We start from the raw sequence: 246,250 nt of genomic DNA, 5'->3' as shown, positions 1-246,250 counted from the left end.
CTTTTGACTTGTGTTCGAATCCCGTTGATGACATGTCAGTTAATATTATTTATTTACATTTTGGTTATATACTGTACTGCCACACAAGTATTAAAATCAATAATGTTTTTAATGACACTCACACCAAGTAATAGGAATCTTTATTTGGTATGGGCGTGTTTTGTTGCAGTGAAAAAGTGACGAATCTGCCAATCTGCAAACGTGACTAGTTTACATCTGAAAGGGGCACCAGTTAACATGGACACCAGTTAAACCGTAACACCGGCTTCATTCAGTTTACTGTTAAGAGTCCTTCAGCAGATATTTACACCGTGTAGACTTCGTGTCATCATGTCCATGATTACAGCGTACGAGTGGCCCTTGTTAAAATATTGAACACATTGATGCAGTATGTCTGGTCTGCGTCCTTTATAAACTCCAAGGACCGACGACACGTAAAGCAAAACCGCATTAAGCTGCTCATGTGTTTGTCACAATACGGGCAAGACAACCCTCGACTGCAGTCCACGTTCTGTTGTCATAAACTTTATTTACACCATGTACTCCACAGCACGAATTTACCGCGCTCACCAACAACAACACTTTTCCCCGCGTCACTCCCAGTGTGTGGTACAACCACATCACTTACAGTGTGTGGTACATTCCCTATCTGTAAGAAATCTTCATTCATTCATTAATTTTCTTTTCAGCTTAGTCCCTTTATTGATCTGGGGTCGCCACAGCGGAATGAACCGCCAACTTATCCAGCACATGTTTCACACAGCGGGTCCTCTTCCAGCCGCAACCCTGGGAAACATCCATACACACCCATACACTACAGACAATTTAGCCTACCCAATTCACCTGTACCGCATGTCTTTGGACTGTGGGGGTAACCGGAGCACCCAGGGAAAACCCACGTGAACGAAGGGAGAACATACGAACTCCACACAGAAACGCCAACTGACCCAGCCGAGGTTCATACCAGCAACTTTCTTGCTGTGACTGCGCCACTGCGTCACCCCGCAAGGAGTCTGTAATTGTAAATTTGTTTCGGGCCTTGTAAAAGTGTTTTGCGTCTTGTTAATTTTTTTCTAAAATGTAAATTTGATTCGTCCTTGGTAAAATTGTTTATCCTATGCAATTGTGTCTTATGATAGGTAAAAAAAAATTTCTAAATGTAAATTTGTCTCGAGCTTTGTAAAAGTGTTTCACACTTTGTAATATTGTTTTGCACTTCCCGGCCACCATAGGAATAAGTATTGAACACATGAAGAAAGGGAGGTGGAGAAAGGCAGTGAAAGACCAGACAGCAGCTGAATCTCTCAGTAGTTCTTCAGCAACCCTCTGCCCTTCGTCATTGTAAATTAATATCAGCTGCTTCAGTCCATCTACATTACATTAGCAGGATGATGAAGATGAAACCAGGGTGGACATTTCAGCAAGACAATCCGCTCTTTATGTCTTGATGAGAAAAATGGATGCTAGGGTTTTAATGAGGGCTTTTGGAACATTGAGGGATTATAATTCATTTATGTGAACTGTGTGGAAATGACAAGCATGACAATGTAAAGCACTTTTCATTCATTTCAGGGATAATGTTCATTAAATATTAAAACCTGCCCACAAAAGGAGTCGTGTTACTGCACATTTAAAGCTGTTAACATTAATACGTATTAACCTCCATTAAAAAAATTATCACACAAAACGAGAAGCCTTAAATTACTGAGAAACTAGGCCTTTTAATTTTTTTTTACACAAAATAAAATGAGAGATAATATCTCTAAATGTACTACTTTATATACACTGTAAAATATATCCGTAAATTAGCAGTTTTCCGTATTTCATTTCATCATTTTTTAAATTTATTTATGTATATTCGTGCTTTGGAATTGCATTATAAGGGCGATGCGATGGCCCAGTAGGTAGTTCTGTCGCCAACCAGCAAGAAGGTCGCTGGTTTGAGCCTTGACTGGGTCAGTTGGCGTTTCTGTGTGGAGTTTGCATGTTCTCCCCACATTCGCATAGTGTATGTGTGTGAAAGTGTGTATGGATGTTTCCCAATGATGAGTTGCAGCTGGCAGGGCATCCACTGTGTAAAAAACATATGCTGGATAAGTTGGGGGTTCATTCTGCTGTGGCGACCCCAGATTATTAAAGGGACTAAGCAAAAGAAAATGAATGAATTGCATTATGAGACGTTGATCTTTCTTCAAACAACTTTTAACCTTGAAAAGTTAAAAAAGTGACTTTTATGAACATTTTTAATAGTTTAAAGTAGGGTTGCACAATATATCATTTTACAGGACATGCAATGTCGAGTTGGTACTCTCTCAGAAATAAAGATACAGGAGCTGTCACTGGGGCAGTACCTTTTCAAAGATACATATTTGAACCCAAAGAGTCCAAAATGAAACTTCAAAGGTGCATATTAGCACCAAAATGTACATAAAATGTACCTTTGAGGTACCATTATGGAACGTTCAGGTACAAATATGTACCTTTTGAAAAGGTACTGCCACAGTGACAGCTCCTGTATTTTATTTCTGAGAGTGTATTATAGTTGAGCAGGAGTAACCATAATTCTGAAAAAATGTATAATTTGCATATGTTTTTAATCACTGTGACTGTGGGATAATTTCAGAAGAGCTTAAAGCATTAAGGCACAAGAAACTGTATAATTTGTAACTTTTAATAAAGGTTAATTTTATAGAATTATTAATATGATAAAGACAGTGTTGCATTTGCTTATTTAATTTCTGTACCTGAATACTATAAAGACTGTTTATTTAATTTGTTATATCTGTTCGAAATGCTTTAAATTTGTGTTTTATTTTTATTTTTTTATGCAAATGATTTAATCACTTCAGGATTATCCCAATCTACCTAAATAAATGAATTCTTTCCAAACAGAACTATTAAAACAATGGTTAAATTGTATTTATATCGCAATATATATAGCAGAAAAACTAAATATCACAATGTCAGATTTTTCCAATATTGTGCAGCTCTATTTTAAAGTGATATATTGTCTGGGTTGGTGTTGTATATGCTATTATGGTACAAAATTTTTACATATATGTTATTTCTTATACGTTATATTATTTCGAACTACTAAAATGTCAATAAAAGTCACCTTGTTAAATTGTAGAGCTGAATTTTCAACATTAAAAGTCATCAGAGCAGAGATCAACATCCCATAATGCAATTCAATTCACAACCGTAAATAAACGGAAAACACTTGTGAATCATAACATTTGGAAACTATTGTAATTATTGGATTTTTTTACAGTTTATGCAGGCATGTACAGCGACTTTCTGAATAACTTTGACATGAATACTTTTGCTGGTTTCTAATACATTTAGTCATTTACAGTAAACAAAAAATAAATGACTTCGTCTATTTCTGGTGCTTTATTTGAGCAGGTTGGTTCACTGAGGGCTGGAGAATCAGTTGTTACCCTTGATCTTTTCTCTTCCTCTCTGGGGAGATGAGAAATTATTCAATCTGCGCATCATAAAATGCTTATTGAGCTACCGTCAATCATCCTGACTGACTGCTGGGCACTCCCACTCCCGCTTTTTGTTTTCCCAATAGAACAGGATATGCAAATCAACCTCCTGCTGACAAATTCAAGCATGGCTGCTGTCCCACATGTCAAAAACTCATTAGAAGCTAAATTCTTTATGATTTTGGTGTCTGAAACATGTTAGTATAAAGTCAGTTCATGCACATGGTCATATATGCAGGAGGACTGATATCTTTCAGTGAAGGTTAATGGAAAACACTATAGTATATTTCTATCTAAATATTTATCTTTAAATGATTATATATTTAATTTGAAAGTAAAACTGCAACGTTCACAAATGTTAGAAAACATAAAACACTAGAGGGAGCTAAACAATCAGTCATAGGTTCACAGTGTGGTTGTTGTTGTTTGGCTTTTAAGGGATACTGGGCAAGCCTCACTAAAGGCTGTTAATAAATAAAATGTATTCATTCTATTTATTTTGTAAGTGCACATTTTCTTTAACAATGGTTTTGCGTCTGATTTCAGATAATCAATCCTTTTCGTGAATACTGAATACTGATATTCCATAAAGTGTCAAATCATGTTTATTGCACAGTTTCTGTGCACCTTTGGAAATTGTTAATTGTTGTAATATTTAATATCTTTATGTTGCATGTAGCAGATTGCAGACAAGATTTACATGCTTTAAAATGATATGATGAAAAGTGCTGTATATACAAATTAAATAAATTGAACAACAACAACAACAACAAAGAAAACATTAATAGCATATTGTCCAACAACAAGTTGGACTTGTCAGATTAAAAAAAAAATATGTATAGACCATTTCAATGTGATCATGGAAGTGGCCCAGGAACACTTCCTGCTTGTTTTCAAACTATTTCCTAACTTTAACGAGGCAATTAAACCATAACTTAGCGTTAAAACAGCCATCATTAACATTATTTATCAACATGTGGCTCTTTTTGGATTCTCAGAAGCCATAGAAATTAAAACTGCAAAACAGGAAATACAATGGGAGCATTGTTTTTGATTACGTCTCTTGAAATGGTCTATATTTATAAAATGTATTAATTTTTTAAATAAAAATAATGGTGTGTGTCCCATCAGTGACGATATACAGGCATATCGCACTGCTAAGAGTGTGATATTGCATATATAAGACAGTTTGATGGCATAATCGTGTGTAGAAAAAAGAAAATCAAACATAGAGAGTCTCAAAACCCTTTTGTAAGAGGAACTACTTTCTTCCGCCATTTCTTCATATCTGCAGCTGACATCAGAACAGCAGAAACCGTTGTTACTTCACCAACGTCACTTTAGAGCTAGTATTTGAATGATTCTATAGCGTAATGTCTAAAATCATGACAAAACAGGTGATTTGCCCACATTTTAAGATTATAAGGCTGAATAGAATATATATATATATATATATATATATATATATATATATATATATATATATATATATATATATATATATATATATATATATATATATACAATACTGTTTTATTCCATTTAGTCTCAATTCCATTTACATAAAATGCATTTGATGTTCTAATATCCTTTTTAATGCAAGTTTCACCTTACATCACATTCACTTTTCCATTACAAAAGGTCAACGTGTCCCACCAATAATGTAGACGTTTTCATATGCTTTTTTTGTAGCCAAGACTGTAAGGCTTGAAACTGATGCTGAAAAAACCCTATTCTGACTTACATTCACAGGGTAAGAAATGTAACAACTAGCTGTTCTTCACTACATCCACAACCTCATACCTGATAATATGAGAAACACGGCATGCAGCTCTGTCAGATACGAGAACAAGTGTTCCACATGTTGCATCCCGATTCTTAAGCTGATCTGTAATCAGACGCGCTACACGATAAACAAAATCATCATATCCAGTCATGCATAGACACAACATTATTAAACAAAGACAGGCTGGCAAACACACTGCTGGATAAACACATCAGCTTGCACTCTAAATTGAAATCAAATCAGTAGATAGATTACTTCAGAATGTTAACCAACTAACTACACTTTAAAAAATATCCGTAAATTAGCAGTTTTCCATATTTAGTTTTTATTTTTCTCCATTTATTTATGCTTTTGAATTGCATTATGGGACTCTTATCTTTCTTCCAACAACTTTTAACCTTGAACAGTTCAAAAAAGTGACTTTTATATACATTTTTAATCATTTAAAGTTATATATTGTCTGGGTTGGTTTTGTACATTAGGGTACATTTTCTGCTATTTTACACACTTATATATGATTTCTTATACGTTGAATTATTTAAAGCTACTAAAATGTCAATAAAAGTCACTTTGTTAAACTGTATAGTTGAATTTTTAAAATCAAAAGTCGACAGAGCAGAGATTAACGTCCCATAATGCAACAGAAAACACTTGTGAATATTTTTTACAGTGTAGGAGAATTGAACAAATATCAGATTTTAAATGTGTGAGAGCATGTTTTCCTTTTGTTACTGTTTTCAAAGAGTAATTTGGTAGAAAATCATCTGTCATTTGGTACAGACACAAGCAAAATTAGGCAGACACAGGGCTGGAACTGCCATATGTTTGTCTAATTTTCAGATTAGTGCTGAAATATGGCAGATTCCTAAATTATTGCATTTAGCCCCCTGAATTGTGAATGCGGGGTTACATCTTTGGGCTGATGCCAAGACCTGGCTGCACATTTTTTATATTGAGCTGCCTAATGTGTTATTTGGCCCAATTCTTGCTCCACATGTTAGAGAGATAAATCATATTTCTGTTTATGCATTTATGAAAATGGCATGTCCCATATGTTTGGTCAATGAAGTGAATGCTGCATATTGTCGAGCAGCCATTTATTCACTTGCCCTGGAATTTATTATTTTTATAAGGGCATTTTTCATAATTACCTTATTAACTGTGTCTGTGTTGTATTTTATGCCAAATGTTTAAATGTATCCACATACTTGAGTGACTCAGAAATTTATAAACTGTTACCACCCAGAAGGCACAGGATGTCAACATGACTTCAGATTGATGTTGTAGCCCAACATCGGGGGGACGTCACATTTTGTTTAGAAATGAAAATTGGATTTACATCAGAACCCAACTTCAGGTCAACATCAATGTCCAACATCCAACCTAAAATGAACCAAATATCAATGTCTAATGGTACAGCTTGACGTTGTGTGGCTGTTACCACTTTGATGTCTATCAGATGTTGGATTTTGACGTCAATATGATATTGGTTTAAGATGTTGGCTCAATGTTGGATTTTGGTCACTTTGCAACACAACCTAAAATCAACCAAATTTCAGCGTAATTTATATTGTTATTGGACGTCACAAGAACATTGTGCTTAGATGCTAGCTCGACATTGAATTTTGGTCACCTGACGTCACGACCTAAATCTAACCTAAAATGAATAACGTCTTATAAATTGTGTCTGCTGGGCAATAACTAGGCCCACAAGGAATCTGTGCACAGGAATCTGTACCAAACATAGTTAGTTGATTAAATTTGTATTTAAACCTTAAATTTTTTTTTTACTTTTTTAATTTCATTTTATTTCAGTGTTTAGCTCCTAAACTCTTAAAATTATTCCGCATATTCTGCAAAAAAAAAAGATAATAATAATAACAATAATTAATGTCTGTGCAGAAACAGAAAATTAAGTCCACAGACTCTTTCCGCCCTGATAATAACAGACAGTTTTAAACTGTATGCAAATTATACAAAGGAATAAATTGGAAATAACATTTTTATAATTATTAATTTAAATATTGTTGTTAATTGTTGCCCTTGGTGTTCTAAAAATGATTATTAATGATTAGTAACAAAGTTTTAGAGAAATGGCTTGTCATAATATGGATACACAGACAAAATATGATGTTAATCCAAATCAATCATTCATTCATTTTCCTTCAGCTTAGTCTCCATTACTGAGGTCGCCACAGTGAAATGAACCACCAACTATTCCAGCATTTGTTTAACTCAGCGTATGCCCTTCCAGCCGCAACCCAGGACTGGGAAACACCCATAGACACTCATTCACACACACTCATACACTACGGCCAACTTAGTTTCTTCAATTCACCTTTACCACATGTTTTTGGACTGTGAGGAAACCGGAGCACCTGGAGGAAACCCCCACACCAACACGGAGAGAACATGCAAACTCCACACAGAAATGCCAACTGGTCCAGCCATGAGGTGACTTGCTGTGAGCCAACCGTGCCACTATTGATCCAAATCTTAAATTCTAAATGAATGCAAAAGTCTGGTTGATATTACTGAATTAAATTCATCAACACAATAGGAATGTGTGTGATTTGTTGCCATAGGTTAACATCAATTCAGGCATTGGGTCACACATTATGTCTAAAGTGGTAGGAAACAAACAATTTTTCTCTCCATATGCACCAGACACCTTTTTATAAGCACCCCAAGCCTTTTGGAAAACATTGTGCAATTCTGAGTGTGCTCCACACTGGTGAGTGGGTTTGACAAACCACCTGTAGGACACTCTACTAACCATATGCTCTGAAAAAAAAAATAATAGCTTAGACTTTTAAGTGCTTCTTTTATCCTCAATTGTAAGTCACTTTGGACAAAAGTGTCTGCTAAATCAATAAAAAAATGTTTATAAAACATAAAAACAATGTAATCTTTAATCAATTACAATGTGTGTTTGAATAAATCTAAGCCTTAATGCCTCAATAACTGAAAGACCACAAAATGAACTTTTAAAATGAGCTCATTTAATTTATTGTAGCTGATGTTAACTCTTTTCAAGTCAATCCACTCACTGCTTTTGTTTCCGAAGGCTTTTGTATCAGGTCAATTTGAAAACCTCTCGAGTCTGTCAACCCATTCTTCAGAAAGATCGTCGCGCATTAAAGTAATTGGAACAATTCGAATCGGACTTTAACAAGCAGTAAAACATGTGACTCTCTTTGAAGTAATAATGAGAAATCATTAAAATAGCACTTTCATGAGAAGATTTTCATGAGCGGATTCTGGGAAAATGAAGCGCTCTCCCATTTGAATTTCACTTCTGAAATGAGAAAATCTGAACTGAAAAGACCCCTGTAGAGGGAGAAATAGATTGTGTTTATGGATGTTTTTTTCTCTCTTTCCTTATTGTGTTCAGGGAGTGAGACTGAAGTGAACTCTGTCAATCATGCAGTGAATCGTCTTTCTTTTAAAGAGAGACAAAACTCCTTCCTGTGTCAGAACAGAACGGAACAGAATTGCTGGCAGGAAACATCACGCCTCAAAATATTTCTATTTCATGAAGAGATGACAATCAAAAAACCTCAAATAATGCTCAAGAACCACTGTAGCAAGTTTATTCCTTTAGGATCATCAGAAAATAAAGTTTCATCACTGTTTGGCAATCACTGCAGAGATTTATCTGAAATAACCCAAATTAAAAATTCACCTTCATGTCTATCCTTATTAAAGTCAATAACACAGCAGATGACCTTGCTTTGATGTGGCTTGGAGTTTGAAAGCACACACTGACACATTTTGAATATTAATTAGCAAAGGCCCCACTTATTGACACACTAATTCAGGCTACAACAAAAGTATTTTAGGTTAAAAGAGTATTAATGCTCTGGCATGTGAAATACTTGATCCTAATAATTCAATTGAACCATCAAGTGCTGCATTCTTCTGTCAGCTTATAAAATATGAAAAATGTGCAGCTATTCAGATTCAAAGTGGCTGGTTGTATCTATAGACACACTACATTTAATAACATATTAAATATATATTATGCTACATTATATAGTTCATGCTTATTGCAAAGTTTGCATATATATGCTTAAATACACTACCTGAGAAAAGTTTTCTAAATTTTAGGAACAACAAATTGTCACGATCACCAGCGATCATAACTCCCAGATCACTGGATCTCACACACAAACACACATGGACTACAATTCCGCCATTAATGGACTACATATTCAGTCATGCCACACACATACTCACACATACTCCAAGTCTCTACTGATTACATTCGCACCACCTGAGCATTGTCAAAGACTGATTACAGACCCTATTTAAACAGCACACACTCTCAAGCTGCGGTCACACTTGACTTTTCTTCCCATAGACTTCCATTCATACGCACGCGAATGCGTCAGACCGGAAACGCAGGGTCATGCGTCAAGTTTTGCATGTCGCTACGGTGCAAAGTTCAAGCTTGGTGAACTCTGACCTGCAAAATCGCATCACTTGACTGCGTGAGACCAATCGAGGATTAATCCCGCCCCTTTTCGCAGTGCCGCACGACAGAATTTTGCACACACAAAGCCCAGTGTGACCGTAGTTTCACTTCCATTGCCGAGTCTTGTTATCTGTAAAGTGACAATTCAACGCGTTTCCTTAGTCTTGTTTCGCCGTGTGTTTACCCTAGCCTTGTCCCTAGTTATCCCTGTCTGCCTCCTGCCTTCCGACCTCTCACCTGATACTTTTGACTACGATTCTGGACTGCCTTTATGCATCTGTTTGCACCTGTGTTAACCTTTGCTTGCCTGACTTTGATTAAACCTGCAAGTGGATCCAAAATTCAGTCGTCTCTGTCACTCCCCATGTTACACAAATAATAACTTGACTGATCATTTGGTATAAGAAGTGGCTAATATGAAAGGCAAAGGCCACTAGATTATGCTTATTTTACCAAAATAAAAAATGATCATGCCTTGATTTTTTTTTTTATTATTTCATTAGGACATTGTCTGACTTTCTTACACAAAAGTCTTGTCACTTAACAGAAATAATGTTCAGTATAGAATATAAAGTCATGGTGCAGTGGAAAAAGAATTAATATTGTGTATGACTCCCATGAACTTGGAGGACTGCATCCACACATCTCTGCTATGACTGCTATTTCATACTGTAGTTTTTCTTTTAAGAGTTCCATTAACAAACATGATGTTTTAAAATAAAAGAATAATGCAAAGATACAGGTTTCTGTACTTTAAAAAAAAGCATAGATACTGTATAACTGAATCAGTAATAGTCTTGCATTATCCTTATTAACACCTGTTGACCACAGAGAATCAATGAAAAGAACTACCCATTTTATAATCAGCACTAAACCATCTGAATGTACATTATCCCTTATATAACACTAATTATTTGACTATCACTAATTACTCTGTACCATAAAATTTAAATATCAGCTGCATAAAACATATGGTGGAATAGTTGGCGGTTCATTCCGCTGTGGCGACCTCTGAAATAAAGACTAAGCTGGAGGAAAATAAATGAATTAATGAATTTCATACAATGAACATGTAATTACCCATAACCACTAAACCCTTCCTTAAACATAACTGTATCCCACCTCTGAAAAAATGCTCTGAAAACAACACAAATTCAATAAGCACCTTATATTTAGCAATTGATCCTTTTAAATAAAAGCAAACAATAATTATGAACAGCTAACACAAAGTGCTCTTCTAATTAGAATGTCAAATTACTCACAAACCATTTCATTTCACTTGCAATTTCACATTTGTGCTTCATTTGCGCTTCAACATAAGGAACTGGTTGACTCAAGAACATGTTGTTTCTTCCTCAAGCCATGTGCGTGTGTGTTTGTGTTTCATGTTGTGCAAGTGTGTGTGACTGTAAACGACTGTAACACAGGCCACCTCTCACCATCTGCCATTGTCCCTGCTGCTTGTAGATGCTCCATTGCTGTCTTAACCACGAGACACACAGCAGCTGTTGTCAGTCCCTCACGAACGGAATCAATAAAGCATGGCAAGCCTCCACAAACACAGAATCAACACTGCCGATCTATCAAACAGCAAAGAGTCATTTTAATGACTTCCAGAATGTGACGAGAATGAGCTGCGATTTGGACGACTTAAAAGGATTCTTGGTACAGAGAACTGATTTATTAAATGTGCTGTGGATTTTATCACACACGGAATGAAACATGATTCTCAGGCACACAACATGGTCTTTAGGATTTGATAGTACATTCTAAATTGGCATGTAACTAATTACAATCACTGATGATTATCACATGAACAAGATCGTGCTAATATTCAAATCAGAACAATCTGGGAGTGAAATATTTAAAACTGTTCAGTAAATAAGAGGTTAAACAGTACAGACTCATTCTGAAAACATAGCTCTGTATACCTTTCTGGACATTACGAATTATCGCTGTTCCTTTTCGAGATTACCAGCTGATCACTTACCTTCATGTCGACGGCTTTCCCGCCAGTTTGTCCAGTTAGCTCACCATGTACATTTACATCGGCGGACTTGATAGACAGAGGAGTTGACAACGATGATGGGGTTCGAGTTTGGTGAAGAACAGTTCCAGAAAGAAGGTAAGACAAAAACAGAAGTCAAAAAATAAAATAAACTAATGTGGTTCAAATAAAATAACGTGGTAAAATCTGAAAACCTGGTAAAAATCAGACAAGGGCTTTTCTTTTTCTGGATAGCTTTTTAAAACTGTCAGTTGAGTTTAGGGAAGTGGGTGGACGGGTCAATCAGTTGGGCTTAGGGAAGGAGGAGGAGGGTGGGTCAGTCAGTCAGTCAGTCTTTCAGTCAGTCAACAGTGGCCTCTGGTGGATTTACGCGAGAACAGCAGACACGTATGACACTCAAGAGAGAAATTTGAGATCTCAAAAAGCGCACACAGCGGCCTCTGGTGGAATGGCGAAAACAAAAACCTCAAGCAAATGTTTATAGAGGTATGTTTTCAGAATGAGCTTGTGTTAGTTAACACAATGTAACTTACTATTTCCATTTTTTTTCTTTTTCTGCAAATATTGACAAATTTACACTTTTTTACTAATATCTTACTGTTAAATATCTGAAATTCTGTTTCTCAAATATGTGCAATAACTTGTGTTGCGACATTTAAAGGATTATGATGCTTAATGATGATTCTATTCTTTGATATAAGTAGAGCTGCTGGATTTACAGCATGTAAATTCATCAACTTCTCGCAGAAATACATGAAAGTAAAGTGGCCGTTAAATTGGGAGATGAATAGAGTAAACATTCAATGTTCCACACTGGTGGAATGATCTTCTCAGTTCTGCCCAGACTGTGGATACATTGGTATTGTCAGGATTCTGCCACTATGGTCTCGTTAATTCTTGTTTTGTTGACACTAGTCCTGTCTTGTCTAGTATGTTGTGCTTGGCTTGAGTTTTCTTGGGTCGAGCACTCAATTGCCTGTCTTCGACTTTGAATGTGCGCCGTCTTGGGCTTGGCGTGCTCAGATGCGCGCTCTAGTCCTGGTGTTTGTGTTTGTCTTGTCAGTGCCGTGCTGTTTTATTCTTAGCACCTCTGTCTATATGGTTTTGGTTTCGGTAAGTGTTTTCATTTATCGTGCTTGTGTCTTGCGTTCTGGTTGTGTTGGTGTTGTGTAAGCATGTGGCTTCATGTTTACATTGTGGCCGTGTACTGTATTGTTTTGTTTCATGTGAACACGCAGCTAATGAGTTCTCTCATTGCCTGCGTGTTATTCCTGTTTTCTTGTGAGCACATGGCTTGTGTTGTCTCTTTGCTTCATGTGCTCTCCTGTCTTATGTCTAGTCCCACTCTCTTTTTTAACCCATTGTTAGTTTATCCTGTTTGTTAATTAGTTATTTCTCCTTTATAGTCTCCTCATATCTGCGGTCCTGTGCCAGTTTGTCATCCTTCTTTGAGAGTTTCAAGTTTTGTCGTGTCATGTGTGGCGGAGGGGAATATGCCACCGCCTTGTGGGGCAGATAATAAACTTTAGACTAAGGAAGACTGAGTGAGCAACAGGATCTTAGTCCCCCCACCCAATGCTTTAGGTCTCAGTATAACTAGTAGTTATATGTGAGTGTCTATCGTGTTGCTATATGGAGCTACAGATAAAGTGAGGTGGGCTTCAGGATCTATCTTTTTCACGGTGGTAACCTGAAGTGTGTATATGAGTGTGTAAAAACTCAGAAAAACCCACCCTCCCAGATCTAACAGGACAGATGAGACGGCCCCACTCCTTAGCATAAAGGACTTCAGTTCACTCAATGTAACTAAACAAAAAAATATATATTTATTTTAACAAAAAGCATTAGTCTTATGAGACTAATTGAATGAGTTTTAATTTGTTTCTTCACATGAAAAGTTAAAGTGTTTTAAATTCAATCAGCTCAGAATGAAATCAAATATAGACAATTATAAAGAAAATTCAGTTACACCTTAAACAATGAAAAGTTTCACATTCACAATCAGTGTTGATCAAATAAGTTCACTTCAAATTAGAAATTCACTTTCAAAATTCTGAAAAAATATACTCAGTCCATTCACGTGTCAAAATGTCCATAGACTGGCAAACAAATTAGTCTCTTTGTGGAAAACGCACAATTCACAGTTTCTCAAATGAAAGTTTCCTTAAAGCACAGTTCTGTTTTTGTACTTGTTGAAAGAGAAAGATGTCTTACCAATATTCAAGGAAAAGTGAACAAAATATTGTACATCACCACCCTTGATTCCAGGACAGAGCGCTGAAAGGAGTCTGGAAAGGCAGGGTAATGTTCCTTTTACTCTTTGATCCCCAACGATTGCCCTCGTGATCACAGCACGATCCAACAAGGCCACAATCCAGTCCAACGGCGATCAACCAGAGAACACAACGAACACACGATGCTTTCCAATGCAAAAATCCTCGCAAAAATAAGCCACACATCCACTACGTTTTGAGTTCGTTTGAACTAACAAAAATCCGGATGTAAATCTCAAAAATGCACAGGAGTATTCAACTTCAGCACTGAATAACCCGAATGACTTCAACAACAGGTTTGTTAATCCGCTTCACTCACGAGCACGTCGAAAAACTTGCTGCGTCACTATTAAAAACTAGCTCGTTAAACTATATGGAGACTTAAAATCAACGAGACTTAGAAGCAATGTAATCTAGCTTTTATGTATATCATCAGTTAACTTTTTAAGTTGATCAAAAAGTTTTAAAACGTCACAATCTTCATAAGCTCACCACTGCTGTCACAACTCGCTTTTTTTTCTCTCCCCTCACTCTCTGTGTCTGCCCGCGATCGTTACACACACACACCGGAGAAAGTAATGGCGGCGCCCATGTCAAATTTCAAAATAAAAGTTCTCTCATAATCGGATTTGTAGATCCCCTACATTCCCCCCTACTAAACCCTGCCATAACACTGGACCTCCTTTCAGCGACTCAGTCCTGTGAAATAAAGAACAGAGAATAGCAGGTAAACACTTTAGGTGTGAACATCATTACAACAATTAAATGTTTTCAATCAGTGAGACAAAGATACATATCAAAAGACACTTTCAAAACCTTAAAGCTTCAAGAGTTGCGTTAACTTATTTAAAGACATAATCAGTTCTGTACCTAACTGGTAAAGTACTTTTGTTCAAACGTTGTGAACGTCTAGGTTCAGGAATGCTTTCGTTTTCACTTTCAGCTTCAGAACCACCTGAACTTACAGACTGGTCTACTGAATCTTCAGCTGATATTCCATTATCATGTTCTCTGATACCTGTGTCTGATTCATCCCCACTTTCCCTTCTATCTTGTGTGTCTGGAAGTGTAGCTGGTGTAAATGTAACAGGGACTACAAGAATATCAGGATCCTCTGAATCAGTGTGTTCCTGACCTGTGTGTGCTCTAGAATTATTTCTAGATGTACGAGGTGGTAAAGATGACTGAAAAGTGCAGTGTCTAAGTTGATCTCTGTGTACAACTTTACACGGACCTCCTTTCTCTGGGCGAATAGTGTAGACTGGTGTGTCTGTGTGATTTTGTTTCACTACAATGTAAGGTAAGGGTTCCCAATGATCTTGGATCTTATTCCTTCCCCTGTGTGAATGATCTCTTAACAGAACACGATCTCCAGCTTTCATGAGTGCACCATGTGATTTGCGATCATAGGCTCTCTTTCTCTGTCTTGAAGCCTCTTGTGCTGCAGAGTTGGCTACTTCAACAGCTGTTTTCAATCTGTCATGGTGTTTTTTCACCCAATCATCAAGATTATCAACTCCACTGTCCTCAATGTCTCTCCCATTAAGGATATCCATTGGCATTCGAGCATCTCTACCGAACAATAAGTAGAATGGCGAATATCCAGTTGAAGTGTGAGTTCGACTGTTGTAGGCCATAACTAACTCAGGTAGATACTCCTTCCAGTTCTTTTTCTTTTCCGGGGGTAACGTTCTTAACATGTCATGCATAGTTCTATTAAACCGTTCGCACTGGGAGTTACCCTGCGGGTGATACGGGGTTGTGCGACTCTTTCCAATTCCATAGACTCTACACAGTTCTTTGATGACATTGGCTTCAAAGCAACGACCTTGGTCTGAATGTAATCGTGCAGGACAGCCATAATGTACAAACCAATGCTGCACAAGTGCTTTTGCAGTAGTGTGAGCAGTTTGATTTCTGGTTGGCACGGCCACTGTAAAACGAGAGAACATGTCAGTTAAGACGAGAACATTTTCGTATCCTCCCACAGATTCCTCCAAGACAGTATAATCCATTGCAAGGACTTCCAGAGGTGCAGATACATTAGTGCACGTCATTGGAGCTCGAATTTTAGGGAAAACATCCTTTGCAAGTGCACATCTCTTGCACTCTTTGATCCAGCTATGAACATCTTTACTCATTGTTGGCCAATAATAACTCCGTCTCATGCGATCTAGCGTACTTCTTTCTCCGAAATGGCCACAATGATCATGCTGACTCTCATAGACTTTGTAACGCAGAGATTCTGGAACCACTAATTGACAAATTTCTTCGCCATCTCGAGGATCAAGGATGGTACGGAACATCACTCCTTTTTCAAGCTCAAGTCGTATGAACTGTTTAGCAAGCTTTTTTAACTCAGCATTCATGTTACGCTGCTCAACTGGGCTCAGATTCTTGTTTTTAAGAACAGCATGGTAGATAGGGGCTATTTTAGGATCTGTCTTTTGTTGCTCTTCTAGATCACTCCAGCTGTATCCAGGGACTTTCCTTGCCACAGACACTTGGACTGAAGCTTGTACTCTCTGCTGCTTTTTAGTGGCTGGCCATAAGCGTATGCGCACTTCATCTGAATTCATCTTAATGAAATCTTTATCAGAGTCTTCCTGCTCTGGCTCTTCTCCAGATGGAATCCTTGAAAGAACATCCGCATTTGTATTTTGTCGTCCCGGTTTGTAGAAGACTTCAAAATCAAACTCCGACAACTGAGCTACCCATCGTTGTTCAACTGCTCCTAGATTTGCTGTTTCCAGGTAGCGCAAAGGGTTGTGATCTGTAATCACAGAGAACTTGGAGTAGATCAAGTATTCTTTAAACTTCTCGGTCACAGCCCATTTTAAAGCTAGCAACTCTAGTTTAAAAGCACTGTAATTTCTGTCGTTCTTCTCCGATCCACGAAGACTTCGACTTGCATACGCAATCACACGCTCAGCATCTCCTTGTCTCTGGCTCAATACGGCTCCAAGACCATGCAGACTCCCATCAGTTGTGAGTACAAAAGACTGACTGAAATCCGCATATGCAAGGACTGGAGGAGACATTAAACAATGTTTGAGTTTGTCAAATGCCATCTGACATTCAGTTGTCCAGTTAAAAGGTTCAATGACTTTTCCTTTTCCTCCTTTACCAACCAGAGCATGAAGAGGCCGGGCTAACTGAGCAAAACAAGGAACGAATCTCCTGTAATAACTCATAAATCCAAGGACTTGTCTTAACTCTTTGACATTTGAGGGTGCAGTCCATGTCTCCAACACCTGAGTTTTCTCTCCATCCACCTTTATTCCCTGGGAGGATATTAGATGACCCAAGAATTTCACTTCGGGTTTCAAGAGGAAACACTTGCTGGGTTTTAGTTTCAAACCATGCTCTCTCAATCGGTTGAACACTATTTCCAGTCTCTGACAATGACTTTCGAAGTCTTTTGAAAAAACAATAATGTCATCCAGGTAGATGAGCAGTATATCAAAAGTTAGATCTCCAAGCACCACACCCATCAGACGCTGGAATGTCGCAGGAGCATTACAGAGCCCGAATGGCATCCTGGTCCATTCAAACAATCCAAAGGGAGTGGTTACTGCAGTCTTTGCTCTATCCTCCTCACTCGTTGCTACTTGGAAATACCCAGAGGTAAGATCAAGGGTGGAGAACAGCTGTGCATTTCCCAAAGCATCCAGTGATTCCTCCACACGAGGGAGAGGATAAGCATCCTTGCAAGTCACTTTATTTAATCTTCTGTAGTCACAGCAAAAGCGTACGCTACCATCTTTCTTAATTACAATCACAGCTGGCGATGCCCACGGACTACAGCTTTCTCTGAGAATACCCTGAGATACCAAATCCTGAACATGCTTTTTCACTTCCTGAAACACCTGAGGTGGTATTCTGCGATGTCTTTGCTTAATAGGAGGGGCATCTCCTGTCAGTACATTGTGTGTAACTGCGGTTGTATAACCAAGGTCACAATCATTCTTTGAAAACACATCACTGTGCTTGACCAATAGTTCCTGCAGTGTGCGGCGTTGAGTTTCTGTGAGGTTCTCTAAATTCATTTGAACTGGAACTGGCAGTTGCTCTGTGGTACTTATGTCCACATTCACCTGATGTTGCTGTACAGCTTTAACATGCAAGGTACCTTCCTTCTCCTCAAACTCAACAAGCTCTTTTTGCACAACTTCTTGCGGCTTGGACAGCGCAGCAATTCTACATCGTGGTAGTAGTTTTACAGATTTTTCACTAGAATTTAGGACTCTGACTGGAACTTTACCATCGGCGGATTTGGCGAGCACATTAGCGATCAGTACACTTTTAGGCAAGCTGACATTTGAAGAGGCCTCCACTAACACTTGACAGCTTACTTTTGGTGGTATTCTACAGCGGCCTTCCAAAACACGCTCACTAAATGGAGGGATAGTAATTGCTTGCTTGCCAGCAACTTTTACGAAGCCAATCTTATCGTTGCAGCATAATGTCTCAGTCTGCATCTTTATGTTAGCCAGCACTCGTTGGACCCTTGCCTCCTTAAAACCACAACTATATCTGTTCATCTTCTTCACATCTCCAGTAGTCATGAACAGATCTTTAAGTTCACTCAACACATTCATCCCAATGATGCCAGGCAATCTATTCAACTCTGTTCCGTGGGTTTCAGTCTCTTTAATTACAAACACACACTTTCCATGTAACTTCTTCCCCATGCACTCTATGTCTGCTTCTAGACAACCTATGATGGGAATGTCCAGGCCATTTGCTGCTGTGAGACGGACCCAGTTGGCAGAAGACAACACAGCTTCTCCAAAGTGATTCTTAAAATGTGACTCAGTGATAGTAGTGACTTCTGATCCTGTATCCAAGAGACAAATAGTACTGATACCTGCAATTCTCACTTCAATGGTCAGACAGTCTCCAAAAGCACTCTCACAAAGGGACTTAGAAACATTATTTGTATCACAGTCTGCAGTATGACTTCGAATGACGGATGGACCTGGGCTCTCTAGCACTGAAGTGTCTCGGTCTGCTGTCTTTTCCCTCTCTGCTGTGTGAGTTTTAGAGGTTTCTTTGTTCTGAAGACAACGTCGGCTTGTGTGTCCTGGCTTACCACACGTATAACAGATGTATCTCCCATCACTATCTTTTAAAGGTGCACTTTTCATCTTGTTCTCTTTTACAAGAGGTTTCACTTTTTCTTTGCTGTTGACTATCTGAAACAATTCTTCCTGTCGGGCAGCAATCTGTTGAACAGCTTCATGGAGTGACTCTAGGGTTAGAGGGACTGTAGAGCTCTCTGTCGCAGAGGTAGCATGAACAACACCACGTGAACGATTACTGGATCTCAGATTACTTGGAACTTGAACTTCCTCTTCTTCTGACCAAGTTATAGCTTCTTGCATAAGCTGGATGAATGTCAGATCTTTCTCAGCCTTAACTCTCCTTTTCATTTCACGCCGTAGTGAATCATCTTTGAGGCCTAGCACGAGCTGTTCCTTCAGTACGCCATCAGCATCAGGAATTCTAGATGGATCTCTGCTCTGAATGATACTCAGCTTCTCTTGCAAATCATATGCATATGAACGGATGGTTTCTCCAGGCATTTGTTTGCGGTCATAAAATTCTTTCAGCCTGCTGCCAATGGGAAGTTTGTCCCCATAAGTCTGATCCAAAGCATCGAAAATCTCTTCCACTGACTTCTCTTTTCCGTTCAGCATAAACTTGACTGTCATCTTTGCTTCATCTTTTAAGCACTGCTTAACAAACTCAATTCTGTCTTCTTCAGGAATTTTCATCACCTTGAAGGCGGACTTCATTGAACTTATCCATTCTTCTATAGTTAACTCGCCAGGCTTAGAACAACATCCACTGAACTCTGGAAGTTTACGATCCCTTGGGATGTACACAGTAGATGGTGCTTTCTGCGCAGCAGCTTGTTGTTCAATAACAATTTTAGCAAGAGAAAGTGCCTCTCTCTGTTCGGCTCTGGCTTGCTCTAACATGCCAGACTGCTCACCGAACCGTCTTTGCATTTCTTCAAACTGTTTCTTTAATTCTTCTAGTTCAGCCATAGCGTCGGCTCAAAGACTACAAACTTGTACTGAATTAAAAGTCAGGAATTTATCCTGTTCGTGACGCCAATATGTGGCGGAGGGGAATATGCCACCGCCTTGTGGGGCAGATAATAAACTTTAGACTAAGGAAGACTGAGTGAGCAACAGGATCTTAGTCCCCCCACCCAATGCTTTAGGTCTCAGTATAACTAGTAGTTATATGTGAGTGTCTATCGTGTTGCTATATGGAGCTACAGATAAAGTGAGGTGGGCTTCAGGATCTATCTTTTTCACGGTGGTAACCTGAAGTGTGTATATGAGTGTGTAAAAACTCAGAAAAACCCACCCTCCCAGATCTAACAGGACAGATGAGACGGCCCCACTCCTTAGCATAAAGGACTTCAGTTCACTCAATGTAACTAAACAAAAAAATATATATTTATTTTAACAAAAAGCATTAGTCTTATGAGACTAATTGAATGAGTTTTAATTTGTTTCTTCACATGAAAAGTTAAAGTGTTTTAAATTCAATCAGCTCAGAATGAAATCAAATATAGACAATTATAAAGAAAATTCAGTTACACCTTAAACAATGAAAAGTTTCACATTCACAATCAGTGTTGATCAAATAAGTTCACTTCAAATTAGAAATTCACTTTCAAAATTCTGAAAAAATATACTCAGTCCATTCACGTGTCAAAATGTCCATAGACTGGCAAACAAATTAGTCTCTTTGTGGAAAACGCACAATTCACAGTTTCTCAAATGAAAGTTTCCTTAAAGCACAGTTCTGTTTTTGTACTTGTTGAAAGAGAAAGATGTCTTACCAATATTCAAGGAAAAGTGAACAAAATATTGTACATCACCACCCTTGATTCCAGGACAGAGCGCTGAAAGGAGTCTGGAAAGGCAGGGTAATGTTCCTTTTACTCTTTGATCCCCAACGATTGCCCTCGTGATCACAGCACGATCCAACAAGGCCACAATCCAGTCCAACGGCGATCAACCAGAGAACACAACGAACACACGATGCTTTCCAATGCAAAAATCCTCGCAAAAATAAGCCACACATCCACTACGTTTTGAGTTCGTTTGAACTAACAAAAATCTGGATGTAAATCTCAAAAATGCACAGGAGTATTCAACTTCAGCACTGAATAACCCGAATGACTTCAACAACAGGTTTGTTAATCCGCTTCACTCACGAGCACGTCGAAAAACTTGCTGCGTCACTATTAAAAACTAGCTCGTTAAACTATATGGAGACTTAAAATCAACGAGACTTAGAAGCAATGTAATCTAGCTTTTATGTATATCATCAGTTAACTTTTTAAGTTGATCAAAAAGTTTTAAAACGTCACAATCTTCATAAGCTCACCACTGCTGTCACAACTCGCTTTTTTTTCTCTCCCCTCACTCTCTGTGTCTGCCCGCGATCGTCACACACACACACCGGAGAAAGTAATTCGCGGCGCCCATGTCAAATTTCAAAATAAAAGTTCTCTCATAATCGGATTTGTAGATCCCCTACACATGTCTTATCCAGCCCTGTTCTTCTCAGCCTTTCCCTGCTAGTCCAAGTTGGTTTTTGTTAGTGTTTTCCCCTCTCGGGTTGTTTTTGTTGTCTTTTTGTTTTATTTTTTGGTTAATTTGGTTAATGCTTTTGTCCTCATCCATTCCCTAACCCATCCTTGACATGTATTCTTCAAATGACAACTAAAACCTCATCTCTTCTGAGAACACCTGAACCCTGATGAATAATACGTCCCAAACTTTCTCTCTCCCTCTCACTAAATAAATTCCTACTCTGGCACTTAATCACAAAATTCTCTGACAACAGACAAGTTACTTTGAATAACTAGCACTTCTTTTGTGTATTGCCTCCTCTTGTTAAATTGCTGAATACATGCTCAATTGTAAGTCGCTTTGCACAAAAGTCATACCCGCACTCTCAAAACAGCAACCCGTGCCCTGGAACGTAAATGGAAAAAAAATAATTTAGAAGTTTTTAGAATTGCGTACAAAGACAGTATGTCCAGTTATAGGGGGGCTCTAAAATCTGCCAGGGCTGAGCACCTCCGCAAACTGATAGAAAATAATCATAACAATCCTAGATTCTTATTTAACACCATTGCTAAATTAACAAATAATCGGTCTTCTTTGAAACAAAACGTTTCACCGCAAATTAGTATGACTTCATGAATTTTTTCAGTGATAAAATAGAAGGATTTAGACAGAAAATAGAAGATATTAAACTTTCTGCACCGCCTTATACTTCAGATCCAGTAAACATCCCACCAAATCAAAATAACCTACAGTGCTTCAAAATCATAGAACAGGAAGAGCTAGATAAAATTACAAATAGTTCTAAACCAGCTACGTGTATGTTGGATACAATTCCAACAAAATTACTGAAACTACCTGTTATAGGAGAACCTCTTCTTAACATTATCAACTCTTCTTTATCTTTAGGCCATGTTCCAAATACTTATAAGTTAGTCATCAAGTCATTAAGCCTATTATTAAGAAACCACAACTGGACCCCAGCAACTTAGCTAATTATAGGCCTATTTCAAATCTTCCATTTATGTCTAAAATACTTGAAAAAGTTGTTTCTGCTCAATTATGCTCCTTTCTGCAGACGAACAATGTTTTTGAAGTGTTTCAGTCAGGTTTCAGAGCTCATCACAGTACAGAAACTGCATTAGTGAAAATAATCAACGATTTACTCTTAGCTGCTGACCAAGGGTGCATCTCGCTATTAGTTTTACTCGATCTTAGTGCGCCATTTGACACCATTGACCACGGTATCCTCATAAATTGCTTGAAGTCTACAGGTGTCCAGGGACAGGCTCTACAATGGTTTAAGTCATACTTAGCTGACCGGTACCAGTTTGTGAATATTAATGGACAACCTTCACAAGTCAGCCCAGTATAGTACGGGGTGCCTCAAGGATCAGTTTTAGGCCCTTTGCTGTTTACAATATACATGCTACCCCTGGGAGACATTATTAGAAGACATGGGATCAGCTTTCACTGCTATGCAGATGATACTCAATTAAATATTTCCACTAAACCTGACGAGATGCCTAAACTGTCCAAGCTAACAGGGTGTATCAAAGATGTTAAAGACTGGATGACCAACAATTATCTTCTCTTAAACTCAGACAAAACAGAATTATCACTTATTGGGCCTAAATCCTGTACACAGCAGATCTCACAACTCGACCTACAATTACAGGGATACAAAGTTAGCGTTAGCTCTACTATAAAAGATCTGGGTGTCATATTAGACAGCAATTCAACTTTTAAAAATCATATATCCCATGTCACAAAAACTGCTTTCTTTCATCTGAGAAATATCGCTAAGTTACGTAGTATGCTATCCATCTCAGATGCAGAAAAGCTTATCCATGCTTTTATGACTTCTAGGCTGGACTACTGTAATGCACTGTTTGCTGGCTGCCCAGCATCCTCCATTAACAAACTTCAATTAGTACAAAATGCAGCTGCCAGAGTTCTTACCAGGTCTAGAAAATTTGATCACATCACACCAATTTTATCCTCCTTACACTGGCTGCCTGTTAAGTTCCGAATTGAATTTAAAATATTGCTTCTTACCTACAAAGCTTTAAATAGTCTAGCTCCTGTTTATCTAAACAATCTTCTGTCTCGCTACAATCCAACTGGCTCTTTAAGATCTCAAAACTCAGGGCTTCTGGTAGTACCCAGAATAGCTAAGTCGAGTAAAGGAGGTCGAGCCTTCACATTTATAGCTCCTAAACTCTGGAATAGCCTTCCTGATTACGTCCGAGGCTCAGACACACTCTCCCAATTCAAAACTAGATTAAAGTTCTATCTGTTTAGTAAAGCATACACTCAAAGGGTTCTGCATCTTGTTTATATACACTATGAACAGCAGCTACGCTAATTATTCTCTTTATTCTCCATTTCCACCTGGGGATACTCTTCCCGAGGCCCTCAGACTATGCAGAGTGACTGGTTTGATCCAAGACCAACGACGAGATGATCCCAAGGTTTCCATATCCTGGACCAGGCCATATCCTGAGCAGCTACTGTGGTGGTCATGGAGGAGTGGAACATGAGACTGATTCCTGTGACGCTTCAGAGACAGACGAGTCTTCGCTGAGGCCAGCTTCCAGCCTCCACCGCTGAGACTGCAGCTCTGCACAAGACGTTTGGCCAGCGGAGAAATTAAAATGGTCGTGCCCAACTGAGTCTGGTGTCTCTCAAGGTTTTTTTTCTTCACTTTCACCAATTAGTGAAGTTTTTTTCCCTCTGCGCTGTTGCCACTGGCTTGCATGGTTCAGGATCTGTAGAGCTGTGCATCGTTGGATTTGCTCTTCAGTGTTTGGACTCTCGATAGTGATTTTAAACCACACTGAACTGAGCTAAACTGAACTGAACTTAAACACTAAAAACTGAACTACACTGTTCCAATTTACTGTGATCTTTTATGTGAAGCTGCTTTGACACAATCTAAATTGTATAAGTGCTATACAAATAAAGGTGAATTGAACTGAATTGAACAAAAGTGTCTGCTAAAGGACTTAAACATTCTAGTAATCTAAATAGTGTGCACCACTAGACCTGGTGAATAATTGGATTCCACCTGTTCCTATTTATTCACTCATTTATTATTATTAATTTATATTAATGCCTGCCCTATACAACTTCGGCCTTCAATATTAAATAGTAAGGATGCTCTAAAATGAAATTCTGGGCCAAAAACGCACTGAATCTTACTCGCTTACTTTCCTTTGGCTTAGTCCCTGATCCATGAGGGCTTGCCACTGCAGAATGAACCACCAATTTCTCTGGCACAAGTTTTACGAAGCAGATGGCCTTCCAGCTGTAATCCAACGAGTGTAACTGAGGGGCGCTGACAACGGGATTGAGGATCCACGTGCAGTTCTTTATTAATAAGAGTAGTCTTGTAGCGACAAGTTTCACAGTTTGCTGCGTTGGAAGGTTCAAGCTTGGTGAACTCTGACCTGCAAAATCGCATCACGTGATTGTGTAAAACCAATTGAAGATGACCTCTTGACCTCTTGGACAGAAATTTAAAATATGGACCAATCCCTAACTTTTAAAAATTTCTAATTATTTTGTTTAATCCAGCCCCTTTTCGCAGCGTCATACAATGCTCAAATGCATGCTCAAACTCTAATGTGACTGCAGCATGATTTATGGCGAGACAAGACCTGAAAACACTTCATAAAGTTAGAGGGTTAATGCCAACAAGACTCAGCAATGTGTGTGTGTGTTTGAAATGTGTTTAAATAGACTGTGTAATTAGTTCTGAACAGCTTCAGCTGTGTGTTTACAATCATGGGGGTTCTGGACCAGGTGTGTGAGTAAAGTTAATGATGGCATTTGTAGTTCATTAAAGTAGCAGATTTGTAGTTCTTCAGCAATCTGCACAGGCTGGATCACTGGTGACTGTGACACTACACTAACTAATGAACCCCAATTGCTGGGAAACATCCATACACTCTTTTATTACACACACTTTACACCACGGCCAATTTGAGTTTATCCAATTCACCTATACCAGTCTTTGGACTGTGGAGGAAACCCACACGAATACAGGGAGAACATTCAAATACCACACAGAAATTCCACCTGGCTCTTCCGGGACTTGAACCAGTGTCTGGCTGGGTTACAGCAGGAAGGGCATCTGCTGGTAAAACATATGCCATAGTAATTGGTAGTTCATACCGCTGTGGTGACTCCTGATAAAGCAGGGACTTAGCTGATTAAAAGTGAGTGAGTGAGTGAATAATCAGCAAAAGGTAAATCAGAATGTCACAGTATTGGAACCTGTGTAGTAGAAATCATGAGTGGCGTTTGGATCTTATAAATCTTATGCAGAACAAATCATAAGCACACAATCATGACAGCACTTCATTTTTAACAATCAAATAGCTAAATAAAGATAAATGTATCAGTAAAGCTAAGGCCTGAATTTACATCAGTACGAGAAGGACCATTTAAAATGATAGAAACCATGTCTAGTAGCCTAAAAATTCAGCAGTGAGGTGCATTGGGGGATAATACTGGCCCTAAAAAAACCCAGAAACTTATTTGCCTTTAAAAGACCCAGGATCATTGCCCTGCTTTAGCATCATACTCTATGTCAGGTGTTGATGCCTGCTGAAAGTTTCTCTGCATGAAAAGCAATGCAACAAGAGCCATGAGGGACCATCGCAATAAAACCTCCAGAGGCCATAAACTGTCAGAAGTCCGAGGATGCTGGATATTTTTATCTACTTTTCATGGTTCCATAAATAATGTAATGTTGTAAAGTGCACTCTTATATCATGTTCCAGAAGGTAGGCCACTTCCTACATCACAACCATCCACCGCAACAAGGTAAACACTTTGACACGGAGCTCTGTTGATTGTTTTAATGAGAAAATGTGGAAGATCCATAATCAGGTGATTGGATGTTGTCTCTTGCTGTCCTTAAGTCTGGTTTATTACCACATGAATAATTTATGAAGATGCATAGTTATGTCTCATATTTAATTACTGAGCTCTCTATTATATTTGTCTGAACAGCATCTGTTATCAGGGTGCATCAGTAACAAGGTTTAAAAATCATAACGGTGTGTAATGAGCATTAGTGTAAATGATTTAGTAATTAAGATAATCACTATGCACAATTAACTGACTGCTCGTGTTTGTTTGTTTGCTTTATGTTGTCTGCCTTGAGCGGAATGAACATCAAGGTGGCTAAAATAAGCATATTCTTCAACTTGAACTGAGCTGTCAGGATTTTTCAAGCCAGTGGCTGTATTGTTTTATAGTGCTGACTGCAAGCTTTGACTGTAGCTAATGAAGCTATGAATATTCATATTTTGGAGTTAATGAGGTAGAGTGGGATTTAAACATCTGAATTCATGTGCCATAAAACAGATCTGCTAAACAGACAAACATACAGACCATTCAAAAAACATAGGCCTTTATATACTGTCAAAACTGAAGGCTTCCAAACCCCCTAAACGCATTGTGACTACACTCTCAAGTTATGGAACTAAAACTCAGTAAAATTTTGAACCTGAGTTTTGAAAAATGTAATATAAGGAATACAGAAAGAGAGTAAACATGACGAAAGAAAATTAGGACATTGCTGAACATTATATATGGATTTAGACCACCTCAGATGTTCACAGAGCTTTGTTTTGTGTTTGGGGTCCACTAGGGTTTTGTGTTGAATCAGGGGAAATGGCATCATTCCATTTTGAAATTCTAAATACTTCTTTGGCAGTCTTACTTGAGGGTCTACCTTGAAAATGTGCACACTTCAAATTTTAATTTCTGTGCTGACAAATTAAAATGTCTGCAATAACAATACAATAATAAATGATTCATTCATAAATATTATAAAGTGGTTGGGAAGTCACACTACATAACATTGTACAGTTTGAACTAATGCTGCATTGTTACATTTTTTGTAAAATGCAATAAAATCAAGAATGTGATTTGTTTATTCTCCTTAACTCTTATATAATTGATAAAACTACAGTACAAAAGAAAAGATTTTAAATGTCACTGCCCAAATAAATCGTATATTGTAAATATAAAGAAGTTATTTAAACAGCAGGGACAGAGGTCAAATAAAAATTGCGAAATATTGTCTTGAAACAGTCCACAATAAGAAGAATATGGTACAAAGTGTAAAAGGAGCAATGTATAGTATAAAGGAGCAGATCAGTCTTTGAAAGTAAAGCTGGATCATGGATCATTTTTTGTGGCAAAAGTCATGAGAGACTTGAAAAAAAATTATTGTCCACAGGACTGTATAATTGACCATATAATCAATGAACTAGTGCCCAGAGGTAAAATTTACTCACTCTCTTCTTCCAGAAAAGAAGGTCATGTAGGAATATATTGAAGAAGCTCTTTAGCAAGAATGCATCTACATCTGTCCATCTACTTCCTCGTTTTCTCCTTTATTGCCAAGAAGGACCAAGGGTTGCTGCCTTGCATCGACTGCCGGGCATTGAACAAAATCTCAATCAAGTAATGTTATCCCTTCCTCTGATCCCAACGGCACTGGAACAGCTTAGCGGACTCAAGGTTTTTATCAAGCTGGACTTCAGAAATGCTTACAACCTAATCCATAACCTGAGGAGGACAAATGGAATGCAGCTTTTGTGACCCCAACTAGACACTATGGATACCTTGTCATGCCATATGGATTGATATTGTTGACAGCTTGGTATACTCCCGGAATGAGGCTGAACATCACCACTTCATCTCTGAGGTCCTTCAATGGTTGAAAACTGAAAAATGTACAGTCCATCAACCTTTCATTCAGTTCTTAACCTACTAAATTAACATGCAATGTGGACAAGGGGATGGTGGAAGCCATCATATCCTAGTCATAGCCGATGACCATCAAAGAACTCTAAAGATTCTCCATTTTCAAAGGTTTCTCCAATTTCTATAAAATATTCATTTACAACTACAGCTCCATTATCTCTCCACTCACAAATCTTTGAAAGAACAAGCCAGAATCTCTGTTTTAGAGCCCTGAAGCAACTACTGCCATGAAACCACTCCAGAAAGATTTCACATCAGTTTGCGTCTTGTCCATCCTGATTGCTATAAAACATTTATTGTTAAAGTAGATGGATTTACAGCTGGAGTAGGAGCCATCCTTTTGGAGCAGCAGGACAATTCTCCAACTACTTACTCCTTCGACTCTTTTATTATTTGTTATCCCCAGTGGGGCAGAACTATCAGGAAAAGAGAACTACTTGGCATCATGTTTACCCTTGAAGTGTGGAGACGCTGCCTGAAGGGGCCCGCCAAACTTTTATTGTCTTTACTTACCATCAGAACCTCAAATACCAATGAGAAGCCAAGATGTTAAATCCAGTGCAAGCCAGAAGGGCCCTGTTCTTCACTATATTTAATTTTGCCATCTTCTATTACTTGGGGTCCAATAATGTCAAAGCGCATACTCTCTCTCTTTTCTATGCCCCCAAAGCTCTTCCAGAAAGAAACCTGAATCATCTTACCTCCAAGTCTTTTGTCAGTCCCATCCCTGGACAAAAACATTGTGAATGCCAGTGTCTCCGACCCTTCTCTGCTGGGGTGCCCAACTAACTGTACATACTAAATAAACTCAGCTCATCCATACAGCACATACTTCCCTGGGCACTGGGCATCCTGGGACCAATCACATCCTCTCAATGCTTAAAGATAGCATCTTTTGGCCTGGAATGGCAAATGACATCAGGTACATGAAAAGATGCTGAAAATATGCTATGGCTTCAACACCTCGTCAGTTACTGGTAAACTACTTCCACTTCCCAAACTTCAGTATCCATGGTCACACCCCCCTTGGAGTAGACTTTGTCTAACTTATCTGTGTCTAATGAAAATACCTGTATCTTTGTTGCTCATGACAGGTCCTCTGAAGCAAAATAGTTGTTTCCATTAAAAAAATAACAACCAGCAAAACAGCAAAGCGCTCTTCAATCATGTGTTGTGCTACTTTGGTCTTCCAGAGGACATTGTGTTGAATATAGGACCCTGATTCATTTCAAGGGTACAGAGATCCTTCTTTTCTCTTCTGGATGTGACTGTAAGCATATCTTCTGGTTATCTACTTATGGAGATTATCTTCTGCCATAGTCACAGAACTCCTGGAAACACATCCCTGCCTAGGACAATTATACTTAAAACTCTGTGGAACTCACATCTTTTCAGTGTGTACTTGGTTACCAACCTTTCCTGTCCATCTGGTCAGGAGAACCATCTGAATTACCAACAGTCATGATCTGGTTCTGGGTGACCAAAATAATCTGGAACTCACTGGGGTTCACCAACATCTCCAGTATGCAGACTATCACTTTTCTCTAAAGCGACTTACAATTGAGGATTACAATTGACTTACAATTGAGTTTTCGGTGATTCAACAAGAAGAGGCAATAGAAGAAAGAAGAACTGCTAATTATAAAGAAGAAGTGCTAATTATACAAAGGAACTGTTAGGGCTCAGAAAATTAAGTGCTAGATAAGATTGTTTCTATAGGTGGTTTGTCAAGCCCACTCTTTTCATAAATGCTCAATACATATATACATATATTTTTAATAGATAAAGAGTGATTGTAAGAAAGTGTCTGGTTCAAATGTGCAAAAACTGGTGCAAGTCTCTTCTGTTCCCACAAAACCTGGTCCAGCAGATGATCCCACTGTCATATTTGTGCTGGAAGATGGCTGGTTTAGTAATTTAAGGACATCCTGAGTTTCTGACTTCATGGTTGTTTAAAGTATCTGGTTGACTGGATATGTTCCAGAAGAGTTATCATGAAGTACAGAAAGGACATACTCTATTAGAACCTACTAATAGGGTTCCTGATAAGGACTACAGATAAGGACTTCATTTTATGCTACACGTACCTGACTTTTCATTCCTACTATGGATCTCTTACATCTCCACTATGGAGTTGTCTACTTATCAATTGTTGTCTTTTACAAACAAGCTATTGTAAAATAATTGTCCCAGCTATCAAATACAAGCTCAACTCAATAAATAAAAGAAAAGTCTGGTCATTACAGAGGTTGATTAAAAATAACCAGTAAAGCCCTTGTGCAATTTTCTAACTGAAGAAAAGGATGCAAACCTTTTGAGTTGAAAAGCACATCTCTTGTTTTGAGATGGTTAGAATCCATGTGACCAGACATACTGTAGCTGATCGGAGCAGCTGCATTGAGGTTTATGGTTTGATTATAGCTTGTTTGTAACAGCAGCTGAAAGCAATTAAATTGTAGGATTAAATTGGTATCTAGAATTAGATTTTTGATGTCTGGTAGCCATGAATGTTTGGGAGTAAAAAACAGACACAACCTGGTGGTTTTGCCATTATTACTGCCTGCAGCCCTGTCATCTAAAGCTGTGGTTCCAAAATTCTTTTTTTTACAAGAGACCTCAGTTTGAACATATTTCAAATCCCTAATCACCCCTCAACCCCAAAATCCTTGTAGACAAATCATTTGTTAGGTAATCATTGGCCAGATGAGCAAAATCAACAAAAAATGTTGGTTGGTTTGGTTGATGTAGCTATCTTCATTCAAATTTTAAACTTTAGAGTGTTTAGTATTTAAACACACTGTGGGTCATTTAATTTTGCATAGTTCTTTCCTTAATACATTACACCACTGATACTAACAAAGCATTGATGGTGTACTAAAATATATTTCGATGTCATGTGAACTACTGAAACTTGTATACCATGTTTTTAAATACTAATTACATAATGATGAATTTGCAATTAAAAATGTGAATGTCACATTACATTAATAAAACATTCAATTTAATGTCCAATAAGACCCCAAAAGTAAAATTACAATCAAATAAAAATGATAATTACAAAATTGCATTCATACAAAGCTCCAAACATTTTTTTCGCCAATGTCCTTTCATCATCTGTGTCAGTGTGACAGTAATGCCGCGGTCACACTAGAGCTTAAAGCTGCGGTCACACTTGACTTTTCTTCCCATAGACTTCCATTCATACGCATGCGAATGCGTCAGACCGGAAACGCAGGGTCATGCGTCGAGTTTCGCAGGTTGCTGCAGTGCAAAGTTCAAGCTTGGTGAACTCTAACCTGCGAAATCGCATCACTTGACTGCATGAGACCAATCGAGGAACAAAACAGGACCTCTCTGGACAGAAATTTAAAGCATGGAGCAATCGCTCGCTTTTTTAAATGTCTAATCATCTTGTTTAATCCCGCCCCTTTTCGCAGCGCCGCACGACAGAATTTCGCACACAGAAAGCCCGGTGTGACCGTAGCTTTAGCATGCAAAATTCTGCTCTAAACAAGTTGATTAGACATTTCCAAAAGCAAGCGATTGGTAAATTTCAGTTCAGGGAGGTCATGTTTTGATCTTCGATTGAACTCACGCAGTCATGTGATGCGATTTTGCAGGTCAGAGTTCACCAAGCTTGAACTGTGCAACGCATCAAACTGCGAACTGTGACGAATTCATGTGCGTATGAATGGAAGTCTATGGGGCAAAAAGTCTAGTGCGACCGCGGCTTTAAGCTGCGGTCACACTGAGCTTTTCCTCCCATAGACTTCAATTCATACGCACGCGAATGCGTCAGACCGGAAACGCAGGGTCATGCATTAAATTTCGCATGTTGCTGCAGTGCAAAGTTCAAGCTTGGTGAACTCTGACCTGCGAAATCGCATCCCTTGACTACGTGAGACCCATCGAGGATCAAAACAGGACCTCTCTGGACAGAAATTTAAAACATGGAGCAATCACTCGCTTTTTTAATGTCTAATCATCTTGTTTAATCCCGCCCATTTTCGCAGCGCCGCACGACAGAATTTCGCACACACAAAGCCTGGTGTGACCGTAGCTTTAGACCAGCTTCTCCACCCACTCAACCACCACGAGCACCCTCATCTGAGCTCTAATTAGACACACACCTGAACTTCATCACCATCATAATCTCAGCACTATAAAGACTCCACTCTCCTTTCACTCAGTGTCTGGCCTTATCGCTAGTACCAGAAAAGACTTAGCTCCCTGTAGATGGTCAGAGTTGAATTCGGCTTTTTTTTTTTTAAAGATTTATTTTTGGAATCTTGCCTTTTTTGACAGAACAGTAGGATGACAGCAAGTGAAGTGGGAGAGAGAGAGAGAGGGATTGGATTGGGTAAAGTCCACAAGGTGGGATTCGAACTTGGCCTCCCGGAGCTCTGTGTCATTATATTTCATTGCACTAACCACTGGGCTATAGCACCGACCAGAGTTGATTCTACAATCTAAGGTTCCTGTGATCTTCCGTGTCTCTCCTGGTTGTGGTGTCTCCTGGTTCCTTGTCTGGTTTTCGTTCTGTTTGCCATCTGGGGTACCTGTCTTCAGTCTCTAAACCTGCAAAATCAAGTCTCCAGTTTGTTCATTGACTATTATCATCTGGATCAATATACTGTACTACTCTGCTTAATTCTCACCTGCCATCCTTTAAATAAACTGTGTTTATATTACTCACCTGAATCCCGTCCTTTCTGTGACAGTCAGATCCTGGTGCGCATTTACCACAGATAATACAACGATTGTGTGTTGTGTTGCACTGCTGACACCTTATTACCCATAGTAAACATGCACCCTGATGACTTCACAAGAAAGAGAATCCATTTGGTGAACAAAGTTGTTTTTTTGGGGTTTGTTTTTAAAGTTTTATTGGAGCTTTGTAAGATTATAGTTCAACTGGGGCCATTGCTGTCTATGGAGGATGAGAGAACTCTCTGATTTCTAAAATATCTTAATTTGTTTTCCAAAGATGAACGAAGGTCTCGAGGATTAGGACAACATGAGGGTGAGTAACTAATTATTTTTGGCTAAAATAACCTTTTTAAGTTAGGGGCGGCACAGTGGCTGTCACCTTACATCAAGAAGGTCACTGGTTTAAATCCTGGCTGGGCCAGTTGGCATTTTTGTGTGGTGTTTGCATGTTCTCCCTGTGTTCACGTGGGTTTGCTCCGGTTTCCCTTACAGTCCGAAAACATGCGCTATAGGTGAATTGGATTAACTAAATTGGCCATAGTGTATGAATGCATGTGAACGTGAGAGTGTATGGGTGTTTCCCAGTACTAGGTTACCACTGAAAGGGCACCCGCTGTGTAAAACATATCCCGGATAGTTGGCGGTTCATTCCGCTGTGGTGACCCCTGATAAAAAGCCAAGGCCAGTTTATTTCTATAACACATTTTATGCACAATGGAAATTCAAAATGCTTTACATAAACAGAAATAAAAGAGACAAGTATGAGAAAATATAAACAAGGAATAAAAATGATTAAAAACAGATTAAAATGTGTTAAAACAGGTTTTCAAAGACTAAAAAAGAAAAGACAGACATACCAGTGTGATCTGACGGATGTAGCACAGTGCTCGTTCAGTAAAGGCACAGCTAAACAGATGTGTTTTAAGACTTGATTTGAATTTACCAAATGTTGGAGCACATCTGATCATTTCTGGAAGCTGACTCCAACATCGAGGGGCGTAGTAGCTGAAGGCGGATTTACCCTGCTTTGATGGAATTTCTAATTTACTTGATCCTAATGATCAGAGTGATCTGTTAGGTTTGTATTCAGTGAGCATATCTGTAATGGCCATTTAGTGATTTATAAACAAGTAGTACTTCCAAATCTATTCTGAATGTAACTGGGAGCCAGTGTTAAGACCTGAGGACAGGTGTGATGCGCTCTGATTTTCTGGTTCTGGTTAGAATCCTGACAGCAGCGTTCTGGATGAGCTGCAACTGTCTGACTGTCTTTTTGGGAAGGCTGGTGAGGAGTTCATTATGGTAATCCACTCTGCTGGTGATAAAAGCATGAACAAGTCTTCACTGGAAACAAAGATTATAATTCTTGCAATGTTTTTTAAGCTGATAGTATGAGATTTAGTTACTGCTTTGACATGACTACTGCAACCCATATCTGACTCTAGAATAACACCAAGATTCTTGACCTTATTCTTTGTACTATAAGGGACTAAGCTAAATGAAAACGAATTAACCTTATAAGTTTTGAGGAACAATATTCAGCACATTTAATAGAATTTACCCCATTTTTCACAACGTATCCTTTTAAATACTGCTTTGGAGAAATTATGGATTGTAATGTTAGGTTTTACAGCTGATATTCTGTCTTCACAATTTTATTAACCTTTTACATTTATACAGCAAAGTATTGCAAGCGTACTGTGTGTAATGCAAAATCGAGGTATGTGCAGCGGCAGTCATCTCAGGTGAACATGCATTGCTTTAAGGACTCGAGGATTTTCCCAGAATCCTTTAATGATACACACACATACAGACCTGTTATTGATTTCCATCAAGAAGCTCAAAATCAATGAGAGATATATCCTCAGGTACACTCTTAATCTGATACCCCTGCAGTGCTTTGTTCCATAATAAGTACATGTTTTCAGCTTACATAGGCAGCAAATGATGTATATTGGGATTTAGAATTTTGATCCTTGTCCCTCCTAAGATAATCAAACACACAGTATTTTAGACAGAGCATTTTTATTTTGGATGTTCTTTGTTGGGTATGGTCTGTGAGATTAGCTTAAGCTTGTTGTCCTTCCGAGAACCAATGTCATATTCACTGCTCACGACCTAAAGGTCAGAAATGTCATTCATTCCCCTCTGTTTGAGTTCAAGATCTTGAGCGAAAACACTTTGCACGATTCTCTGCTCAAGAGGAATCCTCATGAACTGACTTAGAATAACACTTAAAATTGGCTACACCGTGTCCTGTCTTTCAGTCGTTCTTGTGATGGCAGCAATATACAGCGGTGTAATAGCTTAAGAGAAAATTAACAGAGCTGTTCATAATGCATAATTGTGGTTTCAAGGGTATGGTAATGAATGTCAAAAGGCTAACACCACAAGCTTTCACAGAGCTGATGTGAACTTGTTTGAACAAAGAGTGTGCAGTGGTTCACTCAGATTTCCATTATATACGGTTGCATTTTACAAAGTCTTACAGGCCTACTAATTATGCTTGCGGCTGCAAACAATAGAGAACCTGCTTTTAGACAATAGGTTATTCAGAGCTAACTCACTGTGCTCACCGTTTGATTTTGAGTTTGAATAATAGCCATCAATATACTTTCACAATCACGTTGAGTGTTTAACCCTGAGTGAAAAGTCATAAAATGTAAAGGGATTGGAAGTACAAAACAAGTGTCATCTTTTAGGATTTTTTATACTCAAAAAATAATCATACTACATTTGTCCAAAACTATTTTAACAAATGGAGTAGATGCCTAAATGTTTTTTCAACTTAAGTGGTGGAGGTTTATTTTACCTATTTGACATGAGTGAGCCATCTAATATTAAGTAACCTATTTTCCTCAGGAGTTGTGTTGTCGATAAAATATAGGCTAAATTATAAATAAACTCGACAAAAAAGGCAGACAGAGATGTATTGTGTTGTATTTTGAAGCTATAATATTGTTAGGTCCTGTCTTTGATGTGTGTTTGTTTTTATCATGTGACCTTGCCCATGTGCTCCTTTGTTCTAGTTCTCACCATTAAGCTATGGTCACACCGGGCTTTGTGTGTGTGAAATTCTGTCGTGTGGCGCTGCGAAAAGGGGCGGGATTAAACAAGATGATTAGACATTAAAAAAGCGAGCGATTGCTCCATGTTTTAAATTTCTGTCCAGAGAGGTCATGTTTTGATCCTAAATTGGTCTCATGCAGTCAAGTGATGCGATTTAGCAGGTTAGAGTTCACCAAGCTTAAACTTTGCACCGCAGCGAACTGCGAAACTTAACGCATGACCCTGCGTTTCCGGTCTGACGTATTCGCGTGCGTATGAATGGAAGTCTATGGGAAGAAAAGTCAAGTGTGACCACACCTTGAGTTGATGTTCATCTGTTCCACCTGTGTTTATCCCCTCTGTATCATCTGTCATTATGTTCCTGTGTATTTATACCCCTTCATGTTCCTGTATTCTCTACATTGATGCTTGTTTTTACCCCTTGTCATTCCTGTGTTCTTCCATGTAAGTGTTTATCACTAAATCTATATATTTGATACTCCTGTGATCCTGTGCCTTCCTTAAGTGAATCCGAGTGTTACAAATTTAAGTTACAACACAGCCAGGAATGATTATCAACCTCTGCATAAACAGATGGTACTTAATAAAGTGTATTGCTGTTTTTTTTACTTCTGAAAACATGACAGTAAGGACAGTAAGAGTTGAGTGACAGTTCTTAAATGTGTATTTAACATTAAGTGCACACTTCTACCCAGCAGTGTACATTTTTATTGACTTATTACAAACATGTGCAGAAATTTCACAATAAACATTAAAAGCATACCCTATGTCTCTTCAGGTGGTGCTGAATAATTTTAGAATCCGTATATCCTGCATTTTGCCTTCTGACCAGCTGTAAATCAAAGTGGAGTTTTTTCTTAGTGGCGCACAGAACACAATCTGGTTTTGGCTGGCTTTAGCTTTGTTCAGAAGAACTTTGTTGCATCTCCCAATTTCTAAATTGGAGCCCTATATACATAGTAAGTTTAATATGAATAAGTGAAAAATTTATGTATACACATGAACACATCATCATCATCACTAATGCAGGTTGTGAACTCCATGTATACAGCATTTTCAATTCATTTGTATGAAAGTTGAGTGAAGATGCTAATCTCCCTTATGAATGAACTGAAAACTACATTTTTGATGTCATGCTCTCCAGCACCAAGACTGTTTATACAGCGGTTGCCTAGTAACAAAAACAGTGCAGCATACTGCTCTTTACTAATGTCAACAAAAAGCGGTGCAGTGCATCTTGGATGTATAGTTCACACAACTATACTGTTTTTACAGGGCTCATTTTAATGGATGTAATCCCAAGAAAACAACATTTACATTATACCAGACATGCTATAAAAAGCATTTTTACAGCCACCACACTTTTTTGTCAAGTAAGGTAACGTTATCAAAATTACAATATGTTATAATATTTAGCAGTGGCTATTAAGGGACTATCGCTAGCAAAATTTTGCTTTTATGCCCGTAACACTAGCACTGTTATGAATGTAATATGTCAGTTGCTTGTTTGTAGTAAAAATCCTCTTTAATGTCCCCTTTTTTCTTTGATTGGTATTGCAGTCCTGTTGCTGCTGTAGCTTGTGTATTCAGAGAAAACTCTTATTCCATTTCTGTAGAACTTTGCATATGTTAAAATTATTTAAGCCATTTGTTGCTTGATTCTGCATACGTGCTGAAGAGGCCTTTTGCAGACAGTAGTGTTTGACAAAATGTTTCGCTGCTTCTAGTGGCGTAGAAAATGCACATTTCGCCTTTTCATAACACATATAGGCCAAATTTTATGGTTCATTCTCTAGGAAGGTTATTGGTGATGTGGATGCAGAAGCACTTGAGCAGCAAATTTAAAGATTAAGAGGACTTATTGTCGTGTCAGGACTATGAGAAAGCAACCTAAATAGCAATTGGAAGAAGTCACATGTGACCAGAATCAAAGACACATTTTGTGGAAATCAAGTGGGAGTTATCAAAGCATATGCCGGAAAGATGGATTTAAAGCCAACTGTGAATCCCTGGTTCGTCTACAAACATCACAATCAATGAAAAGCTCCTACCTGCATACACAGAAGCAATTTTACCCTCTCATGGTCCCGTCACGCTGTCTGCATGGCCATATGTTGAGCTACGTAAAGCTGCAGGACACAACATGCGAGAAATGATTCCAGGATCATCAGTAAATCTGACACAGCTAAGTTAAGCTAAAAGCTTAAGCTTTTAAAAATGGTGAAACTCAAATGTTTAAAGTGGAATGTTCCTCCTCTTAGCCAGCGTCAGGACGTGGATGCACTGGGGCACTGTTTTTGCACATGTCAGTGTTTATGAATAGATTACATAAAAAACAACTGGAGTAAGCTTGACATACTAAACATCAGTCTAAAGCTACAACGCTCAAGCAGCTAGTTGATTTTCAATGGGAAGCTTATAAAGAATGTATTTGCTAAATCTGTAAGAAAACGCTTATTAGATATGGAGTACATATCATCGTAATAACAAGACACACATGCATTCATTGCTGTACATCAGGGTTTATTTTGAAAGGTAAGAGTACACAGAAAAACATCCCATCAAGCACATTTAGTCCACGACACAATAGTGTTGAGTTATGGATGTTTATTCGTTTGTTTATGTCACCATTTTTGCCGGAGACCTGTTGTTTACATTGTTTACTATGTTAATTATGCGTGAAAACGTCACCTTTGTGTTAAAAAGCAAGTCATTGTCATAGCTTACAGTGTTACAAATAAAATGAGACCACAAACTAAATAAAATACTTCATAATGTATATTTTTTTATAGTTTTGAGAATGAAACTGGGGTCAAGAACTGTTGCAATTTAAAGTTTGGTACAGTGCATCCGGACAGTATTAATAGCGCTTCACTTTTTCCATATTTTATGTTACAGCCTTATTCTAAAATGGATTAAATCCATTTATTTCCTCAAAATTCTACACACAATTGAAATTGTTGCAAATTTATTAAAAAACCTGAAAAATCACATGTACACAAGTATTCACAGCCTTTGCTCAATACTTTGTTGATGCATCTTTGGCAGCAATTACAGCCTCAAGTCTTTTTGAATATGAGGCCACAAGCTTGACAAACCTGTCTTTGGGAATTTTTGCCTATTCGTCTTTGCAGGTTGGGTGGGAAGCGACAGTGTACAGCCCTTTTCAGATCTCTCCAAAGACGTTCAATAGGATTTAGGTCTGGGCTCTGGCTGGGCCACCCAAGGACATTCACCGAGTTGTTGTGAAGCCACTCCATTGATATTTTGCTGGTGTGCTTTGGGTAATTGTCCTGCAGGAAGATGAACCGTCGCCCCAGTCTGAGGCCAAGAGCACTCTGAAGCAGGTTTTCATTCAGGATGTCTCTGTACATTGCTGCATTCATCTTTCCCTCTACCCTGACTAGTCTTCCAGTTCCTGCTTCAGAAAAACATCCCCACAGGATGATGCTGCCACCACCATGCTTCACTGTAGGGATGGTAATAGCCTGGTGATGAGTGGTGCCTGGTTTTCTCCATACGTAACGCCTGGCATTCACTCCAATGAGTTAAATTTTAGTCTTATCAGACCAGAGAATTTTATTTCTTATGGTCTGAGAGTCCTTCAGATGCCTTTTGGCAAATTCCAGGTGGGAAGTGGCTTCCGTCTGGCCACTCTACCATGCAGGGCTGATTCGTGGATTGCTGCACAGATGGTTGTTCTTCTGTAAGGTTCTCCTCTTTCCATAGAAGAACGCTGGAACTCAGACAGAGTGACCATCGAGTTATTGATCACCTCCCTGACTAAGGCCCTTCTTCCCCGATTACTCAGCTTAGATGGCCGGCCAGCTCTAGAAAGAGTCTTGGTGGTTCCAAACATCTTTTACTTACGTATGATGGAGGCCACTATGCTAATTGGAACTTTCAGAGCAGCAGAAATCTTTCTGTAACCTTCCCCAGCCTTGTCCCTCAAGACAATCCTGTCTTGGAGATCTACAGACAATTCCTTTGTCTTCATGCTTGTTTTGTGCTTTGACATGCACTGTCAACCCTGGGACCCTATATAGACAGGTGTATGCATTTTCAAATCATGTCCAATAAACTGAATTTACCACAGGTGAACTCCAATTAAGCTGCTGAAACATCTCAAGAATGATCAGTGAAAACACAATGTACCTGAGCTCAATTTAGAGCTTCATGGCAAAGGCTGTGAATACTTATGTAAATGTGATTTTTCAGGTTTTTTATTTTTAATAAATTTGCAACAATTTCAAAATCTTTAAATCTTTCTAAATCCTTTTTTACATTCATTATAGGATATTGTATGTAGAATTTTGAGGAAATAATTGAATGTAATCCATTTTGGAATAAGGCTGTAACATAAAAAATGTGGAATAAGTAAAGCGCTATGAATACTTTCCGGATGCACTGTAGGTGTAAATCCCCAGAAGTGAGTGCTGGCTAACAGGTTAAGGAATATTTACAATCATTTAACATCATGAAGTATTAATCCACAAATGTTACAGTTACTTTATTAATCATCTAATTAACAAGCAGTCTCAATTTTATCAGTCTTTCTACTCACTAAACCCACTTTTCACTCACATTCATTGCGTGGTAAGTGATCATGTTTAGAGCTTTTTATAACTAGTAGGCCATTCATGTAACACTATAAAAAATCAATCCCACTCGAAACATAAAAAGAGCTGGAATTGAGGAGCGGTGGCGCAGGCCTCCTGCTGTTCGATCTGGATGTTGAATGATGTCGGTTTTTGGTTTTGTTAAATGGCTGGTGGCTGCGACGCTGCAATGCAATCATATAGTTTATTGTTCGCTTGTGGGTCTGAGAGGAATAGGGCAGAAGGATAAATTCCCATCACTCAGCTTTCTGCTTCGCTGAACTCCCATCTGTTATCACCACAGGGTAAGAAGATGGCAAAACAGACATTTCTTGGAATAGTGGCACAAAGAAGAGGCAGCAACTGAAGGGTCTAGTTGAGATGATTCAGTGCAAGCCATTAAACTCCTTCTGCCATAATAATTGCTGAAGTATGTCTGAGTGGAATCTTTGCATCGATTTATTTTCTCGCAAAAAGTTTTAGTGCGAGATTATGAGTGTTTTGTGCGTTAAAACTTACAAGACGTATACACAGGTCTAAGATATTTTAGGACAGGTTTTATTTTCCGTGACCTTTTGCAACAACTCCAACAGCATTACAGAAATTACACTTGATAGAATCAAGAATGTAGGTAATACATGGAGACCTGTATTTTTCCTCCACCAAGTTCTGTTTGACGAAAATCAGTTTTTTTTCCAACACATTTCAGAACATAATAGTTTGAATAACTAATTTCTAATAATATATTTGTCATGATGTACATAATATTTTACTTGATATTTTTTCAAGATACTAGTATTCTTAAAGTGCATTTTAAAGGCTTAACTTCCATCTCAATAACATAGCTTAGTTAGCTTTGTCACTTTTGTTCAAGGGCACTCGGGCTCATTTGAGTGAATGCCACTTTTAAGCAGAAAATTATCATCATAGTAAGACATGATAGGATGATAAAACAAAGAATCAAACATTTCTGTGATGTCGAAAATGAGACAGAATCCATTCATAAAAATATAATTTACTGTGTAAAGTAGAACGTAATGAAATTTGCCACAAATTTGCATAAATAAATCAAATCTAGTGCTGTGTAATTATAGTTTTTTGCTCAGTCATTAACACACTATAACTGATTCAGTTGTCTGAATTTCCCAAACCATTCATTCAGTTCTTGAAGCAAAGACATGTTGCACAAACTAACACATTTAAAGTGCTTTAACACACTTTCTGATGTCAATGTTTTCTGCAAAACACTCAACACAAAAATGATCTAGTTTTACACAAATTAAAGCATGCTCTTATTAAGAAAATGGAAGTAAATTATATTATATAGAAATCAAATAGCATATTTGTCTACAGTATGTGTAAAATAATTCACCAAGAAATTAAACCCCATTATCTGATCCATATTCTCAATGGCTTAAAGGAATACACCGAAAAATGATTCACACATTATTTTAAGGTGGTTGCAATTTAAACAAACAAATTAAGTTGAACACCACTGAATTTTGTTTGTTAGTTTAAATTCAGCCCATATAAATTGTTTCCAACAGTTTTGCAAAAAACATTTTTTTTCAGTGGAGTTCACCCAAAAATGAAAATTACCCCATAATTTATTCACCCTCAAGCCATCCAAGTTTATATAACTTTCTTCTTAAAGGTGAACACAGTCTGAGTCTACTTTTTTATTATTGCAATAACAACAGGCATTAACAACAGATAGAAATACAAACAGATAGAAGTATAGTACAAACAATACAAATATTACTTTTTTTGCAACAAGAGAAATGGGTAACACTTTATTTTGATGGTCCATTTGAGTACAAGTAGACTGTCTGCTTAATATCTGTTGATACTGCTCCTTCAACACTTTAACTGACTATAAGAAACTTTGCAAATACATGTCAACTCACACTACTCCTAAACTCAACCTCAACCCTAACCTACCCTTTGGGCAGTGAAAACGCAAGCTTGATAAAGGAGACCCATACCGTTCCATACTGTACCTCACAGTGGAAACCGGCCATAACAGTCTACTTATTATCTGATGAGAATTAGTCGGCATGTAGATGCAATGTAACTTAAATTCAACAAACGGACCATCAAAATAAAGTGTGACCGAGAAATGTGACAATTTTAAAGAAATATAATAATGGTAAAGCAAAATAAAGACAATGAGAAAGAAAAAAAAGTAAATAAAAATAAATAAATAAAAAATAAAATTAGAGGGCACAAGAAAAAAAGATATACTGTAAAAATGATTGCAGAATATTATGTTTTATAAGTTTTATTTGCTTTCTTATTGTGAGACTCTGTAATGGTTTTTAAGTACAGATGTAATTCTCATTTTGGAGTCGACTCTTTTACTGAAAAAAACAGTTTTCAGTTTTCACAGCTTGTGAAACGAGGATTGTCAAAACCACATATGTATTTACACAAAACCACTCACAGGAACAGAAACTCACACAGGAACAGAGATGACAATATAATATCGGGCAAAAAACTAGTGACACTTATGAGTATAAATAGACAAGACATGATTAAACTGAAGGGTCCGACACTGGTGGAACTAATAAACATTAACAAATGGCAGGAAAACAAAACAAAGGAGTCACATGACGTTAACAGAAGCACATGGAACATCACATGACACAACAACTACATGAACAACATATAGACACACCAGGCTGACAAAATGATGTATTGTAATGAAAACCTTTTTTAAGATTCATGGTAAAACTCACCCATACACCGACAGGGGTTTGTCTCGTGAAGTGGATCAATGTGTTTAACATTTATTATAAATATTTATTAATTTCTTAATGCTTCTTTTCTTCCCCCCAATAATTACAAGGTTGGCGTTATCACATGCATTGTAAAGATTGCTGTAAAATTTACAGTATTACTGGGCATTGTAGCCACAATTACAACTGTGCTGTAGTTTTACAACACAATTGCAAATGCACTTGTAAATATTTCCAGCAATACTGTAAAAATGTCCGGTAATACTGTAAATTTTACAGCAATATTTTACAATGTGCTGTATTTCAACTATAACTCTTTGTTTTCCAGAAATGTTGGATTTTAATAGGTTTTCATAACTGTAATAAAGTGTGCCAGTACTGGGTTGTGGCTGGAAGGACATTCTCTGTGTAAAACATATGCTGGAATAGTTGGCGATTAATTCCGCTGTAGCTACCTCTAAAATTGAGACTAAGGCGTAGAAAAGTGAATGAACAAATGAACAGTAATAAAGTCTTAAATTGTTTAAACTCTATTAAATGAATAACATATGTGTTATTGTTCAAATGTAATGAAAGCTTTAAAGCAGAAACATAATTAGAGGAAAATAAACACAAGCCCAATCCTGAGCTGTGAAGTGTGGAAGAAATGAAACATCCCATTTCTGCCATTAAAAGCCCACTGGGAAGAGTTCTACTGATAAGGCATTTATGATTTACATTGTTTACAAAATATTGTATCTCATCATATCACAGTTGGTGTAAACAACTACCGGCAGGAGCTGCAGTATTTGGACAGCAATGCCATTTTGCACAGTCTAGAGAGACATGGTGCAGATTTTAAACAAATCATTTGTTGCAGACAAATGTGGAAAATTATATCATCATATAAATACAGCATACAGCGCACACACACACACACACACACACACACACACACTGAATCACAAATGTTAAAGTGGTGAAAGTGTTACAGCTTACCCCCATTGTCCTCTTTCACTGTTCTATTTCCTTCATTCTCAGAAGCCTGAAGAAACGAAATCTCATTGCCGGCAATTTGTAATGTCTGCAGGTCACAAATCATGACATTAAGAACGCAAGTGCAGATTTATTAGAACAAAACAGACAAAAGTAATCCAAAAAATGACAGTTCAACTAAGAAAGCTAGAGAGCTTAAGTTGGGTCAAGTTAAAAAAAAATCATATTCATCACTTGAGAGAAACATAAGTTTTTCTATACAATGACTAAAGAAGGAAATGACATGCTGAATAAATAAAAAAAGCTTCCCAATGGTGTATGGTTCGTTAGGATAGGACTATTTGGCCAAGATAAAACTATTTGAATATCTGGAACCTGAGGGTAAAAAAAAAGAAGCCTTTAAAGTGACTAAATTAAGTTCTTCGCTAAGCATATCACTAAACAAAAATTGAGTTTTGATCAACTTACAATAGGAAATGTACAAAATATCTTTATGAAACAGGATTTTTACGTATTATTTTCAAGATTTTAATGCGCACATCCAGGGTCCGAATTGCAGGGGGGGTGAATTGGCCCCCCAATTGACTCTTGATCTCCCGTGAAGGACATCAAAACAAGATGTAGGGGGGTCAGCCATTTAATAATAAGTAAAAGCCTTCTCTGATCTCGTTCTTAAATATTAATAATTAACAATGTATAATATAAATATACATTTGATCCCCCCTATAACGGTTTATACCATTGTGAATGCATTTTGGAGTCGACTCTTTTACTGAAAAATTGTCACAACAGTAAAACTCGTGAAACGAGGATTGTCAAAACCACATATGTATTTACACAAAACCACTCACAGGAACAGAAACTCACACAGGAACAGAGATGACAATATAATACCGGACAAAAAACTAGTGACACTTATGGGTATAAATAGACAAGACATGATTAAACTGAATGCATACAAGGGTCCGACACAGGTGGAACTAATAAACATTAACAAATAACAGGAAAACAAAACAAAGGAGTCACATGACGTAAACAGAAGCACATGGAACATCACATGACACAACAACTACATGAACACAACATATAGACACACCAGGCTGACAAAATGATGTATTGTAATGAAAACCTTTTTTAAAGTTTCATAAATCCATGGTAAAACTCACTCATACACCAAAAAATAAATATACATTTGATCCCCCCATAACGGTTTACACCATTCTGAATGCATTAAATCGCACCAATCCATGCTATAAAAAATATCATTCAACAGTCTGAAACTGGCAGTTCTAGAGCACCTATAGACATCAAATATTCACAAAACCCATTTCTTGTAAAATAGGTGTTTATATCTGCATGTAGCCTTAAAAAATAAATAAATAAAGAAATAAATAAAATAAAAACACATAAATTGTACAATTTGACCTACAGTAACCTCTAAAATGGACACTAAATATCCCTCAAAACACTGGAAACGTATACATTTTATTAATAAATTTGAGGTCATTTAAAATACATTTAGAAATTAGATTCACTGCAGCATGTATTGCCAAACTACTACCGTAAGAAAAGTTGACCCCCCCCAATCATTTATGTATAATTTGCACACTGCGCACATCTAACCCTACACATAGTGACATCATAAAAACATTCAAAATGGTTACTGCCTGTACACTGAAAAAAAAAGGTTCATTGCAAATTGTTGTAATTGTAACAAGGTCTGAGGCTGTGTTAGAATCCATATGCAGAAGTTTATTAATGAAATTAGACAGAGACATCAACGGGTAAACAAATGGAGAGTCTGCAACATGTAAACAGTCCAAACCAAACAACAAACACAGGGGCAACTCCAGGAGACATAGTAGTAATTCAGGCAGAGGATCAGTGCAACAATAATCAGTCCAAAACAGATGAAGATACACAGGGGCAAATCCAGAAGACATGGTGAGAAGGCAGGCAAAAGTTCAAGGCAACAATAAGCAGTCCAAAACAGAGCAGGAGGGCAAAGACAGATAACGTACATGATCAAAGCAGGCAAGGTCATACACAGGCAGGCAGTCATGAAAGTCTCTTGGAACAACACTTGGTAAGGCAGGTAAACTGGCAATACTTCGCAAGGAAGCATGGCCTGAGCACTCACTGAAATACAGCACAAACTTGAAGTGGCCGCAGAGGGAGCGGAGCTGAGTCAGTAGTCGGGTGAGGGGTCCCTCTGCTGGCGTGGAGTTACAGTAATCAATTTATATAAGCTGAATTTAAACAAGCAAATTAAGCCGAACCTTACTAAATTTAATTTATTTGTTTAAATTCAGCCCATATTAATTGTTTACAACCATTTACCTTAAGAAAATTTAGTAAATCCAATGAATATGCTATCATTTTGACTAACTGATCTTTGACCTGACTAAAGAAATGTACAAAAGACATTTTTAAATATGAACTGTGGGTTTGTGTGTAAGAGACAGAACACTAAAAAAACACTGTACAAACACTGTACAATAAACACAGCGAAAAAAAAAATGCTGTCCCAACACTAACACACAATTAAGTTAACTTGATTGTTTTTACAAATTTAAGTGGAATAAACAGAAAACAATTAAATAAACAGCTGGAATAAAAAGCATACACAAACCTATTTAATATTATTATTATTATTATTATATTATTATTATTATTATTATTATTATTATTATTATTATTATTATTATTATTATAGTTCAGTTGCAAGATAGCAACAAACGTGCGTGTGCTCGTGTAACGGAACGAGTCGGGTGACAATGGAGATGAAGATCCACAATCAGCTTAATAAAAGAGTAGCCAGGCAGGCAATGGTCGAACAGGTACAAACAAGAGCATAAGGGTAATTGAAAGAGTCAAAAACAGGTAAAAGTTCAGGGCAGGCAGCATAGAGTCAACAAGAAAAATAAACAATGCGAAGGGTCAAAAACACGGAAGGAAAAACAAGATAAACTACGTTGTAATGATTATGGAAAAACAAGACTCAGCAAAGTGTTTGTGAAAGTGAGCAGTATATATATATATATATATATATATATATATATATATATATATATATATATATATATATATATATATATATACTTCAGCATAAATACAGAAAGTAATCTCCGGTGGAGAAAACACCACTGGTGATCACAACAGTGTGTGTGTGAGTGTGTGAGTGTATGTGTGTATGTGTGTGTGTGCGTGTGTGTGTGTTTGAGAGTGAAAATATGGTCAAGATGATTTGTATTTGGCTGAGCCTGTTATTTTAATCAGTTGTTATCTGGGAATAACATACTTTGGATTGTCATGATTGGCTAATCAAAATCAAGTATTCCAGAGAGCAATTTAATAAACATTTTACCATCTAACAACAAACAGAACTCTGCATTTAAAAAAGTGCAATAAAGTGCAAAGACTTGTTTCCCTCTGTGTCTTTGTTGGTCACAGCCCTGGATTAAAAACTCAGCTTCCATAATTGTTTATTAAGGCAGAATGGTGTTGTAGCAGACCTTTTTTTTTTTGTTATTTTTGTAGAGCATGTAAATCCTACCCAAAGTTGAGATAAGCAACAAAAATCAATCCGGATTGCCAGTACTAGACATTAGGAGGAGATCAGAACCCTAAAACCCCAGATCTATAATCCATTAGTTTCACTCAACAGCTTTATCAGACATTTATAATGAGTTAGGTGTTTCCCAAAACTCATTTAAACGGACAGCACTGGCTAATGATAATGAAATGCTCTGCTAGAGCAGGGGAGAAGTGAAGGTGTAATTATTTATGTGTTTTTCACTTCCCACTTTTTGAGCATTCATTAAGATAACTGGAAATTAAATGGCAATATTTGAGAGAGGTATTAATCTGAGGGCTTGAGAAAGATATTCCACAGCTGAAGCATAGCGACAAAGGGATGTCCCTTCTAAATATTTTGTGTATATATTTTTTTAATTATCAAACCGAAGTCACTATATCTTAACTACATGTCTGTTGCTAATTACAAGAATGTATTCACCTTTTTCTGCATTTTAGAAAAGAAGGTTATACTGCAAATCATACCAGCAGGCACAGGACGTCAACATGACATAAGCTTGATGTTATACCCCAATGTCGTGGGGACGTTGCATTTTGTTTTTGTAAATGAAAATTGGGTTAGCATCAGAACCCAACACCAGGCTGACGTCAATGTCCAACGTCCAACCTAAAATCAACCAAATATCAACATTTAATGATGTTACAGCTTGACGTTGTGTGGATGTTGCCACTATGACGTCTCAGACATTGATTTTGGTTGCCATACTTGATGAATAAATGTCAGTATTTGACGTCAATATCAAGTTGATGTTGTTTCGACATTGGATTTTCGTCACTTTTCAACACAACCTAAAATCAACCAAACATCAACAAAATTTTGTCATTATTGAATGTCAAAATAACATTTTCCTTAGACGCTGGCCAGACATTGAGTTTTTGAAACCTGACGTCACAACCTAAATCTAACCTAATATAAACATCTTATGATGTTGTGTGCCTGCTGGGATCCATATTTAGTTTTTTCTTGTTTTGTTCCTCCAGATTATTTCCTCTTTGTGTTCCCTACTGTATAATAATTCAACACGTCTGTAACATTTCTGCAGAAAGTCTTTAGTTTCAAGTTTTTGGGGTTATTCATGTCTGATGAATGTAATTTGATAATTCTAAATAGCCTTTTTGATATTAGATGAATAATAATCCAGTTAGAGTTAAATAACAATACAGTTAGAGTAGAACATATACTTAACTAAAAGTAGATAAAGCAACTGTAAATAATCCCCCATTTTATTTTTTCAGCATGATTGTGTAAGTTGAAACAACTAGCAGTTTCTAAATTTGTTTATTCAACTTAACATGGTATGTTTTTTACAGTTTTGACTTGTCTGTAAGTTGACTCAACTTGAGGGTTTGTCACCTCAACATAAAAACGTAGCTGAGTTGAGTTTGTCCTAATAATTAATTTGCAAGCACAACTATTTAGTAAGGAATATGACTTAAATTATATTATATAATAATTATATTTTAAGTGTGTATAATTGTTAAATTGAAAGTAAAACACGTTATTAAAATGTGTAATGTATTTGGTTTTCTGTGCTATTTCTACACTGTATAAAAAAAATCTTGCTGCCTTAATTGTTTAGTTGAATCAAATTTTTTAGTTGAATCAAAGTTTTCAAGTCATCTAAACATATTTAAAAATATCAACCCAGGCTCATTCTGAAAACGTACCACTATATACATTTCTGGAGAGCACCAAATACATCCCAGGAGCTAAAATCTTTTGTAGTATTTGTTTTTGTGAATCCACCAGAGATCATTGTGTACGCTTTTGAGATATCAAATTTGTCTTGCGAGTGCCTGCTCTTCTTGCTTAAATCCACCAGAGGCCGCTGTCGACTGACTGACTGACTTATTGAACGACTGACTGACTGACCCACCCTCCTCCTTTCCTAAACCCAACTAATAGTGTTTTCAAAAGCACCGATTGACCCGCCCACCCACTTGGCTAAACCCAACTAAAAGTTTTAAAAAGCTATCCAGAAAAAAAGCCCTTGCCTGATTTTTACCATGTTTACATATTTTACCACATTCTCACCCTGTTATTTAATTGTTTGTTTAATTTATTTGGCTTCTGTTTTTGTCTTACCCACTTTCTGGAACCATTCTTTGCCAGACTCGAAACCCTATCATCGTGGTCAACTCCTCTCTGCATCTCAAGTTTGCTGACATACAAACTGGTAACAGCGGAAAAGCTATCAATATGGAGGTAAGCGTCATGTCGCCCTGTAGCGTTTGTTTTAAAGATGAAATGCAGTCATACGTACTTCTGGCTACATAATTCGCGATCTCCAGAAATGTATATAAGGCTACGTTTTCAGAATGAGCCTATGTTGCAACCAACAATATTAAGATCCTATCCCAATTCTATTTTGTACCCCTACCCCTTCCTTTTCCTCTTTGCCCTTAAAACCAAATGTGAAGGGGAAGGGCTTCAAAATTTACCCCTAAGAAATGGGACTGCACTACAGCACCTGCACACGTCATCATATGTTATCGCGATCTCATGCTTCATATGAGATCAGATGATCGCAACTGCTGTAGTTCCAGTTGCGTTATTGGTATTTATTGCGTTGTTGGTATTTATCTTCAAGAAATCACAGAAGGCATATATTATGTTATCATAACGATCTAATGTGGCAATAAGATCAGAACTGTACTGTGCATTTACACAGTGGCCATATTCATCTATATAAACACACAAAAACAACATTAACATTATAGCAGACTCTGTAAAAAGGTCATTCCCTGCCACTACACTTTTCTGACAGGATATTCGAGTGTCACTGAGTGTCAGAATGTTGTGGGACTGCTATACAGGAGTTAATATTATGGGTTATAGATAGCGAAATTTAGCCGGGTTTATTGCGTTTTTTTAAAGCATGACAGTAAAACACGAATGCTGTTATGAATGTATTAAAACATGTGCTTGTTTGTTGTAAAAATTCATAATAATGACAAAAATTACTAATTTGTGGATCTCCTTACTCCCGGGTGCATCTATCCTGTCACTGTGGCTGGTGTATTGTGGCAAATTTTCTTACCTCTTGGTTTCGAGTGTGGTCCTGAAAAATCTCCATTCGAAGGGCTATCTACCCCCTTCCCCTTAGCCCTACGCCTTCAAGCTAAAGAGAATTGGGACACTCCTACCCCTTTACAGGAATGCGCAAAACGATGGGTAGGGCTAAGGGGTAGAATTGAGATTGGGCCTAAGTTAAACTTTGTATAACTCGTTGTATAAATGTAGTTGAAACCTGATTAATTTATTAAAACAAGTTAAAACAACATAAAAATATTTGTTGTCTTTCAATTTTCTACTGTGTAACTGAGAAAATCTGTTCAGTGAACTTAAATCTTTTTATAGATAATTTAAAAAAAAGTAAGTACATGTATTTCAACTAAACTCTGCAAGTTCTGCTTACTTGAAAATGTAAGGTAACCTATTAAAAGTAAACTCCATCAAATTAATGCTGAGTGCCATTCGCGCCTGCTGTTCTCACGTTAATCCACCAGAGGGCGCTGTCGACTGACTGACTGATTGACCGATCGACAGACCCACCATCCTTCCCTAAACCCAACCAATAGTGTTTTCAAAAGCACTGATTGACCCGCCCACCCACTTCCCTAAACCCAAACGTTTTAAAAAGAAATCCAGAAAAAGAAAAGCCCTCATCTGATTATTACCACGTTTTCAGATTTTACCACATTCTCACCCTGTTATTTACTTGTTTGTTTTATTTTTTTTAGCTTCTGTTTTTATCTTATGCACTTTCTGGAACCATTCTTTGCCAGACTCAAACACCATCGGCGTGATCAACTCCTTTCTGGGTCTCAAGTCTGCCGACGTACATGGCGAGCAACTGGACAAACTAGTAACAGCAGGTAAGCGGTCCATACGGAGCTAAGTGGTCAGCTGGAACATTATAACACCCTGTAGTGCTCGTTTTAAAGACGAAATGTAGCCATTCGTACTTCTGGAAACATAATTTGTGATATCCGGAAATGTATATAGGGCTACGTTTTCAGTCAGAACAGAAAGATAACTCATTATGCTACGTTAAGTCAACTTTTTTTACAGTGTACTGTTCTTGATATGTGGTGAAGGCCTGGATAATAGCAGAAACATCCATTAATCATTAAGTTGGATTTGTTGCATCTTTTGTAATTATTTATTCCCTCAGTATCTTTTGTTGCCTCAGAGAACCTTTTCCCAGACATTTTTTGTCATTTGTGTACATTCCTCAAAATAAATACACACAGACAATGGATCAACCGCCAATCTAATTCATATGCAAAACAGCAAGTGCTGTGAATTTATCTTCGTCTTTTCCATGTTTTGTTCTTTCTTTTGAAAGGGTAACCCCGCCGAGAATAGGTTTCGCTCAGCTATTTATAGAAGACTATGATGAAAAGGCTCAGGGCAAGAAATATTTTTTTCTATCTCTATGCTCTGCTAATACTCCTCTGATTGCGCTAACCGCTATCTGACGAGAGACCTGATTGTGATCTGCTTTCCTGTGTGGCCCTATAAAGACCAGAGGCTTTGGTGTTTTATCACCCCCTGCTTCGTATTGTTTCCCTGAAGCTTCAACTCCCTCAGCAGAGACAGAGACTCGAAGGAAAACGGGCAGACGAGTGAGAAAAACGGGACTGCAGCTAATGATCTTCCACAGTTTAAATGGCATCATTAGCAATGCAATGTGATGCAATTTTCTGACACCCCGCCGGACGATTCCTCTGTGGAGAACAAATCGATTTTAACCTGACAAACTGAGGCTTTTTTCTTGTATGGCATTGAGTCTGAGTCTTAACAACTGGAGGAATAGATTGGAGTCGTGGTGTAATGTGTGCCGGCTGCACTGGCGACTGCTGCAGAAAGATAACTACAACTCCAGAAAAAACAGTTCCAAGTACTTTTGTATTCAATGAAGCATATTAAAAATGACTCTGCAGAAACACTATTAAATACCATTGTGCATTGTGTCAAGGTGATGAATATGATCGCAAAGTTATAGTGGTAATTTTATTACAATAATTCCATTTTTGTTGTTTTTTGTTGTTTCACTCAAGCGATTTCTAAACCATTGTTTTCCTTTTGCAATAATGTTTGTAAATTTGAAATATTTGGAATATTGTCCTTAATTTTATATTTTAATATAATTATTAAATGTTTAAGTGTTGCGGCTCTTATTATCTATGTTTGATTAGTTAATTAATAATAAGTAATAATAATAAGTCGTAATTATTCATCTATTTATGTAATTACTGTTACTTTGTAATTACTTTTTCAAATATTTCCCAAATTATGTTTAACAGAGCAAGGAATTTTTCACAGTATTTCCTATAATATTTTTTCTTCTGGAGAAAGTCTTATTTGTTTTATTTCGGCTGGAATAAAAGCAGTTTTTTTATTTTTTTGAACCATTTTTAAAGTCAATATTATTCACCCCTTAGGCAATATTTTTTTTCTATTGTCTACAGAACAAACCATTGTCATACAATGATTTGCCAAATTACCCTAACTTGCCTAATTAACCTAGGTAAACCTTTAGAATACTAGTATCTTGAAAAATATCTAGTAAAATATTATGTACTGTCATCATGGCAAAGATAAAAGAAATCAGTTATTAGAAATGAGTTACTAAAATTATGTTTAGAAATAGGTTTCACGGTGGTGCAGTCGGTAGCACGTTCGCCTCACAGCAAGAAGGTCGCTGGGTCAGTTGGCGTTTCTGTGTGGAGTTCGCATTTTCTCCCCGTGTTGGCGTGGGTTTCCTCAGGGTGCTCCGGTTTCCCCTACAAGTCCAAAAACATGCGGTACAGGTGAATTGGAAGAACTAAATTGTCCGTAGTGTATGAGTGTGAAGGAGTGTGTTGTTTCCCCATGGGTTGCAGCTGGAAGGGCATCTGGTGCGTAAAACATATGCTGGATAAGTTGGCGGTTCATTCCTCTGTGGTAACCCCTGAGGAATAAAGGGACTAAGCCGAAAAGAAAATAAATGAATGTTTAGAAATGTGTTGAAAAAAAATCTTCTTTACGCTAAACAAAAATTTAGGGCGGGGGGGGGGGGGGAGGGGTACAGGTGGGCTAATAATTCTGACTTATTAAAAAACTGCACATCACCACCTCTCTTTCTAAAAATTCATCATCAATTATTTCTTACTAGCCACAACTTTGTTGTGAGGAAAATATATATTTATATGCATACATTTGACTTTGGCTTGCTAAAATTACTTGATTTAGATTTTGTGTTATGTCCACATGAGTCCTCATTCATTGCACTTTTTTTGCTTTCATAGTGTCGCATTGCAATTAGTTCTTGTTTCACATGACTTTTCTGCGCTCAACACTATAGGGATTGAAGGGATTGACCAAATTGTTTCCTGGCCACACCAAAATCAAACAAATAAATAATATCTTAGCCTCAAAATTTAAATAATTAGACATTTTCAAGACAAGCAAATTATAGCTGTATACATACATTTTTTGTTCAACAAAACTTTTCTTTAAAAAAAAACTATTGACATTTTAAAAAGAATTGTCATTTATCTAAAACTATGCACAGTGGTCTCTCCTGGCTAAAGGTCCCAGATCATCAGTTCACTATACATAAACGGAAAGTTAATCTCCTATTAAAGCAATGTTATTGTAAAGGATGATAATTAAACCATAAATAAATAAATAAAAAACTATAAAAGAAAGCTGGTGAAAAACATAATGAAAGGATGATCATGTGCACACAGTTAATGTTAGGCCTATTAATAATCTGTTCAAAGAATGGTTAAAGTGAAAGTGGCAAGCACAACTATTTTGGCAGGTCTTAATGCCAAGCCCTGCTTACAAATATATATTTAAGGGATAATCAACCGATTTTACCAACACTGAGATAAACTATCACCCAATGTGAAGTGCATTTAAAATCCTTTATTGCACCACCAGCTGTTGATTATCACAGTTATACTTGTGTTCAATATGTTATTTCATTATAGTCTGTTCTGACATGTTAGATCTTCTAGTACCCACTTTGAATCAGTCAAAGGCAGAGTGAAAAATCTTGTGTGCATTTAAATGACATGGACATATCTAATAGCTCAAAGTAACGTGTGTTAGCTACCTCTTTGAAAGTATTTTTGAGCATATTTGCAAGTTGCTTGATCCCTATTGGCTCCCTGGTGAATGTTGGTGTCCTCGAGATTATACAGAGGAATGAAGAATCTCACCCAAATCCCCCAGAGGCCGCTGTCGACTGACTGACTGACCGAACAACTGACCAAACCCACCCACCCACCTCCTTCCCTAAACCCAACCGATAGTGTTTTGAAATGCACCAATCCAGAAAAAGAAAAGCCCTCGCCTCAGCCTAATTTTTACCACATTTTCAGATTTTACCACATTCTCACCCTGTTATGTATTTGTTTTATTTTTTGGGTTTTGCTTTTGTCTTACCTGCTTTCTGAAACCGTTCTTCACCAGACTCAAACCCCATTGTCATGGTCAACTCCTCTCTGCGTCTCAAGTCCGCCAACGTATGTGTCGCGCTACCGGACAGACTGGTAACAGCAGGAAAGCCATCCATACAGAGGTAAGTAGTCAGCTGGTAAGCGAGAAAAGGAAGACGAAATGCAGCCATATGTAGCTCTGGATACTTAATTCACGATCTCCAGAAATGTATATAAGGCTACGTTTTCAGAATGAGCCTATGTTGATATATAATGTATGAACTTATTCTAATACCTAATCCCAACTACCTTACTAAGTAATAATGAGCAGCAAATTAGTAGTTTATTCTGTGAACCTGCCACCCGCGTATAATTAGTTTTCATGTTTTTGTTTTCAAAACAGAAAAACAAATAAACAGTTAATTTATGACAAATGTTAACCTTCTCACGAAAAAAAAAAATCTTTCAAATATTTATTTTTGTTTTCATTACATTTCTTTTTACACACAAAATTAAAATCTGATAAAAGCAAAATGAATAAACAGTTTTAAAATTAGAGAATTACACGCCCCCTCTTTGCTGGTTGGTCAACCAAACTTAAAACTGTGCCGTCATCAGCTGTTATCATGTTACCATGAGAATCGTACCTTAAAGTGACCAATAATTGTATTGCACACCATCCAGCCAATCAGAATCAAGAATTTCAACAGACCATGGAATAAATGCATTAATTTACATTTACAACCAACGCTGATTATTCATATGTAAAAGTGTTTGATTATTGAAAATCAAACAAAAAGTGCTCAGGGGTAGCTTAAATAATGTGTTTGTGGCCTTTGGATAAGGGATTCATCAGAATAAAAAGCAAAAATCAGTCCAAGGCACTTGAAAAATGTCGAAAAAATATTTAAAAGCCTTTATTGACATGGCTATTCCTTAAAACAGCACCTATGCCTTTCGGCAAACAACTGCATTCATCAGGGTGAACACTGTTACCCTGATGAAGGCAGTTGTTTGCCAAAACTCGTAGGCACAGGTTTAAGAAATAGCCATGTAAATAATAGCTTTTAAATATTTTTTGGACTGATTTTTGATGTTTGATTATTGGTTTGCCTGATACAATAAAAAACAGATACTCAACACATATTATTTTGAGCATGGTAAAACCAAACAATCAGTTGTTATCAAGAAAGCTTGTCAGAAATAATATCATATGGAATATCATTGAAGAGAACAAATCTACAAGCCGTTTCAGAAGAAAAGCAGTAAAAGAATAAAATGGCCATTATGAGTCACGCACTGCTGATGAGATCTGTTGTCTTTCTATGTTGTGATGATGATCAGTCTGATGTGTTTTTAAATGACAAGCTCTAGCAGAAGAATGAGACAGAATCCTATTAGCGGACTGTTTTAATGGACATCTTGTTTATGAGGTGTCTGATGCAAATGAAGAGAAGCTGTTAAATGAGCTCGCTCAAGGCGGATCTTTAGCAGGATCAGACAGGAGAGAGACTCATTATAAGACGTTCAGTCTGATTTACGGCTGTCTGGCCATCGGTTAACACCGGCTCACCTACACAGCTGATTATTTACATCTGGCTCATATAGATGCAGTGATGTGAATTTAGATGCAAGCGTGACTTCTCATATGCCCCAGTGATTCCGTTCTTATTTTGAATACAATGTGAGGTGTTTAGTTTACTGACATATGGATGTGTGCATATAATCACACAGAGTGCTTTTAAATGTGCTGTATTCATTGTAAAGGCATGCATCAATCCAGCTATGATCTGGTAGTAAACACCTACGCAAGGTACATCATCTGTCTTTACTTGATTGATTGGTCACTTAAGCCATGTGACACTAATGTGACATATCTGGGAGTAAGGTTTATAGCAAAACAAGCACAGTTGAACACAAAAAAACTACTTTTTTTTAAAACTGAGTATGTTTGGATTAGATTTTAAACTTTAAAAATTAAATAAACCAACAAAGTCTGTGTAAAGGCACCTTTTTAATTACAGCAAACCTCTTTTGTTCTTATTAGGAGATTTAGGAGATCCTATCATGCCTTACCAATCAACTAAATTAGTATCCATAGTATTAGGTCCTAGTATCTATCAAATTACTATTGAATCTAATAAGTACTAGCACTGTATAATTAAAACTAGTTTCTAATAATGAATAATGACTATATTGTTGTTATGTGAGGATGCTGGACAATGGAGTTAAGGATCCAAATGCAGGTTTATTATGAGAATGATCAGGCAAGCAATGGTCAAAACAGGGGCAAACAGATGCATGCAGGGAATCCAGAGTCGTGGTCAATAAACAGGCTAATGGTCAGAACAGGCAGTAAGCAACGCAAACAAAAAGAACAAGCAAGGATCAAACACGGCAAGGCAAAGGAAACGCGTCGTAATGTTCACAATACAATATAACAAGACTCAGCACTGAAGTGTGTGTGTGTGCTGTTAAAAAAAGTCCATCTAATCAGTTCATGAGCAGCTCCCAGCCGTGTGTGTGTATGTATGTAATCAACAGAAAACCGGTGTGGTGCTTGCTGGGATTTGTAGTTCTTAACTGTGGCATGTGTGTGGCATGGTGATTGCGACGGAACGTGGAGCTGCGAAGGGCCTGGAGCGTGGAGCTCTGGAGGGCCTGGAGAGTGGAGCTTTGGTTCAGCAGGCATTGACAGTTCAGATAACTCCAGTTGATCAGGAGACTTAGGTTCAAGGGCCACTGGCAGTTTATATAACCCCAGTGGGTAAGGAGGTTTTGGTCCAGGAGGCACTGGCAGTTCATTTAAACCCAGTGGGTGAGGAGGCTTTGGTTCAGGAAGCACTGGGAAGTCACACGGACCTGGTGGCTCTGGGAATTCACACGGCTCTGGCGACTCTGGGAAATCATATGGCTCTGGGAAGTCACAGGGCTCTGGCCATTTGTGGGACTCAGGTGGCGGCTCTGGCAGTGGCAGAGGATTTGGCAGCTCTGGCAGTGATGAAGGATGATCTGGCAGCTCTGGCAGTGATGGAGGGTCTGGCAGCTCTGGTAGCGATGGAGGGTTTGGCAGCTCTGGTAGTGATGGAGGGTCTGGCAGCTCTGGGGTGACAGGGGATCTGGCAGCTCTGGTGGTGAAGGAGGATCTGGCAGCTCTGGAGGTGGTGGTGGCAGCTCTGGCAGTAGCAACTCCGGTGGTGGCCGCAGCTCAAGCAACTCAGACGGTGGTGGCCATTCTTGTAGCTCAGGTAATGGTGATTCAGGAATAGGAACTACGACAAGAACTATGACAGGATGAGACCCACGACAGGAATTCATCTTCTGAGCCAGCGGCAGACAAGCGGTGACCATAGACTGAGCTGGCAAACTGGCTGTGGCCATCTTGTGAGCTGGTGACCTGGTGGCCATTTTGTGTCATGACTGTGTGGTGGTGGCAAAATGATCAGGAGATAGGAATATAGGTAATGCCAACATACTAGAGTTAGTGGGGTGAATAGTAAGCCCCGGCATCAGCGGGTCTTGCTGTTCTTTGCCCCCCCTCCCCCCCTCCTCATCTACCACAGCGATGGTACCCGACAGACTAATTGCCAAATTAATGTCTTTTTCTACAGTCCAGTGAGATTTGTTTCAAGAGTTCACACTTAGGCGAGGCGAGAGGGGAGTTTGAGCTCAGGTAGATCTCGAGAACTCCCCTGCTGTAGTAGCTAATGAACAGATAGTGATTGCTCTTAAGAGATAACTACTTACTAGGAGCATGGTGCCGATTTGGATTAGTCAATTAACTTAAGTTGCATGTTTTTGGACAGTGGGAGGAAACCGGGGGAAACCCACGTGAGCACGGGGAGAACATGTAAATTCCGCACCGTGCCACCTATCTAGGAAAGGAGGTGGAGTGGGGGTGGAAGGGGGGATTCTTCAAAACGAAGATGGCTGTGATATGGAACTTAGGGTATTTATAGTGGCTTAGGAATCCTCTGATTGGTGAATCATAAATTGAATAATGCGGGGCCGGCTGCAAGCAATCATAAGCATGTAATCCTCTCGAAATTAGTTTATAAATAAACTTTACGTAGCATGCTGGAATAAAATGGTTTGGAATGTCCACCATGAAAAAATATCATGAGGCATAAATCACTCATGGATGTTAACATACTCCTCGATAGGCCGGGCTTCCTGACAAAGACGCATAATCCTGAGACCCGCTGGATCCATGTTTGACTGAGTCTTCTGTTATGGGATGGGACGTTGACAACAGAGGTGCGAATTCAAATGCAGGTTTATTATGAGAATGGTCAGGCAAGCAATGGTCAGTGTCATTGAGCTCTAGAAAGGCGCTATATAAAGAAAATTTATTATAACTATTATTATTATTATTAGAAAACCAGAACAGGTGTGTGTGTGGTGGCTGACGGGATTTGTAGTTCTTAACTTTGGCGTGTGTGTATTTCTCCAGCGATCTGTCTGGACTACATCAATGGTGATTGCGACAATTATCATACTACCATGTACTGCTATCTAATGAATATATACTAGTATTTTAAAAAGGCATTTGTAATTAAGGAGTGTGCACAAAATGAATAAGTATTGGTACTTAACGGAACAGATACAAACAGCTAAAATAAATCCTAGTAGTATGAAAATAGATATTAGTACAATGTTTAGTATCTTAATTTTTTTTCTAAAAGTTTCACTGGTGTGTTATGCTCCTGATGTTTGTTAGATTTGTTTTAGTTATTTTGATGCTAACCACATTTCAGTGCATTTAATTAAGGAGTAATGATTTTCCTGAAAGGGATTGTATTAATTATTGTGGTTCGGTTCACTAATGATTGTTGACAATACAAGCACAAAGCAGACCTGCTGTGTGCTAAAAATGAAAATAGGACAGGAAATAAAGAGGAAACGGGGAAACAATTACAGCTCTGTGGGCTTTTTGAATATACACAGATTTCATTTTCTCAGCTTTGGATATGATACATCACGTTACATACGCATTTAGAAGGAGCTGGTAGTGTTACAGGTTGTATGGTTGATTGAATCAGGGTTGACAGATGGGCAAATCAACAAAAATGCACATTTTCATAGCTATCACAAAACAATTCTAGACCCTCAGGGTTAGGCTGTCAATCAGTAGTCAATTATATATCACCAAGATACAACATAAATAATGGTACGAGAGCTGGCACTGGGGCAGTAGACTACCTTTTGAAAATACCTACAATTAGACCTACTTTTGTACTTTTAGGCGCTAATACTTTATGTACATTTGAAGTACAAATAGACCCAACGTGTGTATCTTCTGAAAAGATACCACCCCAGTGACAGCTCTCATATCTTTATTTTTCAGAGGCTATGCAGTATCTTTAAAAATGAAGTTCACAGTAGATGAAAACACATTAGTACCAGCGGGCACACAACATCATAAGACTTTAATATTAGGTTAGATTTAGGTCATGACAACAGGTGACCAAAATTTAATGTCTAGCCAGTGTCTAAAGATGTTATCTTGATGTCCAATAACGACATCAAATTATGTTGATATTTGGTTGATTTTAGGTTGGACATTGGACATTGACGTTGGCTTCTGACGTCAACCCGATTTTTATTTCCAAAAAAAATCCAACATCCCCACAACGTTGGGGTACATTGGGGTACAACGTCAATATGGCGTCATGTTGACATCCTGTGCCTGCAGAAAAGATTAGTAGATCAATAGGTAAAAGTGAGTTTCAAATAACATGGGCAGTTCAATATTAATATTAAATAAAATGTAAATATTAATATTATTTTTCTCTGAACAACAACAAAACCATACATTTAAAAATACAACATTAAGAAGAAAACTGTTAAGAGGGTCAAGTCATTCAATTTCATAGCATTTCGATAGAAATACTGAATTAAAAGGACTAAATATGAAAAAATGTCAGTGTTGCTTTCAATTAGAATATCAATTCAATTTTTACTATAAAGTAGCTCTTCAGTTCTCATGTTTTTACTCACGCATGTCTGACCTTGTTGGACTGAATAGAATATAGAGAATCATTGCGTTCCATACAGAAGGGCTCATTCCTATGCCCTAATCACTATGAAGTGTTTATCTTCCAGAGTGACAACTTCGAAGGGATTAGAGCAAAGGAATGAGCCCTTCTGTATGGAACGCAGAGTGTGACAACAAACAACAATGATTACGAGGCCTGAAGTGTCCATCAGTTACCCTTTGAAATCCTTCATTGCGAAATGCCCTTCGAAGTGGCCAATTTGAGAACTTTGGCTTCCAAAACAGTTTCAATATGGCACCCTTCAGAGGGTGATATATCCTATTTGGAATAGACTGTAGCCCAGTAAATTGATACTGATATTGACATCAAAAAATATATCAGTAATGTGCGATCAACACCCACACACATTGATGCCCTTTAGACAGACAAAATAATAACACAAAAACTACTATAATATAAGTTTTATTCACCTGAAAGCTTCACTTGTCAAGCTTTCAAATAGATTTTGTATATCACTAATACATGTAAACTGCCTCGATGTCAAAGCAACATTAAATTTACATCTAACATTGGAGTCAAATAAATGTAATGGATTTTTGACGTGTTTCTTGAATTTGAATATTGAATTTTAGATGTCAATTTGAATCGTATAAACGTACTCTGGATTTTGTATCCCCATTACATGTAAACTATACCTTGATGTAAAAATAACGTCAAATTGACATCTAACATTGGAGTAAAAACAATTTAATGGATTTTTTAACGTGTTTTTTACACCAATTTTAGATGTCAATTTGAATATTTTAAATATACACTGGATTTTGTATCCCCAATACATGTAAACTATACCTTGAAGTTAAAACAACGTCAAATTGACATCTAACATTGGAGTAAGAAAAAATGTAATGGATTTTGGTGTTTTTTACAACGCAATCTCACAGCAATTCGCAACTTTTTGATTAAGTAGCTAATTCGTATAAATTCGTAAAATCTAATACATACAATTTAGTACAATTTGCTCATCACCCAATGACGGATGGATTTAGGGGCGGGATTGGGTGTCAAGACTCATTTTTAAAATCATACATACTTAATCGACTGAACTCGTACGAATTCTTACAGATTAGCCACTAAACTGACAAAATGTAAAATACTCACTCTCGTGAGATCAGGCTGTTTTTTACACCAATTTTTAGATGTCAATTTGAAGCTTTCAAATATACACTGGTTTTTGTATCCCTAATACGTGTAAACTACCCTGATGTACAATAAAAACTAATATTGGCATCTAATATTGGAATATATATATATTTTTTTATGGATTATTGACATATTTTTTACACCAATTTTAGATGTCAAATTGATGTCATTTTGACATCAAGGTAGTCAGTTGAAATTTTTTGACATGTTTTTTGATGTCATTTTGACCTCAAGGCATATCCGCTTCAAAAAAGGCGGAGCCTCCAATTGCCACAGAACAATGGTTTTTTAAAGCTGTTTACCAACTTTTCTAGAAACTACCATATTTCCTTAACACATGCAGCATTATTAAAAATGAAAACACATTACAATTTTTTTAAACCAACCCATTGAACATTTGAGAGTGCAGTGCCTTGGTAAACATATGCTTTTCTCTTGGAGCGTAAAGTTAAATTGATTGCAAATATGCTGTGGTTGACAAATGACAAATGGAATCCAGGTTTTGGAACATTCTGCCTGAATGGCACACATTATTGATTAGACACACAAGCAGACAGAAACGGAGATTGTTTTTTTTTTCTTGAAATGAACAGATGCACAGAGATCAAGTCATCACACAGATGCAGGTGAAAGGAGATCACACGCTGATTGCTCTCCCGATTTCTGATTAGGAGCCACTTTTACAAGGAAGCGAGTGTTTCTTCTAGATTGAATACAAATATCTACCAGCTGCTGATTGAATAGATGAACTGTTTAAAAAATCTAAAACAACGGTAGTCACTCTAATTGCTTATATATATATATATATATTAAAGAGCCCATCTTATACATTAAAAAGGGTCATATTTCGGTTATATGAGTCTCCAACAACATACTGATATGTGTGCATGGTTAAAAAACACTTTTATGGTCTTATAATATTATTACTTTTATGGTATTATAATATAATTTAATTTTACCAAATATCCCAGCGACTCTCATATGAAGCTAATCTGTGCTGATTGGACCGATGACAGCCTGTTGTGATTGGTCGACAGTGTTCAGCATAAGATAAATGCCCAGCGCTGTTTGTCAAGCCTGCGGTTCGCCAACATTGGTATAGGATCCGATCGCAGTGGACGCCTGAAACATGCGTCATAGTAAAACTTACTCAACAGTGTTATTCTGACACCTTACCACCAAAAACCGTGTAGTTAAACACCAGCATATTGCTCCATTCTTAACTATGACACACATTCAGTATTAATCCACACAGCAGCAAAAGCTGAACTATTCTGAACCTTGACCGCTGTGTGTGTGTAGGAATACCTGACGGTGACCATAGCAACGACAAACGGCAGTGGAACACAAGCTCACAAACGCGTTTAAATCCGTAAACAAAGAGGCACGCGTCGCATTTAAACATGGCATTAGACGCGATATGAGAATATAAAGAGTTAACCTGATACCGTACAAGTGGTTACAAGTAACAAAACACAATTGAATACATCATTTGCAAGCTAGAGAAAACAAGGAGACAGCCTTTTACTTACACTTATGAAATGAGTCGTGGACCAGGTCTGTTTTCTTCAATTATCTTTCATTTTGGAGCTTTTCTTCCTTCTCAGCTGCAACTTAGATCATTTCTATTTGCAATCATTGCTGTGGCACCTCTTGTTTAAAGTGTTATATGTTCTCAGGGCTTACCTGTACTCTGCTTTGCCCAGAGATCACATCCCCAGCCAGGGGGTTGTAGCGCTCACCAGAGCTCCTCCTCAGCTACAGCAGGCTGCCTTTGTGCCTAATCAACTGACCTTATTTTGCACGCACCCCTAGTGTATTGTCTATCCATTCGTCTCACAAGTCTCATACATCAGTAGTCTTTTCTGATCCTTCCTTTAACAAACCAATGAATCGCCCATTTCCCTCACACTTCCAAAAATATCCGGGTAAGCACAGCGTCTTCATGACTCATGATGACTTCAGGATCTGTTTGTATTTGCTGCTGGGTTAGTGGGCGGGGCCGCGGTTTAAATTTTCCCGGGTTTGCGTGCGCAACAATTGGGCGGGGCTTATGTTTTGTAGCCACGTCATGCCGAAACGGCTAAAGACTCGTTTTGAAGACGATTCATTCTAACCACGATGAGTCGACTCTTTTTTCAGGTGAATCAATAGTTTTAAAAACTGTCCACTTTCAGATTTAAGCCTTAGCTGGATATTTCACTTCACTTAGAGCTGTGTTACACACTACATGGAATGTCATTTTCAAAAACCCACAATAGGGGCTCTTTAAATGAGAATTGTTGTGTCTGGGCTATTAATGTTTTAAGCAGTCATATCTAATCTAAAGGTGATGTTGTAATTTACATCTTAGGTAAAGTTTGAGAATTTGTTGCTCAGGACTGATTTCTGTGTGCCCAGTACATGCAAATGAGACTCATGTGGCAGGCCTACAATAAACAAAACCAATCAAATCCTTTTCCATTCCCCTGTTTGTTATTAAATTGTTTTTTATTGTCATTAATCTGAAAGTTTTAATGACGAAACTGTTAAAAAGTGTAAGATCTACCAGATATGAAAATGTTGCATATTTCAAAGTCAAGATTATTTATTTCTAATTTAGTTAGAAACAGACTTACAGTTGCAATATAGGCTCATTCTGAAAACGTACCTTTATATGCATTTCTGGAGATTGCGAATTATGTAGCCAGAGCAACGTATGGCTGTATTTCGATTTTAAAATGAATGCTACGGGATGGTATCACACCGTTTCTTTTCGCGCTTACCAGTAGACCGCTTAACGCTAATTTAAACTTCTGTGTCAAACGCACGCATTTGCTCTAATGCAGCCTTCGCACAGTTGCATAGCCCTTGTCGTGGCTGAAGGCGACGCTGACGCGCATGTCTCAAAAAATATAACTACACGTTGCAATGACACATAGCACAAGCTCTGTGATTAGTCGGCTTGGTAGCTGTGACCAGTGTGGGCGGGACCAAGAGCAACACGAACCCGTTGGAGCAAGTGTTTACAGGTGTCCAGTCCCGTGAAGTAGCTCCAGATGGAAACTGTTGTTTTGTGTTTACCTTATGATTAAAGTTGGTGCACATTGGAGTTTTAGATACTTGTACATTAAGGGGCCGATCACACCGAATGTGATTTTTGCGTTGAGAGGCGCCTTTTTAAAATGATTTACTAACGGCTGCGAGAGTTTTTGCATGCTGCTTATGCGCCCTGCGAGCCTCGCTTTTAACCGCATGCTGCACTTCGCGTTTTTGCCGTTGCGCTCTTTGCACTCGCAGTTGAAAAAGGTCAACTCTGAGTGGAGTCTTGTGTCAGTCGTGTCTTTGTCATTCTCTAATCAAAAGAAAGCAGAGGCAGGGTTTGCATTGAGGTGTCTACAGTGTTTGTGTTGTCGACTTTTAAACATGGAGGACAGACTTATGGCTGCTGTTTTGAGTTATCCGGTGCTGTATGACTCACAAATCTTGAATATCAGAATATTATTAGACATTGAAATTATATTAATATCAACAGCAACACTCACGCACAATTCCCAGCTGATTCAGTCATTGCCTAGCAACATAAAAAGTGCACCCCACTTCTTTTTTCTTGTCAGCAAAAAAAAGGCAGTAAGGTACACCTCGTGTTTTTGGAACGGAAATGCGCATTCGGTGTGATCGGCCCTTAAGGTAGCATTCAGAAAAAACAAAACACGCATGAGGAAACTCGACACAGAGGAACATAACAACCTACTGTCAGCTAGCGTTTCGAAAGTGTTATTGCAAATCAACACAAACAGCGCGCAGAACCAAAAATGCACTACTACGCTCAAGGCATGTGACGTGGGTCATGCCAATCACTCAACGCATAAGTATAAACCAGTTTTACCTCTGTATGGACAGCTTTTCTGCTATGACTAGTTTGTCCAGTGGTTCCCCGCGTTGGAGGATTTGAGGCGCAGTTGACCGTGATGATGGGGTTCGAGTCCAGAAGGCAGTTAAGACAAAAACAAAACCCAACAAATAAAATAATCAAGTAAATAACAGGGGGAGAATGTGGTAAAATCTGAAAATGTGGTATAAGATGAGGACTTCTTTTTTTCTGCATTGCTTTTGAAAACGCTGTCAATTGGGTTTAGGGAAGTGGGTGGGCGCTGATCAATCTGTGCTTTTGAAAACACTATTGGTTGGGTTTAGGGATGGGGTAAGGATTGGTCAGTCAGTCAGTTGACAGCGGCCTCTGGTGGATTTACGCGAGAAGAGCAGGTGCGAATGGCACTCGCGAGAGAAATTTGAGATCTGAAAAAGCGTACACAGCGGCTTCTGGTGGCTTCGCGAAACAAAAACTGTAAGAAAACGTAGCTCCTGGGATGTATTTGGTGCTCTCCAGAAATGTGAGATGCGTAATCAAAATGAGTCTGGATATTTTAAGAAGCTTCATGACCATAAGAGAGTGTCTGAGTGTAAATTGCTGTCTAGTTATATTTATTATTACATATTTTTTTCCTAATTAATTATTGGCTGTTGAGGGAATCAGGATAGTTAGGGATATTAAAGTTCCCTCTTATGAATTTTCATACTTGGATGTGTTTTATCAGGAGAATTATTTGACCTTGGATTGACATAAATCTATTGTAGGAGACCTCCAAAACAAAACGGGCGATCTTTAAAAAAGAACAAAATTGGTGCTCTTTATCTGTAAATGCTGCTAGTCCAAGAATAGGTTTAATTCATATCCCACTACTTTAAGTATAATACAAGCACTCTTGTGTGCAGGAATGCATCATGGTCAAGAGGAATTGTAGAGTGGGGGGTATCATTTTGATCACAAGATATAACAAGTGGCAATTTAAAGTTTCGCTAAGCATTTGCTGTGGTTGTTATCACTGTAGATCATATAATAGAGCAGCAATATTCCCTCCACAGCCTGCTCTTCGTTCCAGTCATATAACAAAACAAAATGATCCAACATACTCCTGCTATACACTGACTGACAAAGCAAATTGTAATCAAACATGCATCAGTTTAATGTTGAAACACACAGATGTAAGAATATAGTAGCAACATAATAAATGATTGCTTTTAATAAATGCTAAACATAGTATTAATGTCAAGGAATGCAAACATCTTAAATCTTTGCGTAACATTTTAAATTTAAACATTTTTGCAACAGTAGAAATAAGACTGAATGTGAAAATATTTTAAATATATGTTATTTTAAATACTTGCAAATAATTACTCCCAAAGTAAACTTAGAATTTCCTTCTCTATTTTATTCTTTATAATTTATAAAAACCAATGTGTTCTCTCTAAAATGTCCCATACATGTTTAAGGTCTTGACAATCAGTTAAAAAAAAAAAAAACTAAAATAACTTGCTTGCCACAATAAGCCTTTCACATTCATGCAGTACTAAAAAATCGATTTGCATATAAAACTTATTATTGACTTTTACCAAGTAATATAGTCTATATACTTTTTAAAGGGTGACGCAGTGGCGCAGTAGGTAGTGCTGTCGCCTCACAGCAAGAAAGTTGTTGGTTCGAGCCTCGGCTGGGTCAGTTGGCGTTTCTGTGTTGAGTTTGCATGTTCTCCCTGCGTTCGCGTGGGTTTCCTCCAGGTGCTCTGGTTTCCTCCACAGTCCAAAGACATGCGGTACAGGTGAATTGGGTAGGCTAAATTTTTCATAGTGTATGTGTGTGCATGGATGTTTCCCAGAGATGGGTTGTGGCTGGAAGGTCGTCCGCTGAGTAAAACATATGCTGGATAAGTTGGCGGATCATTCTGCTGTGGTGACCCTGGATTAATAAAGGGACTAAGCCGAAAAGAAAATGAATGAATACTTTTTAAAGGGATAGTACAATCTAAAATTAAAATTCTGTCTTCATTTACTCATCCTCTGCTTGTTCAAAACATTGAGTTTTATGTGTCTGTTAAACACAAAGGAAGATATACTGAGGAATGCTGTTAAAAAAGCCATTGACTTCCATAGTTCCCTAGTTCCTATTGAATGAAAATGGTTGCTGGTATTTTTAAACATTCTTCAGAATATCTTGTTTTGTGTTTTGTGTTAATTTTTAGAGCAACTATCCCTTTAACGTTCCTCATCGTTCATTCATTGTCCTTCAGCTTAGTCCCTTTATTCATCAGGGGTCGCCAAAGCGGAATGAACCGCCAACTTACCCAGCATATGTTTTACACAGTGGATGCTTTTCCAGCTGCAACCCAGTACTGGGAAACATCCATACACTCTCATTCACACTCACACATTACGGCCAATTTAGTTCACCTATAGTACATGTGTTTGAACTGTGGGGGAAACCGGAGCACCCGAAGGAAACCCACGCAAACAGGGGGAGAACATGCAAACTCCACACAGAAATGCCAACTGACCCAGCTGGCGCTCGAACAAGTGACCCTCTTGCTCTGAGGTGACAGTGCTAACCACTGAGCCACCGTGTCACCCACACATTAATATCATTACACCGCTGCAGCCAGTGTAGCGCCGAAAAGCAAACCTCTACTATGGACCGAATCCTTCACCAGTACAGGGTAATGTTGGATATTATGCAATCAGATAAGTGAATTCAGCAAGGTGGTGCATTTTACAGCACAACACCTGAAATTAACAAGACTTATTTGTTTTAATTATTAAATTATCCCATTAAATTGCATTTATTAATGTCTATCCCTACCCCTCACAGAAATGTAATAACAGTAATTAGCGCTGTACAGTAATTGCAGAATTGCAATAATATAAATAATTCTCATTTAAAAAGAAGCTTCATTTCTTTATTTTTACTTGCAGTTCTTTTTTGTTAGCAAATTTCATTTTTATTTCTCAAAACTTAATTTTTGCTTTGCGAGTTTTAGAGATTTGCATTTTAATTTTTTATATTTTTACATTTGATATTTATTTTTTTGCTCAATACTTTATTTTTTTTATTATTATTTTTTTTTATTATATATGGCCCTAAATGTATATGTAACAATACGTAAATATAAACTTGTGCGCTATCTGTAAATGAATAAACTAAATTGGCCATTATGTATGAGTGTGAATGAATGTGTATGGATGTTTCCCTGTACCTGTTTGTAGCTGGATAGGCATCCGCTGTGTAAAACGTGATGCATAAGTTGTTGGTTCATCCCGCTGTGGCGTCCCCTGATAAATAAAGCGACTAAGCCGAAGCAAAATGAATAAATGAAGGTATTTTTAATGTATATAAGTGGTAGGTTTATAAATTGTTAAATTGCTGGTTTCGATTAAAAGGTTTTTAAAAATGTCAAAATCTCTCTCTCTCTCTCTCTCTCTCTCTCTCGTTATTTTTTTAATTGAGATTTTAGGGTGCGCGGTCCCTTTAAGGCAGACAGCACGTCTTGCATTCCTGTGAAAAAAAGCGGCGTTTTAAATGCCCGGTTGACGTCATTAAACTTTTTAAGCGGCTGGAGTGCGCGCGGAGGGAAAGGCACACACGCGCGCGCTTTTCCAGCCACTCGCTGCAGATGCGACTGGACGGGCTCAGGGTTGAGGGGAATAACTACAAAATCAACCTTCCGTGTAAGTCAAATTCCCTTTTTAACAGCTCGTTGTTGCGACAGGTTTCTGTTTAAGTCATTTCATTATAGGCTTTCTGCAAAGATAGCGTAAAAGTAGTTTTGTGTTTGGATCTGTTGCGTGTTGACTGTTTGCAAAACAGATGTGATTTACGAGTCACGTCTATTGTTTAAGCGCATTCATATAGACTACTGCTATATTTTGCTTGAACTACACAATACATTCACAATAAGTGGACTTTTGTCATTTTTATTAGTGCTAAAATGTTATGCATGATATTGAGAGCGGAATAGCAGGTGTATTGGTAAAACTCGTGCATCATGTGTGTATTAGATCGCCGCGTTATAAAGTTAGTTGTGCTGTTCAGTTCAGTGGGCTTAACTGTACCGTGGTTTCAGCACTGTTCTGCTGTACATTAGCCAAACGCATTGACCCAGAGCCCAGCCACCGACCCCCCCCCCCAACCCCCCACCCCCCCCCCCCCCCCCCCCCAGGTGTGACAGAGACAGAATAATGTTCATAATTATATTGCTGACTCTGTGTCCCTCGCCGTTTGCTGCCCTTGACAGAGGAAAACCAGAGAATAGTATAATGACATTCTGACATTCTCAGGCTACCTACTGTTGTTGTGCTTTAATAACTAAGGCTGCTAGACTTTTTTCCCCCCACAGGCTGTAAATCCATTTGCCTCTGAAAATGATTTCAATCAAACGCGAGCTTGCTAAATAAATGCACCTTTCATTCCCCACATGTGATTTTGTCAAAATGAAATTTGATAATAAATAGATTCTGTCACGTTATCAATCCTAGGGCTGTTCTGAAACCTTTCTGCAAATTTTTTTCTGCAACACAAATAAGCCATTTTGAAGAATGTTCAAGACAAGCTGCTCTTTTCCATACAAGAAAACAACTTAAGGCTGTGCAATATATTATTTCAGCTCTGATAACGCAATGTGTGCATCCACAATAGTCACATCACAGAATATGCAAAGTTGAGTTGGAATTCAGAACTAGGGCTGCACAATTATCATTTCAGCATTGATATCGCAATGTGCACAACCACAATAGTCACATTGCAGGATCTGCAGTATTGAGTTGGGATTATAGGAACCACATGTCAGAATGTGATTTGTGGAGTCATTGCAAAATTTTCGAAGTATTTTTATGGACTGTGATGTTGTTTAAGCAAAAATGTAAGGTATTTGGACACAAGAAGTTATCAATTTAGTAGGTTTAACAAAAATGAATTGTATTATTTATGAAATAAAGACTATAGTGTTATTTTCACTTTTTATTTTTATTTTCTGTACCTGAATACTGAATCCCCAGAAAATCACTGTTTATTTAATTAGCATTTTTGTTCTATTGAATTCATCTATTCTTGTCATTTTTTGTTTATTATATTTTATGCAGATACGGCTTCATGGGGTGCAGTGGGTAGCACAATCGTCTCACAGTAAGAAAGGTCGCTGGTTCGAGCCCAGACTGGGTCAGTTGGCATTTCTGTGTGGAGTTTGCATGTTCTTTCCGTATTGGCGTGGGTTTTCTCGGGTGCTCCGATTTCCCCCACAAGTCCAAAGACATGCGCTACATGTGAATTGAATAATCTAAATTGGCCGTAGAGTTTGAGTGTGAATGCAAGAGTGTATGGGTGTTTTCCATTGTATGGGTGTTTCCCAGTGTTGGGTTGCGGCTGGAAGGGCAACGGCTGCGTAAAACATATGCTGGATAAGTTGGCAGTTCATTCCTCTGTAGTGACCCCTGATGAATAAATTGACTAAGTCGAAAAGAAAGTGAATTCATGAATGAACAGTCCCTTTAAAGTCATCCCAGTTAATGTAAAATCCTGATTTTTTTTCCCAAATAAGTATTTAAGTAATCTTATGAAATTTTAATCGTACCGTAATGTATATTGCAGAAAAACAAAGTATCGCAAAATCAGAACACGTGATATTTGTGGAGTCCCTGCAGAATTTAACCATAATGTTAAGTTTTTAATCTGCATCTGTTTTTTAAGGCCTGTGAATGTGTGAACATTTCAAGTGTTTAATGCATTCAAGCGGAAGAAATTGTATAATTAATAACTTTTAGAAATATATATATATTACTGAATTATTTATACAAAGACTATTTTACATTTGATTCAATATTTGTACCTAAAATCCTCAAACTCCATAGAAAACCATAACGTACCATTTATTTAGTTAATTCTTTGCTCTATTGTTTTATTTACGCTTGTAACAAACAAGATACACTGTAAAAATGTCCACACAATTCCTTCATGTTGTCACAACACAAATCAATTAATTTAAAGGTGCAGTAGGTGATCTGCCTAAATGCTAACCGGTTAGCATAATATCTTTCAAATACAATCCCTCTCCTGCCGTCCAAAGCCACACTTTCTGAAATCAAGAACACACATTAAAGATGACAGAGACCCACTAGATCATGTCATTCGCCAGTTAGAAAACTTTATAGTACTTTATAATACTACAATTCTGAACGAATAACTGTATTAAATCAAGCACATTTTCAGTTGTGTAGATATCAAACAAAACTTGTCATAATGTGGGAATATTTTATGCAATCAAGGATCGCTGGTCTCACTCAAACAATGTCCTAAAGCGACTACTGTATGCTTAGTGGTTGGCCTGTGGCATGCAGGAATGACACTTATTACTAAGCCGTACTTTCATGCTATTTCAGACCGAATGTTAAGAGTACTATCAGCTCGTCACAGGTTGTCATTGTTAAAAAATGAACCAATGTGAATATAAAACCAACTTCACCGCAGTAAAGCAGGCTAGGGTAGATTAGCGCTATTTACTGATGTTTTGTTGTTAAACTAAATAAAAATCTTTATTATCTATGCTGTAAAAGGTCCCTTATGAAACTGAAAATAGTCACATCAATCGTTCGCCGGAAGATTTCAGTGGCCGAACAACACTTCTCTGCATATATCCCATTTGTGACAACAAAGTCTACATCAGCTTTGCGTGACTAAAATACTTTTAAAACAGAACATTACATGTCTAAAAGAAATACTTCAGCCATGGTGTCATCCTTCTTACAGCATGCAAAAATAACTCCAATATTGATTCAAATTCCTCGTTTGTGTGAACATACCTGGCAATAAAGCTCTTTCTGATTCTGATTCAGGAGTTCGATTTTGCTGTTGTCACTTGTGTCCTCGTGACTGCGGCACGCGTGCACACACATCGACGGATCTGCGTAAACAAATATGAGCTGTTGTAAAAATCTACATTTGCTCACAGACAGTTTGGGCTACTTATCACAAATATGGGAATTATCGGCCCGACGCTTTAGATGAACTTTTTTTAGTTTTATGTCTTTAGATTTATTACCCAGAATATAAAAATACAAATAAATACATTTAGATCATTTACTTTAATTATTACTATTGGAATGTGAAGAGACTTTAAACCAGCACAACAAAAAATGTTTCTGAAGACAATCACCTACTGCACCTTTAACCTAATCGTTTTTACAAATTTAAGTTGATTGAACAAAACCCTTAAGTTATGCCAAAAAAACTTAGGAATTGTGTTGTTTCAACTCATTTTTAATAAATAGTTTTTAGTCATTTTTTGAAAGTATTGCAATGTCAGTTTATTTTTACAATTTCATGCATCTGCAATGAACAACACAGTATAATGAAGCTATACTGTACAGTAGCTATAAATGCAAAATTGACTTCAGTCATAATTATCAGCAACAAAATCAGCGGCCAATTCATTAGGTACATCCTTTTTTAATATATGCTGGACCACTTTTGCGTTCCTCTCCATCTCAATTTTTGCATGGCATAGATTCAACAAGGTGCTGGAAACATTCCTCAGAGACATTGTGTACTCACTGACATGATAGCACGCAGCTGCTGCAGATATGTCGACTGCACGTTGATGATGCCAATCTCTCTTTCCACCACATCCCAAAGGTGCTTTATTGAGATCCGGCGACTGTGGAGCTATTGGAGTGTACTGAACTCATTATCATGTTCAAGAAACCATGATTAGAGAATTGCATATATGTCACAAGATGTGGACATATAGATATAGACATGTTCAACAATAATACTCAGGCTGTGGTGTTTAAAGGGATAGTTCACCCAAAAAAATGAAAACTCTGTCATAATTTTTCCACTCTTTACTTGTTCTAAACCTCTTTGACTTTCTTTCTTCTGCTAAACACTAAAGTAGATATCTTGAAGAATACTGGAAACCTGTAGCCATTGAAGTTATTTTAGTTTAACAGAAGAAAGAAACTCATAAACCACTTGAAGGTCAGTAAATAGTGAGGAAATTTACATTTTTGGATGAGCTAACCCATAAATGTTACTTAACTAGTATTAAGAGGCCCAGACTGTGAAAACATCCCATATACATTATACCCCCACGACCTGGCTTAACCACAAGGCAGGATAGAGCTACTGTATGCTTTCATGTCGTTTACATCAAATTCTGATGTTTAGATGTCTCAGTAATATTCATACTGATTAGACAAGGCAGCTTTTTTAGTCTCTTGTTGTCCAGTTTTAGCCATCCTGTGTGGAATGTAGCTTCAGTTTGCTCATCTTCTTCAAGGTTTAACATGTAGTGGAGACAGAGGTGTTCTTTTACAGACTTTGGTTATTACAAGTAGTTGCTTACGTTACTGTTGCTTTTCTATCCGCTGAACCAATATAGTCATTCTCCTTTAACCTCTGAAAATCCCAGAACATCAGCAGTTTCTGAGTTACTCAGATACTTGAGCACCAAGATACCATTTTCAGTCAGCTTTGTTCTCTATTCTAATGCTTAATTTGAAGTTCAGCAGATTGTCGTAACCACATCAACATGCTTAAAGTCTCTGAAATCTGAGTTTACATTATGTTTATTTTGCTAGCGCATATTGTTATTCTTTAGGTGAACAGTTAGTCCATGCAGGTTATGATGAGTTAACACTGTACGATTTAAGCCTTGATTTTTGGTCGCCGACAGATTTGTGAAATCAATGGCCTACAAAAAGCCAGAAATCGGAGGCCAATCGATGCGACAGTCACACAATGTGAATTATCAAAAACGCAATCAGAGAAAATCGCCGATGTGTGTCTAATGCCCCTGAAATATTTGGCACGTTAAAGAGCCCCTATTATTTTTTTTTTGAATGACCTTCCATGCAATGTGTAACACAGCTTTAAGTGAAGTGAAATATCCAGCTAAACCTTAAATCTGAAAGTGCACCGTGTTTAAAACTATTGATTACTGTGGTGTTAGTAACTGTACTATGAAGCGTGTTTCGGGCGGCCGATGCGATCGGATCCTATACAAAAGTTGGCGACACAGGGGTTTCGCAGACTGTACCGAAATGTTAAGGACTGGGGGAGGGGGGAGTTAAAATTACAGGAGTTTTCCGGGAGAAATAAAACAGGAGGGTGGCGGGAAATGGGTCTGAAATATGGGAGACTCCAGGGAAAATCCCGAGTGTTGGCAGGTATGCTCACACATACACTATGCACTCTGACTATTTCAAAATTGTTGATAAGCCATGGTGGGCATTTCTCTCTGTCTCACGCTGAACGCAGTCGATCAATCACAACAGACTGGCTCATCGAACCAATCAGCGCAGATTAGCATCGCACTAAGGAGGGTTTGGGAACAAATTAATCGCTGAACGAATCATATGGGAGTTGTTGGGATGATTAGGTAAAAATAAATGCATATTTTAAGACAATTAAAGTGTTTTTTGACCTTGCATGCATATCAGTATGTTGTTGGAGACCCCCAAAACCAAAATAGGACCCTTTTTAATACATAATAGGGGCTCTTTAAATATCTGAACATGTTGGCAATTTCAAATTATGCTGTGTGAATGAGTTCTGACTAAAAAACACATCAGTGTTGACCAATAGCCAATGAGAGAGCAGGATACAGGTTAGCTGAGAGTTTGGGGAGGAGCTATAGTCCACAAAATCAGAATAAATAAGCTTTATACATTAAACAGAAACAAAAACAACATTTGCTTGATCAGCCGCAGCAGTAGCCTACATTGCAATTATTTATGGACCTCCAACAATTGTTTTGCACTTTTGCTCCCCAAACATTTCCTCCTGTAATCTTCTTTTTGCCCTTTCGCTGTAAATCAGGCTACAGTGAATGGACCATTTGAGTGACAGATTATGTAAAATATTTATTGCATCATTTCCAGCCTGCAAGTGATCTTGAGGGATCTTTTTGTCTGCGTTTGTGAGCCAAATGGAGTTGTCGCCGATTGTTTTGTAGTCATGCATTGTGTATTCCCGTCACAGATCCACCAGCAGCAGCTGAATGCTACCCTAGATAGTCACGCAGTGTGAAAAAAAATTGCACTATTTGGTATATCTACAATCAAAGCCTGATTTGCTTCCACTTAGCAGTAATTCACTCTGTCACACAAGAGTAGCAGTAGTTCTTCGTTGATGTCAATTTGACACTAGAGCCACAATATTCTCAACCACGGTCCACAGACCTCTTACCATTAGTTTGCTACAAGGGAATGATGTGGAAAAAGAAAGCCCCGCCCCCTACTCAATATTACATTTCAGTTGGAAGAATATCAACATACTCAGCAACATCATGCAGAATTTAAACACACTAAGCTGCTGCTTTGTGAGTTGCTTATTAGATGTGTGTGTTCAGGTAACTGCTCAAAAATAAAGATCCTTTATTGGCATTGATGGCAAGGATTGCTAACATTCATGAAATGTTTCCATTCTAGAAAATTATCTTTATAGTGAAGCATCCTTTAGATTATTGAAATGTTATTTTAAGAGCTAATTACTGAAAGTCTCATTAGGGAACTAAAACCTGTTCTGCTACTGAATGTGAACAATTTTAACAGTATGGTATTTCGCATTGAGAGAGACATGCTGACAGAGCTACTTAGGCATCCGGTTCAAGCACATATTTAATATCATAGATTATACATTATTTGAACTAATTTCATATGCCATGAAAAGTTCATCTGAGGAACATTCAGAGTTCATACAAAATACACAGGCTTTCAGGAAGAAGCAATTACAGTGAATGTTTTTATTGAATAACAACATAAATTTCAAACTTTTTTTAAATCACATGAATATACATAAAAAAAAAAAAAAAAAAAAAAAAAAAAAAAATATATATATATATATATATATATATATATATATATATATATATATATATATATATATATATATATATATATATATATATATATATATATATATATATATATATGTATGTATATATATATATATATATATATATATATATATATATATATATATATATATATATATATATATATATATATATATATATATATATATATATATATATGTATGTATATACATATATATGTATATATATATATGTTGCCTTCCCAAGTTTTAGGAACAACAAATAATAACTTGACTTCTAGTTGATCATTTGGTATCAGAAGTAGCTTATACGAAAGGCAAAGGCCTCTAGATTACGCTTATGCCTTGATTTTTAATTATTTAATAAGGACAGTAAGATTTGACTTTGCTTAGACAAAGGTCTTGTCATTTAACAGAAATAGTGTACAGTATAGAATATTAAGTCATGGTGCAGTGGAAAAAGAATTAATATGGTGTATGACTCCCATGAGCTTGGAGGACTGCATCCATACATCTCTGCAATGACTCAAATAACTTATTAAAAAAGTCATCTGGAATAGCAAAGTAAGCATTTTTGCAGGACTCCCAGAGTTACTCAAGATTCTTTGGATTCATCTTCAATGCCTCCTCCTTCATCTTACTCCAGACATGCTCAATAATGTTCATGTCTGGTGACTGGACTGGCCAATCCTGGAGCGCATTGACCTGCTTTGCTTTCAGGAACTTTGCTGTGGAGGCTGAAGTATGAAAAGGAGTGCTATCCTGCTGAAGAATAGTAGTTTGTAATGTAATGGGCAGTATAAATGTCTTGAAACCCCAGGCTGTTTTATGTTACCATCCACTCTGCAGATCTCTCGCACGCCCCCACACTGAATGTAACCCCAAACCTTGATTTTTGTCAAAATCTTGGATCCATGAGGGTTCCAATAGGTCTTCTGCAGTATTTGTGATGATTGGGATGCAGTTCAACAGATGATTCATCAGGAAAAATCTAACTTTTGCATATGATCAACTAGAAGTCAAGTTATTTTTTGTTGCTCTTACAACTGGGATCGACGACAAGACTTTTGTCAGGTAGTGTATATATACTGATATGTCTATACTCATTTTTAAGACAGCACAACTTTAGACTTTAAAGTCACTCTATTTTATTTTCTTTTATTTCACAAGTCTCATTAAGTAACATTTACAAGTTAACAATCGACTATTTTTGAATCCGTTCAGCCGATTTAGCTTTTTTTTTAACTTAGCAAAATGAATTGAACCGTGTTTGACCATTAGCTTTTGTTGTAGCAAGAGTTATGATAATTTTCCTATTTAAAGCTGAAATCTTATGTAGCTAAATTGTGAAATAATAAAATAAAAATAATACTATTTTCTAGGCTAATATTACTAGGAACAATACTCTCATTCTCATACAATAAATACATTTTAGGGTTCTGTAATAATGCTGCTCTGTGCAGTTTAATAAAATGCACAACATATAAAAGCATCTTTTATGTTTCTCTGTTTTCTATGAAACCAAACCAGAAATCAAGGGTACATGACAGCATAAGCATGACTACACACACTGTAAAACCCAACAATCAACTTTATCAAATGAAATGAGTGTAGTTAACTTATAATTGACTGAAAATTTATTCTACTCATTTGAAAACAGTTTTGAACTCATTATTTCAAATTAAATGGAGTAAGTGCTCAGTACTCATATAGATTAGTTGTTGTTTTTTAACTCAAATGGTTTATTGCAATTGGTTGCAGTTGAGTTGCCTCAACTTACTGGGTTTTACAGTACTCAGTTGGTTTGAGTTTTCTTCATTTATTGGATTTTACTGTGCTCAAATTGCTTCATTTACTCAAATGGATTAAGTTCACAGTACTCATGAGGATTAGTTTTTGAACTTAAATGGTTTGTTGCAATCGGTTTCCTCAAATGGTTTGAGTTACCTTAACTTATTGGGTTTTACAGTGCATGACACAGTCTGTGTCACTAGATAAAATTGCTTATTTAGATAATTTGCCTATAAAATTGCTTGTTTGAACATTCTTTAAAACATTTGGGATAATAAGTGCCTATGTCAGCAAAACATATAAGTCTGTTTTCATGTTTTTATATATTTTATTTAAAAAAATCATACATATTGTTCTTTTAAGTCAAAAGAAATCAATATATGGTGGAACAACTTTCAGTCACAGCGAATGAAAGGTTTTGTTATTCTGACTAATTGCCATTTTTAAAAAAATGTACAGTTCACATTTTGTCAAATATTGAAGATTGAAAATCATCTGGGTTTCAAATAACGTAAGGCTGAGTAAATAAGAGCAGAATTTTCATGTTTGAGCGAAATATCCCTTTAATTTGCCAAAGGTCTGCCGTGAGGATGCATACATTTTTGGCATATTCTTGAATAGCCATGTGTCATTTACATAGGCAGGCCATTTACATAGGGCTTTGAATTAATTTTAATGGAGTGATTATCAGAGCAAGGGAAAATCACATTAAATTACACCGATCTTTAGGTGTCATTCAACCAAATTACTACAAATGTCACAAAACACATAATCTTCACTCAAATTGACCAATGTCTTACATTTCTTGAATGTGAGATTTAAGAGACAGCATGAATCCTGCCAGCATCACTGAAATATCTGTTTCCCACACCTGCAAAAAAATTATCCCCTAATGTCATGACAACGTGATCATCATCTCATCGAATATTTAGAGAAAAGGATATGCAAAATTGTTCTGTGAACCATTGCTTTGTCACTCGCTGTATAATCTACTCATGATCATTGTAGGTATTCAATAATGGATTTGTCATTCTTTATGCAGTTTTGCGATTCTGTTCATGATCTAACACAATAATGCTGACAAAAAATGATCTCGAGTCATTTTGGGTGCTGTTATTACCTGTGTTTTGGCATGGGATTTAGACTCAAAAGGAGTATGACAGATCTGATGACATTACAGAATGCTGTCCCCGTGGTAACCTGATTGCCTTTGTATTAGGAAAAGTGATATGAACACTGGCTGCTGATTGCTTCCTGCTGTTACAGGCCTAAAGGAAGCAAAGCACACACTTTAAAGTGCATATTCTTGTATAATTAAGAGCCTCTTAAACCTCTTATAATGTAAGAATGATTTTATGAGTATTCCAAAAAATGAAAAATTTGAGACAGATGACTTTTTTGTTGAAGGTAATTATAATTAAGACAATTCATTTCATTTTCCTTTGGCTCAGACCCTTATTTATCAGGGTCAACCACAACGGAAGGAACTGCTAACTATTCTAGCTTATGTTTTACGCAGTGGTTGACCTTTCAGCCTCAACCCAGTACTGGGAAACACCCATGAACTTTCATATGCATTCATACACTACAGCCAATTTAGTTTATTCAATTCACCTACACTCATTGGCCACTCTATTAAGTACACCTTACTAGGACCAGGTGCAGTGAACTGATTGTCATGTTCAAGAAACCAGTCTGAGATGATTTGCGCTTTATGATATGGCACGTTATCCTGCTGGAAGTAGCCATCAGAAAATGGGTACACTGTAGTCATAAAAGGATGGACATGGAACAATACTGTTGCCTTTCTATCAGCTTGAGCCAGTCTGGCCATTCTCCTCTGACCTCTGGCATCAACAAGGCATTTGCGCCCACAGAACTGCCACTCCCTGGATATTTTCTTTTTGTCTGTTGTGTGTGAAAATCCCAGCAGATAAGCAGTTTCTGAAATGCTCAGACCAGCTCGTCTGGCACCAATAGCCTTGCCACGTCAATTTAATGACCTTTCTTCCCCATTCTGATGCTCAGTTTGAACTGCAGCAGATTGTCTTGTTCATGCATAAATGCATTGAGTTGCTGCCATGTGATTGGCTGATTAGAAATTTGCGTTAATGAGCAGTTGGACAGGTGTACCTAATAAAGTGGCCGGTGAGTGTATAACACGTCTTTGGACTGTGGGGAAAACTGGAAAATCTGGAAGAAACCCACGTGATCACGGGGAGTATATGCAAACTCCACACTGAAATGCCAGTGCCACACTGCTGCCCCCACCCCACCCCCCCCACCCCCAAATAATACATTTCTATTTCAAATACTCGTAAAACAAAGTGGAGCTATCTAAACATGCAGTTTTGCCTGCACATTATGAGTCTCTCTACAGAACAAAATTGAGATGTTCGTGAGCTTGCCATGGGATTGAACATGATAAATGAGAAATCAATGTGAACAAACAATTGCAGGACTACATGTCTTTTGAGTTGTCTTCACAATTTCACGAACCAGTGACTATTCAGAGCTAGTTCCTGGACTCAATCGGTCAGAAAGTGCTCACATATTCTCAGTTCGACAAAACTTTCACTAAATAAACTGAACCCTTCAGAAAAGATTCTGAATAAACATATATGACTCACTGAAATCAGCACCTACAAACATTTTTAAAATGTTTTGAACTGTGATTTTCATTCAGATTAAAGAGGAAGTGTAGATATTAATGTGGATCAAGTGTAGATCTTATCAAAAATCACTTTAATATAATATCTTATACAAATGTATTCTCTGTGTTGCTTATTCACCACTGGAACAGGTGTGATGTTTGCTTTCTAGAACCTAAATCATTATAATGTTTTTTTAGGAATAGAGATGCAAATTAATATGTAAAATGGATTGCAAAGGTTTGGCTGGATGTCAACAGAACATGTGTGTGTATATATATTTATTTATATTTGGGTGACGTAGTGGTACAGTGGGTAGCACGATCGCCTCACAGCAATAAAGTCGCTGGTTCAAGCCTTGACTGGGTCAGTTGGCATTTCTGTGTGGAGGTTGCATGTTCATTTGGGTTTCCTCTGGGTGCTCTGGTTTCCTCCACAAGACATGTGGGATAGGTGAATTTGGTATGCTTAAATTGACAGTAGTGTATGTGTGTGAATGAGTGTGTATGCCTGTTTTCCAGTGATGGGTTGGAGCTTGAATGGCATCCGCTGTGTAAAACATATGCTGGATAAGTTGGCGGTTCATTCCGCTGTGGCGACCCCAGATTAATAAAGGGACTAAGCCGAAAAGAAAATCAATGAATATGTATATAGTGATTGCATTATTATTGTTATTAGTGCTGTTATTGGAGTATTGTAAATCCAATATGTATATATTTATACATATATTATACATGCAACATTTATTGTATTAATTATTATTACTGCCTGGCTGTTAATATGACAGTTTACATTCATATTGCTTAAAACGATTATGCTTAATAGACTGAGAACGTGTAGTCATGTAGACATTATATATCATTTTTCTTTGTCTGCACAAGGTCATAAAACAGCTTACTCATAAATTAAATGGCACAGAATTTTGCCCAGTACCCTGCTTTTACCCAGCATGTAATGTGCATGTGTAATATGTGACAAAAAGCATCATTACAGTAGCTTTGAGTGCTTAAAAACAACAAAAAAGTACCAGTAATGGAGAAGAGAAAATTGTAAACTCCAACTGTTTCCCTACTTGAGACATTATGGACAGTGAGTCCCACTGATATTTGGAATATTTAGAAATGTTACATTATTAAACATCACGACTTGCATGACAAATGAGATACTCTGAAAAGAATAGTGTACATGGATGCTTACGTTTTGACGTCACCTGATATTTTGTGTATTAAATAAAGTCTTGGTTTATTCATATACTTATATTTCCAGATTTGTAAATAAGCAAGCTAAACAGGTTGTTTCCAAAAATACATATTTTTGACCATATGTTTTTGACCCTGGACTACATTTTTGAGAATTGACAAATATGTGCCCTGGACTGTTTTAATAAAGTTTTGGTTTTCACAAATCCAGTAGATGGCGCTGTGTATATTTTTGACAATCTCAAATACGTTACTGGGGCATGTTTTCTCATAAGTGCCGTTTTTCATAAATCCTATATACCTATATATATTTCTGCACATATTAACATCCTTCTTGTGCGTGTCCGTGAGAGAAACCAGTCGGCTTGTTTTCATGTATAATACATCAGCTTGATGTCGACAGACCCACACATCCCCTTTCCTTAACCCAACCGATTTTCAAAAGCATACTAAAAGAGAAAAGCCATCATGGCCATGTGTGTCTACCTCATACTACAATTTTGGGTTTCGTTTTTCCTGATTTTTGGAATTGGACTCCAGTCTGCTCTAAAGTCTAGCTCCATTTGAAGTGAGCTACTGAGCAAACCAGTCACGCCAGAAAAGTCATCCATACGAAGGTAAGCAGTCAGCGGTACCGCCCCATTGTGTACGTTTTACTCATAAAATGCAGCTATATGTACCCATGAGCACGTTTCTCAGTTCTCAAAAAGTGTACACCAGGGCACATTTTGTCAATGAGCCTGTGTTATCAGTGTGGTTTCCTCATTTTGTAGAAATACATTTGTTTTGCAATATGAGTATTGCTAACTTTTTAATAAACTAACTGCTTAAAGTTTATTGTCTTTTTAATTTTTTAATTTTCATATTTATTTATTTTGTGTTGGTCACTTGTCACTTTATGTACACTGGAAGCTTCTGTAGCCAAAACAAATTCCTTGTGTGTGTGTAGCACATTTGGCAATAAAACTGATAAAACTGATTCTGATGAGTAAATGAATGGTGGTAAATGTATACTTGCATACTGTACTGCAACTGCGGTATATATACATTTTCTGTTGTAATTTAGCTTGAGACCAAACATAATAGTTTGAGGCAGGATATTCAGACTAATGACTGAAGCATGGAGTGTTTGATCATTATTTTTGCCGTTCATTTTGATGATCCAATTGACTCTGATATGACAGCTAATCTTCAATCAGTGATTTTATAGTTGAGATCTACAGCAACTTTACTGTGACAGTAAAAATGTTTTAAACCGGTGCACACACTCCTTCAGTTTCGATGAAGTAGACCTCAAATGAGACCTAATTTGAATAACAAATAAGATGCAATGCTTTTGTTGAGAGACATCTGAACCTCTGAATTTATCCTGGATTTATCATCGGTGCACAGGGAAGTATCACTTAATGTGGCTGCCAGCAAGTTTCACCCTGTGCAAATTAGCGAAGTGTCCTTAGCCGCCTGATGGAAACCTCCTACCAAGGAATACTAATTTAGTAAAAGCTGTTTATTCCCATTCGGATGTGCAGCTTTTATCAGCAGATGCTTTACAACTTGCATGCCAATTGAAAATAGGAAAATATTTGAAAAGATCAGAATGATATTAAACAGATGGTTTGGATATTATATGATCTACTTCCTTAGAAACAAACTATTTAGCATACACATTTTAAGCTATGATCTTGTTCTCAAGATTTTGATTACTACAGTGTATCCGGAAAGTATTCATAGCACTTCACTTATTCCACATTTTTTATGTTACAGCCTTATTCCAAAATGGATTAACCCTCTACCGCATGGTGTTGCCATATGGCAACATGATATTTATGTTACTTTCCCTGCCACTGTTTCTTAAAGACCAACATTGAATTATTTTTTTTGGAAAGAGAAGACCTTGGTGTAGTCACATGACATGCAGAGTTTTTCTGTAGCGCGATTTCTGACAGACTGACGCTTATTGTGAGTAGCTGCTGAATGCAAATGTAAATGTCAATAAAAACAAGGGATTAAATTATGTCAGACCCACAAAAAAATGTGAAACATCACCTCCAGTAAGTTATGATGACATATTCACAACTCAATATTTTTTACCAAATTCGTTTTTTGTAAATCGATCACATGTATGTGTTGTCAAATGGCAACACTGTGCAATAGTGGAATGTGCAATATTGCAATGGGTTAGCTAGCTAGCTAGCAAGGTCAGCTGTGAACTTTTAAGTTGTAACAATAACATCATGAATGCTATTAATATAATGTTGATAAGTTGTATGTTAAAGGAATTTGCATTATGGAAAAAAATTAGTTTTAATGGCAATACTACTTTTTAATAGATATGAATACAGGAAACAGTGTATTAGCTAGCACCACCATGTTCTATGGTAAGTGAAAGAAGAAAAGGACAGAACTGGCTCTTCCTGCAGATGAAAGTGAGGATGAGATGGGTTTTAGTGATCATGAGAATGATGCAGATTGGACATTTGATAAGAGAAGTGATAGAGACAGTTTAAGTAAGTTAGCTCAGAGGCATATAAGACAGGCGTAGTATCGTATATAGTATAATATATAAACATTGTTAGCTAGTAGCTACATTATTCTGATGCATCTGGAAATACTAGACTTGTTATTTATTTGTTATAATATTTACTGGAGAAAATATTTATATTTATTGTATCTTGTATATATGATAATACAATATTATGATTGTTTTCAATAATATTCAGCAAAAAAGAATGGAATAAATGAAAGCTGTTGGAATATGAGTTGTTGCAAAGTATGTACAGTATAAGGTGTCATTTATAAGTTCTGTGTTAAAGCTTATAATACTGCAATACCAATTAAATCATTTCAAACAACAAAAGTATTAATGATTAGGAAAGTTCTAAATTTGAATTTTTTAAGTTAGATTCACTGTTTGACGTTGTTGCCATATGGCAACATATCATAAAATACCTTAAAAAAAAAAAATTCCAAATTTTTACAGCACTTCAAGTTAAACCATTTTAAGAAAAGAAAAACAGTCAAATATTTTTTATAGATCTGTCAAAATGCGTGCAGTAGAGGGTTAAACCCCATAATGACAATGTGAAAAAAGATTTTTTGAAATTGTTGAAAAATTATGAAAAATAAAAAAACCTGATAAATCACATGTACACAAGTTTTTCCAGCCTTTGTTCAATACTTTTTATGATGCATCTTTGGCAGCAATTACAGCCTCAAGTCTTTTTGAATATGATGCCACCAGCTTGGCACACCTGTCTCTCAAGTACCAGTACCTCTCAAGCTCTATCAGGTTGGATGGGAAGCAACGGTGTACAGCCATTTTCAGATCTCTCCTGAGATGTTCAATAGGATTTAGTTCTGGGCTTTGGCTGGGCCACTTAATGACATTCACAGAGTTGTTGTGAACCCACTCCATTGATATTTTGCTGGTGTGCCGTCAACCCAGTCTGAGGTCAAGAGCACTCTGAAGCAGGTTTTCATTCAGGATGTCTATGTACATTGCTGCATTCATCTTTCCCTCTATCCTGACTAGTCTTCCAGTTCCTGCTGCTGAAAAACATCCCACAGCATGTTGCTGCCACCACCATGCTTCACTGTAGGGAAGGTATTAGCCTGGTGATGAGCGGTGCCTGGTTTTCTCCAAATGTAACGCCTGGCATTCACTCCAAAGAGTTCAATTTTAGTCTCATCAGACCAGATAATTTTGATTCTTATGGTCTGAGAGTCCTTCAGATGCCTTTTGGCAAATTCCAGGCAGAGAGTGGCTTCTGTCTGGCCACATTGGTGGATTGCTGCACAGATGGTTGTGCTTCTGTAAGTCTTCTGTTCCTTTTTTGCTCTGACAATGTAGCTATGTTTTCTATGGATCTGTTTACTTTGTTATTTGCACAACAGCACAGTAGTGCTGTGTATAATGTTAAGCAGAAAAAAACCCTGTCATGTATTTATTTATCAAAGATTTTGTTTATAACTTGAAATGTTGTGCAACAGTTTTAAGCAGGAGAAAAACCTGCACTGTATATCGTCCAGCCCTACTGTAAGGTTCTCCTCTCTCCACAGAAGAATGCTGGAGCTCAGACAGATTGACCATCGGGTTCTTGATTACCTCCCTGACTAAGGCCCTTCTCCCCCAATCACTCTGCTTAGATGGCGAGCCAGCTCTAGGAAGAGTCCTGATGGTTCCAAACATCTTCCACTTACGGATGATGGAGGCCACTATGTTCATTGTAACTTTCAGAGCAGCAGAAAATTTTCTGTAACCTTCCCCAGCCTTGTGCCTCAAGACAATCCTGTCTTGGAGGTCTACAGACAATTCCTTTTGTCTTCATGCTTGGTTTGTGCTTTGACATGCACTCTAAACCCTGGGACCTTATATAGACAGGTGTATGCCTTCTCAAATCATGTCCAATCAACTAAATTTACCACAGCTGAACTCCAATTAAGCTGCTGAAACATCTCAAGAATGATCAGTGGAAACAGAATATACCCGAGCTTAATTTAGAGCTTCACGGCAAAGGCTGTTGAATATTTATGAAAATGTGATTTTTCAGGCATTTCATTTTTATTAAATTTGCAACAATTTCCAAAAATCTTTTTTCAAAATGTCATTTATTGGGTATTGTGTTTAGAATTTTGAGGAAACAAATGAATTTAATCTATTTTAGAATAAGGCGCTATGAATACTTTCCGGATTCACTGTAGGTGAATTGGATTAACTCAATTGGCTGTAGAGCATGAGTGTGTGTATAAATGTGAGAGTGTATGGATGTTTACCAGTACTGGTTTGTTGCTGGAAGAGCATCCGCTGCATAAAACAATTGCCGGAATAGTTGGAGGTTCATTCCGCTGTGGCCACTCCTGATAAATAATGGGCTAAGCTGAAGGAAAATGAATGGATTAATAAAATCTATTTGTCTAGTGGCTGCAATTGCAAACAATGAGAAATTGGCACAATAGAAACAAACATGAACAACACAGAGACTGAATGCTGAGAATCTACAGCCTCCCATTGAAAACATCCAGACAGATATAATCATTCAGCAGCGTCTGAAGCTTCATTTCCTGTCAGTGAATCAGCATCTGACTATGTGTCTCTGCGCTTGCTCTTCCAAATTAGATTTGAGTTTTTTGAGCTTTAAATTGTAATTGACTGGAGCAGGTGCTGCTTGAGTCTAATGGGTTGTACATTTAATTCCACTGAAGCGTAGAAACCGATAGACTTTTGTTTAAACTGACATTGTGAATTTTAAGTAAAGCAAGAGTTATAAAGGCTTTGTATAGGGGAGAATTATTTAGCACACACACCCAAGCGTTCTTTACAAAGCCGACTGCTGCGGTGCCTTATCGATCTAAAAACTAAACGAGTAAACAAATTATGACCAGTTTGTCATTTTTATTCGCCTGCTTAGTGTCATTTTGTTATCAGGAATGTTGGCATTGATTCATCAGGTTACAACAGTCCGATTTATTTACCACAGAAACCAATTGCTTGTGGTTTTATGAATGTGTGTGATTATGCTCCCTGTTCAACTTTTAAATAGCATGTTGGAACAGCTTTTTTGATTTTATTATGCAAATTGTTTCAAAAGGAGCCTTGTTGGATTGAAATCTGGCGACTGACCTCTCGTATTTGATCGTATTGACCATGTCTACAGCACATGCCTAAATGCACTTTGATGGGATTTATAGTATAATTTACAGTGCTGTGCAAAAGTCTTAGGCCCCCAGTTATATTTTGTTGTTTTAGTGAGGGTTTAATGATATTATAAATTCTCATTCTCTTTATTAAAATACAACCAGAAAATATAGGTTCAAGTTGGATTGCTTGAGGTTTAATTGTTTAAGACAAATATGAATGCTGAAACGTACAGACAGGTCATGTAATTCTTACTAGAAAGCACCTAATTTGTAATAGTTTGATTTTTCAGCATGATAATAATCCCAAACACGCTGCTAATGTAATGAAATCATATTTGGAGAGAAAAATGAAATGGCCTCCACAGAGTCCAGACCTGAATATAATATACAGTACATATAGGCAATATTATGAGATAGAACATGTAAAAGTTAAGGAAGAAAAGGTTATTGCACATTGCCATCGTCCATTACCAAAGATGTTCACCGTCCCACCCCTGTTATAGCGGCAACCCACTCGCGAAAAACACACACTTAGGCCCCTGTTTACACTGGCATTTTAGAATGAAAAAAATCAACGTCCACACTTTTACTCAGCATTTCTGAACAGCTCTCCATCCACACTATACTGCTGAAAACGCACATCACGTGACCACACACACACACACACACACACACACACACACACACACACACACTCTGGCATGCGCTTCAGCAGTATGTGCGCGCGTCTGAAGTCCAGGCAGTATGAGGTGCTTTGAGCAGAAAACCCCAGAGAGCAGTACACATCAGACAGTTTATCAAGGATGACCATGTGGGTCAGGTAGTTGAAACTGTAGGCTAAAAATAATTAATTATGAATTAATTAATTATTCATAACTAATTAATTCACCGCCGCCTACATTGACGATGCCAACGTATATCGCGATGTTTTACATTAGACATCGTATGATGCCAAATTGGTCGACATGGCCCAACCCTAATGTGTGTGCACCATTTTGGAAATGATTTGAGAGCACTGCTGTTTTTTTTTTTATTGTAACTTGCCTTATAGAATTGGATACTTTAGCACAATAGACAGAGATTCTTTCAGGGTCTGTTTAATTGCTTGCATGCGCTGTCATTTGGATGTTATTCATACATTTAAAAGGGACAGATTATGTCCCATTGTTTCTCTAGTGGCCTGAAGGACTTGCATCTGCCTTCGCGTCGTCTTCTTTCCTTCTCACTGTGATCTCACCGGAGTAAACTACTGGCGTGGATGGGATTATTTCATGCGTTTATTGTTCAGGAGGTTGTGTTATGCCCCATCATTGTTTTGAGCAGGGAAATTTATATTATGTTCCAGAATTGCGCCTAGGTCTATCATAGGACTGTCATTATAGCGTCGTAATTCTGTCGGAGGCTTCATGAAAGTAAGTTATTAAAGATTGGGGCTCATGGTCACAACAAAATATACGCAAGTTATTTGCCGCCTTCTCTTCAATCCTAATAAAGCATTTTGACGCTCACTGAACCCTCATGAAATTGGTGTATTAGCCTTTTATTATATATTACAACTGCTTTTTTATTTTAATAAGGGTTTTTGAACCCTAATCTCGAAGGCCACATTTCTATTGTCTATTAGTTGAACCAATTTCCCTCCAATACATTGTTAGAAATATCTCTCCTCCTTTGAAGCTTTTTAAACTTCATTTCAATAGCACTAAGATGGATTAAGAAGATATCAATAGAGCAGCTCTAGGCATTTGGACTAAAATAGTCTTTGATGGGAAAGGGCTCATAGACAGAGAGGATAGCAGATACAGTTAACATTAGGTACAAGCTCACCAGTTTTTTTTTTTCTTCGTTTAATGTTTATGTACTATCGACTGCCTGGTTTGTCATTTTTTCCTTCTTAAATATGATGCATTTGTTCAGTGGTGTTTGTAGGGTTGCTAGTAACAACGGCAAGAGCTTTTCACATACAACAGCTGAGAGCTTCCTGTGTAGAAAAAGAGGAAGGGAGACGGGAGCTGTTTACAAAATCACCAGCTTTTTGGTGCTAAACTGCAAACATTATCTCACGATCTTAAGAGGAAACTATTAACTATTGACTATTTTTCATAGTCAGAAATGTGGCTAATTTAAACAAATTCATACAATTTTATTTGTATGAGAACGCATGATTTTTAAAAGGAGATGTGCCCCCAAACCCCAACCTAGCTGTCATTTGGGGGGATGAGCAAATCACACTAAAATGTATGAATGAGATTACAAATTAATACAAATTAGCCACTAAATAAAACATTTCTGAATTGCTGTGAGATCGCACTGTTATCGATACATTGTTATTATGAGTACTGACCAAAGGTGATCTCCAAAGCAACATTTGCACAATATTTGTTTTTAATAACCATGGAAATTTAATTTAAATTATTAGCAAGGAAAAGGTATTTAATTGATGAATTTATTTGGGAAAAAGGAAAACATTCTTCATTGAGTGCATACATACCGTAAACACGCACAGTCAAGCTCGAAGCCCCTGGGTAAAGAATAATTTCAAGCTTGACTGTATATGTCATAAACGCTTTTACAAAAATATTTGTGCGTACGGTGTATATTTTTGTGTATATAATTATATGCATGACTATATTTATTATATAAATATGTATATATAATACAAAATGTATATGTAAAAATATTTATTTTGTATATTTTTGTATTTTACGTACAGTATGTGTGTGTATTTATACATATGTACATAAATATACACTAGGGTTGGGCCGATAGACATCACGATGCTGAGTCGGCATCAGCGAGTGCTTTGAGCAGTGCACATCAGACAGTTTATCAGGGATGTACTGCTGGATCTTACTATAGTTGTTAAACATGATATTTAATTAATCTCATCTCTATCTAAGGACTCTTCAGTCTTTTGAATCTATCAGGTTACATGTCACAGCGTCAGTACACTGCTTCAAACTTTCACTTTCACGCTTGTACTTAGTAATTTTAGCAAAAACCTCAGATTTTGTTGCACCCTTTCATTATTATTTAATTAATTATTCATAAATAGTTAATTCACCGCTGCCTACGAAGACGATGCAATTATCCATCCCGATGTTTCATATTAGACATCGTACGATACCAAATTGGTCGACATCGCCCAACCTTAATATACAAAGTACACACTTAAGCAATATCTACATGCAAACTGCTAAGGAATGGATCCGCAACCCATTTGTCAACAAATCAGATAAATTCAGCATGTCTGTGCAAGAAGATCAACTGCTGGAGATCGCAAATAACAGCGGCCTTAGGGGCCGTTCACATATTTTCCACGCGCAAGTTTATTATTTCAAATAGAGGCATGCGACATGAGTATCCATATTGCAGGCCATAGTAAAATTCAAATGTTGACCAGTCTGTGATGATAAAAAGGTTGGGGACCACTGCCCTACAGTACATGGCAGTGCCCTCAAAATTAGTTTTTTGATGTGTCTAAGGCATGACCATGAATTGTTCCATTCATTAGCTGACTTTTAAATTCTGGAATGTCCTCACAAATGGTGTCCCCTTCCTGACGTGCCCCTTAAGATTGAAAAAAAGCCATTTGAAAATCACCCATTGTCTGTCAATATGGGTCTAAAAAAAAAAAGTTCACCCAAAATGACCTTTCTCGAAGTAGGAAGTATGAGAATTTGCAGTCAAACTTTCTACTAAACAATGGCGAAGGAGGTAGAAAATTGTTATTATTACAACAGAAAAAGCTAACATGATAAAAAAAACAGAGGTGATTTGTAGGAACGCTTGCTGTGCAAGATGAAAAGCGTAGTGTATGGTATTGTGGCTTAAGAATGCAGGCAGGAAGAGATTGAAGGAGTCGTGTAAGGTGTCCACCCTGAGACTTCCTGGGAGTGTCTTTCTGGGTGCAGTCCAAATAACATTGGACACTTTGCCAGGAAAGTCTATTTTGCTCCTGGAGACGCCCCCCCTTATAGAATGCACTCATTACACTGTTTCCTCTCCAGGAGAAAACAGGAAGCATAACTCTGGGGATCAAGCAGAGCTGAGATTAGCAAACTATAATCCATCTCACAGCATTTTAGCTCTCGTGATGGATACTTTGCATTACTGTTGTGGATGCAGTTGTCACATGGTTTTACAGGGTCAATGCTTCTCCTGACTACAGCGGAGTATTATTCTTGTTTGCTTGTTTGGTTCTGTTCCAAATGCTTTATGTAGAGGAAGTGCTGTGCAGCTGCTCTCCATTTAACACTTGAACTTATTGTATTTGTTCCATAAACTATGCCAGCCACTTAACTTAATCTGCACCATTGTAAGCAGATGTCACAAATATGGATGGAGGAGTTTTAACGTACAGTTTGGAGTAGAGGAAATGAAATTTGACATCTCAAGGTTAACACTTATGGCGAAAGGGAGCAGCGTAATATTGATTGAGGGCTTTGTGTGTGTGTGTGCGTGCGTGCGTGCGTGCGTGCGTGCGTGCGTGCGTGCGTGCGTGCGTGCGTGTGTGTGATTGTCTGGTTAAAACAACATGTTTGTGGAGAGTTTGCTAAAATTGCTAGGCCATCACTGTTTTCAACAATGCTTTTGAAGGGTTTTGTAAAACCGACCCTGAAATTGAAGATTTTATAAATAAAACGTCTATAAAAAAGGAGATTTGATGAGTTCCGCTCTTCTCATTCAACACTTTTGTTGGCCAAGAATCATCCGGAACAAATCTGACCAGCATGAAAAGCATCAAAGAGTCCAGTACTTCTGTAATCGATGATAGTACAATAATACTGTTGAAAACCTAAAGTTTCAAACTGTCCAGTTTAAGAACAGCTATACAGAAAATACTGAAAACAATTATGGATATCATGAAGTATGTCTATCCAAAAGTCAGTCATCACTTGATTTGTACTGTAATTATCATAAACTGGGGCAGCGCAGTGGCTAGCGCAACAAGAAGGTCGCTGGTTCCAGCCTCAGCTGGGTCAGTTGGCATTTCTGTGTGGAGTTTGCATGTTCTCCCTGTGTTCATGTGGGTTTCCTCCGGGTGCTCCGGTTTCCCCCACAACAAGATGATTGGACATTTAAAAAAGCGAGTGATTGGTCCATATTTAAAATTTCTGTACAGAGAGGTCAAGTTTTGATCTCACACAATCATGTAATGCGATTTCGCAGGTCAGAATTCACCAAGCATGAACTTTCCAATGCAGCAAACTGCGAAACTTGCCGCACGAGCTTGCATTTCCAGTCTGACGCATTCGTGTGCGTATGAATGGAAGTCTATGGGGAGAAAAGTGCAGCTTTAGTTGGCGGTTCAGTCCGCTGTGGCGACCCCTGATTACTAAAGGGACTAAGCCAAAAAGAAAATGAATGAATGAATAGACATAAACAGGTACATTTCTGGGAAGGCAGAAAGGAAACAGATTTGCAGGGCTTTATACAGTGTCATTGACCCTAGTTATTTCTCAACTGTACTCACTGTATCTGAATGGACACTTAAAGGTATTGTTCTTCCAAAAATCCTCTAACAGCATTTACTCACCTTCATGGCATTCCAAGCTAATTTCTTCCTTCATCTTAAATGACATGCTTTGGTTAAAAGCGGCAAAAAACATGCCTATTGTGAATTTTTTTCACTTTTAAACAATCTTCTTTTATTTCCTGCAGAAGTTTTGAAAATTTGAACAACATTAGGGCCAGTAAATAATGACAAAGTTGTCATTTTTAAGACACATAACTGAAAAGAAAAAACTAATACAAAAAAGGCAAGAACTGTACAGCACAAATCTGGATTAATTGAGAACATTTTTCTATCCATTCTTCCATCATCAACTGCTTTTCCAGGGCAGAGTCAAAAGGGCAGCAATCTCATTAAGAAACCTCAGATTCTCTCTCCCCAGATTTTCTCTTCCTCCGGCTCCTCTGGCAGGATTTCAAGGTATTCTCAGGCAAGCCGAGAGACATATTCCCTCTAGTGTGTCCTGGGTCTTCCCCATGGCCTCTTCCTGGTGAGACAAGCCCAGAATAGCTCCCCAAGGAGGTGTCCAGGAGGCATCCGAAACAGATGCCTGAGCCACCTCACCTGGCTTCTCTTGATGTGAACGATCTGTGGCTCTACTCTTAGAGATCCTAACTGTATGTCTATCTCTAAGGGTAAGCCTGCCATCCTGCAAAGAAAGCTCATTTTGGCTGCTTGTATCTAAGATCTTGCTCATTAGGGTTAATGATGCATTAAGAGTAGGCTCAGCATTTGTCTGTCAATCTCACATTCATCCTCATGAACAAAACCCCAACATATTTGAATCCTCCTGGAGCAATCTAGCCTGCAGATGACAAGCCACCATTTTCTGATCAAGCACTATTACCTCTGATTTGAAGGCGTTGACTCTCATTCCTGCTGCATCAAATTCAACTGCAAATCATCTCAATGCAATCCTGAAGGCCCAGGTCTGATGAAGCCCACAGGACCACATCATCTTCAAATGGCAGAGATGAAATCCTGTGGTTCTTGAAACAGGCCCCCTCCATCTCTATTTCTGTTCATAAAATAATAAACAAAAGTCAGCCCTACTGGAGTCCCAATGTGCACGGGGAACAAGTTTGACTTTCTGCTGGTAATGCGAACCAAGCTTCTACTATGTTCATACAGAGACCGTACAGCCCTTAACAAAGCACCTTGGACCCCATACTCCCTGAGCACCCTCTAAAGAATGCCACGATGGACACAGTTGAAGACGCTCTCCCAAGTTCATGAAGCACACGTGGACTGGTTGGGTAAACTCTCGAGCACTAAAGAGAGGGTGTAAAGGTGATCTAGAGTTCTTTGTCCTGGACAAAAAACACATTGTTCCTTTAAAATCTAAGGTTCTACTATCAGCTGAATTCTCAGCTCCAGTACCCTGGCATAGAATTTCCCAGGGAAGCTGATGAGTGTTATCCCCTATAGCAAGGATGATCAAATTCGGTCCTGGAGGGCTGGTGTCCTGCAGAGTTTAGCTCCAACTTGCTTCAACATACCTGCCAGGAAGCTTCTAATATATTGGTTAGAGCTTAATTAGCTGGTTCAGGTGGGTCTAATTGAGGTTGGAGCTAAACCCTGCAGTTTAGGCAAGTTTGGGCACCCTTGAGGTATAGAAACTCACCCTCTGACCCACTTCTTCCAGCAAAACATACTGTATGCTGGATAAGTTGGCGGTTCATTCTGCTGTGGCTGCCTCAGATTAATAAAGGGACTAAGCTGAAAAGAAAATGAATAAATAAATGAATGTTGATTTCTATTGGCATTTCTGTAATTGGTACAATCTTTTTCGAAGCATCAAGTTGGTTTTAAAAGGTAATTTATCCTATTGTGATCGATATCATAGACATCAGTGTTTGTATGTGAACTATAAACAATTAGCTAGTAGCTAGTAGATCTGTGATCATTTTACTTCTTGTAACACAGATGTAATGATACTTGGTGATTGAAAGGAGTGTTTGCGAAGATATTTCATTTATGACTTACTCTTTAGTCTCTCTCACATTTTACATTTATTTTATTACTTTTTTTCCATCTCACCAAAACTGCAAACAATACCTGTACCTAAACAGTTATTACGATTACATGCTACCAATAAATTCTCACCTTTGCAGAACTATTGCATCATTACATCCGCAGTGCTGAATAAATGTAAGATGGCTATTCAATAGTGGTTTGTTGAAACTTGCCATCTGACAACAGTCCAACGTGCCAGCAGAGACAGGATAACGTTAACAGATGGATATTTAAACAAATAAATCATAAAGAAGGCTTCAAAGCTGCATTCAGTGTTATGAACAAAGCACAGACTGCTTTTTCATCATGGAAAAACAAATCTGTACCACTTGGAAAACAAATGAAATGTTATGAAACATTTTTACACTTACCGGCCACTTTATTAGGTACACCTGTCCAACTGCTTGTTAACGCAAATTTCTAATTAGCCAAACACTTGACAGCAACTCCATGGTCAAGTCGATCTGCTGCAGTTCAAACCGAGCATCAGAATGGGGATAAAAGGTGATTTAAGTGGCTTTGAACTTGGCATGGTTGTTGGTGCCAGATGGGCTTGTCTGAGTATTTCAGAAACTGCTAATGTACTGGGATTCTTACGCACAAGCATTTCTATGGTTTACAGAGATTGGTCTGAAAAAGAGAAAATATCCATGGAGCAGCAGTTCTGTGGGCGCAAATGCCTTGTTGATGCCAGAGGTCAGAGGAGATTGGCCAGACTGGTTTGAGCTGATAAAAAAACAAGAGTAGCTCAAATAACCACTCGTTACAACCGAGGTATGCAGAAGAGCATCTCTGAATGCACAACACGTCCAACCTTGAGGCAGATGGGCTACAGCAGCAGCAGACCACACCGGGTGCCACTCCTGTCAGCTAAGAACAGGAACTGAGGCTACAATTCGCACAGGCTCACCAGAACTGTACAATAGAAGATTGGAAAAATGTTGGCTGGTCTGATGAGTCTTGATTTGTGCTGCGACATTCAGATGGTAGGGTCAGAATTTGGCATCAACAACATGAAAGCATGGATCCATCCTGCCTTGTATCAACGGTTCAGGCTGGTGCTGGTGGTGTAATTGTGTGGGGGATATATTCCTGGCACACTTTGGGCCCTTTAGTACCAATTGAGCATCGTTTCAACACCACAGCCTACCTGAGTGTTTTTGCTGACCATGTCCATCCCTTTATGACCACAGTGTACCCGTCTTCTGACGGCTACTTCCAGCAGGATAACGCGGCATGTCATAAAGCGCGAATCATCTCAGACTGGTTTCTTGACCATGACAATGAGTTTACTGAACTCAAATGGCCTCCAATCCAGAGCTCCATCCAATAGAGCACATTTGGTATGCAGTGGACCGGGGGATTCGCATGATGGATGTGCAGCCAACAAATCTGCAGCAACTGCGTGATACTATCATGTCAATATGGACCAAAATCTCTGAGAAATATTTCCAGTACCTTGTTAAAATTATGCCATGAAGGATTAATGCAGCTCTGAAGGCAAAAAAAGTCCAACCCAGTACTAGTAAGGTGTACCTAACAAAGTGGCCGGTGAGTGTATATACAGTTTGAAATATATCTGAGATCTAGGACCAATTTTAAGGACCAATTTTGCTTGTTAATTAATAAATATTTTTGCTCTGGCCTTGTATGGTATTGGAAGTATTGTATGGGTTTTGAATGACATGATGGTGAGTAAATGATGACAGACTTTCATTTGAACTCATGTAGACTCTGCTGCCTTGAAATAATGCTAGTATGACTAGAATTTGTGTGTGTGTGTGTTGTGAAATATGTATTATGAGTAATATGTAATATATACAGTAAGTTAACAAACTTTAAGTTGTCAGTAATGTGCCATTAAACACACTTCTGTCCAATAAAGCTGTAGGTTTGCAGTGATGTACTGTACATGCCCAGGTTCAGTTCATGAGAACTTTGTTTTGACTTGACATTTTGTTTCATTTCAAGGCATTTTCAATAAGATTTACTGTACAAGGTACAGTGGGTTCAGCCTCTTTGTTGAAATTATTAATAATGCATTGTTTAGGATTTGTCATGTAACGAATTGCATTCTTTTTATACATTTCTAATTTTCGATTCCTGTCAGAGTATAAGATTGAGATGTAAATTTTTTTAAAGCAGTACAGCAAGTTGCAGGTCTTTTGGGGTTTCTCGTATTTCATTCATATTTTCTCCGGAGAAGTTTGTGTTTGCATTATATGAGTAATCAATATTCAGACAGAGTGTTATCTTATTACGAAAGCAAGAATGCTACGAGGTGAACAGCAAATCTGAAGTGGAAAAGCATAGGAAAGAAGACAGAGTGCAGAGTCAATGTGATATTATGGGGAAAATGTGGAGATAAAGTGCAGGCTGTGCAGTGCATCCATCATACAATAGCCTATTATGAAAATTTAATGGTTGCCTTTAGATGGCAGGTGAAATGCACTGCATAATGTGCGCTTTTCAACCCTGAGTTATGTTATTCTGTCTGGATTTTTTTATTTCTTAGAATCTGAAGGCAAACACATTTTCTCGCTCACAATCAAAGCTTGTTATAAAAGAACAGACGCCACATTTATAAAAGCAGCATACTAACCAGCAGGTAAATCTCTGCATGGCATGCATCTAGCAGATACTGTAGCTGTAATATTTGATGTTGCGAGAAAAAAACATTTCATTCTCATGTTTTCCTAAAGTGAATACCAGATGCCTACATTTTTTTTCGTTAAATCAAATGAACTTTTCTTGTCATCTCACCTTCTAGTCTCATCTCATACTTCACTGACTAAATAAATTACATTAAAACTGATTAACTACAGCAAGAAGGTTGCTGGTTCGAGTGCCGGCTAGATCAGTTGGCATTTCTGTGTGGAGTTTACATGTTCTCCCCGTGTTCGCGTGGGTTCCCTCCGGGTGTCCAAGGACATGTGGTGAATAAAGGTGAATTGAATAAACTAAATGGTCTGTAGTGAGGGTGTGTGTGAGAGCATTTGAGTGTTTCCCAATACTGGGTTGCGGCTGGAAGGGCATCTGCTGCGTAAAACATATGCTGGATTAGCTGAGGGTTCATTCCGCTGCTACGATCTCTAAATTAGAGACTAAGCCAAAGGAAAATGAATGAATTATTGAAATAAGTTAAAGTAACATAAAAACATTTGTTTCTGTAATAAAAGGACAGGTGGCAACAGAGATGGAGTTTCACATGCTGCTTTATTTTAAGAAAATGGTGAGCAGGCAGGGGTCAAAACAGGAACAAAACATTAATAGTAAAGGCAATCCAAATAAGTAATCCAAGAAACAGGCAAAGGTCAGGGCAGGAAGAAAACTATCACAATCCAAAAAACAATCCCAGACAAATCAAAAGCCAGACAGAGCAAAACATGGGAACAAGGACATGGAACAAGGAACAGGTGCGTGTGAGGTGTATGACAGGATTTGTTGTTCTTTTGGTGGCAGATTTGTAGTTCTCCAGCGATCTGTATGGACTTGATTGCTGGTGAGTGTGACAGTTGTCATGACTTTGTTCAGATTTTTTTTTTAGGGATAGTTGACCCAAAACAGAAACTTCTGTCACATTCTCCAATTTTTTTTAAAACTTCTCTGATGTGGAAGCAGATATTTTGAGAAATGTCTTTCAAAAATGTAGCCCATACAAAGAAAGTCAACCATAGAATATTCATTCATTCATTAATTTTCCTTTGACTTAGTCACTAATTTATCAGGGGTCACCACAGCGGGATAAGCTGCTAACTATTCCAGCATATGTTTTACGCAGCAGATGCCCTTACAGGCGGAACCCAGTACTGGGAAACACCCATACACACTCTCACATTCACACACACTCATACACTACGGCCAATTTAGTTTATTCAATTAAACTATAGCGCATGTCTTTGGACTGTGGGGGAAACCAGAGCATGCAAAGGAAACCAACACGAACATGCAAACTCCACACAGAAATGCCAACTGGCCCAGCTGAGACTTGAACAAGCGACCTTCTTGCTGTGAGCCAACAGTGCTAACCACTGAGCCACCTTGCCACTTCTAGCCAAAAAATAATTATTTTGTATTCTGAGTCAGCTGATTGAAACTTGAGTTACTTGCCTATAATGGAGGACTAACAATGTATAAGCAACATATTGCAATACAAAACTGCAAAAAAAATATTGGTAATCTGTTTTCAATGTTCTTGTAAAGTTTTTATGGATGTTAAATTCCCCTACATGGAACTAATGATGCCAGTAAAGAAACTGGATTTTTAAGTCTGTCTGATTTTAGTCCGTTAACTTGCACCATTATTTAATAACCCAGAAATGCATGTGATTGTTACAACAGGCACCTGAAATAGTTCATTCCAATTTGAGGGTCTTTAAGGGTTGTCTGGTGCTAGATTCAGAGGCTGAGATCTTTATTGTCTTTGTTAGTTCGCCCACCTCCTGCCAAGTTCAAATCCCACACAAAGTGGGTCAATTGAACTGGATGGGTTACATTGGTGCCATGACCCGAATGAGAACGAGTGCTGTGCAGCTACACTCAATCCCCTGATCTCAAGAGGCTCCTAGTCACCTGCCTCGTGCTAGAAATGCTGGATTGAATCCCACTCAGAGAGACTCAGTAGAAGTGGATGGGTTACATTGGTGTCATGACCCAGATGAGAGTGTGGTTTAGGGAGGTGAGTGCAATGGAGGCCAGAAGGGCTGCATGATAAATCTGAGACAATTTGTTGTGCGAATTTGCCCCTGTTCACACTTGGTATTAAAGTACACATGAAATCAAAATTAACATATTGATTTTGTTAGCGCACATTGCTAGTTCTGTGATGAACAATTCATCTGTGCATGTCATTAAGAAAAAAACCCAGTTTGCCCCTGCAAACTTCAATTGAAATCTGAAAATGCACTTCCTGTTTGTTTTCAGTTAAATTCTCAGATTATGTCTGTCTCAGGTATTGGGCGTTGCTAACATGCTTAACCACACCCCTTCAACTGTCAGTATTGACAAAAAACAGGATTTTTGAGGAGGAGGTGTCTTTTAGGTTGTAATAACTTTCCCGAAACCCTTTTCTAAAGCCTATTTTACTTCATCCAATCAGCTCCCAGTTGAAAAAATAAGCCAGGCCCACTGTTTTAATGTCCCATTTTTCTTAGAACTTCGCCACAAGGCGGAAAAAATGGTTCCAGTGGGTCCCAATGCTTTTGTCAGAGGGGAGAGTGAATCACTCAGGTACACGTTGGTGAGCGTTAATGTCATAGCTAGGGTCAGACAGAATCTGCAGACATTTTTTGCTATTTCTGCGCAGAATTTTGGTCAAAATATGTGGATTTATGCAGAATGATTTTGGCAGTATCATAACTAAAATTTTAATATATGAAATAAAAAGTAATACCTTTTTAACTTGTATTTAATGTTTACAATGCAAATCCAATTAAATCTAGGCATGGGCTGGTATAAGATTCTGACGGTATGATAACCTTGGATAAAAATATCACGGTTTCACAGTATTGTGATTACTGCTCTAAAATATATTCTTTTTAATTGTCTGGGTAAAAAAACAACAACATTTTTCCCCTTTGAAAACAATATATTTTATTTTGAGAAACATTTAAAATATTTTGGAGTAGTAAACATGTCAGGCTAAATCATGAAATGAATCATTTACTTTTGCTGTCTTCATTAATTTCAAAAAACACAGATTTCTTCACAATTTAAAAACACCATCTTTGGATATCTTTTCTGCTGGAGATACTGCTGTCCTAAACTACATAAATAAAAAATCTTACACATATCTTAGGAAGGTATTGCAGAAAATTTTCACGTTTCAAAACCTTGATTTTTCTAAACTGCGGTATACCTTGAAAACGGTTATCGTCCCATGCCTACAGTGTACCCATCTTTTGATGGCTACTTCCAGAAGGATAACATGCCATGTCATTAAGTGTGAATCATCTCAGACTGGTTTCTTGAACATGACAATGAGTTCACTGTACTCAAATGGCCTCCACAGTTACCAGAACTCAATCTAATAGAGCACCTTTGGGATGTGGTGTAACGGGAGATTCACATCATGGATGTGCAGCCGAAAAATCTGCTGCAACTGCTTGATGCAATCATAGACATGCTTGATGTCAAATAGACCAAAATCTCAGAGGAATATTTCCAGTACCTTGCTGAATCTATGCCATGAAGGATTAAGGCAGTTCTGAAGGCAAAGGGGGTCCAACCCGGTACTAGTACCTAATAAAGTGGCCAGTGAGTGTACTTTGCTTGTTTTATGGAAAAAACATATTATTTCTTGAAACAAGACAATATACTTTTCTTGTGTAGAAAATGCTTTTTGGTTTAAAAATTTTTTGATTTTTAGACTCGAATCAAGACAAAAACTCTGCATTGTACAGACCTAGAGGCCAGCAAAACTTCAGTCCTTGATCTCAAATTAGACACTCATAATAGGCGTTATTACTTCATCTGCCTCCCATGCTGGAATAGCTGGTTCAAATTCTGCTCAGAGCGGGTGAGTAGAACCCGAGTGGCTACATTTGCACATACAGAACCACATTCCAGTTCTTGCTGCCTTTGTTTATGTAACCACTGGTGTCCTTAGCCAATAATGACTTAGACACATTGTATCCCTTACTTTTATTCAGCCCCAATCCATCGAACAGCCCACAGGGTGACTTTACAGGTGTTTTGCCGGAAAGAGGGGTCTTATCTCTCCTGCACCAGACCTTCTCCAGGGAGAAAGCCCCATAAATATATCACCGCCCCTCTGTTTAGTTACTCAATTCCTCTATTTGCTACCAAGACTCCCCAGTTAGTTTAACCGTGGAGTTTTATTGTCCATATTGATAATCTAAACCTATGTGGCTCTCTGTTGTGGGTTTTGTTCATACAGAAGCTTGGTTTGTTGAGGTTAGTGTTTGTTGGCTGCGCAGCTTTCCTGTCTTCCCTCCAGGTCTTCTCTGAATTGGGGGCCAGAGAGGATCTGGTTTGGATTTTGGAAGATGTTCTAATTTCCTGGTGACATACTTACCCCACAAGCAAATGCTCACCCTTGGTATAACTGTATTAAACGGCAGTAAACCGAAGGCTTTATGGCAGTGCATATGAAAATAAAGACTGCTGCTTTTGATGTGAGCCGTGGAGCACTTGAGCCTGCCTGGATCATTGTCATAATGTTCTCTCCCCTGCATTATCTGTGCCGAAATTGTTTATGTGTGAGCGTGTGCGCATTTGACAGCCTTTTATATGGCTGGCGAATGTTTTGTCTCTATTTGGCATTGACTTCACAGCCTGCCTTTGTTCCTTACCCGGTGACGTGCCTTTTATGTGAACAAAAAAAAAATACTGGTTAGGCAGAATATCTTGCACAATGTTAAGTAATGATGTCCGCTCTAAATTATATGAATTATACAGCAACCCTCATTAAGTACAAAATCAAACCAGCATCGCTCATGAAAACATGATTAAAAAGCTACATGATGCATTAAGATAATTTGTGAACTGGTATCCACGTGGCCAATGGGTTGACGTGAATAGGTGCGCTCCGCAAACTAAGATGGATGGATATAATTTTAAAGCTATTAGTTTCCATTCCCTCCCAAACCCCAACCTTGCCAGAAAATGACAACAGGACTTGGCACTGCTCATTTTAAAGCCTTACAGCACATTTCAGGCGAGTGTGTCCCAAACAAAAAAACAAGTTGGTTCAAGTGTGCCAATAGCTAATTAATGTAAAAGAAATAAAAAATAAAATAACTAATATAAAGATTAATTTAAAAAAAATACATAAATAAAAACTGAAAAATAATAATTTTAACACATGGGGTTACTATTGTGACACTTCATCAGTAGGTTTTCAATGCAGTACACATACACACACGCACACAGTCAGTACTTAAGCCAAATCTGGGGCTAATCTAACAAAATAACTTAAGATCACAGTCCAAAAATTAGTAGCCCAAATTTTGTGTTCCTTGTGTTTGCGTAGGTTTCCTCCGGGTGCTCTGGTTTCCCCCACAAGTCCAAAGACATGCGCTATAGGTGAATTGAATAAACTACATTGGCCGTAGTGTATGTGTGTGAATGAGTATGCATGGATGTTTCCCTGTGTTGGGTTACAGCTGGAAGGGCATCCGCTGTGTAAATCATATGCTGGATAAGTTGGCAGTTCATTCTGCTGTGGCGACCCCTGATGATAAAGGAACTGAGCCAAAGGAAAATGAATGATGAACAAAATATTGAAGCTCTATTAAACTGGTTATTTGCACAACTTGCCATGGCCTTTGTTTCAGATCACATTTTAACTTCTAGCTGAGCTTATTTTGGAGCCTTTCATTATTTAAAATGATAAATTATAAATTGCCACCATTTGCTTTTTTTGACGTGATGTTGGTATTGTTGCCAAGGGAATGGCAGTCTGTGCAGAAAGGCATTTGTTTCTGTTGTTTGTTTTGTGTCCTGAGTCACATCATTCTAGCATGGCATGCTTTAACAGTTCTTGGGGAGAACATGCTCATTAACCGCGAGTTTGTTTCACCGTTTCTGCCATCCACCTCATCAAAAGGTGTATTGAATTCAAGCGACTAAAAATACAAACTAACAACAACAAAAAAAGACTTGCTATATGCACTGTTACAGGAGAAAAGCTATTTAGTGACGTGCAAACCAAGATGAAATTGACATTCATAATATAGTATATTTAGTTTTTTATTCACAGAAGAGAAATGAAGCAACACTGTGAATACCACAATCATTTTAAGGCCTTTAAGGTTTCTTAAAAGCATGTCATTAGTCATATTCTTGTCTTCTGAGTGCAAAAGTGTTAAGTCGGAAATATTTTAAGTGTTGTTTAAAAAATGCGACTACCACTAATAGGTGACCATGGACTACAAACCAGCCATTAGGGTCAATTGCTTTTTTGACATTTAGAATCACAAGCTTAAAAAAATAAGCAATATTTGGCTGAGATATTACTATTTTAACATCTAGAATCTGGTGCAAAAACATCAGCATATTGAGAAAATCAAAGTTGTCGTTGTCAAAATGAAGATGTCAAAATCCTTCAAAGTCACTGACAATGCACATTGAACTGTATGTAGTTGCAGTTGTGGCAATTACAAAGTAATATGGAACATTAAATATTCCATATATATAACAATATAGGTCAATATATTTGTATTTATATTATATATATTTGTACAATGTGTCTTTGATCAATACATTCATTTTAGTTATGGATTATTTTAATTATTGTTTATTTATGTTTTTGTTGGATTTAGCAATTAACTCCAAGATTTGATCCATAAAGGGATAGTTCACCCAAAAATAAAAATGATGTAGGCTAACCAATTACTCATCTTTGAAACAGCTTGTTTTAAAGCTTGTTTGCCATGCTGTCCCGGGAGAGAGCCCTCGAGCCTGGGGCTCCCTCCCGTTGCAAAGCAAGAGGGAAGTTTGAGCTCAGGTAGATCTTGAGAACTCGCCTGCTGTGGTAGCTAATGAACAGATAGTGATTGCTCTTAGGAGATAACTACTTACTAGGAGCTTGTCTTTGGTGCTGATTTGGAGTAGTCAATTAACTTAAGTTGCATGTTTTTGGACAGTGGGAGGAAACCCACGTGTGCACGGGGAAAATGTGTAAACTCCGCACAGAAACGTCAGCTGGCTTGGTAATGACTAGAACCAGTGACGTTCTTGCTGTGAGGCAACAGTAGAAGGAGTAGAGGTGGAAGGGGGAATTTTTCAAAATGAAGATGACTATGGTATGGAACCTAGGGTATTTATAGTGGCTTAGGAATCATCTGATTGGTGAATCATAAATTGGATAATGCGGAGCCAGCCGCAAGCCAAAATCCCTACTATTTTTTTTTGTTTAAATAGTCTTACAGTCTTTTACTGTTGCTGCTTTACAGTTTTTAACAGTGTATAAGTTGCGATATAGTTACAGTAGGAAATGTATAAAATGTCTTCATGGAACATGACCTTTACTTATACCAAATATATCCTAATGATTTTACCATAAAGAAAAATCAATAATTTTGCCCCATGCCATGTATTTTTGGCTATTACCAAATATATATCCATGCAACATAAGACAGGTTTTGTGGTATAAAGGGTCACAAACTATGTTAGATTTTTGACTTACTGTATTTTTGTGTATAATTTCAAGTTTTTAATTTCAAGTTTTGCAACTTACATTACATTACTTTATCAACTTACAATTGAGCTGGGCATTTGTTCTTTTGCATTAAATGAATTAGGGTTGGGCGATGTCGACCAATTTGGCATTGTATGATGTCTAACGTGAAACATCGCGATGGACGATGGCATCGTCGTCGTAGGCGGTAATTATTTGTAGCCTACTGTTTCAACTACCTGACCCACATGGTCTTTGTTTTACACATAACCAAATCATAAATAAATAAAGATAAGTTACACCCAAATTATCACCTGTCAGTCACTTTTTCCGCGAGACTCTGGCATGAATAGGCAAAGTGATCTGTGTCGTTTTAATGGCGTTGACAAACTTGGTTAGTAAAAAAAATGCACTACCAATAGGAACCATCCAACAGTATCTGAGGTTTTCACTAAAATTACTAAGTACAAGCGTGAAAGCAGAAGATTGAAGCAGTGTACTGATGCTGTGACACGTTACCTGATAGAACCAAAAGACTGAAGAGTTGTTAGATAGAGAAAAGATGAATTAAATATCATGTTTAACAACTATAGTGAGACGCGTTCCAGCGGTACATCCTTGATAAACTGTCTAACGTGCACTGCTCTTGTGCTCAAAGCACCCGCTGTCTGCCTGGAGCTCAGCTGTGCGCATATGCTGCAGCGCATGACTGTGTGTGTGTGTGCGGTAACGTGATGTGTGTTTTCAGCAGTATAGTGTGGAGGGCTAGATGAAACGCCAGTGTGGACGTGGATCGTTTTCATTCTAACATGACGTATTAGTGTAAATGGGGCCGTGTATGTTTTTAGGCGGAGGATCGCGATGCCGGCTTACCATGGTGATGTCTATCTGCCATCACTGATTGTCTATCGACTCGATCCTAAAATGAATAGGTTGACCATATTATATTTTCACCCTCGTGTCATTTTAAACTTGTATGATTTTCTCTCTTTTTTTGAACATAAAACAAGATCTCATTGTTCATTAAAAGAAGTCTAAAAAAATGTTCAAGTCAATAAAAAAAGTGTTTAGTTACAGTTTTTTGCACATTACTGTACATTTGTTCAGAAAGTGGATAAGCATTTTAAGGAAATACACACAAATCTCACATGAACAACCTATTTGAATGTTATCTGATAAAAAAAATACTAATTTGCATAGATTGAATTCAATTTAGTTTTTCTTAGTTTGAATTTTTGGAAACAGTTGCTGTATTATTGAGTAAAATGTTGTTTTATTTTAGAAATTATTTAAATATTTATAATATTTATTATTTAAACCACATATTTGCAGAAAAAGAAAATAAGTCAGTTATAAAAATGTCATGTTTGCAGAACTTAAATATTAACGTGGAACCAAATATAAGCAAATTAATACCTATAGTATATCACCTAGGGATTATATGCTCTGTTTAATGTTCTGCTACAAAAAATGTTCTGTGGGCTGCCTTTTTTTTCTTGGAGAAAAAAAAATAATATAAGCACATCGAAATCTAGCTGATTTTCTGAAATGACTGTCTTGTGGTGAGAGAAACGAAGGATGGTTCGGAATATCAACAGTGCTGAAAATGAGCTTATGTTTGCATGTAAATGGATTTTCAGAAGACTGCTGTTGAAAGCAGCTTGGACATGCTCTGTTATTGATTCCTTCCCTCAGTAAACAGACAATATTACACTAGTATATGCACTATTCAGAATGCAAGCGTTTCTCAGGGGAACTGTAAAAATATTTGCATGGCTCCATCGTGATAAAACTCACAGCGGATGAGCGAATTTTCTCATATAGGCAGTGACACATACTACTACAGCTTCTTGCCAGTATTTAATCACATTCTCTATTAAAAAAAATGTATAGTGGTCTACAAATAAAAAAAAAGAAAATACTGGATGGTTATATGTAGAGTTTAGATGCAAAAACCTATAAATGCCATCTGAATTTTTTCTTTAAAGTTTGTGTTTTTATCTGGTTCCTGTGTTTATGTTCAGTAATAGTCCTTTCCTGGTCTTTGAAGTGAAATATCTCAACATAAACAAAGGAGACTGAGAATTTTTTTATTTTTGATGGAAAATTCAAACAGCACTTACAGGTTTTTGCATCTGAACTCTTCCTATATCTTTAAATAGTTAACATCAAACAGATAAAATTTTGCCATTCACGCTATGGTTTGAAGCCATGAGATGCCAAAATATGTCTATCAACATGTTAACTATCACAAGTTTGGATGTGACTTCTGTATTCCATACATTTAGTGTTTATAGTTTCAGCTATCAGTGTTCTAAGGCTATGTTTATATATAAACATGCACTACCTGACAAAATTCTTGTCGACTTTCGTAGTTGTAAGAGCAACAAATAATAAATTGACTTCTAGTTGATCATTTGGAAAAGAGGTAAAAGGTAGATTTGTCTGATGAATCATCTGTTGAGCTGCATCCCAATCATCACAAATACTGCAGAAGACCTATTGGAACCCTCATAAACCCAAGATTCTCACAGAAATCAGTCAAGTCTGGTGAAGGAAAAGTCTTGGTTTAGGGTTACATTCAGTATGGGGTATCAAGAGTGGTACCAAGACATTTGTGCTGCCCGTTACATTACAAACCACAGGAGGGGGCAAATTCTTCAGCAGGATAGCGCTCCTCATACTTCAGCCTCAACATCAAAGTTCCTAAAGGAAAGAAGGTCAAGGTGCTCCAGGATTGGTAGGCCAAGTCACCAGAAATGAACGTCATTGAGCATGTCTGGGGTAAGATGGAGGAGGCATTGAAGATGAATCCAAAGAATCTTGATGAACTCTGGGAGTCCTGCAAGAACGCTTTCTTTGCTATTCCAGATGACTTTATTAATAAGTTATTTGAGTCATTGCAGAGATGTATGGATGCAGTCCTCCAAGCTCATGGGAGTCATACACAATATTAATTCTGTTTCCACTGCACCATGACTTTATATTCTATACAGTACATTGTTTCTGTTAAATGACAAGACCTTTGTCTTAGCAAAGTCAGATCTTACTGTCTTAATTAAATTATTAAAAATCAAGGCATGATCATATTTTATTTTAGTAAAATAAGCGTAATCTAGAGGCTTTTGCCTTTCATAAAAGCCACTTATATGAACAAATGATCAACTAGAAGTCAAGTTATTATTTGTTCCTAAAACTTGGCTTTTGTCAGGCAGTGTATATATTGTAATATGTATATAATATAATATAATATAATATAATATAATATAATATAATATAATATAATATAATATAATATAATATATTTGTATATGTTTAAGCATTCTTTTAAAGAAAATGTGCTTGGGTTATGTGCAGCATTTTCACAAAATAGTTTTTACTCATTTTTAAATGCTTGTGTTTTCTTATCACATATTCACACAAAAGAACGGGCAAAATCCAAAATACATGAATTAATAACCAAAATGCATAAAACGTTTTCAGTTTAGTAGTTGAAACAGTGTTAATGTTCAAGCCAGCATGCCTTGTGCCAAATATTCATATGCACATTAACTTCAAAAGTGTGAAACGGCAGTCTCTGACTCAAGCATGGTAAAAAAACGTACAAGCAGAGGTGTTGATTAATTTAAAGAACTGATATTTTCCCCAAATTGCACAGCCCTACTGTTAACAAGACAAACATGCCAGGAAAAGGTACTTTTCAGAAGCTTTGACCACTTCAAAGACTAGGTGCTCTTGTTTCTTTCAATTTCTTTTTCAAATCTGAGGTAAATCATCCATTGTTGCTCTCATAATTGTTATTAAATTCACAAAAAGAAGGAACAATCAAGCTCAATCTTTTTAATATTATGCAAAGCACAACAACTCCTTTTTTCTATTCATTATAGGCCATGAAAGTTTAGCTTTTTAGTCATTGAAAGTCAGGGAAAAGTCTGGGATTTTTACATTTTGAGTGTAAACCTTGTTTGTTTCTTTGCACCTGCAATTCTTTCCCACGTCGTTTCCATTTAAGCATTGTTTATTTTATCGATAATTTATTACAAATAACAATCGTAAAATGTCTACACTAGTTACTGGTCAATGTGCAAGTCCAATACCCTCCTTGTTTACATGCAGTAAATGTTTGTTTCCCGTTCCTTTGACGTTCCTTTGCTTAATAAAAGCCAGCAGTTGTTCCCTTGGCTGGAGCGTTTGGCTCAATCAACTTTGACAGGACTACTTGAACATTAGATTCATCTGTTTCCTTTTGCCTTCTCCTGCTGCCTCTTGCTCATTCAAATTTATTTGACGGAAAACAAGCCAAATGAGTGAAATTGCTTTAGTCTGTCCTTGAGCTGTTTTACCGCCGCACATAGAGGAGAGGAAACGGGCCCCTCAGAAATCAATGCCTGACACTAAAATATGGGCATATTTTAAGTGACTGGAGAAGTTGCAGCAATTCACCAGGGAAAGTCCTTATCATGCAGAAACAGCCATGAAGATTAGAGGAAAATTATAAAAACGGATTTAACGCATACTCCGAGTCACCGGCTAAGATTTATGAACCTACTTCATTATTCCAGGGTGCTTTGTCTTGTCAAGTGTAAGCGCTGCCCGTGAGGCCTGAGCAATGCTGGCGTGTCTCTTGGTGTGTGTTCGATTATACACTTGGACCCAAGAAATGTGCCAGTACGGCTCATTGATACACTGTAGATGCACTGTCCCACTGACCGAATCATTTACTTTCTGAATATGTGCCTTGTTTGACAAGTCATTAACTCTGACCTATTCTCCATATTCTGCATGCTTGGTCCAAAATGCAGTGCAAACTAAAACTAAAAGCAACTGAAAAAGTTTATCTGTAGGTGTGCTGATTTAAGGTGTTGTTGCAACTTTTTGAGATTACCCTCTCTATTTTTCTGCCAATACAGCAGGACATTGCGCTGCATATTTAACTGTGAATTATCCCGTCTACTGATTTACACCCTAATTGGCTTTCTTAACAGTCCTGATAATGAGATTATATGCTTCGCGGAGCAGCACGTCCCTTTTGGTCTCCATATCTGTAATGTAAAACTCCTTTTCCTGATTTATTAATAGTTCGGTCGCAGAAACTGAATGTTGGAGCCTTCCTGTGTGGACACGCAGATGGTTTATGGGCTGCTTTTTTTTTCTTTTGCAGACATAGAGCTGGAGGATTGGGTTTGAATTTGAGATTTGTCATTTAGGACACCTGTGCTGGATATTTAACCTAGCTGCAGTGTTTTATTTTCAGGCATTTTCCATCATGGTCTGACTCTGCAGTATTAGCGTGCATTCACACAATGACATTCTCAATCAAAATTGTTCTCTCTCATGTGATTAATCATGACACACACACGCACACACACACACACACACACACACACACACACACACACACACACACACACACACATATATATATACATATATATGTATATATATATATATATATATATATATATATATATATATATATATATATATATATATATATATATATATATATATATGTATATGTATGTATATGTATTTGTATATGTATATGTATGTATATGTATATGTATGTATATGTATGTATATGTATATGTATGTATATGTATATGTATATATATGTATATGTATATTTATATATATGTGTATATAATATATATATATATATATATATATATATATATATATATATATATATATATATATATATATATATATATATATATATATGTATGTATATGTATATGTATTATGTATATGTATATATATATATATATATATATATATATATATATGTGTGTGTGTGTGCGTGTGTGCGTGTGCGTGTGTGTGTGTGTGTGTGTGTGTGTTTGTCATGATAAATCACAGACAGACAGACAGACAGACAGACAGACAGACAGACAGACAGACAGACAGACAGACAGACAGACAGACAGACAGACAGATAGATAGATAGATAGATATGTTGTAGATGAAATATAACACGTAAAACATGATTTAAAGTAGTTCTAATCTAATTCACATCCAACGTGCAATGTATTGTGGGCAATATTAGCAGATGCAATATAGCAGTTGCAGATGAAATATAATATACGGAAAACATGATTTAAATATTTTCCAGTCAGCTAGATATTAATAAATAGTCATTCAAACAACTTTAACAAACCCACTCTACTTGACGGTTGACGCATCTGCCATGTTTGTAGTTTGTTTACACTTTCTTAATTGGATTCACATCAAACGCGCAATGGATTGTTAGCAGTTAGGGTATGGGCACTTCGAATTTTTAACAGAAATAGAGTATCCAGGAACTTTTGGCATACAACATACTATAGTTTGGGACTAATGCTATTTTCCAATACTATTTAGGATGAATAGTATGTGAATTGGGAGCAGCAATTGACTCCAACTATGACATTTTTCAAAATATCTTGTTTTGTGTTCATCATAATAAAGACTCCTAAAAGTTTAAAACCACATGTGGGAGAGTAAATGCTGAGGTAATTTTCATTTTTGGATGAACTGTCCCTCTGAAGAGATATTTCACCTAAAATTGTCTCATTATTTTTCATTCCTGTGTGAATTCTCCCTTTAAAGATGAAGGTTCGATGATGAACTGTTAACATTCATGGAACCATTTGCTTGTAAACTTGTTTTATGGTGGAGAAAATTATTTAGAGCATTAAATTGTTTATTACAATCCACAAAAATGGTTCTAAGAAGCTTGAGAACTGTTCACAGAAAGCTTTTTTGTAACCTACAGTATATATTATATATAATACTGTAAAATGGTCTATCTATGGAACTTCTGTGAGAAGTTTGTCCTTTTTTGTTTTGGAACCTTCATCTATTAAGAGATTGATGGTTTCTATTTAAATGCTGGTTGACAACAAAACTTGGATGGTGAATCTCACTGACTGACATTTTGTGAGGCTGCAGGAAAGTCTATATTAAGTTACTTTAATATCCATTTGCTGCCTCCAGCAGTATCTAAAATATGGATTCAACATGGCTATGAGAGCTGGCATTGATTTTTGCATGTCTGCGTTCTGTGTGAAAATTCTTCTTGAGTGATGACCTGACCTTCCTCCAGGTACTCTGGACGACCCCTCACTTGTCTTATTCTAGTACTGCTTCTCTAGGAGCCTGCAGTGGATCTGTCACTGTAAGAGTAGATGCGTGACTGATTGATAGCGATGTCTTTTTTTGCTAAATAGAGCTGCGGGTCATGCAGTTTTGAGGCAATGCAGAAGAAATTGCTTGTCCTCTGTCTTGAAGGGGAAACCCTGCAGTGATAAATGATAGAGTTGCTCATTTTAGCCTTATATGTGAAGGTTATTCATATACTCATATCTGGTCGTTTTCATGTCAAAATAAAATTATGCTTTGACTTTGCTCAGCCTGTGCTCTGGAAAGTAGCCAGTAGACAGAGTCGGTGAGCAGGTTATGTGCTACAGTAGGGCCTGTGGTACAGAAAGTGTGGACAGAAATGCACAATAAGTAAAAATTTGAATTAGTTTAAAGTGAAATTTTATACAAATTTGGCAAATTCTGGATGAATGAATGAATGAAATAATTGATTAATTAACGAATAAACAAAATATGGGGAAAAAAGTCAAGTTTAAAGTGAAATTTCATGGAATTTGGCAAATTCAGATTGAATGAATGAATGAATTGCTAGGTGTTCTGAGGGGTTGCTTAGGTGTTGCTAGGCAGTTGCTAGGGTGTCCTGAGTGGTTGCTAGGCAGTTGCTAAGGTGTTGCTAGAGTGTTTGGACTGGTTGGTAAGGTGTTGCTAGATGGTTGCTAAGGTGTTCTGAGTGGTTGCTAGGCAGTTACTAAGGTGTTGCTAGGTGGTTGCTAAGGTATTGCTAGGTGGTTGTTAAGATGTTCTAGGTCATTGCTAGGTGGTTGCTAGGGTGTTCTGATTGGTTGCTAAGGTGTTGCTAGGTGGTTGCTATGGTGTTGCTAGGCGGTTGTTAAGGCGTTCCAAGTCATTGGTAATTGTTGCTAGGTGGTTGCTAAGGTGTTGCTAGGCAGTAGCTAGTGTGTTCTGAGTGGTTGCTAAGGCATTGCTAGGTGGTTACTACGGTGTTCTAGGCCGTTGCTGAGGTATTGCTATGTGGTTGCCATGGTGTTCTTAGTGGTTGCTAGGCAGTTGCTAATGTGCTCTGAGCAATTGCTAGGCAGTTGCTGACATAAATAAGCATGAATTTTGTATGAATTAGCATGTTGCTGTATAATTTGTTTGTTTGTTAGGATGTTTTCAGTATGGAGTTGTATATTGCTAGTAGGGCTGTGACAGTGACAATTTTTTACTACAGTGGGGGTAAGTCACCAACAACCGCCGGTGTTGCGGTGGGGGGGTTATGTGTCAATCATACTAAAATAATCTGTGACAGAAATTCACTCAAAAGTGAAAGTTCTTTCTGTCTTTAACACTCCCGTCATTCCTACTACTTTCAGAACATAAATTTAGATATTTTACCATATGAAAATGCAATGAAATTATGAAAATTTTGAAGTTAAAGCAATTGTGCAGAGATATGGTCCCCACGTCAGGTCAGGGTGCTCCAGTAGCCTTTAAAACATGCAGGTGCACTAAACTCACACAGGAAAGAACTGGACATTAATTTCATGTTTTAGTTAACTAATTCTTTAAATACAACTCTCTTGATCTCTAAAGGGAAAAAAAACGCAAAATAAATTTGTCCTTAAATAAATTTCAGCAGAGACGCAACTGCCTGTCATTTTCACATTCGTTTTTCAGTTAGGGATTAGGTCTATTAGAGTAACCTAATAAAAATGTTTTGTTGGACACTGCACAGTAGTCTGCACTATAATTAATATTATAATTTATTATATTCATTATTATTAAAACTAAGCTATACAACTGATAAAACGCAAAACCTTTTTAATGTTTGCTTTCATTTTCACATCGCTAAGAGTTGTAATAAGAAACATCCCATAATGCAGCAGCAGTCTCAAGTTAGGACACTTAAAAATGCATTTTGAGTTTAAAGATGATCAGCCTGCGAAGCCAAGTTTACAGTGTCATAAATGAAATAGGTATAGTGCATGAGTAAAGGGGATTTGTCGCATCAACCTCTCATATGCGCTGCATGTAGGCTGAATGATAATCTTAAAAAAATATGCAATACAAAACTAAACATTTATGTTTTTTATAAATAAAATGAAAAGAAATAAGGAGTAACATATAATTTAAACCACTGGTCTGTTGCTGAAGTCATGGTCCGTCTGCGTTAATAAACGCTATCGTTGCATATCCTTCATTGATAAAACCTAATAGCTAATAAACTGCATACTATTGTTACTATAAAAAGTATATTTCTGCCTTAAGTCAGTAACTTAGGCAGCAATGCAAAGTAATAAATAAGTCAATAAATAGCCTAAATAAAATTGAGGGAAAATGAGGGACCGAAATCACCAAGTCACCAAGTGCCGCTTACATGGCATTAAGAAGCCTCCTCAAATTATGACATTATGCCGCCGGGCCTGCTATAGCTATACTTTACTGTTTATAACGAGAAGGAAAAAAAAACTGATGAAAACCTGGCTGGGGAGACGGAGATAACATGGATTATCTGTTCTTCAGTAAAGACACAACATTGTGAAGGCGTTTATCATACAACGTAGTTCCTGTTTATGATCATTAATATTAACTAATATTAATTACATATTAATAACTCTAGACTTTGTTTTAGGGCTGGTTCTTGTCGGCGCAATATAGGTTTATTGCATGTACGAATCAGATTATAAAGAATGATTAAGAGCTTGCATTTTTAATGCATCCTTTTTGCAAGTCTTTTTATCTATTTATTTTTTAAAGTGGTGAGAACATTATTCACTGGCAAAAATGTTCCTCCCGTACCACCAACAAATAAAGTAGCCTACCTAAGTTAATTTAGGCTACCTTTTATGTAAAAATTAAGGAATAACTTTTAACTTAATTAAATATTAATTAATAAAACATCCGAATAAATGTACGTGTTTATTTTTGATTATAGTTAATAAAACAACACAATACTGCTTATATTGTAGTTAAATATTAAATAAATTTAACTGCTTGAAACTGTATAATAATAATAATTAAATGTTACATTTTAAGAACTTCACAAATAGCCTAAATGGCACTTTGCTAATCAGTAATAATGTAAATAGTAATAATTATAAGTACAAAAATATTAGCATACTAGTAAATAGAAGTCAGATGTTTAAAAAAACAGCGTAGGTTCTCTCTACCTTTCGTTTTCTATTCATATTTTAAATTCTTTTCCAGAAAAACTAACATGTTGACCTTGTCCGGTTTAAGTGCAGACCTAATTGGGGTTATAATGTTTCCAGCAATACACGTTCGGACGGTGTGCTTGTAGAACATATGTACAGATACTTTTTCCACAACCGTGCAAGAGAGGGTTTCTTGCTTCTGTTACGTTCTTAACTAACCTACCAAATATGTTGCTCCTTTTCTCATCAATGTCTTCCATTGATCACTTTCTCTTTTGTATCTGGCCATTTTTGAAAAGGCTTCTACGATACCTGGCTGACTAGCTGGGCGTTTGCGTTTAGAAGACAAGAGTTGATTATACATGGCTTTTTTTTCCCTCGCCACCGTCAATCGCCACTGGCTTGCATGGTTCGGGACCCGCGGAGCGGGTATGATTATTATGTTAGTATGTTTCTAGTATGGATTAGTATGTTTCTGGTATGATTAGTATGTTAGTATTTTTGTTAGTATGGATTAGTATGTTTCTGGTATGATTGGTATGTTAGTATTCTTGTTAGTATGTTTCTAGTATGGATTAGTATGTTTCTGGTATGATTAGTATGTTAGTATGCTTGTTAGTATGTTTCTTGTATGGATTAGTATGTTTCTGGTATGATTATTATGTTAGTATTCTTGTTAGTATGTTTCTAGTATGGATTAGTATGTTTCTGGTATGATTAGTATGTTAGTATGCTTGTTAGTATGTTTCTTGTATGGATTAGTATGTTTCTGGTATGATTATTATGTTAGTATTCTTGTTAGTATGTTTCTAGTATGGATTAGTATGTTTCTGGTATGATTAGTATTTTAGTATGCTTGATAGTATGTTTCTTGTATGGATTAGTATGTTTCTGGTATGATTATTATGTTAGTATGTTTCTAGTATGGATTAGTATGTTTCTGGTATGATTGGTATGTTAGTATTCTTGTTAGTATGTTTCTAGTATGATTAGTATGTTTCTGGTATGATTAGTATGTTAGTATGCTTGTTAGTATATTTCTAGTATGTTAGTATGTTTCTAGTATGGATTGTGTTTGTCGTCAATGGGTCTTTGTGTTTGTCGTCAAAGTCAATGGGACTTTTCCGAATTTTTGGGGACAGTTTTGGGAAAACCGAAAGTTGAATCAGTTGGAAAAGATAAAGCAACCCAAGCCAAACCAGTTTGGAGATTTGGAGTTAGTTTGGTGGTTGTAGTATGAACGCTCTGAGGAGATGCGTTCTTAAAATAGTCTAAGAAGAAAAAGAAGACTGAAGACGGTTTATGTAGTATAACAGTACGTTAGCTTTCTCAAGCCACCATAAATACTCTTTTAAAGGAACGTGCCCAACACTGGTAATCAGTGAGATCAAATATGAATACAAGTGGACAAATGTACCATATACCACTGGGACAAGAAGAGCCTGCAAAAAAGCTTATTCAATGCAACTTTAAGACATCAGGTATGTTTTTCAGGGGTCTTGCAAGTTAATAGTGGTTTAGCTTCCATCACATATAAGCTATCTATATGCAAGCATTCCATTGCTGCAGAGATTACGGGTAAGCAGCAAATAAAATATAACAAGATTGAACAAGTGCACCCCCATTAAAACTTCTTGAAGATTCAGCGCACCAGGCTTTCCCGGTCAAGATCTGATCTCTGTCACATTTACTGTCATGATGTGTGTGTGTATGTGTGCACACAATTTCACTTTAGAACTCTACACTTATTTCCAGCCCCATTTAAAATCAGCTAAATGTGATTTGATGTGTATCCTGAAATGGAATATGATTGGAATGAGATTGCTTCCTGTGCTCCTCAACTACCCGTCCCTCTCCCGTTTCAAACCTCAAACTTTTAAATGACTTTGTCAAGAGTGTTTCTCATTGTCAGGCTGCTGAGCCGTCACTGCGCAAGGAAGATAATTAAAGTCATTATTTTACATTTGTCAGATATATGCTTTTATTTCAATATATAAAATCATCTTAAAGTCTTATACTTGAACGATAACGCATATTTCAAATTTGGCAGAAATCTAGCTTGGCTAAGACACTCAACTAATGTTGGGAGTGAAAAGTACTTTTTAATGGACTTGAACTGAGTGGTGCCGTCTCAGTAAGAATGCTAATTCTGCTTAGCTGAAGAAAATGATTTCTCCTGAATCACTTCACATTTCTCTTATGCTATCCCATCACACCTTCTAAAAACTGTGATGAGTGGTATGAATAATGGGTTTAATGGTTAGTAAGGTTCTTTGAGTTCATGAATGCTTCAAACAAGTTTTAACATTTTTTTAGGGGACAATCAACGGATTGCTGTGCATTAAAGGATTTTAAATGCATGTTGTAGAAGGGAAAAAAAATGCCCGATGGAGGGTTACCTCCAGGTCATACATTTGCTGAGTTGTAGAGCAGTCTAAACTCTCTTTGCTCTTTGCAGTGCAACATTTGACCTAATTTTCATAAATTTTCTAATTTTTGACATGTTAGATCCCCTGAGTCCCTGCATTGAACCAGTCAAAGGCTGAGAAAGAGGGCGCGCACAATTCAATTAAATTTATCTTTATTTGTATAGCGCTTTTACCATGTAGATTGTGTCAAAGCAGCTTCACATAGAAGATCATAGTAAATTGAAACAGTGTCAGTTCAGTTTTCGGAGTTTAAGTTCAGTTTAGTTAGGTTCAGTTCAGTGTGGTTTAATATTTACTGCTAAAAGTCCAAAGACTGAAGAGCAAATCCATCGATGTGCAGCTCTACAAGTCCCAAACCATGCAAGCCAGTGGCGACGGCGGCGAGGAAAAAACTTCACCAATTGGATAAAGTGAAAGATAAAAAACCTCGAGAGAAACCGGGCTCAGTTTGGCACGACCATTTCTCCTATGGCCAAACGTCTTGTGCAGAGCTGCAGTCTAGCCGGCAGAGGCTGGAGAACGCTGGACGTCAGCAAAGACTCGTCTGTCCCTGGAGTCTCACAGGAATCAGTCGTATGCTCTCTACTGCTCCATGACCACCCCAACTGCTGCTCAGGATACGGCCTGGTCTAGGATTATGGAAACCTTGGGATCATCTCTTTATGGGTCTTGGATCGAATCAGTGGCACTGCATAATCTCTGGGGGCCTCGGAATGAGTATCACCAGGTGGAAATAGAGAATAAAGAGAATAATTAGCGTAGCTGCTGTTCATAGTGAAAATAAACGAGATGCAAAAACCAGCGTGGAGCACATTCATACCTCTATGTGATGCATTGAGTGTATGCTTTACTAAAAAGATAGGTCTTTAATCTAGTTTTGAACTGTGAGAGTGTGTCTGAGCCTCTGACATTATTAGAAAGGCTATTCCAGAGTTTGAGAAGGCTCGACCTCCTTTACTTGACTTTGCTATTCTAGGGACTACCAGAAACCCTGAGTTTTGAGATCTTAAAGAGCGGGTTGGATTGTAGCGGAACAGAGCGTTGGTTAGATAAACAGGAGCTAGACTATTTAAAGCTTTATAGGTAAGAAGCAATATTTTATAATCAATACGTAACTTAACAGGCAGCTTAACAGGATAAAATTGGGGTGATATGATCATATTTTCTAGACCTGGTTATAAATCTGGCAGCTGCATTTTGCACTAGCTGAAGTCTGTTCATAGAGGATGCTGGGCAACCAGCAAACAGAGCATTACAGTAATCCAGCCTTGAAGTCATAAAAGCATGAACTAGCTTTTCTGCATCTAAGATGGATAACATACTTCGTAACTTGGCGATATTTCTCAGATGAAAGAAGGCAGTTTTTGTGACCAGGGTATATGATTTTTAAAAGTTAAATTGCTGTCTAATATAAGAGAGAGATCATGTGTGTCCTATCTTCAATGTTCTATTTAGTGATTGTTTTAGAACTTACAATTCTTTGGTCTAAGGAGAAATTACTCTGAATAATAACCAGGAGTTAATAATCAAATTATTTGCTCGACAGACAGTTGTGTTTATGGCAATGGCAGAAAAAAAAAAAAACACCAAGCAGCATAATGAGCTGTTTTTTTACAGCTAAAAAAATCAATGGAAGTCAATGAGACCAGAAATTTCAAGCCAGTAGGGTTCCAATGGCTGCTCTTGTTCGTACTTGCAAGAATACCTGTTAATAACATGTAGCTAACTCTTTGCAAATATTTTGGAGCATATTCACAAGTTGGTTAATCCCCATCAGTTCCCTTGTGAAGCACATGGTGGTGTTGTAAAAAATAAATAAATGAATGAGAGAACCCAGTCCAGGAGACTCAAAACAAGCAGAATTCCTTTATTGAGACGTGTCGGTTGATCTGCAAGTCATATAGCGCCTTCAAGAAGTCCGCAAGTCTGCAAGAGCCTAAAGGAGTCTCCTACAGGTCTGCAGTCGTGTTGGTTGATCTGCAGTCATACAGCATCTTCAAGTAGTCCACGAGTCTGCAAGAGCCTAAAGGAGTCTCCTACAGGTCTGCGTTCGTGTTGGTTGATCTGCAGTCATACAGCGCCTTCAAGAAGTCCACAAGTCTGCAAGAACCTAAAGGAGTCTCCTACACGTCTGCAGTCTGAAAATCTTATCACAATTCTGTAAGCAAGTCTAAAGTGAGTCTAATGTGGGTCGTCCTGTCTATTATGTGTTTTAGGAGGCGGCAGTGTTTGTAGGGAACACTGCCCACTAAATGTAGGGAAACGTCCATTCACACGCAAACACTACGGACAATTTAGCCTACCTAATTCACCTGTGCCGCATGTCTTTGGACTGTGGGGTAAACCGGAGCACCTGGAGGAAACCCACGGGATCGCGGGGAGAACATGCAAATCCACACAGAAACACCAACTGACCCAGCCGAGGCTCAAACCAGCAACCTTCCTGTTGTGAGGCCACAGCATTACCTACTGCACCACTGCGTCGCCCGAAGCACATCGAACTGTAATCAAAACTCACTGGAACTTACTTTGCATTAAAAGATTTTATTACACAGCTGTCTGGAATACTAGATTCTAATTGGTCAGTCGCAACATTCTAAGGTATGTCATTCTGAGATAACAAACGCTGAAACTAATAACAGAGGCTCATACAGGACCTTTTAATCACCCTTGATTGTCAGAGAATACTTTCACATCAATATACTTACATTATATGCTTCTGCTTTTCTGTCACGCTGCTGTTTTTGACTGTTTGGCGCCATCTTGTGAATGAATAATTTGTAGGTTAGTATATGCTCCATTAAGCAGTTTTCGCTTCTGTCAGATTTGCCTTTAATTTAAGAATTAATAAACTATGATGACTCAGAACAATGTTCTGTGGTTATGTCTATGTTTTGTGGTAAGTAGCCATGTAATAAGCGGGAAGAAATACTTAAAAGGAGGTTGTTATCGCAGATTAAAGCCTGACAGGCATTATATGCAAAGCTAATGGCTGTTATATAAGACTGAAGGGCTTTATTCTGTCAAAACCGCCATCCTGGATGTACTTTGTCTACGTTATTGCACATTCAAGTTATTCAGAATCAAGAATTTCAAGAGACCATGGAATAATAAAATTTTTAATGCTGTGCAGTACACTCTTACATAAAAAAATCACATGCATCATGCGTTAAAATCCGATGTGAAACATAAAATATGTGGTTTTGTATCATTTTCATGTAAAAATATGACCATGTGATCACATTTTTACATGAAAATATTCAAAAAAGCATGTGTCCTGTGTTTAAATAGGTTCCATGTGTTTATGATGTCTTTGTTTTATTTTATGAATAAACTACATTATTGTCTTGCTATAAGTCAAAGATACTCTAATGTGTTATTTTCCCAAATGGTGCCAAAGGATCACAATCCCTTAACTTTATTGATTCTGCTGTCTACTGGTAACACTGCAAACAAATCTGTTTGAAGAAACCGATTTAATCATTTGCCAAAATTGTCTTTGACTTCTCATATAAAACAGCAGCTTTTTCCATAGTCGGAAAAGAAACAGATCAACCCAAACTGATTGTTTAATAGCAAGAAATTTGAAGATTAGCCAACAGACTGCTTTATAAAGTAATCTGTGTTCTTCTTACAAAAGCAGTTTATTGATCATACTGAAGCCTCTCCTCTATCAACATACGTTTAAAAAACTATACATGTCTTTGTGCCATTTTTTTAGACCTTGGAGACATACCTCAAAGGGCACCTTGATTCGCTCGTTTAAGTATGCTTACTTAAACCCTCCGAGAACAGGACTGGACACTCCTGACTTACAGAGATGCATTTTACTAATGTATATATGGAAATATACAGTTGAAGTCAGAATTATTAGCACCCATGAATTTTTAGACCCCCTGTTTATTTTTTTCTCCTATTTCTGTTTAACGGAGAGAAGATTTTTTTAACACATTTCTAAACATAATAGTTTTAATAACTCATTTCTAATAACTGATTTATTTTATCTTTGCCATGATGACAGTAAATAATATTTTACTAAATATTTTTCAAGACACTTCTATACAGCTTAAAGTGACATTTAAAGGCTTAATTAGGTTAACGAGGCAGGTTAGGGTAATTAGGCAAGTTATTGTATAACGATGGTTTGTTCTGTAGACTATTGGGGGAAAAAATTAGCTTAAAGGGGCTAATAATTTTGGACTTAAAATGGATTTTTTTTTAATTAAAAACTGCTTTTATTCTAGCCGAAATAAAACAAATAAGATGACAATTTCCTTGCTTGGTTAAACATCATTTGGGAAATTTTTAAAAAAGAAAAAAAATTCAAAACAGGGCTAATAATTCTGACTTCAACTGTAAATCTATAAAACAAGTTCTGATGTTTCTTTAGGACATGAAATAACTAGACGATTAGGGTGAAATGCGCAGAGTTGCCTTTAAACCTCTGAACTGGGAAGGGTCACCCTGCTTGACATCTTTTTTTGCCTCATATCAACGTTGTGAGATTATACGTGCCATTTTAATATGTAGGCTGTCATGCTCAGTCAAGAGTAATAAATCCTTGTGTCTCATTAAACTAATCCTTCCTCAAACGCATGAGTGGCCTCTTTAATGTATCATTTCATGCATATTTTTAAAATGCTGCTCTCCTCTCATTTTTTTAAGATCTTTTTTTTTTCACATTCACGCTTAAAGGAAGATTGTCAGAACTGAAAGATTAAGCATCACTTCAAGAAAGTAAACTCAAGCTTAGCAACTTTCCTCAATGCAGGCTGTCAAATTGGCCTCTCTTTTCCCAATTCTATTTCTGATATTTTTTCATTCTTCCGTTCTCTTCTCTGAAGATGATTCTTGATTGACGGGCTGAAGTGCTGGCGCAAGATGAAGTATTTTGAGCAGAGGGTCTTTTGCGCTGCAGTTCAGACAGAAAGCAAAGCTTTGACTCTGATAAAAGAGAAGAGATGTGTTTCCCTGTTGTTCATGGCTTCACAGAAGCCACTTGAATCCTGCTTCTGTCATTGAACCATTGAGCCAAACATGGCAAAAGCTCTGGGAGCTTTGCATCAAATCAACTTGAAGTGCACAGATGACATTGGGACTGGTTATTCTGTTGGTGTCATTGAAAAGCCTACTGTATTTAATTTCCAAAAACCATATGTACTCACCGTAAAGTTCTTTAACATTCTTTGTTTAGGGGTAATACAATAACTGACAAAAGTCTTGTCACCTGTCCAAGTTTTAGGAACAACAAATAACTTTACTTCTAGTTGATCATTTGGTATCAGAAGTGGCTTATATGAAAGGCTTATATAAAAAAATAAAATATAATCATGCCTTGATGTTTAATATTTAATTAGGACTGTAAGGTCTGACTTTACTGAGACAAAAGTCTTGTCACTTAACAGAAATAATGTACAGTATAGAATATAGTCATGGTGCAGTGGAAAAAGAATTAATATTGTGGATGACTCCCATGAGCTTGGAGGACTGCATCCATACATCTCTGCAATGACTCAAATAACTTATTAATAAAGTCATCTGGAACGTTCTTGCAGGACTCCCAGTGTTCATCAAGATTCTTTGGATTCATCTTTAATGCCTCCTCCTTCATTTTACCCCAGACATGCTCAATAATGTTCATGTCTGGTGACTGGGCTGGCCAGCCCTGGAGCTCCTTGACCTTCTTTGCTTTCAGGAACTGTGATGTGGAGGCTGAAGTATGAGAAGGAGCGCTATCCTGCTAAAGAATTTGCCCTCTCCTGTGGTTTGTAATGTAACGGGCAGCACAAATGTCTTGATACCTTAGGCTGTTGATGTTGCCATCCATTCTGCAGATCTCTCGCACGCCCCCATACTGAATGGAACCCCAAATCATGATTTTTCCTTGACCAAACTTGACTGAATTCTATGAGAATCTTGGGGATCATGCGGGTTCCAGGTCTTCTACAGTATTTGTGATGATAGGGATGCAGCTCAATAAATGATTCATCAGAAAAATACCTTCTGCCACTTTTCCAAATGATTAACTAGAGGTCAAGTTATTATTTGTTGCTCTTACAACTAGGATCGACGACAAGACTTTTGTCAGGAAGTTACCTGAGCAGCTGTTGGTGAACATCCTAATTCCACCCACACTACTAAGAACAGTGTTTAGGCGAAAATCTAAATACATGCTGCACATTTCCCCCACTCAGTACCGAAATAGACATAAAATTGAAATTACAGCAGTGAGAAAACCACAGCATCTGATAGCCATGTAGATGTTTAGCACAAGCTCTGTAATTTGCCACTGCAGTTAAATAACATTTAATTTTGGCCTGATTTGGTTTGAAATGACGTCAAACTGCTTTGTTCTTCCGGTTAAATAAAATATAAACGACCAAGAGAACTCAAATGCATACAAATACAGAAAGATGCTGCAAATAACACAGGCCAAAACAGAAATGTCTCTGGGGACCCAAAAAAAAGTGACAAACCTGGCTAAGTTAGGGGCTAACATTAACATTTAATTGTGCAATTTGTCAGATTATTAATGCTAAAAGTATATAAACATTACAGAACATACGAGCAGGACATTAACATTTTTGATGTGGTCTGAGCTATTTGCAGCACATTGTTGTATTTGCACGTGTTGTGAGAATTCAAAAAAATCACCCACTTCAGACTGTGGTGTGTGCATCTTTTTGTTAATGTCTAGAAATAGTGTGTCTGGTACATTTTCCAGTGAGCCTGCAGAAAATTTAGATGACAACACAAGTTTACTTTGAACTGTTTATATCCTCATGTCTATCTACATATCTATGAGTGCCACAGCATATCCTAAGGCCCAATCCCAATTCTATTTTTGTACCCCTATCCATTCCCCTTCCCATTCCCCTTGGCCCTTGAAACAGTGTGAAGGGAAAGGGCTTCAAAATTTAACCCTAAGAAACGAGAGAGCACTACAGCACCTGCACACGGAATCATATGTCATCGCAATTTCTTGCTTCATATGAGATCAATGATCGCGACTGCTGTAGTTAATCCAAGTTATTCCAGTTGCGTTATTTTTTGGTATTTATCTTCAGGAAATCACTGAAGACGTATATCATGTTATCATAACGATATAATGTGGCACTAAGATCGTAACTATACTGTGCATAAACAGTGGCCATATTCATCAATGTAAACACACACAAAAAGCAACATTATCATAATATCAGACACTGGTAAAAGGTCATTCCCTGCCACTAGACATTTCTGACAGGGTATTCGAGTGTCACTGAGTGTCAGAATGTTGTGGGACTGCTTACAGGAGTTATTATTGGGGATTTTAGATTTAGCGGTTTTTATTTTAGTGTTTTTTTAAGCATGACGGTAAAACATGAATGCTGTTATGAATATATTAAAACATATGTTTGTCTGTTGTAATAATTCAAAATAATGACAAAAAAATATATTAATTTGTGCACCTCTTTACTTCTGGGTGCAGCCATGCTGCCGTTGTAGCATGGTGTATTCTGAGAAATTTTTCTACACCTTGGTTCCGAGGTCCTGAAAACTCTCCATTCAATGGGGTATCTACCCCTTCTCCTTAGCACTATGCCTTCAAGCTAACGAGAATTAGCACACCCCTACCCCTCATTTTGCGAGCTCACGTGAAGGGGTAAGGGGAAGGACTAACGAGTAGAATAGGGATTGGGCGTAAATGAATCTGCAGCAGTCAGGTGATGCAGCAGTCAAGTGGTACAAGTTGAAGCTCTTGCTAATATTTCCAGCTTACAAGTTGTAAATAGGACATGATAGAATGACAGGTCAAGTTTACACTGTCTGGTCTTGATTACCTATTCCGATTTGTTGCCTGTATCAGATTTTTTGCCTGTTCGTTTACACATTCTTTTAATTGTTACCCATATCCGATTCATGTGTTTACACTTGCTTTACAATTTATAATGTCACGCATGCGTACATAAATGCAGGTTCTAGCACCACACTAGCCACGATGGAACAAATTGTCTTGCTTTTAGCTCTGTAAAATATGCAAAGTTACACCCAACTTTAAATGATTTTGAGGCGGAGGAGTAGAAGGGAAAGGGCCATCGAGGGGACCACTGACCACTTTCCTCCATGTTTTCTCTGTTGTTGTTGTTTACCGCATCGGCATCTCAACACACGCTCTTCCTTCTACGTCATTAAACCGCGGAGAAGTACCACATTATCGCAAGTTTAATGACGTACAAAACGGAATGCCTCAATAAGTTCGATCTGCCTGTTTACATGAGTCACGCTGTCACATATCTGATTTAGGTTGGATTTAGTTTCACATATGAAGTAGGCCTGAAACCGATTTCTGAATATCAGAATGTATGCAATTTTTTTTTTTCGTGTTTACACGGTCATAGAACAGATCTGATCTGTCACATATGAGCAAAAAATTGGATCACATTTAACTGGCAGTGTAAACGGGGCCTATGGCTATTTTGATATTGCATGACTGCATCTTCGAATGCATATTCTTTAATTTAATACTGTATGAGCCTTAATAGCTGGATGCATCAATGTGATTATCATCAACAACCTAAAACATGCATCTTTATTAGATTTTGGCAATAAACAGTATAAAAAAAAATTCTGACTACTATGTTTACCAGTCAAAAAGAGACTGTTTTAGCAACAAAGTTAGGTCATATGCTGTGTTTTGCTGCACGTCATTTGCATGGGGTCTCTGAGGTGTGTTTGTACTCATGCAAGAGGATCGGCCCTGAGGAATTTACTTTTTTGATAGTCAGTGTGTTTCTGACATCCTCAGCCTCCGACGTTCCTTTGAGGCTTTGATCTTGTGCTCTTCTGTGTCATCTCACTCATCGACTCAACATCATCCAAAACCTTCACAGCCAAAATACGAATTGACGTCATCAATATGACTAAAGCCGGCTATATTCTGAACCACAGAAATCCAGTTTGTACATTCGGCAAAGTCTATTCCAGCATGCTTTTAAGCCGATATATTTTTAGTCAGCTCTGCACAGGATTGTCATTCATTACTCAAAGTGTAAGTGACATATAGGGCACTAATTGGCGTGTCTAGCAGTAGCAAACTCTCCCTGGGGTTAAGTGTGTTGCTCAAGGGTGCAATGGTAATTGCAATTTTGTAATCTCAGTAACTCTGTGTTTGCTGGTTCACCCTACCTGGGATTGAATCTGCTATCTCCTTGGGTCAAAGATCTGCTGTAGTCACTGAGGGGCACTAATTTATTATGTGCCACACGGAGAGTTAATAACTTATTTAAATAGCCTGTCAAACCATAAATAATAACATACACTCACCGGCCACTTTATTAGGTACAGGTACTAGTACTGGATTGGACATTTTGCCTTCAGAACTGCCTTAATCCTTCATGGCATACAGTAGATGCAAGAAGGTACTGGAAATATTCCTCAGAGATTTTGGTCCACATTGACATGATAGACTCACGCAGTTGCTCCAGATTTGTCAGCTGCACATCCATAATGCGAATCTCCTATTCCACCAAATCCCAAAGGTGCTCTATTGGATTAAAAACTGGTGACTTTGGAGGTCATTTTAGTGCATTAAACTTATTGTCATGTTCAAGAAACCAGTCTGAGATGATTTGCTCTTTATGACATGTTGCGTTATCGTGCTGGAAGCCATCAGAAGATGGGTACACTGTGGTCATAAAGGGATGGACATGGTCAGCAACAATACTCAGGTAGGCTGTGGTGTTCATACGATGCTCAATTGGTACTAATGGACCCAGAAGTGTGCCGTGAAAATATCCCCAACACCATTACACCAACAGCACAAGCGTGAACCGTTGAAACAAGGCAGGATGAATCCATGCTTTCATGTTGTTAATGCCAAATTTTGACCCTACCATCCGAATGTCGCAGCAGAAATCAAGACTCATTTAGAACAGGTAAGGTTTTGGTTTGGCCCTGGCTTGATCTTTCTAGCCTGGTCTTTTTGGTTCAGACCAGACAACAATCTTCTATTGTCCAATTGTGGTGAGGTTGTGCGAATTGTAGCCTCAGTTTCCTGTTTTTAGCTGATAGGATTGGCACCCGGTGTGGTCTTCTGCTGCTGTAGCCCATCTGCCTCAAGGTTGGATGTGTTGTGCATTCAGAGATGCTCTTCTGCAAACCTCGGTTGTAACGAGTGGTTATTTGAGTAACTATACTGTTGCCTTTCTATCAGCTCAAACCAGTCTGGCCATTCTCCTCTGGCAGCAACAAGGCATTTGTGCCGACAGAACTGCCACTCCCTGGATTTTTTCTCTTTTTCGGCCCATTCTCTGTAAAACCTAAAGATGGTTGTGTCTGAAAATCCTAGTAGATCAGCAGTTTCTGTAATACTCAGACCAGCCCATCTGGCACCAACAACCATGCCACTTTCAAACTCACTTAAAAACCCTTTCTTCCCCATTCTGATGCTCGGTTTGAACTGCAGCAGATCTTGACCATGTCTACATGCCTAAATGCATTGAGTTGCTGCCACGTGATTGGCTGATTAGAAATTTGCGTTAACAAGCATTTGGACAGGGAGCAGGAGCTTGCTCTCAGGAATGCAATTGTATTTAAATTGTAACAGACTCATCTTTTATATAATTGAAGATCATAATATAACCACTGGTATAGCACCTCAATGCCATAGTAAACAAAGTAACTCAATTATATGGTTTCCATGGTATGACAAACAATAGTCTAAGAACTAGTATAAATACCAAAGCAGAATTTTACTGTTACTACAGTAAATCTGTCATGATTTGTGGATCAAAATGTCTTTTAGCTCTATTGCTGTACAACGTTTTCTTTGACTGTTGAAAAAAACAGTCCTGATTTAATTTGAGATATTTGTGATTTCTTGGGGACATGGGGTGATCTGAGCCAGTTTTACTTGGGGAATCTTTAAAGCAAGGGAACAAGCATAATGTGTCTGACTTAAATATGCACATACATTTCAGGATGTGGTGCAATCTTGGGAATGATTACTTTGGATCTAAAACGTACTTTAAAGTTTAAAGGCCAGTTTTCTTGCTAGCTAATAATTATGAACAAAATAACGCTCCAACTGAAGAACAAAACTTCAATTTACCTGCTACCCAACATCTGGTTAATTCTGCAAATAAAGTTTACAACTTTATTACACAGTTTCCCCTTTTTAAGGGCCTATTTGCCATTTAAGGGTCTGTTTCTGAATCTCCCTCATTGCTCGGCAAGAGGAGTCGGTTTTTATGTTGTTGTTTTTTGCTTATGGTTTCTTAGAAAGGAGAGGCTGAAATCACCCTTCTCTCTCCTACTGGATAAATGCACTGAACTCAAGGAGTTAGTTCACTTAAAAATGAAAATTATGTTATTAACTATTCACCCTTGTGTCATTCCAATCACCTATCCCTTTAACCACACAATTGGTGCACATATAAACACATTCTGTTTCTCTGTGTTTGTTCTTCAGGTGGCCTCCCATTGCAGTCTGTCCTCAGCTTACAGGCACTTCTCAAGCTCAGCAGAATGAACAGGGCTTTCAACAGGAGAAAGGGTAAGCGTATGTAGATTGTCCCTGCGATTTGTCAACAAGAATGACTGATGAAGACGAATGCTCATTTACATAGGCTGGTGTAACTAGATGGTTTAAATATACATTTGCCAAATTCACTTGCATTAAATTCACCTAAAACCAAAGTCATTAAAGAACGTTTTTCGAATTTTATTGCTAACAACATTTGTTAAAGGGGTGATGCAGAATGTTTCATTAAAGGGCACATATTTTACCCCGTTTACAAGATGTAAGATAACCCTTTGGTGTCTCCAGAATATGTCTGTAAAGTTTCAGCTCGAAATACCCATCAGATTATTTATCATAGCCTCCAGAATCTGCCCATTTTGGTGTCTGAGTACATTGTAGCTGTTTTTGTAGCCTGTGGCTTTAAATGCAAATAAGCTGCTTCTCCCTGCCCACCATTCCCATGTCTGCTTCTCCTGCCTTCCATCAGATGAACAGCAGTCAGTGATAGAGACAGACTCGGGTGAAGCTGAAATACCAAGTTTATCAAAAATACCAAGTTTATTTGATGTATTTGTGGTGGAGTTATTCAAGCCTCTGTGAAATAATGAGTCACACACAAATGCTGTTTGCAGTACACACACACACACACATTTTAGCGATTACTGACACCATGCGGCCGTGGTGATTTTAGCGGTAAAGAATTATGAATTAAATAGTGGTTTTACTGTCTTTATTACAAGCATGCTCTGTTTTAAAAACGTTTCAAGTTTATAAAACTTATAAAATTCACACAGAGTTGTAACAAATACTTTAATCACAGTTTATTTGCAAAAAAAGTTCTGTGAATATGTGCATATTGGTTATTATAGAAGCATGGCACCTGTCAATCAATCCAGTGGGTGGTGAAAACCGCACCTCTACGCCATATGGGCCTCAAAATCACATGAATTTGATGCCTATTTTAACGTCAGGAAATGTAAAAAAAATTGTTGGGTTTATATCACTCCAATATGACAGTGGACATACTATACATACAGACAGTTTTGTCCAAACAGCTTACAAAAGTTTATGGTTATGTTTATGGGGTGCAAAACAATGTGTGCTCGTGCTTCATTTGTAAAAAATCACGTTATTTTTTCACAAATCTTAGATTTTATACTGCTACTCAGCTAACATGAAAACGACAATCATATTTCCTAGTTCCTCCGAAAGCCTGCCCTTAAGAGAATCTAATTGGTCAGTTAACCTAATGTGTTGTGATTCGCGGATTGGCTCATGTCACCAGGAAACATAAAGCCTTTACTAGCATGCGCTTTGCCTGTGTTCTGTAAATAATGTCAGTGCAGCCGTTTCAGTTTGAGCCTGAATCACAGAAAATGAAGAGGACACAGCTGAACCTAATGGCTGGTCTCTAAAATAAAACTGTAGAACACACGGAAATTGGTTGCATAGAGAGACACTGCACACGCTGGTGAAGACTGTAGGTGTTTACAGGGGTTTGACGGATAAATATGAATTTGTAGCTAAATTGTTAAGGGTGCCAAACAGCGTTTCCTATTGTTTAAGTCCTTGTTTACATTCTTACATCCTTGCTACAACATAGTTAACGTCAGAAACTATGCATGTAAGATATAAATTTTAATATAGGTTGTGGCTCACAATCCACAGGTTCTTCTATAATAGTTGGAGCTGCTTCTCCGTCTGGGGAGTTTTTAGCCGAATCCAGCACTAAACTCGGATAGATTCTGGAAGCTGTCCTTTGTCAAATGCTAGAGAGCTATCTTTTTTATAATTCTCTGGAACATAATTAAAAATAAATTGTAGTCACTTCCCTATTTGTGTCGTGTATTTTGAAAGTCCAATTCAGAAACGGAACAAGCTCTGTGAAAATAGCAACATTTGGATGCCATTTTAGCTTCATGCTACTAACGTTACAACGCCAATGTGACCACGCCCCTTCACTACATGTTTCCTTGGGTGTAAACTGAAGGGTTTATGACATCATTAACCCGGATATATGTTATTGTAGTCTCCAAACATTGTTCGCTGTAGGCTTTGCTATGCTAACTCTGTAAAAGCCAATGTGTCCCTTTGTATTGAACTTTGAGCGTATTACATTCGGAGATGTTGTTACATTACACATCAACTAAAGTTTAAAATATGATTATGTAGTGGACCACCCCTTTAAGCCCTGCTCACACTGCATTTTTCAGCCATGATTTGGTCATCTTAGACCAATTTGATAAATCCTAAAAGATACCTGAAATCCGAGGCTAAAATGACTGTTGCAATCAGATTTTCCATCCGAGGAAGTTCTGGCAGTGTCAGAAGATTCAGGCACTTTCCTGCAATGTGACCAACAACCAATTATAGCGCAGAATGCAATTCTGATTTCAAACTTTGGGTGAGTTTTCTTCCATATCCGTGTTTGATGCGTCTTCGTTGTCGTTTAGTCTGGCATTATGACAATTGTGAACTTAAAATGTGACATGGGGATAATATGTGTGCAGTCTGACAAGCTACAGTCATTTAGGTTTATTAAAATCCCATTTATTTGATTTATTAATTTAGTTCCTTAGGGTTACAGTTCCCTGTAAAATCAACAAATACAAATACATTACAGAGCCAAGTCAAAACTGCATTAAAGTTTGGTAAAAAAGGTTTCACCCCCACATATCAGGTTTTCAAAGCTTCATTTCTGATGCTCATTTCTGCTCTCTTTCTTGCTTCTAATGCCAAACCTCCCTCACACATGTTTTTTGCTTAACACGAACACTGCGGATGGACCTGGACTCATAGGTGACATAGGTGAGCCTAGTTGTTACAGAAAGTGTACCTTCTGGCTTGATGTTTTATTAATGGCGTGACAGAAGAGCCTCTGGACCTGCTGGCGTAGTCAAAGCCAACCTTTGGTGAGTTTATCTCCAGCCACAGACACTGCAGTAGTAGGTTGCCTTGAATATTTCATAGCTTTCTCAGTTGGGACCTGCTTGTTGGCTGAAATTAACGTCTAAGCCCAAACAGACACCCTTGCACACGGTTCTCCTCCACAGAAGGCGATAATGCTGCTTAACGATCTAGAAATTACGTGAGAATTTATTTTTATTGACCTTTACAGTCACAGAGGGACGTTTTGTTGTGTGTAAACAGTTCTGCTGCATGAATGCACCTTGTTAATGACAAAATGGTTCAAAGGGAATATTGAAGATGTTTGGGTATAAATAAATTGGCAAACTGTGACTTTGAATGATTCATGCTTCCCTGTACATAAAAGTTCTGAAAGTGTTAAAGAATTGATCCAAGTTTACTCAAACATTATTAAGTGAAAGTAGTTTAGTTGGAAATCAAAGTTGTTGTAGAGTCAAGTTTTTTCATTATCAAAGTTCAAGGATGAATTCCAGACTCTATTATTGGGCCCTTGAAGGGTACTTTGCGAGGAGGACGCCATTTGTTGAGCGCTCCAAATGAAAACAACTGCCATTGTACATGCTGTGGTCACTACAAGAAGTAACCAGGTCTGTTTGTGAATGGTACATGTCATGGTCATAAAGGAAGTAGCTTTATCAGTTATGGTCATGTGACCACTGTGACAATGATTAGTTGTACGGTGTGGTACGGTATGTTGCGGTTCAATATGCTTTTATGGCCATTTCCACTACCAAAAAGCAAACCGTACCATACCACTTTTTTGGTACCCTTTGCAAAGGGTACCTAGCACAACAAAAGGGTACCAAAAGGCAGAGCAATCAGGCCTTTATGGTAGAGTGGCCAGACGGAAGCCACTACCTGCCTGGAATTTGCCAAAAGGCATCTGAAGGACTCTCAGACCAAAAGAAACAAAATTCTCTGGTCTGATGAGACTAAAATTTTCAACTCTTTGGAGTGAATGCCAGGTGTTATGTTCGGAGAAAACCAGGCACCACTCATCACCAGGCTAATACCATCCCTACAGTGAAGCATGGTGGTGGCAGCATCATGCTGTGGGGATGTTTTTAAGCTTTGGAACTGGAAGACTAGTCAGGATAGAGGGAAAGATGAATGCAGCAATGTACAGAGACATGCTCTTGACCTGAGACTGGGGCGACGGTTCATCTTCCAGCAGGACAATGACCCAGAGCACACCACCAAAATATCAATGGAGTGGCTTCACAGCATGTCTGTGAATGTCCTTGAGTGGCTTAGCCAGTGCCCAGACCTAAATCCTATTGAACATCTCTGGAGAGATCTGAAAATGGCTGTACACCGTCGCTTCCCATTCAACCTGATAGAGCTTGAGAGGTACTGCAAAGAGGAATGGGCAAAAATTCCCAAAGACAGGTGTGTCAAGCTTGTAGCATCATATTCAAAAAGACTGTAATTGCTGCCAAAGATGCATCAACAAAGTATTGAGCAAAGGCTGTGAATACTTATGTACATGTGAATTTTCAGGGTTTTTTTTAATAAATTTGCAACAATTTCAAAAAATCTTTTTTCACATCGTCATTATAAAAGTTTGAGGAAATAAATAAATTTAATCCATATTGGAATAAGGCTGTAACATAAAAGAAATGTGGAAAAAGTGAAACGCTATTCAAAGCGCTTCACTTTTTCCAAGTTTTTAATGCTACAGCCTTTTTCCAAAGTGGATTAAATATAATGGCATAAATGGTGCCATTACATGGAACATTGTTATGTTTTAAATACATAATGTTTCAATTATTTTTTTTACTAAGCGGTCTGGTTGACTCAAATTGACAGAATGAAAAGAGTTTAATTTGTATTGTTTACGCATTGAGATGTGTTATCGAGTCAAGTAATTAAATTTAATTCATTTATTCATTTTCTTTTTGGCTTAGTCCCTTTATTAATCCGGGGTTGCCACAGCAGAATGAACCAACAACTTATCCAGCACGTTTTACACAGCGGATGCCCTTCCAGCTGCAACCCATGTTTGGGAAACATCCATACACTCTCATACACTTTGGACAATTTAGCCTACCCAATTCACCTGTACCACATGTCTTTGGACTGTGGGGGAAACCGGAGCACCCGGAGGAAACCTACGCAAATGCAGGGAGAACATGCAAACTCCACGCAGAAACACCAACCGACCCAGCCGAGGCTCGAACCAGCGACCTTCTTGCTGAGGCAACAGCACTACCTACTGCGCCACTGTGTTGCCTAATTAAATTTCTTATCGAGTAATTAAGTTACTTTTCAGACAATGTAATTAGAAACGTATTTGAAATATAATTATAATGACGTAATTAGTTACTTTTTTGAAGCAACTTCCCCTCTCTGGTTGCGAGTCATTGTTGAAAATAAGTATTAAGTTGTCTTCCAGACTGACCAAAACAATCAAAATCCATATCAGACCAGGTTGATCAGCAGAAATAGCTTGGTGAAATAGTCTGTTTTGCCACTATAAGAATGACCTTTACTTAGGCCAATCTCAATCAGTTGTACAACTCTTCAGCAAAAGGTTGAATTTGCAGTAATGTTCACTAGATAAATAAGCATGGCATACTAATAGCTTTGCCCGTTTTTTTTAAACATCTAGATGAATGCATGTTAAGTGGCTTCATCTATGCTGTTGCTTTTCACTAGTTGTTTCTGAATGCATACCCTTTATGATTATTTGTGTTTAAACTGACAGCTAATCGGTGGGAGCATAACAAAATGACCTTTTAGGCCTGAGCTTTGGACAGAGATGTCCTGCGGTGCTGTAACCTTTTCATAGCTCAGCGAGGTACAGGGAAAAGCAAAGGGTAAAGCTAAAAATGGACCTGTTTCCTTTGCACCTCGTTCATTATTTTTTGAGTTCAAAGACCAATGAGCTACATGAACCTGTTAATTGCACTGTTGTGGTTTCAATCACTCGTTATAATATTTAAAAACATTTAAACGACCTAGATTAATTTTAGAGGTCGCATGACTCAGCAGTTTTCTAAGTAAACTCATATATTTTGTCCTTGGAGTGTGTATTTCTCTCCATAGCTTTGTGTTTTGCAATGTTTTGTCATACTACAGTCTCGTAACATTATCAGCAGACTATTGATGTAACGGTTGTATGTTTGATATATAAATATCTATAGATTTTCTTTAAATGTGATGTCTGCATAGATGAGCATTGTTATAAATATTGCTAAATAATAGACCTCTATGACCTCGTCATCATGGCAACACACACAACAACACCAAAGTAACGCAGTAAATATTAACAACATTAGATGTACATAACCTAGAATAAAAACTAAGAGAAAACAGTTTCAATGGAAGCCATTAAATGTAAAGTGTCATGCAGGAGATTCTGAGCCAGCCTATCCTGGTCTCCAAAGACATACCAGAGGGAAACCCCCTTTTTGTTTGTCGACACGCACACAAACCTTTTTAAACCTTAACAAACCTTATTGAAATGTACTCATAGAACCCAAAACTCACTCCTAAAATGTATATAACGTGTTTGTTTGCAATCTATATGTTCTGTTCGATAGCTAAAGTAGTTAAAATATTACATGTATGCACCTCTTATGGAGTTAAATAATGTAGAAATCCATAGATCCTGCTCAATGTGTGTTTAAAGTGTCATGTTTAGTATCGTTGTACTTATTTCACAACACATGATGCAGAATGCATGGTAATAACTTTTACGGCTTACATTCTTTGATACTGTGGGTTAAAGTGTATCTGTAGCTTTAGGGTGGATCCTCATTATGCATATGAGTGGCCTAGAGCCAAAAAAAGTTTCCCATGCGACTTTTTCTCTCATGCCATTGGCCAGTTCGTAGCAAATAGGTGTGGCTAAAACAACACTTAAAATTTTGACCAGCGCAAGCACTCTGCACAAAAGGTCTCCAGAAGAATACCACCAGGGAAGACCCCGTTTCTGTATCTGCGTGACTTGTTATTATTAATCATTATTATTAATAAATTGACCTAATTTTGATGCACCCACCTCAAATATAGGTAAAATATGGACAATTTTATTATTTAAAAATGTAACCCAACTGTTGGTTGATCCATATTTAACCTACATTTAGGTTAAAACAACCAATCAATTTTCAGAGTGTATTTCTTTAATGTTGTTATTGCTGTGGTGTGTACTAAATTAGACTCATTATTAAAATTCTATTTAAAAAATTAAGTTTTTAATTTTATTTTTTCTACTCAAATAATAATAATAATAATATCTTTTATTTTAAGTTGCCTTTCAAAGCACTCAAGGACACCTTACAGCAAATCATAAAAATACAAGCAGTTAAAATAACAATCAGCATAATATTAAACCAGCAAGTCATTAAAAGCTATCCTAAACAAAAACGTTTTATCTGAGATTTAAAATTAGAAATAGAGTCCATCTGGCGAATGTGCTAAGTCAGGGAATTACATAACTTTGGTGCTGTACAACTAAAAGCACTGCCACCAAACGACTTCATCTTAAAGTTTGGGACAGATAACAGTTTAGCAGAAGATGATCTCAGTGAGCGCAAAGGAGTGTACAAAAGAAGAAGATCAGAAAGATAGTGAGGGGCCAGGTTATGAAGTGCTTTGTATGTTAAGGGGAGGATTTTGTATTGTATACGATAGTGAACAGGGAGCCAGTGAAGGTGAAAGAGAATTGGAGTTATGTGATCAGAGGTACGCGAGCAGGTAATGTAACTATCCTAGCCGCTGAATTCTGAATTAACTGTAGTCTATGAAGTTGTTTATCAGGAATGCCAGATTGGAGAAAGTTACTGTAATAAATCCGTGATGTAACCAAAGCATGAACAAGCACTTCAGTACTTTGTTGAGATAGTGAAGGGCGAAATCTTACAATGTTACGCAAATGAAAAAAGGCAGAACGTGAGATATTACTAATATGAGAACCAAACGAAAGCCTGCCATACAGTATAACTCCAAGACTTTTCATGTGGGTTGAGAAATTGACTGGGGAGTTATCAATAAACAGGGTAAAACATTTGAGCTTTGGATAACACAGATTTAGAGCCAACCAGAAGGGCTTCAGTTTTATTGGCATTTAACTTTAAGAAATTATTAGTCATCCATATATTAATTTCATGTAAACATTTAGTAAGGTCAGAAGGGAAATTAGGGTCAATTTAGACCTAAATTATGACCTAAATTAAGAAAAAAAGCTTATTTATTTAGTATCGTTATGTCATTGCAGACTTTACCCAGCATTCACAAGACATCAACATGACATCAGATTGACGTTATTCCCCAATGTCATGGGATGTTGCATTTTGTTTGGAAATGAAACTCGGGTTGACGTCAGAACCCAATGTCAATGACCAAAATTGGACAAATGTTGCATTTTGGTTATTTTCCAATGCAACCTAACAAGAACAAAATATCAACATCTAATGATGTTACCGCTTGACATTGTGTGGACATTACCACTATGATGTCTAAAAAAGTATATGATCAATTAGTCATGACAACCTATGTTTTTAGTTATCAAACTAAGTTAATCATGTTCTAACTTAATTTTATAAGCTACGCAACCCATTTTAAGTCAGTTAAATATTATATTAAAATGTCTCATTCATTCATTTTCCTTCGGCTTCCTTCCGCCACAACAGAATATACTCCCAACTATACACTACGGCTAATTAAGCTTATTCAGTTTACCTATAACGCATGTCTTTGGACTGTGGGGGAACCCGGAGCACCAATAGGAAGCCCACGCCAATACGGGAAGAACATGCAAACTCCACACAGAAATGCCAACTGACCCAGTCAGGACTCAAACCAGTGACCGTCTTGTTATAAGGTGCTAACCACTGAGCTACCATGTCGCACAGTTCAAATAACTAATAAGGTTAATTTGATTTAACTTAAAAATGAAGGCAACCAGTATTTTTTACAGTGTATCAAACGTTGGTTTCTGGTTGCCACACCTGATGAATAAATGTCAGTATTTGACGTCAATATGACGTGGGTTTAAGATGTTGCCTCCATTGGATTTTGGTCATTTTCCAACACAACCTGAAATCAACAAAATATCAACGTCATTTCATGTCGTTGTTGGATGTCAAAATAACTTAGACACTAGTGACCTAACTCTAACCTAAAATTAACATCTTATGACGTTGTGTGTCTGCTGCGTATGTTCTCACTAAATCATAATGATTATAAAAACTTTATGGTGATCATTAAAGTTTCTCTCAAGTACTGACAGCTGAAACTGTGCTATCCAAATCTATAAGCAGACAGTGTCGTTTTCTAATATCCTCATGACATTACTGCAGCAGGATATGTCTGAACGCTCGTCCTCTCTCTGTGTTGAGCATTAATTGGTGTGCGGTGCGAGAGTTCATCTGATTAAAGTGTGTGTGTGTTTGCACCTGCGTGGCGGTGAATGCTGAAGAGCTTGCCTTATAAAGGTGTCAAATAAACAGTGAGAGAGCTGTCTCCTCTTTGGCACAGCATTGGACGGCTTGTCAGCTTCATTATATTATTGTTTAGGTTTTTTTTTTAGTCTGCATCGCAGTTCCACACTCAAAGGGCCATCTTTCTTACTCGCTGTCTCACTTGGTCTCCTTCTCCGTCCCTTAATCTTTCATCCTGTGTCTCTCTCTCTTTGAATCCCACTGTTTTCTCTTCACTTTCTTTTAAAGTCATTGCCTGCTGAGTCAGGTGTAGATCACGGCGGTGTGCGCTGACCACAGAGGTCTCCCTTTGCCAATTCATCAACCCACAATTTCACCCCCAGCTCAAGAGAGAATGGAAAGAACAAGGAGGAGCTCTTCATCAACACCTACACATGGCGATAGGAAATAAAGCACGGCATGTCAGTCAGCTGGACGTAGATAAAATAAATACCGCTGTCAGATCAGGGTCGTCCCTGATCATATAAGTAATACAGACATTGGCCGAGGTCCCGGAAGATCCAGCGGGAGCCCTCAAGGAGGTCTGTCATAAATAAGAGGCTTATTGTAAAACTTTCAACACAAGAGCACACAACAGCACAACATGTCCAAACTCACATTGCTTCACTTTCTTGTTAAACCTCACTTTCACAAGTTGCAAGGCTCCATGCAAATACAAATTAAAGGTCCCATGAAATTAAAATAAAGACTTTTAGATGTTACTATAAGTATTGTTCATTTTTTAAGATATCTAAGCTAGATATAAGCTAGTGTGCTCCAAAACAGTGACACAATTCTTGTTTAGAAGATGTAAAACTGATTTAAACATGTAAAGCTTGCAGTTTGTCACTTTCTTAAAGGATCAATGTTTTTTTTCTCGTCACCCAATATTTCTTCATTCTTTCTCACCAAATCTTCTGACCAATCAAATGCTATCTAACAAGCTCCGCCCTTTCAAAGTGCTTCTCATTGCTTTTCATTTGATGTGTTTGAGCTTAACCACTCCCACTGGCAGAGCTGTTTTTTTTAAGGGGAGGAGCTACGCTGTGTCCCACCCTCTCTTGATGTTTCGGTTGAGATTACGTCAAACATCGAATAAAAACTGCACATTTTAAAGCTGGTGTTGTCAATCGGTGCTTTTGAAAATACTATTGGTTGGGTTTAGAGAAGGAGGAGGGTGGGTCAGTCGATTGGTAAGTCAGTCATTTAGTCAACAGCGGCCTCCGGGTGAATTTACGCAAGAACAACAGGTGCAAATGGCACTCGCGAGATAAAAATTTGTTTTAAAAACCTCAAAATCTCTTTTTAGATCTCAAGTGTACACTGCGGCCTCTTGGCTGATTTGCGAAAACAAAAGCTGCAAAAAAGTAGCTCCTGGGACGTATTTGGCACTCTCTAGAAATGTATATAGAGATACATTTTCAGAATGCCTTTATTACATTTATTTTTTATATGTATAATTAAGTTGGGGGTCACACAGTAGCTCAGTAGTTAGCACCCCTCACAGCAAGAAGGTCGCTGGCTCGAGTCCCGGCTGGGTCAGTTGGCATTTCTGTGTGGAGTTTGCAAATTCTCTTAGTGTTCACGTGGATTTTCTCCGGGTGCTCCGGTTTCCCCCACCGTCCAAAGACGTGCGGTATACATGAATTAAATCAACTAAATTGGCCGTAATGTATGTGTGTGAATGTGAGAGTGTGTAAGGATGCTTCTGTACTGGGTTACATCTGGAAGGGCATCCGCTGTGTAAAAAAATATATGCTGGATAAGTTGCTGTTTCATTCTGCTGTGGTGACCCTTGATGAATAAAGGGACTAAGCCAAAGGAAATGAATAATTAAATTGATTTTAAAAAATCTTGAAGCCATTATCTGCAAGATATTTACTCTCAATTTTATATATATATATAATAAAAATAAAAATATAGAATAAATGAAGGAAAAAAACAAGATCAGAGAGGACAAGTCCTAGGATATTTACGATGGGTTTTGTTTTACAGCACAATAATGTGACAGTTGTCTGTGATGGGTTGTTGCTTACTTTTGCTTTTGTTCGTTCAGTGATTAAAGTTTGTGTTTGTCATTTGCCAGTTCCCACCTCCTTTTTTCATTTCTAACCTTTTCTGTAGACCCCCTGGTGCCCCTGACTTCCCTGGACAGTTTGAAACCCCTTGCTCTAATTAAACATGATGCACATGGACTTCAGCATTTAATAAACAAACCACAATGACAGTGACAACTACAGGAAGACATTAATTAAAGGATGTCCTCTGATTAATTGCCACATGAATATAATTGAAAGAGACTACAAACGCGACAACAAAAAAGTGGCATAAATAAAAGCAAGAACAATCGATTTAATTTATTCAGGACATGTCTTGCTGTGCTTCTCAAGTGCTGTAGCGCAGTATAATCCTCAGATTACACACCTTGCTGAGAAACATAAAAAACACATTTTGTTGTTTTTAGAGTCTTTGGTGTGTTTATTGTTTAAGGGATAGATCACCCAAAAATTAAAACTCTGTTATTAATTACTCACCTTCATGTCGACCGACTCATGGGATAAGGAGCTTTCAGATTTAATCTAGATTATCTTAATTTGTTTTTCGAAGATGAACAAAGGTCTCTTGGGGATTGGAAGAATGCGAGAGTGAGTAATTAATAACAGAATTAATTCATTTTGGGGTGAACTAACTCTTTAAAGCTCAAAAAATCAGAGGAAATACATAGGACCACTGTTGATGTTGAGTGTTTTTAAGTGGTCACTGAGGTAAAGATGCAAGGTTGGTTATAGTGGAAAAGAAATGGTTACCTTAGAAGTTTTCAGCAATTGTCATCCATTTGGAAAGAATCCGATTTATGAGGTCCAATTTTAATGGGAAATTCTTTGCTACCTTGAAACCCTTTTCAGATATTTAGACTCAGTCCAGCATCCCTCATGAAAACTGATTGGCACACTACCTTTTAGGACTTTTTGATGACTGTGTACTCTGTAACACTACATTCCTATTTTTGCATCTCCAAAAGCTGTATGGCAGTTCACATTATATTTTTCTGTTAAGTGTGTACAGTATATTCTGAGACAGTAATGTTTGTTTGTTCTGTTGTACTTAAAAACACTTAAAATAAAATAATTGTAAAAAAAGAAGACGTTTTTAGTGATTGAGATATTACCTTGATGTGGCTTCTGTGGTGCATTAAAAACAAACTGCACACTGTAAAGAGTGATTAGACTTTACTTAATATAAGTGAGTAAACCTGCTGCTTTTAAAACGATTTGTTAACTTTACTTTAAAAAAAAGTAAGTAAACCTATTACCTGGGTGGCCCGGTGGCGCAGTGAGTAGCGCTGTCGCCTCACATGACGAAGGTCGCTGGTTCAAGCCCCGGCTGGGTCAGTTGGCATTTCTGTGCAGAGTTTGCATGTTCTCCCCGTGTTAGCATGGGTTTCCTCCGGTGCTCCGGTATCCCCCACAGTCCAAAGACATGTGCTGTAGGTTAATTGGGAAAGCTAAAATTGTCCATAGTGTATGTCAGGGCTATTCAATTAGTTTGTCATGGGGGCCAGTTCAGGAAAAGCATCTCAAATGAAGGGCGAAAGAGAGATATGACTTGCAATATGAGTGATGACACAACAGTATATAAGAGCCCATATGTTGTATTTTTGCTGCTTAAGACACCCACGTTGTATTTTTCTACATTAAAATGTTAATATATTGTATTTTGAAATTACATAACATCAGTGCATTGTACAATAAGCTTTTTTACACACATTCAGATGTATTTCAAAGCATAACAAAATCAGCGTATTGTTTAAGTTGGCTTCTTCTACATACAGACACATTCATATGTTATCTTTTGAACTGCATAACAATTATGGATGCAACAGTTATAGATTTTGGTTTTATGATTATATAGTCTGAAGAATAATCATGGTTTCACGGTTATCACGTGTAAATTTAAGCTTTATATTAGCTATGTATTTAAATGAACTGTTGTCATCATCTGCATTCATACATCCATAATCATTTAATATTTGTAATAATTCTAGCATATCTTTTGTTTAAATTGCACTGAAAGCAACACAAAACTCTCACCGCTACAACGTGAGATGTTTTCTACTCTGTGCGTCTGGAAGGTGCGAGCAGATCACTCCGCTTGCGCACGCATATTGGCATATATTCTAATATTGGAAATAATGAACTTGCGCATGAAAAAGATACGATATGTTAATGGCCTGCTGCTATAGTTAATCCAGTGTGTGTGCGTTGAAAGCTCAGAACTTTAAACAAGCGCACAGGTGGCATAATTATGTTTAGTTGCAGCAGTTTCGTTACTAGCAGTATCCAAATGTTTTCGGCTGCCCGCGCCACTCGCTTAATGTCAGGTGACTCATGCTCTGCGCCACCTTCAACTGCAGCTCATGCTGTATTAAACAGATGCATGTCACTTCATAACTAAATTTTTTTTATGTCTTGGTCACACTATTTCGGCCTGCGGGCCACCAATTGAATAGCCCTGGTGTATGTCCTGGTCCTCCAGATTGGGGGTTGAGCGTTTGGCTAATAACCCACCTCATAAAAACTAGATGTTACGAAACACAAATATGGTGCAGCTAAATATCAACTTCGATATAAATGGCCCTGGATATAAGTAAGTAAATTCATTGCCTTAAAATTTTGAAGTAAATGAACTATGGGCATGATTATAAAAAATTAAGTTAAATCAACTTAACAGTGCCACGTTACAATAATTTTACTCACTTTTTAAAGTAAAGTCAACTTTTAATTTGCTTTAAAGACAACAGGTTTACTCACTTTTTGCACACTGTAAAAAAAATCCTTAAAGGGTCACGAAACCCCATCAACATTTTTTGAGATGTTGACAGACATATACATATGCCACATTGCTAAAACCACTATCAGGACACATATATTTCACTAACAATTGACCCTTCACTAAACCACACAGGAAAATCGCCATACACCAATCTTAGCTTAGCAACCGTAGCTACGCGCAAGAGGTCTGTCAAGCTTTCGAGCGAGGGAAACAAGCCAAAGCTTTGTGCTCTTTGAGAGGCTGTAAAAGCGGCACAATCCAGTCATATTTCCTTCTGTTTCAGCTGCGGATATTTGGATACATATCAACAGAACAGAACCGAGATATGATCAAAAACTGAGCACTTGCGATTAATTAATATACTTCACCCGCAGCTGTTTTTCAGTCATTTATATCCCTCATGTCCATGTCAGAGCTACAGTACAATTCACTGATGTTTTCAAGTGTCTTTTGGAGATTTTTAGTCATTGGTGACATCGTTATAGCGGGTTAGTATCTGCTTTTAGATTTGGTGTCGGATTATTATTTGCTTGTAGGGAAAATCTTTTTATTCACTTCTGCTATTTATACTTTGATTTTCATTTCAATTTAATAATTTTTTCCACTTAACTGAAATAGGTACTGAAATAGGTTATAGGTACTGTGCATTGTTAAGGGTCAATGACGATAATATTTCGCACAAATCCATCAATTTCCCCTTTCTGGCAATTTTTCTTTTTATGAATCAATTATGTAGAAACACTGTACTTGAGTGTTTCTTCGTCGGTTAGTAACACTTCCACAAAATAAATAAATAAATAAATAAATAAAAGTACTGAAACATTGAATGACCAAAGCCATATTTACATAGCGATGTACTGTAGCGCAGAAAAGATGCGCTGACACATATATTTTAATCACACGGAGCAACAAAGACGAAAGTGCTGAAATGAATTATAAATAATGTAAATGTGCAATATAAAATATAAATGCAAAGTATTCATCAAACTGTGACTGGTTTGAGCTATAATAACAGTCGAAATGTGCTGCGCAATCTGCTTTAAATGACTAGGGCATGTGTTCAAGTACTGTATTTGTCCTCAGCTGCCCGTTTCTAACAGCGAGAACAGAAGGACGTGCAGAGCAGCTGGTGATACATGCCAGCTCCAGATCTGAAAACTGGAAGTTTCTGCAGATTATTATTAGAGTATGATGATGCATTTTTAATTGAAAAGGATACTGAGCAGTGGGCAGGGTTTTATTTTTGCGCTCCTCCTCTTATCTTTCCCTAGCAGCAAACTAATGGTTGGAGGGGCGTGGCTTAGAATATGTCACCTAATTTATGTCATCAGAGAAGGAATGCCGTTTCAGAGTGAAAGCAAAAGGTTAATGGGGTATATGCACTGGTGAACTGTCTTTCCATTACAAAATCTTCACATTTAAGATCTGTTTTCTTTAATGATCAGTGATCTTCGCTGCCTGATGGATATAAGATATAAAGTGGTCTCCGACTGGACAAAAAGCACTGCATTAAATTCCATTTTTCCCCAACGTGTCTTTTAAAATATGAAAATTTACCCTCATCGGCTACTTTATTAGATACACCTGTCCAACTGCTTGTTAACGCAAATTTCTAATCAGCCAAACACATGGCTGCAGCTCAATGCATTTAGGAATGTAGACATGGTCAAGGCGATCTGCTGCAGTTCAAACCGAGCATCAGAATGGGGAAGAAAGGGGATTTAAGTGACTTTGAACATGGCATGGTTGTTGGTGCCAGACAGGCTGGTCTGAGTATTTCAGAAACTGCTGGTCTACTGGGATTTTCACACACAACCATCTCTAGGATTTACAGAGAATGGTCTGAAAAAGACAAAATATATAGTGAGCGGCAGTTCTGTGGGCGCAAATGCCTTGTTGATACCAGAGATCTTGTTGATGCCTTGTTGATGGTTCGAGCTGATAGAAAGGCAACAGTAACTCTAATAACCACTCGTTACAACCGAGGCATGCAGAAGAGCATCTCTGAATGCATAAACACATCCAACCTTGAGGCGGATGGACTACAGCAGCAGCAGACCACACCGGGTGCCACTCCTGTCATCTAAGAACAGGAAACTGAGGCTACAATTCAGACAGACTCACCAAAATTGGACAATAGAAAATTGGAAAAATGTTGCCTGGTCTGATGAGTCTCGATTTATGCTGCGACATTGGGATGGTAGGGTCAGAATTTGGCGTCAACAACATGAAAGCATAGATCCATCCTGCCTTATATCAATTGTTCTGGCTGGTGGTAATCATGTAATGGTGTGGGGGATATTTTCTTGATACACTTTGACCCCATTAGTACCAATTGAGCATCGTGTGACCACAGTGGACCCATCTTCTGATGGCTATTTCCAGCAAGATAACGCCCCATGTCATAAGCGCAAATCTTCTCTGAATGGTTTCTTGAACAATGAGTTCACTGTACTCAAATGGCCTCCACAGTCACCAAAACTCAATCCAATAGAGCACCTTCGGGATGTGGTGGAATGGGAGATTCGCATGCCGACAAATCTGCAGCAACTGCTTGATGATATCATGTCAATATGGACCAAAATCTCTGAGGAATATTTCCGGTACCTTGTTGAATCTTTGCCACAAAAGATTAAGGCAGTTCTGAGTGCAAAAGGGGGTCCAACCCAGTCCTAGTAAGGTGTACCTAATAAAGTGGCCGGTGGGTGTATTTTATCCCAGTATTTTCAATAAAGTTTCTGCGCTTGCCTGCTGCTACTGACTCTGCTAACGCTTTTTGATATTTCATCTCGTTTTACGCTTGAACAAATAAATGAATACTTACGTTTATTTTACTGAATGTATTTTAATTACATTACAAAATCGATGCTGTAAAAGGAACCTTATAAAATATAAATTAGTCACATAAACCTTTCACCAGACGTTTACTGTTGCCTGAAAAACAGTAGCTGTGCATATACAATTTAAGATTAACAATGTGCTTTAGCAAAAATCTCCTGCAAGTTACTGTAATCTGGTTCAGTTTTTTTATATATTCCTAAAATATTTTAAGTTTTTACAACATAATTTTTTTATTATTGATTTTGATTATTTTGTTTTTGTTGCTGATTTTTTTTCTTCTCTCTGTTTCAGATAAACCAAGCATGCACACACCTGAGGCTTTGGTGAAAAGTCATGTTGTGTATAATGCAAAGGTACAGTTTGAGACAGATTTCTTATTTGCTCCTGTGGTGCTTTCTGCTTCTGCTATATTTAGTACACTACAGAGAGACATAAACACACTCAGGCACAGTCTTAAACTTCTGCACTGTGAATATCATGCCGTGTGTGTGTGCGTGCGTGCGTGCGTGCGTGCGTGTGTGCGTGCGTGTGCGAGTACATACAGTTGAAGTCAAAATTTTTTGCCCTCCTGTGCATTTGTTTTTCCTTTTAAAATGTTTCCCAAATTATGTGTAACCGAGCAAGGAATTTTTACAATATTTGCTATAATATTTTTTCTTCTGGAGAAAGTCTTATTTGTTTTATTTCAGCTAGAATAAACGCAGTTTTTATTAGCCTCCATAAGCAATATTGATTTGTATTGGATTGTCTACAGAACAAACCATCATTATACAATGACTTATCTAATTACCCTAACTTGCCTAATTAACAGTTAAGCCTTTAAATTGCACTTTGAGCTGAATGCTACACCTCAAATAAATCTAAGCAAATTTAATTCTGTCTGAATTTCATCAAAATATCTCCAACTTTATTTATATTTTGTAATAAGATGGCAAATAGATAGAATTATATGATATGTGTACGTTTTCCACCTTATCTGATTTATATCACCACATTACTTTGTTCTTCTGTGTCTTCTAGGCTCAGTACCATGTTTGGGCAGCGCGTGGACGACCACTCCGGCAGGGAGTGGTCGTCCACGCACTGCCTGTACAAAAGGGGTGAAGCACTGTAGCCTTTCAGTTCTCGTAAACCTTTGATCAAAATCTTATCTTCATTCGAAAACTCCATTTTTATTTAAGCTTTACACAGCTAAATGAGCAATATCACACTCGTAGCAATGCAATATAACTGTATATCAGCACTGGTGGGAGGCGTGCGTTAGTGTCCCACCAGTGCTGATTTAAAGCCAAATCGCACTCCTACGAGTGTGATATTACGTTTATACAACAGTTTGACGGCATAATCATGTATATAAAAAGAAAATCAAACACGGAGAGTCTAAAAACCCTTTTGTATGAGGAACTACTTTCTTCTACCATTCATTCACATCTGCAGCTGACATCAGAACAGCAGAAGCTGTTAGTACTTCACCCATGTCACTTTAGAGATAGTATTTGAATGATTCTCTAACGAAATGTCTTAAGTGATGAAAAAACAGGTGATTTTAAGATTATAAGGCTGAACTTGTCATTAAATGCCATCCGTATACAGAGATATCTCCTTACAGTATTACAGTCTACAGTATTTCTCTGTTGCAATCGGGATATCACAATAATTAACCCTATTAAAAGCAGCGCAATCACTACCAGATTGCTGTTGTGTTTGCGATTAGGAAAAACGCTAAACACATGCGGGCATTTCTTCTTTCTTTCTGTCAACACAACACACATTCCTTCATATGCGAGTCCTATCTCACACTCAACACACTACAATCATATGGTATAAATACAGCACTACAACATACAAAAGAGAGAGACCGACTTAGAATATCACTTACCTGTATAATAATGATTTGATCGGCTGTAGTTAGAAATTACACTGTTTTAATCTTCTAAGGGCTTATTATGCAGTCCCGTCGCCATCTTGTGGATAGATAACATCAACCGCCTTTGGTCTGCTCAGTATGGCAAGCTAATGGCTGCCGACGGGCTGTCTCTCAGAAATTATACATATTTTAAAATAGGCGCTATCCTTATAAATAAACTGCATAGTTGCAATCTAACTAACTATATTCTTGCCTAAAAAAAGCCTAAAAAGAATGTTGTCCAACAGCAGGAATATTTGTCAAACTGTAGAGTGTTCTTTGCTTGTTGCTGTATGTGGAAAGAGTAATACAATACTCTTAATAATATACAAGAATAATACTCTACTCTTTGAAGAGGCTGGACGAGTGCTGTTACTGGCAGACTATTGCACGGCTATCAGCCAATCAGATTCAAGAACCAGACAGAACTGCTGTATAAACATAAATACGTCATCATTATGCCATCACCAAGGAAAGTAAATAAAAGAATTATTCTAAGATTCACAACTTGCTCTGTTATTCCTGTATGAATGTAGCCATTCTTACTCGTAAACAGTCTGACGATAAACAGTCTTATTTTTGTATGATATATTGTTGCTTGTTTGTTTTTTTGCAGTGTAGTATCTTAAAATATATCTAGTAAAATGTTACTGATTAAAGATTTAAGAAATCAGTTATTAAAACAATTTTTTTTAGAAATGTGTTGAAAAGCTCATCTTTCCGTTGAACAGAAACTGGGGAAAACAAAATACAGGAGGGCTAATAATTCTGACTTCAACTGTGTGTGCGTGCGTGCTTGCGTGCGTGCGTGCGTGTGTGTGAAGCTTCAATGCAGCTGTTGGTATGATAAATCTAGTGATGTTTAAAGTTGTACTAAATGCACTTGGGAGTACAGTCAGTGTGTGTGTGTGTGTGTTGTCAGAACTCACTGAACTCCCCTTCTCTGACCCTCAGTTTATCACCAGCCGACAGTACCAAACGATACACACATATATACACTGTAAAACATTCAACTTTATCAAATGAAATGAGTTTAGTTACCTCAAAATTTACTGAAAGATAATTCTACTCATTTGAAAAGAGTTTTAAACTCAGTGTTGAAGGTAAAGAGTTAATTAAATACCTCATTACTTTACCTTAAATGGAGTAAGTTCACAGTACTCATATAGATTAGTTTTTTAACTCAAATGGTTTGTATCAATTGGTTTCCTCAAACAGTTTGAGTTGCCTTAACTTATTGGGTTTTCAACAGTACTCTTTATTTTTTGCTCAAATTGCTTCGTTTACTCAAATCGATTAGTTCACAGTATTCATTAGGATTCGTTTTTGAACTTAAATGATTTGTTGCAATCGGTTTCTTCAAATGGTTTGAGTTTACAGTGTACATAACGTTGATACATTTCTTAAATCAGCTGATGTTACAGTAAAGGATTGTGTCTGCTGTGTGTTCATGCAGTTTTTGGGAATCACCGAGGTGGATCAGCCCAAAGGGACAGACATGGTCCGTGTGGCTGTCAGGAAGTTGAAGGTAATAAAAACACAGCGCTTCACTATTATGAGCATTTATGGGCTATAAAATGTGGTTACGGATATTTTTGTCTGTTTATGGGGCCGTGATAGTGAACTGTAAATATACAGACAGGTTTACTTACAATAGTATCAAAGTCAATAACTGGCAGCAGTTCAGTTTCATGAAAGTGCCAGTTAACGTGAGGCAAAAGCTAGCAGGAAACTATACATATACAGTTGAAGTCAGAATTTTTAGCCCTCTGAATTATTATATGATATTTTTCTCCAATTTCTGTTTAATGGCACGTTTCTAAACATAATAGTTTTAATAACCAGGGTTCATACAGTCATGAAAAACCTTGAAAAGTCATGGATTTTTAACATGGCACTTTGCAGGCCTGGAAAAGTTTAGGAAAAACAGAAAAACCCACAAGTTTTGGAAAAGTCATGGAAATTACATTTACAATAGTCGTTTAGCAGACGTTTTTGTCCAAAGCAACTTAAGCTGCGGTCACACTAGAGCTTGTGTTTGCGAAATTCTGTCGTATGGTGCTGTGAAAAAGAGTGGTATTAAATAATATGATCAGACGTTAATAAAAGTGAGCGATTGCTCCAAATTTAAAATTTCTTATTTGAAATTATCTTGTAGTGGTCTCACGCAATCACCTGATGCTATTTCGCAGGTAAGAATTCACGAAGCTTGAACTTTCGAATGCAGTAAAATGTAAAACTTGTCGCACATACTTGCATTTCTGGTCTGCCGCATTCGCATTCCTATGAATGGAAGTCTATGGAGGAGCGAAAACTGCAGCGTGATCGCAGCTTTTCAGTAGAAGTTTTACCTACTAGTATTAGTTTAACAAACTATTAACATCATCTAAAATTAGTTTGACAAATATCTGTATATTGGAATGGAGGTTAGTTGTTTTTACATCTTTTCTTGGCCAAAAACATGGTCTTACATAATTAGTGCTGTGTAAGCATCATCTATTTTACATAGATAAAAAATAAATTAAAACTAAAGAGATTGTTGCGTGTTTTATGATATGCTGTAATAAATTTGAACGTTAATTACTTTTCTTAGGATTTACCATGTATACGAGGACATTACATGAAACATTAGATCATGATAATTGACTTGCAAGTCCTGTAAAAGTCATGACATTTTTTTTAATAAAAATGTGTACAGTATGAGCCCTGAATAACAAATTTTTAATAATTGATTTCTTTTATCTTTTTCATGATGACAGTACATAATACTGTATTTTACTAGATATGATTCAAGATGCTAGTATTTAGCTTAAAGTGACATTTAAAGGCTTAACTAGGTTAATTAGGAGGGTTAGGGTAATTAGGCAAGTTATTGTATAAGGATGGTTTGTTCTGTAGGCTATTAAAAAATATATATATTGCTTAAGGGGGCTAATAACATTGACCTTTAAATGATTTAAAAAAATTAAAAGCTGCTTTTATTCTAGCCGAAATAAAATATATAAGACTTTCTCCAGAAGAAAAAATATTATAGGAAATACTGTGATTTCCTTGCTCTGTTAGACATGATTTGAAAACAAAACAAACTAAAAAAAATTAATTATCATAATAGTGTGAATTCTAATTAATTAATCTTACTTAAAACTTTTTTAAAAAAATGAGTTGTTGAAGCTAAGAACATTTTAAGTTAAAAATACTAGATGTGTGTACATTTGCTGCCACTCAGGCCCCGTTTACACTAATACGTTTTAGTTTTGAAACCGCATTTTAGAATGAAAACGATCTACGTCCACTCTGGCGTTTCATCTAGCATTTCTGAAAAGATCTCCGTCCACCATATACCGCTGAAAATGCACATTGTGTGACACACAAAACACTCTAGCATGCGCTGCAGTGTATGCACACGTCTGAGATCCATGCAGTCAGCGGGTGCTTTGAGCACATCTACCCAGGTGAGAGCCATGCACGTCAGACTGTTCATCAAGGATCTTCCACTGGATTTCACTATAGTTGTGATATTTAATTCATCTTGTCTATATCTAACGACATATTCCCCGACTTTGGTCTTTTGAATCTATTACTTGTTCTCAGGAAACGTGTTTTGGCTGAGCACAAAGATAAGTTAATATATTAATTCATGTAACCACATACACTGATTCTGCACATTGACTGATTTCTTACCTTTATTTCCTATATTGTATAAACTTATTGTATGTTATACTTTTATAATGGAAATTATTGATTATTAAAACTGATATTTAGCAAAAGAGAGGGTATGTTTCATATTTTCAATGAAAATGAAAGGAGGCAGTTATTTTATAGGCTCCATTTTGTTATAAATATGCATATATTGAAGATGATGGTCCAACACAATCTCACGGCAATTCGTAACCTTTTGATTTAGTGGCTAATTCGTATGAATTTGTACGATCTAATTCGTACATTTTTGTACGATTTGCTCATCCTCCAATGACGGTTGGGTTTAGGGGTGGGGTTAGGTGCCACGCCTCCTTTTTAAAATCGTACAATTTCGTATGACTGAACTCGTACGAATTCGTACGAATTAGCCACTAAACTGACAAAATGTAAAATACTTACGTTTTCTCATGAGGTCAGGCTGGATGGTCATATAAATATGCAGCTACTTGACACCTCAGCATTTTTGGTGTGTGTTAAGTTGTTTATATTGAAATGAAAATAGGCAGTTCCTAATATCATGTTTTCATTTTATTGTTAAGAAAGTGAAACGTGGCCAGGGTGATGTTATTGACGTTAAAATGTACACTGTTCCCTTTGAAGATTTACCCGACGTGTCCTCAGGAGTTTGTTCTCCAGATTAAACTTGTGAAGTCTGAACTTACAAGAACAGGATGCAGCTCTGAACGTTGTATACTTGATATTGAGAAAAAGGCCCAATCAGAATGTCAGCCATCCCTCTGTTTTCAGATATCTCCATTTTCCCCTGTCCACACTGAGACGGAGCAGCAGCTTTTTTAAACCAAAACAGCCTCTTCAGCATTTTCAAAACGCTACATTTTCAGGGCTCAAAGACTCTGGGGGAGTGTGGACAGAAGGTGTAACCGTAGCTAAACTTATGCATTTTAAAACTGAAACATATTAGTGTAAACAGGGCCTCAGAATTCCTTTAGATGTATTTGCTTGAACAATGATGGTTACTTCTTAAAACCCAGCAAACCGATTGTTTAACCAAGTGTTGCTCAAAAAGCTCCAGAGTGCTTAAATCACCCAGCAATAGCACACACACACACATACACACACACACACACACACACACACACAAGCTAATGCAACCAATAGAGAGACTCCCACTGCATCAGTTATTGCTTTTTAAATAAAGTAATATATATTCTAACTCTCTTAAGACCCCCACCCCCTCAACCCAACCACAAGCTCTACTCTTCTGCACAATGGCATCCTCCCCAAAAATGCAGACATAACAAAATCCATTTTAAAAGTAATCATAACAGAGCATTAAGCACTAACAGATCCCTCTTTCCTTGCAACATACTGTGCAAACACACATAAAATAACACTTATTTTCAACTTTGTATCCAAGACTCAGAAGCAGAACTAGAAACTAGCTCGACAAAATCATACTCGTACAAGTCTGTTTGGATTAACTTGTTTTCTGAGTAAGAAATGCATATTCAAATAGTAGAGAATGATGGTTGTAGAGTTAAGAAATAATTGTTGAACATTTGGAGAAGTCATCTGTTAGCCAGTGCTCACTTATGGGGATTTACACCTACCTAACTTTAAATATCATTGGAGAGAAGACACTTTAGGCTTTACTGGGGTAAAAGGGAAAATTAGAAGTTACATAATTAAAAATATAAAAAGTTATACATTGTGAAGGCATGAGAAAAAAAATTGTATTGTGTTCAGTATTTGTTTTTTCATATACAAACACATTAATGAAATGTCCTAGAAAAAATATGCATTGAAAGCCAAGTGTTTCATGAGTTTATATATCAAATTTGATTAAGATAGCATGCAAAATTAGATATCTGTAAACTGTTTTCCGAGGCTATATCGGTGTCCTTCTTTCCCTCACCGTCAGAGGCATTTTCTCAAAAATGACCATCCCAAACTAAAACAGTAACAGTTGCTGAATAATTTGGTCTACATTCACTGTTCATGTATCTTTGGAAAGAAGACACTTTGGGCTTTATTATCATCTAGAGTTTATAATGCTCAAAATGAAAAAAAGTTATCGATGCTTAAGTAATGTCAAAAAGAAAATTGCACTGCACTAAACATTTTATTATTTCATAAACAAATAGATGAAATTAGTCTTGGAGCAACACAGAAAACTAATAGGTCAGAAGCTACACGTCTCCTGAGTATATGTTTTGAATTTGATGCCAATATCATGCAAAACGAAATTTCTAGAATTAGTTTTCTGAGACAATGTCTTGGGATTTTCTCCCTCTCCTTGTTTGTGGAGAAGCTGTCTGATTACCGCACGTATACTTAAAAGTGTGATTTAGGATTTAGGTTAGGTAATTTAGGTATACAGTTTAGAAGCAATTCTCATTCAAAAATTGCTTATAAAGCACAAAGAAATAGCAAGTAACACTGAAATAAGCATGAAAATTTGAAGTAAAAATTTATATTTTCTTGCAAGTCATATTCCAATAATCTTTTTTTGCAGTGTAGCATTGTTTATAAAATTAATAATTCAGTACTTTGTTACTTCATAGCATATAAATGATTACTAATGTATTAATTTAATAATATTTACTTTATTTTCATAGAGTCTATGAAAATTCATCATATTGGCAAAGTATCGTTTCTGAACTAGACTATTGTCTAGCGGAATTGGTTTGGATAATTTTTTTATTATTAGAAATTTTAGCAGATATTCACTAGTAAATACTCTCATTTTAAAAACAAAGATAAAACTTACATGTTATTATTTAGCAGAATTACAAAAATTATTTTTCAGTTTCTTTTGCATATACCCCTTATATTGATAGTTCACTGAAAAGGTAAATTTCTCAGCATTTTCTCACCCTTGAATTTTTCTAAAGCTTTATGAGTTTCTTTTTTGTTGATGAACACAAAATAGACTATTTTGAAGAATGTTGGAAACCAGAATCTTGACTATCATCTATGATGAAAAACACTATGTAAGTCAGTGGCTACTTGTTTCCAACATTTTTGAAAGTATCTTCTTTTGTGTTCAACGAGAAAAAAGAAAACTTAAACTAGTTTCGAACAAGTAAAAGGTGGGTAAATAGTTTCAGTTTTGGGTGAACTATCCCTTTAAACTCACCATACCCTTTTCACATAAAGATAAATGCAATTTTAAACCTATAGCTAACATTAGCAGTCATCAAACAATACATATACTAAATAAATACTATATATAGTTGACTATAAAACATGACTACTGTGTACACATATAAGACAGACTATACTATACTATACTATACTATACTATACTATACTATTGTCCTATCTAGACCACACTAACCTTTTTAGAGTTGATGTCCTTTTTATTTCTCATGATCTGCTTATTGAATTATTAAATTAATTAATAAATAAATTGCTTTGACTTGTATTGAATGAGGGACCTAAGGCATATTCAAGAACAAGAATATCATTTCTATTTGGGTTCTTTTAGTTTATGAACTGCCGAGCACCTACACCACATCATATAGCAATTATAATGCATGTTGCCTTATAATTACAATGGTAACAATAGTGGAAATTTTAAAGAATCAGATTAAGGTCATGTTATTAAAATCACTGCAAAAAAAAATGCTTTTCTTGCTTAGAACTTCTGTCTTGTTTTTAGTCCAAATCTAATCTAATTTAGTCCCAAACTAAAAAAATATTAAATCAAGAATCATTTTCTAGAAGTTATAAAAAAAATTGTCTTGTTTTCAGAATTTGTCGAAATTAATTAAGTTTTTCCTCATTATCTTAAAAATATCTTATTTAAAAGCAAAAAAACTAGCATATTTTGCTCATCCTATTTTGCTAATTTTAAGAAAAAACTTGACTAGAAAATGCTTCTTGATTAAAGAACTTGTAGATATTTAGACTAGAAACAAGACAAGAACTCTTAGCAAGAAAAGCATTTTGCAGTGATCATGTCCTGGATATTTTCACGCAATTTATGTCCAGATTTTGAGCTTTCTGCGAGTTCTAGAAATGTGTTGAAGCACCTCATTTTTACCTGACACTCTTTAAAAAATGGTGAACACCTCCGGCTCTGTCTGCTTTTCCCTTGATAGTAAGTGCTTGTGCTGCATGTGCTGAATCGCTTTTTGTTTCCCTCAGTTTCAAAGGCACATCAAGAAGTCAGAGGGGCACAAGACTCCAAAAGTGGAGCTTCAGATCTCTATATATGGTGTCAAGATACTGGACCCTAAATCTAAGGTAGGAGTTTTCTAATGAGCAATTCCAGACATTTGCAGCAAAATATCAAAACATAAATTCACAGAGAAAGGATATGTTAACATTATATTGAAACAGCAGTATATATTAATCTGTAATATATCAATCTGTAAACATTTTATGGATTTTAAATGAAGAAAATAAACATGCATTATGGATGTGACAAAAAAAAAGTTTGCGAGTTTACAGTACACAACATACTTTGTAGAAATTCTGTGAATGAAACTGCACAACCCAAAAGAAACAATGCTAATCAAAAAGATAAGAGTTTGCTCTCTATAGAACAAAAAAATTTTCATTTTATTTGATATTTTTGCATTTATGAGGGAAAAGCTTCATTATGGATGTGACACCTCTGTGTTATCGATGTGACACATGAAATTGGCACTTGTGTGACTTTGATAAATCAAATATAATTGTTTGAAAGTATTAAAGAGCCCATATTATGGGTTTTTGAAAATGCCCTTCCATGTAGTGTGTAACACAGCTCTAAGTGAAGTGAAATATCCAGCTAAGGCTTAAATCTGTAAGTGTACAGTGTTTAAAACTATTGATTCATCTATAAAAGAGTCGACTCATAGTGCTTCAAACGAGTCGTCTTGATAACGAGTCATTAGGTGTTTCGCGATGACGCAGCTACGAAACACAAGTAGTTGGGTGCGCAAACCCGGGAGCTTTGAAACCTGCGGCCCCGCCCACTAACAGAAAAAAAAGTCTCACACACACACACACACACACACACAGACAGACACCGGTCGAATGAAGTCACGCTGTGCAGATAGATATTATTGAGTCTAATTAAAGAGGAAACCTCAGCATTATAGCCCAGCCTTGAGCAGTTCTGAGTGCTTCTGAAAACTATATGCTTTCAAAGAAGACTTCATCAGTTTGTTAAAGGAAGGATCAGTGAAGACTGTCTGAACATGGATCAGAGCATCATGGATCAGTTTCTACCCCCATTTCACCAGTGTAAGTACGTGCGATTAAAATTATTGCCTCGTTTACTCTATCTTGCAAATGATGTATTTAGTTGTGTTTTGTTACTTGTAACCGTGTGTACTGTATCAGGTTAACTCTTTATATTCTCATATCGCGTGTAAAGCCACGTTGAAAACGCGACGCGTGCCGCTTTGATTACGGATCGTCAGCTGTTTACACACATGCAATGGTCAAGTAATGTGTGTGTGGGTGTGTGTGTGTCTCCCCGTGTGTGTAACGCACAGGTATTCGCGGATATAACTGAGCGCCGCGCCGCCTCAATTCAGCCGCTCATTTATGGACGCGTCGGCCCTGTGTGTGTGTGTCTCCTCGTGTGTGTAACGCACGGGTAGTCGCGGATATAACTGAGCGCCGCGCCGCCTCAATTCAGCCGCTCCTTTATGGACGCGCCGGCCCTGTGTGTGTGTGTAACGCACGGGTATTCGCGGATATAACCGAGCGCCGCGCCCCCTCAATTCAGCCGCTCCTTTATGGACGCGCCGGCCCTGTGTGTGTGTGTGTGTAACGCACGGGTATTCGCGGATATAACTGAGCGCCGCGCCCTCTCTATTCAGCCGCTCATTTATGGACGCGCAGGCCCTTTGTATGTGTGTGTGTGAAAAGAGTAAGAAGACTGTGACTAGGAGGCTAGGAGATCTCCTCGCCAGTTCTTGGACTTTTTGCTCAATAAAATAGTTCGTCGTCAGTATTTTCTAGTCCATCGTCTGTGTTTACATTCACCCACTGGCAGCCAAAATCCACTATGAAGCGTGTATGCACTGTGACTACTTTTATATTGTAGATTGGCAGCTGGGCATTTCACTCTGTCTCGCGCTGAAGCCTGTCACTGTCGACCAATCGCAGCAGGCTGCCATTGGTCCAATCAGCGCAGATTAGCTTCGCGCTGAGGATGGGTTTGGGAACAAATGAATCGCTGAACGATTCATATGGGAGTCGCTGGGATAATTAGGTAAAAATAAATGCAGATTATAAGACCATCAAAGTGTTGTTTGACCTTGCATGCATATTAGACTGTTGTTGGAGACCCTTACAACCTAAATATGACCCTATTTCATCTATAATATGGGCTCTTTAACAAAGACACTTTTGAGTATTTTTACAGTACTGTAAAATACTAGCAAACTCAAAAAACTTAGAAAGGGTTTCACTATTTTGGTGTACTTTTTTCATGGCTAGGTTGACATTTGCATGGAATTGCTCAAATATAAAAACCGTCTGTTCAGTCTCCGGAAGTACTCTGTGGATAAAGATAAAACAGAATGGTTGATGTGATTTTATGCATGGCAGTCCTAATTTCAACTCATAAAGTCAGAGCAGTTTATTCAGCCCCATGAACTTCCATCCTGCCATCTTCACACCTGCTCTGACAAAACAATGAAATGCAATTTAGTAGAAAATTAAACATGCTATCTTATCTTTCAAACATTTACTGTTTGATAATATGCCAATTAAGTTATATTAGTGCAACCTACAGAAGTATTTCATATCAATACTAAAATCATTTAGAAACAAAAAAATTGCCAGTACATTACTTAAAGGGGTGTTTATAAGACTTAAGTCATGTCATGAATATAAGTCATGTCATGAATATGAAGGTTGTATACGTGCTTATGACAACTGTCGTTAAGTGTCATTAGCTCAGTTATGTCATTTTAAAATGCAAAGGTGGCATTGTTTAAGAAGTCTTAATGACAACTTGAAATATTTGTCATAAATCTGTCATTTGATTCTTTTAGCAAATGTTTTTTTATTATTATTAATTGTTAACAAAATGCACAGGCTGAAAAAACTATATAATGAAATATATGAATTCAAATACCCCCACCCCATGCCCTGTGGTCTTTAGAAACTGAGGTATCCAATGAATAAAAGTTAACATAAAAACAGAAACAAGATAAAGTATCAAGTGTCAATTATTCAAAGCAAGGCAGTCATTCTGGATCCTGATCATTGCTTTGTGCAATAAACAAGGAGATTTTGTCAGCAGCGGAAGTCCAGATCTTTATTGTACTCATTTTTACCAAGTTCACTCGAGCTGTGGGTAATTCCAACATTATAATGTCCTGAAGTTGTACCAACCACTTGTATGTGTCCAAATTATGTGGAGGCAGCCAATGTTGGGCTAGTAGTTTTTTTGCAGAAGTTAAGCCAGCCAGCCAAACAGCTTTTTTGTAGCTTGGTGAGGTTCAACGTAGCAAATGTTTTAATGATATCAAGATACGACTGTCACAGAATTGTCTCTGTGTAAATGAAAACATAACTGAGTGTATCTGTTTGGCAATTCTAACATGTCAACCACTTCATCTCCAGCGCATCTGCCTCTGTTTTTTTTTCGTTTCAGCCATGTGGTCAAAAACTTGGGTGTGAGACTAGTTTAAAATTTAAAATTTAAAATAGTTTAAAATTTGATTAGCAGAATGACTCATTAAAGTCATCAAGGCAAGCTTTTTTTCAGCTTCACCTTCTCACTATATCATCCATACGTTTGTTAGTTCACGTCTGGACTACTGTAATGCCCTTTATGTTGGAGTTAACCAAGCGTGTCTTCATCGTTTGCAACTTGTGCAAAATGCTGCTGCTCATATGTTAACAAACAGTCGGAAAAGTGAACACATTACACCTATTCACTACTCCAGGGGTCTGGAACCTTTTTTCAGCAAAGAGCCATTTCAGATTTTTTTTTATCAAATGTATTTTTTTAAAGAGCCATTGGGGGTGTGTAAATAACAAAACCTTTATTTGTTAATAAAGAAAATTTTTATTTATGTTCATGCACAACTCAAAAATAATCAAATATAACGCATCACAATGTATGAACAAAGGAAATTTCTAGATTTTTTTTTCTTTTTGGCATCACCACTAATGAATGTTGTTTGAATATACATACGCGAGGTTACCATAGAAATATAAGTTGCTTGCCCTTTATTGGTGTCACGATTCAAGTTAAACCACAGCATCACATATGCGCATTGGTTAAAAAGTCATTTTATTGTAAACTGAGTTCTAATTCATTTTGCTGTAGAAAATACAAAAAAAAAGTGAATTGTAATCATATTTTCAATAGGAAACAGATTTCTAGTGTAAAATATTATTGAAGAGAGACAGCTGGAGAGCCACATATTTTTGGTCAAAGAGCCACATGTGGCTCCCGAGCCATAGGTTCCCCACCTCTGCTCTGCTCCCTCTGGCTCCCTGTTAAGTTTAGAATTGATTTTAAACTGTTTCAACTCACTGACCTGCCACATTTTAAAGCCAAGCTTAAGACACACTTGTTCAAATTGACTTTTAATGCATAGCACTGATACTTTTATTGATATTTTCTTGTTTTGTTTTGCATTGTCTGTTTTTAAGTTGTGTTGTATAATTTGTTTTTACTGGTGTAAAGCACTTGGTGTAGATTGATTGATTGATTGATTGATTGATTGATTGATTGGTAGATTGATTGGTAGATTGATTGGTAGATTGATTGATAAACATGATTGTTATGAAGCCATTATAACTGTGTCATGAATATTTGTCTGATAAACTTTTGCATTGGAACAAAATTAATTTGTCATTAAAATTCTCAGTAAAAGTGTCTATAGTCTAATGATTTTATAACAGGGTCATTAATATTTAATGACATTTTAATGACAAATTCAATTTGTTCCACTGTAGTTGAGGTCAAGAAAAATGTTAATAACGTTTCATGATGATTATAATCGTGACAATAATGTTCATGGCAGATTTATGACAGAGTTATGTTGTCTTGATAATGTCAAGTTGTCAGAGCAAAGACATCTGAAACTAATGCCACTTTTGTGTTTACAATGATATCACTGAGCAAATGACACTTAATAACAGATTCCTCTTCATATTCATATTTTCATATTCATGTCATGATTATAAAGGTTTCATGACAATCTTATGAACATCCCTTCAGATAAAGTTGATCAGTGCAATTAAATGTGTTTGTTCAAAACAAAATAGATTAGTCAGCATCTAAAAAGAGTGCAAATGTTTTAGAAATGACAAACAGTATGTTCTCTAAAAATTATTTTGAATCTTTAATGTTTAAACTTGCATTTTTAAAGTGTTGTTTATAAATTAAACTTGAGGTTTTAGCATTATATATGGATTATATACAAAAATGTAGTATTAAAAGTAGCATTATATTATATCTGGTATGAAAATGTCAAAATTACAGTATGTTTACCAATATATTTTATTGATTGAAATATTGTGGTTAACCTACAGACATCCAAGCACCCAAAACTTGTTCAACAGTTGTTATAAATTTCCATTTTGTAAGTGAAGCTGGCAGGTTGTTTAGTATCCAAATCATCTCAAACAGTCTCTTTTGTCATGTTTAATGTAAGATGTTGTGATGGATGGCCTCACGGTATCTGCGTTTGTGCGGGGGGAAACGCGACAACAACCAAGGGCGATTGCTTCTGGGCATCATGATTGCTTCTGGGCATTTTAATGCTCAACGGAGAAACACAAACACTAAGTGAATTTGCAATTACATTTGAATTTCATCACAATATCCCCCTCTTAGACTTCAATGAGTTTGTTATGCTGTAACACTTGGATGAGGTAGAGGATTTACCCTACAAAGATACTGTGGAAACCATCACTAAAGGTTCAGTTCATCACAAAGATACTATTATTGGATGTTTACGTTGGGGTTTAATATTGAAACTAATGTTATTTTGATTATATTTAATGATTTTTTAATAACCTTTAAAAATGAATGGTGAATCAAAATTACCATGTTCCAAAACTGGAACATTGATATCTATTGAACAAACCTGAAGACCTGATCATATTTACATCCATGCATAAGTTACAGTAACAAGCATGGCTGATATGAACAGCTACTGTATAAATGAAGGCATCACAGATGAGAAGAATAGGTCATCATTAGGTTTTGAAACAGCTCTCAGCATGAATATATCCACTATACTGAAAGTATCTCCAGTTTTCAAGTTTTCATTTTGTTCTTGGGTGTAAAATAAGTGGCGATCTGGAGATAAAATGTGTTATTTTGAATGTTTTGATGAGGGCTGTTGAGGTTCTTATCAAAGTCTGAAGGGAACAACGTAATGTTCTTGTAGATTACACCCAGACCATTCTGATTCAAATCACAGAAGAAAATGACGTGTTCCAGCTTTTTATATAGATATACATACACTGCAATTTGCTTTTCATTCATACGTATTCAATACACCAATCATGCCTTGTCAATTAGCCTGAGTGGAAGCGTGATGTTGATTCTACTGAACCTTTCAGTAAATACAGTACTGTGCAAAAGTTTTAGGCCAGCATTAAATCTGTTGTTTCACTGATGGTAAAATGGATAAATGCCACAAAACCATAAGTGTAAATGTTTTTGTCATTTTTTTTATTATTGAGATTTATAGGGTGAATATATTATTGTTGATGTATAGTATGTTACCACAAGAGTTAGGTTAGGTTAGTTTGAATTATTTTGGTTTAATTGTTAAAGACACGTGAAAGACAGTGTTGGAGAGAGGCTGTTTGTCCTAGTTTGAGTTGCATTTTTAGCAGTGTTGTTAGCAATATTGTCTGATGGAATTGTGAATGTTGAAAAGTACAGACAGGTTTTAATCCATTATGTCATTTCTTCTGTAAATGACTTCAGTGGTAATAGTTCTCATTTTCAGGATGATTATGATCTGTTAATTGCAGTGAAATTCTATTTGGAGAAAGAAAACAGCTGATGAAACACAGACAGTCATGGAATGGCCTCCACAGGGTCCAGACCTGAATATTATAGAGGCTGTATGAGATCACCTGGACAGAAAAAGAAATATATGAGACTCTAAACCTACAGAAGAACTCTGTAAAGTACTAAAAGAAGCCTGGCATTACACAGCACATTATTTCAGAAAAATGGCAGGACAATTAGAACAAAACAGTTCAAGCTGTGCTTGTGTCAAGGGAAGCCACATTAAACTTAGACTTTTGTTAAAGAGAAAATGGTGTGATGTTGTTGCTGTTTTTTTTTTTTATTTGTACATATTTCCTATATTTTCCGTTTGTTTTAATAAAGAGACTAAATGATTATATATTGTGCAAAAGTCTTAGGCCAGCAAAGCTGGTATATTGCTTAGGACTTTTGCATAGTACTGTATGTTATGTCAGCCATTTTGAATGCAGTTTAAGAAGTGGTTGCTAGTATGCCAGCAAATCAAATGACATATCACTAGAAAGCCCAGGTTGTCCTCTGAACAGTACAACAGGACTTGACAGAGTAGCTCAAGAAATTCAAAGACAATTAATGAAAACGCAATGTCCACTGGAGGACACAAGTCAATGGGCGGAGTCTCAGGAGGTTAAAATAGGTCGATTTTTACCAGTGAGCTTTTAATCAGTGAGTTTTTCCTCAACTCTTTTTCCTGTTCCAGGAGATGCTGCACAACTGCCAGCTTCACAGAATGTCTTTCTGTGCAGACGACAAAACAGATAAAAGAATCTTCACCTTTATCTGTACCGAACCCGAGACTAAGAAACACCTGTGCTACGTGTTTGACAGTGAAAAATGTGTAAGTTAAACAGTTCTGTGATCACTTACAAATGTTATGTTCAGAAGAAACCCGGTTTGCTTAATGACAGCAATGTGTGCACATCTCACCCAGGCGGAGGAGATCACGCTTGCTATTGGACAAGCATTTGATCTGGCCTACAAAAAGTTCCTGGAGTCTGGTGGGAAAGATGTAGAGACCAGAAAACAGATTGGAAACCTTCAGAAGAGAGTAAGATTGTATTCATGAAAAGCAGCTCAATAAGTTCAAGATCAAGTAGATATGCACCCAGAAAACATTTGCACACAAACACATTGATTTCAAGGAAGATTCTTCAACTGTGGGCACTGCCAAGTCTGTGAACTTTTAGCTAAAATATCTTTAATTTAACACTTATTTAAACACTATTAAGTTATTTAGAAGAGAATTTAGTTTCCACAGGTAAACCTTTATGAGTTTAACTAAAGAAGATATTCTGAAGAAATCTGAAAACCGGTAACCATTGGCTTCCATAGTAGGCAAAACAAATACTGCAAGTCAATGGTTACAGTCCATTGAAGGAAGGAGCACAGAAACTATTATTGTATGGGACTTTGGCAGAATTTGGCAGTTTGTCTTTGTCAAGTAACTTCCCAAGTTTGTCAGTAACTGTTGCAGTTCATATGGACCAGTTTCTTCTTCCTCCAGATCATAACATGCAAGTGAAATCGAAATTGTGGCCTCGTTTTGTGTAGTTTGCAACATATGTGTTTAATTGTGTGTTGTAACTTCTAATCGCTCCACACGACTTTTAATCACGTATATATTATAGATCAGTTCCTATACTGTATCTCTCAGGTTAAATCTTCATGGGGCTATTCACGTATTGCGTCCAAAACCACATTAAACATGCGATGCTGCCTTTTATAAGACTATGAAAGTGTTCTTTGACCTTGCATGCATATCAGCCTGTTGTTGAAGACCCCCAAACCAAAATATAACCTTTTATAATGCGAAAAAAGGGCTCTTTAAGATCATCCTCTGGTAGAATTAGTGTTTTTAACATTTTTAAATGGAACGTCTGACTATGTTGTTGATGTTCACTTCATAATTTTCTAAGTATCCTTAATATACAAAGTACAATAATTAAAAACTTTTTGTTAAACTAATTTACTTAGAAAAATTGAACAAAGTGGCCTATATATTCATTCATTCATTCATTCATTTTCCTTCAGCTTAGTCCCTTATTTATTAGGGGTCGCCACAGCAGAATGAACCGCCAATTATTCCGGGATAGGTTTTACGCAGAGGATGCCCTTCCAGCCACAACCCAGTACTGGGAAACACCCATACACTCTCACATTCACACACACTTGTGCACTACAGCCAATTTAGTTTGTTCAATTCACCTATAGCACATGTCTTTGCACTGTGGGAAAAACCGGAGCACCTGGAGCAAACCCACGTGAACACGGGGAGAACATGCAAACTCCACACAGAAATGCCAACTGGCCCAGTCGGGACTCGAACCAGCGACCTTCTTGCTGTGAGACGACAATGCTAATCACTGAGCCACCATGCCACCTCCTATATTAACAGTTGAAGATAAATTGGTTAGCCCTCCTGTGAAATTGTAACTATTTTTCAAATATTTCTTAAGAGAATTTTTTTTTTAACACATTTAAACAAATAATTAATTTCTAAGACCGTATGTCTTTGCTATGGTACATAATATTTTATGTTGCTAGTTATTTTGCAAGGCACTAGACTACTAGGCAATAGTGGTTTATGGAAAAAAAAAATCTTAAGGGGGCTTATAATATTGACGTTAGCAGTTACAAATATTCCAGCCTAACTAAATTGAAAACCTACTTTCTCCAGCAGAAAAAAAAATCACAGCAAATACTGTGCAAAAATGTTCCTTTCTCTGTTAAACATCACTTGAGAAATAGTTGCCCAAATAATTACAATTTTACAGAAAGGCTAATAATGTTGTCGTTAACTGTACATAATTATAGATGTTTATAATAAGTTGACGGTTCATTTCGCTGTGACGAACCCTGATTAATAAAGGGACTAAGCCAAAAAGAAAGAAAGAAATATTTTCATTCTTTATTTAGATCAGACATATCATTTGTGGGGCAACACGGTGGCACAATGGGTTGCGCTGTCACCTCACACCAAGAAGGTCGCTGGTTCGAGCCCCGGTTGGGTCAGTTGGCAGTCAGGTGTTCCCGTTTCCCCCACAGTCCAAAGACATGTGCTGTAGGTGAATTGGGTAAACTAAATTGTTTGTAGTGTGTGTGTATGTTCTGGTCCTCCAGATTTGGGGTTGAGTGTTGGGCTAACAAATCACCTCATAAAAACTAGATGTTACCCTGGGAGTAAGTAAGTATTATAATTTGTATTACATCTTTGTTGTTTAAGAAGCACTGAGTATGGGCATGGGACAAGGGTGTAAAGCAATAAAATATATGCTAGACATAAAAGTCATTTGAAAAATGGAAATAATAAATGATGAAACCTTGACAGAAAGTTTCCAAAATGGTTTTAATGTTATCTTCAACTTAAAAGCTTTTGGTTTTAATAAAGAGGAACCCTTGAGACATAAAAGTGCCTGAAGTGGAAGAAACACCCATCAGTTTGAGAGCTGATTCTTGGGAAAGTCAATAAACAACAACATGGAGAAAGGCTCGCGGTTATGCGCAAGAAAATGTGGAAAACGTGGATGTGACTGGGCTTTTTGTTGACTGGGGCACACAAGAATTTGCAGGGGAGATTTAACAAGTTTCGATCTGGCATAAGAAAACTTTTCAAATATAAGTTGTGAGTACTGCATAACATTTGTGTGTAACAGGCACATGTCAACAGTAATTCAGTTTCTAATATCACACACTCTATTGAATTGGTACTTATTTTGAGTAAAGTATTAAACATGTATAAGAATCAACATGTTTAAAAAAAAATCTGAACTTGTTTAACTTTAAATGTGTGTTAAATGTGGACAAACCCAACTTTTGGGTTATTTGTTTTGAATATTATTTAAAATTCAATTTATACACTCAAAAACTTTTTTCTGCCTGTTCAAATTACTGATTTTACTGAGTTAAAACAATGCAATTCTTACATTTTTGGGGGGACAACTTAATTTTCTTACCTTCAATCCACTTAAATTTGTAAAAATTATTAAGTTAACTTAATCGATTTGTATTGCCACAACATGAAGGAATTGTGTGGAAACCAGCAGTTTTTTTTTACGGTGTAGCTTAGCAGTTGGGTTTGTCCATATTTCATCAATTGTGTCTGTGCGTTTACATCGAAGGAGGTGAGAGTGTCAAAGTGCGCTCTGGCCGGCCCTGGCGACAACGCTGTCTGCTTTCACAGCTCCATCGGCAAGAGCATCAAATCTCACTACACTAATCTTGTAATTAAAGGAGCAGTTGCAGCATATCAGCGAATCAGTTACATTCCTGGATAAAACATGCTTTCTAGCATGAAAATGTTGCACACTTTTTATCAAATTCATTTAACTATGGAAGATCAAGTTGTTGCTTGTGGTGTGGCTTTGCTTCACTTGTCCAATATGTGTCTAAATGTCTGAAATACTCTGAAGCAGCAATACTGTTTTGTACTGTCGTTATAGTTACCATAAGATTCCCGCTTTTTTAAAGAAAAAAAATATATAACATTAAAGCACATCAACTCGCCAGTAACTTTTTAATGTATGTTACTGTAAGAAAACATCCTAAACAGATGGAAATCTGGCGACTGCAATTATTAAACCCCCTTTGATCAAACCGTTGGGAACACATGTGGTTGGAATCAAATTCACAGGACTGTTTTCTGGACTCCTCTCAAGCGATGGACTTCTACATTCCAAACCGCATCATAGCTCATTACCATAAAATTGACTTGATTACAACTCTCCTCGTGAAGACTCTCCAGTGAAGATTGCTGGCTCCCATAGAAAATGAATGACTTCCGGCTACTTTGGCACTCTCGCTGCTTTCGGTGTGAACGCAAAGTTAAAACAGCCCAGCATTTGCCTAGTTACAATAACTCTGCACAAACCCTCTCCTCTATGTCCTCATGGGATATCAAAGCATGTATCTTTAGAAATTACTCCGGAAGTATACAGGTCAACCGGTGTTCTGTCGATTTGTCTTACCTTGTCAGATTGTCCTGCCTCCCATTTAAAAAGTAGGTAGCACATTTTGATTCTGAAAACGTACCGCTATATACATTTCTGGAGAGCGCCAAATGCGTCCCAGGAGCTACGTTTTTTTGCAGTTTTTGTTTTCGCGAATCCACCAGAGGCCGCTGTGTACACTTTTTGAGACCTTAAATTTCTCTCACGAGTGCCATTCGGGCCTGCTGTTCTTGCGTAAATTCACCAGAGGCTGCTGTCGACAGACTGTCTGCTGACTGAATGGCCGATCAACTGACCCACCCTCCTCCCTCCCTAACCCAACCAACAGTGTTTTCAAAAGCACAGATTGACATGTCGTCGTGGTCAACTCCTCTCTGCATCTCAAGTCCACCGATGTACATGGCGAACTACCAGACAAACTGGTAACAATAGAAAAGCCATCCATACGGAGGTAATCAGTCAGCTGGTAAGCACAAAAAAGGAACAGCGTTAAAAGACGAAATGCAGCTGTATACGTACTTCTGGCTACATAATTTGTAATCTCCAGAAATGCATATAGGGCTACGTTTTCAGAATGAGCCTATGTTGTTTTGATAACGCAATATGCTACCCATTAGATTTTGCTACCAGTGTAAATTTTAATGTGGAGTAGTGTGAGATGAAGCTGTAATATCGCCCTAGCCTAGCTAATCGCTAACCCCAACCTCAGAACCATTCAAATACAGTGTTGGTAGCATAATCTGATGGGTAGGATGAAATGTCAGGACACCTGTTTATTGTCATTTAATCTTTTACCATTACTGTAAATTCTGACACACTTTTTTGGTCACATTTCGGTTTTCACTGTGGTACAGAAGTATGCGATTTCAGATTAATCACAACCGATGTCTTTTCTCAACATTTAGCACTCCCTCACTCCTGATTCCAGTGTAAATACCTCTACTGCATACCACATTACAATGTAAATGCTCCTTTTCATAACATATATTGAATGCCACTCAAGACGCAGCTCCCTTTGAAGTCTAAATATGACTGTAGGCAAACCAAAGCAGAATTTCATTGGCTCATAATCCCATAAGCAGGCTGCGGGGGCGTATGTATGCCAGAGACTTATGTAAAAATGTTTTCATGTGAAAGACAAAGAGTCTTTTTGTGCGATGTGCTTATGTCAATTGAAGATTCAGGATTTGGAGATGGAGAACTCAAAACTGAAGAAGAAGCTTAAAGAGCTGGAGGATCAGCTGACGGATCCGCGCTGCTCACCAGTACGTTTAGTAGGAAATGAGACTTGCTTATCATTCCAGTCGAATGCTGCTGTTTCCTGCCAATCTGAGTGATTCTGCTCTCTTTCTCTTCATTGAAATGTATTTGTTTTTTCTACTTCTTCATCTCCCCCGCCACTTGTTTTCTATCTTTCTCTCTCCTCAACCCTCAGTGCTCTTTTTTCCAGCTCCTGCATGTTTTAATGTGTCTAATAAGCCATGCGTTTTGCAGAGAACGTCTGCCTTGTCCTGGTGTGGTGAAGATGTCACTTCCCTGTCCAGCCTAGAGATCTCTTCTGTCACTTTAACACCTGTCAGCTCGCCCGATTCCTGCCAATCAGCAAGCTTGCTCACCCCGCCTCCTGCTAAGCCCACCCACTCACAGCCCAAAAGTGGTTACATCGTGCCACGGCCTCGTGTAAATTTCTTGCACTCAAAAATCATAACACAGTGCACCTGTGCATGTGATTCACTTGCTGTACAATCTTAAACACATTCGTTTTACTTAAAGGAACAGTTCAACCAAGTACTCACCATTATGTTGTTTTAAATCTAAATGTCTTATTTTCATATATGAAACATACAGGGAGATATTTTGCAGAGGCTCCAGACTATTAGTTAATGCAAATGGTCAATCTATAAAAAATTGTGCTGACAAAGTGATTAATCGCATCCTAAATAAAAGTTTGTTTAAATAAAGGACTGCATAATAAGCCCTTAAAGGAGAAAAACTCATAATTTCTTACCACAGCTGTTCAAATCATTATTAAACTGGTAAGTGACTTTCTAAATCGATCTGTCTCTCTGTTTTGTATGTTGTAGTGTTGTATTTATACCATAGTAATTGTAGTGTATTGAGTGTAAGATGGGCGTATCAGGAATGTTGGCCACTCTTTGTATAACCCTAAATTACTTTTTGAACTCTAAATGACTTTTTCTCCTGTGAGTCTCCTGTTTTTATTACTGTAGACTAGTTCAATGAAAAGAAGGAAAGAAGAAATGCCCGCATGTGTTTAGCTTTTTCCTTATCACAAACACAACAGTCATCTGGTAAGTTAGTGTTTGCGCTTCTTTGGCTTTTTCAGGGTTAATAATTGTGATCTCCCAATTGCAACAGAGAAATGCCATTTAGCCTTATAATCTTAAAATGTGAGCAAAATCACCTGTTTTGTCATCACTTTAGACATTACGCTAGAGAATCATTCAAATACTAGCTATAAAGTGATGTTGGTGAATTAGTAACAGCTTCTGCTGTTCTAACGTCAGCTGCAGATGTGAATGAATGGTGGAAGAAAGTAGTTCCTCTTGTTCCTCCATGTTTGATTTTCTTTTTTATTTACACGATTATGCCGTCGAACTGTTGTATAAACGCAATATCACACTCGTAGCAGTATATATGTTATATATATATATATATATATATATATATATATATATATATATATATATATATATATATATATATATCGGTGACGCGGTGGCGCAGTAAGTAGTGCTGTCGCCTCACAGCAAGAAGGTCGCTGGTTTGAGCCTCGGCATTTCTGTGTGGAGTTTGCATGTTCTCCCTGCGTTCGCGTGGGTTCCTCCGGGTGCTCCGTTTTCCCTCACAAGTCCAAAGACATGTGGTACAGGTGAATTGGGTAAGCTAAATTGTCTGTAGTGTAAGTGTGTGAATGAGTGTGAATGGATGTTTCCCAGTGATGGGTTGCGGCTGGAAGGGCATCTGCTGCATAAAAACATGCTGGATAAGTTGGCGGTTCATTCTGCTGTGGTGACCCCAAATTTATAAAGGGACTAAGCCGAAAAAAAGAAAATGAATGAAACAAACTTTTATTTTGAATGCATTTAATCACGATTAATCTTTGCCCAGCACAAACAAAAAAGCACAATAAAGATGGTATAAAATTAGTCCATATTGTTCACACTACATGTATATATAATTGAGTCTTCTGAAAATATCTATGTTGAAGTGGAACAACCATGGGTGAACTGTTCCTTTAACCCAGTGGGTCTTAAATTTTGGGAACATTTTTTTGAAAGCAAAAAAAATAAATACATATATTAATAAAACTATTGGAGACTAATCTCAAATTCAATGTTTAAAATAATAATAATAATGTTAATTAGCTGGTAATACAAATAAACATGAAACGTTTTGTTTTGTTTTTTATACATGGAAAAATGTTAGTGAACAGTGTTGGGAAAAGTTACTTTTATAAGTAATATATTTTATTCTTAAGTCACTTTAAAAAGCAAAATATCTAAATGTGTCACTTTTTAAGCAAAGTAACGTGATAAACAGTTGAAGCCAGAAATATTAGCCCCCTTTGAATTTTTTATTAAAGTTATTAAAACTATTGTGTTTAGAAATGTGTTGAAAAAAAAATCTTCTCTCCCTTAAACAGAAATTGGGGGGAAAAGTAAACAGGCGGGCTAATAATTCAGGGGGGCTAATAATTCTGACTTTATCTGTGTATATATATATATATATATATATATATATATATATATATATATATATATATATATATATATATATATATATATATATATATATATGCTTTTGAAATCTCCCCACTTTTTGAGAACTACGTCTTTAACCATTTCTTACTTAAGTTTTCAACGTGTGCATTTAATTAATTTGATACAATAATGCGTTTAATAGCCTATAATTTACCGTTAAATGCTTAACGAGCTGAGTGCTATTTTCCATGTTCCTGATACCTGTGTTTGTCCCTGTTACTAGACTGGAAGCATACAAGCCAGAGCGCCCTCTACTGACATATTCGATATGGTTCCATTCACTCCGGAGTCCCCAATAACAAGACGACTCAATTTCAATGGCTTCTCTTCTCCGTATCTGGCTCCAAAAGACACAGGTGGGGTGCTCTTTATTTCTGCTGTCTGACTTGGATAAATTAGTCACCTTTTAAACCAAGCTGAAGGCAAAATCCGTAATTGCCAATGTCCTGCTTCTCTAAAACGATCCATTTGAGTGGAAAACAAAGGTAGCTATAGGTGTTGTAAGACCTTTGTTAATTTATACTTGTTAATTTTGCATTATAGTTCTACTCTACATGTTTCTTTATACAATATATAGTATATTTGGTAATATGAGTTTATATTTGTTTATGTAAATTGCATTTCAAACTACGTATTTGAAATGAGCTGAAACAAACACACTTCTTCTTGAATTTTCTTGACAACTGAAGCGTTTTATGTTCAATCCACTCAAATTTGTACAAACTATTAAGTTACCTTAATTCCTTTATATTGACTTCATATCGATTGTGTGGAACCCAGCGGTTTTTACAGTGTGTGATCTGTGAAGACTTTGATAAATGACAAATAACTTACTATTTGATGTGGATGTGCTGTAGATATAGACCTGTTTGGAGCAGAACCATTTGATCCCTTTATCTGTGGACCTACTGTCTTCACTCCAGACATGCAGTCCAAACTTGACGAGATGCAGGTAAGCACATTTACATTTTTCTGATTTATTTATTACTTTTTATTAGTCACAGATTTGATTTCACATAAGCAACAACGTTAAAATTCAGATTAATATGATTATGTTGTAATGTAATGGCAGATATCCTAATGGCTGATTATGGAAGCTTGTTTCCATCAAAAGATGATTGAGTTTTTGTCACACAATTCTCATTTTTTCCACCTCAGTTGCAAGTTTTGTCTATGTTATAAGCTTTGTTACATGTTATAAATAAGTTTACATCTTAATTTACAGAATTCAGACTTTCTTTTCTCTCTCTCTCTCTCTCTCTCTCTCTCTCTCTCTCTCTCTCTCCCCCTCTCTCTCTCTCTCTCTCTCTCTCTCTCTCTCTCTCTCTCTCTCTCTCTCTCTCTCAGATTCAAAGAGCTTTATTGGCTTGACTGTAAAACAAATCACAATGTTGCCAAAGCAAAACCAAAACACAGAACATACATATAGATACAAGAAAAATAAGTAGTAATAAACAAACACATTTATATATATATCGTTATATTATTCATATCTGTTGTCACAATAAACATTTTAATTAAAAAGATTAATAAAACTATATAATAATAAATGATAAGCACAGAGAGCTTTATAAAGGGATGAGGGGGTTCAGCCTTTTTCTCTCATATGGCGGCATGAGGACACGTACTGTGCTGCTAGGTGGAGACACTTTTCATTTTCTCCTAAAATATAATGGAGTTTCTCCATATTGTGGCTTGCTGGAATTGTGGTAGAATTAAAGATATTTGTGTGAAGTAAACATCTCTTATGCTCTGATATGTGCTGCAGTGAGTGAGGAAATGCAGCTCATCCTCCACAACTCCAGCAGAGCAATGTGGACACAGTCTGAGCTCTGGGCTCCTCCAGCTGCCCTTGTGTCGGCCCGTATCCACACTCAGACTGAAACACTTAAACTTTCTCTTTCTCTCTCTCTCTCTCTCTCTCTCTCTCTCTCTCTCTCTCTCTCTCTCTCAAAAATATTGTGGGATATAAATAAAGAATTGTGGGGAAATGATGTGACAGAAAGTCTCAGTTTCCTTTTAATGTATTAATTCCATGGCTTCCATACTCAACCGATACAGATATTTTCTCTGACACAAAAGTAAATACTAATTTATTCTGTATATAGTTTTTTAAAAACGAGTTATTAATGAATTAAAAAAAATACAGGAAAAAGAAATGTCGTCAATAATGTGTCATAAACACACAAAGCTGAGGCAACCAATAGGATCGACAAGACATAATAATAAATCAAAGAAGGCATATGAGCAGTATGTGGTTGGCAACTTTCATCCCACTGTTTTATTGACTGGTTTAATTCTGATTCCAATAATCCAGAGGATTAGAGAAGTTTCCTTTCTGACGGCATCCTACCTGTTATGAGATTACTAGACCCTGAAAGTATCATTTGCACTTCTGTAAAAGCCTCCAATCCTGAATAATTCAATTATCTTCATCTCTCTTTTCACTCTAAATGCCACCCACAACCTCTCAGCGGCAGAGATGGTTTGTATGTTCATTTGCGATTCACATCACAGTGTGTTCTCTAGGATTTAGATTTCTTTTTTAAGATGTTTAGGTTTACTACAAGCACAAGCATTCAGTTGTATTTTGTCTCTCTGTGTTGGATCAACATGGAATCTGCAGATTATTGTTTTAAATTCATTTGAATGATTATAAATGTTAAAATACACTCTAAAATCATGGTTATTTACTCACAGTAGTGTGTAAATCACTGTTCTATGTTGAAAAATATCATTTTAAAATGCATTTATCAATGCATTTACTAATACAATACTAAAGTGTGCATCATATATTATCATTTGGATAATTTGTAGCATCATATCTTATGAATTCAGGTTATTTCAGTGGCATTATTTCAGTCAAACCACACAATGTTTGGAAGTATGCAATCTTGTGACATTACATGTCGTTTTTTAGCCCATGTAAAGTATGTATGAGTTGCATTCATACAGGATGTCATTCAGACCACACCAGAGTTCATTTTGAAGTAGACTGGACTCAGCATTTCAGAAATCACATTTTGTTTCTTGAAGTTCTTGAAGTTAAGATAAATAAATAAATAAATAAAAAAGCACACCATGCATTCAACGGTCACAGCTTTGAGCTCAAATTTAATTACTTATTTTGGATATCAAAATTGTCCAACAGAAACTAATGATTACATGTCTTTGTGTTTGGAAATGTGCATGCTCTCAAGACAAGCAGTTTGGTGATTTATAGAATTAATTTAGCAACTGTTAAACATTTGTCTTGGAAATTTGGGACACAACTATTGTTAACACACCATGATATCTATTATTTAAAATGTTTTGAATCTTAAAAATGATATACAAACAGTTCTAAACACACAGTGCTGAAAAGTTCTGCTGTCACAGCAAGCTGAAGAAAACTAATCTGCTACTGTTTGGAACCATTGTTTTAAGAGTGTATATTAAACCTGAACCTTAAAATGAGCTCCAAAAACTTTTGTCCCTGACAGGCGTTTAATTCTGCAGTTGCAGATTCCACGTGGTTCTGGTTGTTGCATGCATGTTGTCTTGTTGTGTTTACACACTGAAATACAGTAGCGTGCAGCTGCAAGCACAATTTCAGCCCTAAGTCAATTCTCTTGCAAATTGTAGCATACATGAAAACTGAAAACGATCATACGATAGAAACTTGTCTTTTTGAATGAGAGAATGCTGCAGCTGTCACGTCAAACACTAATTTCCCAGTGTTCATCAAGATTGTCCTATGTGTTTTTAAAAAGTGATTTTTCTGTTCATTAAGGAAAGCCTGTGGTGATGTAACATGCCTATTTTAGATGTTGGATGTTCAAATCTTGAAGGGAAAACTACAAATCTGCTGTTGATTTACTCATATTGCTTAAAGATCGTTTTTTGATGAAGCTGTGTTCCTGGGTAATTCATAAAATCAGTTGTAATCATCACATGACTGTCATATGACTGTCAAAGAAAGCACAACTAAAAATGAAGTGAGCTAAGCATTTGAGTGAAGGGACAACATTTATGTTTATGTTAAAGAAAGAGTTGACCGAGACCAGGGGATTCATCTATCAACGCTGCGTACGCACAAATTCTTTGCATACGCCTGATTTCACGCTCACGTTTGGATTTACTAACGATGAAATGAACGTGAGAATGTGCGCTGGTCCACGCCAACTTCTTGTCTGGCGAACGTGCATTTTCTTGTGTGTTTTTGTTTTTTTTCCATTGGCGGCTCCTAGAGGCAATTGTGTTAATTTGCACACTACACAGTATCTTTGAGCCGTGCAATGGCAGCTGTATGGGACGGGATCATCCGCATGTCTAGCAGGTATATAAGTTTTCCATACCATACAGTTGACCAGCCAAACATTAGAGCCCAATTTGCAGCTTGCAGGTTTTCCATATGTAATCGGAGCGATCGACTGCACGCACATTGCTATAAAGGTGCCATCTGAAGATGAATTTGCATACGTGAATCGGAAACTTTCCATTCAATAAATGTTCAAATAATATGTGACGCTCAAATGCGGTTAACACAATACACACACTTATTAATGATTCCTACTAGTCTTCCTCGTGATGAAGAGCAAAATCTGATATCTAATGGGGGAAAAAAAGAAGACTAAGTACATCATACGCTGGATTCGGACCGAGTTCATGATTGATAGTGTCAAAACTTGTTGCCATGCGCTTTACGAGCTACCCCACTCACGCTGCTGAAGTCTGCTCTCTTTAATTATTTTATCTCTGTCAATGATATGGGACACTACAAAATTTTACACCTTTACATCGCACTATTTCTTTTTTAATTCCTTCATAGTGCGATGTTCAGACCCAACTGTGTTAACCACGTCAGCTAAACTCTCCCACTCTATTTTTTTCGATTGTTATTAATTCTGGAGGACAAACTTGATAACACAGTTTATCTCCACACAGTCTACCACCAAAAGGAGCACCTTCAATTCACATTCTGTTCAAAGTTTTACTTCTTGCTTGCTTTTTCCATTGCGTTTTCATTTGATTTTGCCAAAAGTAGCGTCATTACCATATTTATTAGGGGGAGGAGGCAAGGAGGGGTATTGCGCTCATGAATGTGTGCTCAGTTTCACGTTATTTCGGATGTACAAAGAGAATATGCGTGGGATTCCGCGTACGCAGTGTTTCATACATATAAATTTTTTTACTGCATACGCACATTTACAGCTTTGTCCGTACACAATGTTTTATTATGAATTCAATTCAAGTCTTCGTACATGAGGCCCCGATTTATTCCCTTTGTGAAGTTTATTTATAAACTAATTTCGAACAGAGCACATGCTTATGATTGCCCACAGCTGGTGCCGCATTAGCAAACACATGATTCACCAATCAGATTTCTAGCTCACTATAAATAACCAGAGTTTCTTACCTTAGTATCTTCGTCTTCATCCTCCGGGTTATCTGGTTTCCTCCCACAGTCCAAAAGCTCGCAATATAAGTAATTTGACCATACCAAATTGGCACTATAGATATAACTATCCCTATAATCTGTCATTAGCCATTACCAAGTCGAGGGAGTTCATCGAGATCCACCTGAGCTCAAACTCCGCTCTCACCCTGCTAATGGGAGGGAGCCCCAGGGCTTGAGGATCTTATAAGCTCAGGGCTTTTAAGCTTTCAGGACAGCATGCTAAATAAGCTTTAGTATCAAGGATCAGCTAAGTGTGCACTCTTGAAATACTTTTTAGACATTTCATATCATTATGGAGTGCTTTAATAATATTATTGTGTATACGTTAAATCTAATTTAATTAATTAATTGAACCAGAACTGTCAAACATTTGAACTGTCAGTAGGAATGAGTTTGCAGAAAAGAAAAGCCTGAAGCTGTAAATTAAAGGTAATAATGTTGTAAATAATGCACCGTTTCTTGCACAAGCCGATAATTTGGTTTCCTAAGATCTCAACGTTTCAAAAGGAGATTTTACTTTGCATGGTATGCTTTATGATTACCGTTGACTTACATTTTGTCACCAAGGACCACATTTTCATCTAAAAATCTTCTTAATGTTTTATTGAAGAAGAAGCTACATCTTGAATTGCTTGAGGGGAGTAAATTAACAGCAAAAGAGGTTTAAACCATCCTTAAGATCGTGGCATATTTTAAGCTCACAATTTGTTTTATTTCTCATGTTGTTTCGGCAGGAGGGGTTCCAAATGGGACTGACTCTAGAGGGGACCGTGTTTTCCCTGGAGCCCGTGGACAGCCGATGCTGATTTTGAAAGACAAATGTTTTTGTATACGCTGTGATTCTTGACCAAGAAACCCTCAAAATAAATCACATGAAATATTTAATTTTGAACTGAGTTTTAAAGAAATGTAGCAGGAGCCTTAATAAAAGGTTTATAGAGGTCATTTCTATTTTTATATTATAAAATCAACATTTTAGATTGTACATATGCATTTGATGATTTGTGTATTTTGACTTTAGAAATTGTTAAAAAAAAAAGAGGGAAAGATTCTAAATGTGGTCTGACTAAACTTTTTTTTTAGGGTTTTGACAAAAATTGGACCAAAATCATTCATAGTCAAAGTTTACACTACCTGAAAAATCTTGTCGTCGATCCCAGTTGTAAGAGCAACAAATAATTACTTGACTTCTAGTTGATCATTTAGAAGAGGCAGAAGGTAGATTTTTCAGATGAATCATCTGTTGAACTGCATTATAAATACTGCAGACCTATTGGAACCCGCATAGACTCAAGACTCTCACAGAAATCAGTCAAGTTTGGTGAAGGAAAAATCATGGTTTAGGGTTACATTCAGTATGGGGGCGTGCGAGGGATTTGCAGAGTGGATGGCAACATTAACAGCCTGAGGTATTGAGACATTTGTGCTGCTCATTACATTACAAACCAGGAGAGGGCAAGTTCTTCAGCAGGATAGTGCTCCTCATATTTGAGCCTCCGCAGCAAAGTTCCTGAAAGCAAAGAAGGTCAAGGTGCTCCAGGATTGGCCAGCCCAGTCACCATATATAAACATTATTGAGCATGTCTGGGGTAAGATGGAGGAGGCATTAAAGATGAATCCAAAGAATCTTGATGAACTCTGGGAGTCCTGCAAGAACGCTTTCTTTGCCATTCCAGATGACTTTATTAATAAGTTAATTGAGTCATTGGAGAGATGTATGGATGCAGTCCTCCAAGTTCATGGGAGTCATACACAATATTAATTCTGTTTCCAATGCACCATGACTTTATATTATATACTACACATTATTTCTAAGTGACAAGACTTCTGTCTAAGCAAAATCAGACCTTACTGTCCTGAAGAATTAATGATCATATTTTATTTTGGTAAAAATAAAAGTGTAATCTAGAGGCTTTTGCCTTTCATATAAGCCAATTCTGATACCAAATGATCAACTAGAAGTCAAGTTATTATTTGTTGTTCCTAAAACTTGGATAGGAGACTTTAGTCAGGTAGTGTATGTTTAGACTATAAAGTGGTTGCTCATGTTGTAATGGTGCAATCATAAACTAAAATATATAATATTTAATCTGTTACTATACTAACCTTTTTCATAGTTATGGTTTCATTTAGTCTTTAAAACAAATCACAATCTAGTGTTTGTTTTTTATTCTACTTATGTTCAGTAAAAATTTCTGGGGCTTTTCATTTATATTTCCAGAAGATCACATCCTTTTCACTTTCATTAATGTGTGTTTTAATATCTGCTAAATGTTTATTATTTTCTTTTTGATGAATAAATGAAAACTGACTGCAGTGTAATAGCGCTGTGCTCTTTTCTCAGCAGCATCAAACAGCACTCAAAAGCTTGTTTTCAGACATTTATTCATGGCAAAAATCAATGGAGATCTGTTGAAAAGAAATTCAAATGTTTAATCTATACAAGCAATTGTTTCCCTCTCCACATAATTGTACAAATGGGACTTTTGCTCGAAAAAGCTGGGTAAAGAGTTTCCTTGTCGTGTATTGTTGGCTAATGAGCCTTTTAATGAGACCAGCATTGGTTTCTGTGAAAGCACTCATTAATTATTAAGCATAAGTGAATCATCTGTCCAACCATTTGCTATTAACATTAAAAAAAGGTTAAGAAGTAAACCTAAAGATCCCACTTAAATACAACACAAAAAACAAACAATTTCTCTCATCCACATTCACTTGACCTTCAAAATCCATTCAAAGTAACTGCAAAATGGTGATCATCTTCAAATAAAATACAGATTAGACCGACAAGGCGCAGTTTGATTTGTAAAACACGACTTGGAATAATTTCAATCAATGTGTTCGCACATTTTAATAACACTTGCTGTACGAAGTATAAGTTAAAGTGCCCACACAGTCTCTCATGGACTCATAGACCACAAGGCTAGTGGAAATCATGAATAATCATGAAATAAAGGTCAGAAATTCCTCAAGGCCCTCACAGATGCTTTTTCGACAATAAATATTGTGTTGGCTGAGCGCTCAAGTCCAAATATTGCTTTCATCCTTGGTTTCAAGAGAAGCACACATGGCCGATATCAATACCAAACTCCTGATCTCGGCCACCCACGTCAACCGCAGCCAAGTCCACAATCGGCAGCCGTGAAAGTGTTTGCGTGCGGTACTCAAAAACGGTCTTACCCCATTCGCCATTGGGTTTCTGGAAGGAGAGAGATTTGTGAGGTTGGTGATTCATCTGTAGATTTTTTGGCCCCAAAGAAAACACTTATATATGAAATGAAAATCATTATTGGGGATTAGCAAAGACTACAGAATACACAAGACATGTCACTCGGATAGTTTTGTATGAGGAAAAGTGTAACGCTCAATATGGTGAATAAAGCCCCGCCTTCTAATACAGGAGTTAATCATCAATCGCTACAGGCTGACAATTCTTCAGTGGAGGGGCTCGGACCAGACATGATTTTCTGCAGATATTGTGTGATTTTGATGTTCAGAAATTAAACTAAAGAGACAGTTGTTGTTTAATTGTATTGGGGATTCCTAATATGAGATTTAATCGTAAGCTTGGCAAGCAGTTTTGTTGTTTCTCCATTCAAACCGAATCCCCTTGCATACTGCCAAAGAGGCGTTTTAAAGATGGTCACAGAGTGAAATGACTTGCCTTAAAGGGACTTTGGGACTTACTAACCTTATGCTCTGTTCACACCAAATGCGAATTTAAGTAGCGCATGAATAGATCACATACAAAGTCAAAGTATATAGAGGTGAACTTCTCATTTGCCACGAATGCACAAAATTGCCTCAGTTGCATCTTTCGCGCAAGTTCAAAAGTTTCAACTTGAGTGGGAAGTTTGCATGAGCCAAAAACATCCTGCAAGAAGGATATGCGCCTGGATGATGTCTGCTGCTACAGCAAGCTCCTGATTGGTTCACGTGACTTAAATGTTTGCCCAAATTTTTCAACTCAAACAAATCTTGCGGTACACGCATCAATCGGCCAATTTGTGCCGTCATTTGCTCAAACCGCATCATTTACTGCACTGCAGGATGTTTATCGCATCTTTGCATAGACTTATCATGTAAATTGCATAACGTTTCATCCACGTCCACACTATGGTGTGAACGCACCGTAAGTGAGTGACATGATGCTTTGTGTCTGGTAAACATTCAGACTATTTAGCAGCAGTTTGCAAAAGCAAAACGTCCACAACTTAATTCAATGTGATGAGATTTCAAGAAACAAACTTTAGCAGATAAACCCAACACACAGGGCATTGGAAGTACATGCTTAAATAAACGGAGTAACCAACAGTGAGCTTAAGAAACTTGTGACCACCACTCAGCAGAACTGAGAAGCATACACATGCTGATATTAAAATACCAGAACCATATAGAATAAAAGTAATAGTACCTTCTTAAACTGTTTAAACATAGAGTCACTTTTAAAGGAGGGCAGCTTGGTGGTAGTAGTAATGAAATGTAAGTTTAACTTTCAACTGGCAAAAATAGTGGGCAATAATTAATACAATGTGAATGTAAATGTGAAAAAAATTATACAAAGTGAACTTACAGAGCAGCCATCAGCGGTGACGGTGTACTTCAGACGGTTGCTGCTGTATGCCTTGATGTCCTGTCCATCTGAAGCCTTCAGGACTAAAGCCTTCTTCAGATTGCTGTTCTTCTCATCTTTATAGGCCACTGTGTTTTTGCAGTGGTAGGTGACGCTCTGCGATGCTTCTTTTGACAGCAAGCGGAGGAATCTCAACTGGACTGAGACAGCGTTAGCTGATGCCTCTTTGTTTCCATAGGTGAACTGAAGAGGAATGATAAAAGAAACAGACAGGGTAGGGAAAAAGTTTAACTTGGCTTTAAAAATTGGCTTAAAATACATAGCTGAATATTGTCTTTTGAATTTAATCCCTGTACTATTGACAGGAATTGTTGATGAAAAAAAGAAATGAAAAATAAAAAGGTTATTGACACATTTATCTCAGAATTCTGACTTTTTTGTCTCAGAATTGTGGGTTTATATGTTGCGATTTTAACTATAATTCGCAATATCAAGTGTACATCTCACTATTCTAAGAAAAAAATCTAAATTTTGTGATGAAAAGTCCCAATAATAAGAATTTTATTTTATTAAAATACAGAATCAAACAAAAAGTGCTTCAGTGTGTCGGTTCTCTTTGGACAAGAGATTCATATACAAAAAAATCATCAGTCCAAGGCACTCAAACATCAGGTGAAAAGTAAAAAAAAAAAAATTATCAACATGATCTTAAAGTCTTTTTAACCTTTTCACCTTCTTTTCAAGTGCCTTTGACTGAAGTGTTTTGTAAAACCTTTTTATTTTTTATTTAGTGGCAAAAATGGCCTTCGATAAGTGTTGTACTCTGTATTTTATTAGGTTTTTATTGGATTTGACTTGACAGGGACAATACATAAATATGCAATGTGCCAAAATTAGCATAAAAGCTATTTTCCATCTGCAGTCCCTGGACTGAAAATATAATATAATATAATATAATATAATATAATATAATATAATATAATATAATATAATATAATATAATATAATTTAATATAATATAATATAATTATAATATAATATAATATAATATAATATAATATAATTATTTATTCATTCATTTTCTTTTTGGCTTAGTCCCTTTATTAATCTGGGGTCGCCACAGCGGAATGAACTGCCAACTTATCCAGCCGCAACCCATCTCTGGGAAAATAATATAATATAATATAATCATTCATTCATTTTCTTTTTGGCTTAGTCCCTTTATTAATCCGGGGTCGCCACAGCCTCAAACTAATAATATAGAAAAAATAATCATACATAATAAATATACTTGTAAATATAAATATACAAATAAAATGTACACCATTCCTAAAAAATGTAACAGTCTGCTTATAAACAGTATTGGGGGTAATGCATTATGAGTAATAATATTACTTTTCTAAGTAGCGAGTAAAGTAACGTATTACTTTAAAAAATAAGTAATAATATTTGAGTTACTTTTTTAAAAAATGTAATGCGAGTCACTTTTTAGTTTAATTAATAGCTTCAAAAAATAAACTGATGTAGTCATGTTGTTAATTGCAGATCTCCCCTCTATTAAAAAAAAATAAGAAAAACATGCAAGTGAAAGCAAGCCTCAGCAAAGGTAAGAAAAAGTAACGAAAAAGTAATTTACCATTACTTACCATAAAAAGAAACTAAGTAGCACAACTAGTTACTTTTGCGGGGAGTAACTCAATATTGCAATGCATTACTTTCAAAAGTAACTTTTTGCAACACTGCTTATAAATGATACTACATAAAACCAACAGATCAATCTCAATCAACACACAGTCCTACTGTTAATCAAGTATGAAATCCTATTTACTGTCATCTATTTAGAGACAGTTTTCATAATGAATCCAGTGACAGTACAAGTTCTATAAGCATTAAATATTGGCTAGTTACTTTTCACTGTAGATTTGAGTGCGTATACTGCGAGACATGCTTTTAATGTCACACACAATTAATTTGTCTTGGTTATTTTAATTGAAAAGGTCATTGCTGTGATCATATTAACCTTGGTTCCCCGGTTCATAGTTGCTCCGAACCAGACAGGTTTTTGGTTGCTGGACTGAGACGTCCACCAGTTCTTGCGTGGGACACTGGCAGGGTTGGCAGGAATGCAGGTCTCCCCCATTTCCATGTTACAGTACACCTGGATGGCATCTCTCGTGCTGCCCTCATTCGGGTCTATCCAATAATCACCTGTAATACATTGAAAAAAAAAGCTCTACATGTTTCTTGCATATGATTCTTGCATATGATTCTTTTACTTGAACTGTACATATCCACTGCACATGGACATTTGTAATTGTTTATCTATCTGCACACTTTTGCTATTAATAGCATCCTGTACATATATTCATTTATTGTAAATCTGTTCATAGCTAATACACCTGTATATAATGTTCATAGTACATCCATCTGTAAATATCACCACAATTTTTCTATAACTGCACTTATATATTTCTATAACTTATACCTGTATCCTGCACTTGCTGCTATTGCACTGCTGGTTAGACCTAAACTGCATTTCGTTGCCTTGTACTTGTACATGTGTAATGACAATAAAGTTGAATCTAATCTAATCTAATCATATATGTTGGGGTATTGAAAGCATTTATACTTCATGTTATTATATTACACGCTAAAAAGAAGTGTGCTTCACACAAGTGAGTGGGCTTGACAAACCAAAAACAAACAAACAAAAAAACACTCCCCCCTCTTAACTCTAGCACTTAATTCTCTGAGCATAAACAGGTTCTTTGTATAATTAGCACTTCTTGTGTGTATTGCCTCTTCTTGTTGTTCACTGAATGCCTCATGAATCGCTCTGGACAAAAAGTGACTAGATGTAAATGTAAAAAATGTTGACTCTTGTTTATTTGTTTTTTTTAAATTTTGATCCCACTTTATATTACAGTAGGTCTTCAAAATGAACAGAATTCAGCCTATTTGGTTGTATGCTCTTTCCCTAATTTTTATTTTTTACGCTTATTTGATTACATCATTATATTTATTAACACAAATCTGGCAGTGCACACATATTTTATGTATTTTGCATTATTTTAGGTAATATTGACATTTTTTTTAAACATAATTGGATATTTTACTGTAAAACAAAAAAATATCAGTTCAGCTCTAGTTTATTTGTATAGTCCTTTTTTTTTTACAATGATTATTGTTTCAAAGGAGCTTTACAAAAGGTGCACATCATTGCATTTTAGTCAAAATCAGAAAGCTATGGTTGTTAGTTACTATAACTTTATTAATTACTAATAACTTTAGCTAATTACTAATAACTTTGTCAGTTAAAGTTATTATATATAGACATAGTTAACCTGCAGTAAACATAGTTAAATGAAATAAAGAATCAAATAAATTTATATTAAATCGTTATAGTACATTACACTTTCTGAAGCTATACAAGAGCTTCTAAACTGATCAAAAGTCTCAATAGTGCACTCAAACACAGCATGCTAAAATGCATCATGTCAGGTTATGATGTCAGTCACCTCAGAACAGACTATGAGTCATCACTGGATGACATAAACATCTCCTGTTTTCCACAAAAGTAAGCCATTTAGGTTTGGAATGGTGCGTGATTACAGACCTGCTATTTTTAGTGAAAGTTTCAAAGGACATTTTCACGAAATGGAAACCAGGATGTGCTGGTTCATAATGTACCTGATCAGGGTCAGTAAATCCAAAGAGTTTCAACATTATTTCACTCCAAAAATCACAGTAAGAGTTGAGTAGCATGGCACAATGCATGAATATGCATTAAACACTTACTCAGTAGTTTACACGTGTCTGTTGCCTCATTACAAACTTAGTAAACTTCACAATATACACATTAAACTAACAAAAGATACATTTAAACAGACATTATGGCTCTTAAGAGTGGCGCTGAATAAATGTGTACTCCATATATTCTGTATTTTAAGTTCTGTTGAGCTGTAAACAGATGAGACGCATGGTGCGGTGCACTTTGTATGCCGCTAGGCAACGACTGAATCAGCTGCGTATTGTGCGCGAATGTTACTGTTGATATTGGTATAATTTTAAAATATAATAATATTGTGATATTCAAGATTTGTGAAGTCATACAGCTCCGCATTACTCAAAACAATGACCACTAGTATCTCCTCTATCTTCTAGTCATCTTGACAACACAAACACAGCTGTCACCTTAACGGAAACCCCACCTCGGCTTTCATTTGATTGGAGACTAAAAAAGACGTGACTGACATAATGTGCTTTTTCTGCTCAGAGTTCATTTTTTTTCAACTGCGAGTGCAGAGTATGGCAAAAACATGAGGCGAAGCAGGTGGTTAAAATGCAAGGTGCGCAGGGCGCATAAGCAGCACGCAAAATGCTTGCAGCCATTAGTAAATCATTCAAAAAGGCTGCCTCTCAGTGCAAAAAGCATGTTCGGTGTGACCAGCCCCTTAGGCCTTGATCCCGAAACAAAACAAATAAGACTTTTTCCAGAAGAAAAATTATTATTGGACATACTGTGAAAATTTCTGTTAAACATCATTTCGAAAATATTTTTAAAAGAAAAATAATTTCTAAGGCTAGGGCTAACAATTCTGACTTCAACAGTATATTTATTTGTCTTTATTAAAACTAAATGTGAACCATAAAAGCCTCCCCTGGTTTTAATAAAATATTAAACATTCTGTGGATCAGGCAATATGTCTGTACAGAATATACAGTTGAAGACATCATTTTAATTCCTCATCCAAATGTAGTTTAGCAGAGATTATTTTAACACATTTTAAAACCTAATTTTAGTTTTAATAATTTAATTTAATAGTTTAAATTTTAACTTAACCTTGCTCCACCAAGAACAAAATGTTTGGATTGCATTTCTTAACGCCTAATGTCGCTAGTAAAAACACTCGATGCATTTTTTTCAACACATCCCATATATTCTAAAATATCAGCCTCTACCAAATGGTTGATATGTTGGATTAAGGTAAAAGTACCTGAATTAATACATATACTATAAAAAATCTGAAAATATGAAGTGTAAGACCAATTTATTTAAAAACAATTAAAATAAAACATTTTTAAATTCTAAATCATCTTTTGTTTTTTGAAGTCTGCCATAAAATATTTCAGATTGTCATTTAAAACGTTTTCTTGTTTTGTTTTTTTTTTAAATAAAACCAAGATCAAGTGTAGAAGTTCAACAGGACTATGTTTGTTTGTTTTTTGTAACAAACAGCTGTGTGCGTGAACCATTATTAAAAGCAGTCATTCTTTAAATGACTTTAACAGACTCTATTTAAAACAGTAAAAATATGGTCAATCATTTGGTAGAGCGAGCAGTTAAAGGGTTTAAACTACTTTTATTCAAGTCAAACTAAAAGAACTGCTTATGCACCCCACGAACCTCATATTTTAACCAACTCTCCAATCAAATGAAAGCAGAGGCGGGATTCCATATACATAGCTCAGATTTAAAATTTAGGGACAAAATATCACTATTTATATCTCACATTGCCGACAGCTAGCTCTTTGCAACTCTCACATAGTCGCCCACTGAAGATAAGCAGGGCTGTGCCTGGACAGTACCTGGATGGGAGACCACATGGTGAAAGCTAAGTTGCTGCCGGAAGTGGTGTTAGTGAGGCCAACAGGAGGCGCTCAACCTTTGGTCTGTGTGGGTCCTAATGCCCCAGTATAGTAAAGAGGAATCTATTATTACTAGGAAACCAAATCAAATACAGCTGAGGTTTACATATAAATGATCGCATGTGGATCACCAGAGTCAGTTTTTCATTCTGATTGGCCTATTTTTTTTTAACGGATTTTACATTCATTTACATGAGAACAAGGAAACAATGATGTTTGAGGCTCACTGTATGCTATTTCCATGTGCAGAACTTTTATTATGCAATTATGCCTACGTATATCCAGATTTTCATACTATGGCAGTGTTCTATTTCATTGAGTAGTGTGAGCCCGGCTTAAAAAATCCTGCGCTTTTGTTCAACTCACCGCTCTTCTTCAGAGGATAGCACTGTTTCAGGTCCTGGCACGTGCGGGCAGGATATTGGCGCGTGCCATCAGGACTGCGCATGCTGTCCAGCTGACTCCCCAGGCTCTTAAGTGACAATTGAAGCCCACTGTCAACCCGAACCGCCTCAGATCCATTATTGGGTCTTGCTTCATCCTCGTTGAACTCTGGCGGTGGCGGTGGAGGCTCCTCTGGCTCTGATTCCACATCAAGGTCGAAGTTTGTCCCAAACAGGTCATCGACAGCAGCTATAGGGGGCCCAGGAGCACCTGGAGGTCCAGGTGGGCCGGGTTCTCCAGGGGGTCCCTGCAAACAGATGGGTGAATACTGTTTATGCTGAACACTAGTGTTTACATGTCTAATCACATTAGCAGCATCTGGTAATTAATCATGATTATGAATCATGAAGTACAAAATGTGTCTGATTATGAATCATTAGGGATGGAAAATTGGCATCTGGCAAAAGAGACCAGAAAAAATGCCTTTGTATGAAACTGTTGATTTTCTGCTGCATCTGAGACAGTAGGCCTTTCACAATATTAAGCATGCAAAACTGTGGTCCAGGCAATGTGTGCATATACTTGAATATCTTCACTGTATGTATATGTATATATACAGTTGAAGTCAGAATTATTAGCCCCCCTGAATTATCAGCCCACCTGTTTATTTTTTTTCCCAATTTCTGTTTAACGGAGAGAATATTTTTTTCAACACATTTCTAAACATGATAGTTTTAATATCTCATTTCTAATAACTGATTTATTTTATCTTTGCCATGATGATAGTACATAATATTTAACTTGATCATTTTCAAGACACTTCTATACAGATTAGAGTTACATTTAAAGGCTTAACTAGGTTAATTAGGTTAACTAGGCAGGTTAGGGTAATTAGGCAAGTTATTGTATAACGATGGTTTGTTCTGTAGATGATCGAAAAAAATACAGCTTAAAGGGGCTAATAATTTTGACCTTAAAACTGCTTTTACTCTAGCCGAAATAAAACAAATACTTTATCCAGAAGAAAAAATATTATTGGACATACTTTGACAATTTCTTTGCTCTGTTACACATAATTTGGGATTTTTTTTTTTTTTATTGTAAGGGGGGCTAATAATTCTGATTTCAAGTGTGTATTTATATATATATATATATATATATATATATATATATATATATATATATATATATATATATATATATATATCTTTAATAAAACTATATGTGAACCATAAAAGCCTCCCTTGGTTTTCATAAAATATTAAACATTCTGTGAATGAGGCAATATGTCTGTACAGAATATACAGTTGAAGACATCATTTTAATTCCTCGTCCAAATGTGGTTTAGCAGAGATTCTTTTAACATTTTAAAACCTAATTTTAGTTTTAATAATTTAATTTAATTTAATAGTTTTAATAACTTAATTTTAATAACAAATATATTAATCATTTTTTATTATTATTTTAACCTTACTTTAACCATGAGTGTGTATGGGTGTTTCCCAGTAATGGGTTGCAGCTGGAAGGGCATCCGCTGTGTAAAACATGTGCTGGATAAGTTCCGCTGTGGCTAGTAAACACACTTGATGCATTTTTTCAACACATCCCATAAATTCTAAATATCAGCCTCTACCAAATGGCTGATATGCCGGATTATGGTAAAAGTACCTGAATTAATACGTATACTATGAAAAATCTGAAAATATGAAGTGTAAGACCAATTTATTTAAAAACAATCAAAATAAAACATTTTTAAATACTAAATCATCCTTTTGTTTTTTGAAGTATGCTATAAAATATTTCAGATTCTCATTTAAAATGATTTCTTGTTTTGTTTTTTTACAATAAAACCAGGATCAAGTGTAGAAGTTCAACAGGACTATGTTTGTTTGTTTTTTTGTAACCCACAGAGCTGTGTGTGTGAACCATTATTAAAAGCAGTCAATCTTTAAATGACTGACATTTAAATGAAACAGACATTATTTAAAACAGTAAAATATGGTCAATCATTTGGTAGAGCGAGCAGTTAAAGGGTTTAAACTACTTTTATTCAAGTCAAACTAAAAGAAATAATACTTTTCCCAGAAAAAAATAAGAAATACTGTATTGTGAAAAATTCCTTGCAGTGTTAGCCATCGTATATTTGAAAAAGAATTCAAAATTCACTAAGAAGTTTGTCTTCAAACTTACATACAGTGAATTGAACCTAACTATATTAATATTAAAATAAAAGATGACTCTAAACACAGCTATGTTCCTTGTTGAACAGCTACTGTCTACTTGAAGTTTACAATCTCTGAATATGTAAGCAAATCTATCTAAAATAAATGCTATCTTTATAAATCAAGTTTTGAGTATTAAGCAACTATTTATTCTAGTCCTAAAAATTCTGTACACTTGTTTGTTTGTCAAAAGTAGTAGCATTCTTTAAAATCTATAGTTTTTCTATTCCATCACTGATGCTCGCTGATTGGTTTAAGATGCATTTAGGGCAACCTGGCTTTCTCAAGTTCATGCAAATCACATCATGATGCAAAAAGCTCAGGGATTTGAACTGTACTTGGTTAGATGTGAACTTAGAATTGGCACAGTATATAGACAGCGACTGTTTCACAAGATTCATTTCTTTTCAGCTTAGTGCCTTTTTTGTTGCCACAGCGGAATGAAACGCCAACTTATCCAGCATGTGTTTTACGCAGTAGATGCCCTTCCAGCTGCAAACCATCATTGGGAAACATCCATACACACTCATTTACATACATACACTACGGACGATTTAGCTTACCCAATTCACCTACAGTATACCACAGTTTTTTGGGCTCATGGGGGAAACCGGAGCGCCCGGAAGAAACCCACACAAACAGGGAGAAAATACAAACTCCACACAGAAGTGTCAACTGACCCAGCCGGGGCTTGAACCAGTGACCTTCTTGCTGTGAGGCGATTGTGCTACCCACTGCGCCACCTTGTTACTCAGAATGCAATTTTTCTGGGCAACTTCAACCAGTCTAAGGTGAAGTTTTTTGGTTTTAGTTTAAGCAAGTTCAGCTTGTCCTTTAGCAACGTCTAACCAACTATTCAGTTAGTCTCATTAAGCCCACAGATTTCAGCTGATTGTTTTAGCCCATCATTGAGTCGATCAATTTACTCATGTAAATGTATTTAAATATATATTTATTCCATTTTTATATTATTTTCAGTAATATAATTGACTAATTATATTAATTATATAATTATAATTATTATATAATTTATAATTTATAATATATAATTTATATAATATATAATATATAATATTTATAATATATAATAATTATAATTATTATTATATAATTATATAATTGAATAATTATATTATTAAGTCAAAAACTGTTTATATGATTGATTAATTAATTTATTTATGGTTTGCAAAGTTTTTTATTTATTTATTTACGTTTTTTTTTTTTTTTGTCTTTTAGGAGATATATTATATGGGATATTTGCTTTGTCTCTCAGTCAAGTGGATCTAAATGGATTTGCATTGAAAACCATAAATAAAAAGTTATTCTTTCTTATTTAATGTTTTCAGTGTTTACTTACAATACTTTAAAAAAAAAATTTCTTTTACAAAATTCTGTGCATAAATTCCAAAAAAATCTGCAAATTCCGATCCCATCTCATTTTATACTAGTGCTGTCACACATTATTCTAGTGTTGTTAGTCGATTAAAAAATAACACTACATATGTTGTTTAATGTTAAGTGTGTTACAAAAATACTAATCACTGAAATTTAACTAATAATACATTTATTTATTTATTTTTCTGTTATTTTGGACATCCCTTTTATACAATTGAAGTCAGAATTATTAGTCCTTCTGAATTATTAGCCCCCCTGTTTAGTTTTTCCCAGTTCCTGTTTAATGGAAAAAGATTTTTCAACACATTTCTAATCATAATAGTTTTAATAACTCATTTCTAATAACTGATTTATTTTATCTTTGTCATGATGACAGTACATAATATTTTACTAGATATTATTCAAGATGCTAGTATTCAGCTTAAAGTGACATTTAAAGGCTTAATTAGGTTAATTAGGGAAGTTAGGGTAATTAGGCAAGTTATTGCATAAAGATGGTTTGCTCTGTAGGCAATCTAAAAAATATTGCTAAAGGGGCTACTAATACTGACCTTAAAATCCAGCCGAAATAAAGCAAATAAGACTTTCTTGAGAAGGAAAAATATTATAGCAAATACTGTGAAAGATTCCTTGCTCTGTTAAACATCATTTGGGAAATATTTAAAAATGAAAAGAAATTCAAAGGAGAGCTAATATTTTGACTTCAACTGTATATATAAAATCCTTCATACACATGATCTCTTTTCTCACCGCTGGTCCGAAATCTCCAGAGGCCCCTCGAGACCCAGGAGGCCCCAATGCTCCAGGTTGACCAATATCTCCTTCTTTTCCTGGTGGTCCAGCAGGGCCTGGGGGTCCCTATCAATGATATTTTTCAATATTAAATTCTGTTCGACATTCGTCTGTTCTTCTGGTGCTTTGAGAAATCAAAGTTGAGTGATATTTTGAACCTTTCACTCACTCTTTGCCCACTCGGTCCAATGATTCCGATAGCACCATCATCGCCTGGAGCTCCCTGCGAGGAAATGAATGACAGATCAGAAGATGGATATTGTATTTTGAGGCAGGGGACATATTTTCAATTATACGTACTGATGCTCCTGGAAGTCCACTAAGTCCAGTGAAGCCACGGTGGCCCTTCTGACCTCTATCACCCGCTTCTCCTTTTTCACCTTTGTCTCCCATTGGTCCTTGGGGTCCCTAAAATTGATCGGAAGACATTTTTGCTTGAATGATGAAAACAAGGTGTACACTACCTGATAAAAGTCTTGTCGCCTATCCATGTTTAAGGAACAACTAATAATAACTTGACTTCTAGTTGATCATTTGGTATCAGAAGTGGGTTATATGAAAGGCAAAGACCACTAGATTACACTTATTTTACCAAAATAAAATCTGATCATGCCTTGATTTTTAATTATTTAATTAGGACAGTAAGGTCTGACTTTGCCTAGACAGAAGTCTTGTCACTTAACAGAAATAATGTACAGTATAGAATATAAAGTCATGGTGCAGTGGAAACAGAATTAATATTGAGTATGACTCCCACGAGCTTGGAGGACTGCATCCATAAATCTCTGCAATGACTCAAATAAATTATTAATAAAGCCATCTGGAATGGCAAAGAAAGCGTTCTTGCAGGACTCCCAGAGTTCAACAAGATTCTTTGGATTCATCTTCAATGCTTCCTCCATCTTACCCTTGACATGCTCAATAATGTTCATGTCTGGTGACCTGGCTGGCCAATCCTGGAGAACCTTGACCTTATTTGTTTTCAGGAACTTTGATGTGGAGGCTGAAGCATGAGAAGGAGTGCTATCCTGCTGAAGAATTTGCCTTCTCTATTTATTTTTCTTCCTTTAATATTCCTTTTTTTTTTCTTTAATAATTTCCCTTCCCCTGCCCAACAGCGTCAGTTAGAGTAATTAGATGTTGCTATCATAAATCCAATTTAATAGATAAATCATATAAATAAATAAAAATCACATAGAAAATATAATAATAAGTTAATAAAAAATATAATAAGTAAAGTTTATTTATAAACTAATTTCACGAGGATCACGTGCTTATGATTGACCATGGCTTGACCCGCATTAACTAATAAATGATTCTCCAATCAGACAATTCCTAAGTCACTATAAATAACCATAGTGTTCAAACCATAGCCTCATTACATCACCTTCGTCTTGAAGAATTCACCCTTCCTCCTCTATTCCCTTCCCCTTTTTCCTAAATTGGGCAGCATGGAGGCCCAGTGGTTAGCTCTGTTGCTTCACAGCAAGAATGTCGCTGGTTCTGGTACTTGCTGGGCTGGTAGACATTTCTGTGCGAAGTTTGCGTGTTCTCCTCATGCTCACGTGGGTTTCCCCCTTGTTCCCGGTTTACTCCCATGCATCATAGTAAATTGCCTAAACCAAATTGGCGCCATGGTCAAGTTCCTAACCAATAGTATTTTTCCCTCATAAAACAATTCGTCATTAGTCACACATAAGCGGGGGAGTTCTTGAGATCTACCTGAGCTCAATCTCTTTTGAGCTTTTTTGAGCTCAGGGCTCTCTCCAGGGACAGCATGCCAAACAAGCTTATAACCAATCATCATCACAAGTGTGAACTCTTGAAACAATAATAATAAAGATATGATTAAAATGTGCAATTTATTTATGTGAACAAAAGTGAGGAGTAATATGAGACTCATGAAACTAGTATAAAAATATTAAATAAAAAATAATAATAACAAGACAATTACAATGTAAAAACTGCATAAAGTAATTTTTTTCTTTTTTATTGTTTCCTATGTATTCTACTATTTATTTTTGTTTTTCAGCTTTTTTTTGGCTTTGGTTTTAGTTGTTTGCACCAATATGTAAATATTCAGACATACTTTTTTTCCTCTGATTCCTGCTGCACCATCAGCACCAGGTGGACCTCTTGCACCCTGTAAAAACAGATAAAAAACTGAATAAATAAAATAAAAAAAATTCCCACCTTTCCCTGGTGGACCCTTGAAAATTCACACAGGTAGTAGATATGGTATCAAAGAAGGCATTGTCATCCTTTATCAATTGAACAGGTAACAAGAGGCTGTAAAATGTAGTTCTAAAGTGACATATGACAATATATTCACTCATATGGCAAGAAGGGGGAAATTTTGACTTGGTATGTCATCATTTTTACCTGTTATCTCATAGTGATTGAAATTGTGACTTTTAAAGTCACAATTTCATCAAAATAAATAATAATGTGGTCATAAGTCATCATAACCCAAATGTAAAAATGCTGGGTTCCACAAAGAACCTTTTACTATAGAGTTTTTTTTTCTCATTGTGAAAAGCCTTTTAAACTTTACTGTAATCTACAGTAAATAAAATTTTTTACCCATTTGTGAAGTTAAGTTTCCATGGACGTTAAAGGTTCTTTACTGAACCATCGATGCCAATAAATAAACATAATTTTTAAGAGTGTAGTTAATGTAATGATATTTACACCATTATTATATGCCATACGAAAACATGTCTTAACACATTATGTACCCTGTAAAAACAATTAAAAAACAGAACAAATTAAATTCAATGAGCATTAAAATACTATAAGATAAATAAGTTTCATAAATTACACAGAGAAATGATTTCTTCTTGCCAATCTACTGATTATATCAAACACAAAATTTCTTTGACATGTCAGCAATGGATGCATAAGTCAAACCTGATCTCCTCTCTGTCCTGGACCTCCAGGAGTTCCGACAGGCCCTTGGGATCCTGAAGCTCCCTGGCCACCTGCGAGACCCTCTGGTCCTGAGTCTCCTCTGTCACCCTGGAGCAAATTAATACACATCATTTGACCTTGGCCATGCTTTTTAAAGTAATTTTTTAATAACTTTAATTATGTCAAATGAGGTACGTGTCCATACTCTGACTCCAATGATCCCATCGGCTCCTTGAACTCCATCAGCTCCAGGCAAACCCTAATTAAAAAATAATTTATTCATGTAATGGGTGTTTATATGCATCTTAACTGTGTGTTTTTCAAACCAACATCTCATACCTCTGCACCAGCATCTCCTCGGGGTCCAGCTGCTCCTGGCAAACCAATAGGTCCAGCACCACCTTTGGTTCCGTGAGGACCTTGAGTGCCAGCTTTCCCCGGTGGACCCTTGAAAATACAAACAGGTAGTAGATTTGGTATCAAAGAAGTTGTATAATGGCATTCTCATTCTTTATCAATTGAACAGATAACCAACTGGAGGCTGGAAAATGTAGTTCTAAAGTGACATATGACAATATATTCACTCATAAGGCAAGAAGGTGGACATTGTGACCTACCGCAGGTCCAGGAAGGCCAGCCATTCCCCGCTCTCCTCTCATTCCAGGAAGACCCACAAGTCCTCTCTGTCCTGGAGTTCCACCAGGGCCTGGAGGTCCATCTGGGCCCTTAGAAGTTAAAGAAGAAAAAGAGATTTGAGATACAGAATTAAGGAGATTTTATAAGACTCTCTAAATTTAAGATTCGCTAAAAATTTGTAATACTGAACCCAATATACTAATATCAGGGTTCATACACATTTTTACTATGAAAATTCCTAGATTTTCCATGATTTTTCCAAGACTTTCAAGTAAATTTTCATGACCTAATGTTTCATGCCATGTCTACATATGCGTGGTAAAAGCAAAACAATGCATTTTTAAATTTATTACAGCATATCGTAAAATAGAGACAAGATGGCGGCGCGTTCGGTTCGCGAGGCTCAGCGTCTCTCCAGTTTCTGCAATTTCGCAGTATTATTCCTGCTCATTTCGGGTCTGTTCGTGGAGAACAGCAGTGCCTTTACATCGTACACCCGACAGGACATCTTGGATATTGGATTGTGCATTCCGGACAGTTTTATTAACAATCTTCGACTCATCCCTGAGATCGCCAGAACACCCTGGCCTGAGAGACCTACCCGGCCGGGCGGAAGTGCTCGGAGGCGGCGCAGAGAACGTAAACAAAGACAGGGGAAGCGCGGCAGGCTAAGAGCTAAGCTAAAGCTAACACCACACCGGCTCTCTTTACCCAGCATCTTTCTCGCCAATGTACGGTCACTGGTGAACAAAATGGATGAGATTCGACTGCGCATCAACCACAGCAAAAGATTATGGAACTGTAATGTCATGATTTTCACAGAAACATGGCTAAACAGCGGGATACCAGACAACGCTATATCGCTAACGGAGCATCAAACATTCCGAGCAGACAGAACGGCGGATGACTCCGGTAAGACCAGAGGCGGAGGATTATGCATTTATATTAACAAAGCTTGGTGCACAAACTCTGTCGTCGTTGGGAGACATTGCTCTGTTAACCTGGAATTTCTAATGGTTAAATGTAGACCGTTTTATCTGCCACGGGAGTTCACCTCCACCATAATAACTGCCGCTTATATCCCTCCCGACGCTGATGCCAAGCTCGCTATGAATGAACTTCATGCAGCCATCAGCAAACAACAGACTGCTCACCCGGAGGCTGCTTTTATTGTTGCGGGGGATTTTAATCACTCAAACTTAAAGACAGTGCTCCCCAAATTCCATCAAAACATTTTCTGCCACACAAGGGGAAACAAAACTTTAGACCAAGTTTACACAAACATGGTTGAAGCATATGCTGTGACCCCCCTCCCCCACTTGGGTCAATTAGATCACCTTTGTTTGTTTCTCACCCTCAGGGGATGCACAGGCCTACAGCACTTCCAGGGCTAATCTGAAGAGGGGCATCAAAAAGGCCAAGCACTGCTACAAGCTAAAGCTAGAGGAGCACTTTTCCAACTCTGATCCTCGGCGCATGTGGCAGGGCATCCAGGCCATCAGCAACTACAAACCCAGCCAGTCCACCCCCACAGCCACAAATGTCTCCTTCCTGAACGAGCTAAATGACTTTTATGCCCGCTTTGAAAGAGACAATACAGAACCCTACACCAGGAACACTACCTCAACCGACCACTCAACTATCACACTCACCTCCTCAGAAGTCTACACTGCACTGAGTCGGATCAATGTGCGTAAGGCTGCTGGACCAGACGGCTCACATGATCCCATCCACATTAATGGGATGGCCGTTGAGCCTGTCTCATCCTTCAAGTTCCTGGGGACCCACATCTCTAAGGACCTTTCCTGGACCACCAACACCTCCAGCCTGGTCAAGAAGGCTCACCAGCGCCTATTCTTCTTGAGGCAACTTAAGAAGAACCAGCTTTCATCAGCCGTCTTGGTGAACTTCTACCGCTGCACAATAGAAAGCATCCTGACCAACTGCGTCACAGTCTGGTATGGAAGCTGCTCTGTTGCTGAGCGAAAGGCACAGCAGCGGGTGGTGAAAACTGCCCAACGCATCACAGGGACTACACTGCCAGCCATAGAGGACATCCAGAAGAAACACTGTCTGCGCCGAGCACGCAGTATTCTTAAGGACACCTCTCACCCTGCTCACAGACTGTTTTCTCTCCTGCCTTCCGGCAGGCGCTTCAGGCTCCCCCGGACAAAAACCAGCAGACTGAGGAACAGCTTTTTCCCCAGAGCTGTCTCCCTCCTGAACTCTGCCCCTCACTGACTCTTTTGCCCCCCCCCAATACACCCCCACACTCCTCTAACTTATACTCCTCACAATCCCTGCACTATTTAACATTTGCACATTTAAAGTTTGCACATATTCATTGCACTGATTTACTTATTTGAACTGGACATACCCACTGCACATGGACATTTGTAATTGTTTATCTATTTGCCACTCCTGATTATTAATAGCATCCTGTACATATATCCATTTATTGTAAATCTGTTCATAGCTAATACAACCTGTATATAATGTTGATAGTACATCCATCTGTAAATATCACCATAGTTTTTCTATAACTGCACTTTATAACTTATACCTGTATCCTGCACTTGCTGCTATTGCACTGCTGGTTAGACCGAAACTGCATTTCGTTGCCTTGTACTAGTACATGTGTAATGACAATAAAGTTGAATCTAATCTAATCTAATCTAATCGTAAACACGCAACAATCTATTTAGTTTCAATTTATATTTATATCTATGTAAAATTGATTTAGATAATGCTTACACCGCACTAATAATGTGAGAGTATGTGATTGGCAGTAAATAACCTATATTCAAGTATACAGATATCTGTTTTCCATGACTCTTCCAAAACATTATGGGTTTTTCTGTTTTTCCAAAACTTTTCCAGGCCTGGAAAATGCCATGTCAAAATTCCATGACTTTTCCAGGTTTTCCATGCCCGTATGAACCCTGTAAAGTATTGCAAGAATACAAACTTTTTTAGGACTGACAAACTACTATCAAGATTTTTTTTGGGAGCCCATTTCTACCATACAATGAAAAATGAGCCGTGAAATTGAATACTAGGTCCAAATTATTACTTTAAATGGAATTTCAACTTTTAAAGTCATAATTTCACCTATTCTAAACCCAAGTTTTTGCTTTTTATCTCATATATTTCATTCCTAATTTTGACTAGGTATGTCATAATTTTTATCTGTTATCTTATAGTGATTGAAATTGTGACTTTAAAAGTAAAATAAATCATAATGTTGTCATCATAACCCAAGAGTAAAATTATGTGTTTCACAAAGAACCTTTAACTTTAGAGTTTTTTTCTAATTGTGAAAAACCTTTTAAACTTTACTGTAATCTACAGTAAATAAAATGTTTTTACCTTTTGTAAAATTAAGTTTCTAAAAACGGTTCTTCACTAAACCATCGATGCCAATAAATAAACATAATTTTTTAAAAGTGTAGTTAATGTAAAGATATTTACACCATTATTATATGCCATACGAAAACATGTCTTAACCCATTATGTGCTCTCATGGTGTGATAGTTAGTGTAGGATTACACAAAAAGAACAGAGTGGTGCATGGTAGAATGGAAAGAATTTACTCCACTTGTGTCAATTTATTTGAAATGTCATTATTTAAACATATTAATTACAATTACCATATTATATTATTCTTAATTTGTACTGCTCTGGGTAGCACACTGTTAAATGGGACAGCATTAGTCATGTGCAATCATATGCAAAAGATCTACTGCTTCTTTGTTCTTTTGTTTACACACAGTCTGTAAAAGATGCACAGATTTTTACACTCCTATGTGTGCTTTTATGAGATTATGGTGTTAAACCAGGGTCATACGGTTTATTTTTTCTTAATTATTATCATTCAGCACAAGAATAACCCTGAAAAAGTACTATAGTTATATTAAGTGATAACTTATAAGAAATCACATACCGGCAGTCCATCCTCTCCTGGTTCACCCTTGTCTCCAGGACCACCGGCAGGTCCAGGGTTTCCAAGCTCCCCTTGGCGACCTGGACCTCCAGGTTCTCCCGGAATCCCAGATGGGCCCTCTTTACCTGGAGCTCCAATAGGACCAGGCTCACCAACTGGACCCTTGAATAAAATATTAGTATAAGCAGGTAAAAAGTCCATTCTGCATTCTTTCCTGTTTTAAGGCTTGAAGGACTATTTTAGGGACTAGCTATTAAATGTAGTTTATGTGTTAAATCTGTATAAAAGAATCACTCACAGCAGATCCTGCTGGACCGACACCTCCTGCGAATCCTGGGAAACCACTGGGACCCTTTTAGCAAAATGGATTCAGCCAAAGAGAGAAGACAAGCAGCAAGATGATTCAGCAAGTAATGGAGCATTTCTGTGTATGACAGTCTGTGATTTCCGTGACTTACAGCTGCTCCTTGAGTTCCTCTGCCACCTTTGAGGCCTGTGATTCCCGCCACTCCCTAAAAGAAGCACTATAATTATACGTCTTATATTTGCACATATTTAGACAATTGTTTAAAAGTTGGGGATTGGTAAGATTTTCAAATAGTTGTCTCGCAACATGACTCTCAAGTGAGTGGGCTTGACAAACCACCTGAAGAAAACACACTCTTGCATCTCTCTGAAGCTGGATTTATACTTTCGCCTGGCGCCGCATCGTGCACCTTCGCTGACTGCGCGCACACCTCGCGAAATGAACGAGGCTTTTATACTTGCTGCGTTCACCGTTGTGATATTCTTTAAAACAACAGGGCGCGGTCAAAAGGAACTGACAGTAAAGTCAGACGGGTAAACAGAGAAGTAGGACGTTTCCGGAACTACGTTATATCATTAATATCATTCAACATTTTAAACAAATTATTTTTATTGATTTTATAAATTATTTTAATGATAAGGATTTTTATAACCATTCAAGATTTTTTTAATCAAACTTTGATGCATCACTTGCTTTTGTTCATATCTCGGACAGTTATACCTCTGAAAGTTTATTAAAATATTTAAGACAACAGAACATGGGTTGCTATACAAATATATTCTTTATTATAGCAAGAATAAAAGCAACAATAAAAACGCACTTGCTTAAAATTACAGATGTTTTTTTTTAGATTTAGCCCGCTCCACAGTTCACACATTACTGTTTGGCTAGTTTCTGTCCTCTACTTATGCTAAAAAGGCAATAATCGTCCAACAATCCTTACCATTATCACCAATAAAGTCTAGAAAAACAAGCCATCAGTATATTGTTAAACCAATAGGTTCAAATAATCCTTTCCAGTTATCAAAGAAATAATTTGTTCCTTAATTTTTAGTTTTGTAACTATTAAATTGTTTTAAATTCACAACTGTATATATACATCAGTGTAAAACCTATGCCTGTTGGAAAAACATATTTCTGTAATTGTGTACCTGGCTCACTTTTGCCATGACCTCTTTTGTTTTTTTAAAAACTTATCCCTCAGTTTTTTCCAAATCTTTTAACAAAAACTGGCCTCTTTCCCACAGCTGTTGCTATTTCTAGCCAATGATTATTGATCATCTGGTTATCTCTATGATCAGGGATCATAAAGATGTCTGTACAGTCATACCTGTTTCAGACAAAATCTCTTCAAAGTGATTCATATACAACTCAAATCAAACGCGGCGTGCACTGTTCGCTTGAGTCTCAAAAAATGCAGTGCGCACCGCCAGCTGAAATCATGTCGCGCGCACCCAAAGCGTACTTCTTCGACCACCGCGATGATGTGACATTCGCTGCGCACACTCAAGCGAACTAGCGGACGCATCGAGTATAAACCAGGCTTGACACTTTAACTAAGCACATTTACATCAGACACATTGTTAGAATCACTCCATATCTATTAAAAAAGATGAAAACACTGGGAGCTACACAAAGGCTCAGTGGTTAGGACTGTCACCTCACAGCAAGAGGGTCACTGGTTCGAGTCCCAGCTGGGTCAGTTGGCAATTCTGTGTGGAGTTTGTATGTTCTCCCCATGTTTGCGTGGGTTTTCTCAGGATGCTCTGGTTTCCCGCACAGTCCAAAGACTTGCCCTATAGGTGAATTGGGTAAGCTAAATTGGCCGTAGTGTATGTATAAGAATGAGTGTGTATGGATGTTTTCCAGTACTGGGTTTCAGTTGGAAGGCCATCCGCTGTGTAAAACATATGCTGAATAAGTTGGCGGTTCATTCCGCTGTGGGGACCCCTGATGTATAAAGGGACTAAGTTGAAGGAAAATGAATGAATGAAAACACTGTACATTTATGAAGTATGCTTCACACAGGTGAGTGGGCTTGACAAACCACCTGTAGAAACACTCTTCTCTCTCTAAAAAACACTCCAACCTCCTTACTTTAGCACTTAACATTTCCTTTGTATAACTAGTACGTCTTGTGTATATTGTCTCTTCTTGTCGAATAACTGAATGCCTCCTCAATTGATAGTACGTTTGTTGAATTCAAGTTACATTGCATCTACATGCTAATTACATCATATTATAAGTAGACTGTTAGGTTGGGGTTGGGGTTGGGGTTATGGTTAGTGTAAGTTGACATGTACTTGCAAAGTTTCTTATAGTCAGTTAAATATCTGTTGAAGGAGCAGTATCAACAGATATTAAGCAGACAGTCTACTAATACTCAAATGGACCATCAAAATAAAGTGTTACTGAAAGTCGGACAAATGTGTCCGCTAAATAACTAAAGGTAAAAAACAAACATAAGATGAATTTTGTAACATTTCTGTGCTGACAAATCTGAATTTGCATCATTTCCAGTCTTTAGTGACTACGTTTACGTGGACATCAGTAATCAAATTATTTGCCTTCATTTAATTAACACAATAATAAGACTAAGGCGTTTATATGAGTTGCTTTTTGAATGTTCCTTTCATGATCCAGTTGTACATGTTATAGCGCATAATTCGATTAACGTCATTGTGTCACCACACTATCTGCATTTCCTCCACAGTTTCATGTAATTTCAGGTGTTTCATTTTTAATTTGTCGACTTTAACTGCAGTTTGGCACTTTCATTCGGGAACATTTCATGCATGTCCCCATGACAAACGAGATATTGGATGCAACTTTGAACTGCTGGAAGAGTGTGGCTTTAATGGAAGTTTATATTGCATGCTGAAAGGAAGAAAAAAAACCTTCTCATTTCAAGATGCTAGTGTCTGTGGTCTGCACTGACTCGGTAGGTGTGTGTGTGTGCGTGTGTGCGCGTGCATGTGCGTGTGCGTGTGTGTGTGTGGGTATGTGTGTGTGTGGGTGGGTGTGTGGACTGTCCTGTCGCAAAACGCGGCGAAAGGTTCTACATGAAGGTAATAGTTCAATTAAGGTGTTTACATGTCTGTACTGTACTTCAATAATGCCACGTAAATCGGCATACTCCACATGTCTTAATTTGATTTCTCTTTAGTTAAATTATGACCTTAATCTGATTAAATTAATCAAAAATCGCTGTTTACATGGTAGACTTTTAATCAGAGTATTGTCTTAATCGCATTAAAATCGGATTATTGGTGTCCATGTAAACGTACTCATTGTCCCATGACTCTTCAGTGACCATTTTAATACACTGATTTGGTGCTCAAGAAACATTTCATTATTATCAATTATTATAATCATTTCATTAAATATTTTGGTAAAACAGTGACAATTTTGGAGGGTTCTTTGATGCAAACAGGTATTTGTATGTATTTTATCTTCACTGTAACATTTATTCAGCTATCATATCTATGATTATCTATCAGTCCTGTTTCTCACCTGTGGTCCAGGTTTCCCCGCCATTCCCTGAGGCCCTGGAGAACCTCCTTCTCCCTTTGCACCTTCCTCTCCAGTTTCACCTTTAACTCCAGGCTGACCATCAGGACCCTTTCACAAAAAAAGACCACATTAACAATTTATACCAAATTATATTAATAAAATTACATTACATGAATGAATGAATGGGTGGACTAACTTACAGGAGGTCCAGCAAACCCAACAGGACCAATAGGACCTGGTTCTCCAGGTGAGCCCTGAAACGCAATACATGATATTGGCAACCACACGAGTGAAGAACACACTATAAGCAAATGTTAAATTTCAGGTTTTCTAATGTTAAACTGCTCTACTCACAGCCATTGCTCTGGAGCCTGGAGATCCAGAAGGACCTCGTGGGCCTTGCTCTCCCTGTAATTGAACAATCCTTTTAGCACAACAGATTTTAACACAACAGTAATGAAAGAAACATTAAAGTCTCACTTTTGCTGAAAAAACACAATCAGAAAAAACAGATTGGAGAAATTGTACATTTTTAATAGAGTACTTTACAAATAATAAATAATATATATATATATACTGTATATTTATATTCCACTTTGACTGGAATAAAATCAGATTTACATATTTAGAAATGAATTTTAAGGTCCATATTATTATTTTTTTTTTTTTTGTGTCTGTGTGTTTTTTTTTTATTAGAATATACAAAAGGTACACAATTTGAGATAATGCAAATACAAAGAAAATGAAACAATAACAAAAATACAAAAAAAACAACAATACAATCAAGTACCGGCAGGTGCGTGTGTGTGTGTGTGTGCGTGTGTGCATGTAAAGGTAACATGGTAAACAGGTCAGAGTACATACAAAAGGAACAATAACAGTCACTAAATGAAGCAAGTAACTTATATAAGAAGTGACAACAATGCTAGTGATATAATGATAGTAATAATGACAGTAAACAAGCAAGAAAGGACAACAGTAATAATCATTAACAACAACCACTACAATAATAAAATAAATCCCAAATAATACACCAACTACTACTACAGAGAGTTTCTAATGCTAAAACTATTACTACTGCTACTACATCCACAACCACTACTACTCCTACAATGTGTACTACTACTAAACCTTTTACAATGACTACTACCACTGATACTACTACTACATCTACTACTAATACTACTACAGAAATGACTGCTACTACAACATCTACATCAACAACGTCTACTGCTTCTGATACTACTACACAGACAACGACAACGACTACTACTACTACTACTACTACTACACATCCACTACTTCTGATACCACTATACCAACGACATCTACTACTTTGACTACTACTTCAAAAACCCAAACTACAACTTCAACCACTACTACTACTACTACTACTACTACTACTACTACTACTACTACTACTACTACTACTATGACTACTACTACAACTACAGCAACCTGAATAATGACAATAGTAGAAATACTTGTAATAATGAAAATGAGGGGATAACAGGACAAGTCAGGACAGTACTAATAATAATGATAACAAAAGTAGAAGTAATAATATTGATGATGATAATAGTGAGAAGGTGAAGGGGGGTTGGGATTTCAGGAAGAGAACAAATAATAATAATAATGATAATAATAATAATAATAATGATAATAATAATAATAATACTAATAATAATAATAATAATAATAAGTAGAAAAAGGAAAGAGAAGAAATAGAAGATTAGAAAATTTAAAAAAAAGAAATAAAATAAAAAAAAAGAAAAGGAAGGAAAAGAAAGGTCAATATTATTACTAAAGACTTTTTTTTGTTGTTCTTTGATTGTCTTGAACCGTGGTGCCCAAACTTTTTCCTATAAAGGGCCAAAAATATACTGTGGGCCGAATATATATACCAATCTGTATATATTAAATTTGGGTAATTTTCTAATTTATTTGGTAATATTTAAAAATAACTAGAAAACTGTGCTTTTAAATCATATTGACTAATGCAGTATCATTTTTAACATTTTATAATGAACTTAATACAGTAAAACTTCATTTATAACACAAGTTCAATGCTGAATACACTAGTCAAGATTACTTTGGTTTGCTCACAGATGTCTTGTGCATCTGTCAAGTGACACTGCAGTATTTACATTTTAAAAGTCTGATTCATTTACAGTATTAACTTGAATCATTTCATTTCAGTTGGCTCTTTTTATAGCTCAGTAATAAAACAAAGAAACAAAAGGTTACGTTAAAATTGAAATGACGAGCACGGTCAAAAGCATTCACCACAACCACCTCCCCATCATTATCCCTCTCTTTTCAGATGGGATGGCGGGCCAAATCAAAGGTTACCATGGGCCAACTCTGGCCTGCAGGCCCTACTTTGGGCATCTCTGGTCTAGAACAAACCACTATTAATAGACCTAATTAACCTAACTTGCTGAGTAAACCTAATAACCTTAAGCCTTTAAATTGAACTTCAAGCTGAGTACTAGTATCTTGCAAAATAACTACTACAATATTATGTAATGTTATTATGTAGAAGACCAAAGAAATTAGTTATTAGACATTAGTTATTAAAATCATTAAGTATAAAAATGTGTTGAAAATCTTCTCTCCTTTAAACAGCACTTCGAAAACATTTGAAAGAAGAATTAAAATTTCACAGGATGTTAATAATTTTGCCTTTAACAGTATGTACAGTATATCTGTATATTCAATTGTATATACTGTAGGCTAGTATCATCAAACCTTCTCTCCAGATGGGCCGGCTGGTCCAACAGGTCCAACAGGTCCAGGTAGTCCCTACAGACATCACAGAAAATCTATTCAGTGTCTATGTAATGGTAACACTTTATTTTGATGGTCCATTAGAGTATTAGTAGACTGTCTGCTTAATATCTGTTGATATGCTCCTTCAACAGTACATGTCAATTTACACTAACCCCAACCCTAACAGTCTACTTATAATCTAATGAGAATTAGTCGGCATGTAGATGTAATGTAACTTAAAGTTAAAGTGTGACCTATGTAACTCCTGCTTTGTTAAGAAATGGGTCAGATATTTTTGAATTATTGACTGGATCTGAGTCACTCACTCGAACACCATCATTTCCAGCAGCCCCTTCTCCCCCTCTGTCACCGATTGCACCCTGAGGACACAGATAAAATCTATTAAAACTCAAGATTTTGTGCAAATCGATAAGAGAAATATGGAAAACTCTCCTTGATGTGGATTCCATTGCTGCTTCACAGATCCACGCAGATAACGTTTGACGGATAATATCAGAAAATATTAACTTCCTGCTTCAGGATATTAGCAAGTCATACAGTATGTCACAGCCATCATGCCTTACAGAGACTGACCCACCAAAACATTTAATATATGTAATATTATCACAATGATTGCAAAGTATGAAAGTAAAACATGTGCTGTGTTTGTATGTGCAAATGTTGCCACACTCACACTTTCTCCTTTAGGTCCAGCTGGTCCACTTATTCCTCTCTCTCCTGGCATGCCCTGTAGACCTGGTGGTCCCGGTTCTCCTACAATTCCAGCTGGACCATGTTTACCCTGTACAGCCATTATTATACTGTTATCATGTTGAACACAGTGCACAAAATTACAATAAAGACAAAGGTTAATTATTATGGAAATAAGCATTCAGTTCAATACTTTTTAATTCATTACTGATAAAGGGATGGTTCACCCAAAATTAACATTCTGTTATCATTTACTCTTATTTGGTTCCAAATGCATAACTCTTTGAAACATAAACCTCCATCACAAATGAAAGCTTCCTTATCTGCGAAATGTGATGCTCTCATTTATGTGCGCTTATCTCTTAACAAAAGCTGTATTGATTTAAAAACGTCTTTTTTAAAGCTTTTTAGATTTATAACCCATATAGAAATCTGATACATAGAAATATATGTAAATTACATATATGACTTACAAGTTCATATCTGAATTTGACATATATAAAAGGCCATATTTGTAACACATTTAAAAATATAGCAAAAATGATGCTTGCTTGAATGATAGTGACAGCTCTTTGGATCTCATCTTGAGAGTTGACAACAACAGATTCCAAATGCAAACAGCACACTTGAACTCTGGACCTTTTATCTGCCCATTGTAATTGGGATAATGGGGGAATAACACAAACCTGGCCATGGAACAGCTGAGAAGCCAATTGTCCAATTACTTTTGGTCCCATAACAAGTGGGAGGCACATGCGCAAACTGTTGTAATTCCTACACCGTTCACCTGATTTGGATGTAAATACCCTTGAATTAAAGCTGACAGTCTGCAGTTAAACCACATCTTGTTCGCTTCAATTCAAATCCTATATGTTGGTGTATAGAGCCAAAAATGTTAGAATTGTGTCAATGTCCCAATATTTATTGACCTAACTGTATGTTCAAACGTAGAATTTATTTATGTTTATTTATGTGAAATCCAAATATTCAATTCAATCCAAGTTTATTTGTATAACGCTTTTTACAATAATTATTCTTTCAAAGCAGCTTTACAAAAGGTGCACATTATTGCATTAAGATCAAATTAAGTTAAGGTTACAATCAAATATATGTTATTTTATACAGACATCATTAACCTGCAATTTTAATAGTGTTGGAATATCTAGCCAATTCCATGCGTGTCCCATAAAAAAGGTCAGGAGAGGGTTTTCTTCAATGTCAAAAATATTAGTAATTTATTAAGATACAATTGAATAATTCAAGGACAGAGCTCTGGGTTACGTTACCCTAATGCAATACATGAATTACATTCAAGAGGTTCGCAACTAACTTACATTTCCCTAACTCCAGCATATATACACAACTGATTTTAACAGGTGGAGTTTTGGTGTAACGTCACTTCTTAGTCATTCTGCAGTCCTTTGGCTCTTGTACCCAAACATACTTCCTCTTTCTGCAACTCTTCTCTGCATACCAGAACTGAACAGTTAAGTGAACTTATATATTTATATATTTAATATATTTCACAACTATATTTCAAAGCTTCTTGTGACATGTCTAGACAGCTCAGATCAAGTCTGGAGCAAGGACCTGACACTATATTTATTCTTATTCTGCTATTTCCCTCTAATCAGCAGTTCCTTCTAAGAAGTATGCTTGGTTAAGATTTGGTATCATACAAAAGAAAAAGATTGATTAATCTGTTGTTAGTCTGTAACATTTGTTCTAATACATTTTTTAAATAAATTTCTTTTTTCCGACAATAGCATATAGGTTATGTCTATGTGCACATGTTTAATGAAGTGTTTTTATGTATTAAGTGTATATGCTGTTCTTGAAGTCCTTGATGGTTGGAACATCAACTTGTATGGCATTTATGTAATTTGCATATATTGCCATTTATTAGATTTCTATGTAGAAATCTTTGTTCAGCTGGACTTTTAAAGTTTAACCTTGTTGGTTGCATGTATCTTTGAGTAAATTATGAATTATCTCTTTAAAAAGGCTTTTCTATCATCTTTTAATCACATCTACCTTGATTAATATTATTAATGAGAGCCTAACCTTAGGACCATCGTGTCCAGGGCCCCCTGCGCTTCCTTTGGCTCCTGGTAAACCATTAGGACCTGGATCACCTCTCTCACCAGGGGTTCCTCGTTCCCCCTACAAAAGTGATGGACAGAAATAATGAGTGGCTTTTCAAGTGCATTCTGAATACACTGCACACAATATACAATAGATACAATAGCTCACCCTTGGTCCAGTCAGACCAGGACCACCTTCCTCTCCATGGATACCCTGAGGGGAAATTGTAATAGGAGTTGTAATAATTCATATTTTCAGACAATGTATGTTCTTTATGTACAGCAGATATGGCATAAGAATGAGGTAAAAGAGCTCAAAGCAACAATCAACTGACCTCATCACCTGGTTTTCCCGACTGTCCTGGTGGGCCCGGGGGTCCAGGTAAACCCTAGAGGTTTAAGATAATTAATAATAGATTTAGGACTTCCTAGCATTAATAATATCGAATTTACTGACAGCTATGTTAAATATTTCATTCTTAAAATGGCAATTGATGCACAATATATCAGCAGCCATGTTGATATCTGATTATAAATGCTAATGGTTTAATGTTATTGCTTCCCCTGATGAGATAATAAATTATCAGCTCAAAGATTATGGATTATTTCAACTTGTTGATCTACTTCGCATGTGTAGCCATGAGTTGATTTAAAAGGAAGCCGTTTGGCAGTTTTCACCATAAAAATTATTTGTGGGTTCTGAAATAAACTCAACTCTCTACTGTCTTTGTTTGGATTTTTATTTTCTGTAATTAGGCTCAGTAATATTTATATTTATATTAGTATTTATTAATCTATATTCCTTATTAGTTCTCAGCATTCAAAAAATGTAGAGCTTAGAGCTGAAATTTTAATCACTATTATATAAATTTTCTTAACTCCCTTAGGTCAACATAGGGCTGTAGATATTGGAAAATTTGAACATTGCAATATTTTGTTATTCTGTGATATACATTGCAATATGAATACAATTTCACCAGATGACTTGTTTGGAAAGAATTTATCATTATAGACTGATGCAGAAGATTTGGTAAGGTAGTGCATCTGCATAACATATAATAAAGAATCTACAAGCATAGTAAAATACAATAAAGGAAAATATCCAAATCAAGTAAGCAGTGTTTTATGGTTTAACAGTCTAACTGTATTCAGGTATCCAGCAATTGAATAATCAAATGTCAAAAAGTCTTTGTTGTATAAACAATTCAATAAAAATAATTATTAAAGTTACAAACGTTACAATTTCTTATGCCCGAATGCTTTTTAAATCCTCAAACAAATCCCAGACTTCAAAAACATTGCAAATGTTCAATTATAATCCAGCATATCCTTGCATTTCCTATGCTGTGAATATTGCAAATGATCACATTGTGATATCGATGCTGAAACGATATATTGTGCAGCCCTTTTTTTGATTTTCCTCAAAAAAAAAAAGTGAGTAAACCCATTGTCTTTAAATTAAGTGAATGTGTGTAATTATAAAAATTACATTAACTTAAATTAAAGGACACCTATTTTACCCCTTTTACAAGACGTAAGATAAGCCTTTGGTGTCTCCAGAATTTGTCTGCAAAGTTTCAGCTCAAAATACCCATCAGATTATTTATTATAGCCTCCAGAATCTGCCCATTTTGGTGTCTGAGTACATTGTAGCTGTTTTTAGCCTGTGGCTTTAAATGCAAATGAGCTGCTTCTCCCTGCCCATCGTTCCCACTCACTTCTCATCGTGCATTATGTCAGATAAACAGCACAGTGACCGAGTCAGACTTGGATGAAGCTGAAATAGAGCTCATTAGTCAAAAATACCAAGTAAGTTTATTTGATGTATTTGTGGTGGAGTTTATTCAAGCCTTTCTGAAATGAGGAGTCACACACACACACACACACATATATATTAGTGTTTACTGACACCACGCGGCCGTGGTGATTATATTAGTTAAAATGACATTTTACTCTCTTTATTAGAAACATGCTCTGTTTTAAAAACATTTTAAACTTTTAAAACTTATACAAATCACAGAGAGTCTGTGATTCAATTCAGTGGGTGGGGTAAACTGCACTCCTACGTCACATTGCAATGGGCCTCAAAATCACTCAGGAAATTTAAAAAAAAAGAGACTTGTGTTTATATCACTCCAATATGACAGTGGACACACTATACATACAGACAGTTCTGTCCAAACAGCTTACAAAAGTTTAATCATAGGTGCCCTTTAGCAGTTCCAAGTTCCAAAAAGGCTTACTCACTCAAATAATTTTTTGACTGTCTAGACAACTTTCTGCATGCCAAATAATGTATAATTGTTAATGTTAGAAGAAGCCCTAATATTAAAAAATAAACTGTATTTGCTTGATTTAAATAAATTGTCTTTTGGTCTATAGGGACTAAAAAACATAATTTCTAAAAGTATGTCTTGATTTTGCCAAGTACAATGCGATCCTTGATTAACATCTATGTTAATCCTGGAACATAATTTTTGTTCGAAAAATGTAATCCATACCTTTTTCCTGCCCCTAAACCCAACCTTAACTGTAAATTATTCACAAAATCAGAGGGGAATAATAGTTGGATAACAAATCAAGTGCAAAAACCTAACCGTAAGCCTAAACTTAACATAAACGGTGAAGGTATTCCTTAAAGGTTCAGCACAGCCAGAGTTTTATGTGTTGAGCAATAACTAGGACAATGTTAGCACCTGTTAGCTTTAATTGTGGGGAAAACTGGATAATTTTGAGCTTTTGTCAGCTAATTTCATCTTCTGGGTTTAAAATCATTTTTGGGGCAGAATTAAAATCAGTGACGTAGCACGAATCTGCAAGTGGAGTGATGACACGTTGGTTTCTCATTATTATACATAGCTTAGTTTTCTTATTCTATGAGAAGACCCTGTTTCTTAATTATTCATGAGAGCACGTGTTTTCCAAAGGCAAAACAGACCTGCCAAGCTGTGAGACCCAATGACTGGGTGAGACCGCGTCCATGCATGGCAAGCAGTATTTAGCCATTCTTGAAGGGTTGTAATGTTATGTGTTTGTTTTCATGATTCACAGGGTTTGTTGCATGTTTTTCTCTGTGATGCTGTCAGGGCCGATACAGCAAAGCTGTTTGTGTGCAGCAAGCATTTTCTTCAGGAGATAGCTGTACGAGAATTGGAGAATGGAGGACTTTGTCTTTTATCAGTTGAGTTCATTACCATTCAGACACATCGCCTATATCCGTGCTGCTGTGTTCACCAATGTTTAAAATCCTCCGGATTACCGGCAGGGCTAATGGTTGGAATACATAGGGCAAGAGACCTGCTGTACTGCTATCCACTGTGTCTGCATTCAGACCCGGGGATTCAGGAGGAGAGAAGTCCACCTCATTTTTAGGGTTCACATGATTATCTTTATAATGATATAACAAATTGTGGTTATGTGTATATAAAATTACGAATAACATATGTAGAAGGGCATTAAATTACGTACTGTTTATTTCTTTGCATTTTAACTTTGTAAATGATAAAATCATGCTTCGCCTCATGGTTTGCGTCCCATTTCGTGAACCAACTGACAACATAGATTCAGGAACAAGTCCTACTTGGTGAAATCAAGTTAGGGTTTCTAAAACTTGCTGTTTGCTGTCATGATATATAAAACTTATTAATATAATAAGACATTTAACATTAAATTCATCTCTAAATCAACCATAATTAAAGAAAAAAAGAACATACTTGAAAGCCTGTTAGTCCAGGAGGTCCCTGTTCTCCTCTCTTCCCTGCTACACCCTGAAAAGAAATAAAACCAAAGCATATACACTACAGTGAGATCTTCTTCATCACTTTCACAACAGTGTGAAATACAATACAATATTGTGAGATATATATTATTGAGATTTATAAAAGAGCTAAGAAGACAACCAATCAAAATACACACAAATTGTGAACAGCGACAAATGTGTCATAAACAATTAACTAGAAGACTCACAGGAGGTCCTGTAGTTCCTGCTGGTCCTTCTTCTCCATCTTTCCCATTTGGTCCCTGCAGGAAATATAACCGTCATAAGAAATCATCATGATTGACTTGGCTTTTAAATCACTGTGCTGTACAATACCAGCACAGACAGGCCATCTGAAATACTTCAACAGAAACCTTTTCACAATAAGAGCATGACATTTATAATAGCCTGTCGTGAAACGATACAGTATGTTTTTAGGTTGGCATGGCAATGTTGCACTACATCTGTAAGCCAGCACTCACTCTTTGTCCTGGACCACCTGATGATCCCGTCTCTCCTGCTTTCCCTGGATCACCCTGAACAGTCGGAGAAAATCAGTTTGTATAATGTAATCACAAATCAATCAAATGGGGAAAGTCTTTCAATATACACGTTGATTAAAGTCATTCATTGACTTTGCCAGTCTCTTCACGCTATGTGTTCTTTTTAATAATATACTACATTATGACATGTCAGTTACAACTTTAATGGGTTTTTTAAAGCACATCTTCAAATGTTGCTTCATTAAAACATTTATTACATACTGGAATGAAGATCTGATCAATGACCTTCATTCAATGTAATTTCCAAAAGCATGGAGTTTTGACACTGACTGATGGTAATTATATGTGATGGAAATTGCATTTTTCAATTGTGGAGTAAAAGATGATTAACCATGGACTGGCAGCAGTAACCCATCAAGTTTTCTAGCAACCAATGAACTTTAATAAAAAAATATATGTATGTACTTTTTTCTTGAAAATTGGTAGAGACAGCTAATAATTTCAGCCATTAATGAAAAAGTCTTATAAGAAATGACATTTCTGATCTTCAGGCTGTCACTCTAGTAGAGATGTGTCATTTCCATCATAACCATATTTCATATTTTTGGGGGAAAAATTTAATAATCCTCTATAATTATGAATAATCACAGAATTGAGAACAGTGACTTTGCAAGGACCGCCAATGACACATGAAGCAAATACTAAATTAATTACAGAAATTATTATTTGAATTTAAAATATCTAGATGGAAAGCCAAAAATACTGTAATTATGGTAAAATCAACATCTCAACATTCTTTAGAATCAGAAAAACATAAAAAAAAAAATCAGAAACGTTGGTAATATTTTAGCCTAGGTCACAACTCACAGTATTAACAAACCATAAACTAACAGTATTAGCGTAATAAACTATTAATTAGCTGCTTATTAATAGTTAGTAAGGTAAAAGTTGGCTTTAGGTTTTGGGTTGGATTAAGGATGTAGAATAAGATCATACTTTATAACTACTAATAAACAGTTAATAACTTAATAATAGGCAGGTAATAAGCCAGTAGTTATTGGCATGAATTGTGGCCTAATCTAAAGTGTTACTGTTGGGTCAAGATTTTGGTTTGCATTAGGTATATAGAATAAGATCCTACTTTATAACTACTAGTGAACAGTTAATAACCTAAAAACAGGCAGGTAATAAGCCAGTAGTTAATAGCATGAATTGGGACCTAAACTAAAGTGCTACTATTTGGTTTAGGTTTTGGTTTGGATTAGGGATGTAGAATAATAGCATACTTTATAACTACTAATGAGCGGTTAATAACCTAATAATAGGCAGGTAATACGCCAGTATTTATTAACATGAATTGTGACCTAATCTTATGTGTTACCATTGGGTTTAGGTTTTGGTTTGGATTAGCGGAGTAGAATATTATCCTATTTTATAACTACTAATGAACAGTTAATAACCTAATAATAGGCAGGTAATACGCCAGTAGTTATTAGCATGAATTGTGACCTAATCTTATGTGTTACCGTTGGGTTTAGGTTTTGGTTTGGATTAGGGATGTAGAATAATATCCTACTTTATAACTACTAATGAGCAGTTAAAACTCTAATAATAGGCAGGCAATACGCCAGTGGTTATTAGCATGAATTGTGAGCTAATCTTATGTGTTACCGTTGGGTTTAGGTTTTGGTTTGGATTAGGGATGTAGAATATTATCCTACTTTATAACTACTAATGAACAGGTAATAACCTAATAATAGGCAGGTAATAAGCCAGTAGTTATTAGCATGAATAGTGACCTAATCTTATGTGTTACCGTTGTGTTAAGGTTTTGGTTTGGATTAGCGGTGTAGAATAATTTCATACTTTATAACTACTAATGAACAGGTAATAACCTAATAATAGGCAGGTAATAAGCCAGTAGTTATTAGCATGAATTGTGACCTAATCTTATGTGTTACCGTTGTGTTAAGGTTTTGGTTTGGATTAGCGGTGTAGAATAATATCGTACTTTATAACTACTAATGAACAGGTAATAACCTAATAATAGGCAGGTAATAAGCCAGTAGTTATTAGCATGAATTGTGACCTAATCTTATGTGTTACCGTTGTGTTAAGGTTTTGGTTTGGATTAGCGGTGTAGAATAATATCGTACTTTATAACTACTAATGAACAGGTAATAACCTAATAGAAGGCAGGTAATAAGCCAGTAGTTAATAACATGAATTGTGACCTAAACTAAAGTGTTACTGTTTGGTTTAGGTTTTGGTTTGGATTAGCGATGTAGAATAATATCCGACTTTAGAACTACTAATGAAGAGGTAATAATCTAATAATAGGCAGGTAATAAGCCAGTAGTTATTAGCATGAATTGTGACCTAATCTTATGTGTTACCGTTAGGTTTAGGTTTTGGTTTGGATTAGCGGTGTATAATAATATCATACTTTATAACTACTAATGAGCAGTTAATAACTTAATAATAGGCAGGTAATAAGCCAGTAGTTATTAGCATGAATTGTGACCTAAACTAAAGTGTTATCAAATGCTAAAGCTATTCTTTGAAATTAGAATGATGCAGTTTGTTGTTTACTGAAGTATCACCTTGTTTTATTTTAAGATTTATAAATGTAGTTAACTTGTTAACTGAAGATCAGGTCTACGGGACTACGCCTCAATCTGCCATCTCATCCAATCACCTACTCCCTAAACTTATTTAAGGCAGATCAGCCCTTTAGCACTGTTCATCTCTTTCTCTGGAACTCTCCATTTCATTCTGTTTTCCATTAACAGTCCTTATATCCCTCTCTTCCCTCCTAAGTTAAATTTTGTGGTCCTAATCACACTACCAAATATTACAGAGATGCTACTCCCATCTTGAGTTCTCTGAGACGTCCAAATCAACCTACCACCCCTTCCATTATTATCCATTAGCCCTTTTTTATCCCTAGACCCATACAATAAAGATTGCTATCTATGTTTGGCTTGGTCCTTGCTAGTGAATATGCAATATAACTCATGTCAATAATATTTACAATTTCTACTTATGGCTTTTTAAATATATATATTCATTTTAGAGAATTACACTGAAGCCTTTAGGTCCGGGCAAACCCATGGATCCTGCTGCACCTCTGGTTCCCGTAGACCCAGCTGGACCTGGATTCCCATCATCTCCTGGTGCTCCCTAATGAAAAATGACAACCATTCTCCATCAGGAACTGGTCATTAATAATACACAGCAATTTTGAGTTCTTCAGTCATAACAGCAGACCAATCAAGATGACTCTTTTTGGATTGGGTATGTGCTTTTGTGCCATAGTGTGTATGTAGTGACAAAAATCTTTATATCTGAGTTTACAGTCCCCATGAAACAGAAGTCAAGATTGTCCTTTTTTCCCATATCGTAACTGAAATCAGAAAAAATGTAGGGTGGTGCTTGATTTCATCCTTTGGGAACCGATTGGCTCATTGGAAGATGGATGTTGCTAACAAAATGGAGGAGACACGCTCTGTTAGCCCCTCCCGAAAGGCATTCCATGTGACCAGAAGTGAAGAAAAGTCATTTCGATGGGAAGGCGATGGTATTTGATAAAAGATTATGATGGCAAATTATATAAATATAAAAATAAGAAGAGCAAATTTAGATTTCATGCTAACTTTAACAGCCTTCTTAAATATCTGTATGTGTGTTGACTAGATGCAAAATCACATTAGTGCAGACATTACCTGTGGCCCTATCTTCCCCTCTGCACCTTGCATTCCCAGAGCACCAGTCAAGCCCTGAAGAGACACAAAATATAGTTTAGTTTTATTGTTTAGTTTAGTTACAGAAATACATACGACCATTTAAACAGATCACAAATTTATAACAAAGATATCACACATAATAAAAATACTGACATTATTTACTCCAGACCATAAGATGTATTAAAAAAATATTTAAGGTTGCCTGTTTAGGCTTCTACTAACTTTCCTTCATTGTCGTAGAATAGACAGGACATTGAATAACAGGGTGCCAAACATGCCATAGATTTATAGACAGCAGTATGTTAAACTGAATTCTAAATTCAATAGGAAGCCAATACAAACTAATCAAAGCTGAAGTCATACTTTTTTTCTCAATTTGGTCCCTGTTAAAAGTTTGGCCGCAGCATTTTGGACCCTTTGGAGATAAGATAAACAATAAGACTGAGTAATTCCTAAACACAAGTAATCCAATTTTGTTAAAATAACATGTCCTCCAATAGCACTCCCCATTTAAGTGCACCTATTTATGTGCACCTTTTTATGTGCAATTCTGAGCGTACTTCACACAGGTTATTGGGCTTGACAAACCACCTATAAGAGACATATACTTTGCTTTCCATATGCACCCGACACTTTCCTATACTGTAAAAACTGAAAGTTAATTCTACTTATTTGAAAAGAGTTTTGAACTTAGTGTTGAAGATAATAAGTTAATTAAATACCTCATTACTTCAACTTAAATGGAGTAAGTTCACAGTACTCATATAGATTAGTTTTTTTTAACCTTAACTTATTGGGTTTTACAGTACTCTCTGTTTCTTCAGTTCTCTTCATGTATCGGGTTTGACTGTGCTCAAATTGCTTCATTTACTCAAATGGATTAAGGTCACAGTACTCATTTGGATTCGTTTTTGAACTTAAATGGTTTGAGTTACCTTAACTTTTTGGGTTTTACAGTGTGCGAACACTCTGTTACAAGGGCTCGATATTAATCATTAAAAAAATCTGACTTAGACTTGCCATGTCGTATATATTTATATATTTTATGACTTGAAGTACTTATTTTATCCTCATTTGTAAGTCTGCTAAACAAATAAATGTATTGGTAATGTCAAATTTAAACATGAAATGCAATATGTAAACACATTAAATATAGATTCTATATACATAGAAAAAATTTAATGCAACTAAAATGTTTAGAAAACTTTAGAAATATATTATCAAAATATGGGTGCAATAATGTTCCAGTGCCACAAAATTCCCATTCATCGTATTCAGTGGGTTCAGCAAATCTCCCACCCTGATAATGTCACCAATTTCAGAAACATTTAGGCCCTAGCATGTCAGAAGCTTTATGACAAGCTGAATAAACATAGCACGGAGCATTAAAACTGTTGATTAAAATGTTTAACATTTTTACATTTTAGCTTTTAATGTTATTCACTTAAATCTGTCAATAAAGAATACTGTTTATTTAATTATTTACCTTTTTGTCTTTTACCTATATACTACAAACACACCTGTTCAATCAAACCTCTACTATATTGTTGCTCTTCTGGTGATTTGACTTGCTTTGGATAAAAGTGTCTGCTAAATCAATAATGTACATTTAAATTAAGCTGATATGCAATAATAGAAAGCATGTATGTTTTACCAACCCTTGCTCCGGGAATTCCTGTTTCTCCAGGTCGGCCAGGGTCTCCAGTTGCACCTTTAGGCCCTGATGAGCCTGACAGACCACGTTCACCCTGTGCACCCTAAAAACATTAGAGCCAAAATATAAAGTATGGAATTACACTGAGAAAACATTTGAGTTATTTATTAATATTTTGTCCTGGTGACATTGTTACTCACATTAACATTTAAAATCTTATCAATTGATCGCTATTTATTTAGTAAGTTTCTAACCTTGGGACCTGGCAAACCATCTGCTCCTGGAAAGCCACGGTTACCTGGAGCTCCCTTGAAAAAAAACATTAAATATTATTCTAAAGGACAAACTGAATAATCCATTTGGATATATAGACTTGCATATTAATAGATGACAATAACAGAATAGCACTTACTCTTTCTCCATTTGGACCCGGGGCTCCAACGGCCCCTCCGTCTCCTCTTGGACCACGTTTTCCTTCTTCTCCTGTTGGCCCCATTTCTCCTTGAACTCCAGGTGGACCCTGCAAAAAAATTTGTATATTAGCATCTCAGAGCATTTTCTGATGACATTCTGCGATAAAACCAATTCATCAATTGCTTCCCAAATCTTTTTGTATTATACGTTCTGCATTATTTACTTCATTCTGTATAATATATATATATATATATATATATATATATATATATATATATATTGCTTCTTATATTCCTAACCAGCTTATATGAAGCAGTTTAAGGGACACTCCACTTTTTTTGGAAAAATTAGACGTTTTTGAATCCATTCACTTTTAGCTTAGCATAGCATAAATCATTGATTCGGATTAGACCATTAGCTTCTCACTTTAAAATAATTTCAATTATTTCAAATTTAAAGTTTGACACTTCTGTAGTTACATCATGTACTAAGATTGATGTAAAATGAAAAGTTGCTATTTTGTAGGCCAAAATGGCTAGAAACTTCACTCTCATTCTAGAATAATAATCAAGAAATTTGAGAGGGGTCTGAACGCAGACCTGGTGCAATCTGAGTTGCATCCAATACTTTTTAATGCGTTCATCTAACCCTACCCCTCACAGTGACGTCACTTGCTCCATTGAGTGCATTGTGCCTGGCATTAGATCACTGAGATATGCAGTCTCAGCTTGCATCATTAAGGCCGCATCCAGATACTATTGAAAAATTTTATTGCCATACCATGGGTGCAACAGGCACAATGATATTACTCTGTGCCTGAAAATTGATTGGCTTCCATCAGTATAACCAACGTGACTGCCTGTTTGCACAGGAAACAAGGAAAGTTGTCAAAACTCTGGTCACTTTAAAGTTAGATGCTAATGGTCTAATCTGATTCAATGATTTATGCTAAGCTATGCTAAAAGATCTCCTGCTAGACCCAGAGATCAACTGAATGGATTCCAAAATGCCAAAACTGTTTAAAATGACTTGAAATATGAGCTCATTTCTAAAAAAATTATAATAATGTGGAGTGTTCCTTTAACATCTTCAATGTATAGAGAAGGACAGCTAGCTAACATTACATTAAACATCATTACCTGGCCTCAAGAGGCACACTAGCAAGTAATGAGGGGCTATTCTCTTAAGCTATGTTTTTAGCAGAAATGCTAGTCTGAATCCTGATCAGATGGGGACAAGTAAACCTGGGGCCAGTTGCACCAGCATTGCGCAATTTAAAACATAGCCTAGTTGCGATGTAAATGATCAATAAGTTGCAGCTTACACACTACTGAATATTTTTGCGTCTCACCATTAGACTTGGTTCAATGTCCTTATGAATCCTCCTGTGTGGACCTTATGTTCCAGGTTAAGCAAGAACTTACAAATAGCTGGTGCAACCCTACGCTGGAGTGGTTTCACTGGTGTCATGACCCGTATAACAGTGAGGGACATAAAAGGCTGTGATTTAGCATTCTTGCTAGTGTTTCTGGATGTTTCACATGCAAAACAGATTCTTGAATTGATGCTAATTGAAAACAACACATAAGCATAAGTTCATTCGCATAGCTGTAGTTTCAGTTTTAAAAAATAAATCCATCTAGACTTTTCAGGCCTTTATAAAAAAATGTTGTTCATAATAAATGTCACTAGAATTGTATTTTTATAGTGTTTACAATGATTGTAAAAGTTTCATGTAAGTTACTGGTATTTTACAGTATATTGTTTCAGACTATATAATAAAATGAGACTTGTACACCTCTGCAATTTCATACTAATTATGACCCACTGCAACATAATTCATGGAAAATATGTTTATTTTATTTTTTTGCATTTAGTTCATACGAAGCGATCATCCTAAAAGTATTAAGAATAAAGCATGTATTAGTTTATATCTGTAGTTACTGTTGTAAACACTTACCAGCTCTCCTTTAGCTCCTGGTTCTCCTTTAAACCCAGGGGAACCTAAGTCACCCTATAAGGCACATGAAATGTATAAATCAGCACATTATGCACAATATGATCCACATATATCATCCCATGTTCCACCGTAAATAGGATAAAAGAGATTCCTGCTATGATTATTATGTCACATAATGCATTGTGTTACCAATTGGCCCTTGGCTCCTGTAAGTCCTGTCGATCCTTGAGGTCCTGGTGGACCAGGCTGTCCTATCAGTCCAACAGGGCCCTGCACACCTGGAATCCCCTATGATAAACAGATGAAGATAATGAACTAATGTTTGAAGTATAAACAGTACAGCATGTTTCAAAGGTCCACTGAAATGTCTTGATAAGAGCAGCTTTGTGAGGCGTAATTTCACTTGAAACAAGAATACAGATCCAAAATACTGAGTAACCCCTCACCCATTTTTTCAATGGCCAATAGTATTTCAACAAAAGTATTATCAACAAAAAATACTAATTCAATACTCAGAATTACAGTAATAAAACTAGATAAAATATAGAAGAGAGCGATTAGTTATAATATGTTAGATACTTTTTTATTTAATGAAAATAGTGGACACAAAAAAAAGACATTTTACTTGCGTTTAATATGATATCTATGTATATTAAATCACTTTTTAGTTATTTAATTTGACGCAGATACCAGAATATGGCATCTTGTCCAAATAAATAATATTTAAATATTCTAAGCACATACCAATGGACCAGGTTTTTAATATCACAGCTCTGCCAGTCAGAGTCATTCAACTATAGCGCATCTAGCTCATGACAGCAAACCACAATGCTGTCAAAGCATTTCTAGCAATCTTGCTATTGGGGTTGCTCCCCTCGTGGTTACAATAATAAATGTTGAGGATTTTAGATCAACACTGTTTATTATTTTCTGTTTCTAACATATGCAAGTGTTTGCGTGGAGCCTCATTATGAACACTACATTGTAGCTGAATAAGTGTTCAATTTCAGCCTTCAGTGTTGGCAGAACATTTCAGATAGTAAAGAGCGTTTGATTGGTCAGATGATTTGATGAAAATCTGAATTATGAGCTGATGTCACAAAACTCCTTTATCCAGCTTGGCAGAAGTGAGAAATTTCTGAGAAAAAGTTTTATTATGTAAATATTCTGAACATATTGTCACTTTTAGGGAGCTCACTAGCTTATAGATATCCTTAAGACTATCGCGCTGAAACTAACACCCCAAATTAATGTTAAGTTTGATTTCAGGGGGACTGAAAGTGCTGAAATAGTTCGAATAGAGAGTTTCATCAAATCCCTAACCATAAGAAAATGCACCGCGTTATCCTGTGTTATTACACAGCTCTCTGGAATACTTCATTTATATTGGTCAATCTCGACATTCCAGGGTAAATGATTACAACCACCAATATAACAACCACCAAAACTAATAACACAGGCTCATCCGGGTTGTTCAAATCAACTTGATGATAATCAATACATTCATATCCATATTTATATACTTATATTTCCCACCACAATTCTAGACTGATTGGCTGAACAGTATAGGTTAGTGTTGGCTGCGTTCAGCCATTTTTGTTTCTGTCAGTTTTACATTTATTAAAAGCGTTAATAAGTTATTACAGCTCAGATCAATGTTTTACGTCTGATTGTTTTTGTTGCAATTACTGAGAATAGCTACCTATATGTACATTATCCCATACTTATAATAATAAGCACACAATTTAATAAATGTAAATGTGTTTCAGAAACTTACAGCTGGTCCTTTAACTCCAGGAGTACCATCTGGTCCTGCTGATCCCTAGAAATTATATCAACATTGATTAATATACAATTTATTAGAAATTAAAGTGCATGACAAAATAGATTGTACCTGAGTGCCCTGTTTTCCTGGTGATCCTTGACGGCCTGATTCTCCCCTTGGGCCTTGCAATCCACCTGGACCTCGTGGACCTGTGGCTCCTGCCTGACCCTGTACGTTATTTAAAAAAGAGTTTGCTTGATTCCTGAGACTCCTGACATAAGTCGATGATAATAATACACATTTTGAAGGTGCAGCAGGTAAACTGGTGTAAATATAAACCATGAATCTAATGTACCTTCATCCCTGGACTACCAGGAAATCCTGGTCCTCCTGAAATTCCCATTGGGCCCTGTAAGTAATATGTGTAAAGTTAGATAATGTTTCATTCATATTGCATTACATTTAATCATTTGACAACAGAAGTAATCAAATCAACAAAATACTAATGCAATACACAGAGTTACAGTAATAAAAGTAGATTAAATAAAGAACAGAGCTAATTAGTTACACTATGTTAGAAGAGTAGATACAATTTCATTTAATATAAATAGTTATTACATTATAAAATAGAGATTTTACTTCCATTTAATATGCTTACTATGAATATAAGATTACTTTTTGGTCATTTAAGTTTACATAGAGACCGGACTACGGCATCTTGTGAAAATAAATAATATTTAAATATTCGTAGCACATACCAATGGACCAGGTTTTCCCACATTTCCAGAAAGACCACGTTTTCCCTTAAAAAGACAAAATTTTTAGATTTCTTTTTTTTAAGTTAATTAAATGAAACCATTTTTAGAAGAAAATAAACCCATACCACAGTCCCTGTGGGACCTATGCGTCCTCTCTCGCCAGTCATACCAATCGGACCCTTCAAAGTACACAATTCACATCAAAAATCCAGTAAAGTGCCATTACAATTTAATATCACAATCAGAGGGTTTCCATACCGGTGGTCCAACAAGTCCCATGGTACCAGGAGATCCTGATTCTCCCTTTGATAATAAAAAAAGTCATTTTCCTGAGGCTATCCAACCATGCAAATGTAAAAATGTTCAAATGAATTTGTTGACTCCAAATATGTGACCTCTGACCTTTGACCCCACAGCACCTGACTCTCCTTTCATACCCTGTAGACCAAGTTGACCCTAAAATGCAAAAGACAATTATGGGTTTTATACTGTGCATGGTCATTGAAGTATAGCTAAAAAAACATTATTATATGTACAATTTGTACTAATAAATATTTACAAATGTTAAAAAAACAATTAATAATCAGATTAAAGAGCAAACAGGGGTCCAAATCTAACCCACCTTTGAACCTTTTAACCCAGGCTGACCAGGTAACCCTGGAAATCCTCTGGAACCCTATGAAACAAATCATCATTGGAAAATATGCAGTATTACTCATGGTTGATCCAAAATCATTCAATTTTCGCATCCTAGGTCTATTGGACATGATTTGATATTTTATAAAACAGTCATAATTTAATATGTGTCAGCTAAAAACATATTTTAGCTGCTCAGCAATTTATTATTAATATGATTTTTGTACCATGATTTTACTACATTTACCTTTTTTATATAATAAAAAAAAATTAATCATAAACGTGTCATATTTCACATGAACCACATTTTATTTCCTGACAAAACTGAATCAAATTAACACTTAAATTATTGTGAAAGGAATATATTTATTATTATTATTAATAATAATAATAATAATAATAATAATAATAATAATAATAGCCTAAAAGTTCACTCTGATATTAAAAAAGTCATTTTGATTCAATGGTTCATCAATAGGTATACATGATCATGTTGGCAAACACTCCCAAAACGCGTGTTAGATATGTTATATGTTTTTTATTATTATTTAATATTTCTGACTAATATAATGAACTAACATGAACTAACAATTCTTTAAGCTTTGTTAGGATGACATTATTTAAATATATTTATATTAAAAATATTTTTTTATAAATGATAAAAAGAGGGTTTTCATCTAGCCCATTCACAATGACTGGACAAATAAACAGAATTTCATCCAATATTATAATATAGTTAAAAATGGAGTCAGGTTTGACCTAACTAAAAAAATAACACACACATAAGTGATATCTTAAACATGATAAACAGCATATATATTTGTGCATTTACATAACTGGTGGCTTCATTTAAAACTGAATTGATTGAATATGAACAACTAATATGGTATTTATCCACACATCACTAGGTTGAATATGTCCATCAAGAGTACACTGACAAAGATCATAAAAGCTGAAGTAGTCACAAAATGTGTGCCCTTAGAAGAGTCTTTCATTCTACACAAATATGGACATTTTTACTATTTTATAATGCCTAGTTCAGGCCTGGAGCCAGCCTATTGAAAGGGGTGGCTCTTTTTTCTCGAAAAAAGTGGACCTTTTTGTGGTTATTTGCCTCATTTTCTTTTAATTTATGAGGTTCAAATACTGCATTTCAGTAACATTTTAAACAATATTTTTTGCTGGATTAGCTTGTCAGACAGTGATCGTAAAATCACACTTTTTGATGCAGCAAAAATATTTTCGACATTTTTGTCAAAGAGCTTACCATACTATTTTACCACGAAGTGTTAATTTACAAATGTGCACTTATACTGTATGTTATTATAGTTTAACAAATAATGTAATGAGATTAGAATTTTAAATTAACATTTCTGAACAAAGAAATATTAAAAAAAATGTAAATACAAATTTATATATATATATATATATATATATATATATATATATATATATATATATATATATATATATATATATATATATATAAACTATTCTGAATCTTTTAAAACTTGTTGAATTATAAACTGTAGCCTAAAGGTAAATAACAAAGTGGCCAGTTCATTTCTGCAGTCAGAATTTGTCTACTTGAATAATTTAAAATTAAATTTGTCTTAAAGCCTTCTTCTATTAGTTATTTTCACAATTTATGAAGGCATACTGTCATAAATGGGACAAATAAAGACCATTTATTATAAAGACCAAACAATAGCAACAATCCTGACGTATTTCTTGATTTACATGTTTTTATTTCCATAGCTTCCATGAATCCAAAAAGGTTCACATATTGATTAATATTGTTAATGATAGCTGTTTTAATGTTGAGTTATGATTGAATTCTCTCTATTTACAGTTCTGAAATAGTTTGACAACAAGCAGGAAATGGTCATGGGCCTGAGACATAACCACATTGAAATGGTCTATATAGGGCTATATTCTGGACTGAGGGCTGATATTCAGTATGGGGGGTGGGTCTTTCAAACTACCCGAACCCCCCATGGCTACAACATTTAATTTTCTCCAACTCTGACTAAATTACATTTTTAATCAAATATCCACACCATCAACAAAACTAAGAACAGCATTGTCTTACTGGAGAGCCAGGGTATCCTTTTTCTCCAGCATTTCCAGGGGGTCCAGGCTCACCCTGTTATCAAAAGCAGAGGGAAAAAAACTTACTTCTGTAGGACATGTTAAAACTTTAAAAATGGTCAACATGAAAATTGATAAAAATATTTTTTTTAAAACCTAAATATAAGTGCAAAACAGATTTATCTAAAATGTTGGTTTAAAATTTAGTTTAGCAAACACAAGATTTTAGGGGGACTTTAAATGCTGAAATGTAGTTCGAATTAAGTTTCTTCAAATCTCTAACCATAAGAATATGTAAAGCATGCATAAGCAATAGTATCCTGTGTTGTTACACAGAAAATGGGTTTAAATATTGGTTTACAATTTATTTGAGCAAACACAAGACACATTTTTGAGTCATATTTGATGACAAAAAAAACATTTCATGACATATTAAGACGTATCGTACCTCAAAATACTAACTGGTTTTACTTTTACATTTTTATATGTGTTTTACCCATTTGAGAACAATGAAATAGTAAAACTTCTGGCAATTTTTTGGTCTACTCACATCTGAACCAGCTTTTCCTGGAGAGCCGTCTGGACCCCTTGGACCAAAAGAACCCTGAAGTGAAAAAAAAGGCTTTAACTGCACTGCTATGTTTCTTGAACAGTATGATTATGAATAGTTTCTCTAACAAATATTAATGTCAAATATTAACTCATTCATTCATTTTCCTTTGGCTTAGTCCCTTATTTATCAGGAGTCACAACAGCAGAATGAACCGCCAACTATTCCAGCATATGTTCACATCCAATTCACCTATAGCGCATGGCTATGAACTGTGGTGGAAACCCGAGCATCCAGAGGAAACCCACGCCGCAGGAAAAACATGCAAACTTCACACAAAAGCGCCAACTGGTCCAGCCGAGGCTCAAACCAGTGACCTTTTTGCTGTGAGGCCACAGTGCTGACCATTGAGCCACTGTGCTAGCCAATATTAGAAACTAACAGGTGTATTTTACTGATCTTACCATGGGTCCAGGATCACCCGCATCTCCTGGTGCACCTTGTGCTCCTGTTGGCCCCTGAGTGGCACAGAGAAAGACAACTTTCAATGGGGGAAAAACATATTTCATGAGACGTGCATAGCATCAAGTTTGAGAGAACTTACTGGTGGGCCTGCTGGGCCTGGAAGACCTCTTGATCCTGATTCACCCTGAATACAAGGCATTTGGTCTCTGTTTTGTGGTATTGTTTGACAGTAAAGCTAAATATTTACAGAATAGCCATTACTGAATCTGGAAAGATCCTTACCGGTGCTCCAGTGACCATGCCTGCCAATCCAAGCTTTCCACCCTGGAATCCGGAGGCCATATGAGACGCAAACTGACTCTGAAACAATAAAAGATGGAGCTTAATTTGACTTGAAAAAAGTATCTTTGCACACGCAGGTTGCAAGGGATAATATTATGCTTTTTATACACTTTCAACTTCCTGGCCTATTCCTGAGTGCCAGTATCCTGAATATTTGAATATTAGGCCTGTAAGTCATGAATATTTTTAAGTCCAATTTAAAAAAAATAAAAGAAACATGGTTTCAAAGATTATATTCATTCATTCATTTTCCTTTGGCTTAGTCCCTTTATTCATCAGGGGTAGCCACAGCGGAATGAACCGCCAATTAATACAGCATTTGTTTTACACAGCGGATACCCTTTCAGCTGCAAAACAGCAGTGCTGAAAAACATCCATACACACTCACTCACACACATACACTACAGCCAATTTAGTTTATTTAATTCACCTATAGCGCATGTCTTTGGACTGTTGGGGAAACCGGAGCACCCAAAGGAAACCCAGGCGAACACGGGGAACAAACCGTGTCACCCTCAAAGATTATGTAATTAAGATTAAGAGTGTTTTTGTGCTGGTGTCTCTGCTGTTCTAGACCTTTTGTGGATAGTTCATCCAGCTTTCATATCATTTGTGTTGTATGCAATGGTTAGTTAAAGGCAGTTACAGAAATTAGTTTCAGAATTTGCCATCTGAAATTGATTTAGAGATTTGTTTCTTCTACTCAAAATGATGTCTTAAATATTATAATAAACAGTCTGTGAGGTTTTCTGAGCCACTACTTTGCAGATACATTCTGGGGAAACCTGAAACTTATATTAAATCACAAGCACAATAAGATCTTTTACTGTTAGGAGCCCATTTGACTTTTCTCACATTTTAAACCACTCACATAACAAAACCTTAACCACACTCTTAAAAAAGATGGATTGTTTCAGTGAAACTATGAGTAAAATATGAACAAACCCAAACATTGGCTTGTTTTTTAATAATATTCTTAACAGAATAATTGGGTTTGTGCATTCTTTTGACTTAAATTTGTGTTGAAACAACCTAGCATTTCTTACAGTGTGTAAACAGTTGCTCTGTGATTTAAAATCACCACAAGATTAAAATATTAAAATGCCTGTGCTCTTGTACAATCTTAAATCAAAAATATTCACTTCCCCTGCAACTGCAATAACATCTTTTCTTTGATTACATTTGTATTGGTTATATAGTCACTACACTCAGTTATATATCACAATATCAGATCCATGCAGCTCTAAATATGTTATAATGGTGTGAAAAGAAATCAACTGAGAAGAATCTGCATATTATTTGATTATTCTGCAATATTACTTTAAAGTGGACCTGTTATGCAAAACTCACTTTAATGAGGGTTTAAACACAGCTGTGTGACAACAGTCTGTGAATATAATCCGCTTTTTAGGGTTAAAATACATTAATTGATCTTTTATAATCACACACAGTCTGCAGCACTTTGATTGACATTCTCCATTTGAACTGTACATGACATCAGAGTGTTAAAGTCCTGCCCAATGGTGACAATCTCTCTCTTTCTCTCTCTCTCTCTCTCTCTCTCTCTCTCTCTCTCTCTCTCTCTCTCTCTCTCTCTCTCTCTCTCTCTCTCTCTCTCTCTCTCTCTCTCTCTCTCTCTCTCTCTCTCTCTCTCTCATTTGCATAGGACCTTAGTCTTGTTTTTGAATCTGCCACTATGCTGACACATAGGCATTTGTAGCTCCACCCTCTTTTGAAAAGAGCACAATCTCATTTAAATTTAAAGAGACAGTCACCAAAATGACACAATTAGAATCAAAGCCTAAAAGGGGCTGTTTCAAAGAGTTATAAAACATTATTTGTGAGGTGTTTTGACCTGAAACTTCACATACACACTCTAGGGACATCAGAGATTTATTTTACATCATGTAAAAAGGGGCATAATAGATGTATGAAAAAAGCTTCATCAAAAACACAACAGGATCATGGATTTGTGGATTTTGATGTATTTGGATTGTCAGACAAAATGTTTGAAGCTACAGACACATTTACATTTTTATTGTTTGTAAAACTAACATTCAAACATTACTGCAGTTTATCCTGATTAGTAATCGTACTCATTACATTTACTAAATCAGATTAGAAAAGCACATTTTATTATTCTAATCACTCATGATACCTGGACAGATAATAAAACTCACCCCAGGCAGTGATGTTCCTATAGGACCAGGCTCACCTGGCATGCCTGGCACACCTGGCTCCCCATCAAAACCAGTAGGACCTGGAACACCCTTGACAAAAACAAATATTGCATGTTACTATTTAACTACTTAGCTTTGTTATTATTATGAATTATTGACATAATTCCATATAAAACAGAGGGAAATACACAATTTGTACATGACTTTGAAATATAGCCACATGAAAGAATCTAAGTTATACAGCAATATAATCCTGGTGTTTGTCACATACTCGTCTTCCTTTGCTTCCTGGATATCCTGGCCGACCGTCTGTTCCTGGGGGACCCTGTTTGATGTGACACAATATAATGGACATCACTTTGATTGACATTACAAAGAATGAGATTCTGAAAAAATACAAATAAAATGTGTGTGTGTGTGTGTGTGTGTGTGTGTGTGTGTGTGTGTGTGTGTGTGTGTGTGTGTGTGTGTGTGTGTGTGTGTGTGTGTGTGTGCGTGTGTGTGTGTGTGTGTGCGTGTGTGTGTGCGTGTGTGTGTGTGTGTGTGTGTGTGCATTCTTTCACCATTGGTCCTGGGCGTCCAGGTATTCCCACAATCTAAAAAAATAGGAATAATAAAAACTAAAATCTAAATAATAAAATAGCATGAAATTGTATACAATAACGGTCATATTTATTTATTGCTCTATAAATACTGGAAATATGACAAACTCACATAAGGAATGTCACCAGGTTCACCTTTTTGTCCCTGAAAAAAAAAACACACAGGACAAATCAATCTTTACATTTAGTTTGTGATAAACACATAATACAAATAACAAATGTGATATGTTTTAAGAGCATTTACATACCTTAAAAGCCAATGTTTCTGAAAAATAAGTAAATAAATAACACAAATTAATCCAAAGGCTATATTTTAATAAATTTTAATAATGACAAAAAAATAACCTATTTAATATTGCATTTGTTTACATTATTAGTTATCATTAGCCAACCATGAAGAATACATCTACTATTACATCTAAATACATTCAATAACATTCATTCATTCATTTTCCTTCGGCTTAGTCCATTTATTTTTCAGGGATCGCCACAGCGGAATGAACCGCCAACTTATCCAACATATGTTTTACACAGCAGATGCCCTTCCAGCTTCAACACAGTAGCCTACTGGGAAACATCCATACACACTCATTCACACACATACACTACGGCCAATTTAGTTTATTCAATTCACCTATAGCATCCTTGCACTGTGGAGGAAACCGGAGCACCCGGAGGAAACCCACGCGAACACTGGGAGAAAATTCCACACAGAAATGCCAACTGACCCAGCCAGGACTTGAGCCAGCGACCTTCTTGCTGTGAGGTGACAGTGGTAACCACAGAGCCACCGTCTCACCCACATTCAGAAACATTTACATCTAAAAACGTATTTACAACATCCACTATAATGCATTACTAAATTGAGCTTTGATGTATTACTAAATTGAGACATGAAAGAGCTAAATTCGCCTAATGTTAATATCAACAATTAACGAATGAATTGTTCTTTGTTATTTGCATTTAGTTAACGTGACGTTTAGTTAACTAATGAGGCCTTATTGTAAAGTGGTACGAAATAAACAATCGTCTTTCCTCAACCAAACCAACTGTAATTGTGTTTTGAATGTGATTGGCGTCTGCCCTCTGTCGGCAGTTGTGTGTATGACTCACCGATCCTGCCATGCGCACTGGCGAAGGTTTGGCACACAGGACAGCATTCTCCCTCTGGGATCAAGAATTGTTCGCATCCCTTCAGCTCTTCACATCGGATCTCCTCACAGATCACGGTTCCTTTGTCGCATACACACAGTCTGCAGGGCTCTGGCTTCCAGATCTCATTTTCTGAATACGTCAGATCTCCATCTTTACAGCCTTTTGCTTCTTCTGTTAGAAAAAAATACACTAGTCAATATAGCGTATCATACAAAAATATTATCTTTTAATAGTCATATTATTAGATAAATATGCCAAAATTAAATTCAATTAAAATTTTAAGTAATTAAAAATGAAAACACAACATGTTCTGTTTGTAACTTGTTTTAATTATTATTATTTCCTAGTAGTAGCCTAGTTATTGTGTGTTTCATTAGCATATCTTTGTTTTAAATTAAATTAAATTAAATTAAATTAAATTAAATTAATTAAATTAAATTAAATTAAATTAAATTAAATTAAATTAAATTAAATTAATTAAATTAAATTGGAACAGAGCCAATGGAAAATGAATCAATGGAATAAAATTAAATGAAAATCAGAAAAGCACTGCACACATTGGATACATTCAGTCTGCCAGCAGAGGTCAGTCTAATGTCAGGGATTACAATTGATTCACATGGGCTCGTTTGGACATTTTTTATGTTGGTCTTCAAACTTAAAGCTAGGATTGTGGTATGCTTACTGTTTTAGGGTATTCTAAGTACAGCTGTCCTCATAGCTCAAAACCACCTTATTTTATTTTCATTTTTATATTCTCTTTAAACAGGTGCAGGCAGCTATGAGGAAACAACAACACCACCACCGCCAAACCCCTTTGTGATTCACACCCTCTTATGAAGCAAATTGATTGGACTGCAAAAAACTGACCGTTGTATTTTACGGCAAGTCAGGAGACTGTAGATAAGTTGTAATAATGTAAATAACTTTCTTTCTCAGACCAATTGGTTCCCTTCTTAAGAGCTTAATGTAGGAGCCACGGGTGGCTAAATGATATCGGTTTCTGCTAAAAATCATCTTTAATATTCTAATTAAGACAATAAAAGTCACCTAATGTTTGGATATCTTGAGGGTGACTACATTTTTGGGGGGTGAACTATCCCTTTAGCTCAGGGGTGCCCAAACTTTTTTTGTATAAAAGGTCAAAAACCAAATATCATTGAGAGCCGTGGGCTGAAGGTAAATATATTAAACTATAATGCATTAAAGTTGTCTTGGGTAATTTCTTAATTTATTAGAAAACATTACTTTAAATCGTATTAACTAATGCAGTATGACATTTAAAATGATAACGTATTGCAATAAAAGCTTAAACAATCACATTTATCACACAGTTCAATGCTGAATACACTAGTCAAGCACAATCTGTCTTTGCCTTAATTTGTCCTTTAGTCGTTGGGTGACAGTATGTGCATTTAAAATAAATCTGATTTATTTGCATTGAAACATTTAAACATGAAACATTTAATTGAAACATTTAATTTTAGTTAGGTTTTACAATGAAACAAAGAAACAAGAGGTTAGATTAGATTAGAAATGGCAATCTCTAAACCCTCCCCAATATTCTTCCCCTTAAAATCTCTATTCAGAAGGCCTGTTAGAGGTGATCAATTGATAATAGATTTTTTTCAATTCATTAATTTTACATGGTCTCAACAATCATTTGCACACATGTATGTTATGTTGGTCTCTGTCAACTTTACTTATAAAATTACAATTGTCTGGGCACCGCAGACCCATCAAATGGAGGTCTGGTCCCACTGGCCTTGTCCATAATCTGCCCTTGAGTAACTGCCTTTAAGTAACTATAATTATAAGCCAAAAGTATAAAGTAGAATGTTTCAGACTCAATGAGAGCTAGACCAAGGCCTCCATTCATCCAGTTCTGCCCTCATTTTAGCTGGTGATCCCATCATACACCACACCCTGCAATTGAGGTCTGCAGCTGGAGACCTTCAGCCATTTTCAGTCCACTGAGGATTCACCTCTCGTGTACCACATCAAGAATTCAGTCCTCACTCAGAAAACCTTTCTTTTTTAAGTCAAATGATGGGGCTGGATTCTCCACAGTACCAAATTGTACTAACTACTACATTTGCTGCTTTTAAGGTTTCTCTGTCCTTGAATGATTTAGAAAGAGCGACACATTTTGCTTATTTTCTGCTTGATACAACATTATGTCTACTTTGCAAAAAGCAATGAACTGCATCTTTTTTTGCCTGTATACAATAGTATCTTGTGCAAACTGTAGAGGAGTGGTAAGTTTGGAGAGGGGTCTGGCTGCAGACTTGGTGCAGATGCAATCTGAGCTGCATCCAATGCTTTTAAATGCACTCATCTAACCCCACCCCTACCCCTACCCCTCACAGTGACGTCACTAGTTCCATTGAGAGCATTGTGTCTGACATTGCATCTTTGAGCGATGCAATCTCAGCTTGCATCATAAAGGCTGCATCCAGATACTATTGTCAGTTTGGGGAAATATGTTAAAGTGAAAATTTATATGCCTGCTAGTTAGTATAAGTGTTCGGTAAAGTTACTTTTAAAGGTAATTTATTACAATCTGAAGTCACCATTAAAAAAGTAACTAAATGTGTTGCTTAGTTATTTTTTTTATGAAAGTAATGTGTTCCAACACTCAACATTATTATTTTTATAATTATTAATTGATTTAATAATTGATTAACTAGTTTTATACTTTTATTAGCTTGGCATATTTCACCTTAGTATGCACTTAAACTGACAAAACATGTCATATATTTCTCAAATCAACTCACTCTTTAATAAAAAAACCAGCCTACAAACCAGCCTGATTTCACGAGAAAACGTAAGTATTTTATGTTTTGTCAGTTTAGTGCTTAATTCGTATGAATTTGTACGAGTTCAGTCGTACGAAATTGTACGATTTTAAAAAGGAGGCGTGGCACCTAACCCCACCCCTAAACCCAACCGTCATTGGGGGATGAGCAAATCGTACTAAATTGTACGAATTAGATTGTACGAATTTATACAAATTAGCCACTAAATCAAAAAGTTACGAATTGCCGTGAGATTGTTTTGCTACAAACACATCTTGTAACTCATCAAATAATGTCCTACAAACCCCTACTGAAAAAAAAACAGCTTAAACCAGCCTAGGCTGGTTGGCTGGTTTTAGCTGGTCGACCAGCCTGGTTTTAGAGGGGTTTTGGCCATTTCCAGGCTGGTTTCCAGCCATTTCCAGCCTGGTCTTAGCTGGTCAGGCTGGGAGACCAGCTAAAACCAGCTTGACCAGCCTAGCCAGGCTGGGAGCCCAGCCAAAACCAGCTATGTCCAGCTTAAACCAGGCTGGTCAGGCTGGTTTAAGCTGGATTTAACTGGTCATTTTCCAGCCTGACCAGCTAAGACCAGGCTGGAAATGGATGGAAACCAGCCTGGAAATGGCCAAAACCCCTCTAAAACCAGGCTGGTCAAACAGCTAAAACCAGCCAACCAGCCTAGGCTGGTTTAAGCTGGATTTTTCAGCAGGGACACTATTACACAATTAATTATTTTATAAAATTAATTTACAAAACATGAATAATGCTCTCTGCTGTTTCAAAATCACTTGAGTAAATGATACATGATGATAATGCACGTTTACGTAACAGTACACGATTATTTTAAGTTCTTTTATGCCAACATTTTCCTTCCAATTTTAGATTATTGGCAATACAGATTATAGGAGGAACTTCCAGTTTGAGGAAGTTCCATTTAAAAAGATTCAAACAAACCATAGTTGTGTTACTAATTTAAAAACCTCATCAGTTTGACTTCATAAGCTGTAAAGGTCCTGTTTTCAGATGTCAGAAGAATAACATAAAGCTTGGTGTTATAATGAAAGCCGATATTTTGTTTACAAAAAGGACAACACAACTATAGCGTGTGTATTATCTCTAATTTACATTGCACATTGTTCATACATTGTAAATGATGAATAAATCATTGGAATGCACAAAGAATCTTGTTATGTCATCACACAGATACTTTCAGATGCAATTTTCACTTTCTAAATTCTAATCTTTTGTTAGGTAAACACAAGATCGGTTGTGTGTCAAAATAACTGATCATATTTTACAATATTAACAATTATATTCCAGTTAATGATTAATGCAATGCCTGTTACATAATACAGACATAATAATACAGCGATATATAACATGCATTGCTGCAAAAATAATTAGAAATTGATCTGTTACTGCTTTTAGATGTTTAAATGTTTGATGGTTGTATGCATGAGAGGTATAATGTCTCATCATTGAAACTAGTGTATGAATTATTATTATTGCAGATTTTGCTCATTTTTTGAACAGTTTAGCATAAATATATTTGAAATCACTACTTACTTCTATTTTTAAAAAATATATATTTATTATCTGTTTTTTGTCCTGTCTCTGTAATCCTGTTGCACTGTAGAGACTCTGTCACGAAAACAAATTCCTCGTATGTGTAAACATACCTGGCAATAAAGCTCTTTCTGATTCTGATTCTGATTCTGATGACTCCCATAATTTACACAAAGCATGATGGGGCATAGAGAAAAGGTGGACAAACTGGTGGACAAAATGTAAAGACTGCTGAGTAGATTTATTTTCGATGAAATTTGGTCCTCACAACAACAGCATTTCATGGCCCTAATAAACAAAGGTCTGGAATTTAGTGTAAAAGTGCAGGCTTTAAAATGACACTGCTGTCATTTCATGCTCTTGTCATGCATGATACATGATCAGTCTGTAGGCATGCAGCCACAAAACCATCATGGTTGACTAAAGGACAGGGTTTGTGACACTCAAGATAATGAGTGACTTCACCAACTATTAGCCTGGCCTCCGTAAAGTGGATTTCATGTACAGGCATTACTTTGACAACATCATTGTCTGTATGCAAAAAAAAGCAGTTATAGATAATCCACAGTTTAGTCCATTTAGAGTAAAAAAAACAACCCGGCTATGTCTCTACTTTTGGACTGGTCATAGCACTTACAAACTTACTGATTGCTTTTATTGTTCTCTTTATTAGTAACATTTAAGTGCCACCTAGTAAATAAATGAGAATACTAAGAATTTGGTCCTGATGATTAGAATTGTCCAGTAATGCATAATAAAGTAGTTAGGATATTGACCACTGCTTCACGATAATCACACCCAAAGAGAATACCAACGCTATCTCACGCCAATTCGTAATTTTTTGTTTTAGTGACTAATTTGTACGATCTCACTTGTACATTTTGGTACGATTTGATCATCCCCCAATGACAAAATTATGTTATTGGACAACCGGCAAGGCTCAAATGCATTTCTAGGACCCTATTGTTCCTGATCCATTTAGTAGAGGGTAGTTGGGTTTAGGGGATGGAGTTCTATTAGAAATAGTACATTTTCGTATGGCTGAACTCATATGAATTCGTTGAAATTAGCCACTAAACTAGAAATACGCCAGTCCATTATTTTTTCAAGAGTCTCGTGTTGTCTGATTCTGAGACTCTGAGCAACAGCTTTGATAACTCTTGATTAGACGCTTTAGCATGACAGACATGGCAGACAGTAAATAGTGGTTCTGATGTCTGTCACATTACAGTCTATCCTGAGGGCTAATGGCTTCTAGCACTTTTTCCACTGCTGTAATCAAGCAATAATGTTTGAGACTACCTAAAAAAAGCCTTTAATGCGATGCTCTAGTGCAGGAACTCAGCAGAAGCACAGACAGCTTAATGCAAGGTAATTATTATTTAAGGAGACATTTGTTTCCCCTTCTTTCATCAAAGGCACAAATTATGTTGTACAGACATTCTGGGCAATTGAGAAATCTGAGAGACATTTCTTTGCATTTTAAAAGGTATACTGTTATGCTTTTTGCACTTTCAACTTCCTTTAATGTTCTAAAAAGTTGAACTTCAAAGAGAATTATTCTCTTGATCAGTAAACATTGTTTCTTATGGTGACAAGTTACGAAAACTCATGCATTCACTGTAAAATATATTAAGGTAACGCTAACCATTTGAGGAAACCAGTTGCAGCAAACCATTTCAAAAACTAATCATAATGAGTTCTGTGAACTTAATCCATTTGAGTAAATGAAGCAATTTGAGCACAGTAAAACCCAATAAATGAAGAGAACTCAAACCAACTAAGTACTGTAAAACTCAATAAGTTAAGGCAACTCAAACCATATGAGGAAACCAATTGCAACAAACCATTTAAGTTCAAAAACTAATCCTAATAAGTACTGTGAACTTAATCCATTTAAGTAAACGAAGCAATTTGAGCACAGTAAAACCCAATAAATGAAGAGAACTCAAACCAACTGAGTACTGTAAAACCCAATAAGTTAAGCCAACTCAAACCATTTGAGGAAACTAATCTATATGAGTATTGTGAACTCACTCCATTTAAGTTGAAGTAATGAAGTATTTAATTAACTCATTACCTTCAACGCTGAGTTCAAAACTCTTTTCAAATGAGTAGAATTTTTGAAATTGTTAAATTTTGAGTTAACTACACCCATTTCATTTGATAAAGCGGACTGTTGGGTTTTACAGTGTATTAAAAACACAAACAAACTGTGAAAACATTGTCATTCATTTAACATGACGCGCACACACAAATTCTCACAACACATGCAAATACAGAAACATGCTACAAATGTGCAGACCACAATGGAAGTGCATCGGGAGAGCCCAAAAAGTGACAAACCGTCTGCTTCCTATTTAAAGTTATTCATGAAATAAGATTTTCATTTAACATCAATTGTGCAATTTGTCAGATTATAGAGTAAAAATCCAAGGTTCGACACAATACCTTCATGTTGTCCCAACACAAATCAATTAAGTTAACTGTTATCTTAATTGTTTTTGCAAATTTAAGTGGACTGAACAAAAAACAATTAAGTTTTCCCAAAAAAATCTTTAATAATTGTGTTTATTAGCTCATTTTAGATAAGAAGTCTAGGACCAAAAATATACAAACAACAAGAAATCGACAAGGATGTTACAATAAACAAAAACTTCACCTTTTAGATCTCCAACAACACCACTGACTCTTAACAGGAATCAGCTGTGTTTGTCACTTTTTATGTAGCCCTGATACATGGTATGCACTATTTACAGCCTGTTTCTGTATTTGTATGTGTTGTGGGAAAATGACATGCGTGTGTGCTGGTAAACTGGTGAAGATGTTTAAGTTTGAGGAGTCTGAGTTCTCTCTGCCAACAACTTTGTTTCTAGACTTCATCAAAACACCTCAAATATATGCATTATTCCAAGCCTTAAAAAATTAAAGGCAACAGGAAAAGACTAAATAAATTGACACTGACTTTGCCTATCTTCATATTCCCCCATTTCCAAAGATTTATATAAACAAACCATTGTCATATTGATGGTCTGGTGCATGCCTTCTATGAATGATTTGTATTTTCAGCGATTTCTTCCTGATAGTTTTTAATCCTCTTTTTTGTTTTGTTTTTCTTTACATTTGTTTTCTTTTAAATTGAAAACAAAGGTGTAAATATGATTGTTATATAGTCACATTTTTGTTGCATCTCAATAAAAGATTAATGAAAAAAACTCCTATCCAAGACATACCATCATGTTACAGAGATGCAGATGACTGATCTAATTTACTGTACACACTCAGAAATAAAGGTACGCGTGCTGTCAGTGGGGTGGTACCTTTTCAAAAGGTACACATCTGTACTTGAAGGGTCCATATTGGTACCTCTAAAGTATATATTAGTACCTACAAATTTTAAGAGGAACACTTTTGTAATTTTAAGGTACTATTATGTACCCTTGAGGTATTAATATGGACCTTTTAAGTGCAAATTTGTATCTTTCAAAAAGGTACCACCCCAGTGACAGATCGCGCAACTTTATTTCTGAGAGTGTACAGATACACATGTCGTTTCTTCCACAACTGTTCATATTCACAGACATAACCAAACTTTGTGTTTTTGTGTGATTTTGACATAAACTTGTGTATGTTTGACCGTGGATGGCATTGTTTTGGAGCATGCAAGCTTATAGATAATCTTAAGGCTAGCTTATTTCTTTAAAAAAAAAAGATTGTGCATTTGGGCAGCAGTGCCCTCATGGTTGGAGAGTTGGACTTGTGATCAAAAGGTTTGAGAAATGTATCCTCAACTGTTGCCAACGTCGAGGTCAAATTTATTATCTCCCTTAGGAGAGATTTGTTGTTAGAAAAAAGGTCTGCTGCACACATTAAAAACACTAATCCTAAAATACATCCTAATATAAATACTGTTCCAATAAAACAATCATTTAAAAAATGCCACAGCGATGACTGGCAACTGCTCCAAGAGTGTATTCACAATGTATGTGTGTGTGTGTCTGTGTGTGTTAAGATGCTCCGGATAAAAACTACCACTAAATAAAAAAAATCAATGAATAAAAAAATATATATATTATTGTATTTGAATTTAAGTCTACTAGACGTTAAAACGATTGTGAAAGTGTTGTTCTCATGCAGATAAGGACATTTTAATTGTGTCCACTCTTCATCACTTGACATCGTGCTGAGGGAATGAAAATAATATTTACATTATTCTCAGTTTTGTCATAGGTACCGGAGCATTAAACTCCTACTAGCAGGGCACCTGTTGCTGCGCAGCTGTATGAATCTGGCCTTTTCTAAAAGCGCAATTCTGAAAAGACAGCAAGTACCAATTTAGTGGAAAAGCACATACGTTATTTTAGGGAAACCACAGCAGCCTCTATTATAGGTTCCGCTTAAGGTTAGCCTGTGGGCAAACTTTTATTTCTGTCAGAGTGAAAAGGCACGCCCTCCGTCTGAAGATCTGAACAGAAATATCCTCCTAGGAATGTCCATTTCCTGACTATATACTCATGTATATAATAGACATTGTACATTTTATGTTGGTAAAAGTGATGCTTCATTGCAAATCCCCTATTATTGATACTATTTAACATCCGCACCCTCATAAAGCATTGCAAGCTGGTTCTTATAAGGGTTATGACAAGTCTCCATGAGGGATAATTATGGTGAGAAGGTCACACACGATGTTTTATGTACATATTAAGCCAGACTTATGCGCATTCGACCAGAGTTCGAGTGTGACTGCACTGAAATCCCGAAAAGTAAAGGTAACTCAAATCGTTTTAGGTAACCGATTGCAACAAACCATTTAAGTTCAAAAACTGATCCTAATGAGTTCTGTGAACTTAATCCATTTGAGTAAACGAAGCAATTTGAGCACAGTAAAACCCGATAAATGAAGAGAACTCAAACCAACTGAGTACTGTAAAACCCAATAGGCTAAGCCAACTCAAACCGATTACTACAAACCATTTGAGTTAAAAAAATCTAATCCATATGAGTACTGTGAACTAACTCCATTTAAGTTGAAGTAATGAATTATGCATTACCTCATTACCTTCAACACTAAGTTCAAAACTCTTTTCAAATGAGTAGAATTAACTTTCAGTATATTTTGAGTTAGCTACACTCATTTCATTTGATAAAGTTGACTGTTGGGTTTTACAGTGTGTATGAATTCAACATGTTAACTTTTTGACTTTAATGAATCGATTTATTTCAACCAGTGTTGACTAATAGTATCTCTTGAAGCTATTGTGTGTGTGACTATCCTCAATAAATGTGAAAATATCATAGCTGGACTCCAGGCTAACGCATTTGCCACATGATTGGGTGTGTCTTGCATCTCTTTTGGGAAGAAGTTTGACCACAATTGGTGGCCTGCTTTGGTCTGTGAAAACCTCACATCATTACACGCAAAAGCATGAAATTATGTCTCCAGCTCAGATAGAGCTGACAAAGCAGACGATTTGAGAACATTTAGATAGTTCACCATTAAATTTGAAAATAAGTTAGTGCAAGTTAAAAGTAAGGGATCCTTTAAAGTTTTTTTACAGTAGTGTTTTTTAGAATATTTCCCTTTCAGTGTCTACATTTCTGTTTCCAACATCCATTATTATTACTAATTGCAGTTATTTTTGTGAATTAGGAATGCTAGGAATGGAAATTCAGTCACGATTTAGGCATATTAATGTTGTTTTCATACCTGTATGGCTTTCCTTTCTCCATGGAACATTTAAAAGGTTTTAGTTACTGTGACTAAACAGGGAGTCATGCTAATATGGTGAGCTTTGATTTTGAGCATTGTAAACATTCATTAATTCACTGTAAAACCCCAAAATTTAGGGTAACTCAAACCATTTGAGGAAATCAATTACAACAAACCATTTAAGTTTAAAAACGAATCCTAATGAATACTGTGAACCTAATCCATTTGAGTAAATGAAGCAATTTGAGCACAGTAAAACCCCAAAAAATAAAGAGAACTCAAACCAACAGAGTACTGTAAAACCCAATACGTTAGGGCAACTCAAACCGTTTGAGGAAACCGATTGCAACAAACCATTTGAGTTAAAAAAAAAAAAAATCTATATGAGTACTTTAATCTTAATTCATTAAAGTAAAATAATGAGGTATTTAATTAACTCATTACCTTCAACACTGAGTTCAAAACTCTTTTCAAATGAGTAGAATTAACTTTAAGTAAATCTTGAGTTAATTACACTCACTTCATTTGATAAAGTTGACTGTTGGGTTTTACAGTGTTCATTTTTCTTAGTATCTTAGTATCTATTTCAGAGGTCACTACAGTGGAATGAACCACCAACTATTCCAGCATATGTTTTGCGCAACAGATGCCCATCCAGCCACAACCCATTACTTTGAAACACCCTTACACTCTCACATTCACACACACTACAGCCAATTTAGTTTATTCAATTCACTTATGTCTTTGGACTGTGGGGGAAACAGGTGCACCTGGAGCAAATCCACACTAACATGGGGAGAACATGCAAACTCCACACAGAAATGCCAGCCAGGACTCGAACCAGCGGCCTTCTTGCTGTGAGGCTACAGCGCTAACCACTGAGCCACCATGCCACCTCATTGTAATCATTCATTCATTTTCTTTTTCTTAGTGCCTTTATTAATCCGGGGTCGCCACAGCTGAATGAACCGCCAACTCATCCAGCACATTTTTTACGCAGCGGATGCCCTTCCAGCTGCAACCCATCTCTGGGAAACATCCATACACACTCATACACACACACACATTATGGACAATTTAGCCTACCCAATTCACCTGTACCACATGTCTTTGGACTGTGGGGGGAACCAGAGCACCCAGAGGAAACCCACGCGAATGCAAGGAGAACACGCAAACTCCACACAGAAACGCCAACTGACCCAGCTGAGGCTTAAACCAGCGACCTTCTTGCTGTGAGACGACAGCACTACCTTCTGCGCCACTGCGTTGCCCTCAATGTAATCAGTTTATTTTAATCAACAGGTTCTGTATGTCGTGATTGACACGTTTTTCACATTTATTTACAGTTATGAATTGCGTTATGGGACGTTAACTTTTAATGTTGAGAATTCAACTGTGCAGTTTACCAAAATGACTTTTAGTGACGTTTTAGTCCATAATATAAGAGAAAATGTTTATTACAAGGTTTTTGTACAGTAATTTTGGTCACACTTTATTTTGATTTTGTTGAATTTAAGTTACATTGCATCTACATGCCACCTAATTTTCATCAGATTATAAGTAGACTGTTAGGTTGAGGTTAGGGTTAGTGTAAGTTGACATGTACTTGCAAAGTTTTTTATAGTCAGATAAATGTCTGTTAAAGGAGCAGTATCAACAGATATTAAGCAGACAGTCTATTAATACTCAAACGGACCATCAAAATTAAGTGTTACCACAATTTCTAACACAAATCCAGACAATACATCATTTCAAACTATACAGATGTCAATACAAATCACTTTTTCAAACTTTTCAAAATCAAAAATTGATTTTTTTTAACTTTTTTAAATTGTAAAATTTTATTGAATAAATGAAAAAAAACATGAATCACTGTTAATTTACAGATATTTACGAATACTATCTTTTTAGCAATACATGCCTCTCTGATGTGTCCTACTTTGTCTGTATTCAAGTTACTTGCATAACTGTCATAAAAAAACACAATTATACTAAAATAATACAAAAACAATCCATTTTAAAGGTGGAATAGACCTTAATAGACCTTTTTAGTCCAAATAAACCACTATAAAAAGTTTTGATACAAAGGCTACAGCTAAAAAATCTGTTTTATACAAATCTCTGTAAATATTTTTGTCCATTTCATGACTGAATACAAAATTTTCCTCTGAAATCTCCATTATAATTTTTCAATGCCAACAGTGAATGAATTTTATTCTCAGGAATTTTAAATCCAAATAAACCACCTTAAGATCTCCATACATACTTTTCTTTTTCAAACTGAATCCAAAATCTTACATTAAAACCTCCATTAGTTGTCTACAGGAGATAAATGATGCTCAGTCCTTTCAAATCCACATAAATCTTTTTATTAATATATTAATATTATTTTTTCAAGATGAATCCAAAGTGCCATCAAAAACTACATTACACAAGTTGTTACCTTCCCGTATATTAAAGTAAAAGAAGGACCATTGCACACTACTGTTTATCACTTTATGATAATCCAGTTTTAAATTTCAATATTCTCAAGCACTCCATACTCAAACACAGAGTTCTGCATATCGATATACCAAATATCCCTCTTCACCTGTTGTGTAATGTTAGTAGGTCACTCACCAATCTTAACCTCCTGGCACGTGATCAATAACACCTGGGCCAAACAGATCCCCAGCCACACAGGTATCCTGAGGTGATGAACTGCACGCATTTTTTTTTACAGCCGGGTGGCTCAGGCCTTGCCTGTGCCTTCCACAAGAGGTAGAACTATTTCAAAAATCACAGCTTCACCATGCGAGATGCCCACTCCACCAGCGTCTGCCAGCCTCTGTGCGGACGCTCCCCGAATGAAAAGTGTGCACCTCCGCCCTGCACTTCTGCAGCCTCTCATCTGGCTGGAGCAAAAATAACTCCAGGCTCTAGTCTGCTCTGTGATGATGATGATGCACACTTAGAAACAGCACGAAGCAGAAATGCATCATGTGTCACTGTCAGAACACTACAAAGCTCACCGGCATCACTGAACAGTGGATTTAATTATATAGAATAACTACAGTATTTGCAGTGGGTTTTACTTGATTTCTTTAATGGAATATGTAAAACAGAGATACTGCAATGGGTTATTTGGATGTGTTTAATTGAGTTACACTATAAAGGTTGACAGATTTAAGATTTAAATAAACTTGTTCCATTAGATGTTTGTGTCTTTCATAACATTTTCAATATAACGATAAACCAATGCCACAGTTTTAAATGAAATATATATATTTTTTAATTTAATCCTTTAATTTCCTAAATCAATGACCTGATTTTGAGTAACTGGTATTAATAAAAAGAAAATACATTATTCTGATTAAACTACCAAATTGTTTTGGATGTTGTTAATTCATA

General features: G+C 36.7%; 2 protein-coding genes across 5 annotated transcripts; one reads left to right on the top strand and one right to left on the bottom strand.

Annotated features, from left to right (window-relative positions):
• Window positions 1–70,194: 70,194 nt before the first annotated feature.
• gulp1b (GULP PTB domain containing engulfment adaptor 1b) lies at window positions 70,195–179,199 on the top strand. 3 transcript variants are annotated; one of them, XM_056459607.1, is made up of 12 exons: window positions 70,195–70,287; window positions 130,519–130,602; window positions 147,888–147,949; window positions 150,959–151,030; window positions 157,315–157,413; window positions 164,844–164,981; window positions 165,075–165,191; window positions 170,268–170,358; window positions 170,540–170,769; window positions 173,098–173,230; window positions 173,732–173,826; window positions 179,049–179,199. In XM_056459607.1, the coding sequence occupies exons 1-12, from the start codon at window positions 70,233–70,235 to the stop codon at window positions 179,118–179,120; spliced, it is 1,248 nt and encodes a 415-aa protein (XP_056315582.1). In that variant the 5' UTR covers window positions 70,195–70,232; the 3' UTR covers window positions 179,121–179,199. The 3 variants fall into 3 exon arrangements, with proteins under 3 accessions (XP_056315582.1, XP_056315580.1, XP_056315581.1); XM_056459605.1 differs by lacking the exon at window positions 170,540–170,769 and having other exon boundaries at window positions 170,268–170,354; XM_056459606.1 differs by lacking the exons at window positions 170,540–170,769; window positions 179,049–179,199 and adding an exon at window positions 174,643–174,868 and having other exon boundaries at window positions 170,268–170,354.
• A 1,483-nt stretch (window positions 179,200–180,682) lies between these two features.
• Window positions 180,683–245,825, bottom strand: col5a2b (collagen, type V, alpha 2b). 2 transcript variants are annotated; one of them, XM_056459603.1, is made up of 54 exons: window positions 245,480–245,825; window positions 232,742–232,954; window positions 231,877–231,893; window positions 231,741–231,773; window positions 231,590–231,622; window positions 231,298–231,351; window positions 231,027–231,116; window positions 228,787–228,864; window positions 228,644–228,688; window positions 228,504–228,557; window positions 228,040–228,093; window positions 227,491–227,544; window positions 225,385–225,438; window positions 225,165–225,218; window positions 225,021–225,065; window positions 224,888–224,941; window positions 224,763–224,807; window positions 224,360–224,413; window positions 224,134–224,232; window positions 224,017–224,061; window positions 222,429–222,527; window positions 222,240–222,293; window positions 220,278–220,385; window positions 220,120–220,173; window positions 219,870–219,968; window positions 218,191–218,244; window positions 217,550–217,648; window positions 214,445–214,498; window positions 214,172–214,225; window positions 213,919–213,972; window positions 210,541–210,594; window positions 210,375–210,419; window positions 210,186–210,284; window positions 208,105–208,212; window positions 207,737–207,790; window positions 207,390–207,443; window positions 204,993–205,046; window positions 204,839–204,892; window positions 204,639–204,746; window positions 201,277–201,330; window positions 201,117–201,170; window positions 200,819–200,980; window positions 196,857–196,964; window positions 196,579–196,686; window positions 196,445–196,498; window positions 196,240–196,347; window positions 195,419–195,472; window positions 193,630–193,737; window positions 193,499–193,552; window positions 193,288–193,395; window positions 188,903–189,227; window positions 184,908–185,095; window positions 182,888–183,130; window positions 180,683–181,513 (listed from the first exon to the last, which is right to left on the bottom strand). In XM_056459603.1, exons 1-54 carry the CDS (start codon window positions 245,568–245,570, stop codon window positions 181,367–181,369), a joined length of 4,500 nt encoding a protein of 1,499 aa, XP_056315578.1. In that variant the 5' UTR covers window positions 245,571–245,825; the 3' UTR covers window positions 180,683–181,366. The 2 variants fall into 2 exon arrangements, with proteins under 2 accessions (XP_056315578.1, XP_056315579.1); XM_056459604.1 differs by having other exon boundaries at window positions 232,742–232,951.
• Between the last annotated feature and the right edge of the window lie 425 nt (window positions 245,826–246,250).

This window comes from Danio aesculapii, chromosome 6, assembly GCF_903798145.1.
Source record: "Danio aesculapii chromosome 6, fDanAes4.1, whole genome shotgun sequence".
In the NCBI taxonomy this organism is placed as follows: Eukaryota; Metazoa; Chordata; class Actinopteri; order Cypriniformes; family Danionidae; genus Danio; species Danio aesculapii.
The sequence above is the reverse complement of the archived record's forward strand: the minus strand, read 5'-3'. Positions and strand labels throughout refer to the sequence as shown.

What these genes read in the sequence shown, in the direction of transcription:
- gulp1b (XM_056459607.1), top strand. Translation starts at nt 70,233, where the DNA reads ATGCGACTGGACGGGCTCAGGGTTGAGGGGAATAACTACAAAATCAAC. An exon ending in TGGCTGTCAGGAAGTTGAAG is followed by an intron (nt 151,031 to 157,314) that starts GTAATAAAAACA and finishes TGTTTCCCTCAG; the next exon opens with TTTCAAAGGCACATCAAGAA. An exon ending in TACTGGACCCTAAATCTAAG is followed by an intron (nt 157,414 to 164,843) that starts GTAGGAGTTTTC and finishes TTCCTGTTCCAG; the next exon opens with GAGATGCTGCACAACTGCCA.
- col5a2b (XM_056459603.1), bottom strand. Translation starts at nt 245,570, where the DNA reads ATGCGTGCAGTTCATCACCTCAGGATACCTGTGTGGCTGGGGATCTGT. An exon ending in CTGGGTTAAAAGGTTCAAAG is followed by an intron (nt 225,219 to 225,384) that starts GTGGGTTAGATT and finishes TTTGCATTTTAG; the next exon opens with GGTCAACTTGGTCTACAGGG. An exon ending in CGGGTCCAAATGGAGAAAGA is followed by an intron (nt 220,174 to 220,277) that starts GTAAGTGCTATT and finishes TTTTTTTTCAAG; the next exon opens with GGAGCTCCAGGTAACCGTGG.